Source organism: Sapajus apella, unplaced genomic scaffold (genome assembly GCF_009761245.1).
Source record: "Sapajus apella isolate SASKATOON/1434 unplaced genomic scaffold, GSC_monkey_1.0 scaffold70, whole genome shotgun sequence".
NCBI classification, from domain to species: domain Eukaryota; kingdom Metazoa; phylum Chordata; class Mammalia; order Primates; family Cebidae; genus Sapajus; species Sapajus apella.
The window spans coordinates 10,677,948-10,942,228 of record NW_022437010.1 but is presented as its reverse complement, the minus strand read 5'-3'; the positions used below and the strand labels follow the sequence as shown (position 1 = coordinate 10,942,228).

Here is a 264,281-nt window from a genome sequence, read left to right as displayed (position 1 = left end):
CCCCCCCACCTCATTTAACCTATTTAGTGACTTATGCAATTTAAGAAAGGCTAAAAACCAAACAACAACAGCAAAAAAACCCACAGCAACCCACAGTCTTTGAAAGGGTTGAGTTCCACCAGGAGACTCAGGTGTCTTAGTGGAAAGAATGATCCGGGCTCCGGCTGGGCTGGTACAGGCAGCTGGGGGGTGGTGCCTGCCGCTGGGAGGCGCGGGCCTGACTCAGTGGAAGGAAGTGGTGTGTTTCCATTGCAGAGCTCAAAAACAAGGTGGTTTGAGGATTGCCTGTGTGTCAGCGGCATTTCCCTGTTGTGTTTATGAAGTGAGGTGGGAATCAAGTGTTAGGGTTACTCTAACTGTGCCTTTTACAAGAAACCAAGAAGCCCCCATGGAACACAGGCAGGGGCTAGGTCAGCTGGGAGGGGCTGGGGAAACCCAAGTGCGCTGGGCTGGGAGGAGGCGGGTCTGGCCACCTCACCTGGCTCTCCGGCACCCCATTTTAAGGATGGAAATATGGGGACCATCCTCTGCCTACCTGCCTCTCCCCAGTGCATGCCCTGAGCTCCCTGAGCTGCTTCCTTTCCCAGACCCTGTGTGGGTGCAAACAGCAGGTGCTCATGGGTGGCATGGATGGCAAACAGCAGGTGCTCATGGGTGGCATGGATGGCAAACAGCAGGTGCTCATGGGTGGCACTGCATATCCAGGCCAGGGAGAGGCTGTGGGGCTGGGAGGGTGGGGCTCATAAGATGTGCATGCACACAGCAGACTGGCGAGCCTCCAGTGCCCCTTGAAGCATGCTGACCACACAGTGCACAGCATCATCCCTCCCTACCTGGGGCCACGGGGGCAGAGTCTGGGGGCTCTTACTGATGTGGCAATTCTGTTTTCTGAGGTCACTCAGTTTCCCCAGGTGCAGCCAGCACTGTGCTGAGGAGCATTCCACCATGTAGCACAGGAGAGCAGTGGACTGCGTGGTGGATTCTGCACAATGAGAAAGCCGGGCAGCCTCCCGAAAGGACGTGCTGACAGGGGATGGAGATGCAATCAGCCCAGGCCATGGGACTCGTCTGTCTCTCTCTCCTTCATAGGAATCTCCCAATGTAGGCCGCCCCACAGAGGAAGTGCCCCTTGAAGTAACGTTTCGGGAGCTCATTTCTGCATTGAAGGGAGGGAGGGAGAACGAGCCAGATGAAAGGCTGCACCCAGCGCAGCAGCGGAGAGGAAGCGGCGAGACCAACGTTCCACTCACCTGTCTGGGCTGCCATCGGGCCGCAAAACAATGGGAGAAAAAATCCCCACGTTTTCATAAGGAGGTTTACTGGAAAATCTTCTAACAAACAGGTTCAGAATCACAAGCACAGCAATCTCGAAACCACCTTCTCAGCATTCAAATGTTGCTTTCAGAATTGCCTCCCTACTCCAGGCCACTGCCATGGAGCCCTGGCACTAAGTTCCCGGGCGAGGGGGTTCTGTGGCTCCACTCCAGGCTGTGACATTATAATCTGTTATAGGTTGACTGTGTCCCCTTCCAAGTTCCTATGCTGAAGTCCTAACCCCCATGCCATGGTCTGAAAATTTGTCCCTGCCAAAACTCATGTTGAAATGTAATCCTCAGTGTGGAAGTCTTGAGAGGGGGGGCCTTTAATAGACAGTTTGTGCATTAATGGGTTAATGGATTAATGGGTTTTTGTGGTATTGGGACTGGTGGCTTTACAGGAAGGAAACGAGAGATGTGAGCCGGCACGCCCAACGCCCTCACCATGTGATGTCCTGCACTACCTTGACTCTGTAGAATCCCCACCAGCAAGAAGGCCCTCACCAGATGCAGCCCCATGACCTTGGACTTCCCAGCCTCCATAACTTCAAGAAATAAATTCCTTTCCTTTATAGATTATCCAGTTTCAGATATTCCATTATAAGCAGCAGAGACTAGATGAAGACACCCCTCGTACCACAATGTGACTGTATTCGGAGACAGGACCTTCAGAGAGAGAATTAAGTTAAATTGAGGTCTTTAGGGTGAGCCCTAAACTGACATGAGTGGTACTCTTTTTTTTTTTCTTTTTCTCTTTTTTGAGACGAAGTCTCGCTCTATTGCCTAGGCTTGAATGCAATGGTGCGAAATCTCGGCTCACTGCAACATCCAACTCCCCGGTTCAAGAGATTCTCCTGCCTCAGCCTCCTGAGTAGCTGGGATTATAGGCACGTGTTGCTACACCTGGCTAATTTTTGTATTTTCAGTAGAGACGGGGTTTCACCATGTTGCCCAGGCTGGTCTTGAACTCCTGAACTCGGGGGATCCACCCACCTCGGCCTCTCAAAGTGCTGTGATTACAGGTGTGAGCCACCGCGCCCGGTCGAGTGGTGCCCTTTTAAGAAGAGGAGAGGGCACAGACACAGAGGGAAGCTCCTGTGAGGCTACAGGGAGAAGACACCATCTGCAAACCAAGGAGAGGACCCCAGAGAAGCCAACCCTGCCACAGGTGGCTCACAGCCATCTGCCCTCCAGGACGATGAGAGAACAAATGTGTGTGGCTTAAGCCTGGTGTGCCTGGCCAGTGCGTGACCAGTGCGTGGCCAGTGCGTGGTGCTTGTTAAGGCAGCCAGAGCAGACTGATCCAGCATCCTTCTGGAGACCGGCTTCATACGGAAGCTTCAAAGACACTGAGCCCCTGATTTTATAGCTGAGGAAATGGAGGCACCCGGTGTTGGGTCCCACAGCTCACCTGTTCAGCAGAGTGTTCCCTGAGCCTGGCATAGGTGGGTGCTGGGCTCCGCAATGGGTGGGGGCTGGGCCTATCCTCGGGGCTGTGTGCTCAGGAGTCATACAGGCCCTAAGCGTGAAGACGCGGTTCCAGGCGCTGGCAGGTGCCACAGAGGAATCCAGTGGGTGCATGAGGGGTTCTCACTGAGCCCCAGAGGCAAGGAGGTGGCGGCTGGGACGCAGGGAGGAAGGTGGAGCCAAGCAGAAGGGAGCGCGAGGAATTTCCACCTAAGGGACCACTGGCTCACACTGAGGGAAAGGCGGGCCCCAGGGTCCCAGGCGGCCGCTGCAGGCTCAGATGAGAACGGAGGGCAGCAGCCAGCACATTCTGGATGGATTTTAAGGTAGAGGTAATGAAGCTTGTCAATAGATTCGGTGTTGGGGGCGAGAGGGAAGGACCCCAAGAGTCCGGGCAAAGCTGAGGCTAGAGACGAGAAGCCTGGGCGTGTCCCAACCCCTGTCCTAGCCTGCCTGAGACCCTGTGCGCGGGAACTGCTGAGGTCCCGGGATGGGCCCTGGGCCACCCAAGGGATGGGTTAGGAGGAAAAGGAGACACCAGCGAAAGGAAGCCAGAGTCTAGGACACCAGGAGGGGCTGCGTTTCGAGGAGCGAGGACTCAGCTGCTTACTTGCTGCTGAGATCTTGAGTGACACGAGAACCGAGGACCGGCCACTGGCTCACAAGGAGAGAGTGCGGGACACACCCTGAGCTCTGTCCTGACAGACAAGGTGTGCACAGGGGCTTGTCCACAGGAACAGGGCTGCCCCCCAGCCGTGCCCCACTTCTTCACTGTTCATGGGACCCAGTGTCTGTTCACCACCTCCAAGTGGCCACGCCATTCCAGGAGCCACGGGAAGCCAGCATTGCTGGTTCGAACGAGGTCAGATTGAGCTCAGTCCTTTCTCCAGGACGCAGTTTCGGGAGAGACACCCTCACACGTGTAAAGGGGGAAAAGAGAAAGAATGTTCCCTTCTTTTACCTGCCCCTGATTTCTACTTGTGGTAGCCCACTTGCGATCATAAGGGGATCATTTTAGGAGAAAAAGCCACTTTGGGAGGACAAGGTGGGCGGATACAAGGTCAGGAGTTCGAGACCAGCCTGGCTAATATGGTGAAAACCTGTCTTTACTGAAAATACAAAAATTAACCGGGCATAGTGGCAGGCGCCTGTAGTCCCAGCTACTTGGGAGGCTGAGGCAGGAGAACTGCTTGAACCCAGGAGGCAGAGGTTGCAGTGAGCAGAAATCAAGCCACTGCACTCCAGCCTGGGCAACAAAGAAAGACTCCGTCTCAAAAAATTTAAAAAAAAAAGAAAAAAAGAAAAAAACCTACAAGCTGAGCATGGCAGTGTCCGGGGCCTCTGATTTCACTGGGTCACTTGTAATCAACCTGAGACTGAAGTAATAAGAAATGCCACTGCTGCCCTAGACATCAGTGTCTGGGGTTTTGATTGCTCTTGGCAAACAGGCATAGAAGTTTCAAGTTCAGCCTAGAAAAGTCTTTGCTGGTTCCAGAGTCAGTTCCAGGTAGTAGCAGGGTAAGCAGGCTTGAGGGAGTGTGGATGAGGCCAGGAGCAATTATGTCACTCAGGGATGGCTAAGTTGTAGGCCCAAGGCAGCCCTGACTGTGAAACCGGAGTGAGTCCGAGGTGAGGAGGTATGCAAGGCAATTTGCAGGTCCCTTTGGTGGGACGTGGGCGGATTCCTTAGATCTTCCATGCCTGTTTCCAGAAATGTAAAATGGAGATAATAGTGCCCTCCTATGTGTCAGGCAGCTATATGGTGCCCCGTGTCATGTGTGCTACATTATAACTGGCCTGTGGCCATTTTTTTCTTTTGCAAGAAATTAAAGATAAAAATAGCTAAAATTTACTGAACACATATTAATGGCCCGGCATTACACACTATGCTTGATAAATGTTGCTTGACAAATTCACCCAGCTTGGTCATCATTTTCTGAGGCTTCATACCAGTCTTGAACTCCCCTAAATGTCTTTATCCTGAGCCAATTTCCCCAGAGACCCGAAACATCTCTCAGATAGTAAAAGTCATGGTCCTGTAGTCAGTTTCAGCAAATGCACAGATGCCCCAGCCAGCATCCCAGAAGATGACTGCTGCAGCCAGGCTGAACGCCTAGTGGGCCTCCCACCCTGGAAGAGGAAGGGCCAGGGTAAAGGACTCTGAGAACACAGGGGCTACTGTGTTAGGAGGCAAAAGCTTTAGTGGAAGGGGTGGCAATGTTATCAATGGGACTGAGCAGCGAGTCTGCTCCAGCGTGGAGTGCCCCCTCCCCTCCTTGGGTGCACCTGTGCTTGCCCTCCCCCTCATCTCTCCACGTGACTGACCTCGGGAGAAGAACCCAGAGCTGTTTTCCTCAGCTTATCAGCACAACTCCCAGGGAGCGCCTGCCCCGGGAACAGTCACACAAGCTCACGCAAGGGAACAGAGCAGGAAGCCAGAGCCTGCTATGGTGAAAGGCCACATAGGGTCCTGGCCAGATCTCAGGGATCTGGGGGTACTGGCAAGGCAAGGGTGCCTTTTCCTGAGCAGCACTTCTGGTGAATGCAGCGTCCTCATCACCCAGGTCCCCCGTCAGTTACAACTGACGTGTACAATCTGGATTTCCAGTAACAACTCCCAGCACTTCTGTGGTTGTCACTGCTCTGCTGAGAAACCTCTGAGGGCTCCCTGTGGCTCACTGAATTAAATGCAGCCTTTGAGGGGATTTTGAAACTGGTGACACAGCTGCCTCTGGCAAGGATCAGACACACAGCGAGCTGCCCTTTGCACATAGAGCCCTGAGCTACAGTCCCCGTATGAGACTGACTCGCTTCTGGCACACACTCACCCTGTGATGTTCCAGGGACCAGCTGGAAATGCTGCTGCTGCCTCTTCCAGGAGCCCAGCCCAGTGCTGCCTCTGCAGGCTAGTACAGCAGGGATGCTGATGAGTGCTCATCCTTGCTTTTCAAGCCCTTAGAGCAACAATCCCACCACCATCACTAGTTCTTGCTCCAACACAGGGAGGATGGAATGGTTCTGCCAGTCACCACTCAGGGCTGCCAGTCCTTTAGCAAAGGCCACAGGTGGGTGGGCAGCAGAAATTAAATGGGAGCTGAGGTCGGGCCCCACAGCCAACATGCTTTTGCTCCATCAATTGAGATGATCATATGATTTTTGTTTTTTTCAAAAAAAAAATCTTTTCAGATGATGAATTACATTCATTCATTTTCCAATGCTGAACCCAATTCTGGGGTAAACCAGGCTTGGTCATGCTAGTTACACTTTTTGTATATCACTGGATTCTGCTTGCCAGTATTGCATCAAGGCTTTTACCATCTCGGTTCATCAGGGTCACTGGTCAATAGTTTGCTTTTCTCATAATGTCTGTGTCTGGTTTTGACATTAGAGTAATGCTGGAATTAGAAAAAGAAATGGGAAGTGTTTGGTCCCATATGCTAAAAGAGTCCTCTATTGTAAAATAATTAATTATTCTTTAAATATTTAGTAGAATTCACCAGTGAAGACATCTAGGCCTGGAGCTTTTGTTTTGAGAGGATTTCAAACTGTAAACTCAATGTTTTTAATACAAAAATATTTGGGTTATCTAATTCTTCCTAAGTGAGCCTGGATCGTTTATATTTTCAAGTTCATCCATTTCATCCATGATGTCATATTTCTTGGCATAAAGTTGTTCATAACACCCTCTTCATGTTTGTAGGCTTTCATTCCAGATATCAGCGACCTGTGTCTTCTCTCTTTTTTCTATATCACTCTAAGGATTTATCAATTTTGTGAATTTGTTTTTCAAATAATTTGATTTTGGTTCTACAGATTTTTTTTCTTGGCTTTTCTCATTTTCAATTTGATTCCTTTCTGCTCTCATATTATTTCCTTCCTTGCGCTTGCTCTGGATTTAATTTGCTCTCTTTTCCCTCTTCTCTTAAGGTGGAAGGTTTGTATGTTAATTGGAGATCTTTCTTGTTTTCTGGTGAAAGCATTTATGACGTTCATTTTCCTTTCAGCACTGCCTTAGATGTGCCCTATAATTTTTGATATATTGTATTATTTCATTCACTTCAAAATATTTTCCAAGTTACCTTGTGATTTCTTTTTTGACCCATGGGATATTTAGAAATGTACTGTTTAATTTCCAAATACTTCGGAATTTTTCAGATCTCTTTCTGTTTGTGATTTCTACTTTAATTCTATTGTGGCCAGAGAACGTATTTTATATGAGTTCAGTTCTTTTAGATTTGGTAATGTTTGTTTAATAGATGAGCAAATGCTTTATGGTCTATCTTGCTCAATGTTCCATGTGCCTTTGGAAATAGTGTGAATTATGCTGTGTGGCAGAGTGTCTAAATGTCAATAAAGTGAAGTTGGTTGATAGTATCACTCAGCTTTTCTATACAGCGAGTCCTCCATGTCCTTGATAGGTTCTTGGAAACTGACTGTAAGTGAACAACATATAAGGAAACCAGTTGGATCACAGGCTAATTGATATAAACAAGGGGTTAAGTTCCTGGTCACAAAAACATCACCAAACTTTTCTTTTCTTTTCTTTTCTTTTTTTTTCTCTTCTTTTCTTTTCTTTTTGATGGAGTTTCACTCTTGTTGCCCAGGCTGGAGTGCAATGGCATGATCTTCGCTCACTGCAATCTCCGCCTCCCATGTTCAAGTGATTCTCCTGCCTCAGCCTCCAGAGTAGCTGGGATTACAAGCATGCACCATCATGCCTGGCTAATTTTGTACTTTTAGTAGAGATGGGGTTTCTCTATGTTGATCAGGCTGGTCTTCAACTCCCGACCTCAGGTGATCAGCCTTCCTCAGCCTCCCAAAGTGCTGGGATTATAGGAGTGAGCCACCGTGCCTTGCCCCAATCTTCTAGATAAAGACCCCACACACTTCTAATACTAAACATTGAAGTAAATGGGAGCCATATATACTTTAAGAAAGATTAATACAAACAAGTAAGATGACTATTAACCTGATTTCTGGTGAACCAGTGAGTGACTGCGGCCATGGTGGTGGTGAGTGGTACAGGGAGGGAGGCTTAGTCCTCATGGCTGGTGACAGGCCAAGATGAGTTTTCTGACAGCCACCCCTCACCTGTCCGGCCTCACACTTCTTTATCACTTGTAGTTTGTTTCGAATGTCACACTTTTTCTGCTTTTCAGACCTCAGGGGAGCAGCATGCACCTTTAGCACTCACAGCAACAGGGTTACATCAAGGAATACATGTTTGCAAAGGGAATAGCGTAGGAACCCATCACCACGAGTTCAAAAACAAACAAGATCAAATGTGCTGGGCTTCCTGAGCGCTTCCTTAATGCTTTTATTGTCGTGCATTTGTGTGCTTATCAATATGGTAATCACTTTACCAATTTTTATTTTACAGTAATTTGTATTCATTCATTCCTTCTTTTCTACTGTATTCATTTCAGTTAAGGGTTGTGGGTGGCCCAGCAGCTTGGGGCACTAGGCAGGAGCCCACCCTGGTCAGGATGCCATCACATCACAGGCACACTCACACACCCACACCCGCCATCACCTAGACAGGGACTGGACCTCGGGCACAGGGAATTGGCGCAGACACACCAGTTCACATAATGTGCACGTCTTTGGGATATGGGAGAAAACTAAAGTATCTGGAGAAAACCCATGCAGACATGAGGAGAACATGCGACCTCCATGCCGTGACCATGGACGGGAATAGATTTTTTAAAAATTGATGGATTTTTCCTATCAACTTTATAACAAAATGCTGTTATTCCAGTACCTACTGTATCTTGGTTGGTTTTCTGTTGATTCTACCAGTTATTAAGAAAGAAACATTGGAGTACTCAATTAGAATTGTGGGTTCACTTATTTCTCCTTTTAGTTCTATCATTTTTGTTTTCGTAGGTTGAAGCCCTTTTACTGGGTGTGTACACACATATGTTTGCTATGTCTCCTTGATAACTTAATCCCATTGTCATTATGTAATCTTTCTTTTTATCCTTGGTAATAGTCCTTATTCTGAGGTTTGCTCTGTCTGGTATTAAAATAGCCACTCTGTCTTTTGATTAACATTGCAAGTATATTGTTCTCCATCCTTTTAATGTATGTCTCTATATTTAAAGTGAATTTCTTGTACAAAGGATTTAGTGAGTGGGCTCTTATTTGTCTTTCTTTATTATTATTTTTTAAATCCAATCTGCTGATCTCTGTATTTTTTTTTAAATATTTTTTTGAGATTTAACATGCTACATTTTATTAAATACTGGGCTTTATTACAACAAATTAATTTACTTCCGATAGAAGTTGATCTCTGTATTTTTAATAGGGGCTTTTACATTTTTTGGTAATTATTGATGTGGTTGGACTTGAATCATCATCTTGCTGGTTGTTTCCTATTTGTCTTACCTGTTCTTTGTTCATTTTCCCTCATTTCCCTGCCTTCTTTAGGAATAATTTTTATTATTTCACAAAAAACGGTATTATTTTATTTGCTTTATTGTCTTTTTAGTCATACGACTTTAAAAAGCTCTTTCTTAGTGGGTGCTCTAGGGTTTATAATAACAATCTTCAGTCCTTATTCATAATAGGGATTGAACAAATACAGTCTAACTCCCAATACTATATGTATTAGGCCATTCTCATATTGTTACAGAGATATACCTGAGACTGGGTAATTTATAAAGAAAAGAGGTTTAATTGGCTCATGATTCTGCAGGATATACAGGAGGCATGATGCTGGCATCGCTCAGCTTCTTGGGAAGCCTCAGGAACCTTATAATCATGGCAGAAGGTTAGTGGAAACAGGCATGTGATATTGTCAGAGCAGGAACAAGAGAGAGGGGAGAAGTGCCACACACTTTTAAACAATCAGATCTAATGAGAACTCACTCACTATTGGGAGGACAGCATCAAGGGGTTGGTGCTAAACCATTCATGAGAAACCCACCCCCATGATCCAATCACTTCCCACCAGGCCCCACTTCCAATACTGGGGATTATAACTTCACATGAGATTTGGGTGGGGAACACAACTAAACTATATCCCTTTGCCCCAGCCCCTCCCAAATCTCGTGTCCTTTTCACCTGGCGACATACAATTATACTTTCTCAACAGTTCTCTAAAGTCTTAACTCATTCCAAAGTATTAACTAAAAAGTCCAAAGTCCAAAGTCTCATCTGAGGCAAGCCAAATCCCCTCCACCTATGATCCTGTAAAATAAAAAACAAGTTAGTAACTTCCAGGATACAATGGGGGTATAGGGATTGGGTAAACATTCCCAACCCAAAAAGGAGAAATCAGCCGAAAGAAAGGGGCTACAGGCCCCACACAAGTCTGAAACCCAGCAGGGCAGTCATTAAATCTTAACACTCCAAAACAATCTCCCTTGACTCCATTTCTCACATCCAAGGCACACTTGTGTGACGGGTGGGCTCCCAAGACTTTGGGCAGCTCCACTCCTGAGGCTCTGCAGGGCTTAGCCCCTACAGCTGCTTTCACAGGCTAGCGTTGAGTGCCTGCAGCTTTTCCGGCAACAGGGTGCAAGCTGTTGATGGATCCACCATTCTCTCTTTTCATAGATTCACTAGGCAGTGCCCCAGTGGGGACTGTGTATGGGGGCTCCAACCCCGCATTTCCCTTCTGCACTGCCCTAGTAGAGGTTCTCTGTGAAAGCTTTGCCCCTGCAGCATGCTTCTCTCTGGACATCCAGGCTTTTCTATACATCCTCCTCTGGTATCTAGGCGGAGGCTTCCAAGCCTCAACTCTTGCACTCTGTACACCTGTAGGCTTAATACCACATGGAAGCCATCAAAGTTTACAGCTTGCACCCTCTGAAACAGTGGCCCAAGCTATATCTGGGCCCCTGTGAGCCACAGCTGGAATTGGAGTCGCAGAGATGCAGGGCCATGAAGCAAGTGGTTACATTCTTATGAGGATTTGTTCAGGATTGGGTGAATCTACATTTTACAGATGAAAAGAAGGGGGCATAGGAAAACATTAGGTACATGCCATGCACTCAGTAAATCTACATTTTTCATAAGACAAAGTAAGCATGTGAAATTATGGCAATATTTTTGGGAACAAAAGGAAGGCAGTTTTTGCATGACTCAGTTCTCAAGTTTAACTTTTCCCTTTGGTGTAGTGGCAGAGATTTCATTTTCCCTTCACACATGCATACCTATGATAAAGTTTAATTTTTAACTTTGGCAGGGTAACAGCATAACAACAATACCTCATAATAAAATCGAACAATTATAACATTATACTGTTATGAAAGTCATGTGACCTTTCTCTTTCATCCTCTATCTCTCAAAATATGTTTTTGTGCTATACTCACCCTTCTTGTGATGAACAAAGGCTAGAGTGGGACAGCAAGAGATTTCATCACACCAGTCAGAATGGCATGCAATTTAAGTCTTATAAGTTGCATGTTCCTGGAATATTCCATTTAATATTTTCAGGCACTGGTTGATTTTTGGGTAACTGAAACCTCAGAAAGGGAAACCCCTACTAAATAAATTTCACTGTACTGCCTTTGGCTTCCATAATTTTAGATAAGAAATCATCCCTAATTTCTATCTATAATATTTCTTTTGGGGAAGGTGATCCAAGATGGCTGAATAGGAACAGCTGTGGATTGCAGTGCCCAGTGAAAACACAGAGGGTGAGTGATCATCGCATTTCCAAATGAAATTTTACTGCCCACAGACCAGGAGATTCCCCGGTGGAAAAGCACCCTGAGTCTCCAGCATGGCTGTTTCAGCTGGCACAGCGGGTCTCCCCACAAAAACTCACAAAAATTTGGGTGCTGTTTCAACTGGCACCTGGAACACCTGGGAGACAGTGTTGCCCATTCAACTGAAAAAAAAAGGGGGCTGCAACAGGGAGCCAGGTGATCTGGCTCAGCCAGTCCCACCCCCACAAAGACCAGCAATCTGAAATGCTCTGGACTGAGAGTTCACAGCAAGCACAGCTGGACCTGGGACAGTCCAGCTCTGTGGGGGGAAGGGCATCCACCATTACAGAGACAGTCCACCATTATTGAGGCAGACCACCATTACCAAGGCAGTTCTAACTATACCTCTATAAACAAAACAGCAAGGAACCTCATACAGCAGCTGAGTAGAGCCCATAGCAGCTCAGCAATGCCTCTGCTGGCAGACTGTGACTAGGCTACCTCCTTGATGTGCAGGGCATCTCTGAAAAAAGGCATCAGCACATCAGGAGCTTATAAATAAAGCCCCACCTTCCCAGTACAGAGCATCTGGTAAAAAAAGGCAGTTATGAATTCTGCTGCAGCAGACGTAAATGTACCTGCCCAGCAGCTCTGAATGGAACAACGGAGCTCATAGCTCAGAGCTTGAGCTCCTATAGGGGACAGAATGTCTCCTCAAGTAGCTCCCTGACACCTCTATATCCAAAGAGACACCTCATAAAGGAGATCACAGGCTGACATCTGGTGGGTATCCTTCTGGGACAGAAATAACAGAAGAAGAAACTGGCAGCAACCCTTACTGTTCTGGAGCACCTGTGGGTGATCCCCAAGCAAGTAGGGTCTGGAGTGGACCTCCAGCAATCCTACAGCAGAGAGGCCTGACTGTTACATGGAAAACTAAGAAACAGAAAGAAATAAATTCATCATCAACAAAAAGGACATCCACTTAGAGACCCCATCTGAAAGTCACGAACTACAAAGACCACAGGTAGATAAGTCTACAAAAATGGGAAGAAACCAGCACAAAAAGGATGAAAACACCCAAAACCAGAATGCCTCTCCTCCGAGGGATCACAACTCCTCACCAGCAAGGGAACAAGGCTGGATGGAGAATGAGTCTGATGAATTGATAGAAACAGCCTTCAGAAGGTGGGTAATAAGAAACCTATCGGAGCTAAAAGAACATGTTCTAACCCAATGCAAAGAAACTACAAACCTTGGAAAAAGGTGTGATGAAATGCTAATGAGAATAAACAGCTTAGAAAGGAATATGAATAAATTGATGGAACTGAATAACACGAGAACTTCTTGAAGCATGCACAAGTTTCAATAGCCAAATCAATCAAGCAGAAGAAAGGATATCAGAGATTGAAGATCAACTCAATGAAATAAAATGAGATGGCAAGATGAGAGAAAAAAGAGTTAAAAGAAATGAACAAAGTCTCCAAAAAATATGGGTTTATGGGAAAAGACCTAATGTACATTTGATAGGTGTACCTGAATGTGATGGAGAGAATGAATCCAGGCTGGAAAACACTCTTCAGGATATTATCCAGGAGAACTTCCCCAACCTTTCAGGCAGGCCAATATTCAAGACCAGGAAATACAGAAAACACCACAAAGATATTCCTCAAGAAGAGCAACCCCAAGGTAAATAATTGTCAGATTCACCAGGGTTGGAATGAAGGAAAAAATGCTAAGGGCAGCCAGAGAGAAAGGTTGTGTTACCCACAAACGAAACCCATCATACTCACAGCGGATCTCTCAGCAGAAACCCTACAAGCCGGAAGAGAGTGGGGGCCAATATTCAACATCCTTAAAGAAAAGAACTTTCTTTTTTTTTTTCCATTTATTTGTTTTAATGCATTTTAGGTTTTGGGGTACATGTGAAGAACATGCAGGATTGTTGCATAGGAAAACACGTGGTAGTGTGATTTGCTGCCTCCCTCCCCATCACCTACATCTGGCATCTCTCCCTTGCTATCTCTCCACAACTCCCCACCCCCTACAGTCCCTCCCCTATTTCCCTCCAACTAACCCATGTGTAGTGCTCCCCTCCCTGTGTCCATGTGTTCTCATTGTTCAACACTCGCCTATGAGTAAGAACATGCAGTATTTGATCTTCTGCTCTTCTGTCAGTTTGCTGAGAATGAGGGTTTCCAGGTTCATCCATGTCCCTAAAAAGGACACGAATTCATTGCTTTTGATGGCTGCATAATATTCCATGGTGTATATGTGCCACATTTTCCCTGTCCAATCTATCATCGATGGGCATTTCGGCTGGTTCCAGGTCTTTGCTATTGTAAACAGTGCTGCAATGAACATTCGTGTGCATGTGTCCTTATAGTAGAATGATTTATAATCCTTTGGATATATACCCAGTAACAGGATTGCTGGGTCAAATGGAATTTCTATTTCTAGGTCCTTGATGAATCACCACACTGTCTTCCACAATGGTTGAACTAATTTACACTCCCACCAACAGTGTAAAAGTATTCCTATTTCTCCAAATCCTCTCCAGCATCTGTTGTCTCCAGATTTTTTAATAATCACCATTCTAACTGGTGTGAGATGGTATCTCAATGTAGTTTTGATTTGCATTTCTCTGATGACCAGTGATGATGAGCATTTTTTCATATGTTTGTTGGCCTTATGTATGTCCTCTTTTGTAAAGTGTCTGTTCATAGCCTTCACCCACTTTTGAATGGGCTTGTTTGTTTTTTTCTTGCAAATCTGTTTTAGTTCTTTGTAAATTCTGGATATCAGCCCTTTGTCGGATGGGTAAAGTGCAAATTTTTTTCCCATTCTGTTGGTTGCTGATCCACTCTAATGACTGTTTCTTTTGCTATGCAGAAGCTGTGGAGTTTGATTAGATCCCATTTGCATATTTTGGCTTTTGTTGCCAATGCTTTTGGTGTTTTGGTCATGAAGTCCTTGCCTATGACTACGTCCTGAATGGTTTTGCGTAGATTTTCTTCTATGGTTTTTATGGTGTTAAGTCTTATGTTTAAGTATTTAATCAATCTGGAGTTAATTTTAGTGTAAGGTGTCAGGAAGGGGTCCAGTTTCTGCTTTCTGCACATGGCTAGCCAGTTTTCCCAACACCATTTATTAAACAGGGAATCCTTTCCCCATTGCTTGTTTTTGTCTGGTTTGTCAAAGATCAGATGGTTGTAGATATGTTGTGTTGTCTCTGAGGCCTCTGTTCTGTTCCATTGGTCTACATCTCTGTTTTGGTACCAGTACCATGTTGTTTTGATTACTGTAGCCTTGTAGTATAGTTTGAAGTCCGGTAGTGTGATGCCTCCCGCTTTGTTCTTTTTGCTTAGAATTCACCTGGCTATGCGGGCTCTCTTTTGGTTCCATATGAAGTTTAAGGTGGTTTTTTCCAGTTCTGTGAAGAAGGTCATTGGTAGCTTGATGGGGATAGCGTTGAATCTGTAAATTACTTTGGGCAGTATGGCCATTTTTAAGATATTGATTCTTCCTAACCATGAACATGGAATGTTTCTCCAACTGTTTGTGTCCTCTCTTATTTCGTTGAGCAGTGGCTTGTAGTTCTCCTTGAAGAGGTCCTTTACGTTCCTTGTTAGTTGTATTCCTAGGTATTTTATTCTCTTTGTAGCCATTGTGAATGGCAGTTCGTTCTTGATTTGGCTCTCTTTAAGTCTGTTATTGGTTTATAGGAGTGCTTGTGATTTTTGCACATTGATTTTGTATCCTGAGACTTTGCTGAAGTTGCTTATCCGTTTCAGGGGATTTGGGGCTGAGACGATGGGGTCTTCTAGATATACAATCATGTCGTCTGCAAATAGAAACAAGTTGACTTCCTCCTTTCCTATTTGAATATGTTATTACATTTTCTTGACTGATTGCTCTGGTTACAAATTTCAGTACTGTATTGAATAGGAATGGTGAGAGAGGGCATCCTTGTCTAGTCCCAGATTTCAAAGGGAATGCTTCCAATTTTTGCCCATTCAGTATGATATTGGCTGTTGGTTTGTCGTAAATAGCTTTTATTATTTTGAGATTCGTTTAATCAATACCTAGTTTATTGATTTTTTTAGCATAAAAGGGCTGTTGAATTTTGTCAAAAGCCTTCTCTGCATCAATTGAGATAATCATGTGGTTTTTGTCTTTGATTCTATTTATGTGCTGAATTATGTTTATAGACTTGCGTATGTTGAACCAGCCTTGCATCCCTGGGATGAAGCCTACTTGATCATGGTGGATAAGCTTTTTGATGTGCTGTTGCAATCAGCTTGTCAGTATTTTATTGAAGATTTTTGTCTCTGTGTTCATCATGGATATTGTCCTGAAGTTTTCTTTTATTGTTGAGTCTCTGCCAGATTTTGGTATCAGGATGATGTTGGTCTTATAAAATGATTTGGGAAGGATTCCCTCTTTTTGGATTATTTGGAATAGTTTCCGAAGGTATGGTACCAGCTCATCTTTGTATGTCTTGTAGAATTCGGCTGTGAACTTATCTGGATCTGGGCTTTTTTTGGTTGGTAGGCTCTTAATTGCTGCCTCAACTTTAGACCTTGTTATTCCTCTATTCAGGGTTTTGACTTCTTCCTGGTTTAGGCTTGGGAGGAGGCAAGTGTCCAGGAATTTATCCATTTCGTCCAGGTTTACTAGTTTATGTGCATAGAATTGTTTATAATAGTCTCTGATGATGGTTTGAATTACTGTGGAATCTGTGGTAATATCCCCTTTATCATTTTATATTGAATCAATTTGGTTATTCTCTCTTTTCTTTTTTTATTAATCTGGCTAGTGGTCTGTCTATTTTGTTGATCTTCTTGAAAAACCAGCTCCTGGATTCATTGATTTTTTGAAGGTTTTTTTGTGTGTCTATCTCCTTTCATTCAGCTCTGATCTTAGTTATTTCTTGTCTTCTGCTAGGTTTTGAGTTTTTTTCATCTTGCTCCTCTAGCTCTTTCAATTTTGATGATAGGGTGTCAATTTTAGATCTCTCCTTGCTTCTCATGTGGGCACTTATTGCTATATATTTTCCTCTAGAGATTGCTTTAAATGTGTCCCAGAGATTCTGGTATGTTGTGTCTTCATTCTCGTTGGTTTCAAAGAGCATTTTTATTTCTGCCTTCATTTTATTGTATATCCAGTAAACATTCAAGAGCAAGTTATTCAGTTTCCATGAAGCTGTGCAGTTCTGAGTTAGTTTCTGAATTCTGAGTTCTAACTTGATTGCACTGTGGTCTGAGAGACTGTTTGTTATGATTTCCATTCTTTTGTATTTCCTGAGTAGTGATTTACTTCCAATTATGTGGTCAATTTTAGAGTAGGTGTGATGTAGTGCTGAGAAGAATGTATGTTCTGTGGATTTGGGGTGGAGAGTTTTGTAAATGTCTATTAGGTTTGCTTGTTCCAGGTCTGAGTTCAAGTCCTGGATATCCTTGTTAATTTTCTGTCTGGTTGATTTGTCTAATATTGACAATGGGGTGTTAAAGTCTCCCACTGTTATTGTGTGGGAGTCTAAGTCTCTTTGTAAGTCATTAAGAACTTGTACTATGTATCTGGGTGCTCCTGTATTGGGTGCACATATATTTAGGGTCATTAGCTCTTCTTGTTGCATTGATCCTTTTACCATTATGTAATGTACTTCTTTGTCTCTTTTGATCTTTGTTGCTTTAAAGTCTATTTTATCAGAGATGAGAATTGCAACTCCTGCTTTTGTTTTTTGCTCTCCATTTGCTTGGTGAATCTTCCTCCATGCTTTTATTTTGAGCCTTTCATATCCTTGTATGTGAGATGGGTTTCCTGGATACAGCATACCAATGGGTTTTGGCTTTTTATCCAATTTGCCAGTCTGTGTCTTTTGATTGGGGCATTTAGTCCATTTACATTTATGGTTAATATTGTTATGTGTTAATTTGATACTGCCATTTTGATGCTAGCTGTCGGTTTTGCCTGTTAGTTGATGCAGATTCTTCATTGTGTTGATGCTCTTTACCATTTGGTATGTTTTTGGAGTGGCTTGTACTTGCTGTTCCTTCCTATGTGTAGAGCCTCTTTCAGGAGCTCTTGTAAGGCAGGCCTGGTCGTGATGAAATCTCTGAGTACTTGCTTGTTGGCAAAGGATTTTATTTTTCCTTCACTTATGAAGCTTAGTTTGGCTGGATATGAAATTTTGGGTTGAAAGTTCTTTTCTTAAATATGTTGAATATTGGCCCCCACTCTCTTCTGGATTGTAGGGTTTCTGCTGAGAGATCTGCTGTGAGTCTGATGGGCTTCCCTTTGTGGGTAACCCGACCTTTCTTTCTGCTGCTTTTAGAATTTTCTCCTTCATTTCAACCCTGGTGAATCTGACGATTATATGCCTTGGGGTTGTTCTTCTTGAGGAATATATTTGTGGTGTTCTCTGTATTTCTTGGACTTGAATATTGGCCTGCCTTGCTAAGTTGCAGAAGTTTTCCTGGATAATATCCTGAAGAGTATTTTCCGGCTTGGATTCATTCTCTTCATCTCAATTCAGGTACACCTATCAAATGTAGATTAAGTCTTTTCACATAGTCCCACATTTCTTGGAGACTTTGTTCATTCCTTTTTACCCTTTTTTCTCTAATCTTGCCTTCTCGTTTTATTTCATTGAGTTGATCTTCGACCTCTGACATCCTTTCTTCTGCTTGGTCAATTCGGCTGTTGAAACATGTGCATGATTCGCAAAGTTCTTGTGTTGTGTTTTTCAGCTCCATCAATTCACTTATATTCCTCTCTAAGTTGTTTATTCTCGTTAGCATTTCATCATATCTTTTTTCAACGTTCTTAGTTTCTTTGCATTGGGTTAAAACATGTTCTTTTAGCTCACAGAAGTTTCTTATTACCCACCTTCTGAAGCCTGATTCTGTCATTTCATCACACTCATTCTCCATGCAGCCTTGTTCCCTTGCTGGTGAGGAGTTGTGATCCCTTGTAGGAGTGAGGTGTTCTGGTTTTGGGTGTTTTCATCCTTTTTGTGCTGGTTTCTTCCCATCTTTGTGGATTTATCCACCTGTCTTCTTTGTAGTTGGTGACTTTCAGATTGGGCCTCTGAGTGGACGTCCAGTTTGCTGATGATGAAGTTATTTCTATTTCTTAGTTTTTCTTCTAACAGTCTGGCCCCTCTGCTGTAGGACTGCTGAGGTCCACTCCAGGCCCTGCTTGCCTGGGGATCACCTGTAGCAGCTGCAGAACAGTAAGGGTTGCTACCAGTTCCTTCTTCTGCTATCTTTGCCCCAGAAGGATACCTGCCAAATGTCAGTCTGATATCTCCTTTATGAGGTGACTCTTTTTATATACGGGGGTCAGGGAGCTGCTTGAGGGGCAGTCTGTCCTTTATAGGAGCTCAAGTGCTGAGTTGTGAGCTCTGTTGTTCATTCAGAGCTGCTGGGCAGGTACGTTTAGGTCTGCTGCAGCAGACCTCATAAACCCATTTTTTCCCCAGGTGCTCTGTCCCAGGGAGGTAGAGCTTTATTTGTGAGTTTCTGTTGTGCTTCTGCCTTTTTTTTCAGGGCTGCCCTGCCCAGCAAGGAGGCAACCTAGTCACTGTCTGCCTGTAGAGGCTTTGCTGAGCTGCTGTGGGCTCCGCCCAGCTGCCATGTGAACTTCCCTGCAGTCCTGTTTATATGGGTGTAGTGAGAACTCCCTTGGCAATGGTGGCCCATTTCTGTAATGGTGGGGTCTCTCTGTAATTGCAGGTTGCCTCGGCAATGGGGGGTTGCCTTGGCAACGGCGGGCTGCCACAGCAATGGCAGACTACCTCCATAGTAGTGGAGTGCCTCGGTAATGGCAGACGCCGCACCCCCACAGAGCTGGACCGTCCAAGGTTTGGCTGTGTTTGCTGTGAAACTCTCAACACAGAGTGTTTCCAATTGCTGATTTTTTTTTTTTTTTGTGGGGTTTTACCAGCCGAGCCTGATCACCTGGTTCCCTGCCTCAGAGCCTTTTTTTTCCCTTAGTTGAACAGTCGACTCTCTCCCAGTTGTTCCAGTCACCTGTTGAAAAGGCACCTGGATCTGTGTGATTTCCCATAAAGTGACTCACTGTGCCGGCTCAAACATAGGCACTGAGATTCATGGTGCTTTTTTTGCCTGGGAATCTCCTGGCCTTGTTTCCTGTTTCAGTCCCCTTTTTAATCACATGAATGGGCAACTCTGCCATCCCAGGGCTCCAATCATCAGCTAAAAGGGCACCGGGACCAGTGTATTTTGTACGGAGAACTGCCGTGCCAGAGTGCCAGCAAAGCAGCTGTGCTGACCAAAACAGCCGAGCCAGCCAAAAAAGCTGCGCTGGCCAAAAGAGCTGCACTGGTGACCTGTGGGGCTCCTCCGCCTGGGAATCTCCTGGTCTGTGGGCAATAAAAATCCGTCTGGAAATGCAGCGTCCTCTCACCCTCTGCACTTTCACTGGGAGCTGCAATCCTGAGCTGTTCTTAGTCGGCCATCTTGGATCTTCTAGGTGAGAATACTTAAGATCTATTCTCATAATGAATTTCAAGTATGCAATTCACTGTTGTTAACTACAGTCACTATGCCATACATTAGGTCTCCAGAACTTCTCATAACTGCAATTTGTATCCTTTGACCAACTTCTCCACCTTTGCTCCATCTAACCCTAACCCATCATAATCACTCTTCTACTCTGTTTTTGAGTTTGACTTTTTAAGATTCCACATATAAATGAATATGTGGAATTTATCTTTCTCTTCCTGAGCCTGGCTTATTTCACTTGGCATGACATCCTCCAGGTTCATCCATGTTGTTGCAAATGGTAGAATTTCTTTCTTTTTATGCTTGAGTAGTATTCCATTGTGTAGATATACCACAATCTCTTTGCTCATTCATCCATTGATGCACACTTGCTTTGTTTCCATATTTCGGCTGTTGTGAATAGTGCTGTAGTAAATATGAGAGTGCAGATATTGCTTTGAGATAGTAATCTATCTCCTTTGGATAGATACCCAGTAGTGGGATTATCAGATCATATGGTAGCTCTATCATTGCCACCAGTAGTGTACAAGGGTTCCTGAAGGAGAATGTCAAGGCTGACTGGTCCAACCATCTACACAAATTATCTAATTGTCTTGCCTGTATATTCATATCTCCCAGAGATAACGGTACTCTCCAACATTCAGGATAGCTCCAGGGAATCAGAGATGGAAAAGGCAGAGTCTTGTTTCCTGCATCTCAAAGTTTAGTCATAAAAGCACACAAGTGAAATGCAGTGTGGTAAGAGACATGGCATACATTTTCCAAGAGCATTTTGGAAACAAAGAAAAGCATATATTTGTGGGGACAAAAAAGTTAAGAATGGCTGTCTAGGAGAGCTGAAACTTATGGAGAGGTTGAATTAGCTACACATAGGAGAGAGAAAGGACATTCAAGGGAATCAACATTATTAACAAAGGCTTGAAGTTGTGCACCATGGAAATCATAAGAAATTCAGGTGTGGCTGATGGTACGTAAGGGAAGGAGTGCTGAAAGCTATAGCAGGCCAGATGGCTGGAACCACATCCTGCAGGGCTCTGTCTGCTTTATCCTGTGTGCAGTAAGAGCCATTCGAAAGTCTTAGTAAAAGAATGGCATAGGGTACGATATCCAGTATCCAAATGTAGAAATATCACACTGGGCATCACACTGTGCTGTGCACGTTGCATTTGGGTAGGGAAAGGTGGGTGGGAAGCAGGGAGGCCAGCCGGTAGGTTTTCCCAGTGGGAGATGGCCAGGGCCTGCATTAGACAGCGCAGTGATGATGAAATAGTCGCCCATTTGACAGCCTCCTCCAGGATGAAGTTGGGGATGGGTGTGGTTGGCCAGGTGGGAGGCGTGAGAGAGAAGAACGCAAGGGAGCGGCTGGGTTTGCCGATTATGTGATGGGTGGACAGCAGTATACCCCCCGACAGGAACAGCTCAGGGGAGCCCTGACCGTGGGGCAGGGTGGTGAAATCCACTTTGAGCTCAACAACTTTGAGATCTATAAATTACAGGGATGGAGCTTAGCAGGCAGCTGGGCAGGTAAATTTGAAGTCTGAGAGAAGAGGGTAAAGGGGGTCTTAGTGGCTAATACTTTAAGAGTGAGTTGGACCCCCCCCCACCCTGCTATACAGGCACAGCAAGTAGGGAGCTTAAGCAGAGCAGTGATCTCTGGGGAAAGCCTGGAATGGCTGGGATTTATGGCTGCATGGGGGAAGAGAAGTCTAAGAAGGAGATGGAAAGATGAGGAGGAAGGGCTCAAAGGGAAATAGGAAGGTGTGGTTTCACTGAAGCCATGGGGCCAGCGACATCTTAGGGAACAGGAAAGCCATGGGCTTCACCTTCAAGATGTCAATGGCCTTGCTGGTCAGACCTCTTACTAAAATGCTGATGCAAAGATACAGTCTCACGGCACCAGCAGCAAAGCCCTGCAGGGAGTACAATACCGGCAGTGAGGGGGACGTGGTGAGGGCCCGGAGGCTCGAGGATGCAGGAGGGACACCCACTCAGGCTTTGACTTTGTTTCCCAGGCAGAGAAGTGCTGCCCCCTGTTCCCAGTCCCAGCGCCCAGGCAGGCAGACAGGTTTCCCTCCATGGTGGAGTCTGACACCTGCAACCACGTGGCAGCTCTTCCTCCTTACTTTTCGGCATTTAGGAAAAGATACAATCCTAGGAAACAGAAAGGGGATGTGTGGGGGCCGGTAGCTGGTAGTGGGGCTGTGACTTCTAGCAATTTATTCTAAGAAAACAATGAGAATGAGTAGCTCTGAAGTACTAAGGATCCATTCGTCACAGATTTGCTCTCTAATAAGGAAAATGGGCAATAATCAACACTCCCAAAGGTAGAAAAATCCGCACCCTGCAACCCAATGCAGCCACTGAAATGAATGTCTTCCTATTTTTAATGAGGCAAGATGATCATATTTTAAAGGCAGTGAAATGTTAATAGTGGTTGTCTCTGGGTAGCAGGACTGTGAGTATCTTTTTTGGCTTACCTTTATTTCAGCATTTTCTTCAACATTCACCAAAACTACTTGGGTTATGAAAAAGTATTTGAAGGACCGATCAAAAACCATCATTAGATAAGATCTGAAAACATGGGTATGACCTGGCAATTTGGAAGCCACTGATCATCTTAGTGAGGAGACTTTCATTAGTGAGCAGAGGGTGGGATTCCTGGGATTCCGAAGCCAGTGGCAGGTGGTGATGGAGTGTAGGAGGTGTCTAATCCTTTTTATTTTTATTTATTATGTTGTGTTATTATTATTGTTTTTTTGAGACAGAGTTTTGCTCTTGTTGCCCAAGCTAGAGTGCAATGGCATGATCTTGGCTCACTGCAACCTCTGCCTCCTGGATTAGAGTCATTCTCCTGCCTCAGCCTCTGGAATAGCTGGGATTACAGGTGTGCACCACCATGGCTGGCTAATTTTTTTGTGTTTGTAGTAGAGATGGGGTTTCACCATGTTGGTCAGGTTGGTCACAAATTCCTGACCTCAGGTGATCCACTGGCCTCAGCCTCCCAAAGTGTTAAGATTACAGGCGTAATCCACCATACCTGGCCTCCAATCCTTTTTAAAACAAACTTAACAGAGGACAGAATGGGCTAAACTCACCAGCGGCTGGGGTGGCTGAGCCACCCCTAAGGCTTGTGCACCCCTAAAGCTAGGGTCAAGTTTGGGGGGTGCCTGAGAGTAAAGAAGATGAAGATTGAGCTGTGGCCTGAAGACAGAGGTGAAGGCTTCTGTGGACACCGCGGGGGCGGGGCAGGAAGCAGGCAGGGACAGGCTGGCCTGGACTTGAAATCCAGCTGGAAGCTGACGGGATCCAGGAGTCCCAGACAGTGTCCCGCCAGGAATCCAGCTGATGGCGCCACAAACTCGGAGAATTCAGCAATGCTTTAAAAAGGTGGCTGTTTGCAGAGGTGCCTGCTTCCTGCCCCGCCCCCAGGGTGTCCACGGCAGCCTTCACCTCTGTCTTCAGGCCACGGCCCAATCTTCAACCCCAGCTTTTGGGGTGCACAAGCGTTAGGGGCAGCTCAACCACCCCTGCCGCTGATGAATGTCAAGTCACCTCAATTTTTATGTTGATAGAATAGCTGGACTTTCCTTTAGAATGTTATTCTGTCTGGGTTACGTGACGGGGACAGTGAGGAAAGGGCTGGATCCAAGAAGCACTGTTGGAAAGCATGGGCAGTATAGGAGGCTGGCCAGTGAGGAGGGGCAGGATGGAGGCGAAAGAATTCAAGAATGCTTCAGGGTGAGAGTGGGGGATCTTTGAAGGAGAATGCTATTCATGGCAACAGGAAAATGAGGAGTGAAACGAATCTGGGTCTGTAGTGCTCGGCTTTGTCATTTGGGGCTGCTGCGTTCTGGCTAGCTTTGGAGACAAGACCAGAGGAGGTTAATTTGGTCTAATCTACATTCACTGGCTTCCTGAGGACAGTGAGTTCACTGAGGCACAAATGGTTCTCTGAGTCACAGGGACATGCCTGCCTGTGGTCAAGGGATGGTGGGAAGGAATCAGAATGACACTCGAGCCTGTGCCAGCAGCCAGGGACCCACCAGACACCTGTAGCCACATGCTGGCGCCAGACCAACCCTTCATTCCTCACTAACAGGGCATTTCACATACAGGAGGCACAGAACAATAGTTGTTGGAAAAAAGGAATAGAAATGAATCTGTTTCCTCAAAGGTTTTTTTGAGGTATTCTCTCTGGTAAAATTCCGACTCAGGATGCAAGGCTGTCTGTAAGTGGGACACACATGTCACCTGCCCTCAAGTCTGGAGATCCATCCTGACCCCAGTCCCATTTGGAGACTTTCAAAACAGGGACAGCAAAGAAGAGTGAGGGTTCTGGGTGGGCCTAGTCACACAGTTGACAGTGTCAAATGGGGACAGGGGCACGTTCTTGTGGGTGAGGTTCTCAGAGCTAACTGGAGACCAGACCAGCCAATGTGCAGCTCTGACCACCTCCCTGTTCCAGACCATCAGTGGCAAGGCCAAGCACTGTTTGGGTGTTACTGGAACTTCTAACAGGTCTAGAAAATGGCCCTCAGGTTTCTCCCCAACTATGTATTTTGAAGTAATTTCAGACTTAGAGAAGAGTTGCAAAGATCATGCAGAAAAAGTCCATTACCCCTTCACCTAATTTCCCTAATGTTAACGTTTTACAGAAACAGTGCGATGAGGAAAACGATGACATCATTAATACTAAAATACAGATTTGTATTCAGATCTGAATGAAATTGAAATGAAAGTGATCAATGTGCTGTTGGCAGGGAGCCAGGCATTATCACAGTAGCCAGCAAGAGCGCGTCGGGCACCACGCCTTCCTCAGGCGCCACGGCAGCAGCTTCCAGCTCCTGAAGCTCCAGATGCAAGTAAGCAGGGTGGAAGGAGAAGCAGAGGGGCTTGGTCTGCCACACGAATAGAGCCTGTAGCCGTTCAGGAAGGGAATAGTACAGGCACAGGGAGTGCCCACCAGACACCTCTGTCCCCACTCCTTGCTCAGGTCTCCCCCCCAGAGGGTGAAAGTACCAGCACACCAGTTCTATTGTGGCTTATTGTGGGAAGAGACCAGCTATCTGATACAGAGAGAGATAATGGTTGTGGGATACTTTACAGTTTACAAACTTTTTCACAGAATGACTAATGGGTGTCCAGAATCTGAGCTTGGTAACTGCAGGTTAGTGACAGAGCTGGGAGGAGCCTTGGGATGCCTGGGTTCTGTTCCATCCGCAGAGGGAGGACGAAGCTTCTGTTTGTCCTATCCGGTGGGTGGATGTTCCAACTCTAGTCTCCAAGGCACCTTGCTTGCATGGTAAGACTCACATCTGAATAAATAGAAATGAGATGGCTAGCTCTTCATTGTGCTTTTTCCATTAAGAATATTAGGTAGCTGTAATCCCAGCACTTTGGGAGGCCAAGGCCGGAGGATCACCTGAGGTCAGGAGTTTGAGACCAGCCTGGCCAACATGGCAAAACACCGTCTCTACTAAAAATACAAAAACTAGCTGGGTGTGGTGGTGCATGCCTGTAGTTCCAGCTACTCGGGAGGCTGAGGCAGGAGAACTGCTTGAACCCAGAAGGTGGAGGTTGCAGTGAGCAGAGATTGTGCCACTGCACTTCAGCCTGAGTGACAGAGCAAAACTTTGTCTTAAAAAAAAAAAAGGAATATCAGTAAGGGGGCAAATCAGAGGCTTTTAGATCCAGCTCAACTGGAGCAGATCAGCCCAAAGAGAAGGGGAAATTCTGTTTTGAGCCAAGAGGATTTTAGTTTTTAACATTGACCTGACGCCACATGCTCAGAGATGCTGACTTGGAGAATTTTATAAAGCTCTGCAATGCTTAGGAAGTCCAAATGCCTAATGACTTTTTAGGTCGCTCATTGTTTTTTGTGTGTTCATTAAATGAGTATCTTGATGTTTTTAAAATATTCAAAATTACTTGAGTTTCATATGCGAGGTGAGTTACTAAAGATATTGTCTATTTTGATAAAGAAACACATTTTTTGGAATGAAATCATTTATGAGATTTTCTTACAAATGGAAGGGCATTGAGGGCCCTGAAATGAAGTGGAACAGGGTTTCATTCTGGCCTGGCCTTGGTGAAGCTTGCAGGGAGTTTTTCTCTCTCTCTCTCCCTCTCCTCTCTGTTTCTCCCTCCCTCTGTCTCTCTCTCGCAATTGCAAAGGTCACAACATGGCCTTTGTGGAGGCTTCTCACAAGATGTGCCAGTGGTGCATGGAAAATCTGGGGCCCAGAAGAGCAGTTCATGGTGGCCCCCCTCACCAGTAGGGGATATGAAACCACGGAGAGTCCTAAACCCAGTTGCTGTCAATCAGGACACGTTTCTGTTCATGTTTTCCACCCATACATTTAATGCTGTCTTCTTCTTAACTGACCACTGATCAGGCACTGTGGCCATAACTTTTGCAGTTTGAGATGTGACAGCAAAATAAGCATAAATTTCCTTTTCCTTCATCACCGTTTCATGAATAGATTTGTTCGTACTGCAGATCTTAGGGACTTCAGCTTACACATTTTTTTTCTTTTTTCTTTTTCCTTTTCTGTGAGACAGGCTGGAATGCACCAGTGCAATCAAAACTACTTTCAGCCTTGACCTGTGGGGCTCAAGCATCCTCTGGCTTCATCCTCCTGTACCTGGGACTACAGGCATACCACCATGCCTGGCTACTTTTTACATTTTGGGAGAGACAGGGTTTTGCCGTGTTGCCCAGACTGGTTTCAAACTCCTGGGCTCAAGTGACCTGCCCACCCCAACCTCACACAGTGCTGGGATTTCAGGCATGAGCCACCACGCCTGGCAGCTTTTGATTGTTTTCTTAGTCAACAACGTTCACCTTTTCATGGAAAGGAAGCACTTGATGGCTTCTCTCTGGCAATTTGAATTGCCAGCATCACCACTCTTGCACCTTGGCACGGCCACCTGGAGAGTTGGCCTCATAAGGAACCGGGCTCCTCAGTGGCTAAGGGGCAGGGAGCGCCTCCTTTGAGGATCCCTGGGCAAAGCGATGAATTGCCTCCCAGTGCAAGATCTCATCACGCTACTCAAAGCTGTGCATTTAAAAACCTCAAATTACGTATTTCTAGATTTTTCCACTTAATAGATCTGGACCGTGGTTGACCGCGGGTCACTAAAACCGTGGAAAATGAAAGCAGGGATGGGGTGACTGCTGCAGACGTGCTTCCCTGGTACCAAGCACATCTCTCCCCTGACCCACAAGGAGGGAGCGGCCAGGCCATCCTGCCTGTCCCTGTGGGGTGGCCAGCTCAGGGGCCAGCATGCAGCCAGGGGCAGTCTTCCATTGCAGAGGGTTTAACTGGAGAGAGTCCTGCACATAAAGACAGAGCAGGCAGATTGAACGGTGATTTTTAACAGCAGCCTCTTTGCCCAGGTGGGGCTCTAGGCTGCAGGTGGGGCTTGCACGCTTGTGGAGGCTGCCCACCCCTAGCAATGGGGATGCCTGGACTGCGGACTCCACAGTCGCTGCTTGTAAAAAAGGAAAATTTAGTGTACGGTATTTTCCTAAATAGTGAAGAAAAAAACCCTGATATACTACAATAGCAAATCTGTTCCTCCCCTTAATGAAAGCCCTGAGGGTGGGGTGTGGGAGAGGGACAGTCCCCTGCCCAACACTTTGTGTTAGATTAGCCTGACAGATGCTTTGGTTACGAAGTTTCCAATGTGACACCTCATTGTCCTGATTGCTTTCACACTCCTTAGCACCTCGCTCAGTGCCGCTTGCTCAGCAAGCCAGGCTTCACCTCTGTCCCCCTGCCTCCACTTCCTTCTCTTCAGTGACCTGTGCTGCCCCCATCCCACCCAAGATGTCTTTCTGCCATCAGGAGCCCCATCCTTGGTCCCATGCAGCAAGGCCCAGGCAGTAGGATGGGTGGTAGAGAATCGCTCTGCTCTCTGTGAAGTCTATACCCATAGCTTGGTTGGAGACATTTGGTTGCAGCCTTGGCCTAAGCCTTGACCATGGAATTTAATAAAACAATGGAAGATCTTTGCACAGGAAGAAATCAAATCACCAAGTCCAAGTGTCAGGATTGGCTGTCTTCCAGACTCAAAGTCTTTCGTGTCACAGCTCAAAGGGAGAGTCTTGGGAGGTGACAAGCACAGGCCATGGTGCAGCTGTTCAGGGTGATGTGGGACTCCACTTGCCTGGGGTTCAGATTGGTTCTCAGAGCATTTCTGAAAATTCAGTAAATAGATAAACCCCCAGACAGAATGTTCTGATGTTTAGGCGGCAGAGCTGCCATCTACTGAGGATGAGTAATCCATCTACATGAACGCAATGCTGCCATCCTGTTGCAGAAGTGTAACCCAAGTGCCACGTTGTTTCAAGCCTATTTACATCACCAGGCAGCCTTAAAAACAAGGCCCAATACCATCCCCACACCTACCAAAACAAACTTCTAAATCTCATCCAATACCCAGATCAGATTTCAGAAACCACTCACTATCTCCAAGATGATGTCTGCACAGTTGGTTTTCCAACGATTGCATTATATTGAAATAAATTACATCGAGGGCAGAATTCATTTGAATGTGTAATTTTTTTTTTTTTTTTTTTTGGAGATGGAGTCTTGCTCTGTCACCCAGGCTGTAGTGCAGTGGCTCAATCCTGACTCACTGCAATCTCTACCTCCCAAGTTCAAGCAATTCTCCTGCCTCAGCCTCCTGAGTAGCTGGGACTACAGGCACACACCACCATGCCCAGATAATTTTTGTGTTTTTAGTAGAGACAGGGTTTCACCATGTTGGTCAGGCTGGTCTCGAACTCCTGATCTGAGGTGATCCACCTGCCTCAGCCTCCCAAAGTGCTGGGATTACAGGCGTGAGCCACTTTGCCCAGCTAGATGCATACTTGTTGATGTGAGTTTAAAACAAGTCTCTCTGTAAAAACCACTCCCTCTTTTTAGGTCAAGGCCCTTGGGTTTCCAGCCTATAGGTGGAGGGCATTCACTTAGCACTCTGGAGCAAGAAGCTGATCCCAGGAGACTGTTATTGAGAATATGGCAGGAGCTGCGACATTTCCTGAGGTGACACTCTGTCTTCATCCCTACGACCAGAAGCGGCTGCACTAGGACTCCGTGCATCTTGGTTTCCTTGCATTCTTGTTGCATGCTTGTCTGTGATCACAAGTAAGGCACTAAATGTCTCCTAGCCTCAGCTTTCTCCTTGGCAAAGTTCAGATGTAAAAATATTAATTCTGCTCACTTCACAGGAACTCAACAATCTTATACATGAAGGTTCTTGGAAAAGCATTGCATGCCATGCCTATGAAAGGCGATGTCAGGGTTAGAAGGAATGGTTAAATATAGGCACACCTGTGCAGACATGCGGGGTAGGAGCCGAGGACATCAGTGTACCTGATGGTATCTCTGTTTTGTTATTGGCACAGCTTGTTATATAACAGCACTTAGCTGTCACACCCCTGGTGTCTCAGCAAATGCAGTATTTCTCTCATTAATACTAGGCGGCGTATAAAGATACAGTGGCAGCAGGTAGAGAAACTGGTGTGCAGGATTTCCTCCTAAAAACTCTAGGACACTGGTCGGTTATATGGCTAAATTTGAAGACATTTTCCAAACAGCAAACTGTGGTGTATCACTTTCCTTTTGCATTTGCCCAGAGCCTCTGTGCTCCTGGCTCCCACCTGCAGCCCTGTCTTCCATGATCTGCCCTCAGTCCTGGTCCACCTCTTGGTTCTGTCCTAACCTCGTCTCATCCCGTATGATCTCCATGGCTTCAGTTAACATCTACATGCCCACTGTGGTTTCTTGCCATCCTCACAGCCATGGGGGTCTCTGAGTAGCACCCCTGGCACATCCAAGTTCTTCACACCTAAACGGAAGTCTCAGGGAGTTGGGGAAAATAATCAAAATCATCCCAAACTCCTGTCAGTCTAGCTTTCTTTGGTTAAATGCTTCCCTCCGCTTTTGTGATAAGATTTGCCAATAGCAAGCGAGGAGTGGGCCGAGAACAGCCCTTTCGTTGGTTGGTGCTTGCATCTCTGTTTGGCATGGAGCACATGGGACATCCCTTCTGTTTCCCCAGTGAGCCTGTGCACTCCCTGACTGCAGAACCACACGTGCTTTAGCTCCACAGCCTCCCCAGCCTAGGACCGGCTAGCACCCTGGAGCTGCTCTCAGTTCCAGCAGTGGGGTCCTGCAGTCCTGAGCACTTGCATCTGCTCTGCGAGGGCTACTCTGACAGGGGGTTCTCACTCAGAAGAGTCTGCTGTGCATGACCAGTGCGACCTCCTGGCATGGCGAGGGGCACGTGTGCTGAGCAAGACTCTGCCTTCCAGTCTGAGCTCTGTCCCTGCTTAATTACACAACCTTGGTCATTATGTGGCCTTCGTTTCCTGAAGTTTCCTCCTGTGTAAAATGGGGATAGTTGTGCAGATCTGAAAATGCTGTCATGAGAGTAGGTGCTAATCCATGTAAATGCGGGGCAGTGTCTGACAGTGAGTGCTCAGCGTTCTCAGGGTGCACAGCACCATGACGGAGCCTGCAGAAGCACAGACGCTGAAGCTGTTAGCTGTGGCACGCAAGTCTTGGTGCACCTCAGGACCACCCAGAGTCGGGTAAGTGCAGACGCTTGGGTCCTCGCCCCAGGCTGGCTGTCACTTGACTGTGGGTCACTCCAATGCACTCTCAGGCTGCAGAGCCACCTCCTCAGACAAAACTAAGGGTTATCCCCTCCACACGCATACAACGAAAAGGCAAGGCAAGAGCAAGACACCAAGGCACTCTTCCTCGATCCTTTTCCTCAGCGAGTCTGTATAGGAGTTAGCCGTGGGGGAGGCTGGCCCTGCTCAGGTGTGGGGCAGGGCATGGGCGCCGGGCTCCCCGCATGGCTGGGACGCCATCAACTGTGTGTCAGCAACCAGCACAGTTTTATTCTCAAACAGTGGTTTTTCAAATGTTCTGATTAGGAACCTACATTTTCAAAATCTATTTGTCATTCAGAATGTCACTGTGGATAATATATAATCCATCAGCCTGTACACAATGGTATTTCATGTTGTGACTTGGTGCTGTCAAACCTAAGATAATAAACCTTAAAAATCTCTATGTTAGTGTTCCCACTCTCAAAAGAATTTCGTTCTTTTCTGATGAGGGTGTGTGTAAGCCGTGTGTGAGTGAGTGACAGGACTCGGGGCTGGGGGATGGCTGGCTCGGTGCTGTTTCCTGTGTGGTCAGGATCACAGTGAGTGAGATCTTGTGAAGCCGCCAGAGGCTTTCTCTCTGGATACCTGCACTTCCCGTCCAACCTCCAGCTGAGGTCCCGGTCCCCAGGCTGCTGTGTTCAGGAACTGTTTTATCATAGAAATATCTTAATTTTAAATAGCGGGTATATGTTTCCTTGTTTACCTCTGTATTCCTCATATTTCTGCTGTATATTTTATTTTTCTTCTTTGATAGGAAGTGACTGGGAAAAAGGAACACAAAATCACAGGAACATCCTTGATCCATGCTTTCTCTAAAGAGGGCACCAGGGTTTCAATATTTAAAGGGGAAAAAGTGGGCAGGAGATGAAAGAGGAAAGAAAAAAAAAAAAGGAGGATATGGTCACCGTCTTGTGAAGCTCTGATCAGAGCTCCATAAATACACATGCTGCCTGTGAAAAAAAGGGGCAAAGGGACAGTCAACTATGCATTCCTGTCCTGTTCAGCCAGTATGCCTTTTACGAGACAGAGCAAACACAGAGGGGGCGGTCACACATGCTTTTGTCTCAGGTGAGGGAGAAATGACTTTTACTCCTGCATTTGTCCCGCCCCTGTGAAGATAAGCTGTTAATTCACATTGTCAGGGTGAAATTCAACAGAACACTGTTTTAGGGTAAAGATCTTGGGGCCCACAGGGAGTTACCTTGTGAGAAAATTGTGAGGGGGCCTCCGAGGGAGGTATGTGGCCTTCTATCTTTGTAACTATCTACTTAAGAACAAAACAGTGTCTGTTCATATCCTTTGCCCACTTTTGAATGGGCTTGTTTTTTTCTTGTAAATCTGTTTTAGTTCTTTGTAAAGTCTGGATATCAGCCCTTTGTCAGATGGGTAAACTGCGAAAATTTTTTTCCCATTCTGTTGGTTGCCGATTCACTCTAATGACTGTTTCTTTTGCTGTGCAGAAGCTGTGGAGTTTGATTAGGTCCCATTCACTCATAGGCGGGTGTTGAACAATGAGAACACATGGACACAGGGAGGGGAGCACTACACACTGGGGTCTGTTGAGGGGAAATAGGGGTGGGACAGCGGCGGGTGGGGAGTTGGGGAGAGATAGCATGGGGAGAAATGCCAGATATAGGTGAAGTGGAGGAAGGCAGCAAATCACACTGCCATGTGTGCACCTATGCAACAATCTTGTATGTTCTTCACATGTACCCCAAAACCTGAAATGCAGTTTAAAAAAAAGGAAATTCACACACACACACACACACACACACACACACACACACACACACACACAGAACGAAACAGGAGGCAGTTAACACAAACTTAACTTTTCCCAATGGCTTGGTGAGTTTGGGGTCCGAAGATTTTTGATTTTCTGTTCACAACATGCTTTCAAAGAACCAGCTATTGGCCTTATTGATTTGACCGTCTCCATCCCATCTTTGTGTGCGATTTCATTTGTTTTTATTAGTTCTTTCCCTCTACTTTCTTTGAGCTCATTCTTTCATTAAGTTTCATGCACAGCTCATGTTCAATCTCTTTTCCTCTTTAATACAGGCACTGAAATTCTACATTTACCTTGAAGTGTTTCTTTAGCTGCATCCCACATTTTGATATAAAATTTTTCATTACTGTTCAGGTATCAGTGTCTCTAATGTTTGTAATATTTTCTTTTTTGACCTATGTGTTATTCAGAAGTCTGTTTTAAAACCTCCAAATGTCAGCCAGGCATGGCTCACACCTGTAATCCAGCCACTTTGGGAGGCTGAAGTAGGAGGATTGCTTGAAGCCAAGAGTTCAAGACCAGTCTGGGCAACATAGTGAGACTCCATTTCTACAAAAAATAAAATAAAATTTCCAAACATATGCAGGATTCTAGTTATCTTCTTGTTACTAATGTCTAATGTAATTTTATTGTGGTCAGAGACTTCGATACTAATTCTTTATTTCTTGAGACTTGTCCGTGACTAGAATGTGGTCAATCTTCTAACTAAAATTAGAAGGTTCTACAAATTTCTGCCTGAGAAATTAAGCTTGCTAACTGTGCTTTTCAAATTTTCTATATATTTGATAATTATTTTGACTGCTTAATCCATCAATATTGAGAAAAGTGTGTTAAAAATCTACTAGTATGATTGTGGATTGCAAATCCAAATAATTAAAAATTATATCTATTAAAGTTGTTAATATATTATTTACTTTTTTTTTTTTTTTTTTTAGATTTGCCAAGGCTGGAGTGCGATGGCACGAACTCGGCTCACTGCAACCTCTAACACCTGGGTTCAAGTGATTCTCCTGCCTCAGCCTCCCAAGTACTTGTGACTACAGGTGCCTGCCACCATGCCTAGCTAACTTTTGTATTTTTAGTAGAGATGGGGTTTCAGCATGTTACTCAGGTGGTGGTCTCAAACTCCTGATCTCAGGTAACCTTCCTGCCTTAGCCTCCCAAAGTGCTAGGATTCTAGGCTGGCCTGAAGTTATCAATATATTACTAAATGTACCTAAGTTTAGAATCATTTTACATTCCTGGTAAATTACTTTCGTCATTATACAATAGCCTTTATATATTCCTAAATAAATATTTATCCATCAAGTATATTTTATGTGATATCAACTTAGCACCATTAGCTTTCTTTTTATGAGTATTTTCCTAGGTACATTTCTTTTCTTGGTGGGAGTCGGGTGGGACTGGCATTCTTTTGCTTTCAATTTTTGAGTCCTTTCATTTAGGATCCAGAAATAGCATATATTTAGAAATACCATATAGATGGATTTTTTGGGGGGTGGGGTCTAATCTGAGGATCTATTTTATCTGAAAACATTAGTTCATTGATATTATTGTGCTAATTCATTAGAAAATATTTTCACCCTCTTTGTTTGAATTTTCTATTCACTTTCCTTTTTTTTTTAATGCGTCACCAATCTTTTCCCATGTTAGTTACTCCTACTGATTTATTTTTTCTTTTAATCCTCACCAACATACACTGCCATGGAAGTTTTGTATTCTACATCTATTCTTTTTTAAAAATTAAAACACAATTTTTCATTTAAAAATAATTTCAGGCATAAAAATGTTTCAGAAATAGAATAATTCCCATATTCCTTGTCTTTACCCAGCTTCTCCAAATATTAATATCTCAAATAGCCGTAATACAATGATCAAAAGCAGGAAATTAACAATGATTAATATTATGAGCTAATCTACAGATCTTATTAAAATTTCACCAGTTGGCTCGCTGATGTCCTTTTTCTGGTTCAAGATCCAATGCAGGACCCCACATGTTGCATTTAATTGTCACATCTCCAATCTGGGATAGTTCCTCAAGTCTCTGTCTTCTGTGACCTTGATACTTCTAAAGAGTATCAGTCAGATATTTTGTAGAATGTGCCTCAGTTGTGTTTACTGTTTCCTTGTGATTAAATTCAAGTTATGAGCATCACTTCTCTGGTATTTTTGCCAAAAATGTAAGTTAACACTGCTTGTTCTAGAAGAGTGAATATCAGCAAATTGGAGATGTCTCACTTCCAATCTGCTTTCTCCTCCACATATTACGTTCACCACATCCTGCCCTCCTGTTCAAATGTCCTAATTCACGGCCAGGGGAGACTTAGACCCAGGAGGCCTGACAGCTTCCAGAGGTAGTACTGTACCATGATGGCCACAGGCCAAGAGCAGACCCCGTGACGGCTGCTGGGTACAGCTGAGTGTGCCGACTCTCCAGAACTGGTCTGGAGAGCATCTAATTAACATTATGTCCAGCACTATCAACAAGGCACAGGGCTTCTCTACTCCCTTTCAAATCTAGAATTTTAGTGATTTGCTTCCTCCCGGACCTTAAAATCATATTCTCAACTGCTACCTTAAGAATCCAAGTAACTTTAAGAAAGAAACCTGATTTAAAGACAGCTAAGGGGTAAATCAAGGATGCACCTTCATGGCACTCTTACCAGACTTACTTGCATCAGAAGACACTTTGGCTTTGCTGATTGTCTGATTAAGTCTTAAATATAATGCAAACAACTCATATAGGGAAATAGATCCACAGAACAAGGACAATGATTATCCAAAGGCCTCAGGAGCAAGTCAAACAGATAAGAAGCCTGGGACCTCTAACTTCTGGTTTGCAGTCTCCCTATCTGACCCTCCTGCTTGGTGCAGAACAACATTGTTTCTGTGAGTTGTGTCTATGTCCATGGAATCTATGCCTCAAGTATTAAAACAGAACCCAAATTCATGAACGATTGTTCAAATAAACAGTTGGAGAAGTGATCATAACCTTTAAGGCTTTGTGTACTCAGCATATTTACTAAGCAATAACCAGAGCATGCTCATTTAAAACATTCTACTATTACTCCTAATTTGCTTCTACAAGCACCAATTTAGAGCACTTTGTGTATCATTTAAGTCCAACCACCTTTATTACACACAAGAAAACAGATGCAAAGGCCACGTGAGTTTACGAGCACTGTGCAGAGATGATAACTGAAAGGAGAAACCAGCATAGTGTCTTTTGATTTTGTTTTCTCTATTGCTTATGCATTTTTCTATTTCCTTGACTTCTGCCCTGTCCTTTATTATTTCCTTCGTTCTACTAACTTGGGGTTGGAGTTGAATTTGCTCTTCTTTGTTAATGATGTCTTAAAATGGAAGCTTAGATCATTGATTGTAGCTCTAACATAAGCATGAAATTTTACAAGTTTTTTCCTCTAAGCACCCTATAGCTGCATCCCTCAAATTTTGATGTTTAACTTTTCATCAGTTCAAATATTTTCTAATTTCTCTGGTGTTTTCCTCTTTGATTCCTGGGGTATTTGGCAGTGTACTGTGTAACTTCCAAATATCTAGGATTTTTCTAGATATTTTTTTATTGATTTTCAGTTTAATTCTACTGTGACAGGAGAACTGTGTAATTTGAAAATTTTTAATTTTGAGATTTGTTTCATGACACAGCATATGGTCTACCATGTAACTTCAAGAGAATGTGCTTTCCTCAGTTGTTATTTTATAAATATCAATCATTATTCAGATATTCCATGTCTTTGATAATTTTCTTCATCCAGTTCTATCAATTGCGGAGAGGTGCTTAAAACTTCCAGTCTGAGAATGAAACTGCCTATTTTTCCTTCCTATCAATTCTGTCTTATGTATTTTAATGATCTTTATGCTTTGTAACAAGACACATGCATGATTGTTATCTTTCTGAGTGACCATTTTATAATTATGAAAAGCTCTTCATTATCTGTTATGACATGTTTTATCTTAAAATCTCCATTACCTTACATTAACATAGCAACCCTAGCCTTCTTTATGCTTACTGTTTGCCATGGTGTATTTTTTTTCCATCTAGTTCCTTTAAACCTATCTGTACCATTTTAGAATATAAAGTTCACCTCTTGTATACAGCACATAGTTGGGCCATGCTTCTTTATTCATTCTGACCTCTGCCTTTCAATTAAAATATTTAATCCATTAATGTTTAATGAAATTATTGCTATGGTTGTCTTTGGGCATAATATTCTGTTATTTGTTTTCTATCTGTTCTCTATTCTTTTATGCCTTTTTAAAATTACATGACTATTTTAAAAACTCAATTACAATTTTCTTATTGGCTTTTTAGCTACCTGTCTCTACATTACTGTTTTAGTGATTGTTCTGGGGATTATAACATATATCCTTAACTTTTCACAGTCCTTTTACAGTTACTATATTACCACTTCAAGTAAAACGTAGAAATCTTGCAACAATATAGGTCCGCTTCCCCTCTTCTCTTATTTTACGTCCATATAGGCTATAGACCCACAGGACAATGCTATGCTACTTTAAACAGTCATATATTTAAGTACCATGTGCTAATCAATTGTGCCACTGGAGCTCGCAGTCATATATATTATAAAACCTTTAAGAAAAAAAAAAGCAAAAGGATAATTCTGTATTTATCCAGCTATTTACCACTGCTTTCTGAGGATCTGTGCTTCCATCAGACGTAATTTCCTTTCTGTTTGAAGAACTTTGTTTAGCATTTCTTATAGTGCAGGTCTGCTGACAACAAATTCTCTTAGCTTTATCTAAAAATGTCTTTATTTGGCTGAAAGAATATCTTCACTTAGAAGTGAAGAATTCTGGATTGACAGCTTTTTTCTTCTATCACTTTAAAGATGGCTATTTCACTCTCTTGGGCCTCCGTAATTCCTGATGTTAGACCAGAAGTTGATTGAGTCCAGTGTTGTTCCCATATATGTAGTAGGTAGTTGTTCTACTGCTGCTGACTAGATCTGTTTTTAGCTTTGGCTTTAACAGTTTGTGGCAGTGTGGCATTTTTTGTGTTTATCTTTTTGGCTGTTTGTTGAGCATCATGAATCTGTAAATTTGCATCTGCCATAAATTGGGGAAATTGCCAGCCATTATTTCTTCAAATATTTTTTTCTGCCTGATTCTCTCTTTGCTTGCCTTGTAGGTCCACAATTATCCATGTGTTAAGACTATTTAATTATATTGAACAGGTGTCTATAAAATTTGCCTAAACATTTCCCTCTCTAATTCTTCATGTTGGGTAATATCCAGCGATCTATCAAGTTCCCTTACCCTTTCTTCAGTTATCATCACTGTACTATTTAGGTCCAGTCAGTATTTTTGTTTTATTTCAGAAATTATAGTTTTTAGTTCTAGATTTTTCATTTTAAAAATTGTTTCTATGTCTCTGCTATTTCCTATTAAATTGTTGCTAACATATTTTACTTCATTGTGAATAGTTATAAGTGCATTAAAACTTTTGATAATTCCAATATTTAGATATCAGGGTTGGACTCAGTTGATTTTCTATTCTCTCAAAAATGTGTTCTATCTTCCTTGTTCTTCATCTGTCAGGTAATTTTGGATTTTATCCTTGACATTATGAACAATAAATTGTGGATAAACTGGATCCTGGTATCTTTTTTTTTTTTTTGAGACGGAGTTTCACTCATGTTACCCAGGCTGGAGTGCAATGGCGCGATCTTGGCTCACCGCAACCTCCGCCTCCTGGGTTCAGGCAATTCTCCTGCCTCAGCCTCCTGAGTAGCTGGGATTACAGGCATGCACCACCATGCCCAGCTAATGTTTTGTATTTTTAGTAGAGAGGGGGTTTCGCCATGTTGACCAGGATGGTCTCGATCTCTTGACCTCATCATCCACCCGCCTTGGCCTCCCAAAGTGCTGGGATTACAGGCTTGAGCCATCGCACCTGGCCCCTGGTATCTTTTGATTAGCAGGTCATTATCTGGCTTAGAGTTGAACTGCAAACTCAGTTTTCTCGAGTGTTTCTTGGTAGCTTTAACCTCAGTTAAAATCTTTGTCTTCAGCCGAATTGTTCTAAGTTGGCTTCATGCAAGTGTTCAGGCGCCAGCCAGTAATTTTTTTTTTAGTGTGGTAAATGCCCTGTTTATTCTGTGAACAAGGCTGAAAAATGTATAGACGGGAATTTGTAGGCTGAGAAATCTCTCTGTAGTTGTGACTTCACAACTAGACTTTGCAATAGCAATAATGATGGCGGCTTCTGAACACATTAACCTACCATTGTTTAGTTTAAAGCGAACACAGTGACAATAGATTCCTAACAGCCTGTTTCTCTAAGTGATCATCACATTTTGCTGCTCTAATCTTTAAGGATGAGTAGAGTCTTCACTTGGGCCGCCACCTCCTTGCTACTCAGGGCTGCAACAATCACAAGTGCAAACTTGAAGCTGGTCCCAAGCCCCCGACTTGTTAAGAATCAGGGCATCCTTTTCCACACGATTCTCGGAGTAGGTGTGATGACCTCTATTCACCATTTTGTCTTTAGCAAGCAGGTGTGTTGTGACTTTATTTTCAAAACCTATGTCATGAGCCAACAGAGCAGTGGGACCTGCACAGATGGCACCTATCAGGCCCTTCCAGTTTTCCTGCTCCTTCAGTACCTCCTTCATGGCAGCAGACTCAGGTAAAATCTGTGCACTCAGATTACTTCCTGGTAGAACCACTGCGTCATATGGTCTCTCTTTTTTTGCATCAAGACTGGCATCAGGAGAAATTACTACATCACAGCTACACTGTAGTGGGTCTTTTCCAGCCAAACCTGCAATGGTGACCTCAATCCTAGCCCACCCCATGACATCTACAGGGATGACCATCTCCATTTCCTCTGCTCCTTTAGCCAGGATGACCAGAGCTCTTTTGGAAGCCATTTTTATGTTACACGTTTTCAAGTCTCACACCAGGCTGCAATTTTGACAGAATTCAAGGATTTCTTCTGTGGCTTTTTTTCTCTAAAATCCTCCGTCTCTCTCCACTAGCTGCAATTTCCTGGATACAATCTTTTGGTTCCTTCGAACAGAGGGGCACAGAGGATTCAAATAAGTAATTCAGTAAAACTTCTCAAGGAGTCTACAGATACTAGGCTCACCACCAGGAACAAAGGGTATCCCCAGAACAACATTATGAGCTTTCAGAAAACTCAGAAAAGATGATTCTACATAGAGAAGCACGTGAAGAGACGCTGGAAGACAACGGCACAAAAGCCTCCAAAATCTGAGGAAAAATGATTTCCCTCCAATATCCTATTTTCTCAAAATATTTCCCTCCAATATCCTATTTTCTCAGGAAGTCACCACAGGGTGAGTTTTGCCATGTGAAAGAGCAAACCAAAAAAAGAAGATGTGGGGGACAGAAGGGGCTGATCCAGTCCAGGCAAAAGGTGCCTCCAGGTTGGTGATTACAAAAGGAGATGCCAAGTACGAGGTGGACCTGGCGAGCATCCAGCCTAGAGTAGGACAGGCTAGAAACCTGTGGGGAAGTTGTTCAAGAAGACCAACTTGGTAAAGTGTGTATGTGCTTGAATATATTGCAAGGACATTTGAACTTGGATGGAGGAAATATTGAGATGACTGAAAATGATTACAATACATAAAAAATACAAAAAAATACAAAAGAATATAGTCTGTGGCTGGCTTAGCATGGAATGCCATCTCCACAGGCCTCACAATGTGAACACTGGATGCTGGTCTACCAAGAAGGAATGAACTCACTGAGAAGAGGGGTTAAAGGAGTATGTGTGTGGTAGAGAGGATGAAAGAGAAGAGAGTTGAATTTTCATGTTCTATTTTAGGAAGACCGCAGAGCTCAAAACCAAAGAATCAGGAAGAAGCAATACAAACCTGTCAAGGCAGGGACCATGAGGTAAATACCAAAAGACTCAGATTGGCTAGAATGGAAAGTGGATGGCTTTAGGGAGCAAGCAGAGGAGGGAGTTGAGGGACTGATCATTTTCATAATCAGTTCTGTGGAGTCATTTGACTTTTTACATAAAAAGCCAAATTTGTATTTGATTAAAAGATAATCTGACATACTTGCTAACATTTCATCAATAGTACACAATGATATTTCCTAAGGTGCTATTTGGTACCAGCTCCTGGGCTAGGACAGCAGTCCCATGCCAAGGCTCCCTGATGGCTGAAGCTGAAGCTCATGAAACTCCTTCACACAGCTCACAGAAGGGCTTTGAGGTCAGTTGAGAGCAGAGGACAGGAAGCATGGCAGAGCAGAAAACAATTCCAAGGTCATCTGACATCTGCATCTACCTAGGTGAGGCCTGGTTTCAGGAGCCTATATTGTCTAGGTAGAGAAACTCAGTAAGCAGGAGAAAAGAAAGGGCTGGATATAAATATTTTATAAGACAGTCCAATTGTCAAAGAAGCAGGGGTAGCAGGAATTGATCGGGCACTCAGGGATGATAATTTAATAAGAAAGGAAGCAGAAAAGAGGTCTTTTAAAAATAGTTTCACTTTTGTCTTTGAGGCCAGGATATTCTGTGATCTTCAAGGAGGAGGTTAGTTCTTGTGAGTTAAAAGAATAGGTTCACAGTATTATGTTTCTCTAATTCCTTCCTTATCAGTCTCCACTTGGTCACTTCTGATTTTCTAAATGCCAAGTTTAGCAACCATTTCTCAGTATTTACCCTTTTGACATCTGCACCATTTGTCCTTGCTGACAATCACTTTAGTCTTATGGTAATACCTGCCCCTCTACTTGATTTCTGTGACCCCATTCTTTTCAGGGTTTCCTCTTACTCTATGATGAGTTCTTTTGGAGTCTTCTTTGGCAGTTAAAATTCAGGCAGTGGTCTTGGTTCTCAGGGATTTGTGTCTGGCTATAGGGTTTGCAGGAAGGTGGCACAAGAATCTTTTTTTAAACATGTGAAAAGATAATAATGATAACAACCATGACAATCTCAACAGTGACCACAAGAATAAAACCAATGGGATACCAGTGATGGTTAAAACACTGCTGAAGACACACGGCAAGCTTAAGTGCCCACTTTGTTCAGGACTTTATGTGCCTAGACAGGAGAAAGACATTCTGATACCCTACTGCCTTTTCATTAGCCAAACTGCAAACAAGTTACCCAAAGACCCAAGTCTTGTCCATAAGATATTTATTGTTATATATTTCTAACCTGGCCAGGTACAAAAAAGCTTTCCAGTAATACATGTAATAAACCTCAATAAAAAAATGTGGGGAAGCAGAAATGAGATGAGATCAGCACACAAAAAGCATAATGGCCCTAGTACAGAGTAATATGCAGCTGTGTTTAAAGCAAAGCTAAAATAATTACAGCTGCTGCTCTAATTGAGGAGTGATAGAAGATAGTAAATATTTCTTTCAGAGCAGTTCATAAGTATATATGAAAATCTTTAGAATCAATAAATGTTTAGTGACAAAAACGTATGCAAGTTTAGTCTATGCATACTTTATGAAAATTACATATATTTGAGAAAAATTACATATATTTTAGAAACCGAATCTTAACGATTTAAAAATGAGTTAAAATTTGTAACTTTTCGGAAAACATATTACACAACACTCTTATGCAACTAATAGCAGAATATCCCATAGCACGTGATCAAAACAGAAACACATGCCACCACCTTGTACCAAATCCAGAATAAAAATATAATCTTTTCTGTTTCTTCCCTTTAAAAAATCTATATGCAAAGATGACAGAGACAGGAGAATGAGTCAGTGTGCTAGGCCTGTGGCAGTGATCTTGTTTTGCCGTGCTCAAATCATTTCTAGAACAAGCCACTTTCATGGTACACTGATATAGAAAGTCTTAGTAAAATCAAATGATTTCTAATAGCTCTTTAGCATTTCAAGTGAGGCCAATTTAGCTAACTCACATGAGGCCACACTGACCCACAGAGAACATGGATGTGAAAAAACAAAATGCTACCTGAGCATTAAAATTCCTTGAGCCTCCCTAATTCTTTTTCTCGGCTGCCTCGTTCACTTGCTCCAGGTCCTGGTTTGTCTCTCAGCTTTCATCTAACTTACTTCATATTCATCCATCTCCTCCTGCCCACTAAACCAATGTTCTGTAACTCAAATAGCTGTTGAAATCCCCCTTTCTTCCAAGAAGTCCCTCCTGACTTATTGGAATAGTAGTCCTTGAACTCCCTCATTTGGGTATGGGGTTTTTACGCCTTTACCTTCCACTCTGAGCCATAAAAGCACTACCTGTTCCCGTGCTGCTGATACTGATTAGCCTTGGCATTGTGATGAACTTTCTCTGAGCTGTGACTCTGGTGGATGGACGTCAGAAAGCATGTTCTACTGGAAGAACAGCTGAGCAGTGTTGAAGTCAAGGAGATATGAAGCCAGAGTGTGAACATGAGTCCTGATTCTTATCTACCTTGCAGTCTTAGAGAAGTCACCAACCTCTCTCTAAGCCCTGATTCCTTCCTCTGCTAAATGGACATGGCGGTAACCTAGCCCACAGGTGTTACAAGGCTGTGGTGGGGATTAAACAAGGCACTTCGTGCCGTGCCTCGCACATGGTAAGTTCCCAGCAGACAGAATTAGCAGGACCTGACACATGCTTTCTGATAATGATTCTACCAATATGGGATTAACCAGAATGTAAGTATTTATTTTGAATGTTAATAGTAGAAATATAAAAACTTATACAGCAAATGAAAATGCTGAAATAAAGACACTTAGGGAAAAGTGTTGACTAAACTACATCTTAGATTGAAGGCAGATACTTTATTGGCTGAATGTGCTGTAGTAGATATTTAAAATAACAAACATTCATAATTGCAGTTTTTAAATTTAGCTCATTGTCGAGTTAGATACAGTAGTTAACATACTTAGGAAAGACAATGTTCTGTGTATTTCTTAACAGCTTTACCAAGCACATCTGTAAAAGATTAAACTTTCATTTCCAATCACTAAGATTTCCCCCTCATACACCAAATGAACCAACACATTTATTTATTTTAAATAACGGAAACTGTACATGACTACCCTGTGCTCTAAAATTACTTGTATTAATGAGGACATTAATTTTAGCAATTAAAAAAGGAGATTTTAAAATAACCATAGAAAATGTTGAAAACCCTGGCCAGCCGACTGCAGATATATTTACTCAGTTTTCAGATGCAAGGGTATGATGGAGTTGGGCGGGAAGCTGACTGTGAGAAGTCACGATGACCCAAACCTGTTCCAGTAAAGCCAGTCAGCAGTGAATGTGGGGCAGGCACACGGGGCTGGAGTACAGCTCCCACTGCCTGGTGACCCAGAGGCATCCTGAAGCTTCAGAGAAGAGACTGCGTGAGAGCAGCATTCTTCCAGCTACTGAGCAAGATCCTTCAGCGGGTAAGAAGTGGCAGAGAGAAAGTCACTTGCTGAAGGAACCGACAGTGGCGGGCGGGGATTGGCTGTCCAAGTGGAGCCTGGCCTTTTCTTTAGGGGACCCTGAAGTCTACGGCTGCCCCGCCGGCACCTGTGAGTGTAACACAGTGGCTGGCACTCACACTCCATCACAGATAACACACAGGGCCTCAGGTACTGCAACATGTGGATGTGAAGGGATGCACATCAAATTAAGAGTGAGTGAGAATGAAAAAAGCTAGTGTTCAGTCCTGTGAAAAATAAAAAGCAGACAGCAAAATGCAAAGTTAAAGCACAGACACCTGGACCCCAAATAATCTGCCCTGGTTGTAATATTTATTTTAATGCAGACCACATATTTTCCCAAAAACCTGCTTGAATTAGAAAACGTAAGGTCGTTTATAGGAAATAAAGGTTTTAAGCACAGCTGTAGAGTTTAGGACAGTAAGAGCTCCCAAGATGCCTACATGCAACTTTCCAGATCTCCTCTTATCAATCTTTCCATGTGTCGTGGGAGCTGCCTGCGCTCTTGTGAATGGGACGCTGAGAAATGCTTCAATATGTACCACGCCATTCCAGAACGCTGCCTGCAGAAGCAGTTCTTCCTGTGGCTCTCACCATGCAACCTTCTGCTGAGATGCAAAATATCTCTTAAAGGTAAAGTCATACAGGATCTGATCTAACAAGAATGGCAAAACAAATACTTCTTGGGCATTTCAAATGACATCATTTTAGTTGAAGTGCAATGTATACCAACAACTTTTGAAGTCTGAGGAAGTAAAAAGGATGAAAATGGTAAACCCAATGTTTAATACACCAAATACCTTTAGGGTACTTAGAAAGTGAACAGTCTTATTACTTGTATTTTCCTGGACTTCCCTTATTTGGCAGGTATTTATGTTTTCATCATGGTTGAAGAGGCTGCTTGGAAACAGGTGAGCTGCAAGTGCATGCTACTCTTGAACTTGTTCAGGAGCTCTTCCAGTAACCTGCAGGAAGGAGACACTATTTTACAGCCTGACAGATGGGGTGGCCTAGCAACACAAGAAAACACCAGCGGAGCCAGCTGCCCGCTCTGCCTGAGCTTGCTGTGTTGAGAAGGCAGCTGGAAAGTTTCATCTACAGATCCTTAACTCAGTAACAGAAATACGTCAAAGAAGTTGGTCAAATAGGATATACCGATAAACGTATTTATGTTTGTATAGAAACATCTCCTTCCTATCCCCTCCCAAGATTAATTAGATTCCTCCCAAAAACAGACTGATGTTTGGGCCTATTCTTTTTTTTAGAAATTCAGTTCTAAAATAATTTATACACCCTCAAGTTCACTTTTTGTAAAATGGTTCTATGAGCACTGGCACACCCATCCCAGAGTGTAACAGGCTACGGCACGGGGTATCACTACACCCTCTCCCCTGCTGCCCGTCTAGTCAGCCACTTCTCTAACCCCATCTCCTAGCAGCCACTGGTGACTTTCCCTTCCTCTCATTTTGCATTTTGTCTTTAACAGATATTAGAGGGTGGGGAGCAAAAGTAGTGAGTTACTCACCAGGGGAAGCAAGGGTTAGTGCTAATTCCATTAGGCAAATCACTTTGCTACCTGATACCTCAATCTGTTTCCCCAACTGATCTGATATAGTCATCTAATTTTTCTTTTCTTTTTTTTTTGAGACAGTCTCTCCCTCTGTTGCCCAGACGGGAGTGCGGTGGCGTGATCTTGGCTCACTGCAACCTCTGTGTCTCAGGTTCAAGTGATTCTCCTGTCTCAACCTCCCCAGTAGCTAGGACTACAGGTGCATGCCACCATGCCTGGCAAATTTTTGTATTTTTAGTAGAGATGGGATGTCGCCATGTTGGCCAGGCTGCTCTCGAACTCCTGACCTCAAGTGACACACCCACTTTGGCATCCCGAAGTGCTGGAATTATAGATGTGAGCCACTACACCCAGCCTAGTCATCTAATTTTAAAGCTAGAAAGGATCTTTGGGTTTGCCTGGTTTAGATGAAGCAACCAAGAACTGCGTTTAATAGTACTGAGGTCACGACATTATTTCCCGGTTTAACAACATTCAATATTAGAATATTATCCCCAGAGCAAACCTAAAACATAGTCCTGACATGGGACTATTTCAGGGTATGTATTATTCTTGACTCTTGAACACATTACCTTTTGAACTCTGTTCCACATATTAAACATAATAGTGATTGTTTTAATCTTTTATCATATTTATCTTAAAGAAATGAACAGGGTTTGGAACCAATTCATATAGAGGCCGGAAGTTAGTGAGAGAAGGAAGAAGCAGGAAGACGGAAGAAAGGGCTGTCTGTGCAGGCACCGTCTGCGCCCATGTGGGACGCGCACAGGTGGCAATGCTGGGATTGCACAGTGGGAGGGCTGGTCTGCTGCCCGCTCCGTGCACCAGTGCCATGTGACAGCTTCTCCCCGACACCCAGCCCATGTGCTTCTCTGCCTGCCACCGAGTCTGCACTGCGTCCATGGTGCCAGCATTTCAGTCAGTGCACCGCAGATGCCTGTCTGTGGGACTGGCAGCCATGTGCAGAGGGGCTGGTGAAGGTATGAAGTCCTACAGAGTTTCTGCTGCCTCAGCTGAGGGGAGCTTGGGCATTTATGAAATTTACCTGACCTAGATTTAGGTCTGTTTCCTGTTCCATGAGTAGTAAAGTTTAAACTCAGGTTGAGATCATCAATGTGGTCTAATGAAATATATATAACTTTATTATGCCATATGTGCACATCTACTCTTTCATAACATTTTAAATTTTATAGCACATAAAATGACTACTACTGAATTACTCAAAGATAAAAGAAAATATCACTGAGTCCTGCATTTTACTATCCTGTCTTTTTTCTATTACTTCTTAAATATGTATGCTACCAATATAGTTTACTGAATAAGTCATAGTGAGCTTTCTTAAGACATTTTCTGTACCAGTCACTTGAAATGAGAGCCAACTTCTAAATTATCCTAAACCCAAAGAAAGGTCTTATCTTATGAGGTCACTCGGAAGACATACAAGGTACAGGTGTTGAGATGTACTTCCTAAGGGCTATTAAGCACTGCTCTTCTTAGAATCCAAACCATCATTATTATTTTCTAAAAGGTTCTTTAGGTAACAAAACCTTGTTGAGCACATGCAACTGGCTCTGAGACAGCATACAGGACTTACTTTTTATCTGCTCCACTGGAAAGCTGGGGCAGGGCTTCCAAAGCCTGCTTGAAACTAGACCTGGAACACAAACAGCCACACTGAAGTTTAAACCTTGCATAGCTCCAAGGGTAATTAGGATAACTGCTAACAAATTCTTAATCATCCCTTAATTATTGAGAAGCCAATAAAAGCCAGTGAAGCAAGGAAATGTGAGAAAAAGTAAAAGTGAAAAACAACAGAAAAAGTAAAAGTAAAAGTGAAGGTGTAGCGACCAGGCGGGGGCTTGTAGGAGCAGGATCAGAAAAACTCAACTAGGAAATGAAACACAACTTGAAAAGCTAAAGGAAAAACAGATTTTCTTTTAAAGGATGTTACCTGTGACAGAAGACAGCTTAACGTGAACATGTTTAATTTAAAAGTAGTCTTTTCAAAACAAATAACCACAGATAAAGTAACTGGTAAGAAAGGAAAGAAACTAAGAAAGGAGATGACCTTTTGAAAGATTACACACAGCAGGGTGTTTGCAGTTTTGCCATGCAAAGGGCCTGATCCACAGCCAAAGTCGTGTAACAATTAAATACAGTCTACTTAAAACTTGTAGAAAAATGTAGAGCTATATATATGCTTTAAAAATTCAACATCATTTCTTCACATGAAAAAGGTAAAAGGAAAGAATTTTAAAAAGACAACTGTTTGGGCCTTTATAAATAGTTGTTTTAGTTTTCATAAGGAGAAAGTATTAGAAAATTATTGAACCAAATGAAAAGCATAATAGGGGAAATTGTTTGGTAGTAACTTGTACCATTCACAAAGGAACAGTTAACTTTTTATCTATTCTGATTGGTTAAGGTGAAGAAACAAATATAACTATTCTTGACTTCAGATGGTCGTTGCTTTTATATTGTAAAAACATCCTCCCCAATCTACCAGGAAATACATTTTTGAGCAATAGTCGTCAAACCAGGAGCAGGTGTCACAGCAACAGAGAGACTGAAAAGTTCCAACAGAGTCATGAAACCTGGTGCTGGGCATCCAGCTGCTCCCAGGAGGGCACAGTGGGGTGTGGAACGGTGGCTTGGTGCACTCAGGTCCCTTTCTGCATTCAGAGGGCTCATTCCTCGTGTGGAAGCCACTGCTGCTACCTTCACCCTCAGCTTGTTTCTTGTGAACGTCTTTTTGATTAATTGAAAAAAATGTGATCAAATTGCTTTGACAGTATGATGATAATGATGGTACAGATTACACTGTTATTGGCAGGGTACTGAAACTAAAAGGTGACTTGGCACATTTTCTCATTTAATCCCCTCAAAAGCTTGCCTAGAATATTTTAATCTTCCTTTTTTTTCTAATTTTTTTTTTTTTTTTTTTTTAAGATGGGGTTTCACCATGTTGGTCAGGCTGGTCTTGAACTCCCGATCTCAGGTGATTCACCCGCCTTGGCCTCCAAAGTGCTTGGATTACAGGCGTGAGCCACCACGCCCAGCCAATCTTCCTCTTTAGATGAGTACCTTATGCTCCCTAAAACTAAGTCAGCAGGAAGAAAGAGCAGGCATTTACATGAAGTGCGCACACATCCACCATGAGCTGGGTGCTTCCATCCTGTTAGCAGGTTGTGCAGTCAAATGATGGCTGGGAAAAGGTGCGGCTAAACAATCAACATGAAGCCCACTAAAAATAGCTTCTGGTGAGCCATTCCTCTCAATGGGAATGAGAGGCTAATTTCATTAGCTAGGAAAAAATTTAAAAAGTCTTTTCAGTTGCAAAGCTGATAGTAAGAATGATAGCAAGCCATGTTATCAGATGCTGGAAATGAATGAGTTAGCATATTACAGTGTCCTCAAATTTTCATTTGCATACTACTTGGCTTCTCAGACACATTAACAATATAACCCAGTATTTCCTAGGTAATGTTGCCCATGTAGTAAACAATTTTGCACAGGCAAACAGTACTTCTGTTTTACTTCACCTACTGATATTTCAATGGTAGGAAATCCTGACTTTCATTCAAAACAGCTAAAAATGATCACTGAATTTCCACTACAAAATTTTGCAGATAAACCACAAGGCTTCCTCTCTTACACTGATATTTACAGCCTTGAAGCTGCCCTTCAGAGGCTGCTATGACTAGACTAAGACTCGGTTCTTATCCTTTTGCTTTAAGAAGTATTATTTATAAGACTGCTGTATTATTTCTAAGACTAAGATTTGCCAGTAGTAAATGAAGAACAAAATTACATTAAACCTCTTTCCTTTACATTGTGTTACAAAGAAGTGGCCTTGATATAAACCTTATCAAATCACAAATTCATGAGCATGTGCTCTGATCAGTCATTTTTACAGAGGATATAATTTACTAGTAAGACAACCTTTATTTTTAACAGAGCACTCTGAACTGAAGAACACTGCATCTTACTTGCTTTCAGGTGTCAGGTAAACAGCCACAGTATCCCTCAAAGCACAGATTTCCAGTCTTGCCTGAAAATGAGAAAAGGACAAAATGATAACAAGAAAATTTATATTATCAAATATAAACAAGTACTGAGGTGAGGGGTGTCCGGCCTGCTCATCGTAGGATGGGGTTGGCGTGATACCACCATGGTGACTGCTAGTCATGAGTAGTTTCTAAAACAGTCCAAAGAAATTCGCTACAACAAAATGTTCGTTGACTGAAAATAACTTGTAGTCAAGGATGACTGTGTGAGGGTAGGGAACTAGACATCTCGCTATGAAAAGTACAAACTGTGTCATGATTTTACAGCCATCTGTATTTACTCTCTACCACTAATTTTTCTTTTAGTCTTGCAAGAGAAAAGACACTCTGAAAAACTGCCCTGAAAGGGCCTGTGCCCCACAGAGGTAAGGATGTAGCTTGGTATGCTTCCTGACACCTATGCCCTAATAGGCACACTGCCTTAATTTCAAAAAAACTAATAGTTTAATGCTCTACAGATTCAATGCAATCTCTATTAAAATTGCAGCTGCTTTTTTTTTTCCTTAATGGAAATTGACAACCTGATTCTAAAATTCATAAGGAAATGCAAGGCAGTCAGAAGAGTCAAAGCAATCTTAAAAAAGAGTAACACATTTAGAGGCCTCACACTTTCTGACTTCAAACATACTACAAAGCTACAATAATCAATACCATGTGGTACTGGTGTAGGGACAGATTATATAGACAATAAAGACAGAACTGAGAGTCCAGAAAGAAACTCTTATATTTATGATCAACTGCTATTCAACAAAGGTGCCAAGTCCACTCAATAGGGAAAGAACAGTCTCTTCAACAAATGGTGCTGGGACAACTGGATATCCTCATGCAGAAGAATGAAGCTGGATCCTTTCCTTAACACAAAAATTAACTAACATAAATCACAGATCTAAACGTAAGAGATAAAAGTATGAAACTCTCAGAAGAAACCAGGAGTAAATCTTGTGACCTTAAGCTGGGAAACCCTTCTTAGAAATCATGCCCAAAGTACAAACAACAACAATAACAACAACAAAATAGATAAAGTAGACTTCATCAAAATTAAAAATCCAGTGCTACAAAAGACACCATCCAGACTGTGAAAGGACAACTCAGAATGAGATATCACTTCACACCCACTAGGATGGCTATAATCAATAAGAGACACAAAACCAAATACTGGTGAGGATGTAGAGAAACTGGAACCCTCAAAAATTGCTGGTAGGAATGTGCTGCCGCTTTGGAGAACAGTCTGGCAGTGTCTCAGAAGATTAAGCATTGAGCAACCATACGACCTAATAATTCTGCTCCTTGGTATGGATGCACAAGACATGAAAACAGATGTCCACACAAGAACTTGTACAGGAGTGTTCACAGAAGCATTCTGCATATTAATCAAAAAGTGGGAGAAAACCAAATGCCCATCAAATGATGAATGGATAAATAAAATGCGGCATATTTAAATGTGGCATATTTTACATGTTCATATGTAAAAAGGAGTGAAACACTGGCACATGTTACAGCATGGAAGAACCTTGAAACATTATACTACATGAAAGATGACAGTCACAAAGGGTCCTATTTGTGTGTTTCCATTTATATGAAATTTTCAGAGTAGACAAATCATAGAAACAGAAAATCAATTGGTGGTTGTTTGTAGCGGGAAAGGGGTATTTGGGAGGCAAATGATGATACTTATTGTTAATGGGCCAGGGGTTTCTTTTGGGATAAAATATTCTAAAATTGATGACAGTGATGACTGGACAGCTCTTTGTATATACTAAAAATCACTGAACGGTATAATCTTTTTCTATTGTAGACAGATTATATGCTATATGAAATACTGCATAAAAGTTTTAAGAAAAAAGTGAACTTAAGCTTTCACTTCTATGTGAGCATGAAGAAGTGTAATCTGACATACAAGTCAGGTTTCCTGGGAGCTCCAGCAGAGCCACTGATGATGAGAACCTGGTTTTCTGAAGCAGTACCCACACTGAGTGGGACACTCCGGAGAACATTTAAAAGAAACATCCCTTATTCTCAAGGAGTGGACAAAACATAAAACAATGATGAAAGACACAGCCAGCTCTTTACAGTTTATTAGAAATTCTGTTAAGTACTCTAGATCAAAGCAGATATATATGACACAGGATATTCCGTGACCTTTATCTGTTTGGAAAGCAATTGTTTGGTTTCCTTTTTCCAGTCCTTGGAAGCCTGAAAAACAACTAGAAAGTTACAAATGCTAGAAAGTCTGACAATTTCTGTCTCTATTTTGTTTATATTCTAGTATAGGTAAAAAAAGACCTACAAGGAAAAAAGGTAGAACTTTCAGATGAATATTTTAGGAGAAAGATTAAATTACTATAAAACTAATCTTCTGAGAGAAATTTTATTGTCAAAGTGACAGAGTGTTTTAATTAACCTATAAGTTATGCCAATTATAAAAACTGTGATTAGTCATATAATACATACAAAATTGTAATCCAGAAAAATGTCATGCTAAAAGATCTGCCCAAATCACCAAACTGTCTCCCCTTTTCACCAAGCTCTCACTGTGCTGTATCAGTAATTTCTTCTCTTTAATGTGGAATAGTATTTGATTTATGATTACAGTTTGGCACTTAGGTAACTGCCTATCAAAGGCGAACCTGCTATCCCTCTTAGAGTTATGGCCCCAAGGAAAGAAGGTCTCAAAGTCATTCTCAATGGCAGAGTAAAGGTGGGGGTTCAGACTCACGACCTTTTTCAAAATACACATGCCTGTCTAGGCCCTAGGAGGTATATCACAAACCAGAGGCTGAAACAGTTTGGTGACCAGTAGTTTCTGGACATGTGTATGTTGAAAAATTTTCCAGCTAATTCTGAGATCATTCCCACCCTCTCCCTGCTGGCTTTGAGAGCGGTTTAGACATCAGATAAATGGGTTACAAAGGTAATGTGTATAGAAGGCAGATGTCTGTTATAATTCCAAGATTGCCAAGGCTATGGTAGCCACTGCAACTGCCCGTTAATTCATCTGTAGTATTACACAGTTTACATTACTTATCTCCTGTGATGGAACTATTATAATAACCATGACCTTTCAACTTAAACTATAATATCAAAGATCTAATAAATCGATTTTCAGAGAAAAATGGTGGCAAATGGAAATACAGCAGAAGCTTCTGTAACAGATTTTCCCCTAACCAAATTAACAAGCGCTCTGCACTCTTTTTTTTTCCCCCAAATAATGTATTTTATTTTGAAAAAAAATCAAATATATGGAGACTTTGAAAGAACTTTACAGTGAATGCCTGTTTTGCCATAGGCTCTCCCAATAACACAGCCCCACATGATCACATGGCCTCACATGACTGCACGGCTTCCATCCATCCTGTGGCTCTGATGCACTTCAGTGTGCTCACCATTAACTACAGTGGACCATTTGCACAGTTGTTTTTTTTATATAGTTAGAATGTACATACTACACAACAGACAAATCTCAAAGTGCAGCATTTGATGAGTTTTGACTGATGTATACACCTGTGTGATGGAAACCCAGATCACAACCAGCACCCCGTGAAGATCCCTAAGGCCCCAGCCTAGGAATCCTCGCCACCCAGGGGAAACCACTGTTCTGGATTTTTCATCACAGTTAGTTTTATCTGTTCTAGAACTTCATGTAAATGAAACCTATACAGTATACATATGTATTTGTGTAAGGCTTCCTTAATTCGGCATAATGCTCCTGGGATTCACTGTGCTATATCAGTAATTTCTTCTCTTTGATGTGGAATAGTATTTGTGTGATTATAGTTTATTGTATTAATGGACATCTGGGTTGTTTTCAGTTTTTGGTTATTATGAGTAAAATGACTATGAACATTCCTATTTTATTTTTGAGAAAGGATGCCACTCTGTCATCCAGTCTAGAGTATGGTAGCATGATCACAGTTCACTGCAGCCTTGACCTTCTGGGCTCAAGCAATCCTCCCACCTCAGCCTCCCGAGCAGCTGAGATCACAGGCACACAGCACCATGCCTGGAAAATTAAAAAACTTTTTTTTTTTTTTTGGTAGAGACGAGGTCTTACTATGTTGCCCAGGCTCATCTCGAATCCATGGTTAATATTCTTATGAGTATGTTTTGTAACGTATTTATACAACATATATAAAACTGAAAATATGTTTTCAGTTCTCTTGCTTAAATAACTAGGACTGGAATAGTTGCGTCATGGGGTACATATGTGTATGTTTAGTTTGAAAAGAAACTCCAAGAGCTTTTCCCAAAGTAGTTATACTACACTGCATTCTCGTGTGAGAGCTCTAGTTCCACCACGTTCTTGCTAACATTTAGTATAGTCAGTCTTGAAATTTTTTATCTTGATGGATGTGTAATGGCATTGTACTGCAGTATTAATTTTCAGTTCCCTGCTAACTAACGATGTGGCTGACTGGTCATTCTTACGCTTTTGAAAATCTAATTACATGCATGCTGGATATTCTGACATTGTCCCATAGGTCCCTGGAGCTCTGCTTATTTTTTTCCCCAATTATCCTTATTTCCATTGTTCATATTGGATAATTTCTATTTAAAAAAAAATAAAAGATTTTCCCCTAACATTTGAAAAATTCTGCTTTTATTATCATCTAGATTTTTAAAAATTCATCTACTGTGTTTTTTCATTCCAGAAATTCCATTTAGTTTCTGTTTTAAGGTTTCTACTTCCTTGCTGAGATTTCCCACCTACTGATTCAAGAGGAGCACTTTACATCATCTGATGCAGCTATGTTAAAATCCTTGCCTGCTAATTCCAATACCTGGGTCAGCTTAAGGATGGCTTAAGGTGATCATTTTTTGTTTTAGGAATGAGTCATGTTTTCCTGTTTATTTGTGCATTTCAATTAAATTTTAAGTCATTTAAATTTGTATCCCGGATATGGTGAATGTTATGTCGTGGAGACTCTGGGTTCTGTAATATGTGTCTAAGGACTGCTGATTTTTTGTTTCAGCAAGGAATTAACTTATTTGGACTCAAATTAATAACTCTTGGCTCTTGGGCAGCAGTCCAATTCTTACTTCAGTTCTTCTAGCCTTAGCTGGGCTGGTTGGAGTGGTATGTATTCCACAGAATTTGTATACACTGCCTAAATCTCTCTCCTCTCTGGGATACCTCTCTCAACTACCTGTAGGTGTGGCTGCTCCAAAGCCTGTTTTTCAAGCCAGGAAGACACAGGTTTTATATTGGAGTTTTAGGTAGTCCTGGACCTGCCTTCAGTTAAAATCCATAAAAAATAATTCACCCAAGGAAATTCTGCCATTTCTTCCAGAATCTGACCACCAATGGTCACTCTCTGGCATCTTCAGGGATTTTTTTTAATAAAAAAATAATTTTTGATATTCAAGTTTACAGTTGTTATCTGTGGAGGCTGGCCCTCTAGGGGCTTCCTCAGCCATGACTGGAAGAAGAACAGCACTTTTTGAAACTCACTACCATGCTGCTAGCCAGCACATGGGGAGCTACCAGGTAGGAGTGCACTCTGCCATCTGCACACATGCACGCCTCAGCCCCTATCAGCTGGTTATGTGCATGCCAAAGTCAACTGGTGCTTATGGCAGTTATACTGTAATTATGTAATTTAAACAAAAGAGACAGCTATTTGATGTTTCTATGCAAATTGCACTGAATGCTTTCGAAAGATTTATTAAAAGCAAGTTGCTAAAAATTTCCTGCAGAATTGAATGTCATGAAGATAGTTGTAAAACAAAAATAAAAATCACAAAACTTTTGAAAGACTCTGCATTCAGATAATTTGGCAGAAGTCTTTAAGGTCTTGCTCTACCATAAAGAAACAGAAACTTTGTTGGGCGTGGTGGCTAACGCCTGTAATCCCAACACTTTGGGAGGCTGAGGTGGGTGGATCACGACATCAGGAGATCGAGACCATTCTGGCCAAGATGGTGAAACCCTGTCTCTGCTAAAATAAAAAAAACTAGCCAGGCATGGTGGCGTGCGCTTATAGTCCCAGTTACTCAGGAGGCTGAGGAAGGGGAATTACTTGAACCCGGGAGGTAGAGGTTGCAGTGAGCCAAGATTGCACCACTGCACCCCAGCCTGGCAACAGAGCAAGACTCCATCTCAAAAAAAGAAAGAAAAAAAGAAAAGAAACATAAACTCTGAAACTTGTAGACAATGCTTCATGGATATGGCTTATTTAAGAAAGAATACGAGGTTCTCCAATCAGTAGATGTATTAAAAGAAGCCTGTCTTACAGGATTGATGACTAAAAACATTGCATATGCTTTAAATAACAATAGAAGTTCACTATGGAATTGAATGACTTTGTTACCTGCAAAGCTCCATTTTTGCTGAAGGATGAAACACACTGCATCAGTCGACTGAGCTCTTCAGAAACTGCTTCTATCACCTTGGATAGTACCCGAGGGACCAGTTCTTTGGAAATAGTGAACACCTGGTTTGAAATAGGAAGAAATACTGCCTTGTGGGGCTTGTTTGAGTTGAATTTGTTAAAAACAAAGTAACATTAAAAACAAAAACAAAACAAAATTCACAGGACTTCTAAGTAATTTTTAAAAGACCAAAATTATAAATGAAAGGAATATATGGACTTATATTTAAATTCTATTGACTAACAAAAAATAACTCTTAAAAATACAGTATTGGCAGATATAATTTTGAAAGGCATTACTGATGTTGACAAAATACAAACTGTTTTGAACACTTCTTTTTCCTCTTGCCCCTTACCCAAAAAGAAACATCTCTAAAGAAGAAATCAGAAAAATAAAAACATACTGGGTCAATATTTTACCACAATTTAAAAAAATACAGTGTCAGACTCTCCTTAAACCCTGACAAACACCATTTCATACGAGGTATCCCATTCTGTATTGGACAACAAGCCCCCCCATTTTACAAATAGTATACTAAATATGTATTTCCTTTTATTTGACTTACATTATTTTCAAACCTTAAAGTTTGATACTTTCAAACTGAAAGTTACTGTCTTTGGAGATTTAGTGAAACATTTGACTTTCCTGATTTATAAATAAAATACGATTTTATGAAAGTCATATTTTCTTTTCAAGCTTTTCCTTTTCTCAGATAGAGTCACTGGCATTAAACATTTGGATTAACCCAAACATAACTCGAGTGTCCAAGAAAATTTTTGGCAATTTAAAATTATTTAGCAAATAGTAAATATTATGAATGAAATGCTACTTTCAGTCATTATAATCCCATGGCAATTGATAATGGACATAAAAAAACTGCCTCACTATGAATCAGCATCATCACAACAATTTCCACAAATCTCAGAGTTCTGCCTGCCTACCACAGAAATGCTTATACCTAAATTTGCACTTTGGGCTCAAATTCTATTGGAGGGTAACATAACAAAAATAGAACTTTTATATTTTGATAAGAATATACTTTAAAAATATTGCTTATTATAAAAAAGATCTATGTGGTAAATTCCTGCCTGAGTTAAATCATATAAAAGCTCTATTGTTATAGATGAGTTTATATGTTTCTCTTTCACTAAGAACTGAAAACTGTAATGTACTATAGTCTTCTTTCTGTTCTCGGTGCTTCAAGCTTCTAGCCAAATTTAGGAACCAGGTAGTGTTATCTTTGTTTTCTCTGGTCATATTTTGGTTTCGGTCTTAATTAATCATGTTTTTTCAGTTTACCTTGATGGCCTCAGATACTTTTAGAAGCAGCAGGCGGCATAAACCTAAAAACACCCTTCTTGGATGCTTGCCGCCTAAGGGGCACGCAGGCAACCGTGGAAACGATCAAATGGTGGCCTCTTTGCTCTGCCCCACTTTATCTGACCCCCGATCGGTCTGTGGGCTGCAGCCACCCCAAAAGTGTTGGCAAAGCAGTGAGTAACGAATCCTGAAATTACTGAATGAAAACAGGTAGTCATAGATCATGGCAGTAACTCTGTTCTCTTCTTTCAATGTTCCTCACAAGAGTCCTCCTAACCAGGATATTCACTGAGGATGTTAACACGAAGCTTAAGATGAAAGCATGTCAAGTGAGTGCAAGTTTTCACATGGACCAGAAGCAGCAATATTGTCTGCACAACGCTAAGTCAACCACGGACAGGAAACCACGCATCTGTTCCAGCGACGGCCTTCCCCGAGTCTCTTTCTAAGCAGTGTCTGCCTTTCTGGAATCCCACTCCCTCTACAAGAATCACATACCAGTGCTTATTTGTATACTGGCTAAAAAGAGGTTAATGCATTTTCCAAGATAAGGGATTTACTGTTCTTTAAAGGATAAACAGCCTTGCAATCTATCTTCTTTTCACCCTTCAAATATTAATGAGTTTAGCTTTAATTATCAAATAAAACATACACTTTCAGAAAAAGACACACAGAGAGAGAGGGGGAGAGAGAGAGAGAGGGAGAGAGAGAGAGAGACAGCAAGAGCTGAGCTGAATCTTATTTATATCCAAGATACATGCTGAGGGAAAAAAAGACCACCATAAAAATAATCAAACTGGCATCTTTTTTTTTTTTTTTTCCGGTTATCCGTATCTCTTAGGAACATCTAATGATAGCTTACCTCTGCGTGCACGGCAATTATATTCACCAGTGCTTCTTTTAAATAGTTTCTGACACCTGAAATCAAGATGAAGGAGAGAAGGAAGGCATTAACAATAACACAAGCTCCCTTCCCCTGCTGGCAGGCTGTACCCCATGCCTTAGGTTTTCTAAGGAGAAACAGAAAGTAACACTACCACTATTTCCTTTGAGAACCAAATGGTGAAAGGAGTATTTCCATACAAGTCAAAAAGAAAAAAAGAAGAAATTAGTTAGAAGTTTTCTTTTATTGTTTTTCATTTCTGTCACTGTTTATGCTCTCTATAACTGGTGTTTAGTCGGCTTCAAAATGAAAATTTTAAAATGTCCTTCAATTTCTTAACATACACACACTATAAAACATATATAATATATACCGTACAACACACACACACTGTATAATAACAGACAAAATACAGAGGGTGTTTAACAACGCTTATAAAATGCACATTAGGTATCAATTACAGTATCTTACTGCCAAAGGTAAAAATCAAGTTATTGCGCAGAATGACCATTTTCATCTTAAGGAACCACTTTTAGGAGAAAATTCTTATAAAACCACACTGAATTTGATTCTGTAAAGCAAGTTAAAGGCTGGACAAAATAAAGTATCAGATTTTAAGTACAGGTTGACTGAACCTCACTTTGCTCAAAAGCAGGCATGCACAGGATTTAAGAATGCGGGGGTCTGAGGTGAGACTACTGGGGACGAAACCCCAGTTTCGACACCTACTAGCTGTGAGTTTTGGCAAGAAGGTTGTGAGCCTCAGTTTGCTCAATTATCACTTGAGAATAATAATTGTCCCACCCTTGGGGGGCTGCAGTGAGGACTCAAGGGGATAATGCAGCCATAGGTCCTGGCATTCGCAGGGTTCACTAAGAGCTTTCATTATCATCATTTTGCAGGAAAAAAACCATAAAAACAAAATACTGTGGTACTCTGCTTCCAAAGCAATTCTTTTCACTTGGAGTGAGAGATTCCAGAATGCCTTCTAGAACTGCACACATAAGAATATCTTCTCTACAGAACAAGGAAAATTCTGTGCTGTAAAGGCATGGATGTTCATAGTAACAATGTTAAGGAAAAACTTCTCCCAGAATCTCATCCATGCTACTGGTTAGTTGTTAAAGTTGAGACAGACACCAAGAACTATAATCGACCTTCTGAACGGGCATCTGCATATTCTAAATATAAAACTAGTTTTTGATTCTGACACATACTATGGTATACAAATAAGCATGCTCTTTTTCTTTTGAGGAGACATTCATTTCATATGCATAAATAGGACATATGAAGGTTCAGGTGTTATTAAGTCTATTTTGTTGAGATAGCTGAGTGAAGAGTAATGCAGTACAGTCCAGAAATTAATGGATTCTTCCTGAGAAAAAGGATAATTGCAAGGTAAGAAGTCCTATCTGGGAGGTGGGAGAGAAGAACAGAAAAAGCCTGTTTTTTTTTTTTTTCCCATTTATTTTATTGCATTTTAGGTTTTGGGGTACATGTGAAGAACATGCAAAATTGTTGCATAGGAACACACGTGGCAGTGTGATTTGCTGCCTTCCTCCCCATCACCTACATCTGGCATTTCTCCCCCTGCTATCCCTCCCCAGCTTCCCACCCCCCACCGTCCCTCCCCTATTTCCCCCCAACTGACCCCAGTGTGTAGTGCTCCCCTCCCTGTGTCCATGTGCTCTCAAAGAAACAATCATTAGAGTGAATCGGCAACCAACAGATTGGGAAAAAATTTTTGCAGTTTACCCATCTGACAAAGGGCTGATATCCAAAATTTACAAAGAACTAAAGCAGATTTACAAGAAAAAAACTAACAAGCCCATTCAAAAGTGGGCAAAGGATATGAACAGACACTTTACAAGAGAAGACATACGTGAGGCCAACAAACATATGAAAAAATGCTCATCATCACTGGTCATAAGAGAAATGCAAATCAAAACTACATTGAGATACCATCTTACGCCTGTAAGAATGGCGAACATTAAAAAATCTGGAGACAGCAGATGCTGGAGAGGATGTGGAGAAAAAGCCTGTTTTAAGTGAAAGTGAAATAAACTAATTTGTGCTGGAGACCAGAAAAACATTCTTCCTGCAGGAGCAAAGCCATACCTTCAGGCGTCCCCCAGACTGCTCCCGCTGCTGACAGGGCAGTGGGGCCTGGCCTGCTCTGCTCATACCCTCTGGGCAGTCTTGCCCGGTGTCAGCGCAGGGTGCAGGGATGTGTGATCAACACGCTCAGGTCTAGAGTCTCTAAGTCGCATGCCATGGAGGACCAGCTCATATAGACACACAGGTAATATACATACTTAGTGAAAATCAAAGCACAGTAGGCTTCTATTTTTGATCCTCTAAGGAACAGAATAAAAAACTCACATCCTGTGCCGTTAGTGAGAACCAGGGTCCTGTCAACACTCCTGCAAGAACAAGTGTCAGGATCTGGGGCCCTCACAATGTGCTACAGCGCAAGGATGACTGGAAATGCGAGGGCAGTTTTTAACTTTTGAAATTCCTCAATGTACAAGAGAAGAGTGGGGCCAGAGTCCTGACTAAAAAGCAGAAAATTACACTTAGAGCAAAGTAAGGCAGTGTCAGATGCTCAGTGACACCCTGCTGTAAACTCAACTCCCACTCCGACCCCGACAGCATAAACGCTTCCTGGCAAGAACCCACCAGCCTAAGCATTACTAGTAAGCCCGTAAAAGGGATAAGTGTAAATTACTCAATGCAATTCTGAAGACAAAGCTATGAATGGGAAGAATAAAGCCACAGGGCACTTTGAACCAAAAGAACCATATTTTTGTGAATAGAAAATTTGGGGAGAAAAAAAAAAAAAGCAAGCTTCCTATTTTGGGTTGACCACAGGTTTCATATGGATAATAAAGAGCTCACAGACTTAACCTTGGACAAGAAAGAACTTTTGTATTTTTTGGAGATATCTTTTTGATTGGAAAAATGGAAATAATTGCCTTCCTTCCCCTCACAAAAAAATAACTGCTTCATACAAATAACTGGTAATGCTGGAAACAGAAGGGAAAAATGTGTGGTCCTGGGATGGATAGGAAATGGTGCTGCTAGTCAAACCACACGACAGGCCAGTGAGGTTCAAAGAGACGTATGCAACTGGACACATCAGAAAGGGCAGGCGTGAGGTGGAGCTCAGTGAGCTGCTATCATAACTTCCCAATGCAGTGTCTGTGCTGGTATTACAATTTTTGGCAACAAAAACTTTAATATAAATCATTGATAGTCTCTCTCCAAAAAGCTAATCAATGAGTTAAATACAGGAGCAAGTACTTTTTTTTTTTTAAATTACCTATTGGGCTGAAATTGTTAATTCTAAGGCAATGGCTAAAAGTTCTCATTCATTCAATTAACACAAATTTATTGAGATCCTACTACATGGAGGATGCCACTCGGCACAGGGCAGAGGTGCTCAGGCACACGGTGCTCCAAGTAGAACAGGTATAAGTCTTCAATATGTGTAAGACCCCAAAGTGCTTAGTTATTACAAGTGTGACCTGCCAATATATGCAGGATGGTCACATGAAAGAATTTTACAATGTAAAAAAATCTTTGCCCCATTTACTCCTGATGTGATTATTATGCACTTGCAAGTCTACATCAAGTAAGTGTATACACCTACTATGAACCCACAGAAGCAAAAAAAAAATGTACTCCAATTTAAAACAATTTATTAAATGTTTGGTTGCTATATTTATTTTGTGAAGTCCTTAAATAAGTTAAAGGATAGTGTCTGGATAGGAACGGAGAAAGGGCAAAGGGCCTGCTGCAGATGCTAGACAGTGTCCGTGTCTGGGAAGCCAGTAACATCTCTGCGGTCTTCTCCATTCAGAATTTCACTTCCTTTCTCTCTTCAGTCTGGCCACAGTTGGGTATCAGCCTAGGGAGACCAGTCGAGCAGCACACCACACTCTTGCCTTCCTCCCCAGCCTGTCCCAAGGGCTCTTGGGTCCAAGCAAGACTTTTACTCCCATAAAGTGCTCACTTCCAATTGCTTGTTATCTGTTTTGAAATGTTATCCAAAATCTGTCTGTGGGAGGATGTCAGCTCTTTCAAACACCTGTGCCCAAAGAAGCCAGGGTTGGGACAGGCGCCGGGGTGGCCTGGCTTGCTGGTTCCATGCGGCTCTGACGGCCAACACCACTAGCAAACAATAGCCGTGTGCTTTCCTGACTGGGAAGAGGGAGGTGCTGGTAGCCAAGGCAAAGGCATGGCCATCCAAACACTGAGAGGAGACTCGGAGCAGGCAGCGGCCGTGGCCTCGCAGTCTCTTCCTTCAATGGGAGGTTGGATGGTGAAGGTAAGGCAGAGGCCGTTCAGAGAGGGGCTGTGCGTGCATCTACGGAAGCAGCTGAAGCCTCACAGTGGTGGTAGAACAATGTGTGGGCGTGGGATGAGTTTTAAAGGACCTCCATTCTGGCTCCTGGGGCAGGCCCAGAATCTGAGTTTTGGTGACAGAACTTTTTTCACAAGGCCTGTGATGGTGACAGAGGGACCACACTGCAATTCATTTTGGTGGTGTATGTTCTCTTCCCACTGAATTTTATTCTCATTTCACTGTCGTTAACGTTAATAGTTGATCATTCCTTTTAAGTGTATTGATACGACAGAAGGAACACTTCAGATGGAATTTTCTGGGTAATCTATATGCCAATCGTGGGACCTTCTGCAACTCAGCTTACCTTTCAGACAACTGCTTACTCTGCGAACAGATCATGAGATCCGTTTTGCTAACAAAGCTGTTGTGAAAATGTCACGTGTGTGCAATTCCCTCATTCTTTCAACACGTGCTGTGTATCTATCATGTGCTGGGCACCACCAGGTGGTGATGTAAGAAAATGAGCAAAACAGACAGGACCCCCCACACTAAGAGAGCTTACATTTTAGTGGGGAGGAGCATCTTGTCAATTCTAAAGCAGTACACATATTTCAGGTGTTATTTTAAAGTTGAAGACATAACAGTTGACTAAAAAGCATGACTAGGAAAAGCATGCTAATTTCTCTTTCTGAAACACTGGTATTTAAGTTTGGACAATGGTCCTGCCATGACTGTCATTTAGCTGCTGTAAATCCTAGTTGTACGTTAATTCCTTTGAGTGGTTACAAGGAATGGCATAATAGTTAAGTCTGCATATAGGAACACAACAACGGCAAAAAAAACACACGAAATATGGCTGTGATCTGCTGGAACTGAAAACATTTGTCCTTGACAGTACTCTCATTTTGCCGATTTCAGACAAAGTCCTGAGAAGTTAGAATTTTAATTCAACTCTTTTGTCATACTTTGTACTGGTATTGAGTAGGGCTGAATGTCAAACGCCAGTGATGGCTGGGGAAGACTTGGCTCCTGCGGCGGCGTCTGAGCCACGGCCTCAGTGAAGAGACTGGGGACAGAGGTAGAATTAGACTGGGCCTCAGACACTCATGTTACTTACTGAGCAGTCACCTGGGTCAAGTTTCTGAACTGCTCCGACTTGCAGCTTTCTCCTTTATAAAACAGAGACAACACTTATTAAGTGGAATAATGTTTTTAAGAGGTTAGGGAGACATCTGCCAGACAGCAGGCGGTCAACAAATGGGAGGTGTTAGGACGTCCCCACCCCACCCCACTCTGCATTTGTAGGTGCTGCCTGGACCAACCTTGTCCTCTCTGGCACTGTTTGTCCCTGTTCCCACTGGGGCAGCTCTGCAGTTATCTGTGTGATCACTCAATTACAACTGTCTCCCCTGCTGGACTGTATACTCCACAGCACAGGGATGATCTGCCATTCTCCTCATTGTAGCCTCAGCTCCCATCACAGAGGTTGGCACATAGATGTTCAAAAATGTCCATGAATAACAAAAAAAGGAAGACAAAGACCATGTCTGCTTGCTCACTACTAAGTTCTGAAGACTTACGCAGTTGATAAGTGAATGAGGGAATAAATACGTCAGAGAAAAACCTAATTACATGTAGAATTCTACAATGCTCAAGTCAGAAGACACCTAAGTCACCTACTAAAGCAACAGTATATGTGGGAAGAAGGTATTCGTTGGGAAAACATAAAGTCTCCTGCTTCTCATAGGATTTTGGAAAACAAAGACAGTCCTTTTGAGATTAAGCATCAAGATCCATTTGAAAAATACAATTTGAATAAAGTAAGTACAGTAGTACAGAATATTACTGAGCCTTAATCTATTTGCTTAATCTATATGCTTTATTTTTCCAGCAATATACTTAAGCTCATAGCTTATTCCAAATAATGCCATTAAGTATTTGCTGAATGTTCCCCACATGCTGGGTATTAGGAAGATTCCCAGATGTATTAGGACAGAGTGAACACTTAAGAAGTGTGTAAGGAAGTCTGAGTTTTAGTTTGTGTTCCAGTAACAGTGGGCCATACAATGCCAAATTTATGGTGCACACAGTATTAGGGAAGGGATCATCAATGTGGACACTGTGCAAAGAAAAATAAGGCAAACTGATTTGCTCTTTGGAGTTAAAGGCTACATTATTATGGTGCAGTAGTAAGTATTGTTTTTAAAAAGGTTCCCTTCGATAAACCCCCACAACTTTCCATGTTATGTAAGCGAGGGAATGAGAAACAGCTTCTAAGCATTTACAACATGTATCTCCTCCACTGTCTGAATATGAAATTAGAGTGTGTCATGATATTTGACAAAAAGTGTCCCCACCCACACAGTATCAACCTAGACTACCACTTAGCAATTAATTTAGTAGCCCAGTGTGGAAATTCCCCATGGAGCAAACAAGGCTCATCTCTACTGAGCAAGAACTTGTAGGCTGTTTCCTGTAAGCCAGCTAGTATAACCCAGCATCTTCTCCAACAATGAAGATCTTGTTTTCATGCATCAAAATAGAAGAGGAGCCTTCTTTCTTGGTATATTTGTCAGTTTCCTCTTTTAATCATATAGGGAGGTTACTCGATTTTGGAACAGGCAGACAGGCACACTATTACAAATATTGAGTGTCCATTAGTATTACATGTGGGACACTATTCCAGGAACTGGGGATATAGCAGTGACTACACACATGCACACGCATACACACACATGCAGCCCCTCGACTCACAGGGCTTGCACTCTAGTAGGGACACACCAGGCTGAATGCAACAAATGACCATCTTGCACATAGAAGAACCTTACGCTGTCTTTAAATAGTGCAAGAAAGTAACTGCATGAAATACAATTGTTCAGGCAAATGACAAAGCTCACATGGCAAAGAGAGAGCTTCTGCTTGATGAGAATCCTCAGTGTCATTTACGAGAAAATGATGTTTTTTACATGTAGATGCTAGTGTTCCTTTAGTGCTGATCTCATGAGAGTGCCTAGCAATAACTGATAACAGATAATATACAGCAGTGTATTGGAATGACCTGGATTTAAATCTTAGCTGGAGAATCAGTTAATTTAAGCTTTTGATTTTCTTTAGGGTATGGGAAAATGTTTTGTAAAATAAAAAGTGTTCTACAGGCAGACAGGATTCTTCTTCTTCTTAATAATTTGGAGAAACCTCAATAGAGAAGGTCCACATTAAAGAATAAAATACTGAACACTTTGGACTGACCAAATCTTTAATTTTTTATTTAGAAAATTGAGTAATTAAATGCTCATTGTAAAGAAACACAATTTATTATTATTACATAATAATAAAAGCCCACCTATGCAACAATCTTGCATGTTCTTCACATGTACCCCAAAAGCTAAAATGCAATTAAAAAAACAGGCAAAATAATAATAATAATAATAATAAAAGCCCAATAAACTCCTCTTTCATCCTTCTCAGGAATAACCACTACTGACAGGTTAGCGTATGTTCTTCCAGATCTTTTCCTATGAATATAATTTTTTCCTAAAAAATGAGATGTTACACATTCTCTTCTTGAAACTTGGTAAATCTCATTCTGTAATTGGTAACAATTTTTAATTGACTTTACTTTTTAGAGCAGTTTTAGGTTCACAGCAAAACTGAGCAGAAGGTGCAGAGATTTCACATATGTCCCCCCACCCGCCCTACCACATACGCACGGGCCTCCCTGACTGTCAACACCCCCACCAGAGTGGTGCATCTGTTACAGTTGATGGACCTACACTGATATGTGTCATTATTACCCAAAGTCCACAGTTTACATTCAGGGTCACTTTTGGTGGTGTTCATGTTTTGGGTTTGGACAAATGTAAAATGACAGGTACCAACAATTATAGTAACACACACAGAGTAGTTTCAGTGCCCTAAAAATCTTCTGTGCTCCCTCCTTCCCCGATAACCTGACAACCACTGATCTTTTTCCTCTTTTCAGTGTCTCCTCTTCCAGAATATCATATAGTTGGAATCACACAATATGCATCCTTTTCAGTTTATTTCACTTAATAATATGCATTTAAGGTTCCTTCCACATCTTGCTCATTTCATCTAAGTGCTGAGTAATATTCATTTTCTGGATGGACCATAACATTCACTTACTGAAGGATTACTTGGTTGCTTCCAAGTTTTGGCAATTATGAATAAGACTGCTATAAGCATTGGTGTGCAGGTTTTTGTGTGGACGTCAACTTTGTGACTCCTTTCGCTAAATGCCGAATAGTGCCATTCATGGATTATATGGTAAGAAGATGTTTAGTTTCAAAAGAGACTGCCAAACTGTCTTCCAAAGTGGCTGGGTAATCCTGCAGTCCCACCAGCAATGAAGGAGAGATCCTGGTGCTTCACATTTTCACCAGCATTTTGTGTTTTCCATGTTCTGGATTTGGCCATTTTAATAGGCATGCAGTGGTATCTTACTGTTGTTTTAATTTTCAATTCTGTAATGACACACACTGTTGAACATCTTTTCATATGTTTATTTTCCATCTACATATTTACTTTGGTAAGGTGTCTGTTAAGGTCTTTGACTCATTTTTTAATAGAGTTATTTGCTCTTCAATGCATATGTATCTACCTTCTAATTTTCAATGGCTGCTTAGTATTCTAGCATGGATTATCATCATCTATTTGACCATTCTCCCACTATGGGACATTTATGTTGCCTTTTATTTATGACCATAAATAATGCTGCAATGAACATAGATTTTGGCATTCTAACAGAACAGTTTATGTAAGATATCTTCCCAGAAGTAGAATTGCTGAGTGGAAAGGTATTCAAACAATGCACTTTTCATGGATTCTGCCAACCTAGCATGCAAAAAGCCACACAGAATAATACTCCTATTTCTTCATGCCTTTTTATTATTTTAACTTGGATTCTCTCATGACTATAATTAATAATATCCCTAATATATGCTCCTCCTTAGCTATGACAGTCTATTTAAAAGCATTCTTAAACAGCTATTTGACAAAACTTTTCATGAAAATAAATACAATTTTAAGCAAAATACAAAAATCAAAGGAAATTTACTAAAAGTTACACAAGATCTACTCTGACTGTATAAAGAGTGTCTGAAAAGTGTTAGAGAGGAAGAACACGGGGTAATTACAGAAAACAACTGCTATGCCATCTGAACCTATACCAAGAATGCAAGCTTTTCCATGAAGCATTTCCTGTCATAATTGGAAAGACGGCTCCTGTAAACATAGGCGGATTTCAAGGTACTCAGCCTAACGTTGTTTTGATACATAACACTCTTCAGACAATACTATAAGAAATCAACCCTGGAAACTCTGGATACTACCTACTGTAAAACCACACTTCCTGTTTTTAACCCATATGCCCCAAATCAGTTCAGTCTGCTGGTAAAAATAGATTGAAAAATACTATAAATATCCCACAATGTACTTTTTTTTATTGTCAAACTGAAACACTACATGAAAAAACTTTGGTGTATTTTTTTTCAGGTAAATTATCTATTCAATTATACTCTGAACACACATTATTGAAATTACTGCCTAATTAAAAAAAATAAAGGTAACCATACCATTATTAGTAGAACAGAGAGGAAGTCCTAACTACTCTGCAGCAAAATCAGCTCTTGTTGGAATAAAGAAAGAGTTTTAAGTTCCAGGTCTTCTTCAGGTTTTAGTGCACTCATTCCCAAATTGATAAATGTCTTTTGCCATACAATGGATTTTTCCAATGACTATTTGAGGAAAGAACACTCTCCCTATGTAGCATATGAATGGGTACCTTCACCCTCTCCAGCTTTCTGTTTTCTATCCCAGGATATTGTTTTTCATTGCTTTCATCAGTAGGATCTCCTATTGATCAATATGATCAATCTGAATAGGAAAACTCTTTCCTTGAGAAAAGTGAAAATATTGCCAACAGTGAAAATAACAGTGAAATGGTTACATGGCTTATCTTTTCCCTTCTGTAAGAAAGTCTTTATATTCATAAGAGTTTAGATTCATAAACTTGATAGAGAAACAAGCTTTTAAGACTCAAAATAAGCAAAGGGAAAAAAAACTCTCCCCTCCCATTTCAAAATTTAAAGTGTGATGTGTAAAACAGACCATGAATTATCCATCCTAATATAAGATGTTACATACAGAACACATCATACATTCAGCATAGAATACAATTCACAAACTTGATACACTCAATTTTAGACATAAAAGTAGAAAATTAACTTACTGTAAACTGACAAATTAAACCATTTGTTTCAATTTAGTTTTCTGTCAGAATTTTTTTTTCATTACAAGGAAACTTCAATTTGAAAAGTGAAAGTGACAAGAAAATAGGATTCATCCTACATGTACAGTTGAATGTGTTTCTTTTATACTGTGAGGTGTTACTTCTGGATCTACTACTTCATAAACGGGGTTGGATTCACTGTTTGATTTTCACAATTTCAAGAAGGTGCTTTTTTAAAAAAGATTTTAATGAGTTGAGATCAAAACCAACGAATGCTATGAGAGAAGCAGGGTTGGAAGCAGGTTAGGGTCCTGGCCCCTTATTTTGCTGCATGGTCCCTGTGGCTAAAGGAGTGAATTCTGGGAAGGGCTCCTGCCATGGCCTAGCAGTTGAGATGGTGCATAATGCAGGCAGCACCATGACTGTTGCTGAGCGTCCACTGCATCCCTTTGACTGCAGTCATTACTGCGGAGCATAGGAAAGAAGTAATGGGGATAGTCCCTATTCTTAATACAGGGTTCCACATACAATTGAAGGAATAGCTATAAAACCTTCCACAAGGAAAACACCTTGAAATCAAAAAAAAATTTTGAGTCAGCCAGGTGTGGTGGCTCACACCTGTAATATCAGCACTTTGGGAGGCTGAGGTGGGCAGATCACCTGAGGTCAGAAGTTCGAGATCAGCCTGGCCAACATGGTGAAACTCGGTCTCTACTAAAAACACCAAAAATTAGCCAGGCATAGTGGCAGGTGCCTGTAATCCCAGCTACTCAGAACACTGAGACAGGAGAATCGCTTGAACCCAGGAGATAGAAGCTGCACTGAACTGAGATCGCATCATTACATTCCAGCCTGGTCAACAAGAGTGAAACTCCGTTTTAGAAAACAAAAACAATTTTGAGTCATAATAAAATGGAAGGCAGAAAAAAATATGAAAGGCCAATGGCTAACTGGGATTTTAAAGTCTCATTTACATAGTAAGAAATCCAAAAGTGGGTGAAGGATATGAACAGACACTTTTCAAAACAAGACATATATGAAGCCAACAAACATATTAAAAAATGCTCATCATCACTGGTCATTAGAGAAATGGAAATCAAAAGCACATTGAGATACCATCTCACGCCAGTTAGAATGACGATCATTAAAAATCTGGAGACAACAGATGCTGGAGAGGATGTGGAGAAACAGGAACACTTTTACACTGTTGGTAGGAGTGTAAATTAGTTCAACCATTGTGGAAGACAGTGTGGCAAGTCCTCAAGGATCAAGAAATAGAAATTCCATTTGACCCAGCAATCCCACTACTGGGTATATACCGAAAGGACTATAAATCGTTCTACTATAAAGATACATGCACACACATGTTCATCGTGCCACTATTTACAATAGCAAAGACCTGGAACCAACCCAAATGCCCATCGATGATAGACTGGACAAAGAAAATGTGGCACATATACACCATAGAATACTATGCAGCCAACAAAAACGATGAGTTTGTGTCCTTTGTAGAAACACGGATAAAACTGGAAACCATCATTCTCAGCAAACTGACACAAGAACAGAAAATCAAATACTGCATGTTCTCACTCATAGGCAGGTGTTGAACAATGCTAACACTTGGACACAAAGAGGGGCGCATCACACACTGGGGTTCATTGTGGTGGCTACGGAAAGGATAGAGGGAGGCGGGTGGGGGAGGGATAACGTGGGGAAAAATGTCAGGTATAGGTGATGGGGGGATGGTGGCAACAAACCACCTTGCCATGAATGTACCTATGCAACAATCTTGCACGACCTGCACGTGTATCCCAGAATCTAAAGCACAATTAAAAAAAAAAATTGAACTTGTCATTAAAAGCTTTCTCACAAATAAAAAAAAAAAGAAATCTAGGTAGAAATATACATCTTTAGAAGACTAACTTTTGAACATGCCACACATTTCTTTAGATGACTAAAACCACAGAGCACTGGGTTTGCACCCTGTTGGGACTGATGACACCGAAGGTGAGGCCAAAAGGACAAGGCTGGATGGGGGCATCTGGATTGAACCCTGCCCGAGTTGGCAAGCCGCCTGCCTGCAGGAGCCTGCATTTTTAAAGCTGCAATACCAGCTTAGAGTGTGCTCAGAGGATGCCATCATCAAGGCACACAGGCTCAGAGAGGCAAGGGCAGGAACATTGCCTCATTTCATAGACAGGATTTTGTTTCTTTTTCTAAGAAAATCTCATTCAAATACTGAATTCCACATTGCTTATTATTTCTCTAGAGATTTTATTAGCAATTACTCCGCTGTTCTTCCATCTTCAGTATCAGTACTTAGTTTCATCACTCCACCAAATTTGTTGCTTAGTGCCTGGTATACTGTTGTGCAGATCCTTTATCCAAAAATAAGTGCAACCCCTTTACTCTTCCTGGTATCTTTATCATTCGTTAATAACTTTGCTGTACTTGGAAACTCTCCCTCATGGGTCAGTGTTGGTCAGAAGGTCAAGGTGCATATGCACACACTGCCTTCTCCTTTGGGGTTAAGCTACTGTCCATTTGTCAGCAGGGGACGGCCACCAGATCATGGTCCTTGGGTCCTTGAACCCCTTCTCAGCTCTGTTAAAAGCACCTGAGACTGAGGCCCACAGTACTCTGCAAACTCAATTCCAGTTGGCCCACAAACAACAGGAGTTTGAACTGCATGGGTCCACCCATATGTGGGTTTTCTTGTGCCTCTGCTGCCCCTGACACAGCAAAACCAACTCCAATCCTCCTCCTCCTTCTCTTCAGCCTACTCAATGTAAAGATGACAAGGATGAAGACCTTTATGATGATCCACTTCCACTTCATGAGGAGTCAATATATTTTCCTTTCTTATGATTTTCTTAATAGCATTTTCTTTTCTCTAACTTACTTTAAGAATATAGTATATACATAAAACACGTGTTGACAGACTGTGTTATTGGTAAGTTATCTGGGCAACAGCAGGCTATTCATAGTCAAATTTTGGGGGTGTCAAAAGTTAAACAAAGATGTTAGGATATACAGAAGGTTGGCACCCCAACTCTCTGTTGTACAAGGGTCTACCATATTTACAAATATTAAGACATACAAAATGACACGGTACTGTTAGTCCTGTGATCTGACCCATGCCCCGTACGCTATGAATGTTTCTTGGTGAAAGTGATAAAGTTAAAATTGGAGATGAAAAGTTGGGCCTAGTTCTCTTATTGGAGCAAGTTACACAGCCTTTCCTGATTCTTCAAATTTAAAAAATTTGCTACATGGGAAAACAGTATCTAACCCCATGTGTGAAGACAAAATACAAGAATGTATTTTTGTAAAAACAATAATTAAACTATAAAATATTTTCATTTGAAAATGGACCGAATGAAATACCTGAATAAATCCAACAGGTTTTCAAAATGAACCAAAGCAAAATGCCGCCTGGCATTTTATTTTCAACACTGCATGCTTAAACACCACCAAATAGACCAGCTCCATGACCCTGTGTTTCCCAGTTCCCATTTTCAGGTATTTCCAACAGAGCTGTTATGAATACAGCTGCTCCTGTCTTTTGGTGGGCATAAACACTCATTCTCTTGGGTGACAGCCTGGAATGGAGCTGGGTCACTGCACGTGTGTTATCTTCAGGGTGCACTGCAGTCCCTGTGGGGAAAAGCTAGAGCTAATACCCCACCAGGAGCACCGCGTGGTCACTTACAGTTTACGTGCAGTGCTGCTGCACACAGCCCGTAAGTCCATAAGCAGCCCACTCCAGGGAAGCAAAAAGGATCTGCCGAACCTGTTTTCCTTAGCAGAATATGACAAAGAAGTCACAGCACAAATCAAGAAAGAAAATCAGAAGAAACAAAAGTCTAAGCATACACACCAATTTTCTTTTCATTAATACAACCCAACCATAGAGTATAAGAATATTAGTTTCTTTCATATCCATCATATTTAAAGCCTGTGAAGGTGGCTTTTGTGACTCTATAGAAGCTCTTATTAAATTCCTTCAATACACAAACTTGCTAAAAGTGATATGCATTCTATGTAGAATTCTTAAAGTCCTTATTACTGTAATCATAGACCGTCACACCATTTGCAAGCAGAAATGACAGCAATTTCAAAAAAAGAAAAATGGGTTTTCAGATATATTATATTTTTGAATTTACTCTGGTTGTCACTCAACATTTTGATTAGTATGTGATATTATGAGAAAATTGAAGTAAATTGATCAAAAAGAATCCATGTCCCAAGTAAATATCCTCCACAACATAAAAGATTTTAACAACACTGTCTTTAATTTGCTCCCATAGACATAAACTGCTTTGTTGATGTCTTGTACTCTACATACTTAAAAATCTAGCCACAAACTGAGTTTTTTATGCTAATTGTACTATTTTTAGACTGTTTATACAATGTAGAGTTTAAACACATTGATTAGCTTGCTGAAAAATAACATATTTTTGTAAAGTGTTAGGAGGCAGAGGCAGAAGTCCCAGTTTTGTCAACCAAATGCTCCTTGATGTCCTTAGATGATGTTTTATCTGGACTTCAGTTTCCTCCACTGTAAAAGAAAGGGGTGTGATAGGTCTTCTCAGCCTCTTTCAGGCTGATAAGTAACCCCTTTACTGTGGTCTCTTAGAAAATGTTCAAGACATTTTCAATAAACACTCAAAAGTTTTCCACCTTGAAGGTTTAGAATAAATAGTTAACTATTTATTACTACTCAGCTGCTCTATAAGTATTTTTGGGTTAGTTTTTGCTGCTTACCAAGAAAAGGTGGTTAGGAAAATTGGATATGATTACCCAGTATTTGCCAAGTGCCTTTTATCTTTGAGGCTCTATCCTGGTTTTGGGAGAAAGTCACAGAGATGGCATTTCCGACCTCAGAGTAGAAAACAGGAAACATACACAGAGTTGCTCTGTGGTTTAACTTTCTTAACAAATTCTATCAGATGTTCATTTTCTACTAAAATGAGTAAATCCATGTGCTGCTCCCACTTTCCCTGCCCCAAGCACATGGTTCTGAGCCCCTGATGTGCATGGGAGGTTTTCTTAGGAGCTGCAGGGTGAGGGCTATGAAGACAAAACTGCTCCAGGGGATCCAGGGAGCCCAGGGGGGTCACACCTGGGAAAGACGTCTGTGGGAGAAGCCCAAGGGACACAGAGGCCAGGGGAGGAGCACACACCACAGGCAGATGTGTGGGGCAGGAGCCCAAAGTACAAGGAACCAGCAGGCACACTGCGTCAGGCCCTGTGATGTCCCAGGAGGAGGGCAGAGTCAGAAGGGAGAGAGGGAGGCAGGGCCCTCTGAGGGCAGAGGAGTCCTTGAAGGTGTTCTCAATGAAGTTCCAGAAGCCAATGACCAGATCAGTACATGCAAACAAGCTTAAAAGAAAAAGTTAGGTTCTGGTGGCATCACTCTCGAACAGTTCTCAAAACTTTTCTTTCAGTTCTAGCCACAATAAAGGCATTTGAATTATGTTACTTTTGAGGACACTATGAAGGTACAGGCTTTTCTTGAATATCATGCCAGAAACAAATTTATAACATTGTTATGATGTAACAGCAAGAACACTTGGAATACACATTTTTCAGCTCCACTCTAAGAATTACTTTTCCCCTGCCCCAAGTTGGCCATTAAGAACTATAACTTACTTCCACCTTACCCTACCCCAGAAACAAAGAAAAACAAAGCCATTTAAAAACAAACAAGCAAACAAAACCAGAAAGGTAGGTTAGGAAATGTGGACATTGGAGGTAAATGAAAATATATCAAAAAAATTCATCTCTTAACATCTTTCCGCCCTGTTCACACAGTCTTCTGTCCTCCTCCTTGTCCCTGGCTTTCCTGTCATTGCTGCTGTTCTCCTTACAATTCTTAGAATGTTGGCACCACAGCTGGAGGCAAGCTTACTCAGGGATTAATGCCCTGATGCCCTGAGCACAGACAGCAAGTGCAGGGCTGAATGCAGCCAGTGTGACTCCAAGGTGCTGGGGTGACAGGGCACGTTGCAGTCCTGGGAGGGAGCAAGGATTAAGAATGACTGTCATTATACAACGATCTCCTATAACAAAGGAGAGATGAATAGAGCCAGCGGGTGTCTGCAGTGGGCACAAGTGGCTTCCAGGGGTTTCTTTTAGAAAACTTGTCTCTCCTTAGGTTCAGCATTGTGATTTAATCCCTCAGATTCTGTTAACCAGCGACTAAACTACCAAGGCATATGGTGACTTATTTGTGAGGAAGTCCAACTATAACATTTGGAAATCATCTGAGCCTCAGCTGTCTATTGCGATGCATGTTATAAATAACTGGGAAAGTACAACATTTTTCACAGTTTTCCAATTCAAAGGAATAATTTGGAACTGTTGATAACCCCACACTAGTCCAGTGCATTCCACCCATACAAACACTAAGACAATCCTAAAAGTGTTTCATTAATCTCAACTTACTGCAGAGTGCAAAGATATTATAGTTAATCAAGTGGTTTTGCTCTGGCAGGCCAGCTTTGTTCCTAACACTAGGGGAATATGCATTTCTACCTGGGAACTAAGGCCCTGGGTCCGGGGTGGCATTGGAGGGGAGGTAAGGCAGCTAGGCTATGCGTACGTGATGATCCAACCTGCAGCGCTTGCTGTCAACCTTCAATATTCCCACGTACAGAGCTTGTCTTGTTCCATCACTGGACCCACGGCCCCAGCCAAACAGAGCCGGGTGGCACAGCTGGCTGAGCTTTGTCATCATGTGTACAGACACCATAGGCTTTCCCAGCTCTGCAGGGCAGGCCTGAAGCCAAAGGATCAAAACAAAGGCAAGTCCTCCAACACCCCATGAAGTCTTCAAATTGAACCATTTAAGAAAAACAACACATTCAGGGCTAACATTCACACCAAATGTAGCCAAGACCAGGAAATAAAATAGCTGGGATGGGGGAAGAGGATGCCAAGACAGTAGCATCTATGCAAGTATCTGTTACTATCTGTTTAGCATAGGGCACACAGTTGTGAAGTGTGTACATGAGTTTTGGAAACAGTCCCTCTGTAATTAGATAAACGAAATCAGGTAAAGTAAGAAAAAGCCCCTAATGCTTTCCACAGCACCTTAGAATTCTAAATTCTCAGAGTTCCTGGTACAGATATAGAATATGACAGAAGAAACACACACACCTTCCCCAGTGCTTCACTGATGGAGAGACCACTGGAGAGGACAGGCATGCAGCCTTTCTCACCTGCCTGGAAGGGGTGGGTCCAGCTGGCACTGACTTCTGAATGGAAGTGATGGTGCTGCTGGAATATGAGAAGCACTAGGTAGCGTAACTGTTGCTGCGACAATCCACCTACAGAACTGACTTTGGGGTGAGACTGAACGAGAGCTATGCGGTTAGAAAAAGCCAAGGGGTAGATAGAGTGGACAGAGACACAGCGTAGAAAGAAATAAAAGAGAGGAAGATATTCATATTTCATATTTCATCAACTCCTCCCAATGGCTGATTCTACTGAGGCAAGGAAACCACCAAGAGCATGGAACATGGCACCCCACGGCGAGGCTGTACCGTCGGGACCCAGGATCCACTTGAAGAGACTTCCCCCAAAGAGAGTGCAACTATATTTTAAAAAAACACTACACTGAAGCTCCTCAAATTATGCTCACATCATGACTTCATAAAGGCAATCAAAAAATAAAAAATCAGTAATGATCTTTGAAAAATACGAAGAAACCAACTCATTCTGAAAACTGCTAACTAATCAGGCATCTATCCTGCTCCTCCTGTATGAACTGTACTTCAGAGATTAATGAAAAACATTTAACGTATTTAGTGTTCCAGCTAATAATTATTATTTTCAATTTCTAAAAAGAAATGGATTATGAAAACAATTACCAATGGTGCTACAACTATTAGGTGAAAAGTTTATGGTGAACTTTTAAAGGGTATACCAAACCGGTAATGCTTGAATTCAATTTTCAATCTTATCATCAAAAACAGAGACAACCAAACATAAGGTATCTCCTAATTGAAGTAAACAACATACAATCAAACCTCAAACTGATAAAGCTTCCTTTTTCACCACAAATGTATTGAAAACACAAGGGACAGAGGAACAGGTTATATGATACCATGAGGAAGCTATCTAAAAAATCCAGAATGTGAGGAAACCTACAGAACAAAGAACTCAATTTATTCAGCTAAAGATGGGTGGGTAACAGGGAAACAACCACTTCACTGAGCACCAAAAGTGACTCAAGAGAGGTTTATTTTTCTTAATTAAGAGACATATCAACCAAAAGTAACGTGTAGACCTTGACTGAATCTTGATATGAACAAACTAACTGTCTAAAAAGCTTCTATGAGATTTTGAACATTGACTGGATATCTGATAAAATTAAAGAATTACTGGTAACTTTTTCCAGATCTGATAATGGTATTATGATTATTTCTTTTTAAATCAGTCCTTATCTTATGTGTGTATGGATGAAATGATCTAATATCTGGGATTTGCTTCAAAATAACAGATCCCAGGGGTAGTGGGGAGCCCTGGGGCACAGATCAAATATGACTGGCCATGAGATGATTGCTGCTGAAGTTGGCCAATAGGTCAATTGGATTTGTCAAACTGCTCTGTTTGGATATATGTCTGAAAATTTCCATAACCAAAAGTTCTCAAATGACTTGAACTGTTTATTTGTACAACAGTATGTCAGTTTACCCTGATGCCAAACAGCATAGTTTATAGCTATCAATTCAATACCTAATAAAATAAATACTTTAGCAGATAAAACATGCAATGAAGAAAATATGTGGCCATAGGTCATCTTGAGGTTAATAAATTTCACATTTAAGACCATTTGAGCCAAAATTTTGCTTTATTGAAAAATGCTTGGCAGACAAAGAAATTATAACCAAATGTCTAAAGCATTGTACAAATGGTTTTATAGCACTGACTCTAATATATCAAACAGCTTATAAAAAAGAAGCAAATATCTGAAAACAAGAAACCTTAATTAAACTATGATTTAAAAAAAAAAGACCAATGAAAATTACACTCCTTTAGAAAATGTAAGGTTGCTTTTTGCTTTAAATAAATACAAGACTATTAATGTCTACCTTGAAAACTTTTAAAAATGTAATTAAGAATAGTCCTAGGAATTGACAGTTTTTCCTTCAGGGTTCAGTAAAGAAAAAAGATTACTGACTTAGGCTTCTCTCTTCAGAGATAAAATCCACTCAACTGTTAACCATTTTGATCAAAAGCAGAAGCCGTAATGTGCCGAACTACTCAATGACAAGGACACAGGAGCCCCATGAGGAACGGGTAGGTAACAGGGAAACAACCACTCCACTGAGCGCCAACTCTCACAGTCCACACTCAGAGAGGAAACAGATTCTGAAAAGTGTACCAACAAACAGCACTAGAAATATGATGCTCGTGATGGTACCCTTAAAATTCTGTGAGGCTCAGTCTTCAGAATAATTGAAGAATGGTAGAACTACATTCAGGAGATCTTTGGTGTTACAAGTATTTTATGATATTTGAATTGTCTCTCTCCCTATCTCTCTTTCTTTCTTGGGTCTCACTCTATCATCCAGGCTGGGGTGCAGTGACAGGATATTGGTTTGCCACACCTTCACCTCCCAGGCTCAAGTTATCCTCCCACCTCAGCCTCCTGAGTAGCTGGGACCACAAGTATGTGCCACCATGCCCAGCTAGTTTGTGTGTGTGTGTGTGTGTGTGTGTGTGTGTGTGTGTGTGTGTGTGTGTTGGAGTTTTGCTCTGTCATCCAGGCTGGAGTGCAGTAGCGTGATCTTGGTTCACTGCAACCTCCACCTTCCAGGTTCAAGCGATTTCCCTGCCTCAGCCTCCTGAGTAGCTGGGACTACAGGTACATGCCACCACGCCCGGCTAATTTTTGTATTTTAGTAGAGACAGAGTTTCACCATGTTGGCCAGGATGGTCTTTATTTCCTGACCTTGTGATCCACCTGTCTCAGCCTCCCAAAGTGCTGGGATTACAGGTGTGAGTCACTGCGCCCAGCCAATTTTTTTTTTTTTTTTTTGTAGCAATGTGGTCTCACTATATTGCCCAGGCTGGTCTCTAACTCCTGGGCTCAAGCAATCCACCCACCTCAGTCTCCCAAAGTGCTGGGATTACTGCCATGTCCAGCCTCGAATTCTTTGTAAATGGGGTGTCCATTTTATTTTTGGTTATTTATCCTAATTAATTAACCAAAGTTCTCTTTCTGAGATTTATTGAATAAAAAATAGTTGGCTGAATTTGACTTTCTATTGAAAATATCTAGTAGTCCATAAAACCAAAGGGTAAATTGGTATTTTATTGATATTCATTTTCACCTATCATCTCTGGCTTCAGTAACCTTTACCAAGGTGTTTCTCATTAACCAATCAACTAGTAACTGAATAAATCTGTTACTGGATGCTTACTCCAAGCCCACTGCCTTGCTAGTCATAGATACAGAGAGGCGACAAAGCAGGAGACAGGTGGACCAGCAGGACAGCATGTCGGGAGCACTATGAGCTGGCCTGGACTCAGGTGAAGTGATGTGCAGCAAGGTATCTCCAGACCTCAGCCAGGTCTGAGGGGATGCCAAGGCAGGTCAAGTGAAGGCAACAGTGTGCTTGAGGGCATCTGAAAAAGGGAATGATGTGTCTTTGAGGACTAGCAATGACCCAGTGTGGGCTTAGTGTAGACGACCAGGAACAGTTGATGAGGCTTCAGAGCTAAGCAGGTCAGCACACAACCAGCACTAAAACTGATTTTTCCCAAAGGCGAGGGGCCATTAAGTGACTGTGAGGAAAGTAAGAACCTAAACAAAAATGAATTTTGAAAGGATATTTTAGCAGGATTTGAGGGTGTGAGACTGGAGAGGAAGAGATCAGATAGGGAAAAAAAAATCTGTTCTGAAAGGTAATATCTGAAAATCTAAATCAGAGAGGTAAGATAAACAAATATGACAGGTAAGAGATGGGATGGAGTATCCAGAAAGTGATATTTACAGTCTCTGCTGGCCAAGGGGGTGTGTTCAAATGCTACCGGCTTGGTGTCCTTTAAATGGAGAACATTCGGGGCACACTCTTGAGATCAGCACCCTGACTCCAGAGATACTGAAGAACAGGAGTGCTTACCAACTCGGTTGAGTGAGAATGCAATGCTTCCACCTCCTATGCAGTACTGTCGGATTCCCTACGCTTTAAACCTGGACATCAGAAACTGCTGTCTGAACAACCTGGAAAACTTGGAGAGTGCCTTGTATAGAACAGACCTTGTAATATTTGCTGGCTTAACAAAACAAAAATGTACTTTCTATCTGTACATTAAGTATTTTATAGATACTGAGTATGCAGATTAAGAGATCTGACTTCACTTTATTCTACTCTTGCTGTTCCAAACGTGTATTTTCATACCTGTGAATTCAAGTTAGACTAAGTTTAAACAGGGCAATGAATGTATGATTTATTTTGGCAGGTGCGAAAGTATAATTAGGTCTTTAAAAAGCTGTTTGTTTTTGAGACAGGGTCTCTCCTTGTTGGCCAGGCTGAACGGCAGTGGTGCAATCATAGCTCACTGTAACCTCAAAGTCCTGGCTTCAAAAGACCTTACAATTTTATGGTGATATCACTACCTCACATGATTAAAAGGCAGCTTTCTAAATTCCTTTAAAAATGTACGAGGGAAAATGGAAAACTACTTTTATTTTCTGCTGAACTGATAACATGAACGAAATGTTCTTATTTCAAGGTGACATTTGGGGCAGTGTGAAGGTGTGGGTGAGGTGCAGAACTGAACTAAGACATTGCAATATAAATTTATCTAAATGCTTTAACCAAAACTGAAAGAGCAGCGAAGGAAGGAGAGCTTGAAGTTTAATTATGTTAAACAGAGGTGGTAGCTCTGCTTATGGATTTATTTTTTTATTGATAGAAAAGTAAGAGCAATATATGCTCAGTGTAAAGAAAGATGTCTTGTAATCCTTATTCGGTCATTCATTAGAATATTTACGAACGGGGAAGAACTACCAGATTCGGCAATGACTATAATTAGGTAGTGGTGTCACCTTGTGAAGAAGTTAGCATGGCCTCTGCCTCCTGCTTGGTCAGCAGCATCACCCCATGACAACTGGACCACCTTGGCACAAGTATACCTATGTAACAAAACTGCACGTTCTGCATATGTGTCCCAGAACTTAAAGTAAAATAAAATTTAAAAATAGTAAATACGAGGCACAATCTAAGATGGCCGAGTAGGAACAGTCTGGATTGCAGTTCCCAGTGAAAACACAGAGGGTGAGTGATCACCGCATTTCCAAATGAATTTTTACTGCCCACAGACCAGGAGGTTCCTGGGCAGAAAAGTGCCACGAGTCTCCAGCACGGCTGTTTCAGCCAGCACAGTGGGTCTCCGCACAAAAACTCACACAAATCTGGGCACTGTTTCAACTGGTGACTGGAACGCCTGGGAGACAGAGTCGCCCATTCAACTGAAAAAAAGGGGACTGAAACAGGGAGTCAGGTGATCTGGCTTGGCGGGTCCCACCCCCACAAAGACCAGCAATCTGAAATATTCTGGATTGAGAGTTTCACAACAAGCACAGCTGGACCCAGAAGGGTCCAGCTCTGTGGGGGTAAGGGCGACTGCCATTACTGAGGCAGTCCACCACTACCGAGGCAATCCGCCATTACTGATGCAGTTCACCATTACTGAGGCAGTCTGCCATTACCGAAGCAATCCACCATTACTGACGCAGACCACCATTACTGAGGCAGTTCTAACTATACCTCTATGAACAAAACTGCAAGGAAGTTCACAGAGCAGCTGGGCAGAGCCCATGGCAGCTCAGAAACACCTCTGCTAGCAGACTGTAAATAGGCTACCTCCTTGCTGGGCAGGGCATCTCTGAAAAAAGGCAGCAGCACGTCAGGAACTTATAAATAAGGCCCTACCTTCCCAGGATAGAGCACCTGGGAAAAAAAAAGGCAGTTATGGGTTCCACTGCCCCAGACTTAAACGTACCTGCCCAGCAGCTCTGGACGGAACAACGGAGCTCACAGCTCAGCACCTGAGCTCCTATAAGGGACAGACTGTCTCCTCAAGCAGCTCCCAACCCCCATATATCCAAAGAGACACCTCATAAAGGAAAGCTCAGGTGGATATCTGGAGGGTATCATTCTGGGACAAAGATAACAGAAGAAGAAACCAGTAGCAACCCTTGCTGTTCTGCAGCCCCCATGGGTGATCCCCAAGCAAACAGGGTCTGGAGTGGACTTCCAGCAGTCCTACAGCAGAGGGGCCTGACTGTAACATGGAAAACTAAGAACAGAACGTAATAACTTGATCATCAACAAAAAGGACGTCCACTCAGAGACCCCATCTGAGTCACCAACTACAAATACCACAGGTAGATAAATCCACAAAGATGGGAAGAAACCAGCACAAAAATGATGAAAACACCCAAAACTGGAATGCCTCTCCTCCTCCAAGGGATCACTACTCCTCACCAGCAAGGGAACAAGGATGGATGGAGAATAAGTCTGATGAACTGACAGAAACAGGCTTCAGAAGGTGGGTAATAACAAACGTCTCTGAGCTAAAAGAACATGTTCTGACCCAATGCAAAGAAACTAAGAACCCTGAAAAAAGGTTTGATGAAGTGCTAATGAGAATCAACAGCTTAAAGAGAAATATAAATGAATTGATGGAGCTGAAAAACACAACATGAGCACTTCATGAAGCATACACAAATTTCAATAACCGAATCGACCAAGCAGAAGAAAGGATAACAGATACTGAAGATCAACTCAATGAAACAAAATGAGAAGGCAAGATTAGAGAAAAATGAGTAAAAAGAAATGAACAAAGCCTCCAAGAAATATGGGATTATGTGAAAATACCTAATCTATGTTTGATAGGTGTCCCTGAATGTGATGAAGAGAATGAATCCAAGCTAGAAAACACTCTTCAGGATATTAATCAGGAGAACTTCTCCAACCTTGCAGGGAGGCCACTATTCAAGTCCAGGATATACAAAGAACACCACAAAGATATTCCTCAAGAAGAGCAACCCCAAGGCACATAATTGTCAGATTCACCAGGGTTGAAATGAAGGAAAAAATGCTAAGGGCAGCCAGAGAGAAAGGTTGGGTTACCCACAAAGGGAAGCCCATCAGACTCACGGTGGATCTCTCAGCAGAAATCCTACAAGCAAGAAGAGACTGGGGGCCAATAGTCAACATCCTTAAAGAAAAGAACCCTCAACCTAGAATTTCACATCCAGCCAAACTGTTTCATAAGGGAAGGAGAAATGAAATCCTCGATAAACAAGCAAATGCTCAGAGATTTTATTACCACCAGGCCTGCTTTACAAGAGCTCCTGAAAGAAGCACTAAACATTGAAAGGAACAACCAGTACCAGCCAGTCCAAAATCATACCAAATGGTAAAGACCATCAACACAATGAAGAAACTGCATCAACTAATGGGCAAAACAACCAGCTAGCCTCAAAATGGTAGGATCAAATTCACATATAACAAGATTAACCTTAAATGTAAATGGGCTAAATGTCCCAATCAAAAGACATAGACTGGCAAATAAGATAAAAAGTCAAAATTCATCAGTGTGTTGCATCCAGGAAACCCATCTTACACTCAAGGATACATATAGGCTCAAAATAAAGGGATGGAGGAAGAGTTATCAAGCAAATGGACAGCAAAAATAAAGCAGGAGTTGCAATCCTAGTCTCTGATAAAATATACTTTAAACCAACAAAGATCAAAAGAGACAAAGAAGGGCATTACATAATGGTAAAAGGATCAATGCAACAAGAAGAGCTAATGATCCTAAATATAGATGCACCCTATACAGGAGCACCCAGATACATAAAGCAAGTTCTTAATGACCTACAAAGAGATTTAGACTCCTGCACAATAACAGTGGGAGACTTTAACACTCCACTGTCAAGATTAGACAGATTGACGAGACAGAAAATTAACAAGGATATCCAGGACTTGAACTCAGATCTGGACCAAACAAACCTAATAGACATTTACAGAACTCTCTACCCCAAATCCACAGAATATACATTCTTCTCAGCACCATATCACACCTACTCTAACTGACCACATAACTCCTCAGCAAATGCAAAAGAACGCAAATCATAACAAACAGTCTCTCAGACCACAGTGCAATCAAATTAGAACTCAGGATTCAGAAACTAACTCAGAACCACACAACTTCATGGAAACTGAACAACTGGCTCTTGAATGTTGACTAGATAAACAATGATGGCAGAAATAAAGATATTCTTCGAAAACAATGAGAGCAAAGACACAACATACCAGAATCTCTGGGACACATTTAAAGCAGTGTCTAGAGGGAAATTTATAGCAATAAATGCCCACATGAGAATCAAGGAAAGATCGAAAATCAACACCCTATCATCAAAATTGAAAGATCTAGAGGAGCAAGATAAACAAACAAACAAACAATCAGCTCAAAAGCTAGCAGAAGACATGAAATAACTAAGATCAGAGCAGAATGGAAGGAGACAGAGACACAAAAAACCCTTCAAAAAAAAAATCAATAAATTCAGGAGCTGATTTTTTGAAAAGATCAACAAAATAGACCACTATCCAGATTAATAAAAAAGAAAAGAGAGAATAATCAAATAGATGCAATAAAAAATGATAAAGGGGATATCACCACAGATTCCACAGAAATACAAACCACCATCAGAGATTACTACAAACAACTCTATGCACATAAACCACTAAATCTGGAAGAAAGGATAAATTCGTGGACACTTGCACCCTCCCAAGCCTAAACCAGGAAGAAGTCGAAACCCTGAATAGACCAATAACAAGGGCTGAAGTTGAGGCAGTAATTAATAGCCTACCAAACAAAGAAAAGCCCAGGTCCAGATGGGTTCACAGCTGAATTCTAACAGACACACAAAGAGGAGCTGGTACCACTCCTTCTGAAACTCTTCCAAACAATCCAAAAAAGGGGAATCCTTCCCAGATCTTTTTATGAGACCAACATCATCCTGATACCAAAACCAGGCAGAGACTCAACAAGAAAAGAAAATTTCAGGCCAATATCCTTGATGAACATAGATGCAAAAATCTTCAATAAAATACTGGCAAACCGATTGCAACAGCACATCAAAAAGCTTATCCATCACGATCAAGTAGACTTCATTCTAGGTATGCAAGGCTGATTTAACATACACAAGTCTATAAAAGTTAATTCACCAGATGAACAGAGCCAAAGACAAAAACTACATGATTATCTGAATAAATGCAGAGAAGGCCTTCAACAAAATTCAAAAGTCATTTATGGCATAAACTCTTAATAAACTAGGTATTGACAGAAAATATCTCAAAATAATAAAAGCTATTTACAACAAACCAACAGCCAATATCATACTGAATGGGCAAAAACTGGAAGCATTCCCCTTGAAATCTGGCACTAGACAAGGATGCCCTCTTTCTCCACTCCTAGTCAACATAGTATTGGAAGTTCTAGCCAGAGCAATTTAGGCAAGAAAAAGAAATAAAAGTATTCAATTAGGAAAAGAGGAAGTCAAACTGTCTCTATTTGTAGACAACATGATTGCATATTTAGAAGACCCCATTGTCTCAGCCCCAAATCTCCTGAAACTGATATGCAACTTCAACAAAGCCTCAGGAAACAAAATCAATGTGCAAAAATCACAAGCATTCCTATAAGCCAATAACAGACTTAAAAGAGAGCCAAATCAAGAACAAACTGCCATTCACAATTGCTACAAAGAGAATAAAATACCTAGGAATACAATTAACGAAGGATGTGAAGGACCTATTTAAGGAGAGCTACAAACCACTGCTCAAGCAAATAAAAGAGGACACAAACAGATGGAGAAACATTCCATGTTCATGGTTAGGAAGAATCAATATTGTGAAAATGGTCATACTGCCCAAAGTAATTTATAGATTCAACACTATCCCCATCTAGCTACCTATGACCCTCTTCACAGAACTGGAAAAAACCACCTTAAACTTCATATGGAACCAAAAGAGAGACTGCATAGCCAAGTCAATTCTAAGCAAAAAGAACAAAGCTGGAGGCATCACGCTACCCGATTTCAAACTATACTATAAGGTTACAGTAATCAAAACAGCATGGTACTGGTACCAAAACAGAGATACAGACCAATGGAACAGAACAGAGGCCTTGGAGGCAATGCCATACATCTAAACCATCTGATCTTTGACAAACCTGACAAAAACAAGCAATGGGGAAATGATTCCCTGTTTAATAAATGGTGTTGGGAAAAATGGCTACCCATGTTCAGAAAGCAGAAACTGGATCTCTTCCTAACACTTTACACTAAAATTAACTCCAGATGGATTAAAGACTTAAACATAAGACCTAACACCATAAAAACCCTAGAAGAAAATCTAGGCAAAACCATTCAGGACACAGGAATAGACAAGGACTTCATGACTAAAACACTAAAAGCATTGGAAACAAAACCAAAATAGATAAATGGGATATAATTAAACTCCACAGCTTCTGCACAGCAAAAGAAACAATCATTAGAGTGAACTGGCAACCAACAGAATGGGAAAAATTTTTTGCAATCTACCCATCTGACAAAGGACTTATATCCACAATCTACAAAGAACTAAAACAGATTTACAGGAAAAAAAAACAAACCCATTCAAAAATGAGTGAAGGATATGAACAGACATTTTTCAAAAGAAGACATATATATGAGGCCAACAAACATGAAAAAAATGCTCATCATCACTGGTCATTAGAGAAATGCAAATCAAAACTACATTGATATACCATTTCGTGCCAATTAGAATGGTGATCATTAAAAAATCTGGAGACAACAGATGCTGGAGAGGATTTGGAGAAGTAGGAACACTTTTACACTGTTGGTAGGAATGCAAATTAGTTCAACCATTGCGTAAGACATTGTGGCGATTCCTAAAAGACCTAGAAATAGAAATTCCATTTGACTCAGCAATCCCATTATTGGGTATATATCCAAAGGATTATAAATCGTTCTCTTATAAAGACACATGCACATGTATGTACACTGCAGCACTGTTTACAATAGCAAAGACTTGGAACCAACCCAAATGCCCATCGATGATAGAATGGACAGGGAAAATGTGGCACATATACACTATGGAATATTATGAAGCCAAAAAAAATGAAGATTTCGTGTCCTTTGTAGAGACATGGACAAACCTGGAAACAATCATTCTCAGCAAACTGACACAAGAACAGAATATCAAACACCGCATGTTCTCTCACTCATAGATGGGTGTTGAACAATGAGAACACATGGAAACAGGGAGGGGAGTATCACACACTGAAGTCTGTTGGGGGGTGACTAGGGGAGGGAATGTGGGGGGTAGGGAGTTGGGGAGGGATAACGTGGGGAGAAATGCCAGATACAGGTGATGGGGATGGAGGCAGCAAACCACATTACCATGTATGTACATATGCAACAATCCTGCATGTTCTTCATATGTACCCCAGAACCTAAAGCACAATTATATATATATGGTAAATAAATAAAACAAAAATTTCAAACTAAAAAAAAGAAAGAAACTCTACTTGGTCATAATGTATTAGAGTTCCACTGTATGGACAATAGTGCTTTGATCTGCTAAAAATAATTATTAGAATTTTTTGTTTCAATGTTCATGAGGAATACTAGTCTGTAATTGTCTTTCCTTGTAATGTTCTTATCATATTATTGATTTGGGGTTACACAGGTTTCATAAAATGATACTGAATATGCTTCCTATTATATTTTCTGGTAAAGTTTACATAACATTGATATTATTTATTCTTTAAATGTTACATTGAATTTATCAGTAAAATCATTTAGATTTCGAATCTTCTTCAAAGAAGGGTCTTTGTGAATTCAACAATAAATATAGAAATTTTTCTTTCTTGTTTTTTTTTTTTTTTTGAGACAGAGTCTCACTCTGTTGCTCAGGCTGGAGTGCAATGACACAGTCTCGGCTCACTGCAACCTCCACCTCCTGGGTTCCAGTGATTCTTCTGCCTCAGCCTGCCGAGTAGCTGGGACTACAGGTGCCTGCCACCACACCGTGCTAAATTTTTTTTTGTATTTTTAGTAGAGACGGGGTTTCACCGTCTTGGCCAGGCTGGTCTCAAACTCCTGACCTCCTGATCCGCTCGCCTCGGCATACCAAAGTGCTGGGATTACAGGCATAAGCCACCGTGCCAGGCGAGAAATTTTTCTATATTCAATCATCTTTAAAAAATTAAAAACCAAATAGTGTGTCTTTTATATTTTTCCACATATCAACCATTTTTAATATTTTTTACTCCTTCCTTTAGATTCAAGTTTCCACCGAGTGCAACTTTCTTTGGCTGCATCCCTGGGTCCCTTCTACAGGAGTGCTGGGCACCCGGTGCTGCAGTCCTGGAAAGCCCTCAGATCTGGTTGGTGCAAGCTCCCCTCCTGCAAGGTTCAAGCGCCCTCTCCAGTCTGCTTTTGATGGCTCTCCAGTGCCTCTCACAGCTGGGTTTCTCTATTCTGTGCAGAGCTCAATTTTTAAGTGTAGAAGGGTTAATCTGATAAGTTCTTCCTCTATTACTGAAACCAAAATTCCTCTGATACTTGTATTTTTTATTCTGTGGTAGTTCTAATTAATAACATTTTGTCATTAATTTTAGGATAGTTCCATCACAGGCTTACATAAAGGCATTGTAGAAACTTTGTAGGTATAGTGTAAGATAGTGCTACTATTAAGCTAATTTTACTAGGTTTTTCTTCATAAATTTAGCTAAAGTGGAATTTATTCCATTTTCAGGTGTCTAATAAAATGGTGAACATTGTTCAATGAGTGTTCTTGCAGTGACTAGAGGCTCTCCTCTAGACTGCCACAAAGACATGATTGTGTAAGTCTGCAACTAGGATTCCAGAAAATATCAGGAAAAACTGTCAAATAACTTGTTGAAACCTAAATTCACCATGTATGCCATTTCTTTATCAAACCAATAGTGTATCCAAAAAGAAAACAAGTTAGTATTAAATATGCCTGTTCTTTGTGGGTATGCCGTCTCCATAAAGTTTTTCATTTTTTTAAAGACAGAAATTTTTTTTAAAAACGAGATTATATATATTCCTCCCAATATTTTTAAAAAAACTTTTAAAGTAGAAAATTAAAGTTCTCTAGCATGCTCCTTCCTATCCCCTTCCGAGACATGTTTATATATGTCAAATAATACATATGAAATTGAAACACTGTCTTTTTCAATAAAAATGAGGAAAGAATGAATGAACATTTCCTTAACCAACATTTTCTACCAATATATGGACAGTCCCCCACATATAGGAATGTATTTATCCACCTATCCATCTCATCTATTATAAAGAAAGCATAGTAGTTGGATAGATATATAATAATTTATTTAACCAATTCATTACTAATGGGCATTTAGACAGTTTTACAGATTCTGCATATATTAAAAAATGCTTCAATAAACGTCACTGTATATAAATCTTTACTTACTTATGTAAAATGCTCCTTAAGACAAATTCTTAGAAACAAAATTTCTAAGTAAATTCTATGCATATATGTGTGTAAACACACACACACACACACACACACACACACACACACATATGTGTATATCTGTGCTAATTTACACTCCTAGAAAGATGATGGAATAGTTTGTTTCTTTATAGCTTTGCCAAACATCAGGTATTATCAATGTAAGGTTTATTGCTGATGTAGAATGGGGAAACTGAGGCAAGTATGAGAAAATGAGAAGCCAATTTATTTAGCTCCCGGGCGAGGTTCTGTGGTCCAGGAAGGGACCAAAGAAGTTGTGCTTGGCTCTTTACGTCATGGGGTTTTATGGGAAGGGAAGGCGATTGGTTGGCTATTGGGAAAACAAAGCAAAGGCAATTTTATTGGCTGTCAGGAAGCAGGAAGTGCCTGAAACTAGTTGCTATTGGTAGGCAGGCGGGACTTTGGGTAAGTGGGTCTTTATTGGCTGTTGGGGAAACAAAGTGAAGGCAATCCTATTGGCTATTAAGAAGCAGGAAATGCCTGGAGCTAGTGGTTATGGGTCGGTGGGCAGGACCTTGGGTAAGCGGGCCTTCTGGGGGCATACAGAGCAGACTGCTACCGCGCAGGGTCTGATGGGGCTTCTTTAAAAAAATTTCCTGCAGTTGTTTATTAACAGCAGGCTGGGGATTGAATGCATAATTTAGTGCTGAATGTGGGCTTGGGTCTGGTATGTGGAGGCGGGTGCTGGGAAGTCGTGCGGCAAGGCCAGATAACAAGCTTGGGTGATGACGCAGTTATTAGGCGAGGATAGAGATGGATGTGTCCGTTTAACCCTCTGCGAGGCAGCTGGCCTTACAATCAAGCTTTACAATATTTTTCAATCCAGAAAGTTTTAACAAAATGATACCCTAATGCTATTTTAATTTGCATTGAGAGTTGATGAATTTTATCCTATTTTTATATTTATTGGCCACATTGGTTCTTTTGTGAATTTCATGACTTGTATCATATCTATCTTTTTCTTTGTAGATTTCTAAAGGAGGCTCTTAGTTTGTTGTTTAACAACACAGCACAATGCCTAAAATTAAGGGCTGCCTAGATTTGAACTCTGAACCCTTACCCTGCCACTTCCTAGCTACATGACCTTGAGCAAGTCACTTACTCTCTGTGCTCAGTGGCTTCATCTATAAAATGAGAATAAAAGTACTGCTTGCTTCTTGAGGTGCTATTACGCAGATTAAATCAGATGATTTCTGCAAAGCCCTCTACCTTGCACATGGTATATTTACAATAAATGCTGACTATGTTACTAAGCATGTATACATATTTATGTGTTTGTATAAATGCATGTATAAGGAATATATGTATAAATTCACATATACATGTAACATACAACTTATTTTATAAGGACCCCCAAACATTTTAATGATCCATTTTCTCAGAGAGCTACATTAAGCTTTGAGGTCTGTCTATAGTTTTCCATTTTTTGAAAATCAAACAAATATTACACTTTCTCCTTACCTCCATTCTTGTAGCATTTTTCTTATTCTCTAGAAACTCTAAGCTGGGCCTGAGCTTTTAATGATTTAAGTTACAAGGTGCAAGAGACAACCTAATGTGCAATGTTCTTATTCTCTAGAAACTCTAAGCTGGGCCTGAGCTTTGAATGGTTTAAGTTATAGGATGCAAGAGGTAACCTAATAGTGCAGTGTCTCCTGCAGAATTCAGTGAAAACACCTGCAAAATACATTCCAAAAGGTAAAGACCTTAAAATAAAATTGAACAAACACAGACTTAAGAAGGGCTGTGCCTCTGCCTCTGTCTCCATAACTAGGTTTACATTTTCTTTCTCTTCAATTTGTTGAAAAATGCTGCTTGGCACACTGCTTGGACAACACACTTATAAGTCTTGCTCACTGACAGAACCATGTACTCTGAACCTGTGCTCTGGTGCATCACTGAGGGAGGGAAGGTTACTCTGCTCTAGGTTATACGCATCACATATGGAAGCAAACAACTCTGCTATTATTTTTATAATGGTCCTAGACATACTCATGTCACAAACTATATAAAGTTTTCCCCTTCCCATTATAATTTCAATTACTATAATTAGTAAAAGAGCATTTGAATTAAAAATCAGATCACTATTTACTTATATAAACTGATTAAATTTAAATTCACTTAGTAAATACCTTTAAATAATACATATTAAGTTTTCATGCCTTTTGATAGAAAAAAATAGTTAAACCAGCATACAAGAGAAAACTTAAAGAAATACTTTTTCTTATTTAATGTTTTTAAAGACGTGAACTTCAATGTGTACTTGTAAAAACCAACAATATTCTTAATTTATTTAAAATTTATAAAATTCAAATACTAAGAACTCTTAATAATTGTGGATAACAACAATTAAAATCTTAAGAACAGCAGTTTTGTGACTCAGAATTAACCAGAATAATCTTTACTGACATATACACAAATAAAGAGGTGACACCAATCTAACTATCCAACGGTCAGATTTAAAAAAACATAGCTATGGCTTTAACGGATATCTCCTCTTGAATCATGAAATTAATCAACTGGATTTTTTTTTAATCACTACATACAGTATCAGAAACTAAATTTATTGCTAACTACAGCAATAAGTAATCAGTTACCTATATGATTTGCAAAATTCAGTTTCTGAAGATGAAAATTCTGAAGATAACACTAAAGTTGTTAATTGAAATTATTTTGGAAGATTAATAGTCAAACTATTTTGGCTGTTCACTTTACACAAAATTTCAACTTAAGTCAGCTTTAAACAAACTAAAAATCACTATATGACTATGCAAGGCTGAGGTTCAGTTAGGAATCAAGAAGTCAAAACTACACCAAGAACAGAACTAAATACAGTTCATAAAAGTGAAACGAACACCAACAACTTCTACGTGTTTTTGGAATATGAGAAAGAGTAAATAAATTGCTGAAAGTACGGTGTCATGTGCCATTTGCTTATGAAACAAAGTTTATCTTAAGAAAAAAACAAAACCAAGAAATGAAGTTATGTTACAAAAAAACAAAAAAGCCTCACCACTTAATGTCACACAGCCTGCAGAATCTTAATTCTGTATTAAAGATTATCTAAGGTTACAAACCATTATTAAGATCAATCTCAGGATTACATTTAGGCTCTGATCCTAATTCACAACAGAGGTTTGTACTAGTTCAATGTCATGGTTGGAAAATATGAAGGTCATAGAGAAAGGACTCTGGGTACCTTAAATAAATCCAGTGAGGACTTGGAAATTGCAAGTCGTGGTTAGTAACTGGATGCAGTGGAAACCTAAGATGCCTGTTAGTCCAGCAATGGCTCCATTCACCCTCTGCCCTGGTTACTGCTCACTGGAGTGCTGTCATGGGATCCACAGACACATGGTAATGGCCAGCAGCCCCTGCATTTGAAGTACTGTGACCTAACAATGCCCTGCAGAGAATGGGCCTGCATAGATGTCTATTTTCCGAAGACACCTTGGAGCGGGTGGATGGGAAAAGCCTGCCTTCTACCTGACAGACATTCTTGACTGTCCTTGCCAGTGTTCAGTGCACACTAAAGACATCTCACCATCTGTTAAGGGAGGCATTAGGTCTGAGGGAGGGCTGGTGAAGAGAAGTCATCTTCTGCATCAGGGGCAATCCTGTTTCTCAGTAACAATCAGAGATTTCAGTGACAACAGAGAATAACCACTGTTTGTGGAGACTGAAGCTTGGTCGCCCATTCTAAATTGTTATAGCAATTCCTGAAGTGCAGGAAAATCAGACGGGTTGTGTCACGATTTTTTCTAATCTCAAAGAAACATCACAAATGATTTAATAACCTTGAACATAACCAAGTAAGATAAGAATGATTTCAGTGTGAACAGTTAATGTACTTAGATGCTAATCACAGGAAAAGATATGAACTTTAACAAAACTCATTTGAACTATTCCTGAACAATGTGTTACTTTTTGCATTGTGATGCAAAGTAATACATTGTACAGTAATAAATAGTTAAACAGAATTGCTGATGTAGTAGATGTGTGAACAGTTAATGTACTTACACGCTAATCACAGGGGAAGACATGAACTTTAACAACAATCATTTGAACTATTACTGACAATGTATTACTTCTTGCATTGTGATGCAAAGTAATATATTGTTCGGTAAGAGTTTAAATAGTTAAATAGATAGTATTGATGATGTGTTAGATATACTTGACAATTGCATTTTAATTAAAATGCAATTGCTCAAATTTATAAAGTGTACACAACTACCATATGAGAATTCACAAATGACAAGAAAATGAGCACTCTAACTCATTTTAATTCATTTCAACAAATACGAATATCCACTGTGTATTATTTACTTAGAAGTGAATCAGAAGAACAGTAGAAACTAGAACACTGTATGATGTACTTTCCTACCGAAAAAATGTTGAGAAAAATCAGGCAAAAGCATATAGCAAACACTTGGAAGAGACGGAGCAACAGGCATATTTAGAAAGATGGCATATTATTATAGAAAACTGCCAATCTTCATTGACTCCACAAAAATAAACCATCAGTTGGGCGTCAGAAACTGCACTGTGCTAAAAATGCTGAGAACCAGACACCCAAATGCCGGCCCCTGTGCTGAGGCTGTCCAGCAAGGAGGTAGACAATGACAAAACGTTTTCTGTGGACGCAGAGAGCTGTGAACTGCTCTGGGAGCACCACAGATGGAGGTAGGCCAGCATGACCCGGAGGCATGCAGGGATGGGCGGGGTGGGCTTCCAGAGGACGTCGGGCCTGGGAGGGCAGGGGAGGTCAGCAGAAGGGGCAGAGGTGAGAGGGACTAGGCACAGGGTTCATAGTGCACGAAGCACCCAGCCTGCCTGCTGCCTAGGGGAGCCCATGGAGAGGGAGGTAACTCATAGCAAGCGCATCTGTGGCCTCCATATGGTGACTTCTGCATCTATAGATTCAACCAACCATGAATGGAAAATATTCTGGAGGAAAAAACAGATGGTTGCATCTGTAGTAAACATGCATGAACTTTTTTCCTTGTTCTTATTCCCCAAATAATAACAACTAGTTGCAAAGCATTGACATTGTATTGGGTGTTATAAGTAATCTAGAGATGATTTAAAGCATACAGGAGGATGTGTGTAGGTTACCTGCAAATACGACACCATTTCACACCAGGAATTTAAGCTTCCATGGAATTTGGTACCTGTGGGGATGCTACCTTGTCTGAGAAGTCTGAGGTTAGCCACCAGGAGAATGAGCCTCTCTGAAGGGTTTTCAGCAGGGGACTGATAGGATCCAATTTATATTTTAGAAAGATGAGCTATTCAAAAAAGCAGAGGTTGAGTCTAGCAGGAGAGGCTGTGGGGTGGCGCACTGGGGCAGTGGGCAGGGTGCCAGGGAAGAGGCTGGCACAGCACATCTTCCCAGGTTTTACTATCATGGAAAGATATTATAAGAATTTTAAGCAAGATACTGATAGAGTCTAAATTAGACTTTAAAAGGATGTACTGTGAGGGTATGAACTTAATCTGGCTTGGGCACAGTAAAGTGTGTGTACAGAAAAGCACAGGAGGAATAAAGGCTTGCATGACTGCCATGACTGTGAGTTCAGACAATTCAATAACTGTGGTCACATTAAGAAACTGTGGTTAATTGAATGATTCTGGTTTTTAGTTTAGACTTTTGGCATCACTATATGTGCACACTATACAATAAAAATGAAAGGTGTTTAAACAATAAACAATTTTATCATCATTTAGTATAAGCGCTACACAATAAAAACAAAAGGAGATTAACGTGATTAGTCAAAACGACGAAGATAAACCCAAACCTGTTAACAACTCACTGGTGTATCTACATATATATACCCATGAAAAGCCCACGTCTGATATGAGCATGACCACTTCTACATAAACCACTTCTCTACAACAGTGCCAACGGGCAGCTTTGTTTGAGGTATTCCACACTATTTTATACAAAGAAACAACTATTCGATCAATCAAAAGTTTATTTGACTCAGAAAGCAATAGTTATTTTAAAAATATACACTTTGAAGTGATTCAAGTGACTTTCATTTGATATCACAAAGATAATACTTGAACTGTATCATTCATCCTTCTGTGGCTCAATTTTCATTGCTAAATTGCTATAATCATCTCACTCCTACACATTTTTCTTCTATCCTTCACCTTTACAGCATCGCTAATTAGGTCTTACATAGATGTGACCAGATTTCTTTAACACATTTTTTGATGATGTTCACAAGATCATTGTATGAAACTGTCACTCACAATCACTCTATTATATCTATACAAAAATATCATAGGAAGCAGGCATGCATTACTAAAATGATCAATTATTATAAGGTATATTTAATTATTCTCTTGACCTTAAAAACAGCTTTAAGCCACTAGGTAATAATAAAAAGTGTCCTAATTTCCAAATTATCCAAAAAATGGATTTAAGCAAATAAGTTGAAATCAAATTAATCTCTCACTCTCAGTAGGTATGAGAAAAACGAGAATAAAATGAAAAGAATTCAAGCATGTAACAATTGATAAAAGCATATCCACATCTATTACTCAAGACACTTTATTTACTTACCTGTTGGAGGCAGGCAGTCTTTCCAATCAAAATAGCCTGCATAAATTCCAGGTTCTAAGGAACCAACGATGGGATCTGCTTTCAACTCGATGTAATTTTCAAAGAGTCTTTGATCTAGTTCTTTCAATGATGCCATGCTAACCTATGAACACATAATAAAGAGTATGAGTTGCCTATTTGAGGGTGATGGAAAAAGTAAAATAATGTTAAAGACACTTCAGACTATATTAAAAGCACTTATCAATTTTCCTACAAAAACTCATGATTTTTATTTCATGTATTTTCAGTAATAAAGATCTCTTTTAACAAAGCTATTTTGCAGGAGAAAAAAATAACCCCACACATGGACTATAAGTCACTGTATTAGTCCGTTTTCATACTGCTATAAAGAACTGCCTGAGACTAGGTGATTTATAAAGGAAAGAGGTTTAACTGACTCACAGTTATGCATGGTTGGGGAGGCCTCAGCGCAACTTACAATCTTGGTGGAAGGCAAAGGGGAAGCAAGGCATCTTCTTTACAAGGTGGCCAGAAGGAGAAGCGCCCAGTGAAAGGGGGAGAGCCCCTTTTTAAAACCATTAGATCTTGTGAGAACTCACTCACTCTCATGAGAACAGCCTGGGGGAAACCGCCCCTATGATTCAATTACCTCCACCTAGTCTCTCCTTTGACACATGGGGATTATGGAGATTACAAATTAAGATGAGATTTGGATGGGGACAGAAAGCCTAACAGTATCAGTTGTTTTTGAAAATACTAAACTCTCATTTCTATAAGCAGAGCAAGAGGTATTATAAACACTAAAATGTAATAGCCAGTAAACTACAATTAAAAAGGAACCATTTAAAATTATGTTTCTTCATATTAACTAATTAATTTGAAAAGCATTACCAATGGAAAATAAGCCTGTTCTGACACTCTAGAAACCTCATTGCAGCTCCCTTGGCTTCTCCTTCTAGTTACAGCTCTGCCTGTGTGGCCTGGGAGTGGCCACGTGCTGGTCAGGCCTTAGACTCCAAGGCAACTCCACAGAGGCCAGACGCAGGACTCGCTGTAGTGAGCAAAATGAAACAAGGAAGACCCTTATTAGAAAGTGTTGTCCTTGGCACAGTTCAGCCTCATGGACTGTGGGCTCCTGATGGGCGTGGGTGTAGAAGAGGGTAAGGAGGCTAGCATCAGCCCTACATGAGTATGCCTGGTCTCTCCAGCACCAAGAGGCCAGAAGCGGAAGAGAGGGGAGGCAGAGACCCAAGCATGGAGGATGTGGGAAGTTTGAGGTGTGGAGAGTCTGTGGGCCCAGGTTACTCTGCAGGGGGCTGGTGGCCGTTCTGCTTCTGCAACATTGGCCTGAGAGGGACAGGCTTCTCTCCAATGCCAGGCCTGAACTGCAACAAGCTGACCATGAAAAATAAACGCACACTAAGGGAGTCAGCTGCTATGCATAGGAACACCCATCAAGCAGTGAAATTCAGCTGCAGAAGAGACAAGCAACAAATTGAACAGAAAAATAAAGAAAGCTCTTATGGAGATTAAAGTATACTACCAAAATGAGATTTCTAGAGGTGAAATATATGATTTCCAAAGTTAACAACTGAGTAGATTAACAGAAGGAACTACTGGTCACGGTTAAGGCTGATCTGAAGTGCAAGAACTACTTCAAAGCATAGAATAAAAATGTAAAGAGATGGAAATTATGAAGGACAATACTAGAAGATAAATCCAGGAGCCCTAACGTGTAAAAAATAGAAATGCAAATAAAGAAATATAAGCAGCTAAAGAAAAGGTATTAATTACACAAGCAGTAGAAGAAAATTTAACTGGATCTGAATAAAGACCCAAATTTGCAACTTCAAATAGGGTTGCAGAGTGCCAGGCTACACTGATAAGACAGCCCACACATCTAGTCAACTACTGTTAAAGTTTCTAGTTTCTAATACATTATTCTAAATAAGAGAGGGAACGGCAGTAGGAGACTGACTTTCAAACTTCTAGATCAAAAGAATAATTTACTTACAAAGAAGAAAGAACTGGTCTGAATTCTGACATGCAACACTGGGACCTGCAATCACTGGATTAAAATCTAGAGGAATGAAAGAACAGAACCCAAGAATCCTGTATTTTGCCAGTGTGTCATTCTCTCAACAGAGTCAAAGAAAGATATTTCTGGATATGCAAGGGTTCAAAGGGCACTTCACCTATGTAATGAGAAAAGGCTCTAACCTAAAATCAAATGAATCAGATCAAAGAAGATGAACTACTGAGGAAAACAGTGACAGGCAATGAACTCTGAGTTTCCTCTTGCCTTTCTTTATCTCTCTCTCGCTCTAGTATCTATAAACACAAGCCAAAATAGATGATTAGATAGAAGGAAAAGATAAGAAATCAGTTTTTTTTTTTTAAAGGTAAATATTAGAGAAAACCACCAACGCCAAAAGTAGGGTTTTTTGTAATAAAATAAAATAATAATAATGATAATGATTAGCCAGGCATGGTGGCGCACACCTGTGGTCCCAGCTACTTGGAGGCTAAGGTGATAGAATTACTTTAGCCCAGGAGATCGAGGCTGCAGTGTGCTATGACTGAACCACTGCACTCTAACCTGGGCAAGAGACCAAGATCCTACACTTATGTAACAAACTTGCATGTTCTGCACATGTACCCCAGAACTTAAAGTATAATTTTAAAAAAGTATAACAAAATCTAAAAATTAAAAAAAAAATTAAAAAGGAATAACAACAAAAATGATAAGCTCCTGGGCAAGACTGATGAAGAAATAAAGAAAAAAAACTTTGTAAATTGCCAAGAACAGAAAAGAAAAAGGAAACATTCCTATAGATCCTAAATATGAAAATAATAGTAAAAGGACATTATAGTTTTATGTCATCAACTCTTGACAACATGGAGGAAATTGCTAATCTCTTGAAAAACACAGTCTTCAAAAACTGGCACAACTAGTTCTATATTTATTAAACTAATTGAATCCATCATAGGCTAGGGTTTGCACAGTGAAAACTTCAGGCCCAGGTGATTTCACTGGTGATTCTATACCAGGCATGTAAGGAAGAAATTATAACACAAACATTTTCATAAAATAGAGGCTAAAAGCATTTCTTATTTTGTTTAATGAAGCCAGTATAACCATAATATCAAAAGTGACCAAGATGTTATAAGAAAAAAATTACACACCAATAGCCTTTATGAACAAAGACATAAAAATCCGAACAAGCTATTGGCAAATAAAAACTAGAAATACATTTTAAAAATACATGACACAGAAGTGGTATTTTTTCAATAGATGAAGAAAAAGAACTTGAGAAAACTCAATATACTTTCATGATAAAAATTCTCAGTAAACTAAGAATGGAAAGAAAATCAGCTGTGTAAAGGGCATCTGCAAAATGGTACAGATATAGAATGCTTTCTCCACAAGATCAGGAATAAGGCAAAGGTGTCCCCTTTCACCACTTATTTCAAGATTTTACCTGATTTCAAGGTTCTAGTCCATGAGATCTAGCAAGAAAAAATACCAAAAAAGCAAAAGTAAAACTGCCTTTATTAACAGAAGACATGATTACATATTTAGAAAATCTAAGCAGGTTGACAAACTAATGGAATAAGTAAATTTATTGAGGCAGCAATGCCAGTAACAAATATCAACTATATTTCTATATAATAGACACAGAAGAATTATAATATCATAAAAAATACCTAGGAATAAATTTAACAAAAGATATGGAAAATCTCTACTGGAAACTACAAAATATTGCTGACAGAAATTAAAGATGGCCTACACAAATAAACAGGATGAACAATACTGGTGATTTTCTCCAAATCAATGAACTCCTAAAAGGCCTTTTCTTGGTAAAAATTCGCAGGCTAAAATTTATACATAAATGGAAAGGACCTAAGACAGCCAAAACAATTTAAAAAGAACAATGTTGGAAGACTTACCTACATGATTTCAAGACTGACTATAAACCTGTCATAAATAACACAATGAGATATTGGCATAAAGATGGACATCGCAGACCTAAACATAAAAGTTAACATTATAAAACTTCCGGAAAAATATTAGGGACATTGAAGCAGGTAAAGATTCTGACAACACATGAAAAGCATTAAACATTTTAAAAGTTTGATACAGTGGATCTCATCAAAATTAAACAGTTCTGCTCAAAAGATATTATAAAAACAAAACAGCAAGCCAGGAACTGAAAAAATATGTATGTGTGACAAAGGACATATAGAGAGCCTTTTAAAAATCACAAATAGAAAGATGACTAATCCAATTTAAAAATGAGCTGGGGTTAAATAAGCTCTTCAAGAAAGAAGCTACCTGAATATATCTGAAAATACAAGAAAAGGTGCTTAACATCATTATTTATTAGGGAAAGCCAACTAAAGCAACAATGAGTTTGGCTAAAATAAAAAAGATTGGTAATATTAAGTGTTGACTAGGATACAGAACAACTGGAACATTCATGTTTATAACTGACGGAATGTACACTCTGGAAAACTACTCGGAGTTCTTAATTGGCTTGCACTACGACCAACAATTGCACTTCAAGGTATATATCCATGATCAGTGAGTACAAGCTCAGTACTTGTAAGCCACAAAGAGACAGAATTTTCACTGTAACTTTATCCATAAAGGCCTAACACTGGAGACAACCCATCACCATTAGAGCCATTAAATAAAATCTGGTTATCCAAACTCAGCAATAAAAGGAAATGAATCATTGGTACACACAATTTGGATGAATCTCAAAAAAATTATTAATTTTAATAAAAGAAGCCAGATACAACAGACTACAAACTGCATGGAACTTCACATAAAGTTCTGGGACAGGCAGAATGATTCTCTGCAGATAGCAGTTGGAACATTGGTGAGAAGGGAGCCTACTGAAATAGGGCACAAGGGAAGGCTATTTTAACCTTATTTTCTTTAAAAAGAAGGTAAAAGAGGAGTTGAAAATAAATGGATGTGCATATCGTTAATAGCCAAATGCTACAAAAAGAGAGTAGAGTGGCAGTATTAATGTGTGACAAGGCAGGACCAACATCAAGAGTACACAGTCCCTAATTTCTGTTGTGAGATTTTAAAAAGATAATTCAGGAAACTTACACAGCACACTGAAAGTGAATACGCAAGAAATGCTAGCAGCTATTTCTATTATCTCAATAGCCTCATTTTCACTAACGATCAGTTCACACTGGCTGCTGAACATAGATGTTAACTGGGTCTACTTGATTATTACTCAAAAAGCAAGGGTGAGATCCAACTACCATTAATCACTACCGAAGAGGAAGGGAAGAACATTAAATTTAAAAACATCCCGACACTGGCTGGGCGAGGAGGCTCATGCCTGGAATCCCAGCAATTTGGGAGGCCGAGGGGGGAGGATCACAATGTCAAGAGATACAGTTTGCCCTGGCCAACGTGGTGAAACCTTGCCTCTACTAAAAATATAAAAATTAGCTGGGCATGGTGGCGTGAGCCTGTAATCCCAGCTACTTGGGAGGGTCAGGCAGGAGAATTGCTTGAACCTGGGAGGTGGAGGTTGCAGTGAGCCAAGATCCTGCCACTGCACTCCAGCCTGGGGCAGAGCGAGAGTTGTCTCAAAAAACAAAAACAAAAAACATCCTGACACTATGGAAATCAGTATAATAGGAGAGGAATAAAAGCAAGCATTTACAATACAATGTATTTAAGGAATGCAGTGGTTAAACAGAGAGGGAGTGCTTAAGAGCCACTGATAGTGGGGAGAAAGGCTGCAGAGTGGAGATGCCTGAAGGTACGGGGGCCTTTTAAGGCAGGTGTCTCTAACAGAAACAGGTGCATTCTTTAAAAAAGGTAACAATTTTATTTATTTATTTATTTATTTATTTATTTTTATTGCATTTTAGGTTTTGGGGTACGTGTGAAGAACATGCAGGATTGTTGCATAGGTACACACATGGCAGTGTGACTTGCTGCCTTCCTCCACATCACCTATATCTGGCATTTTTCCCCATGCTATCTCTCCCCAACTTCCAACCCCCTGCTGTCCTTCCCCTATTTCCCCCCGACAGACCCCAGTGTGTGATGCTTCCCTCCCTGTGTCCATGTGTTCTCATTATTCAACGCCTGCCTATGAGTTAGAACATGCGGTGTTTAATTTTCTGTTCTTGTGTCAATTTGCTGAGATTGATGGTTTCCAGGTTCATCCATGTCCCTACAAAGGACACAAACTCATCACTTTTTATGGCTGCATAGTAATCCATGGTGTATACGTGCCATATTTTCCCTGTCCAGTCTATCATTGATGGGCATTTGGATTGGTTCCAGGTCTTTCCTATTGTAAACAGTGCTGCAATGAACATTTGTGTGCATGTGTCCTTATAGTAGCACGATTTATAATCCTTTGGATATATACCCAGTAACAGGATTGCTGGGTCAAATGGAATTTCTATTTCCAGGTCCTTGAGGAATCACCACGCTGTCTTCCACAATGGTTTCACTACTTTACACTCCCACCAACAGTGTAACAATGTTCCTATTTCTCCACATCCTCTCCAGCATCTGTTGTCTCTATATTTTTTAATGATCGCCATTCTAACTGGTGTGAGTTGGTATCGCAGTGTAGTTTTGATTTGCATTTCTCTAATGACCAATGATGATGAGCATTTTTTCATATGTTTGTTGGCCTCATGTATGTCTTCTTTTGTAAAGTGTCTGTTCATATCCTTTGCCCACTTTTGAATGGGCTTGTTTTTTTCTTGTAAATCTGAAAAATTTTTGCAATCTACCCATCTGACAAAGGGCTGATATCCAGAATCTACAAAAGGTAACAATTTAATTGTGTACAGACAGTCCTGACTTATGATCGTTCAACTCATGATTTTCCCAATTTATCGTGGTTCAAAAGCAACAGGCATTCAGTACGCTCCTTGGCTTATAATGTGCTACATCAGGTTAAACCCACTCTAAGTAGAAAATACCATAAGCAGAAAATGCACTTACAATAATTTCAATTTTGGAAGAGTTTATCTGGAGGTAACCCCATCCTAAGTTGAGGAATATCTGTATTCAGAAATAGACTTACACATTGAATTTATACATATTAGCACTGAGAAGAGGCTTTTAAAGCATTTAAAAAACTGCTGGTAATAACTTAGAGAAGTAAGGCATATGTGGAGGCAGAATTTTGGTGTAGTGGCCAATACTACCTAAGATAAGCTACCATTCTACCTTTCTTAGCAGCAATCACGTAAACTGAACAACATTTTCATCTCACGTACCAGGCATTTATTCCAGCCAATGTGCCCAATGGATAGTCCTGGAGAAGAGATGCCTAAGTGATTGTCATATTTCCCTAATTTCTATACTGTTGTCTTCAACTCAGTCAAAATGGTTTAAAAGGTAAAATCCTTATTTTGATGTATTTTAATGTTTCCAATTTAAGATTTCAAATTTGTGATTTTAAAAATTTTTTGGTAATAATGTTTTTTACAAGAGTATGCTTCCAAGAAAGAAAATAAACAAACTATGATTTTCATTCCAAATGTGACAGAAAGACTGCCTTTAATTTGGCCATCTATATAGAAATAAGGCCATCAAACTGTCACCAGAACATTTATCCAAGTGAATTTGGATAACCAGGTTCAGACAAATTAATTTTTTTTAGCTCTTTTCAAATGGATGGCAAGACAGGTGGCAAACCGACATTTCTTTATATTACTGAACCACAACTTGTCAAATGTGGACAAAATAAATGCCAAGTGAATAACTAATTAAAAACAAACAAACAAACTCTTAATTCCTAGAAGAGGTATTAACAGAAAAAAGAACACTATAGATGAAACAGGATATACTGTCACCCTGAAATAGGACAGCTCTTGTCTCTCTAGCACTTGCTAGTGAGGGCTTCCAAGCCTCACTTCTTTCACCTCCAGCTGTGGTTCTAACCTGGTGTTTTACTTATCTTTAGTGCATCCAAAACATGAGTGGTGTCTTTTCCTGTGATTTTTTTTTTTTTTTTTTTGAGACGGAGTCTCGCTCTGTCGCTCAGGCTGGAGTGCAATGGTGAGTTCTCAGCTCACTGCAACCTCCACCTCCCAGGCCCAAGCGATTCTTTTGCCTCAGCTTCCCAAGTAGCTAGGATTACAGGTGCATGCCACCATGCCCGGCTAATTTTTGTATTTTTAGTAGAGATAGGGTTTCACGACAGTGGCCAGGCTACTCTTTAACTCCCGACCTTAGGTGACCCACCCACCTTGGCCTCCCAAAGTGCTGGGATTATAGGCATGAGCCACTGTGCCCAGTCATGAATTTTTAATAACCAAGTTAGTCACCTCACATCTTATTTATTAGGCTTCACTTATTTGCTCCACCATTCTTAATAAGATAATCTTATACTTGATCTTAGCTTGTATTTGATTTTCTATCTACACAGAACAATCTGAGAGACACTGGAAAGAACTTTACTGCTCCTACTATCTCCTTCCCTGATTTATGAAATTATACCATTCCAGAGTAAGTTAATAATTTCCTCTTATTAATAATACAAATAAACAAAAAAACTCAAAGAGTTTCTGAAGAAAAAACACAACTGAAATAAAATTTCAATACATAGTAAATTTTAGCAAGATTAGACACAACTGAAGAAACCAGGAACAAAAAGAGAGCTGAAGAAATGACCCATAATCAGTACAGAGAATTAAAAATGAGAGGGGAAAGGAAAAAATTAAGAGATGTGAAGAATAGAGTGAAAAGGTGTAACATAGGTCCAATAGGAGATCTTGAAGGAGAGAAAAGTGTGAATAAAGAAAAAAATATTTAAAGAGATAATGGCTTAGAAATTTCCAGAATTTATCAAAGACACCAATCAGAGCCAGGGGTATAAAAAGTCCAAGAAAATAATAATACCAAGATACATAATAAAAATACAGACTAGTAGAGGCAAATAAAATATGTAAAAAAGGAGCCAAGGAAAGACTTTACTACGTTTTTCTCAATAATCAAGAGATCAAAGTCCAAAGCAAACAAACAAAAGGAGTGGATACAGAAGACTGAACAATGTAATTCACAAACCTGATCTAATAGACAACTGTGGAATGTGGTATCTAAAACTTAAGGACAATATTTTCAAGCGAGGCAGGGTATTTCAGAAAACTGTCCATGTATCAGCTCACAAAGCAAGTCTCAGCAAACCTAAAAACATGATATTCTCTCACCTCAGAACAATTTTATTAGAAATCTCTAACCAAGAGAAAACTAATTCCGATGGCTCCTCTGCTTCCTTAGCTTGGATATTTAAAATCATACTTCTAGCCAAGATTAAAACAGAATTAAAATTCAAAAATTAAAAAATGGAACAATAACTAAAATATCATTTGTTAAAATATGTGCCGCGCTACCAGAGAGACACTGAGAGCGAAATTCACAGCCTTGAGTGTTTGTATTAAAAGACAGAAAGGTTTAGAATCAATGAACTATGTAAATAAAACAAGATTAGAGCCCAAATTACTGCAACAGAAAACAAGGATATACAGGGAAATCACTACTGAAGTCAAAAGTTGATTCTCTGAAAAGACTCTTGCAAGAAAAAAAGAATTAAAAAAAAAAAAACAAAAACAAGAAAAACAAGTTCAAAAAATGGCCATATAACCTCAAATGCAGCTGAGGCTGAATAAAATGAAACTATTATAAAAAATTTATGCCAAAAGATTTGAAAATTTAAGCAAAATGGGCAAAGTCCTAGAAAATCCTAGAAAAATATAGATGACCACAACTACCGTGAAGAAATAAAAAACCTGAATGGTTCTGTAACCATTAAAGAAATTGAACTAGTAATTAACAATCATTTCACAAGGAAAATACTGGGTCTACAGAAAATATCATTACCAGAGAGTTATTCTAAATATTCAAAGAATAAATAATTCCAATCTTATACAAACTGTTTCAAAGAAGAAAAAGGAACATATTCTTTAATTCATGTTACACTAGCATGATCTACATGCTACAACATGGATACGTCTCAAAATAATACTGAGTGGGAAAAGAAAGTCACAGAAAAATACACACCATATAATCCTGAATATGCTAATGTAAAAGTCAAAAACAGGTAATTTCAAACAAAATATTGTTTAGAAACCACACAATTCAGAAGTGGCTTTCTATAGGGGAAGGTGGGTGGCATGGCTGTGCAGGGGCACGGGTGAGCATAAGGCCTCTGGGATATTTTGTTCCTTCAGCTTGGTGGCGTGGGAGCATGTGGGTTCATTTCATCACTCTCCTACATCCTACATTACACAGTATCTATTTTATTATATTTAACTAAAAGCATTTGAAAAGAATTTACAATCTAGAAAAGAAGTGTATCTCTATTTAACTAATCATAATGCAACGTGTTAAATGATTTTCTAGTGTCAAGAACAAAGCATCCAAGGTAGAAAGAAGATAATATGATCCACTTTGCACTTTGGCAATGGATGAGGAGAGGCCCTGTAGGCTTGACACAGGATGAGACATCTGCATCTGAAATGGGTTTTGGAGGAGGATCAAGATTTTGTCAAGTCCAGATTCACTGAGGAAAAGGCAATCCAGAGAGTCAGACAGTACAAGACAAGCTATAGATAAATGTTCCTACAACAGAGCACTGTTCCTATAACAGAGCTGTCATTGAATGAGTATTTATGGCATGAGTGAATGAACAGACAAATTATATGAAATGTTCAAGGAAACATGAGCAGGTGCTCAGGCTAATAAATGGTGTTGGAGTAGGGGGACAAAAGCCATGAGAGAAGGAAGCAAGAGAGCCAATGAAGATCCTACACAAATGCCACCCTATGGAGTTTAGCTCTTCAGGCAATAAGGAGCCCTGAAATACAGGAGGGGGACGAACAACATGAGTAGCTCTGGGTTTTTGAAAGACCATCCTGGACACTCTGGGTGATAAGCTGTAGAGTGGAAACATCTAGATATTAAGCAAAGCACCTGCTAGGAAGGTTTCTACAACACCACGACCGTCAGATGATGAAAAAGGGCTGAGCTTGGCCAGGAACATTAAATTAGAGAGGTAGAGAAAGATTTGGAAGATGGTTCAGGGGTTGAGTTGAGAAGAAAGACTTGGCAGAAAGCATCATGAGGAATGACTTCAAGAATAATTCCCAGTAATGGATGAATGAATTTTTAAAATGTGGTACATATCCACAATGGAATACTATACAGCCTTCAAGAAGGAAGAAATTCTGTCACCTGCAACATGAATGGTATTAGAGGACCTTATGCTAAGTGAAATAAACCCCACACAGAAAGACAAATACTGTGATCTCACTTATATGTGGAATCTACAAAAGTCATTATCATAGAAACAGAGAGCAGAATGGTAGTTATTGGGGCCTGAGGGAAGAGTGAGACCTGGGGAAAAGGGAGGTGTTGATCAAAGGGCATGGCATGGTAGCCACCGTTAATCATAATATACTGTCCATTTCATTGCTAAAAGAATAGATTTTTAATGTCCTTAAAAAAAAGTTAAGTTGGTGAGATGATGGCTATGTTAATTAGTGACTGACTGTACAATGTATACATAGATCAAACAGCACATTGTACACCATAAATATGCACAATTATTATTTGTCAATTAAAAATGAATAAATAAAACAGAAAAAAGGAGGAACCCTCAAGTTCTGGCTTAGTGATTATTGACTAAGACAGGGAACATACAAGAGAGAAGCTGTTCTGAAGGAGGAAGATGACTAGTTTGGCCAGGTTGCTTTGAAATCTCGATGGGAACTTCTAGAGAGAATGTCTGGTAGGAAACACATCTAAGGTCTCAGAATGACATGCAGGTCGAAAATAAAGAATTTGGGAATCATGGGCATCCATCAGTGATGGATGAGGCTGTGAAGGCAAATGAGGTTGTCTACGGAAACTGCTGATCACAAAGAGGAAGAAGACAAATCAAATGCCCAGAGAACAGAAATATTCAGGGGATGGTAACACAATTATTTATGTGGGTTAAATTGTATTGGCTTAGGTTCAAGGTTTTTGACTTACAAATGCCATACTCTACCCAACTGGAGAACAGGCTGTTTTACTCCTTAGTTCCTGCACTTCCCAGCTTTCCAAAGACGTTTTAGTGCCTTTCCTCTACTCTTTGAAACAGCATCTGGAATGCGCAATCTTACGTTCTTTGTGGCTTGTGAAACCTTTTCTCAGCTACTTTCTCTATTGGGGCCGTAACACTTTATAAATTACAAGGTCCCTGAGTCCTTCTGATGGTGCATCTCTCTAACTATGTATGTTTATTCTTTCCCTGCCTGTTTCTACAAGAAACTCAAGGCAGCCAAATAGGTCAAAAATGAGGCTCAATGTTTTGAAGGCAGAAACACATCTGATCAGTTTATCATTTCTGTCTGTAAGATCTTAAACTCCAAAACAGATTAATTTACAACTTATTTATTATATAAAATAGCCTCTAAACAAAATTTAGCTGATTTTGTTTATATGTATCGAGCAACAAGGAAAATGAAACACACATATACAGAGATGATATAAGTAGTGAAGACACGAAGCTGTACTCATTCACATAATATGAATTCAAATGGTTTCCAAGTGAAATTTAATTATATTCAATTAAGCTAAAATAACCAAGTATGTAAAATACAGTGTATGCAGTTAAAGCAATGCAAAACTCCTTAAAATCAGCTGCTCCATATAAAGGAATTTCCCCCGGACACACAAGAAAAAGGCGCTGTCTCTCCACACCCCTCACACTGGAGTTTCTGAAAGAGATTTAGAAGCTTCAAATAAAACTTCAATTAAAAATTTAAAGCCAGAATATTTAATGTCTACAGGTCTCATCAGGTGAAAATCTGCAAGTATACAAATTCTGAGTTAGATGCTTATTTTTTAAAGACTGGGACATATTTAAAAAGTATCTTATATATGTAAAAACACTCCCTGGAATTCTGTAATTATACCTACCACAATAAAATTATTTGCTGAAGTTTATTAACCATACAACTCTGGTTTTCCTTTCTCAAAGGTTCAAAGAATTTGGTTTGTGGCAAATTTGGTTTGCACACTTAAATTGCCAACTTATTTGCAACATATTTCTTAACTTTCTAAGAGCCTTCAAAATTAGCTCCTCTAGAATATAAACAGTGAATAAACAGAAGAAAAAGTGCTAACCTAAATAGAAAGAAGCATGCAAAATAAAATACAATGAAGCCCTATTTTAACCTATCCAATTAAACATTGTAATTTAAAAGATGGCAGAAATGTGATGAGATCAGCTTCCAAAAGGCAATCTGGCAATATTTACCAAGTGTCTTTGGAGCTGTGAATCTACTCCCCTGGAGCCTGTTGTGAGTAAATAATTAGAGATGTGATCAAAGATGATCTTCACTTCTCAGTAACAAAAAAAAAAATTAAAAATAAACCTAAGGATACTAGTATGGGAGACTTTAAAAATACTATGGTATATCCACATTAACAAAGGTTATAAAGCCATAAAACACATTTTATAAAAACATTAAATAAAAAAGGAAAAGAACTCACAATAGAATATTCAGTAGAAAAAATACCACACATTAATTCAGAAAAATGTATTTTTTCTCAAATTTCTTTTCACCGTTTCATATTTTTATAACAAATAGATATGCATATATAGGATATATAAATTCACGGTTACTATAAATATTAAAATAGTAGTGTCTTCCTTTGGTTGGTGCATTATAGATGATTTTAATTTTTATTATTGTTTTCAACTTCCCAATATTTTTTCTTTTTAAAAATAATGGTTGGGTCTCACTTTTATAAGTCGAAAAAAAAATGTATGACTAGAAAAAGGCATCTCCAGGACTTGAGAAAAAGCTAAATGGTACGGGCAATACAAATGAAAATGCACACACATGGCAGGACGCTCCCTGTTGGCACACACTGTCTGGATTCGAACGGCACCAAGTCTACCAAAGCTTTACAATGCGGCTTACTTTTAAGACGGAACCTTGTGGAGCAAGATGATTTGGACGCCCTGATCTTATGAAGTACCACTCAGTGTGGTTTCATAAAGGCCAAAACAACATACAGTAGTCAACCGGCTTCATGTCCTATTTTCACTCCTTTGGTATAAAGTTGACCCTTGAACAACATGGGTTTGAACTACATGGGTCCACTTATACACACACACATCTTCTTCCGCCTCAGTCAACCTGACACTGCAAGACCAACCCCTTCTCTTGCTCTTCCTCAGCCTACTCCACATGAAGATGAAGAGGATGAAGACCTTTATAATGACTATTCACTTCTACTTTATGAATAGTTAATACATTTTCTCTTCCTAATAATTGTCTTAATAACATTCTTTTTTCTCCAGCTTACAATATTACAAGATACAGTATGCAACAGGTACACAAAATACATGTTGATGCACTGTTTATGTTATTCACAAAGCTTCCAGCTAACAGTAGGCTACTAGTAGCTAAGTCTTGAGGTAGTCAACAGTTATACTTAGATTTTCAACTGCACAGGGGGTTTGGCACCCCAACCTCTGAGTTGTTTAAGGGTCAATTGTATCATCATGAGACCCGTTTTATTCTTGAAGATGCGTGCTGCTAGACCAGAAAGGATTCTGGATTTAGAATAAGAAAATGTAATTTTGAGTCCTGTCTTGCTGTGCTACTTACAGGTCAAGTCCTTGACCTCTCTGAGTATCTTCCCCTGTGAAGATTATGGAGCTGATAATACTATCCCTGATTTCTTCCCAGGATTATCTGCACCAAATACAACTGTATGTATAAAATCATTCTAGCTTCAAATGTCATTGATCATTAAATTTTAATAACCCTCTAAAAACATTTATTTGTCTCCTGTTCCTACATTAACACTAAGTTAATCTCTACATTCCAAGGTGATAAACAGGTGAAGGGAATGATGCTTCTCCTGACAGAAGTACCAATAAGAAAGCAGAGGGAAATATACTCAGAAGAAACACTTGGCCAACCCCTGGCTTAAACCAGAGGAGTCTGAGAAGAGGTCCACGCCCAGTGACATGAGGATGCCCAGCGACATGAGGTCCCCCTGCTAGAGACCCTCATCTTCAAGTGCAGAAACAGAGAGAGAATGGATAAGCCATCCACTGTGACCTGTGCCCTGTGATTTTTCTGGGATTGATGCCTCTAGAATTATTTGTCATTTGGAGGGAAACTATAATAAACAGTGGCAGTCAGCAGGCCTTTCCCTTTGCTACCAGGAATATATTTTACTTGGTTGGAATCATGAAATGAATAAATTCCCAAACAGATTCACAAATTAATAAAATCAATGCAAACTTTATCATCTAAATCTAGTTTACTGTCTATTTATTTTAAACACAACTGAATTTCAAAATATTCAAGATGGTCGATTAAAAATAATCCAAATTCTGAGTGGAAAAGAGCCTACCATTTACACTGCTACATCTCCAGATCCTTTGTATTATCTTGGTCTCAAAATGATCTGGACAAAGACTAGGAAGGATATGAAAAAAATCTTTTTTAATATTAATTTAATTCTACTTCTTAATGATATAAAGTGAAGCAACAGATAGTTCCTACTTAGTACTGCAAAAAAACTAGAGAAAACCAAATTTGTTGCTTCTTTTACATGCAATTTCTAATAATTTCATATATTTGTAAATGATAAAATTTCTCCAATAAATATATTCATGTAATTATATAAAAACAAAGTGGCCACCTTCTACAAATAGCCACTTTTTACTGCAAGATAGCACCTTGCAATTGTTAACACAAAAGTTTCTGGAAATAAACTAGACGTTTGACCCCAAAGGCTTAAGTCACAACATTTCTCATCAGAATGATTAATCTTTACGAAAAGGCAGGAAAACAAGACAGGGCCGCCCACTTTGACATTTTCATTCTTTGAAAAAAAAATCCCAATGTAGTTCATGAACTGGAGCCACCATTTATAAAAAGTATGTAATCCAGAATACATGTTGATTATAAGATTAACCAGATCATTATCGTTCTTACTCTTCGCACTAAGAAAAATGTACTGACATTAAAAAGTGGTACTAGCACAGTTTTACTGAGAAATCTGATAAACCTTTGCCCAGGAACCAACCAACCTTAATAACAAGGTTACTTCATTTTTTCCTTTTCTTCTTAGTTGAAAAAAATATAAACAACAAAGTATAACATTAAAAAGAAAACTCGCTCCATTAATTTCTACAAGACTCCCTTTTGCCCAACCTTTCCGCATGCAGTGATTGGAGAGTGGGGAGGATATATTTTTCACATAGGATGCTCTGCTGCCTAAGCCGGTGTGTGTGTGCACGTGTACATGCGCACAGCAGCAAAGCAAAAGCATCCTTGAGGTCATACAGAAACGGAGAGAGGAAGGAGAGATGTGAATAGCAGGAAGAGGTGTTTCTGCAGGCTCAGGGAGTTTGCTGCTGGCTATAAAAGCATTTACCTAAAAGGAGTCAAATATGAGATAATTCTGAAATATCTGGGTCTGCTGCCTTTCTCTCCTTATTTTCTTCCCTCACTTTTGAACAGCTCAGATGTGGAGTAAACCAGCTCTAACCTTGAGGAAGCTTTGCTCCAGAGAAAAGAGAAGAGTATTAACAATTCAAGGTGAACCATGGGAAGGAAGGGAATCATCCAAAGATGGAGCAGGGTGAAGGTGGGGAAGGAGTGTGGGTGTGAAGGGGGCATGCAGAGGGGATGGGCTCTGACAGCAGAAGAACACAGGCTAGGAAACAACTTGGAAACTGAGCTGGCAAAACCACTGACTTGTGCATTTTACATGAACTCACTTACCTCTGTTATTTTTTCTATTCCCTGGAAGTTGTGCTTTTCAAAATGTTCTGCAATATTTAGGAAGGTGTGACGTTCTAGATAGCAGCAATTACTTAGGACTATCAAAAGGCGCTGTTCCTAAAAGCAAAACAAATTTTTAGAAATTCACATTTATGGTGACAGAATAACTGATTAACACTTGTCAGGTTTAATCACAGTCTCTGCTGTTTGACATCAATACTCAATGCTTTGCTTTTCTTGACTGCTTCTTTCCCAATATTATAACATAAACACAATAAAATCCTGCAATTCTACTATTTGCTTATAATTACATAATACACCAAAGAATCAAATATTTATTTTAAAACTAGGCAGCTTGTATTAAAAAACAGATTGATAAAATCCCATTAACTAGGATCAGGTGGGAATTGGGATCAGTGTTTCTTACGAAAAGGATTCTACTTTACTGCTTACTTAATACTTTGTGTACAAGAAAAGGCTACAGGAATAAATATTTTTAATAACTAATTACATTTAAAATGTAGAAACTGTTATAAAAAAGTTTATAAATTTTGTATAACCTGGAAGAGAATTACATAGCCATACATCTGTATGATGGGCTCCTTCAAATATCTAAGGCCATTAGGAATTGTGTTTGCAGAAGAAAACAAGGAATCATCTCCCTCTAATGGGGAGAGAGGGTCACTGAGAGAGGACTCCGCCTTAGGAAGTAGTCATTGTAGACAAGAGGAAGAGGTACAAACCAGTCACTTCTACATTCTCCAGGGTTCTGTCCACCTAAAGTAATTTCTTGCAAAAATTACCACACGCAAATGCTGATAAACACAGTATCCTTTTACAGTTCAGAAGAACTACTTGGTAAATAAAATTCCAGGAATGGCCCTATGTTGCTGATGCGGTTCACCGAGGCACCTGACCTGTGCTCCCGAGGGTGGGTGGGCCTTCTCTGGAACAACTTTGACTAATCTAGGTCCTTGACTTAGATCCTTCAACTAACCCTACAGCAGAAACCACTTTCCATCACATACTTTGCATGCTCTCTCTGTGTATAATCAGAATAACTTACAGTAATTTGATATAGTAAATGTGGAAAGAGGTTCCTATTTTTTGAGATATGTGGAAAAATGGTAACTATAGTCCTTGAATTTACTTGCCAATCATCTTTTACATTTCCCAATAATTTCATTTAGCTCAATAGTTTCCAAAAACCTTCTAGATTCCTTTATTCTAATGTTCCTGTCTTTATTTCTGGCAGAGTGTAGCCTATTCACTACCTGTTTTTGGTCATCAACAAATATAAGTAAAAGGCCGAGGAATTATTAAAAGACGTTCAAACAAGTGAATGGCCTTGAATTACTCTATGGATAGGAAATGGAGCATAAGACAAGGTAAACAGGGTTGTATTATGTATAACACTTCTCCACGTTTTGTGAATAAACATCAAGAAGGAAAACATGAATAGTCACTGGAAACTCGCCCAGGTGAGGTGGGAACAAGGAGGCAGCATTCCCCTCTGGTCCCCAGGCCTGGAGTTACCATTACACAGTCCCCAAAAGGACAAAGAGTAAGTAAACATGACATTTCATCGGCTACTCCCAACATGCTGTTTGCCTCAAAAACCTCAGCTGGTTGTTCAGTTTCAAAGATCAATCCTTAATGACTTTTTCCTTCCAGAGTCAAGCCTCCTTAGCTAGCGACCTGAGCCTGCCACACCTTCTCTGCCCTGTTAATTCTCTTTGTTTTTCCCATTGTAAGCTACGTGGCTCTTAAAAAACAGAAAAGCTATTTGAGTTATTTAAAATCTTACTCCTGTAAGTACATTTGTTGCTCAAATCTAATCATTAAGATGCAATAAAAGTGGAAAGAAAAACTGAACAACACAAATTCTCAACCGTGGATGACTAATCAAAAGCTTATTAACAACTAAGATGAAGAGGTACATTTGAAAACAACAACTCCAGCTATCAAATGCAGCATGTGAAGGTGACAGAAGACGGTCTTCTGCTATATCAGTGATTCCTCACAGCATCTCTGTGATGCAGGCGTCACCATCAGTTTTGTTCAGAACACAGGGCCTGCGCCTGGTCAGTGATATGCCCGAGGTTACATAGGATGCCAACCATTGTCTTCCAACTCTGAATCTAGGTGTTTTTCTTATCATAGCTGCTTCCCTTCTGGATAACAGAACAAGACCCTAAGAAGATCTCACCAAATCTCATGAAATAGCTTCCAATGGAGTATACAGAGGAATTTGGTCACAAAAGGACACTGGAGAGTAGCAGGAGAGAGGCCCTGCAACCTGCAGAGGCACATGTGAGGTGCCTGGGGGGACAGGTGAGAATAGGCTCAATGTGACTTAGCAGACAGCTGCAGCCTCATGGGTCACAGGGCATCCAGGGCTGACTCCTGTGCTCCACCCACTGGAAGAGGCATAGGAGCAGGGGCATGCCACACCAGCAGGGAGAGCCTGAGGATTCAGGGTGCCAGCAAAGGGAAGACTCTTGCTGTCTCCATTCGGGAGGCCCTCTCCTGCAGCCCTGTCTCCCCAGGACTCCCCCAGCCCTCTGCATTTCCATCCTCCTCAAGCCCCTCAGCCGCTGAGGCTGCAAAGCTTTCCTTTGTTTAAATGTGATTTTCCATCCCTCTCAGGAGTGCCGCTCTATCTGGATTTCCTTCTACACCTCTCATTAACCCTTTTCAGGGTACACTGAGGCTCTCTGCACCTGGTGAGCCCATAAATAATGAAACCCTCAACCTTATTTTTATATATTTGGCCCTTCTCTCATCCAACAAGTATAGGGTTCCCCAGCTCCCCTCAATTTCTCTCCATGCCCTGTCAAGGGAGCACAGAGTGCCTTGATGGCTCTGACTGGGCCAGCTGCCCATTTTTCCCTGCAGGCTTGCACCCAAGCAGGGGCCCTGACCTCCCAGGCACTGATGAAGCTCTTTAGGCTGTAGTTTGAAAACACTGAGAGATCAACCATGTTGCTAAATAGCAGAAATCAGCCCCGCCCTGAACCAAATGCTTTAAACCCTCCTATAAACTCCATGCCCAAGCCCCCTCATTGCCGACATACCTAGGCAGGTCATCCTCCCCTGCTGTTCCTGGCGAGGACTCAGTGAAGCCCCCTCTGTGCTTTGTTCCCTAATGCTTTGCACTGATCACCCTGAATTTCATGCTTGTTTCTTTGGAACGCCAACTGAACCCATCTCGGGATGGTTTGGGACAGTCCCTGGCAGGAACTCCACTGCCACCACTCTTGGGGAGATTCTGCCTGCAAGTCTGGCTGAACAGAAGAAGGAGCATTTCTCTTACTCCCAGGCCTTATATTGCTTAAGTACTGCTGATTCACAAATCTGTATCTAGATTTCTCTCCTGGGATCCAAACAAGGATATTCAATCACCCACTTGGTATCTACCTGTATGTCACAAAGCTGGTCCCATCTGAATTTTTTTTTTTTTTTTTTTTTGAGAGCGAGTCTTGCTCTATTGCCAGGCTGGAGTGCAATGGTGTGACCACCACTTACTGCAACCTCTGCCCCCTGGGTTCAAGTGGTTCTCCTGCCTCAGCCTCCTGAGTAGGAGCCTCCTGAGTAGGAACCTGTAATCAGCCTCGATTACAGGCCAGCGCCACCACACCTGGCTAATTTTTTGTATTTTTAGTAAAGATGGGGTTTCACCATATTGGCCAGGCTGGTCTTGAATTCCTGACCTCATGATCTACCCGCCTTGGCCTCCCAAAGTGCTGGGATTACAGGTGTGAGCCACTGTGCCTGTCCCTCAAGCTGAATTTTTAATCTTTCTCTCGAACCTGTATTTTCCCTGATTTCTCTATCTCAGTGAATGGTATCATTCTATACCTAGTCATCTAAAAAATTGAATCTAGAATAAGTTTTGAGATTACTTTGATCAAAGTATATTTTTCTAATACACCAAACCCCTTATTTAGGTATTCATACTTATAATGACCAGGGAAATGACATATGGTAGAAAATTTGGGTCAAACAGTTTTTCCTTGAGACAGCCAGCCATGCATGTGTGCGTGCGCATGCGGGCACACAGACCCCCATATGCATACACCCATACACCCTTCAAACTCATGACAATTATTATTTATAAGTATTTATTTATAATACTTATAATTATTCATTTATAAAATTATTATTTATAATAACCAGTGAGGGTTATTTATAATAATTATTATTTTTTGAGATGGAGTCTCACTCTGTCACCCAGGCTTGAGTATAGTGGTGCCATCTTGGCTCACTGAAAACCTCCACCTCTTGGGCTGAAGTGATTCCCCTGCCTTAGCCTACCAAATAGCTGGGATTACAGGCACCCGACACCACACCCAGCTAATTTTTGTATTTTTAGTAGAGATGGGGTTTCACCATATTGGCCAGGCTGGTCTCAAACTCCTAACCTCAAGTGATCCACCCGCCTTGGCCTCCCAAAGTGCTGGGATTACAGGCATGAGCCACTGCCCCTAGCCAGAAAGGGTTATTTCATTTATAATAGCTGGAGTTTGAATGTCAATAGACGAATTTATACATGTCATAATATAAGTTTGTGAATCTCCTCAATCTCCTTAAATACATGTACACATTTTAAAAAGTATGTGTGTATACATACATACCTATATATGCAGTATATGTATGTATACATCTGTTTGTGTATAAGTGTGTGTGTGTGTGTGTATGTGTGTGTGTGTGTGTATTTCAGGTTGTGTTCAAATAAAATGCTATTAGGCAACTTATAGAAATAAAACAGAGAAAAGCAGAACTTCTCCCATTGAAGAGGCATGAGCTGTAGGGGGGAATGGGTGCCCTTGTCCTCTGCCTCCTCCCCCACACATCACAGCAACCCTCAAGCACCAGGGAACTACAAGGGCACCTATTTAACATTCAGAAAGCACAAAGATGCAGATAGTATATGGAATGACTGAAATCACAACTCCAGCTAAAAATGTTAAGTGCAAAATTCAGATACATTATACTTTCCAGAAAATTTCATATAATATAGCTCCAAAGCACAGCACAGTGTCCTATACCACATGCTACAGCCATGATGCAGGAACAAAGTAATTCGATTTTTGAAATCGCTGTTACACGGTTTTAAAATGGTTTACTTTCTAGCTATTGTCTGACTTACAGAGGTCAAGCTGAAGTCTTCATGGATACTTCCAAACAAATCAGGGGAAGAAACGTCAACAGAGAGACTGAACACGGAAGCAAGTACAGTTAGAAATAAAGCACTCAAATTAAAAAATGCAATGAACTATATGCAAATTTAAAAATGCAATGAATTGTATGTAAAATGTTTGGTGAAAGTCACAAAACTTTAAGTGTTTTAGACTTAACAGCTAAAAGAAGGTATTATGGATACATGAAATTTAATCCGCAATATTAAGGATCTAACAACATAAATTCCTGGTGAAATAATGAGCTAAAAATATAAAACCAAATCAAAGTAAACCTAAAAGAATTAAAACCTTATTGGGTCCCTAGGGAGGTGATAAGTTTTATGTACTGAAAAGCAAAAGCCAAAACCAGTAAATAGACAAACACGGATAAATTTCCAAATTGTCAACTGAAGATATAAGAGGCATTTATTTCAGTATTATCTGTGTCAGAGCATAACTCTTAGGTACACAGAAGTTACACATGCCAAGTATAATTCAGAAAGAACAGATTTCTTAAAAAAAAAAACAGCACTTTACAATGGTGTCCTATAGAACAGCATTATAAAATAACTGCCACATGGATTTGTAAACATCAAAAGTTAAGATGTGTCCACTGGAGCTCCAATAACTAAGCTTGACCCAGACATAATTCTACCAACATGCTTAGTCTCTAACGAGAGTAACAGTGCCTCCCCCTAATGCCAGAATCGTAAAAATAATCAACTAGCAGTTCTACATTTACATTTAATACTTTATTATTTATAAAACCTGTTCTTTGGATAATTAATAAGCTAATTATGTCTTCAATTTGCTCGATATGTCTCTAATAAGGCAAAGATGAGTTAAAAGCTAAATATGGAAATAATATAGGTCAAGTATAAAAAACAACTATTACTTTAATATGAACAATCTTTCTTTCTTACTAGAAGTCTTAGGATACAAGATCACGTATAAAACTTGAGTTTGTATTTTTAATTCTCCTAAATGCATTAATGAGATTAATGTGATTTTTACTTACTGTGTAGTATCTATGTCTGCATCAGGTTTGGTGCTCAACTGTTCCAGACAGTATATAAAAACCTGAGTGAAAAAGTAAGTTTCAGAATTCTCACAGGAATGAACTCCTAGATAACTTTACATAAAGTAGAATTATATATCCCATAAGTGGTGTGGTGTTGTGTGCATATATGAATATGTGTATATATTATATATGCTCCATTAATGACAGAAATATATATCCCATCCATATCTATCACATAAGTAATAGAAAATTAGAAGTGACTATGTTTTGATCAATTATTAAGTTTGTAAAGATATTTTAGGAAAAAGACATTTTCTCATTCACTCATCCACATTCTCAACTTTATGTACCTGCAAAGCACTGGTCCCAATAAAAATACTTTACACAGATATAATATGAACAACTAATTATCATTTCATTTACACTGTGCTCTAGCAGAATATATATAAAGTACCAAGAAAACATAAAAGAGGGGAGCATAACATAAATGAAACATTTGAGTATTGTTAAAACAAGTCCGAATTAATCTTACATTAAACTTTGTTACCCTACTTACCCTCAACTATTATGTACACAAACAAGATGGAAAAAAAAATACATAATTAGTGTATGTCATCGGCAGATTATAAATAGGAGAGGGGTTGACTGATACTTAGTATCATTTGAGGCTTTGGGCATTACTGCTTTCAATTATTACCTGCATGATATTGATGCTTAGTTGGCAAACCTCCTCCTGTGTTTTAGGTTGTTGAAAGACCTGTAAGGAAGAATTTTGATTAAAATTTTTGGACTTTGCTAAGAAAGCAAGGCTTTTTGTGTATGAAGTTAGATATAAACAGTTAAGCCTGGCAAAAATGGTGAAACTCTGTCTCTACTAAAAACATAAAAAACTAGCTGGGCGTGGAGGTTCACACCTGTAATACCAGATACTTGGGAGGCTGAGGTGGAGAATTGCTTAAACCCGGAAGGTGGAGGTTGCAGTGAGTCAAGATCATGCCACTGCACTCCAGCCTGGGCGACAGACCGAGACTCCATCTCAAAGAAAACAGAACAAAACAAAACAACAGTTAAAACGTGGAACACTGCTTCAGGAGTGGTGTCCTTACTCTTAAAAGGAACACAAGAGAAGACTTGGCCCAATGGTGGTTTTCCTCACTGTGGTGACTCGGGCTTGAGAAGACAACGCCATGCTGGGCTGATGGTCAAGATCCAGCCTCATCATTCACTGTCCAAAAAGTGCTATCACTGTAACCGCTCTACCTACAACACTCACACTCACATTTTATCTTTCATCAGCCTGTCTTGGAGTCAGAAATCAGCATATCTACATAAACTAAATGGAACAGGCAAGCAAAGAGAGAGAGAAAGCCTTGCAATGCAGAGTCAAAAATGTACAACTATAATTCCCGTGGGCTCCCTGGGAAACTGTGGCGTCAAAGTGGAACTGGAATACTTACGCTGGCCTCTCCTGGCTTGCACTCCAGAACACCCTTCAGTGACTGTAGAGAGCGCACGATGCACTGTTCAAACTGACATGGCTGAAGGGAAAACAGCATATCATAAAATTCAAAAGCAAGCTCTGGCTACTAAGACATATTTCACAGAAGTGAATATGGCCCCAACCTCCAAATTTTCCAGATTAATGGAAAGGAACAGAAACACAATCTGAAAAGTAATCTCCTAGTCGTTGAGTTTTAGGTTTGGCATGTTTTGTACTTCATATTTTAGAATGAATCAATCTTGAGACTCTAAAGTATATCTAATTCAACTAAAACTCAAATAGAACTAAAAATTTTCTTCAAAATTCTACTCTTCTAAGAGGCTGATACACAACGAGGAACAGATATAATGAGTTTACATTTTGAATGCTATTTCTCAGGTACATTCTGGGATGAGCTCAGTCTCCTGGATCTTCCACATCTCTGGAACTGTTAAGCAAAATTAAATGTTAATAATAATGATCTAGAGATGTACAGGATCTTTATATCAGAGAGACTGTAAATATTCATTTTCTATCTACATCAAGTCAGAAAATGAAACTTGAAAATATGTCCAACCAATGACATTTCAAGATAAGCTAGAACAAATCTTAACATCTTAGCTCCCTAAGGGTATTTAAGTTTTGACTTTGTGCCAGGACCTACTCTAGGTAAGAAAGATAAAGGAATAAGTAAGACAGCCTTCTCATTATGTGTATATTTCAGGCAGGAGACATTACCAGAAAAGTCACAGTTGACAGAATGATTTAAAAAAGGTATAGAAATAAAATAATTGATATAATAAGCACCAAGAATAAAAGAAGTAGAACTCAGAATATCATGATGGGGGATCTGCTCTAAATAGGACAGTCACAGAAGGCCCCCAAGACGGCAAGAACATTGATGTTGAGAAGGGAAGGGCAAGGGGGACTAGCCCTTTGAAGGAACAGGGAAGTAGAGGAACAAGTTCTCAGAAGACAGTGCACACAGGCCGCAGAGTGGGCAAGAACCCACTGGGAAAGCAGACCATAGGAAAAGTAGCATGTCACAACCGCCAAATGTGAGCACGGGTCTCGAGAGGTGGGGCAGGGGGCAGGGCTTCATCAGGGCAGTGAGCCACGGAAGGCTCAAGAGTCAGCTAACCAGCTCTATGCAAACACGGGGAGTGAGAACCTCTCTTCAACACATGCATCGATTTTTAAAAGAGTTTGGGAAGAAAACTGAAGAGAAGAAAGGAAGTGACATCTAAATACATCTTTTAAAAAGAAAGGTTTATTTTCTTACAGAAAGGAACCCAGGCTTAGTGAAAGCTAAAACAGTGCCTCAGCTTTAGTGTCATGCTATTACGGCACTTTGAAACCACCAGAGGGCATTATAAAAAACAATTAAAAGTGAAAGTACAAAAACAATAATAAAATAAGAATTACAATATGAAATACCAATTGCACAGAAAGCATTTAAAGAGGCAAAAGGTTTGTTAGGTTACTAACTTTACTCATCTAACCTACCCACCTCAGAAGGTATGTAAATTTAAGATGTTACAATAATTATTACTATAATATTGACAATCAAATCTGAAATTCAACTGTGGGCAATTAAATGTTGATGTCTGGCCGGGCGCAGTGGCTCACGCCTGTAATCCCAGCACTCTGGGAGGCCGAGGCAAGTACATTGCTTGAGGTCAGGAGTTTGAGACCAGCCTGGCTAACATGATGAAACCCCAACTCTACTAAAAATACAAAAAAATTAGCTGGGTGTGCTGGCGCGCATCTGTAGTCCCAGCTACTCAGGAGGCTGAGGCAGAAGAATCACTTGAACCAGGGAGGCAGACGTTACAGTGAGCCAAGATTGCACACTGCACTCCAGCCTGGGCAACAGAGCAAGACTCTTGCTCAAATAAAATAAAAATAATAAATAAATAAATATATAAATGTATGTTGATGCTCATGTGTGGTTATTTAGATTTCTTCTATTAAATCTGAACTCAACTTTCTTATTAATTTTATTTTTATACTCATACTAATATAGTAAGTGGATACAGAATACTAGGAAGTTCAATGAGTGCTTTCAGTTGAACTGGGAGTAGGTGATAGTCTAAATGTTTGCTATTTTTTTTTTCTCAAAAGAAAGAAATAGGCCTATCTCTTTGTATTGTCAGTGAGTCACCCAATTTAGCTGATTGTCAAGTTATCACAAATCATTCCACTTCTTCTGAAAGAAGAAAATTCTAAGAATCTCAGAATTATCCAAATTGAGAAAAGGCAGAAATCATTTTCAACATGAGAAGGAAACAGGATGCTTTCAAGTGAGCTGTTTCAGAGCCCTGAAGCGAAGCTCTAATCAGAGAAAATGCCTCAGCTGAGGGACAGTCACCATAAGGCAGTGCTTCAGCCTGACATCCTTAATGGGATAAGCAGCATATCCTATCCCAGTCACAAGGGAAGAAAAAAATTTTCTTGTCTCAAACAAATGGGATTGGTACTAAGGAAATGTTAAGAAAATACACATTTTCTTATACTGGTATGTGATAAGAGGTTAGGGTTATACAATTTAAATCATTGTTCAAAGTCTAAGAATTTTATATACATACTGTGTTAAAATAGTAATACTCCAAGCTGGAATCTAGACTTGTGCTCTAAGCATCGGTTCACCTTTTCTCTTAAGAGGTCCATGCAGAAGAGCTAAAAAACTGACTCAGTGTTATCAGGTCTATCGTGGTAGGACATTTCTTCAAGGACATCTGGCTAGACAACGTCTTGGTTAACTCCAGACGTGCTATTTCCTAGGGCTCATTCATTTGCAAAGCGCACTGGGGGTCAGCTCTTTCATCCCTGCAGATGGTTATGTGGCTTGTGTATGAGATCAAACATGAAATTAGTTATTTTATGGTTGCAGTTGCACTGGTTATAGTTAAACTTTAAAAATAAACTACAAAGAAGCTTCTGCAGCAACTATTTCAGAGCATTTTCACAGAGGCTGATGTACCACAATCAGAAGAGCGGCTACTCCTGAGGTCTGGAGGTTTCCAGGAAAGCACACACCAGCTGACCACGTGTACCTGAGGCACTGACCTGAAGAAGGACCTGAAGCCAATCCCTGTTTTATGGCTCAGAGTTACTGAATTTAGGGCAGATTTTAAAAATGAGGCATAGAACCTTGACAGCAGACTCCGTTTTCTCAAACTGAACATGTAATATTTTTCATTTGTACATGACTGACTTGAGGTATGTATGTCTAACCTGCCAGTACCTATTTCATCTTGGGCAAATGATTCGGTGGATGGTGGCCCAATGACCCCTTCTGGCCTATCTTCAAGCTTGCTATGATAATTAGGATGGGTTTATATAAAAGAGCTCTGAAAACAGTAAACAATGTATTATTATCATAGTAGCCCCAGTGATCACAAGTATTAATTTAACAAAAGTAAACATCCTTTGTGTTTGTCCAGAGCATTGCAGTTTACTAGGTGCTTTAGTCCACAGCATCTCATTGTATCCTAACCCACAACACAGTGACGACATATTCTGCTCCTTGTTTACAAACTAAGACCCTAGGTTCAGACAGACTACATGGCTTCTTTAGGACTGCATGGAGGATTGAACTAGGCTCTGACTCCAAATCACGTGCAATAAATTTTCCCTTCATACCAGTGCTGTCCAATAGATGTATAATGTTAGCCACAAACATAAGTCACGTAAGAAATTTTAGATTTTCCAGTAATCACATTTTAAAAGCTTTTTTAAAATAAAGTAATAAAGTCAATTTTCATATGATCTATTTAATGCAATCTATCAAATATTATTATCTCCCATGCAGTCAATATAAAAAGTGGAGATGGTTTACATTGTCTTTTTGTGCAGACAGTGCAGGTCTATGCCTTTCTCTAAAGATTTGGTGTGAGGGAGAATTAGCTACAGACTAGTTTCTATTTAAATACAAATAATTGTGACAAACAGAGACCCAATCAATTAAATTTTTCTTTCTTCTTCTTCCTTTTTTTTTTTTTTGAGATGGAGTTTTGCTCTTGTTGCCCAGGCTAGAGTGCAGTGGTGCGGTCTTGGCTCACTGCAACCTCCTGGGTTCAAGTGATTCTCCTGTCTCAGCCTCCTGAGTAGCTGGGATTACAGGCATGCACAACCATGCCCGGCTAATTTTTGTATTTTTAGTAGAGATGGGGTTTCTCCATGTTGGTCAGGCTGGTCTTGAACTACTGATCTCAGGTGATCTATCAGCCTCAGCTTCCCAAAGTGCTGGGATTACAGGTGTTAGCCACCACAACAGGCCTGATTTTATAAAAATATTTTATAAATATTCTATACAATAGAATTGTAATTGACTTATTAAACTTCTCTAATGCATTTAAATCACGATTTAAGCATGATTTAATTTGCAAAAAATTGTTAGTAAACATTGCTATTCTAAATCACCTCATTATATACAAAGTAAGGTACAACAATATGATGTATTTATATTAACTTTAGAACCTTGAACTTTGGAGGAACAGAATGAGTCAAAAATTCCCCAGCCCCCAGAAGAAGATCACCCATGAGAAGTACAGTCGGCTCTTCATGCCCATGGGCTCTGCATCTGTGAATTCCAGCAGTGGTAGAACTGGCTGGATAGAGAGTCCAAGGATACAGAAAGCTAACTGTTAGGGGCTTGAGAATGAAGGGATCTGGAAGAAACCCTCGCTGAGGATACCAAGGGACGACTATACAGAAATTCAAGGAAATGTAAAAATATTATGCAGGATCATTGTTTCTTGACAGCCTGACTCATCACTGGTTTGTAAATCTGGGCAAGTCATGACCCTTTCATTCTAGTTTCCTTATCTAAGGCAGAAACTGGTAGTTCTAGGTTTGCTATCCTTTTTTCTTAATAAGGTAAGATAGAAAACAGGAGCAGCCATGTGTTCTCCCAGCCTCTGTTGCTGACAGTGACAGGCACAGAATGTGTTCTGACCAATCAGAGGAGAGTTGTAAGCTGTGGCTCCTGGGAGGGGACTGGCCCTTCTTCCTGACAACAGCCAGGCCATGAGTGACCATGAGGCCAGCCTCTGTAGAAGCCAGTGTGAAGGATCACAGGGAAGAAGGACAGAGGCAGCCCTGGGCACTGACTACATGACCAGGCTGCCAGGTCACTGTGAGAGATGGAAGTCTCTGCCTGGTGAAAGCTACTGGGACGTTTCGGCCGCTGCCTGGCCATCGTCACTGGCGCAGTCATGATGAAAAATACATCACAAAAAGAAAACATTCCATTGAGCACCTGTGAGATAAGTGTGAAAACCTGAGAAATCACAAAGATGATTTTCAAACCTAAAAGTCCCAGCTGAGAAGATGAAGAGTCCAGAAACAGGTCACAGTTGGCTGCCTGGCCTGTGAATGTATCTGCAGTGGTCTGTGGTGGTTGTTTTTGTGTGTTTGGTTTGTTTTGGCTTCAGAGCCAGCAACCGCATCTCTTCTATTCTGCTTTTCTGACAAGCTTAAGTTGCTGAGTAATTTAGAATTAAGCATATTCTATTTTTTAAAAAGTAATTCAAACAAAAATAGTTAAGTTATACAGGATGAAAAAGGTCAACTCTAAAAGAAATCCACTGTTTTCATTAATTGTTTAATATTTATGGTTAGTGTTAAGCAAAAATGTCTCTGAGAATAAAAACGTTAAGAACTTATATTTCTATTTACAGTTGCAACATATGAAGCATATGCTCCTTATTAATATGATAAACCATTGATTTTAAATATATATTAATGACTAATAATGGAAAACAATTTAAACTTACTAGAGAAGTCAGTCCTTCATTATCAACAACCCAGTCTTCCTTTTCAGCTAATCTCTTTATTTCTATATGAAAACAAGCACACAAATACATTTTATTATAATTATCTCACTAAATTTTATACAGATTAAAAATTTATACAGGTTATGATTTTTAATTATTTTATGTAGGTTTGTAAAAGCTTGGTCAAAGAAGGCAAGAATATAATTTTGATAGACTTGAGGATTTAAGTACATATTGTTCACTGGATTATTCTAATGAGATACTAATTAAATAAAAGATTCTACTGCAAAGTCCAATTTGGGGAATTCTAAATAAGCCATATAGTAATTTTATTCCTAAAATTTCTGATGAATAATTTGGATGACTTTTGAATCCCATACATTTCTGACAAGGGCAGTATGCTTCTCACTTGGGTAAGGGAATGCCACCTGCTCAAAACTTCAGGACTGGGCAGCCTCAGGTTCCTAGGTGAGGAGGAGGTGATAAATTAAGAGGGAATGGCCAACTTCTCACCTGGGTTCCATTCCCTTCCCATTTACACAGTGTATCACCCACCAATTTTGCAGGGATGTAAGCTTCCTACCCAAAAATCCTGGCAGTAGATAGTAATGGCCTGTGCCATTTTAGCCATGTTCTTGACTGTTTTTGAAAAAATTTAATAACCAAAAGGTGCTTTGTAAAGAAAAGCTTTATTATTTTTTATGATTTTATGTAGAAAATTCTGAAAAATTTAAAATGATAAAGAAAACACGAATCATCTATAACTTCTAGAATCCAGAGAAGCAATGCTAAGAGACAAATCAATGTCCTTTGACGGGACATTGATTTCTATAAATTAAAATTTAAAATGATACATCCACTATTTTCAAAACTGAGATGAGACTTTACGTACATTTTATACCCTATGTCTTCTACTTAACAATTGTTCTTGCATCTTTAAACATTTTCAAGTATATCCATCTTAGTTTCGGCATGGTCTTAATTCTCAACTAAACTGATTTGAAAATACATCACCAAAAAGAAAAAACATTCCATTGAGTAGATAGAAGTAAGATGACCTAATATATTCCAATTTCCAGAAGAGTAATTTCCTCTTTTTTCAAGGATTTGGAAGCTGAAAGGAGGTGGCATATTCAGATAATCATTGCACAGTAAACGTCACCAACTTTTCTAAACACACCTTCCGCCGTGTGCTGCAGTGTGACCATTACGCAACGTACTCGGAGATCCAAAATGAGATCCTGGATAGTCTGTAACAGGTCATTAGGAATTTCAAGGGCAGTCAATGATTCATGAGTAAGCCTGTGAACAAACGCAACCAAACGAAGGTGAGCAGAGTCGGATGGCAAAGCAATTCCTAGAACCACTTTCACTGTATAATCATTCCTCATGGAGCTTACACGCTACAGCATGAGGCTGAAAACAGAAACAGATCACAACAGGGATTGTCTGATAACAGTAACACTGAGTTAAACAGAGAAGATGCATTCATGAGTAAGCCTGTGAACAAACACAACCAAATGAAGGTGAGCAGAGTGGGATGGCAAAACAATTCCTAGAATCACTTTCACTGTATAATCATTCCTCATGGAGCTTACACACTACAGCATGAGGCTGAAAACAGAAACAGATCACAACAGGGATTGTCTGATAACAGTAATACTGAGTTAAACAGAGAAGATGTATAACAGTAGAACATTCTCATCCGACATAAAACACCAGGAACACTGAGAAGCTTAGCTGTCAGACAACAAACAGGAAACAGTGGGGACAAAAGGACAAAGAGAAGAAAAAGAATTCCTTCTTCACCGAATGTATTAAAAATATTCCATACTGGGTATTTTTTTTTTCCAAAACTAAAAAACCAATGTACCCCTTTTACTGAGAATGTGTCCATATTCACCTGACGGTCTGGACGGCGTGAGCGAGCCACTGTCCGGAGAGCTCGCACTTCACCTCCCAGCCTCCATACTGCTTGGCTTCCCCATCCCGGATGGTGAGGGGGAGCAGCGCTCCGCGGGTCAGCTTCACCAGCGAGTGCATTACTTCCTGAATCATTTTCTAGAAAACAAGGAACAAACACAATGGCACTAACATGTCATTATCAGATGACAGTAACTAAAAGATGGTGCCTGGGCAATAACGGATGTCTTGAACACAAAATGAGAAATGAAAAACCCTCCCCTGTGAAAAAGTCTACATGCTTACTATCCCTTACTCACCTTAAAATCATTTTGTCTTTGCCTTACATTCTTTGATCTTTCAATCTGGCCTGACTTCTCAGCAGTCTTAAAAATTAAAAAATAAAATAAAACATATTAGAAATAATTTATAAAAAATAAGAAATGTTTTAGCACTTGTACATGAAGAGAACATTAAATATGGTTATAACTTGATTAAAAGGAATGCTTATGGCATAATCTATGTTTCTGATTAAAGAATGATTAATTAGAAAACCTTCTTATTCCAATGAGAAGTTCCATAAATGAATCTAAGAATTAAGTTGAAACTACCAATTTTATAAGTGAATTTCATATACCATTTTCATCAACAATTTCAGTATCATACCCAGGATAACACTGTCCACTTCATTTCTCATTAGCTAGTAAAGAAACCAAAGGAAGCCTAATCTGAAATCTGTCATTTTATTTTTAAAATATTATAAACTATAGCTCTTCCTTCAGAGATTCTCAGTGTGATTTAGGAGAAAATACATCCTTCATTCTAGAATTAATTTTTGTTTACTGAGATAACTCACGTTTTTGTCCAATATTTCTCTTTCTCCTTAATGTATGGAAAATTATATTGACTAAAAGAGAAACCTATTCAATTGGTTAATGCATGACAAGTCAAGACCTTTCAAGTTAAGAACAGGTGCACTGTAAATGATCATGATATTGACTTTATGTTAATTTTAAAATACAATCAATGTTCTGTGCATGTATATATATATGTATATATATATACATATATATATATATTTATTTCTGTATAAGCTACAAAAACTGCATGTGGAGTTAGTTTATATAATGAACATATCATTGTAAGTAAAATATGGGTTAGGACTGTTGGGTGTTTTCAACAAAACTATCAGACACATCTAACAAAAATATGGGCAGCACATGCATAGACAAATATCCTTCAAACTCTAGTTTACATTCAGTTTAAAAGTTTATATTAAACTATGCAACTTTTATCATTTCTTTCTTTTTTTTTTTTGAGATGGAGTTTTGCTCTTGTTGCCCACGCTGGAGTGCAATTGCGCAACCTCAGCTCACTACAACCTCCGCCTCCCAGGTTCAAGTGATCCTCCTGTCTCAGCTTCCTGAGTAGCTGGGATTATAGATGCCTGCCACCACACCCAGCTAGTTTTTGGTATTTTCAGTAGAGATGGGGTTTCACCATGTTGGCCAGGCTGGTCTCAAACTCCTGACCTCAGGTGATCCTCCCGCGTCAGCCTCCCAAAGTGCTGTAATTACAGGTGTGAGCCACTGCGCCCAGCCTATCATTTTTTTCTTCATAGAAATACATTTTTATCTGAAAGAATTAAAGGTATGTATAAAAACTAAACATGCAATTCATCTCAATAATCATTCAAAAAGCTAACTCCTGAGTTCATTGGTCAATGACACTCAGAATTCTTTGTACAGCGGGGTTTAACACATACATTGCTTTTTCCTTTATGTTTAAGACAAGTGAGAAGGAACTTAAGTGTTTTAAGCCTACAGTAAGAAGGAATGAGAGGGGCCAGCATGCGAGCATGGCCAGCCAGGATGCTGCGGTGGTCCAGATGAGCACAGGCATGCTGAGACAGCAGCAGATGAGCCCAGGTGACTGAGAGAGGCCACCTGAGGGAGAACTGGCTGCCGTGGGTGCTGCAGTGAGGAAGGACACATGCCCAGAGGGACTCCCACCTAAGTCGCACCTGCTCCGGTAACATCAGTGGCTCTGAATGTTTGCTCAGCTGCTTTCTGAAAGCCCGGTGTGATTATCAGAATTAGAACACTGTTGGTGATATGGGGTACAGGCATACAGCAAATGAATGCCATGGTCACTGAGGTGACAAAGCTCTTCTCTACATGTTGCAGTTTGTTAGGTCTTAGGCTTGGGCACTTTTTTTCTTTTGTGTCTATACTGTCTAGTGTGTTCCTGTGGTTTCAAATATCATTTCTACCTAATGTCTTCTAAATCTCTACCTCCAGCCCAAATATCTCCTCTGTGACCCAGATGTGAATCTTGAATAACTCCCAGGAATCTCAATCTACCACATTATCAATGGAAATCTGAAACTTCCTCCAAGTACACTGTTCCTCAGGTCTTTCTGGCTTGGCAAATGCAGTCTTGCTCACTCAGGAGACCACTAGGAGCAACCCTGGAATCCTTCTCTTCTCTCCCTCACCTTAACACCACTTCCAAACACAACCAAACCTACCAACTGCTCTCCAACTCCACTGGTGAAGCCTTCATCCAAACGACCAGTTTCCTGCTTCTCCCCCACATTTGTCCCAATCAATTCATTGCAAACACGCAACCAAGGTGCGTTTTTTAAAACTGGAAAGCTGGTCTGTTCCCCGCCCTATGGCCTGGGATGAAGCCGCTGCCAGCTGGGCCTGTCCTTCCCAACCCTCCCACTGCTCAGAAACACTTCTGCCCATCAGGGCTTCCTTCCTTTTCAGATATGCCAAGCTGCCCTCCTGATGCTGTGGGCATCCTCCTTGCTGCCTGGGGCCTGCTTCCCCCTATCCTGTGTGGTTGTGTCCTTAACCTGTGCCACATGTCAGTTTCGGTATCACCTCCAGGGAGAGGCCTTCCCTGACTTCCATCCCACAGCTGATATTCTATCTTACAACCCTATTTGTTTCTTTTATAGCTCTTACCAGAATTTTTTAAATAATAATTTAAAAAATTGTTTTGGTTCTGTCTCTAGAAGAGGAAAGGTCATGCTTATTTTGGTCACTGTTTTATTTATATTGTAGATATGTATGTAAATTTGTACGTATGTCTACATATTGAGTATGCACACATGCATTTATATGCATGTTATATGTTTCCATATATGTATACATATGTGTACATGGTGTAGTGTCTGTTGTGTGTGCATGCATATGTGTGTGCATATATTATGTGTGCATGCATGCATGTGTGTCTCAGTACCTGGTACCTGGTGAATAAATGATCACCTAGGGTGAGGGTTCTCCCAGACCTTCTTGAATATAGTTAAGAAAGGGTAACTGCCCTGAATACTCTGGGTCCTGACATGAGAGTCGACCTGGGTGGCAGATCTGCCAGGCCTAACCCTATGAAATGCTTCTTTCAAACCTAACAGGCTCAACTCTTCTCCTGGAGATGTAAGGTGTCAGCAAACGGGGTAAGCAGAGGTTGGAGAGCTTTGTGTAAAGGTTGGGGGTTGAGAGGACTGCTCTGCTTGATGAATTCAGAGGCTGCTGCAGCGCCCAGCACCTACTAGAATGTCAGGAGCTAAGTCTTTGTTAAGGACCTCGTCATGGTTAACTTTGTGTCATCTTGGCTGAGCCACAGGGTGCTGGACATTTGGTGAAACATTACTCTGGGTTAGATTAACATGTGCACTGTGCACAGCAGAGCCTCTTCTGGATGTGGTTGAGCCTCACTCAATCAGTTGAATGTCTGACCAGCACAAAAGAGCTCATCTCCCATGAGTTAGAGGCCTCCTCCTATCTGACTGACTTCAGGCTGGGACACTGGGCTTTATCTGCCTTCATAGTTGAATTGAAACATCTGCTCTCCTTAGGTCTCAAGCCAGCTGGCATTTGAACTGGAACTTAACAGCATCAGCCATCCAGCTGGGCAACACATCCTGCAGACACTTGGGGCTTGTCAGTTTCCATAATGACACGTGGCAACCCCTTAGAATAAATCTCTTCATGTTTGTGTGTGTGACTGCAGGTATACGCATACACACCCCCTATTGGTTCTGTGGCCCTGGAGCACCCTGACTCATGCAGACTTGCTCCACCGTGCTCCGGAGGGAGGCACATGCCAGTATAAAAATGCAAGTGTCTGAGTGTCAAAGGGCGTCTCCTCTGCTTGTACATTCCACAGTACCTGATGTCAAACTTTGCACATAGTAGGACTGTGCAATGGGAAGATTATTTCATAGTCATTTGTTCTATTACATATTTTTAATTCAAAGAAAAGAGTGAGAGTCGGTTGTTAAACAGTATACAAAAATTAAGGCTAAATTCTGCCAGAACAATTTTGCCCAAACAGGTATTCATGAGTGGATGATGAAACCTACTGGAGGGTAATTTCGTAAAATCCAGGACTTTTCTCCAAATATATAAAAAGTAGAGGGGGAGGGGGTTAGTTGTGCGGCAGACCCCTTTCAGTTGTTACTTATTGTTTTAATTTAATAAAGAGTTAATTATCTCCAACACAATGGATTATGTAAAGTTTACTGTTTTTAAAAGAAAATCTAATTTTGCAATGTGTGATGCATTTTAATTATGTACTATGGAGTTATGTAACTTTTTAAAATGCTGACTTAATATTTAACAATTATTTGAATGTTTTAAAGATTTTTATCTAAAAATACACTATATTTAATCTAAAGGTGAGATCTTAACCTACTATTAACCATTTCGTTAACTAGAAACCTTAACTCTTTCCTGCACACACAGACCAAAACTACTTTGTGGTGAGAGTAACGGCTGGATTTCACTGTTTTGATTCACATTTGTTACTTCACATGGCCTTCATTGGTTTGAAGAACTGACTATTTTTTAAACTGTTGGAAACTTCATCTAAATTTTTAACGGATGGGCTCTTAATAAGAGATAGTTTTATAACAAGAAAAATAAGAAAATTCAAGTAAATTGTGTTTAAAAGGTATCCAGCTTTCTTGCATGAGACTAAATAGCTATCAATAGCCCCAGAACTCTTCCCAGTATTAACTGAATCCAGTGTCCGGATTTCACTTGCAGACAGACAAAGGGAGCATGCACCCCTAGCTCCTTTGCTCCTTCCTACAGCCCTGCACTTTCCTCTAGCTCTTCAGAAGGGGGCACATGGTTTCAAAACATGCCCAAATCTGCAGAGAAAATTACATCTAATTAATAATTATTGCTATAAGCTTTTAAGTTTATAAAGAGGTAGAAATATCACAGGCATATCCAATGCAGCACAACCAATTAAGAGTTATTTCTTCATTTCAACATTAATGTTCATGAGTTCTGAAGTAGATCATTTATTTTTCATCTACAACCAAATATTTCGTTGATATGTTTGGTATATAATTATGAATAATCTGTAAAAAAGCAAAACATACTCCCTGTTCACTAAAATATCCTAGAACAAAAATTCTTTGGAATTTTGTCTCGAAAAGACTCCATGGAAGGCAACTATTGTCCATGTGTGGTGGGCCACCTGTGGGAACTGATGCAAATGAGGGACATTTCATTCCACTCAAACACTGTAGTCCTGAAAGACTAATTCTTTAGATGAGTTGATTCATCTTGACATTATTTGATTCTATTCCAGCAGTTCATCAGTCTACTGTTTTCCACTGTTAACAAAATTTTGTTCACTGAACACCTATTGAGTGCCAGGCCAATGAGATTTCAAATAGTGGAAATACTGGAATAAATTTCATTCCAAATAATAAGAGGAAAGTCTTACTTATCTGTCAGACATTATTATAAGCACTTAACATATACTAACGCATTGAATTCTCAAACCAGTCCTATAAAAGTAGGTGCAGAGAAGTAATCTGCCTAAGGCCACAGCTAGTAAGTGATAGGCACTGGATGTTTCCATTATGCTCCTAGTGTTCTGTGCGAAAACCTATGAATGCTGCCTGTGCAAAGGCATGACAGGGAAGCATCTCATCTTTCCTGCCCACATGAACAACTTGGTTTAGGAACAGAGCAGACACAGAGAGGAAGCTGGTGCCCACAGTGCCACTACTGTCATTGTGTAGAGGGCAAGGGACCCAATGCTTGTCCTCAGCATGGTCAGAGTCCCATGTGGGGCTCTCACCATGCTGAGATTCACAGAGACACAAACTGATGGTGACACAAACAAAAGCAGAGTATTGGAAAAACTTATCAGGACAAAACTGAAATGAAAGTATTCTCTTCCTAAGCCAACAATGAGCAACTCTCATGTACGCAAACCTGTGAAACCTGACATTCATTTTATGTAAGAACTTCTCTGTATAGCTAACTTTTCAGTAGAGTTCATGCATAACTAACAAAGAAAAGAAAGTTATGTATTGCTTTAATATTTGAATGTTAACTTTATAGAATCCACAAAGTAACTGAATACTGAAATTAAAGGAAAAAATGCATTGATAAATCTTGCTTACAAGATTGGTTTTTCTGCACTAAGGAGTTTCTGTTCATGCATTGCACATTTCTGTTTTTGGTAAATTTCATGACTGGAAAACCAACCATTCATATAAACAAGGCTGCAGGAATCCAGTGGGTTTATAACAGAGATAGTAGGCACTTGGAGTTCAAATATACAGAGAAAAAAGTTCCAGAGCACATCTCTATTTCCCTAATATCAGCATGAATTTATGTCCATGGTCAAATGAGACTCCAAAGACACCCAAGACGCTCTGACACTTAACCACTTTCTGCCAAGGAGGAGAGGTCTTAAACCACAAAGGCTGTGCCTTTGTGCAAAAAACCAAAAAATGGTTTAGCCTTTGTCCAGTTCCACTTTGTGTGTTGCCAAGTCAAAAAGAAGCAGAAAGGAGCCTTTACCCTCAGAAGATACCTATCTCCCCTAGAGCTCTTGGTGTAGAGAGCTCTCCTAAAGAGACACGAAACAGAGCTGTCTTCTGAGTCTTCCAGGTAGGGTACCCTGGGCAACCCGGGACAAATGGCATTGGAATCTATATCCAGGAGCTGGAGGTCTTTCATGACACACTTGAGGTGAGGTTAGAAAGTAACAAATGAGGCTGGCTTCCATGTGCCATACACAACAGTAAGGGTCATTCCTTTATGTTCATGTGTTCTATGCTACAATCATATTATGATGAAGATACTAAGCATTAATAAACGTGTGACTACAGATGATGGACGACAGGCTTATAAAAACTCCCGCAGGCTGATAATAATGGGGCTAGATTGCAGAATCTTTAAATTCTTTCCAAAGGAAACTGCATATTCTATGGATTACTTTGTTCTGGGTGAAGGCTGCTGAGGTGTTATCCTTATTTCATCATTGATTCACAGTCCACCACATATCACCCAGAATTTGGCCTGACTGGCATTATCTCAATTTGGAGTCCCTGAAAATAGTTCAAGCTTTCTTTTTTCTTTAATTCCCTATCTCATTTAATCCCTACAACTACTTGTTAAGATAGACGCTCAGACTATTCTCCTTTTGCACATGAGGAAAAGTGACTAGTTCGAGGTCATATAGCTACTAAGTGGGAGGGCTTTATAACATTGTAATCTTAAACTATGACGACGGTTATAGATGTTGGGCCTCTACGTTTTTAAAAAAAATCGCTTAAATCTAACATTTTTAAGACCAGAAATGCACGGTGACTCAGCTCCACCTCTAGTTGAGTCCATATACACACCTCACTGAAGAGGCTTCCATTAACGTAGGAGATCCAGAGCTTCCAGAAGTTAGGCAGCTGGCTTAAGACAAGCTTGGTCAATTTTTCAACAAAGGCCACCCTGTGGGGAGTTTTATATCTCCACGCTAAGAGGGAAAAGAAGAAAACACCATGATTATACTTTTGAATCAAGAAGATATTTTTGGGCATATTGCTATCCTCTCCGTGCACCTCCCAAAACTCAAACATGCATTAGCAATAGCCTGAGTCTGTGTGGAAGCTCATGGCTCACTTAGCTGACATCAGCAATGGTACGCTCAGCCAGGCAACCCCACTTTTCTCCTTGCCCGAGGGCAAGGAAGAGCCCCCCCCAACCATCATAGCTGACCAGCAGGCCAGGGCAAGGGACCAGGTGGCCACACCTCAGCACTGGGAGTGCTACCTAGAGGAAGTGGCTTTGACTTGTCAGCCTTGTCCTCTGAATAGTATATGTCTTTTCCAAAAGTAATGCCTTCAAACAGCAAAGGTAGGCAAAGGCAAGGGCTGCCCTACAGCCAGTCGTGAAATTTCAGCTACTATCAGCCTGCGAGAAATGTTGTCATACGCCCTAGGAGGTGCGAAGGCCGGAAGGAAACCAGTTGTCATAAGGAAACATTCAAGCGCAATCACATACTAAATAACCCCACCTATAATACAGAAATTTAAGGAAAACACAGAAATGCTGACACCTTTTTGGCTATACATTATTTAACACAGTTAACTGCAGTAACTAGGAAATAACGGCTTAGACTTCTTGTGAGAAGAATAGGTTCATGGGAATAAAGCAAGTGTAGAGATTCGGGACCCACTCACCATCTCGTCTGTCCTGCCTCTTTTTTTTTTTTTTTTAAACCCCTGGGGCCATGGCTTTGCCCTGTTTCCTCCTGCCCCACACTCCCCTAGGTGGCCGCAGCAGGGGCACTGCAGAGTCCACCCTGCCCAGTCTACAACACAGCCATGCTGCGGATCACGCTCTAACTCCGACTCAGCAACTTTAGCAGCAGGTCGGCCTCCCATAAGTTCTTTTTTTTTTTTTTTCCATTTATTTTATTGCATTTTAGGTTTTGGGGTACATGTGAAGAACATGCAAGACTGTTGCATAGGTACACACGTGGCAATGTGATTTGCTGCCTTCCTCCCCATCACCTACATCTGGCATCTCTCCCCTTGCTATCTCTCCACAACTCCCCACTCCCTACTGTCCCTTCCCTATTTCCCCCCAACAGGCCCCAGTGTGTAGTGCTCCCCTCCCTGTGTCCATGTGTTCTCATTGTTCAACACCCGCCTATGAGTAAGAACATGCAGTGTTTGATCTTCTGCTCTTTTGTCCATAAGAACTTTCACTCCCTCAGCCAGGCAAACCGCTAGCTTCCTTTCCAAATACCCCCAGGCAAAAGGATTTGCTATTGTTATTCCAGTGAAGGAGGGGCAAATTTTATAAATTGTATTAATAAAATTTAAAATAATTTTATTAAAAATGATTTAATAATTTAAGTAGTAATCTGACCAGGTAATTCATGGTTAGAAAATAAGATGTGAAAGGTACACAGTGAAAAGTCCACCTCTGCCCTGCCACTCCCATGAGCCTAGTTCCCAGCCGGAAGAAACCACTGTCACTAGTTTCTCGTGACTCTTCCTGAAATACTTTTTAAATATACAAGCAAATATAAATGTGTTTTTCCCCCTTCCAACTGTTCTTTACATATTTTTGGTTTTTACACAAATGAAAGCATACCAAACACGCTCTTTTGAAGCTTGGCTTTTTCCATTTAGCAGTGGATCCTGGAGTTCTTCCATATTCAAACATAAGGTGCTTCCTCTTTTTCTCCCCACAGTTACATGGCCTTTCACATTTTGGATGTATCGTAATTTTACAAGTTCCCTTCCAATGGACAAGACTATCTTTGGTCTTTCGCAATTAAAATTAATGTTTCATCCAGTAATTGTATACCTATATCATTTAGCACATGCTCAAGCGTAAGCACCAAATAAATTTCCAGAACAAGAACTGCTGGGACAAAGAGCACACGTAGTTGTAATTTTGATAGATTTATGGGATTGCCCTCTAAAGGGGTTATTTACACTAGTTCCACCAATTACATGTGCAAGTAGTGGCCTCATCAATCAACTAATATAGAAAACCCAAAACAAAATGATCAACACCAAGCGTTTTTGCCAACCTCATATCTCACTGTAGTGTTCGCTACCTCTCTTATTGTCAGGTTAGTGTCCATTCACATGTGTATGAACCACTGAGACTTCCTCTATGTAGCCTGTAGAGCCTCTTTATTTATTAGGCATATTAGCCCTTTGTCTATGCTAGAAGTCGAAGAAAAAGTTTTAAATTCATTTTCACAAGTGTGAAAGGAATGGTTCTTAAGGTCACATTGTAAACTTTGATTTGTTCATTCAGTCAATATTTATTGAGGATCAACCATGTGCTTATCATGCAGCTCCACAGGATCAAAACTCACTCAGAATGCTCAACAAGGCAGACTCTGCCTTTACAGCTTAGAGTCTAACAGAACAGTTAATTAACCAGGTGATTACATCATGATGATATTCTGAGGTTGGTGGGTTTCATCTGGAGACAGCAATTACAGACTCTTCTTTCCATCAGTAATTGATAACGCCTGTTTTCCAGATGGGAGGGCACAGGCCACGGCCAGCTGTGTCAAGGGTCCATTGACAAGGTGAAAAACAGGACCAGAAAAACTAAAAATGGAAACACTGACAGTTTGCCTTTGACTGATTTGGATGTTTTGTCCCCAGCAAATCTCATGTTGAAATGTGATCCCCAATGTTGGAAGGGGTTATGGGGGCAGGTCCCTCATGAATGGCTTGGTGTCCTCCTTGCAATAATGAGTGAGTTCTTGCTCTATTAGTTCACACAAGATCCAGCTGTTTCACCCATTTCCCATTTGCCTCAAGAACACTGTTGTCTCTAATCCTAATGGAACACCATACACATTTCTATTACATTAGGATTAGAGACGAGTTCTATTTAGAAATAATTCTGAGAACAGTTTTTTTGTTGTTTGTTCTTTTGAGTAAGAATCTCGCTCTGTCACCAGGCTGGAGTGCGGTGGCGTGATCTAGGCTCACTGCAACTCCACCTCTGGGTTCAAGAGATTCTCCTGCCTCAGCCTCCCAAGTAGCTGGGACTACAGATGCGCACTACCACGCCCAGCTAATTTTTTGTATTTTTAGTAGACACAGGGTTTCGCCATGTTGGCCAGGATAGTCTCGATCTCTTAACCTTGTGATCCGCCTGCCTTGGCCTCCCAAAGTGCTGGGATTACAGGCTTGAACCACTGTACCTGGCCCCAAGAACAGATTTTATACTTTGTTTACATGCTGAAAATCAGTGAGATTTGCTTCAGCCTCAAAGAGCATGTTTATGTAAAATTAAGTGAGTGCTGGCAGTGAGCTGTACTTTTTTTCCCTAAACAGAAAATGGGTTAAAAGAACCTGGTATCTCCATCCTCTCCCTTACTCCCTCTCTCCTGCCATGTGACACTCTGGCTCCCCTTTTGCCTTCTGCTATGATTGGAAGCTTCCTGAGGCCTCCTAGAAGCAGGTGCCAGCACCAAGCTCCCAGTACAGCCTGCAGAACTGTGAGCCAATAAACCTCTTTTCTTTATAAGTTACCCAGCCTCAGTGTTCCTTTATAGCAACACAAACAGATTAACACAGCTTTATATGGCAGCAAATGGATTCTTACACAGTATCTTTCTCAGAATAATGTTTCATAAGATCTCAACTCCTCTGTGCAATTACATTGAACATTATATAATGTTAGATGCCACCCCACAGAATGTAGGAGCAAATGGTTCTCATATAACATTGTTTATTCTAACATTTGGTGAGCTGAGAGAGGAATAGGAATCAGACAAGAAGGAATACCAACAGGATGGAACCCCTTCATTTAGTACAAATGAATCATCTAATTTTAAGGTGCTCTTATGATGAACATTCATTTATAATAATAAAACCTTGGAAAAATTCAGTACTTCGATGCTTGTGAGAATGAGTAAAATATTTTAAAACAACTTTAGAGGTATCTGAATTTAATATAAGGTAAGGTATTTCCATTACTCTATTTAAGTTTCTTAAATCTGTTATTGATATTGCAAACGGCTCATGACTAGTGGCATCTAATGTGGTACATAAAAGCATGATAGTTGATCATATTGTATCTCAAATAGGGAAACAGTTCCAGAAAGTTCAGAAATGCAATATACTCAAAATTTTAGATGCTTCATCTTAGGAAAAAGTATTAGTAATTATTTTATGTTTAATTAACAACTAATCCCTCTTTCCAAACCAAAGTTAAATTTCACCAAAAAAGATATGCTGATAGAAATTACTTTTATTGCAAATTCCATCTTAATGAAGTTCTCATAGAATTTTTTTCTGTGGTACTTTAAAAAAATTCAACCACAGAAAAAGTAAAACCAGACTTGAAGTAAATATGCTGAATAAACACTGACCTGCACCCAATGACTCAATTAAAAATCAAATGGCATTTCTTTAAATGTCATATATATTTTAATTATTAAATTACTGGGTAGTTACTGTTACAAGCAAAAGAGATGATGGCTGATAATACTTAGAAATAACACAAATTGGGGAATTTTCCAAGAGAAGAATGTTTGACATCACACAAGTACAAATTTAAAAGACCCAGTGGCAGTGGAGGGAGATACTTACTGTCGTCTCGACCAGACTGAAAGCTGCTGCCTCTCTTCAGGGACGCTGTCTGACTGAGATGGCCCAACACAGACGGACGGGTATCATTATCGAGATCCAACATGGGACTGTGCAGGCCTGGGCTACCTGGGAAAGAAAGGAGAGATTTCCGTATGCTCTACATGCTCTTGCTTAGTTGATTTAATGGACTGCTCCTCTGAGGCTATTTCTTGCTCAATTGCTGCACTCTTAAATATAAAATAAAAACTATATTCTCTAAATAGACTGTAAAAGTCATTCCCAGCTCAGCAAAGCTGTGGGGTGGTGGGAGGATGATGCTATAAACACAAAAATTAGCAAGAAAAATCATATTTTGCAAAACAACTTTTGGCACTAGAAAAAGTCATGGAATTTGAACTCGTTTCTTTAAATGCAGCCAGCTTACACATTTTTGCAGCATAAATCTTCTCTGACTTCTCCCTTAATACCACACTTTACATTTTTAATCCCTAAAACCCACCATTTGTTTCTTGGACACGTGGGATTTCACCCCCTATTGCTATTCTTAATACCAAGTCACCTAGTGTTGTTCCTTTTCACCTCACGCTTCATATTCCAGAAGTCAAAACATTCTACTACTGTTAAGAAATTGTCTTTATTGTCTCACACTCAAATACTGCTTTTTAAATTCTCTTCTCAGAAGTTTTCCAGAAAACCCGCAGGATAAAGTCTATCTCAATGTTTTTCAACCCAAATTATCTTGAGAATTAGGAAACAATTTCTCTAAAACAGATTGCAAAAGCCATTAGGAATAGAATTCCATGTTGCCAAACAAGTTAGTAAGACATTGACGTGAAGTGGTAAAATTTGCCTGTTAGTCTATAAACACCACTCTAAGCTCTTTAGCTGAGTATTAAAAGACCTTCAAAATAAACTGAATTCAATGTGCATTTACAGAGTATTTATAGTACTGTGCATAGGACACTTAAATATTCTCCCTACAAAAAGACACCTTACATTTTCCTGTCTTCTTTGCTATACTCTCTTCATCCATTTAAACCCACATCCTGAAGGTGCAACTTGAAACAAAGCTATTACACAAAGCCACCTCTTACTCTTATCTACCTAAAGTGCTATCTTTTCTGCCCTCTGACAGCAGTGAGAATGTATATAATTTAATTGGCTTCACATTCTACTGTCCATAGTTTACTAACAGCTATGTATTGCCCATCTCCAACAAAGACTGCTATCTTCTCAGGGATAAGAACTGAATATATCCCCATATTCCCCACCGTCACTGAACCTTCCACAAATAACTCCCGCCCACATGTAGTAAGTGACTGACACTAAAAAATACATTTTTTATTTTATAACTTAATAAAATATTAAAAGCCTATGGATTTGTTTTCAGGTGCTAAGATAAAACACGTTTATAAATTAAAGTAATATGCTGGTGCCTCTGATCATGCAAGCTATTTAATAACACTTAACAAGTATTTATTGAGCACCTTCCACATGCAAAAAATTGCAGGCCTTGGGGCTAAAGTGATGAATAATATCTAAGGCCCTGCTCTCAAGGTGTTTACATTCTGGGGATGGAAGCAGAAAATAAACCAATAGATAAATAAACAATAAAAATATAGTACAAAAAAGCGCTAAGCAGAGGAGGTAAACAGAGATTGTGGGGTGAGAGAAGGCCTGATCTCAGGGCCCTCCTGTCACATGCCGCTGGATGTGACACATTATCATCTATCTCCCTACGTACCCACACATTCTACCTGGTCGGCCTTATAGAAATAGAAATTAAATCATTTGAACACATTTCTTAGTTCAATACAAATTTTTTGAAGACTTACCATGTTTTGGCCACTGTGCTAAATAAATGCTGTGCATACATTTGTACTTTGGAATATATTACAGCTAAGATGAGAAGGCTTATATAATCCACTATGTTATAATAAATATGTGATACAGAATAAAAAACTACAGTGAAGAATTTTTTTTTCTAATCGACTTTTTTCATATAAAATACATTTGTGTGTCGAAGTTTTAGTGATTTATGACATTTTCCTTTGAAGTTTATACAGCTGTCACTTCTATCAATTGTGGAATTCAGAAAATAAATACCAAAATATGAATTTTCTAACATACTTTAAAGAAGAAAATAAAGGGGCCCAAACTAAGCAACACATTAAAAATACATATATAAATTTATAATTTATATTAAAATGTACATTTTAAAAGTATAATAAGAGAATGCTTTAAAATGTTAAATTTCACTTACTCTTGAAGGTTTCAGGACTATGAATTTATGATTAAGAAGAAAAATACTTCCCAGTTTCCTGAAAATACGCTATATACCATTCCCGCAAATAATACAATTATTTCAGAAAAAGTTTTCTCCCCCAAACTTGTATTTTTATAACTTTAAATTAATATTAAACCATTTGACATCTTGACTTTTGTAATGGTTAAAAGATTGACTTATCTTTTCCTTTAATAACAGAAACTATATTAATATGCTTTTGTTCTATTAGAAACCACATCATCACTTTTCTATATCAGGAAAAGAAAGGTAAACATGAGCTAATTTTCTAATTGGTACCCTGGCATTACCAGAAGTAAACACAGCAGCAGGGAGCTAGAACAGCACATGCCAGTCAGGACTAATCAGCATCTGGAATACATTTGGAAGGTGTGTTTTTGCTGAGTGACCAGAAGGTAGCGCTTCATAGCTGTACATGCTGTGTGCATAAGCCCTGCAAACTAAACAGTGGGTACCGGCTTAGAAATGTATTTCTCTCCCTAACACTTGTACTTTTCTTACCGTAAAAAAATCATCTTAGCATGAGTTGTTTTAAAGAGAATTAGAAAGCTTATGCTTTGAAAAGTAATATAAACATTTTAAATATCAGTTGTCACAAATTATTTATGACCAAGTGTCAAAAAATAAAAAAAAAAAACAAACCTTGAGAATTCTGACACTCCTTTTAAATTACATGACTTAATATTTCTAACTTGCAAAATTATTAGAAGTATGAACTGGTTTCATAAGTAAGCATTTCTATAAAAAAGAAAAAAACAGTTTCTACAAAATATGAAATCAGCAAAAGGCTTTAAATATTTCACATATCAGCCTATTTTGCCTTGTTTCACCTTACAACATTTTAGCAATATCTCATTAAGAAAACTATGCACATGACATAAAGCATATGTTGGCCGGGTGCAGTTTTTAACATCCCATAACAACATAAAATTGTGTTTAACTCTGTCCTTTTTAAACTAATGCTGTATTCATATGAGTTTTGAGAGGTTACTTGTTTTCCTGGGAGTAAATTTTCTCTAGAAATGAAATGTCCCTAGAATTTTTTTTTCTGGATGAAAATTTTTAAAAAGCCTTTTGTCAAGTAGGAAGTTATTACCTTTAGCCCTGATAAAAGGTTCTCATTTGGGCCAATACTAATGAATTATTCCCTATGTTTGAAATTGAGGCAGGGACTAATTTTATTAAGACCTTTCATGGTCATGCAGTTGGTATGGGGTTCTGCGGCAGCTCATGGAGCCACTGACCTATCCTGTAAAATATACCTGTAAAAATTAGGGCTTTGTACTATGCAATTTTAAAAGTCTTTTTAGCTATACAATTCTGACTCTATGATTCAAAGTTTGAATTAGAAACTTTAAATCACCACTGAGAACACCACAGAAAAGACACTTACTCTGGTCACTACTCCTACAATTTAGGAGATTGATCAGTGGTGGTGTCATTTTAAATGTATAAAGTTTGCCTCTACACATACAGCAAATGTGGAAATTATGTCTTAAAATGGAAATTACATCACAAAAATATTAAACACAATAAAAAAGTAACAGTGAAAACTATATCAGAATTTTATGATATTTGTTATGGACTTCAGCCTGGCTATTTTAAAGATAGTAAGCCCACTAATAAACACACTCAAATGCATAAGTGCTTGTAAAATCAAAAGCATTTGGTTGTAATCTCTCAAAGTTACCTGAGGAATAACTATAGATTACTCTGAATACAAAATTGCAAACAGGCACATGACCCTATAGCATGAGAAATCATCACTGTAGTATTTCTGTATTTCTAATTATAAAATTCTATGTAATGTTTGTAGGAAAAATGATACAAAATAAAATTCTGGAAATAAATATTCTTAGCATCTAGCTATATCTTTTAACTTCCCCACACTAGTATCTGAGTTATCATTTTGTCAGTGTATCAAAGGAAAGATACAAGTTATCATGAATGCTTGGAAGAAGTATCTTGGAAGAAAAAAAAATTCTTTAATCACTTAACATTAAAAAAAAGACACAACTAAGTTTTTAACTACTGGAAGTCAAAAGTTAGTATTTTATTTTTCCAGTTAAATAAAGCTTCTTTAACATATGCTTGCAATGTTAAATACTTTTGCCAATTTTAACTATGAGGATATGTTTAACAAATTATAAGCAAACATAAAATTAGAAAAAAATACCTTTGGAAATTTTATTTCAACAAGAGAAAAACAGCTGGAAAATTTGTTTTCAGAAGTTACAGAAATTATTTTCTTCAGAACACTAATGAAACAATCCTAGTAAGTTCACTAGAAGTGTAGAAATAATCAAAAATTTAAAATTTATTATTTTTCTAAAAGAAAATAAACAATCTTTGACAATTTGCCATGAACAAATTGAAACATCTGATATTTTTTTCCAACAACTGTGAAATTTCTACTATACAAAAACTTCAGCTTCATCTTGAACTATTGGTCTGGAAAAATCTTCCAGACAGCTAAAAAACTTAAAGGTTTAATAACTCTAAATCCTACAACACTTCAGAAAACTGATAAGGACTTTAAGAAGACTCTATAGAAAATGCTTATTATACCTAGAATTCTGTATAACTTCCAGGACACCTTATCAGTCAAATCCTTTCCACTCAAAGCTGTGCAAGTCTTTCTGATTTTAAATAGCAGTATTTTTTTTTTTAACAGACTCTATACGACATAAAGGGCAGAAGAGACCCTTCTTAAGGGAAGCCTGCAGATGCAGGGCCAGGTGAGTAAGATTACTGTTTTCTCATCCTTCATCCCTCCTATATCAAGTTTTCTCACAGTCTACAATAGTGTGGGGAACACTGATCTGCGGCCTCAGACTCTCAAAAGGGTGGCCGACTTCCTCACCGCCCTTAAACACCTTTGAACACATTTTCCTGTGCACAGCGGGCCCTTGTCCTGCACAGCAGCCCGACCACCCACTGTTGCTTGTTGACCAAACATGGGCCGGGAGCCTCTACAGACACAGGCAGGATGGGATTCCTTTCAAGCACACCACACACAAGAATTTCAATGCCAAAGCTGGGGGTGGGGGTGGGGTGGGCGTATCAAGGCACAGTTAAAAATTAAATCTGTGTCTACAAATAAAAATGCTTTTTGATCTTCCGATTATACATGTATACATATACATATATATGTATATATATAACATTTTAAAAGTTCTGACGGGCATTTCCTTAAAGAGAATCATTTAATCGAAATGAAACAAAGGGAGGCATAGTTAAGAAGCCCCTATTAACTCACTCAGGATTGTCCTTCACAGGCTCCAGGCAGCATTTGGGATGTGTATTTCAATATCATTCAAAGCCAGAGTTCAAAAAAAGAAATGTAAATTAAAAGCAAAACTACAGGTATAAACTTTGAAGAAGTATTTATTAGCTACTATTGGCTAGTTATGCAAGAACCATATATTTGTAATAAGTAAGCTGGAAAAGTGAATAACCAAAACAAAATGTATTATTTTATTAAAGTCCTATGTCTTTTAGCAGTTTCATATAGATTTATATGCAGAAAAATGCTTAGAACATATAAAGAAATCACAAACCTGACAGAATACAGAATAAAAATGCTTACCATAATCAATATTTTTAAATTACCAAGTAAAGTTAGTATTCAATGTATGTCTGACATCATCGAAATTTTTTTTCTATGAAGGACGGGGACTAGACATGAAATGACTTCCGGCTGCCAGAAGTCGTCTTCCAGATGCACAGTAAGCCAGGGTAGTAGAAAAGAACCAGCTGCTACAATCACAAATTGAAAAGGTCCTTTTCACATAGCCTTTTTGGCCTGTCTGATACAAAAAAGATAGATTATTCATTGTAAGGTGACTAGAATCTATTATAAAATAGAAGAAACAAGAAAAGAGACCTTAATCCAACTTTTTCCTGTGATATTCAACAGCTGTTCGTTTACTACACGGAGATCTACAAATGAGTGCTATGCTATTCCAAAAGAAATCAAATTCTCAAGTCCTCAGTTCAAAAAAAAAAAAAAACTGCTTAATAATTACCAGTATTAATTATTAGCCTTAATTTTAATTTGGAGGATAAAATTGCTTTCAAATTAGATTTTAAATCAAATCATTATGTACAACAATGATGTAAAAACTTGCTGACCTGCATGCTGGTAATTAAAACTATACTATTCACAAATAACAGTAACAACTACTGGCCGGGCGCGGTGGCTCAGGCCTATAATCCCAGCACTTTGGGAGGCCGAGGCAGGTGGATCACGAGGTCAAGAGATCGAGACCATCCTGGTCAACATGGTGAAACCCCGTCTCTACTAAAGATACAAAAATTAGCTGGGCATGGTGGCACATGCTTGTAGTCCCAGCTACCTGGGAGGCTGAGGCAGGAGAATTGCTTGAACCCAGGAGGTGGAGGTTGCAGTGAGCCGAGATCGCACCATTGCACTCCAGCCTGGGTAACAAGAGCGAAACTCCGTCTCAAAAAACAAAACAAACAAAAAAAAAAAACAGTAATGGTTTCTAATGATATGCATTTCAAGTCTAAGTTGTGATATAATAAATATCACCTGGGTTTTTTTCTTTTTCTGAAAAAGTGACAAAAGGGAAAGGCAAATCTGACCACCGCCTTGCTGGAGGGAAGGTAATTTTGATTGCAATCATAAACTGGCACTCTTCTTCCACTTCCCTCTCCTGAATCTGCTTCCTCACTCGTATATATTTATACATATATATATGTACACACACACACACACACACACACACACACACACACACACACACACAATACATAGTATAGCTTCTAAATCTTAAAGCAGGTAAATAAAACTCCACTAAGCATTTCATTTTCTAAAGACAATTCTGCAAAGCCTCTGTCATCACAGCATGCAAACGAACAAGTGCACAGCAGAAGCCTCCCAGGCGGTCAGCCCACTGACAGCTGTACACAGGTCACAAAGGCACCACCCAAGTGCTTAGCTGCAGGGATGGGAAGATGGAAATCCAACTAGCATCTCATATCTTACTTGCTGCAGTTATGCCTTTCCTTTTTTTCTTTTTAAACCAACCTCTCTCATCTTGGGTTCATGCTGCGATAAAATATTGAGGGAGAAACAATTTTTACAATCTCTAGAAAATTTTACAATCTCTAGAAAAGTTGACTAATGTACATATTCATATGACAACTTTAAAGTTAAAATTATAATTTTATTAAAAGATTTAGCATATACATAACAATAAACTTACACTGACTTTTTAACCATGGAAATACTTGTATGGTTCCATAGAAAATTCGATGACTGTGCTAATAATGGTTTCCTAATGGAGGCTGTAATTTAATCTAGCATACAGGAAGTCTACCTAACCCTGTACTATGGTAATACCAGAATTATATGTAATATTAACTCCAATACTTTTTTTAAAAAAATGATATAAAATATGTACATAAAGGTCCTAGCTGTATTTTTAAAATATCAAGATATAAGAGTTTAGTTATACTATGTAAATTCAAAATCATAAATAACTGTAATAATATGATTTATGCATGTATGTTATGAGCTTGAGTTGATATGGACTTTGTGTATCTTAAGGTTCTTGCAGTAAGATAAATGTAATTAATACTCTAGTGAGTGTTAGAAATTATTAAAAGGTTAGCTATTTAGCATAGCCTATTCTTCAGTTTTCTTTCTATAATAGCTCCACCACTCATGTTTTTTTTGATGACTCAAAATAAACCACTCAGGTGGGACATAACATCTCTAAGCTTTCAAAGAGAACCTAAGCCAGGTATAAATGTCTTTCCTTGCACTCTGTGGCTATTCTTGAGAACTTATGGCTTACTTAATACTGTGACTCGTGTTCTAAATGTTGCCTACTGAACCCTAATTCTAATATGTCCTTTTGAGAAGTAAAAATTAGCTAAATCTCTGAAAGACAGGCATAATTACTTTACGAGTAGCCTGATGCCTTTTCCCTTAAGTTATTAAACATAGCCAGCATATATTTTAACTCACATTCAGAACAAAGAAAAAACACCTTTGAAGACCACCTTTAAAAATCCTGTTTGTGAATGGCAGTAGGGGGTTAACCAAAGGCTTTTCCTGGCAGGAAACGTGAAGACTCAGTCTAATTTTAGACCTATTTGACAGGGATTTTAAGAGATGAGTGACACTTCTTATAAGGTAGTAAAAGTTTAACATGTGTAACAATTCAGAACAAGGCTGCTTTAAATATGGGGGTAGAGAAGCAAAATGGTTAACTTGTTGAGTTTGGAAAAACACAATAAACTCTTCCATTACTATTTAAAAGTTTCAAGATGAGTTTTTAAAATGTTAACCTTAGTTTTATTCTTATTTTTCCCATCTTTTTTCACTCTTAGAAAAACCCAAAAGATCATATTTGGGCTACAGAGTTAGGGGCTGGAAGAGGCGTGTGGAGCATGTGGGGGAAAGGATCAGGTGCGTGTAAGGTGCAAGGGTAAGCTCTTGTCCTGTCCTTGTGTTCTCCTCTGAAGGGCACCATCTGCTAGCACCAGTGTATGCTATTACTACAAAATTGAGTCCAGAGAAAAGATCTAATGCAGAACTCATAGGAATATCAACTTTACGGCCAACTCTGCTGCCAAATGCTTCATCTACAAAAGGATCTTTCTTGGGAAAAGGTAGTTTTGTATGTAGGACCGCTGTTTCTGAAAATCTATCACCATCTTTGCTCACAGAATTTCCTCTGAAGACCACAGGACTATATACAATTAACATTTTTCCCCCAAACCACCAAAGGGAAAAGCAAAAGTCTTTGCTTTAAAAAATTAGACTTAAAATATTTATATGCTAATGAGATTTCTTAGATTCATGCATAAAAGCCACACTTACTTTAAAAAGACACCCAGAACTATTTTTGTTTGAAATATTTATAGTCTTTCCATTTTAAGTTGTGTTTCATTTCACAAAGCTATCTCAGTTCTTATCCATTGCTGTGGATTTACTTAAACAATTATAAGCATCTCTGTTCCACAGTGTTAGTAGTCCAAGTACAGATATCATAATAGAGGAACTACTTAAAACTTGTTTCTTTATATTGGAATGCAGCAAGCTTTCATTTTAAAAGCAGGCTCCTGAGAAAACTCACATAAAACAAAGTAGCTGGCTGGTGCAGTGGCTCACACCTGTAATCCCAGCTCTTTGAAAGGCCAAGGTGGGTTGATCACAAGTCAAGAGCTCGAGACTAGCATGACCAACATGGTGAAACCCCAACTCTACTAAAAATACAAAAATTAGATGGGCATGGTGGCGCCTGTCTGTAATCCCAGCTACTCAGGAGGCTGAGGCAAGGGAATCACTTGAACCCAGTAGGCGAAGGATGCAGTGAGTCGAGATCGTGTCACTGCACTCCAGCCTGGGCGACAGAGCAAGACTCCAGCCCAAAACAAAACAAAACAAAACAAAACAAAACAAAACAAGCTTCAAAACAAAGTACCAAATAAAATGTAGGCAGTCCTTTTACGGCAAATCATTTCTAAACAATTTCTTATGGTAGTAATTGCCTTTTCAAATGCACTAGCCTCCAGTGGACAGCTATAATCAATTCAAGGAAACAGCAGGAGCCAAGCAAACAAGTAAGTACTCTGTCATCAAGCACTGCACATCAGAAAAGAATCACACACACTTGAATCAAGACAGAGGTAGCATCCGCTGTGGGCACCAGCTCTGCTGCTTTACATCCAACTTAGGTGCCATGAGTTCCTTTGGTTCTGATGGGAGCACTGTGGACATTCCCAGGAACAGCCTTATGGTTCCCAGGACCCCTGCTAGGGGACTGGATGCTCTCTCACACACCTCCATTTTCTTAACTTGCTCATTCTCAGAGCATTTATTTACATTGAACATATGATTTTGGAGGTTAGTGATGAGGTCTACGTAAAATTTCCTTAGTAGAATTCACTCATGTATGGCAAAATAGTATAAAAGTAATAAAGACCAGAAGCACTTCATCTAGCTTGGCTAGTTTCAGGTGCAGCTCTTCATGAATACCCAAATACTAGCCAGCCTTACCATACCAGGGAAGTGCTCATCTGCTCTGACATCACATTCAGAAATCCTGTCTGATGCAATGTTTGCTCCGACAATGTAACACAGAGGGAGGTGTTCAGTAACCTATTTCCGTAACTCACTGGTCTGGAGGAAGTGCAATCAGGTGAGAGGGGAAGAGATCTGGACACCCACTAGTCCCACTCCTACGCAGGATATGGAGGATGCAGGTCTGTCCCCTGGCTTCTCTGAGACACCTTTGTCACATGCGAAATAGATCTAAAGTCTTCCACAGAACTAGACAGTTTCTCAGATTTCTTCCACAATTAAAATGTCACAATTATGAGGGGATGCTCAAAAGAAATTCCAAATACTATTTAGTAGGCCTTCCCCATATTACCTTACATTTATGTTACATATAATTAAGACAATAACAAAACATCCACCGAGGTTGCTCATCAACAACAGTTATAGATTACAGAAAAGATTTGTGAGTATTCCCAGCAAACTTCTAATTAAGGCAAATATTTTATATAAACAAATGCACACATACCCATACATAGATATAATGACAATGCCCGTAGATGTAAATGTAGATATGTATATATTAAAGTTAACATGTGTGCAATGACAAACATAAAGAAATGATCACAAACAGAAAAATGCCGAAGTGCAAACTGGGCAAAGCACATTCTCTTTCACTAATGGCAATTCTTCTTGCATTCGAGGAAATGTTCTGTCTTCGTCTATGCCACATTTCATTTATCATTTGCCTATGCACTGACTATCAGTTCAAAGGGAATAGTATTGATGCACTTAGAAAGATACGGGAGAAATTAAACTTTCTGAATTTGGTGTTGGAGTATTTCATATTTGAAAAGTATTAATATTTTAGGTAATGATAACAGTATTTTGGCTACAGTTTTTAAAAAGAATCCTTATTTCTAAAAACTACATACTGAATCAATTATGGATAAAACGATGTGATCTGTTTTAGAATAATCAAGGGTGAGGAAGAGGAGAGAAAGAGGTAAAACTGGCTATGAGCTGATAAAATGAGATTGGCTATGAGGTAGTAACTGCTGAAGTCAGGGTGAATACATGGGGTATTGTTACATTATCCTTTCTGCTTTTAAATACATGTGGGATTCTCCAAAATATAATAGTGAAAATTGCTTCTGACCTAAGTTCAATAAACCACCCCAATTTTCTGGTTAAAAGACTCATGTGCTAGAATTACCGAGATTTAGATCAGCAATGTTTGCTGAAAATGACAGCGAGAACAGTTAAGCATGTTCTGAATATCAAAAGAAAAAAAATCAAATATGGCCTATGAATTTAAGACATTTATGTTGTATTGTCATTAAAACTGTAAAGTTCAAAGAGTTGCAAGGAATTGTTTCCACTTTCTAATGAAAAGATGATGTAATGAAAGTCACCTGAGGCACTGCTCCCATTTCATGTACATTCTTTCCATTATTTTCCAAGTGATGACAAGGTGGGTAACACGCTTGCTCAGAGTAAGTGAGTTACATAAAAGCTCTTGTCATCTTCTCGTTTTTCCAAAATGCTGATTTTAAGCCGTTAGAGTGAATATAGATAGCAACAAATTAAGATGTCAGGAAACGAAGGATGAAGGTGTGTTTCCCTCTATCTCTGAGAAATATTCAGACCTTTGGTGATGTAATATTGGTTATCAGATATATGAGATAAAGATATGATGAGACATATCAAATTTTCTGGAATTTTTCCAATTTCAAAAAGTCCGTATGTTGTCTTCATAAATTACACACATATTCCAGAAATTCAAATGTTTTAATACAAATTATGCATTCAGATTGTTTCCAGAAAGAATATGTGGTCATCGCCACCTTTGCTGCAGACCAGTGACATTTGCTGAGCACCTACAAAGTGTCGGGAACGCTTCTCCACAGATATCTAGAGAACTATCGTCATTTAGGTTCAACTGAAATTTCACCTTTTCTAGGAAACTTCCCTGGACTTCCCCTCAACCAGACTGCACCCTCCTGTCATACATTTTCAGAAGATTCTTTACTCCCCACTTCCTCACACTCGTCACAATTCCAACTGAACATATACTATCTATGTGATTTTTTTAGATGATGTGACTCTCACTAGACCACAAGCTCCAAGAAGCCGGCTTGCACTGCACTTCCTGCTCCTGGCACAGCATCCAGCACCCTAGTGATCAGCCCTGGCTGCACCTGAATCTCCTGGGAGCTTGAAAACGCCTACGCCTGGACTCCACCTCAAGAGACTAGAATGTGCTTGGCACGGAGGGAGGGGCTAAGGCCAGGAATTGATAACTGGTTGTTAAAAAGCCTCAGTGGACTCTAGTGGGCCTTCAAGGTTGAGAGCTCTGTTGAACAGAGTAGACTCAGAAACTATTAGTTGAATCAAAAGAGAAATAAATATGTAAGACTCTCTAAATATTTCAAAGACTACAGACTGTGCGTAACATTTGCTGTTTTTACTTGCTAAAAATATAAAATAATTAATGACATTAATGGGGATGTTGATATGGCCTCAGCAAAGAGATATTTGGGTTTTCTTAAATATCAAGCATAGAAAAAACCAGAATCACAGTTGGAAAGTACGCAAACCCAAGCCAACTAATTCACGACAAAACTATGCTAGAAATAAACAATGGCAACCCTCCATTGTACTTCCTTCTATGCCAAGATGGTTCTCCTGTAATAGCCCCTGATCTTTCCAGGGACCTGATAAGAACCACTACTCCTTACGTCATCCCGTTAGGGGCTCAGGCCACCAACCCTGCATTTGCCAGGGTCACCCCCAACAGCCTAAGTGCAATTGTAAGGACACTTCTCTTTCATCTTCTGCTTCGTCTTAGCGATTCTGCTGACCACTCCCTTCTGTGTTTCCCTCCCGCCATGACCGCCCCTTGTTTGTCTCCTTTGCAGGCTTCTCTTCTTCTACCAGCCCCTTAAACATCAGTTGTCAAGACTCTTTCCTGGGTTTGCTTCTTTTTTCATCATCTTGGGTGAATGCACGAGCTCTCAGGGACCACCTATATGCCCACTATGCTCATCTCTCAGTCTCTAAATCCAACTACTTCCCTCTCTACTTACATGTCAGACAACCCCAAGTCACGCTGTCCAGACAAAGAGGTGGAATCATTTTTCTCCCCTACGTTCCCTAACTCAATGGCACCATCACCCTAACTGGCTGCCAGTCAGGCATCTGGAAATCACTGCTCATCCCTTCCTCCTCTTCATTTGCCCATCACTCTGTCCTATCAATTCTATTTCCTGAAAGCCCCTGGAGTCCAAGCTCTTCTTCACACTCCCACCACCTGCACACAAGGCTGGATGCCTGTCTCCTTGCCAGCTTCGCTGCTCTGGGCTTGCTCCCTCTCAGCCACCTACCATGGGTGGCCAGAGTCATCCTCTTTTCAAAAGTAACTCTGACCTTGTCTTCCCCCACCCCACCAACCCTCACTTAAAATCCGTCAACGACTTCCTGTCACACTTGGGATGAAGTCCGAACCTGTCACAGTTGCCAAGAAAGTTCGGCTCCTCACTCCACCTCCACGCTCTAAGTTCCAGCCACACAGGATTCTGAGGCCTTCTCATGCTTGAAAGCTGTGCATATTCTCTCTTCCTGGAACAGTCTTAAATGCTTTCCTCCTCTATTTCAAGAGATGTCACTTCCTTCATATCTCAGAATGTCACTCCCCTGACCTCAAAACCCTGGATCAGAGGCTACTCCTAAGCACTCCAATGTCACACAGAACTTCCCCAGTCATAGGAAGCAGCACATAACATAGCTGGCAGGTTACCCGTCTCCCCTACTATGTTGTGAGCTTGCATGAGCCAGGCCCTTGTCTGTTGTACTAACTATTGTCACTTTAGCACCTAACGGTGTCTGAAGCGTAGCAGGCATTCAATATACTCAATATTCTTCAAATGATAGTATGCAAACAAAAGCCAATTAGCCTGCATGCAAATAGCCCTTTGACTTCTTTCTCCCAGCTTCCCTCAGGGATCTACACAGGTAGTCCCTTTCTCAGGCTGAGCTGGCTAGTAAGCTACTTCTCATCCTTCCAGTTCTAATATTGAGGCCTTTCTGAGACATTCCCATACCGGCCATCTACAGCCTTCTCCTGAGTTACTCCCTTTTGGAACATGCTGTTTTTTTTCTTTTCATCACCTGTCCCAGTATTTGATTTCGTTGATTACATGTTCATCGGCTTTCCCTTCCTCTAGTAGTAACTCCGGGAGACAGTGGCTATGTCTCACTAGCACTGGGTGCAGTGCCTGGTGCAGAGCAGGACTTAACATACTCCTGATGAAACAATGCCCCGACTGACAGTTACCAAAGACCAACGTCACTTCCTCAGGATCATGCTGCCTGCCTCGAAATGTCAACTGCTCCCTGATGCAAACCTCTGTCAACACTACCCATCAACTACAAAAACAGACATAGTAAAAGAGTCATCCCTTTTCTTTAGCATAATGCTAACCAGTGGCCAAAAAATCCGCAAAACAAAACAAAAAAACAGATACCAAGAAAGTTAGGTAGTCATTCCCTTCATCATTAAACATTCCCAAAATGTATTAAAATGACATGAAGGAATCACATAATACAATGGAAGAGAAATCCTTGCCTTTTAGGTCTTTCACGTAGCCCTCTTTGCAATTGTGCATGAGCTGAAGGATCCACTTGTGTTGGGCTCCAATGCATTGCCATGCAGGGTCACCAGGGGCATGAAGGTCAGACAAGTACCTGAAAAAGCAAGTCCAAGGTTGAGCAAGCAGGCTTCATCACTTAGAAATGAGGCCAAAGGGAAACGCTAGGATATTTTACAATCATTACTTTTTAAAGGCTAGCCAAAATTGTATCAATTAGTCTTGTCCTCTGTCAAATATTAGTCTTTAATATTTAGTTCTCAATTAAGTATATTCGAATTTCTTGGCTGGGTGAGGTGGCTCCTGCCTGTAATCCCAGCACTTTGGGAAGCTGAGGTGGGTGGATCACCTGAGGTCAGGAGTTCGAGACCAGCCTGGCCAACATGGTAAAACCTCATCTCTACTAAAAATACAAAAATTAGCCGGGTGTATTGGTGTGTACCAGTAAACCCAGCTACTTGGGCGGCTGAGGCAGAATTGCTTGAATCCAGGAGGCAGAAGTTGCAGTGAGCTGAGATCTCACAATTTCATTCCAACCTGGGCGACAAAGAAAGATGCCATCTCAAAAGAAACAAACAAACAAACAATTTTTTTAAAAAAAGAGTAGAGCTTAAAAATAACTTTTCATATAATTAATAAATGATAAAACTATTAAAACTATCAGCGCTTTGTAAAAAGACAAGGACAATTTGTAGTGATTCTATCTACCTGATGAGCACTTTTCTTTATATTTATGTTTAGTTCACAGAGTTCTTGTGCTTAGTTCAGAGTCATATTAAACACAGGTGGGAGCCAGCAAATGCTGGGCAAAAACTTTGGAAAATTCAGTTTTTAAATTCCTTTCTAATGTGAAATATGGCCACGAGATGGCAGTAAAGCACTGCTTTCTAAAGCTAAATGAGGGTTAACTGAACTGTGAAGAGATTTGGTGACAACACTCACCTCTAAAGTCTACACTTATGACTAAGAGAATATTTCTCTAGAAAATATAGTATAGTTCAGTGTTTTTCTTAGTTTCTAAATAGTTCTTAAAATATTTCGACTATTTGTATATAATACACCCAAACCCACAGAGACCATTTGAATATATTTCAATTGAAAAATTTCTGTCAAATATTATTTAAGATTTGGCCATCAGCCCTCACAAAAATATATAAATGTAGCAAGCTAAATCCAATTAAATCAACTCCAAAAGCATGTCCAAATGAATTTACTGTCTTAAAACTGTTGTTAAGCCATATTCTGTCCCTTGTCTCTGGGTTAGAGGTTTTTGTTCAGTGGTAAATCGTCATCAATAGCTCCAAGCTGACCTCGAGCCAGACCTCAATTTCTCAGGGGTGCGCCCATGCTTCCAGCCCATTCTACCAGTAGCAAGATGTGCTACTCAGATATCTCAATCAGCAGCCAATCAGAGGAGAAACAAATCCACTTTGTAATATGTTAGCAACAAATAAAATGCTGAGAACACTGACATCACACTTACGAGCTATCCCCATGGACCCTGACCTTCCTAGCTGATGGGGAGGGCCTGGGTGCTGTGGAGAGCCAGGTGTTCAGGCATCTGCGGAGGGGACACACTCAGGCTGCCCAGAGGTGGCCGAGAGCTGCCATCTCCTCAGGATGTGTCTCTGTGCTGAGAAAGCGGCAGGTCAACTAGAAGGAAGAGCTTTACTCAGATTAAGAAGTCACCCAGGACTCCTCCTCATAAACGAGAAGAAAACTACAATGTAATAAGTGACATTTGGCCTGGCATAGGGGATTCATTTCAGATTCCAAAATCCAATCTGATTCTCTCTCTCACACAAGGCTTTCCTCTTTTATTACCTGAATGATAAATATAACAAAGAATATGTTGTGTCATTTATTCCCAAAGAACGTGATTCTATGCTTTCTTGCTGCGGATAATGCATTTCAGCGTTCTCCCTTAACAGGCTTGTTCTGCCTCCCAACACCTCTGCTATGCTTTCACCTAACACTTTCACTCCCGCAGCCCGCAGATTCGGTATTAGTAATAAAATATAGGGACATTCCTTTAGGGATGCTGTTCCTTTTAATGTTTAAGTTATTGAATAGGGACATAGACTATGCATTACAAGGGTTCTTTCTCCAGAATACAGCAAGAGGAATCAATAAGCTTTGCTTAGTAACCTTTAACATTATACACCTCTTTTAAATGTTGACTGTGTCCTTACAAAATTAGTAACAAAAGACTTTTTTCTATTATTTTATTAATGGTTATTAACGTAAAGGAGTTTATAAGAGTTTTACAAAGCAAGATAAAGTTGTTCTCTTAGAAATTCTAGACTCAGTTCAAAGTATGACAACTTGTGCTAGGCTCTTCAAATAAGTTTCTTGTTTTCTTTTGGTATGCAGCTAAAAATAAGCAGTTTCATTTCAAAGCTCTTTGTTTAGAATATGATACATGTTATTGCCATTTCTTTTAAAACTGCATATTAAGAACACTTTTTTAAAGGCTTTTTAGATTAAAAAGCAATGTAAAGAATGTTGATTATGATGAACACAGGCTCAGTGTTTTAAAATTTAAAAATTAAGGAAATTTTTGTCATATTAGGATAAGATCACACCGCTATGGAAAGAAATATGCAGAGTTTTGCTTCCTGTCAGCATCAAGACAGAATAAGGAGAGGAAAGAGAACCGGGACGGTTGAAATTAGATAAAATACTCAACAATACTAGAAAAAATCGTGAACAATAGTAAGACAATATATTGGTAATCTGATTTTCACTTCTACCATGCATAACTTGGACTATATAAGAAAACTAATACATTTTTGTTCATGATAAAGCTATCTCTAGTCCTACCTGGTGTTCATAAATGTCAAAGTCCAACAGATATTTGGCCCAGTTCTCATCTTATTCTATTTCTTAGTGACTAAAAATTTAATTTAAAAAAGGTAACAATTGCTCAGTGTCTTCTCAAAGCATCATAAATAAAACAACCATTAAAAAATACATAAAACTATTGTTGACTTGTTTATATTTCTGCTCTTTTGCCTTTAAGATGACATGAGAAAAGGCAGTTAAAAGGCTACTTAAAAGAATCTTTTTTGCCACCACCACCTTTTAAAGGATATCCAGTAAGTTAAATAGTCATAACAACTACACATGAGTTATCCCCATAGACGGTAACTCACAACATAAAGAATTTGCACATTCAATAATATTTAACACATTACTGGGCAGGTTTAAAATAACAAGTGTAAACCGGTGACAAATACACAAAAGCATACACAGTGAAGGAGCAAAGCGGAAAACAGCAGCCTCAGGACGTCTGACACTACCCAGCTGCATGTCCTGGACACAACGCTCAACCTCCCTGGAACTCCGTAGCTTTCTAGGTAGAAATGATGCAGTTGGATAACTAAAGTGTGGTTTATTTCCAGGTTTAAATTTCTAGGAGTCTGCAAACCAGGAAAATCCCCCATCCACATTCTTTCTTATGGAGGCAGCTTACAGAGAAGCAAAGGTAGGCTCTAAAGCCACACAAACAAGCCTCCTTGTCACTGTGTGTGCTGGGCAAGCTTCAGCGTCTTCACCTGTACAATGGGCACCACACAAGCATCCTTTCATGGTGGTGATCAGGATTAGAGAGGACTTGCAGAACACATCCTGCCCAGTGCCTGAGCTCGCAGCACACGTGCAGAGGTGGCAGCACGCAATCACACAGCCCTCTCTTTATCCCACTGCCAGTGCCTCTGCTTGCTTCCTCCTGGGCAATACTAGTGTGCTGCCAGTGACGACGGCTCATACTCCTGCTGTACGCCTTATAGATCCTTTCCCTGTTCACAACTGCACACACAGCAGCTTTCAGGCCAAATCCTCTCTCCAAGACAGTCTTTTCTTTTCAGAGACAGGATCTTGCTGTCACCCAGACTCTAGTGCAGTGGCATGATCACACCTCACTGCAGCCTCAAACCCCTGGGCTCAAGAGATCCTACTGCCTCAGTCTCCTGAGTAGCTGGGACAACAGGCATGCATCCCCACATCTGGTTAATTTTTGATGTTTTGTAGAGACAAGGTTTCACTATGTTGCCCAGGCTAGTCTAGATTTTCCTGGTTTGCAGACTCTTAGACTCAAGCAATCCTTCTGCCTTGGCCTCCCAAAGTGATGGAATCACAGGTGTGAGCCACCGTGCCAGTTCCTGAGACATTATTTTCAAAGGTCACATGGGGACCACAGCTAAATTCATAAATATATTGTCTATCATTTTATAACCACTGAATATTCAATAAACTTCACGAATTCAATAGGAAAACCATTAAATTTGTAAAATAACTTGTTCTGAGAACAAAGGCCATACTCAAAAAATCCCAGCAGAAAATGAAATTAATATTTGTAATACAGATATAAAAAACCTAAACTTTATATGCTTTGTCTCCAAATCCTGACATAAACTACATGCATATAAAATTTACTGACGACATTTTATGTGCTGGGTACTGTATTAAATGCTTAAATGTATTTCTGATTATCTTTGCAACTATCCTGAGACGCATATTTGATTACCATGTCAATTTTATAGATGAAGAAACTAAAAAACAGAACTCAAGTTAGTTGCCCAAAGTTAACAGCTAGTCCCATAATGTATACCAGTTTTCTCTAAGTCCTTCTCTTCATATCCTGTGAAATATCCTCTTAACATTACTGTAATTTCTTTTTTTAAGTATGCTCGCTTAGCGACTTTTATTTCTCTATCACTGACACTGAAGGCTTGGAAATCAAACAGCTATTCAAGGCTAAAACCTTGCAGGACTTACTCTAAACAACAACGCGTTCTTGTGGCATAATGCATTTCCTATCCAGTGTGTGACAGTATTCTGCTTTAAGCCACACAGGGAGCCCCTATTTCACAGAATGTGGGTACCCATACCATCCCACTAGGTGAGGTAACCCTTGCTCAGCAGGAGGAAGAGGTAACTAAGCAATGAGGCTACTTTTCCTTTCCCCCAAATGGCAGTTTTCTTAAAAAGTAACTCCATAACTATTCCCAAGGCCATTAGAATTCAGAAGAATTTTGGTATCCTATTCCAGGTACCCCTAAATTTCTGCTATTTGTCTTTACCTTCACCAGTTCATCAATCTCCTAAGGTCCCTCAAATAAGCCTTAAGGGTTACATGATACATCCAGTACCAAAGAGATATACGTGATTCCACAAAATTTTTGCAGATGATTTACCTTATGTAACGTTTTTGGTCATGTAAGGTTGATGGTGTCTCAAGCAATTTATCCAGAAGTAATTCTCTTAAAGCTTCAATCCTTGTTTCTACTTCAGCATAATCTATTTAAAAAGAAAAGAATATGCAAGATTTACAGAATGGAAATTTAAAATCAAATTTCAGAAAGCAGAATAGTAGTTGCTTTTGTGGGGTGGAGGCAGATTAAGATAGAGGCATCAGGGCCCTGCCTAGAATGATCAGAACACTATCTCCGGCGTAGGTTACAAGGGTGTATGCATTTGTCGCAACTCACGGACCTCTAACAGGTAACATTTCACTGAATGTACATTTGACCACAATAAAAAAAAAAAAAATAGTTTTCTGACCTTACAGATTTCATTTTTAAATTTAATAAGGCCCTGTGATATTTCTCCTGGTAGATAAGGCTTTAACCAAAGAGCATTTTAAACTTTTATATTTTTCTGTAACTCTGGCATTAAAAATAATTTCAAAAGTTGTTGGGTTTCCTTTAAATGTGGTTAGAATTCATAAGTCTGTTGGTCTCTCTGAAGACGGAAGATTAAAATGTAGGTTTCCATCTCTACAAAATACTTGTCATTGATTCTTTCCAGTAAACTAAGACTTTTTAATAGCATTACGACTAACAAATGGCAAAGAACGCCCCAGACTAATCTATCATTGTGGTTGTTCATTTTCACTACATATCAAACAAGGAAAGTCATACTGTTATTTCTGAAGTAATTGTTTTGTATTTAAAAAAGAGCCCCATATAAACAAAAACTAAAACTCATATAACATTCTTTGCGGAACACATTCCACATTCTTCCTATAAAAGGAAAGTAGAAAATCTAAAAGTAATAAACAAATCTTACATTTCTTGAAAACTTGCACCTCCGTTTTCCCAAATAGTGACTTGGCCTTTTCATAATCATTAATAACCACATCATAATCACCCTTTAAAATAAAGAAACATTTTGAAAACTGTCAGTAATGCAAAATGGAGACATTGGGTTAATATAAAAAACATTTTTAAAAATCTTAAAAATATATGACATCTATAACATCTATACATAAATAAATATGGACTCTACCTTTTGAATATTCCTTTCAATATTTAGAGGAAGGTTGAAAAGAAACTTAAATCGCTGAAGCACATTGAGTGCATTTCTAGTGGAATCTGCCTTGTCTTTCCGACCTAATACTTCTTGAAACAATGTGTCCGCAGTATTACTTGCTCCTGTTTTAAAGGGAGGAAAGGAGACTTAGAAGAAAGCTGATTTTAATCAGAAAATGTGTAACTGGGCACTAGAAACAAAATGTTAAGACTGTTAGTATAGCTTTACATTAAAACTCAATAGAAGGTTTTTAAGGTTAGCTATATCGGAGATCTTTTATGGTTTGCTAAAATAAAATTTCCATTTTGCCTAAGTCTTTTCATATGTTAAGAATGGTATCCAATATAAAAACAAACATATTTACCATGCCCAAATAAATTTTCTAATGTGAACCTACATTTATTTTCATTAGTCTTCTAAATTTTGTAGCAATTGTGGGCTCCTAGGTTATTCAGAACTTTATACAATGGAGAAAAACACACAGATATCCATGTGTGTGCATACACATGTACATGAGCTAAATTCTGTGGACTCAGTATCTGCATATGGGATAATAAACAAAACAAGAAAAATCATTCTCAGAAAAGTTGCACAAAAGAAATATTTAAAACTAATTCTATTTTTTGGCAGAATTATCTCTACATAGCAAGCAAAGAAAATTACGTAAGTAATTTACAAATAATAAACGTCAAGGCAGCATCATGAATGTTTCTTCAATCAGCTAATTCTTATAAAAGTGTACATGAACTGCACATTTCCTAAGTCTTTTTTATTTTTACCCAGAAGACCCCAAACTATATGAATCACTGTAATGAAAGAGTACCTTTATCTAAGTCAAAATTTGCTGTGTACAAAAATAGTTTTGTAACTTGTGAATTAGTTTTAATTAGTCACAACGAAAGGAGAGAAAAAAGATAAACTGTTTTCAGTTGTTTGATCACTGCTTGTAAAAAGTTTCTACATTATCTGGTCTAGTGACTATACTTTAAGCAAAGATGAAAAAATTGCCTCAGTCTCACTGGGTGGCTCGCATGCCATATTCTCTAGTGCACACTGTGGGTGGCCTGATCCTGTTAAAAGTCGTCTTTGTAACATGATTGTTTTATCTAAATAATGTTTAAATTCTGTTGAAATTTTAAAGGCCTGATATAAAAACTTTGCTTTGTCAAGATAACTGTTTTCACCACACGCTATTTAATGTAGAATATTACATTTCTATTATAAGATGAGAAAAAATATATTCCCTTCTTGCCACCACACCACATAATGGAGGCTAAATTAATATTTGAAATCTGATTAGAGTTAAAACATTTTTTCGTCAAAGAAAATTATTTTCAAGTATTTATCATTTAAAAAACAAAAACTTCATGAATTGAGGCTCATAAATGAATAGATATGTAAAGGGGACTGAATATTTTTGAAAGGTTAATTACTTATATGTTAGGTTTGGATGTTAAATAACCAAGCAACTTTTTTTTTTTTAATTTTTTACTTGTCTTTAGTATAATGAAATTTGGGGCAAAAAGTAAGTGAGTTCAAAATTAGGTTTTTCTCCTTTTATTTTTAAAGGGGTAAAACGTTATCAACTATTAATTTTAACTCCTCTGAAAAGTATGAAAACAAGCACAGCAAGAAAACCTACTTATAGGTAAATAAAATATAGACATATAGAAAAATTTATATGCAGAAATTAAAACTATAAAATTTCAAGTTTATGTATGCCAAAATATATGTACTTATATGTGGAGAATTTTAATTTATGCAAATACTTGAGAAATTATGTTATGAGATTATAATTTTTAGAGATAACATCTGTCTATACATTATTATTCTGTTGTAAATTCACAATAAAAGTTCCTAATTCTGATTATTAGATAATATATTCAGTAATAAAATACATGAGAGCAGTGAAACCAACATTTGTGCAAATAGACAAAAATCACCAGCAGCTCACAAAATGCATTTTATGTCTTTCTTCTCTAGGGCTACTAATAAGAAAATAAATCTATTAAAGAAAAGGGATGCTCTTCGTATGTGAGGCTGATGTCACAGATAATGCCACCAAGAAGGCGTCAATAAAGGTCATCCTGTAAAAATCCCCATGTGCTAATCCACACACATTCTCACACCAAGAACACCCAATTTTAAGGAAGCTGGTGGGGTCTGAATATTAATGTACAACCTGGAACAAGTCTAACTGGAGTGGATGGCTATGACTTTGGCCTCATAGGCTACAGAACAAAACTTCATCTACATTCGCCAGCCTTGGCCACACCAAGGTCTGGAAATTGGTCCTTTCTCATCACCCAAAGATGATCTCCAACACTAGTGAGCTTGGACAATGACTCTCACTGTCTCAGTCACACAGGAACTGCAAGAACTAACAGCAATGCTGTTATTAAAACAGTGTGGCTGCCGCCAGTGTAGTCAGGTAATTTTCCTACAGTACAAGATGGAAAGTCCAGGTAGCATTACACATCAATCAGTGGAACTCATACCTGCCCAATGATCTTACATCCTAGAACAATGGAAAAAACATTTTTATATGTGCAGGAACTCCGGTCGTCTAGAAAACCTAATCCTGTAATTCTAATGGTGTCTTCTAATTTCAAGCATGTTTATTTAAAGTAAATATTATGCTTTCTCTTATTTCAAAGTGACCATTTGGTCCCTTCCTTGGTACTGACACTTGAGACAAATCACAGAAGTGACTTCTAATCTGTGCTCTCCTCTTGATGGGAACTGGGGAGGTCAGAGGCAGGATAGAAGTAACACCCCCTCACCAGCTGCTCCACCCACCATAGCACAATCTATCCCAGGAATAAGCAAGTTTAATGAGATTAGGTAATGAAACATTAGTGCTCCTGGAAAATTAGGGTAACTCTAAAATGTACAAACTCACAGCAAAACCAGGACTACAAAGAGACCTAACTACCTCAATTTCAACAGACCAGAAAATTACTAGATAGCTGCTGGCTATACCATAACAATGCTTCATGGACAGTATCGTTAACAGTACCATGCCTGATACTCTGTGTGGAGTATACGGAACTGGAAATGAGGAAAGAGCTGACGTCAGCACATACACCTCTCAAGTGCAACAGTCAGCATCTCTTCACATTCAAGTTGAGTTGGCAGCTTGAAACCAACCCCAATGGGAGTATTTACACCTTGGTGGTTGGGAAATGCTAACGTTAGGATTAATTTTCTTTCCTTCTTTTCTTTCTTTCATTGTTTTGAATGCCTGTTGTGAAATATTTGCCAGGCAGCCACTGAGTAAATGTCAGTTTCTTTTCCACATCCTGGCTCTTCTGGATATTCCCTAGTCTTCCAAACCCTTAGCTTTCTTCTTTCATTTTGCACATAGTACTTGGGTTAAACCATTCAATCCTGTTTGTTCAACTACCATCTTTATGCTGGTGACTCCCAAATCTGTTTCAAGACGTGTCTGCGAACTTAAAACCAATCTTTAAAAATATTGTCACTAAATATACACTAATGACAGCTAATAATGATATGGAGTACTGATGTTATGCTAGGGTGGTTCTAAAACCGTCATGTGTGTTAATTCACCTGCACATGCTTATGTCCCTGTAAGGCAGGCACTGTTTTTACCCCAGTTTTATGTTGCGTGCAACTGAGATACAGAGGTCATTCAACTTGCCCAGTGTGACACAGTGGGGACATAGTGACAGTCACACAGGCAAGATCTCTGTCAGCATGACCCTCAGGAATCTCAAATTCAACATGCTGTAAGTTGAACTGAATGTTCTCATCTCTATGCCTCTCCTCATGCCCCAAACATGCTCCTTCATCCATCTGAGGCCAGACATCTGGAAGTGACCGGTGACTACTTCCTTTTCCTTATGTCACATATCAAACCTTCCCTGCCCCTTAACCTTTCTCACCTGCCACTCTCTCTACCTTCACTAGCAGCCATGTCACCCTTACATTACTTGATTCCATTGCTACACATGTTACAGCTTACATGGCTTAACAGGACCACCATCCACTTCTGGTTGCTCTCTCTTCTTGACTCCGGCGTACTCCCTTCTCATCCATTCTCTCTACAGATGGCAGATAACTCTTTAAAAATCTCCCGTTGTTCCTTATTTAAGCTCCTTCAATGGCTTCAGGATAAAGACAGATTCCACACTACCACACAGCGAGTTGGTCATGGGCAGATCCCGTCTACCTGCGGTCGCACCTCTATCTGCACACAGCCACACTGGCCCCTGCTTCCTGGGTGGCAGCCCATCTCCTCTCAGGACTCAGTGCTTCCCTGTCACACGACGGCCCTGGTGGGACGCACCTGCATCCCTCCACTCAGCTGCCCACCGCCAACCTCTGCTTGTCTACTTCCTGCTTCTCTCTTAGGGCTCCTGGAACCCTCCCATGGTATTCTCTGCACTCAACTTTTTGGCTTGCTGCCCCTTTTGTGGGCTCTAGCCACACCTGAGGACTCCCACCAGAGCAGAATTATCACACCATCATTTGATCACCTGAATATGTGTCTGAATTTTGATTCGGTTGTAATCTGTAGAAGTAAAGCACAAATTTTATTTTTCTATCCCTAGGATAAAACAAACATGTGCTCAATAAACGCTTACAGAGGAAGGACTAATAATTGCTCTCTGAATCAATGATCAGTATTCTTACCACTAAGAGAGGTAGTACAACACCCCATGGGCAGGCCTTGCTTTGCACAGCATGCAAGACTGTGATAATGGCTGTGCAAGCTAAAACCCAGCATGACGATCTAACAATCAATGGGAAAATTACATTTGTTCTGTGATACCCAAAAATTCTGCTGAAACATTAAAAACTCACTTATTGTTGGTTATGAATGAATAACATTTTTAAAGTATAACTAATATGTAATATATAATTTAAAACATCAGAAACAAAAAAACATCAGAAACATTTAAAATTAGTTATATTTCTAAACTTATCAGTAGTGTTTACCTTATTTTTTGTTGTAAAGTTTACAGTATGTTATAAAGTTTACCTTATTTTTTGTTGTAAAGTTTACAAATTTAACAGATTACCCTGCTCCTTTTTAAGTGTGAATCAACTTCTGACATTTTTTCCTTTCCACTGTCCACATCACGAAACATCTCTGAGGCTCTCTGAGCATTACTTCCTTTGGGACAACCTCATGCTTTTCCTCACTCTTCTTCACCTATGTTGGTAAGCTCCCCTCCACCGAATTACTTGAGTCTCCAATGGCACAGGCCCACATCCCCACAGTCACCGATTCCTTCTGTCACTCTCCACTTGCTCGATCTGCATTTCACTTTCAGTGTTAGAGCTTTTTGATTTTTGATGCACTTTCATCCTTATTGGCCAATCCCTTCCCTATCATCCATTTTTGTAAAACGTCAGTAGGGTTTATCACTGGGAGATAAGGAGGCAGCACAACTGCATGCTTTGCTGTCTGCTGAGAGCTGGTAACAGATGCACAGTGACCGTCTCTGGTGGCCTTGAAGGGGGCAGTGTGGCTGCTCATCTAGAGCACCTGTCATTTACATAGTGTCCTGTGAATGAAAGAGCTGGAGGAAAACTGTGCTTTATGCAGCTGTGGTGAGTGCCTGTGGGAACTGCAGTCCTGTGTGGTGTTGCTAGGGGACAGCTGTTATGAACTGAACCACAGTGACTGAAACCTGTGCCTATCAAAACCACATACACAGCACGACCTGCCTGCAGTTCAAAGCAAAGAACAGAGCCAGACTTCTGGATATAAATTGCAGCTCTGCTACTTACTATTCATATAAACTTACGTGGCTCAATTCATCTTCTGGGCTTTAGTTTTTTCATCAATAAAAATGAAGATAATAGCACAAACCTTAAAGGGTTGTTTTGAGGACTAAATATTACCTAGATTGCTTAGAGCAACATCTGCACAGTAACTACTAGCCACACCAGACTATTTCAATTTAAAGTTGGATTAATTAAAATTAAATAAAAATTTTAAATTTTAAATTCAATTTTTCAGCTGTACTAGTCACATTGGAAGTGCTCAGTAGCTACATTTTCATCACTGCAGAAATTCTATTGAACACAGTGCTGTTCCATACACTTGAAACAATGTATAGAACAGAGCTGAAGATGTGAATCTGACATAAATAAACTAATAGTCATCACTGGCTTGAAATCAAGAAAAAGTTACTAAGTTCAAACACAAACATGAGAAACACCTATGATGAAAACAAAAAATAATTTCAATAAAAGGTGTCAAAATGGATAAACTCTGAATAAACGACCTAAGTTTCTTGCAGCCAACAGTATCCTTTTGACATTTAGCTTAAAAGTTAGAAAAACTGCCCAAATTTCTTTTAAAAAATTATCTTTTAAAAAAACTAAATACCCATATACATTAGTATATAGTTATACGTAAGGTAAAAAGCATTAGTAATAATCAAAGCGAACTAAATTACACTCGAACTCATTTATTTTTCCTTTCCTTTCTAAAATAAATGAAATTTTCAACAGAGTGGACTGAATTTTCCTGACCCTAATTCTGTGTGTTCACTGGTTCTGCAGTAGTGAAGTCCCACGTAACTACAGACCCGCCTGGGCAGGCCTCTCTCAGGGCCAGAGCGGCATCCCCTCCGGCTTTGTTCCCAGGCCGGCTTAGCACAGGACTTGACACAACCAGAGTTAAATAAACGTTTGTCAAGTTGACCTCAATTAGGAAAAACATATCCCAGGATAGCAAACATCAACATCATATTGTTAAAGAATGTTTCTGAAAACGAGGGAATTGTTATAAAGAAATATATTTTAGAGAAATTTTAATACCAAAAAGTCCTGACGAATGGACGCATAAAGAAGTGACCATTTATATTAAGCTGAACTTTATCCAAAAAGAGCAAACTTCAATAGAAAGTTAATACTACATTTTTCTGGAAAAAATTCATGGTTATAAAGGAATATATGGAAAAAGTCAATTTTTAATACCCCAAGTCCCAAAGGACAATTTCTCAAACTACTCCTTTAAAGTAAAAAAAAATTACATTACCACACTACACTCTATGCTAAGCCTAACATATGAAGCAGACCCTAGAATTTCCTAGACCCGATCAAGGATCTCTTTTACTGATACCATGATATACTTACTATGTCAACGGTTTCTACAAGCCACCTTTAAAAATTACTGAAGTAATCGTGTTTTTCTGTACAGAGATCATATTCTGATAATTTCTCCAGGGCAAATAACAACCTTGAATAGAAACTGTCCTTCCCTTCCAAGACCTTAAAATGTGACTAAGCTAATATAGAAACAGCTTCAGCAAGTATGAGTTGAATTCAGAATATCTTCACTTTAACAATATTGGTGACTTGGTTCTCAAAGATAAAAACAAGGGAAAATCTCAAGGCAATTAAGTAATAATAATCAGAGCAAAAAAATTAAGTGCTGTTAAATTCCTAACTTTAGAATGAAATCCAAGTACTCAAATTCTACTACCAAAAGAACACTTCTTTCTAGAAAATGCTTTCTTTTAGGGATTACTCAGGTCTGTGAAACGATATTCACATAAAGGCTCAGAACTTTCCTCCCATGGGACTAACTTAAGCTGGAAGTGCAAAACTAGCTTCATATGGTAGCCCTACATTCACAGAATCTTTAAAGATCTGGTGTGAGGTTTCTTCATTTTTCCAATTATTCTTAACTCTACTTCATGATAAAATTGTATGTTATATTTAAAAATAAGGAGATTCCTATGGGCATTCATATCAAACATAAACTATAGGTATGAAAAGAGGATGATTCATTTTTTAGCCACTAATACCATAGTAAGAATTAATTCATCTGATAAGTTTCTCCCAAATCAATAGAAGTAGCAGCTGGGAACTGGGATGTTAGAAAAAAGACAGACAAGGGAGGTGGACAGGACTCAAAACTCTGCACATGTCCATTTTCCCGGGGCCTATAATTTTTACAAAATATCTCAGGTTTACACACATTCTTAAATAGCCAGCTGCCTTAAATTTTTTTTTGGAAAAAGGCAAGGTATACACAAATAAATGACACCTAGGAACCTGTTATTCTCCTGGCGGAGGTTATTTGCATTAACACTGAGAGACACTTGACGATGGCTCCTCCAGGTCTCTGGTCAATGACAATCCTGCCTACTGCTTCAGCGCTTTCTTAGCTTTTAAGATGCTGTTTATATGCTGGTTGGTTTTATGGTAGCAAACTTTATTTCTTAAGAAGTATATTGGATTGTTTTCAAATTATGATTTCTCATAAATAAAATGCAAGCAGAAAGAGAACATTCATTTTCAATGTTTCTATTCCCCTTTGTGTTCATTAAATCATTACTATTTAGAAATAAATACTACAATGCAACTTACTGCCTTGTCCTGTGATATGTGGTCCAAGAATTATTTTAAAGCATGTTGTAAAGTCCATAAATAGTTCTGGATAGTAGGACAAAACTTACTGTTCAGAACATTCTCCAGTTTCTGCGTCATGGATCCTTCTACTTTTTCCGTTCCATCTGCTTCTAGTTTTTGATGGATGGCTAGAAGAAAAAAAAAAACCTAGTTAAAATGTAGGACATTTTAGGGTGGAGATACATTACATCAAAATGACATTTTTAAACAGCTTTTTAAAATGGTCATATTATTTTCACTGCTAAAAAGGAACAAAAAAACATGCCACCCTGTACAAGGTACTCAGCAGACACCAGTCTTAAGTTACTCAGCTTAACACCACTAAAATAGTACCTAACAGCCAGCCAGGCACAGTCGCACAAGCCTGTAATCCCAGAACTTTGAGGGGCCATGGTGGGCAGATCACAAAGTCAATAGGAACACTTTTACACTGTTGGTGGGAGTGTAAAAGGTCAACCATTGTGGAAGACAATGTGGTGATTCCTCCAGGATCTAGAAATAGAAATTCCATTTGACCCAGCAATCCCATTACTGGGTATATATCCAAAGGATTATAAAGCGTTCTACTATAAGGACACATGCACACAAATATTCACTGCAGCACTGTTTACAATAGCAAAGACTTGGAACCAACTCAAATGCCCATCGATGACAGACTGGACAGAGAAAATGTGGCACATATATACCATGGAATACTATGCAGCCATCAAAAACGATGAGTTCATGTCCTTTGTAGGGACACGGATTAAGCATGAAACCATCATTCTCAGCAAACTGACACAAGAACAGAAAATCAAACACCGCATGTTCTCACTCATAGGTGGGTGCTGAACAATGAGAACACATGGACACAGGGAGGGGAGCACCACACACTGGGGTCTGTTCGGGGGAAACAGGGAAGGGACATAGGCAGGTGGGGAGTTGGGCAGAGATAGAATGGGGAGAAATGCCAGATATAGGTGATGGAGAGGAAGGACGCAAATCACAATGCCATGTGTGTACCTATGCAACAATCTTGCATGTTCTTCACATGTACCCCAAAACCTAAAATGCAATAATAAAAACAAAAAGAGAACAAAACTATCCTGGTTAACATGGTAAAACCCTGCCTCTACTAAAAATACAAAAATGAGCTAGGCATAGTGGCGCGTACCTGTAGTCCCAGCAACTTGGGACGCTGAGGCGGGAGAATAACTTGAACCCAGGAGGCGGAGGTTGCAGTGTGCCGAGATCGTGCCACTGCACTCTAGCCTCGCAACAGAGCAAGACTCCATCTCAAAAAAAAAAAAAAAGGTGCGTAACACACATAATCATCTGTCTTCAAGACTGAGTGGTAAGAACAGTTGAATTGAAAAAGAAAAGGGAGAACTGAGGCATCCTGGGTCTCATTACCATTGGCTGAGTATCTCCAATCTGAAAAACCTACATGCTCCGAAATCTGAAACTTGAAGCACCCCCATGACATTCAAAGGAAATGTTCATTAGAGTGCTTCAGATTTCAGATGTTTAGATTTGGGATGCTCAACTAGTAACTATGCAATGCAAATATTTAAAAATCTGCAAAAGTCTGAAATCTGAAACACTGCTGGGTCCCAAGCATTTCAGATAATTGGTCAGAAAATTCTGAGTAAGTTTGGTACTCAAATGCACTATGAAAAGATCCTCAATGCCTGCTAATGTCTATCTCTGCTCCTTTTAATTAGTTATTTATGATCTTGTTATTTTTTATCTTTTTTTCTTTCAATAAACCACCTCAAATTTTCTTTGCAATTCTAAAATAAACAGACTGCTCCTCTATCAAAGAAATACATTCAGAGAAAGAAAAAGGAATATATTTGGGGAAAAAAACCTAGCTACTGTAGTTTGTCTTGGTTGACTTAGAGTGAAGAGAAAGTAATTTCTGTAATGTTTCAAAATGAATTGTGTGGTAACAGTGACATAAAATGTTTCAATACACCAAAGCTGAAATTCAACTTACTAAGCTAAACAGAAAGGAACATTCTTCCCTAGCAAGGAATCTTTGTAATACTTATGCCTAAGTATTACAAAGATCAACTGGAGAGAGCTCTATGCTATATGTGGGCAGGTCTGCTCTCCCTCCTCGTTTAAATGCTGCTGTGGTGTTCTGACAGTCCTGGTGGAGGAGGATGCCTGGCATACACTGCAGCTTCACTGAGCAGGCACTGTGCTGAGATGTCACACCCTACAGTAGCCCTGCTCCACATGTTGCTTTCCAAGTCAAATTTAGCATGAAAGGAAATCATGCAGCTGCATTTTCTGATGTTGACAAAACCTATCACTGATGAGCAGGTCAAGATGACGTGACCCTGGTCCCGTAGGCTCAGTTTACAGCCCTTTTTGCGACAGAGCAACTACCTCCGCCCATCTACACCACAGCAGCACCACTGTCGAGCTGTCAGCCAAGCATGAGGACTGAGAGACACTGCGATCTGATAAAGGCAATCCTATTTTCCAGAAAATTAAACCAAATAACCCAATGTCTGGTTCACTTGACCTTTTATTTTCTCTGAAAACATTTTTGAGTAGAATAACTCAATAAGCAACTTGGTACATGATCATAGGTTTGTTATTGTTTCTAATCTATTAAAACTTAAATATGTGAAGCAGTTGAACATTACAAGTTTGTATCTGAGAAACAAAAAAGTATGTATAACAGTATTTCTTAAAGAAAAATCAAGGTTATAGAAAGACTGCCTATTAGTTCACTACAATTGTTTGATCATTTTAATGCTCAAATAAAATGTAGATGTCAAATTTGCAATTTCAATAAAAAATGTGTAATACCCATCCAAGCATTTATGTAAATGCCATTGTTAAACAGGGCACCAAGGAATGATATTTGCATAGGGCATTATCTAAAGGATCCAGCGTTGGGCACAGAAGCATATAAATGCTCTAACCATTCTATGTTAATGCTAGCCTATGCAAAATGGGAATATTCAGGCCAGATCACAGATGAGCAAACTATTGCAATGAGGAAGCAAGCAGTAAATACTTTAGGCTTTGTGGGCCACATACGGACTTTATCACATATTCTTCTTCTTTTGTTGTTTTTAGAAACCCTGAGAAAACATAGTCATGTTTAGCTCCTGGCCTGTAGGGAGGCTGCGGCCTAATCTGGCTCACAGGCTGACCTCTGAGGAGGGTTATATTTATTAAGGCAGGAGAAAAGGAAGGGTTTGTGTAAGATGCATTAGTATTTTAAGTTGATAAAGAGCCCTTCAAACATTTAGTTTCTATTTCTTATTTTACCAAACTTTTGTCAGAATAGATAAATCATATATAAATTATACTTAAATTGGCTAAGTAATCTGTGATTCCTTTTCTTCCCAAATTATACTGAAGAAAATCAATAAATAATAAAATAATTGCAACTATTACACAGAAGACTAACAGGAATGATTTTCACTTAGATAACTGAGTCCCAGAAAACGATACCTACCTGAATTATCTTCATACATCAATAGACACTAATGACAGAGTGTGTCAAAAAATCAATTATGGCTCAAGCCACACATAGTAAGCAGCAGCAATAAAAGAAACAGGGGAAAGAGGACAAATAAGACAGTGCAGGGAGCAACATGTGTAATTTATTTTGCTTGGGCTTTTTACTCTAGTGTACCATAAACAATATTCATTCATACAGTTCTGACCCACAGTTGTTCTTGAAAGGAGCAAGTGATAGTCTATGCCACTAAAAACAAGAGACTGTACAGGTCACTAAATGCACAAGCTCAAGGGGCATTCAGAGAAATCACTACAAAGGAGGTGCTCAGAGGCACTGAGGGGCTCACGAAGGTCTTTCACACTACAAGGAGCTTCACAAACCTCACCACCACCCAGGAGGACTGGCGTGAGCAGTATCTGCTAACAAGCCACAGGTCACTACCACTTCAACGGAACAGAAGGGAATGACAGAGGGAAGGCCATGGAAAAATGAAGTCTGGCGCTAGAAATATTTTTGCAGAATAAAGAAAAAAACTGTACTAAACATACCAAGGTTGCTATTGGCAGGTGTTATGCCAGACACACTTCTTATCAAGTTCTAATGAAAACACCTGTGGGGACACACAGGCAGAAACAAAACTGACAATGGCATAAAAACTTAAAGATGAATAAAGGCTACTAATGGCACACTGGGTTGAGATGAACTGAAAAAACGCAGACTTGGACTGGGTACGAAACAGTCCACTGGATGGAAGTGAAGAATGCAGATGATGTTTAAAAAAAAAAAAAAGCAGAGAAAGGCTCTGATTTGTTGTACCTGTCCCCTATTCCCAACTCTGGAACACAAGCATGGCACGGATCAGAAACACCTTCCAATGTTTCCATAACTATCTTCATGACTACAGTTCTGTTTCTCCATTTTTCTTAACCGCACAACTCCTTTCCTTTGATAACCATTTAGAGAACAATTTCCCCACATCCCAACATGGTAGGGAAACAGATGAAAACCAATGGGGAGGAGGCATCCACTACTGGGACCCTGAGCAGCCGCTGAGAAACAGAAGTGTGCTGGGCAGCATGCAGGGGAGCAGAAGCAAATGAGTGACATTTTTATCCAAGACCATTCAGAGACAAAGCATGAACTCTATCTAATGTAAAACAAGAAAAGCTTTGAGAACTGAAGATGTGAGTCTATAGATTCTGAAGGCGTCTCAAGTGTTGGCTAAAATGAATGAAAACAGGACCTATATTCCAGTATATACTGCAAAGGTGTTTTTCCTCTCAGAAAAAGAAAAAAAAAAAAAAATCCAAGACTAAACCAATACATCTTTTAAACATTTAGGTAGAGGGAAAATGAAACAATTTACTCACAAGTAATGAAGGATGATGTTGGCTCAAGATTTTGTCTCTGAAACACTAAAAGTCATTGAATCAATGTCTTCAGAAAATAATTCTCTTACTGCCAAGTGTGTTCATGTATAAAGGCAAGAGGCATTTCTAGACACACAATAATTCAAAAGGTATAGTATAAAACATGTAACATACTGTTCAAGACAAAAATTCAAAGACAGGAAAGATGAAATATAAAACATTGGCAATAAAAATTAAAGCCAATTAAGTTTACATGTATATGTACACTGTATATATCTATATATCTATATCTATGTATATACACACACACAGAGTATACATATACACACATATATACATATGTGTATATATACATATACATATACATATATGTATATGTATTTGTATATATATACACTATACACATATATAGTGCATATATATGTATATATACATATACATACATAGTGTGTATACATATGTATATATACATGTACATACATACACACTATATATATACACACTAGATACAGATATATTTCCTACGCTATATACAGATATCCTATATATATACACGTACATATATATGCATATATATACACACTATACATATATAGTGTATGTGTGTGTATATATATATACACAAAGTACATATACATGTAATATATATACACACACACAATATATATATACATATTTACCATATAACTGTGATAAATATATACATATATACATGCATATACACATATATACATATTATATGTATACACACACACTATATATATATATGTATACACACACACTAAATATATATACATATTTACCATATAACTGTGGTGAATATAAAATTAAATGCCAAAGACAAAAAAAAAATCTAAAACCAGAATACTGAAATGGAAAAGGTAAAATAAGCTGGGTCCATAATTTCAAATTTCAAATTAAATTGAGACCTAAAGGGAAAGGGAAAGGTATGGGAAATAAAAACATGCTAAACGGTTGTCACATATTACAGAAGTCATAGGATTTTAAAACATTTCTCTCATATCTGCAAATAATATGGTCTATATTGCCAAGAAGAAAAAATGCTAACAAGACAAATGAAAAAGACATCAGGACAAATATTTCAACTATGATAAATGTAAATGGCTTCGATCTTTCTATTTAAAAGCAAAGGCTCTCAGAATAGTATTTAAAATAAAAATCCTGCCACATGTAGCAACACAAGACACATGCCAAAAGCAAAACTTCTAAAAGGTTACAAAGAATACTACAAATAATCTATCAAGCAAATGCATACAAAAGGAAAGGTATAAAATGTTAACATTACCTTATTGTGCATCAAAGAATTTAATCTTGCCCCCTAAAAGATCTGGCCTTTGCCCTTAGGTCCTGGGAAGTAATCTCTAAACTCTTGAAATGTTCAGCCTGATAAGAGTGTCTTTGTTTGCCTGTGGGCCATGGGCCACACTAGACAGTCTAACAATGGAATTTATGGGTGAGGCCTTAAGGTCACTCAGTATCAGCCTGATCTGAGGGAATGGAGATTGAAGTCAGCCATAAAGACCCTTGACCACATCCATGTGACAAGCCCTACTAAAGACTCTGGATCCGACAACAAGGTTTGGACAGCTTCCTTGGATGGAAGCATTCCATGTGTGTTGTCACGTACTGTTACCGGGAAAGTCAGTGCTAACTGCAATTCCACTGGGAGACTACTGGAAACTCCATGGATGGAATTTTCCTACATCTGCTCCATGAATCTCTATCCTTGGCTGACTATAATCTGCAATTTCCCTGTAATAAACCAAAACTCTGAGTACAACAGCCTTCACTAAGTTCTGTGAGTGCTTCTAGCAACAACCAAACTGAGGATAATCTTGGGGACTTCTTATAAATATATTATCATCAAGAGACTTTAAACCATCAAAAGTTACAAAGTAAATACATGCTTTACATACAAAGAAAAATTGACAGAATCAAAATTTAAAAAGGAGATCTGTCTGTCATGTTTAGTATAAATAAGCTAGATTTAAGTAATATAATTAATCAGGCATTGATATTATATCAAATCGTGGACCCTAAAGAAAACATGCCCGTCTGTCCTTTGTAATTTTTGGCATACTTATACAAACTTAATATACATTAAAAAACATATTCTCTGTTCACAATACTGTAAGAATAGAGACTATGAACACAAAAATTTACTATAAACTACTAAGTCAAGAAGGAAAATTAAAATTGCACATTTTAAAAACACAAAAAAGATATCCCTAAAGAATGAATGTTTAAAAATGACATAGAACATACAAATACTAAACAGATAATGAAAGGGCCCATAATGCGAATTTTAAATAATTTAAAAATTATAATGCAATCCTAACAAAACATGAAAATCTTGATAAAAAAGAAAATTTCAGGGAAAACAAAGCAAAATAAAGCAGAGACAACAGAGGTTTGAAAAGTATGCGTGTGTGTGTGTGTGTGTGTGTGTGTGTGTGTGTGTGTGTGTCTGTACACACATATATGTATCTCTGTCTCACCTGCTGGTTCCCAATCACCCCTTGAAGCTACTGATGCACTGCAGTGTCTCCTCAGGAGAGACCCCAGACACTAACGCACTCCTGCTGCCTGGTGTGTTGAAACAAGAAGCACAGTACCAGCCGTGCCTAAAAATGCTGAAAGTGAATCTTATCTAATATCCAATTAGATAAGTCCAAGTAATATAATGGCAAGAAAAATAAGTTAAATGACACCATGAGTAAGTCATCAGTCAAATTCAGAGTAGGGGATATCTTCCAGGACAAATGACCTTGTTTCTTCAACAAATCAATGGCATGAAAAACCAGAAACAGGGTAGGAAAAGTAAGGGGATAGTTTTAGTTTAAAAGAGGTTTAAGAGATTTAAAAATTAAGTGAAATGCCTGAATTTTCTTTGAATCTTGATCTGGACATATCAACTATAAAAAAAGAGTTTGGGGATAAGTGGAGAAATGTGAACTGGGAATGAGATGATATTAAAAAAGTATTGCTAATTTGGTTAACTATGGTAGTATCACTATGATTATATACATAAATGTTCTTACCCTTATTTAGTAGATTCATACTCAGGTATTTAGGAGAAAAACATCATGCTGTTTGAGATTTGCTTTAAAATACATCAGCAAAATGCAAACAAACCCATCTCAAAAGCAAGTATAACACAAGAATAATAATTGTTAAACCTAGGTGATAGGTATATAGGAGTTGATTATAATTTCATCTCCTGTTTGAAAATTTTCATAATAGAAAAGCAAAAACAAATTACCTGAGCAACTTTACTTACCAGCTCTGTCAAATTTGAATCATGTAATTCCTAGTCTACATAGCCCATGGACAGCACACAGAGCAACACACACAGAGATCCACACATTACCACCCAACATTCACACTCGAACCTGACCAAAACAGCACTTTACTAAAATACAGATTAAGACTACAGTGAGAAAAAGTTATAAAAAGCTATTAATGCTATAGTAAATTAACATAATCAGAGACACAACAGGTTTCACCTAAAGAATAAAAAGGTTTCTAGTACACACAATTCTACATACAATATAACCTCAATTTTGTAATGAGTACTCATACAACCTAACAAAAGAAGATAAAAGGAAATACATTAAAATGTTAATGTGATTACCTCTACAACAGATGTTCTTGCTAATTATGTGTTTAGTATTTTTTATCATATTCATTTCCTTTATTTCAAAAAACATAAAAGCTAAATACATGCATCTAAAGTTTTCAAATTTCTTATTATAATCACTTCCTATATGCCATAAAGTCATTTGTTTATTAGTAGCTGGTCAGCATTATCTTTATTAAATTTCCAGTTACTAACATACTTCTAGGGTGAATGACTAATAAATGAGACTACATAAATTTAGTGTACCAAATAAAACTTCTTAAGATCTACCAACAGTGAAGCCATCATAAACACAAATATACATATACATATATATGTAAATATGTTTTTTAAAAAGGGTGGAGAGAAAAGTCACACCTGTCTTGTTGCTAAGATAAATCATTTTGATTACAATAATTTGTGGAAAACATTTGTGCAGCTACTAAGCATATGATAACCATCTTTACCTGATTAATACTAAACTCTGTTCACACATGCTCAGATTTTCTTCCTGACATGGTAAGATTAACTATTGATAACTTAGAACAGCAATAAGCACAAATAAAGAAAGGCACACCATCAAGAAACGTAAGGCACACATATTTATCAAGGAAGAGCATGTACCGTCTCTGTTCCCTCCCGGACAGTCACACTTTACCCCTTCAAAAACCCAACTTCTACCTGCAAGGAAGAAGCTGCATCACAAACACATTTAATGTGTTGGAGATCAATTAGGCCTGTATTGCACAAGAAAAGGGGGGCTTTTAAAACAATAAAAGAATGTCAGTATTTTAGGAATATAAAACAATTTTTAAAATTTACCTTCCTGAATTGAAGAAGATGTGGCCTCAATGTACGGTTAGAGTTATGGATACTTAGCTATACAGGTACTTAGTTGTAAGTACCTTAGCTTTTAAAAAGAATTAACTTTTGTTAATATAGATTACTTTTTACTAAATAGCAATAATTAAGCTTTTATAAATTAAAAGGCTGTTTTATTAAAAAACTCTACCAACATCCTGCATTAAAACGTCTAAAGCTATGACATCTGTACTCCACACAATGTCCCTCCCATACACAGGGGATGGCACAGTGACAGCTACCTGTGTGCATGTCGGGGGCCTGTGGGATAAGGGCTGAGGAGACTGGTACCCTGTCATCAGCCTTTTCAAACTGAACACACAATGGGTCACATCTACAGAATTAGTCACATATGTAAGATATTGATGGTTGTGAAAGGACTTTTGAAATCCTCAAATTTACTCATTGGGATTTAATTTCTTATCAGCCCTGGGGTGTAGGCATCACAGAGAGTTAAAGTAGTCTCCCATTTCACACATGCAAGATGGGTCAACAAAAGCCTCAGAGATAAATTTTTCAAGTACCAAGTCTTTAAAGAGTCCAACTGAATCTGCAACAAATATTTATGGCACATTTTACATCTCTACTATGATAAAAACAGACCAAATGTCCCACCCTGTAAACACCCTGCAGGCAGGGTCAGGTTTCCATGGCAGAAGCTGCCAGCAGATGGCTCTGAGGATCACCTTACCTGAGAGGGCATCCTGTGCTTCAAAGAATGTACTAAGACCGCCTTTCACATAGGCCAGGCTGCCCTCGCTCTTCTTGTTAGCCTGTCTCTTGAGGTTGGTGACGGCCATTTTGAGCTGCTCAAAACTGAAATGAAATAAAAAAAAACAAACGTGTGAGACTTCTAACATGCAAAAAAGAAAAAAGAATTCCTTCAGTGGAAAACACTTAATATGCTAAAACTGATGCTAAGCAGCATACAGATTAATATCATACAAAGCCAGATGAAAACAAAAAGCTTTCATAGATTTAAACCTTTTAAATCTATGGTTTAGTTACATAGATCTAAACCTTTTATTTATTAGGAATGCTTACATTACAACAGCTATAAAAGAGTTTTGGGGTCCTCAATGGTGACTCCAAATGTTAGAACTCTAACAAGTAAATGTGTAGATGTTTTTATAACCTATATATAATATATACAATTTACCAGATAAAGAGTTTTGAACATCCTGTACCAGATAAGAAAACATAGGTCACCCAGTGATAGACAATATTTCAAAGGTGTAACTCCTCTGTAGATTCACTGAAGCATTGTGGAACACTGAGCAGAATGGCATATTTATCAATATCCAGGCCTCTGTCCTTAACAATAAAATGACATAAATCCTGTGGGTGAATTCACAACTTAAATAACTAGGAAGACCACAGTATCTTATCTCAATATCTCAAGCAGAGAAAAACAAAGGCAGGCCTCTGTATTTCAGAAGTTTTATGTCCATTTGAGCTAAGAAAAACTGGCTATAAAACTTTAAACATATTCTTGACAGATCTACACAAGAAGCAGAACCCAATTCTGACATATAAAAATAGAAATTTCACATCTGTAATGTAAAATTAGAATCATCTTCCACAATGAAAAAAATTCATCTTGGACATTTGCTTTATAAAGCAATCAGGCCTAAATTTACCCTATGTATTAAAATGCCAACTTTTTCTTATGTTTTCTAGTAATGCTTTTCATCCTAATAAGTAAATGAAAAATTTATATTAAAGTATATTTTAACACACTGACTTAAGTTTTAAGCAATAAACCATTGATTTATCCAAACATTTTTTGCTAAATATAATTATTTTAAATCAATCTTGCAAATAAGCTACAAATCAGCTCTTACAGAGAGTGAGTAAAATTTAATTAGAAGACAAAAGGGAACCTTCAAATTGGATATATGACCTTGTCTGCTTTTTTGCTAATTTTAAGCCAGGTCCTTCCATGATGATAAACCAACTCATCTTCCTTTGCTCTATGGTCAGAGAAGCAGTATGTTTCATGTTTTACACTAGAACTTAAAATTTTTATGTTATTTGAGTAGGGAGAGATCAATTCATACATGTCAGTTTAAGTCCCCAACTAAGGTGCCATAAAGTTTTAATAACCTACACCAATAATAAAATATATAGAAGATAAAATGACAGTAGGAAATAAGAGACCTCTAATTAATCATCTCATTGTACAAATAAGGAAACAGACACCCTGAGATGTTCACAGGCTCACCCATAGGCCTAAAACTATATTACTGAATGCAGAGCCAGACCTAAAATTCAAGTTACCGTGTGATCCAATTTTTAGCAATTGAGTGAAACCCTTCACAGATGACAGTCTCATATCCACTAACCTGGTGTTTGAGTGATTCTCTATAAGATACCAGGCAGCTGAAAAATTCTCACTTGTAAAATCAGCACTCATTCCATGGAACAGCATTTCTAAGTCCTTCTGGGAAAATTTACTTCTGAGGGGAAAAAAGGTTTAAAACATATTTTAATGGTTATTATGACAAAAATGTAACAAATATCACTGAGTATCCAGTGTAACATATATTAATACAAACTATTACAATGATACATATTAATAATACATTATCCAGAATTTGTTTATATATAGGTACAAAATACATTTCCCACATCATGGCTGATTTTTCTATCATGTAAACTTTGGTTAACATAGAAAAGATAGGAAACTAGTTGAAATACAGAAATTAAATCAATAAAAGAAAATGAAGTTTAAAGAGGATTAAGACATCAGGCTGAGTTGATGTTTTATTAAACCTATCAAAATATGAAATCAATTCCCATTCAATGTATAAAAATCAAAATTTGAATACAGTGAACTTTTAAAATATTAAATCACTTTGTTAAATGATTTTTGTTAAAACCTATATGAAAGTTGTTTTAAGACATACTGTCTAAGAAGTCATGCAAATACTAATAAAAACCACATCTAACCATCATGTCCATGTCTAGAATGACTTTAAGAAAAGATTATGATAACAACAGGCTATATACATAATCTGTAGCTCCCTCATCTTGCCTACATGTTTAAGATTGACTTCTGGATCAATTCATTTACATATTCTTCAAGCATCTACTAATCAAGCATCTACTATAGGTCAGGCTCCATGCTGGTATGCCAGATGTGTCCACTGAGGCTCACAACCTGGCAGCCTTCGCTGGCCCCCACTGCCCCATTTGCAGGATGAAATCCAAGCATGTCCATGAACTGAAACTGCTTGTCTCTCAGGGCTCATTTCTGCCACTCGAGGCCTGAAACCTGGTGCTTCAGCAGCCTCCAAGACTATACTGTCTCGCATGTTGCTTTCTACCATGTTGGTGTTTACTTTGTTCATCTGATTTGCTGTCCCCTCTAAGATGTGTCCCCTATCCCGATACAATGGACAAATCCAAATCATAAAGTATAAACCAGATACGGATCATTTGATAGCACAGTATCTCTTTAACATTTATGCAGTGGTGAAATGACCCCTACCCTAAAAGAATTCTTAACGTGGGTAGTCCAATGACTTTTCTACTTACTCTTCTCTGGGAGAGTCTTGCTGTCTCATCATTACAAACACAGCTCAATTAGGCAGCTTAGTCCATGAACAACACTCCAACTTCACTCAAAGATAACATTTTTTTCTTCCCTCTTCCCAGCCAAGGTGAATAGTTACTAGGCTGCTTGCTTGATTGGGGGGAAAGCGGGAGCTCTGTTGTAGAGGTTAAGGGTAGCATGGATGGAGAGGTAAGAATGGAATGTCCTTTGGGGCCTGTGCCTGGTACTGCCATGGGTGGCCTTTGCTCTCTGCCTGCCAGGTATTAAATCCTACCTGAGTCTGTGGGCATTTTCACAGGTTCCCTCAAGGGCTCTGGAGAACTCCCCGAGCCCTGACTCATGGATGCATCATTTTTCTACTGCCACCCTTCAGCCTCGAGTGGTCTCTCAGCCTTATTGTAGGCACTCCCTGCTGGAGACCCTCCACGTTCAGCTGACCAGTCTCCTTAGGCACAACTTCCAATGGCCTAGAACCCACTCCCTCCAGCAAGTTGCTTGCTCACCTGGACATGGGGAACACCCCTAAAAACTGTCCACGCAGGTTCTGTTCCTCACAGCTGCAGGGAACACTGTCACCTGGAGGTCCCATTCACCAGGGCTAAGTGGTGATGCTCACACATTCTGTGTCCTCCCCCTTTGTGGCCTAGCCCGGCTCTCCCCACAGAAATCTCTGCACAAATCCTCCTCGCCTCTCTACACATCCTCTCCCTCTGTGGTCCCTATAAGAACAAGGAATGTGAGCTGCAAAACCAGATATCGAGGAGTTCCTCTATCAACCCTGCACAGTGAGACGCCATTCACTCTAGAGTCATGCCTACTGTGCGAGCACCTCAGCCAGGACAGGGCATCCCATTCACATTCTGTTACACTGCCCTTCTTCACTATGTTCCTTTTTTAATTGGGTGGGGGAGGCCTGGCTTAGAATTATAACAGAAAAGAAGACAGATGAGATTTCAGGAGGTGGCACCACTTCCACTTAGACAAAGTCAATCTTGCATCTTTTCCCATTAGCCTCACAAGTTAAAAAGAGTTACAGTCTGAATCTTCCTGATACATGCGTGTGGCATTCATTAGCTAGCTGGTCATTTTCACCAGTCAGCAGTCTCTGAGAGGGAGGTAGAGAACTTAGAGTTTTTAAGTTTATTTTGGTTTGGATTCTTCATGCTGGTTCTCATACTTTACTTAGTAAGAAAATCCTTTCACCTCTGGAAGTTTTTCTCACTTTATTTATTTGTACCCCATGCCTCCAAGTTAGAGCTTTGGGGGAAATATATCGACTGAGTGGAGGCTTAGGCTAAGCCACAACATGCTGAGCCCCAGCTAAGTGACCCAGAAGTGCTTCCTTCTGGAGTCCTGCTCTAACCGGCAGGCAGCATCTGCCTGGCGTGCTGTGTGAGGGATCACGGGCTTTGTCTGAACTCCGCTGGAAAGAATGACATGACCAATTAGTAAGGCCTGTTGTCGTGGGCGGGAGGAGTCACGGTGGCTGTAAACCGTGTTTCTGTTTACCTTACTTCCATGCATTGGCATTCAGTGTGGTGTCTCACACTTCACTTGCTCAGAAAGTTAAATGATCTTAGCAGAATCAAAATGTGCTGCTGATATCAACTAAATTCCTACTAATAACAGTCTTTACACATTATTTAAGTACAAGAAATCCTCATCTGGCAGGGATCAATTCCAAGTAACCTAAGGACACAGCTGAGAAAAAAGAAACGAAAGAAGGCTGAGAAGTCACACTGAGCTTCTGTGTCCCTCACCCACGCCCGTGGGGCTTCACTGTGCCTCGGTATTTCTCTGCCCACGATCAAAGATGGGATTGCTAGTGTTAAGAGCTGACAATGTGAAGAAAGGATCTGTGACACAATGGTAACAAGAAACTATAAAATGCAGACACAAAATTCAAAAATACAGCAGCTGCATGCCCTGGAGAAACAGTTAAGAATACACAGCCCCCATGGCAGCTAAATCATACTCCACATGTTTAGCCAATAAAAAGTTGTTTTAAAAAACGGGATGTACACAGTACATATAGAAAAGCGTTCTGTCCTAAACAGTTACAATGGTTAAACTGGTAGTGCTGATAGTACTGAAAAATGTAAACCAGCAGCTCAGAGTTTTCCATTTTGTATTCCATTTTTAAAATTCCCCTGATACTTAAACTCTGCTAACATCTCATTTACAATGCATTACAAAATTGTTATTTTTACAAATCTAAACTGCTCTCAGTAATATCATAATATAAAGGCCTGATGTCTAGTGAGGGCTCCAGAGGACGGATTGTTAAGAAACTCTCCTACCTCCAGGAGTCCCTCCCTCCCTCATCCTAAGAAGGAGCAGATGGGTCTAGCCAGTCCCTAGCAGTGGGGCCCCTGGCGAGAAAGCAGTGGGTTTGGCAAGGTCCACAGTGGCCCTGCACTCCCAGCTCTTTAGCCATGAACATCCCATGCACCACAGGACACTGGGAGGACATGGGTGGCAGAGCCTGAGACTCATCTTTTACGTTGGAGTGAGCAGGGAGGCCCAAGCGTCCAAGCTCCCGGAGCTAGATGCTGAGACTCGAGCCCCACATACCCATCAGCACCCCTCCCAGCACATGTCGCTCCTTCAGGCCCCTGACATGGGCCAAGTAGAATTTGAAAAGCACTATATCTCTTGGTCAAAATACCACCTCCCCTAAGACGGAGCTGATTATTCCAAGAGTTCTTACTGAAGACGTTAAAAGTCTTTTGTTAATCTTAACTAATTGGAAGTCATGTATTGAGACTTACAGCAGAAATCAGACTTACAAGACTATGACAGACGTTATTTTCAAGAGGGTGAAATTCTAACACAGAGAAGTCAACTAATTTTCCCCAAATCACACAATTAAGTCCAGGACTAACCCTGCCCAGACATACAGAGCCCATTTAGAGGGGACACTGCTGGCTATGGCCCGTCAATCACTCTGAGCCCTCTCTGCTGGAAGAATCCCACAGCCCACCACTTGCCCCTTAACTGGGGAGAGATCAACCACCATAAGCCAACCACACTTGTCATATGTTCCCTGCTCTTAAGTGGGTAACGTTGTTCTGACCAGTGAGTGATGTCTGAGCAAAGGTCTGTTGGAGCACATCTGGGAAAGGTCTCCATACTCTCCAGAAGAACCACCAAGAAGAGGTAGCATCTTTCTGCCTTACGACATCATTGTGTCCAGTTTCAACCACAGGAATTGCTAAAGCCATTTGTAATTAGGAAGGAAATCTGTTTTATGCTAAGGGCAGCAGGATAGCCAGCAAACTCATGCTCCTCACATCTTGGTGACATGACTAAGTTACTGACTCAACCAAACTTTGGAGGGTACTATCACTGAATATCGTATATTATGAAAAAGTAGATTGTACTTTCGTTTAAATCAAATGAATTTTCATTTTCTCTTACTTGCAGCTGAAGGCAACCTGGTTCCATATTCTATTGCAAAATAGATGCCAAAATATACCGATCTTTTATGCAAACATCTCAAAAATGTAAAACAGATGACTTGGAAAAAACAAAAACTGAATACCAATGCCAGAGTCCCTGAAGCTACATGGGTGGCACAGGAGCAGAAGTGGAGGTGGCTCATCTCAGTGTTCACAACAGGACAAAGTGGTCATAAGTAGTGGCTAAGAGCACAGGCTCTGGGTTCAATCTCAGTGTTTGCTCAGTCTGCCTGTATAATCTCAAGAAGTTATTCCATTATTCCTAAGAATAATGCATCATAATATCTTCCTCTTACAAATGTTTTGAAGATCAGAGTAGATAATGCTTGTAGAAGTTGTAGCAGTTTCTGACACATGACAAATGCTCAAAAATGTTATTTGCTATTTTTTTAAACTTTACACTTATTTATATCTTACAGTCTACTTTCCTAAGTATTATTTAATTTTATCCTCATGACAACAACTGAGTTAAATGTTCCCAAATTCCAGATGAGGAAATGGCCTCTGAGAGGTTACATGTAAACAGTGGAGATTTGAACCTAGTACTTCTAATGTTGAACAGAGAACCAGAGAGTCTTAGATAGCAAATACAGTCGTAACTACACATCCACAAAGATGACAATGTAAGGAAGCATGAAAGGGGAGTTGCTTTCCAATGACGAGAAATGCTAATGCCCTTAATAATAGTGGTAGGAAAGGAGGAGGTAGCATGTCAACATGGCTAATGAAGCACAGAGTAAAAATTTGTATGTTTGTTCAGAAAAACTGGATTTTGAACTCTAAACTTCCACGTGAAGTGATAGCTCAAACACATCAGAAAAACCAAAATATGCTCTCAGTAATTCAAAACAAGCCTTCATTTTAAGTCCACTGACACTCAGTTAAAGACTGAAAGTAACATGGACCCTACTGTGTAAACTCACAAAATGTTTTCATCGAGGAATCAAAACATGTAGTTTTAGTCACTGACAATTCCTGCCACCTTGAAAAGGTATGTTTTCCATTAGATGGCAGTGTAAGGTCAGATTTAAACCTTATTTTTAAAAAAAAAAAAAAAAAAGCTAGCCCCAAGCCAGGGGAAGACTCAGGGCTTGGGACTGAGTGAAGAGACACAAACAGGCACCTTCTTTGAAACACGTCAGCACTCACTTTCCAGTATGAGGACCCTCTGCAGCAATGACCTATGCAGCATGCAAATCAATGGGACTCCTTCTGAGACCGCCATAGCCACTCAACACATTGTGAGGCTGCAGTTGTGTTATTCTGTTTTCGCATCAAAGAAAACATACTTTCTTGATTTGGCAGATGGAAGATGGGAGGGGGAGGCTAACAGTGAAGGTGGTCACTGCTAGTTCTTTGTGTGCATGCTACATATATTTCTTGTAGCTTTAAGTTTTTAGCAACATTGTTTGCACTCTGTGTTATTAAGTATTATAAGTTTGTTTCACTTTTTTCTGTCTGACCCAGTTTCCGGACTTCAGGGCACTCTCACTGACCATCTATTTTTACACAAAGGCAAAGTCACCAAAGGCTCTTTTCTTCTGCACTCATATGAAGAATTAATTTGCTGTCCGTTTTCCTTTTTTAAAATGTAATCTTCTAAATTTGATGGGAAAATTGAAATTGGTCTTTTCTTTCTCTTTGAAAGCCGAGCTGATTAGAAGAAAATCAGGTTTGCATTGCCCATAAAACCCATGTAGAAATAAAACAAATACTAGTGGTGCAACAACTGACTATTCTTGACAGCCATTCCCAGGTAATAATTCACAAAAACAGTTGGCAATCATATAAAAACAGTACAAGGCTCCCATCTTCTGCCCTCAGTCCCATGTACAGACTGCCTCCCAAACATTACCCATAAATACCCTCTTGTTAGGCCATTGAATATTGATTTCAAGAAACAAAACCTAGCGAAAGTTTTCACGTAACATGAACCTGGTTTTACCTTCCTTTTTGGTTTAGTTTGTCTTCATTACAACTGAAGTCATGCTAAGAACACATATATTTGTGACTATTGCCATCGTAAATAAAAAATATAGACCTTTTACGAGCAAATCCTAGTCTCAATTCAAAGTGAAGCTATTTATTCTGAGCAATTAGTAACATTTTTATAAGTATCATGATGCCCTGTGTGCAAAACATCAGTTAAAAATTTAGGAATATAAAGACAGTCAAAGACAGTCAATAAATGCCAAGTTGTTCAACTCGTAGGCTGCAAGACAGAAGTATGCATGCTGGGTCCACCGGTAAAATATTTACTAAACTCTGACTCACCCCGAAGAGCCACAAGGCAACTAAACTAACTGTGCTACTCTCACTGGCTTTGTCATATTCACATGAAGCGGCCACCACACTGCAGCGCCCCTCAGGCTCCCGCTTTGTACACTAGACCATCAGTTGTCGAGAATTTCCACAGATACTCATATTGCAATCACCAGAAGCTGACTTACCTCCTGAAGGTCACCTCCCCACTGCAATCTGATCACTCACTAGGACCACAGGGGAGCATTTAATGACCAGCACTCATAATTCTTCAAACCTTTTAAATTATGTTTCAACAAACAAATAATGCTAAAACCCTATTATTCCTTCAATACTGACATCTGCAAAAAGCAGGTGCTCTCCAGGCTTTTAATTATATTAAAAAAATGACATTAATAAACAGAACTAAAAGACAGTAAAGGATCCTAACCTGAGTACAATGCTATCATCTACAAAGACCAAAGCATCCACCAAAAAATAGTAAGTAAATTGGCAAAATAAAACCCACATCAATATTTTCCAATCTGCCTTTCCTTGCTTTTATCTTTCTCTAAAATAAGATTTCGCTAACTGTGGTCAAATAATTCAACAAGATAAACACAGTTTCTTGAAAGTATCTCAAAAAAAAAAAAAAAAAAAGGAACCTGGAAAGCATTTTTCTGGCCCAAAGCATTCTCTTCTCTTGGTTTCCATACGTATTCTCACTTTCATTTTTCATTTTTCTTGCTTCCTGGAATCTCTACATCTAGCCTCTCTTTCTTTACATAGAAAAAACTGCAAGACACTTTCAATTGGACAGAAGGATGACTGGATGTCCATTCACGGTCTACAGGGCCTCCCCGTGTTCCCTGATGCTACAGGATCCGCGCCTTTCCCTGTTCATTGGCTATTCTGAGTCTCTGTTAGAAAGACAGAGCTGGCTGTGGAGGGCTAACAGCAAAGCCAGGGATTCCTGTCCACAGAAATGCACGTCAGGTGAGGATTTCACTGACTCCTCCGAAATGGGCTGGCAGTCTTGCATCTTCTGGCATTTCTCATTGCATACGTCTCCCCTCTGGACTTTCCTTTGGGCTGGTTTTAACATCTTATTGGTTTTCTCCTTAATTATAAGTTAAATAAAAGCTTTGACATCTATTCATTTTATATTTGTATAAGAATCATGATTTTCCCTTTTTCAAAAATTATCCTTTAATATTTTACTTTAACCCATGGCTGAGCAAATATTTCTGAAACTTAAGTAAGTCTGTACAGGAACAGACAAAATCTGATAATTTTATTCCCACCAAAGTACTTCTTAAATAAATGTACATAATGTTATTTTAAAATTTAAAACAATTCAGTACCCTGGAATCTTAAGTCATTAAAAAAACTTTTCCTATGTGGCATAACAATGAATAGTATACATCCAAGAAGAGCAAAGAATCCTGGTAGTAAGGATGAATATTTGCTCAGCACTTGCTATACTCCAAGTATTTACCTCTTCACTCCCTGATTCCTCACATCGGCCCTAAGGAACAGGCAATGTCTTGTACATCTGAGGAAACTGAGGCAAAAGGAGGCTAAGTAACTTACTCAACGTCACATCGCTAGTAAGTGGTGGAGCCCAAGTTCAAATTGAGAGAGTTTTGTTCCACACAAAACCAAACAAACTACCTCTCAGAGAAAAAAGAAAAGAAATGTTTAAGAAAGCTAAGGCTGGGCATGGTGGCTCCCACCTGTAATCCCAGCACTTGGGGAGGCCACGAGGAGCAGATCGCCTGAGGTCAGGAGTTTGAGACCAGCCTGCCCAACATGGTGAAACCTTGTCTCTACTAAAAATACATTAGCCAGACGTGGTGGCAAGTGCCTGATACCAGCTACTTGGGAGGCTGAGGTTGGAGAATTTCTTGAAACTGAGAGGTGGAGGTTTCAGTGAGCCGAGAATGCGCCATTGCATTCCAGCCTGGGCAGCTGAGTGAAACTCTGTCTCAAAAAAAAAAAAAAAAAAAAACCAAAAAGCTAAGTACTTTTAGTGCTATCATTCTTCAGTGCCATTAACAATGTTACCAAAGAATTATCCTGAAACTTATTAAGAAACACTGCTGTCAGAGGCAGTTCAGGCCAAACCACTATACTGCCAAAATGATTCAAAGATGTTACCTAGAACAGTCCAAGTCCATCCAAAGCTGCTAAGCCCCAGACCTTTCCAACAAATGTTACCTTTCCAAGACAAATATGCTGCCTCCCTTCAGCCAGGGGCAAACCCCAGCAGGTGAAAATGAAATGAGCTATCTGAATTACTAATGATCTTCAAAGGTAGGCTTGAAGATGAGAGAGAGAGAGAGAGAGAGAGAGAGAGAAACAGAGAGAGAGAGAGAGAGAATATTGGAGAATTTTCCCCATTCCTAGAAAACTCGAAACTAAAACCATGGTTAAAAGTATTAACAGTGCTAATTTGTCACTTTTGGTAAGAGTTTGCAGAGCAACAAAGTATACAATTCCATAAGCAGAATCACTAAAGTCAGAAGATAAATTAGCCACAATTAACATGTTAGGTGAATTGTTTAAGTAGAAAGGCACTAATTATAAAAGTTACTAAAACACTTTATTAGGAATTCAGAAAAAACTCCAGACCCAGTTATAAGGCATCTTGAAAGATATTTACCTGGCTGAATTCTGATGATTAAAGTTAACTAAGTCTGGATTAAGCAAGAATGAGAGGTAGATGTTACAGATAAAATAAAGACCAGATTAGATCTAGTTATTCTAAAATACTTCTAGAAAAATCAAGCAAATGGGTAGATTATGAATTCTATTTTGACTTCAGGTGCCATCTAGCTATTTAACCATCTCCAGATAACATATTAAAGACTTTTCTTTTTCACAAAATGTAAAATCAAAAAACTAAAGAGGTAAGTAGTTTTAGCCAAAAGTTTTAACTAATTGCAAAGTTTACTTGCAGCAAAGCTAACCAGGCTTCATAAATAACACCCATCTCCAAACAACTAAGTTATCTTAAATCATGTTTCCTGGGACATTTCTGGAGCTTGAGTCCCTTTCCTGTAAGTATATAAAACTTTTTGGCAACTGAAAAATGAAGAAGGCTGAAGGCAAGATGCTACTCACTTTTCAATCTCAATGCCAAGGGGGTTAGCAGGACGTAAGGACAAGGGCGGAATTCCTTTGTTCCTGTCAGTACGCATATCATAATAATTCATTTCATCAACCCACACAGCAGACTGATCCAAAATGCCTACAGAAATGAGGAGCACATGCTTAATAAGATGAAGGCTACCCCAGGTACCTTCTAAGTCTGGCCATATTGCCTTACTTCCTAAAGACCTAATACAAAATGCCTGTTGGATAATTTTTAAGAGATTTGAGGATATAACAGCTAAGTTGTTTTTAATGACTAGTAGTTTAATTATAAGCACCAAAAAAAGTCTATAAAAAGGCAAAAATAACACCTCGGCTTATGGTTTCATTGTACTTTACTCAATAGAGAAGACAAATTAAGCTGCTTAGAAAAAGTTTTGCTATAACAAACACATTTTACAAATAATAAACACAATTAAACATTGTTAAATGTAACTCATTAAATCTGTACCAAAAAATTCAGAAAGTCAGTATGTAAGATGCAATAAGATGACCTATAATATCTGTTTATTCAAGAGAATATTCTGAAATCATGTAAACTCTTGGAAAATGTCTGGGAAATACCCAGGCACAAAACACTGGAGTTAAATGTTAGTTCAGTGAACGTTTCTGGTTTATGATAAATGCTGAAAAACCATTATGCACATATAATTTTATATTTAATACTGTAAGTTTCTTCTTCTGGGTTTCATAAGCTACCTTAAGGACATTTCGCTATAAATGAAAACCAAATGTTTTTTAAATGGTTCTTGAAAGCTCGCAAGCAACATCTTTTATTTTCTTTTCCTCTAGAAACAATGGCATGTTTTCATGAATAGTTATGGAAAAATATTATGCTACTTGCTAGTTCCCATGCTTTTTACTATTATCAGTGCTTGACATGTCCTAGATGGTAGAAACAGCCCGTTTTTTTTCCATATTAGGCTGAAATCAATTTGGCAAACTCAATAAAATATCTAACGATTAAATCAAATACCTTTTAAGAATGCATGGCTTGTGTAATGGAAATGGCCAGGTTATTCAGGGAAAACTGACTGGGTGTGGACCCTGTGAACAAGATAACATAAACTCTAAAAACATCTTCCTTTATGGGACTGAGCTCTTTATCATTCAACCTAGCATAGGGCTTACCAGCTAGGCCTCCAAGGCGCTGGGCTGCAACAGAAAAAGAGCAAGTGGCCAGGGAGTACAGAAAAAGTGTGCCTGCCTCCACACGCGAGGATCAGAAGGTTTCCTGGGAGAAGGCTATCTGAATACCAGGCAACCTGTGGCTGCAAGGCCCTCTGGGAACCCACTCATTCCCTCAGTGCTTGCAGTTCTGCCAGCATGCAACAGGGGCTTTGTCAGAGCTTCTGCTCGAGTCCAGGCGCTCCTGAGTTCAGTCCAAGAAACCTTTACGAAGTCTACTATGCGCTAGGCCCTGGGCTGAATGTTCTAGAATAATAAAACTACTACTTTTGCCTAAGTTGTTTTTATCTGCTACATAAATAAGATATCAGATTTTATCAAAATGTTTACATTCCTCTAGAAAACCCGTATAACAAGTTCCTGCTTTAGTTTCACAGTTTAGTTTTGGAGACACAAAAAAAGAGTAAACAAAAATACAAATGTTATATGTATACATATATGCATGCATGCATGCATGTACACGTGCATATATAAAATCCACTTTGAATTTTCCCTTAAATTCCTTGAACTTTTATTTACAAAAAAAAATCTAGGAATTTATCGAGAATAATGCTGCAGAAAGGCTCTATGCTCCGAGATTTAAAAAAAAAAACAATTTGCAAAATTATTTATTTTTCTATATAAGAGAAGCACTGCCTGGATTTAATTATGCCTACGATACTCCTACATTATACAAATATTTATCAAGTGCTGACCATGTGCAAGACATTACAGCACCACAAAGATGAATCTGACATTACTCTTCTTCTAAAAAAGGAAACAGACATGCACAGAAATAGCTACAAGAAAAATAATTATAAATTATTAATTTGTTGGGTAAGTGACTATATTGAGCACTTTACATTTCTGTTCTAACTCACCCAATCCTATGAGGTAGGAGATATTATTCCACTTTTGCTCATGAAGAAACAAGGTATTAACGTTAGTTAGTCAGGGTAAGAGAGTCCAGGTTAGAATTCAAAGAGTATGACTTCTCAGACCAAATTGCTAAGACTGCTAACATAAGGTAGCAAGTGGTCAGTGCATAAAGAAGTAAAACATAAAGTGCTGTGTGGTTCAAAGATGAGTGACATGACTAATGCAGGAGCCTAAAAGCAGCCAAGCCAGGAATGTGTCATCTGGGCCTTGAAGGATGGGCAAAATGAAGGAAAAGGGAATATTATTTAGATATATTATTACTAATTTGGCCAAATCAGGACTTTTCACCTCAAAGCTTGTTTCTTTAATAGTTTTAAAGCAATGTCATTGTATTCAAGATCAAGGAACCGAAACTGGTATATCAAGTGAGTGAACAGATTTTGAGAACTTAGGAGGATAGTTCTCATATGATCGTCATCCTTAGGTTTCACTGACTGTTATTTCAGCACACTGCCTTCCCAAAAGTAATACAAATATTAACCAACACCCCATTCCTGCCAAAATAAACGTAAACTAAATCTAAGTTGAGATATGCAAGCGGGTAGGTTTATAAAATCTACCAGTTTTACATCTTAAAAGATGAACTCATTTTTACTTTCTTTTTTAGAATAAACCCGTGAAGTACTTTACCTATTTTCTCAGGTTTGAGCAGCTTGAAGGAGACTGTTGAGGTTCCTTTGCCCCCTGATTTAGTGGTGACAATAATGTCTCCTTTGTCATTTTTGGCTTGTCCCACTCGACATACTATTTTACTTGCAGACATCCATTCTGCCGTCAGGAGGCAGTTATGGCCACAAATTGTCAAGCCTGAAAATAAATGCAGGTGCATAACAAAATTCAAAGACAAGAACAATGAGAAGACCTTAATCATGTCAATGACATTTTTAAAATCTAGCAATAATTTTCTTGTTCAATAATTACATTTTTGTTGAATATACCCATATTATTTGTAGATATACTGTTGTCTCTATTGATTTTTCCTCTTACCTGTTTTTTTCTCTAATATTTAAGACTTCTTTTAGGCTACATTTAAGTTTCTTCAAACATCAATAGAATTAGAAAAGGAATGGCCACAATAACTATGTCTAGCATTCCAGATTACTTAGACTAGGAGAATCTTAAAATGCTCTCAGAGGTAATAAAAGGGAAACTATTGCTATTACTTGAAGTCTCAGTTGTTAATGTAGAATTTTAAAATGTATTAATAAATTTATAGATCATTTTCTAAAAACATTCAATATTCATCCATCTTCCTGAAAAAATCTTCATGTATTTTTCTAGTGTTCACTTACACATGGTATTACAGAATAAACTAAAGTAGGTTTTTTATTTAAGCATAGCCTAGAGTAGGGTAATCTAGTGGAGTGTGCTCAGGCATTACTGGATTACTAGCTCACTTTGACATCAGTGTATCGGTTGCCAGCACAGTAGTTCCTCCTGCCCTAGTGTTTTCCTATGAAACTGTCACTATACTACATTCTGCTCTTTCAGTAAGCCTACACTCCCAAAAGGTCAGCTCATGATGTCACCTCCCTCATACCATGTAAAACAAAAATTTAGGTAATAACCAAACAGAGAGAGACTGAAAGATGCAGGGAGAAAGGCAGACACCCCGGGGGGAATACCAGCATCCCACCACGCTGGTCAGCTAGTCTTCTAACTTACTTTCATTAGTTTTTCCATTTCCACAAAACAGAGACCAATGTAATTAATATGTATGGAGATGAGAACCAGAATGTTTGTGGCACAGGCACAGACACTTCATGTTTTCTTTTTTTTAAGACAGGGTCTTGCTCAGTTGCCGAGGCTGGAGTGCAGTGGTGTGATCTTGGCTCACTGCAACCTCCACCTCGTATGTTCAAGTAATTCTCCAGCCTCAGCCTTCCAAGGAGCTGGGACCACAGGTGTTCGCCACCATGCCTAGATTATTATTTTTTTTTTTTGGTGTTTTTTGAAGAGACGGGTTTCGCCATGTTGGTCAGGATGGTCTCAAAACTCCTGGCCTCAAGTGATCCGCCTGCCTCAGGCTCCCAAAGTGCTGGGATTACAGGTGTAAGCCACCGTGCCTGGCAGACGCTTCACACTTTCTTTTCTCATTATTTAACTTTCTGTAATGTTCAGCAGTAACGTTTAGCAATTGCAATGTTTTCTTTTGGCTCTTTTTCAGAAAGGGCCAAAAGAACAGAAAGACTTCAACCAGTGCCAAACTGACTTTTAAAATGAAGGGACAAAGTCAAATCATCTTTTGTTCCAACTTAAAAAGCTATTTAGTAAGAATGTTAAATCATAAAGGAATGAAAACAACTACATTTTAAAGATATATTGCTTGAAATAATGAATTTTAGGGGTTTCCGTAAAATACCGATAATCAACTAATGTCTGCAACTTTGTCTAATAATGGCATTAAAATGTTTCTTTGGGACTACAGTTTCTATTGGTATGCTTTAATTATAATAACACACTTTTAAATGTATTCATTATTCAAAAATTTTTTTCAAAACAGGCATGTTTTTGATATCTTTTCTAATAATTTTTGTTGTGAAAAAGTTAAGAGACTGAAAGCCTCTCCAAATCCCACCTCACAAGAGAAATACTGCTAATATGTCAATGTTCACTTGCTCAAGTAATTTTGTGCATCTATAAACCAGTCTATATGTTTTTAAACAAATGTTTTAATTCATAACCTGCGTAATTATCGACAGTAGATATTTTGGTATCACTCCAGGTCAAGAGACTACCTAATATTTGTAAGTATTTTGATACCAGATTTTTGTGATTTTAAATATTAACTCACTTCAGAATGAAGAATAACTCAGTAATTAATGTCAGGGAGCAGTGTAAAAATACAAATAGTATTTTCATTAAAAGAAGAAAGCCATCCCTAATATAAGTTCCTTGCTAGAGAACTATCTTATGATTAAAACTAAAAAATAAGAGCAAATTTCAGATACAAAGTATTAAAACCATGTTCATATGAGCAAACCTGAATGACATGCATGAAGGCACATGTTGGCACAAAACTGCCCCTAGAACATTAGTTTATTCATTGGATCATAGCTGCTTTCAAGATTCCTCTGATTTAATATCTGTAACACATTTTTACTCCAAGAAAATGAATAATTGGCAAATAGTTTAAACACAGATTCAAATAGATCATTTTAAATGTTATGAAAAGAAAAAAGATCATAAGATCTATTTCTTAAGCACAGTTTTGCTAAGTTATGCTAAGAAATCTGCTTCATGAAACATAATAGCACATTTTTTTAAGGAAAAAAAAAGAAACTCATAGATTCCAAGTAAAGTACTTTTTATAGTGTTTTGCTTGGCTAGTGTAGATATCATCTGAGTTAAAAACACTTACATTATTTAGCAGGTTAAGTTTGCTTTTTTAAAAAATGGTTTCTTGGCAATACATAAGGCAGGCTGAAAGCTGAACTAGCATGGTTTAGAAAAGTAATACACACTTAATCAAATAAGAATAGCGTTGCCTGAAGCTAAAACAAGATTAAAATTTACCTAGACTACTAACTGTCATGTTTGGGAGCTCACAATGACTGCCAGTGAAATTCTGGACAGAACCTCTACCTGTATAGGTAGATTGTCATGCATTCTGGTGATTTTCCCACTTAGCTAAAGAAACATGTGGAATGAGCTTTATCAAAAACCAAGACATAAGATTAGATAAGACTATTTTTGCCGGAATAAATTGAAGTGATGTTTACTAAACAATGTAAAACTACAGTTAGAGAAAACAGTATCACATGAGACATAAGGGTAGCAGAAAGAATTGGCTAGGCAGTGCAAAACTCAGTTACTAAACAGAGTACTAGCTCCCATTCACTTTTTCTTTTTAAAGCATTTTCTGAATGGCCAAAAACCAATCTATCAACCAGTAGTCATAATGCAGGAAAAGCAAGTTCCAACTTGTGATTTCAAGTACCTTACCAACAATTCCGTCATCAGTACAGAAATGAGTCAAGAAAATGTCTGAGTCCAGAAGAAATTTATATGGGACGCCATAAAATACATTCGGTAGCACACAGTGGGGACTCTGCTCATTCTGAATGCATCTGTATACCCACCTGAGCAGTTCACAGACAAGTAATCATAACTGCCCATAAAATTATATTTAAAACTCACTCTCTGCCCTGGCTGCCCCTAATACCCATGTATATTTTAAGAAACAATGTTTAGGCTCCATCTTTAGAGACTGAAACTTAGTAGGCCAAATAGTTCACCTTTAAAGTTCTAGAGAGATTCAGAAAAGCCTGGGCTGAGAAGCACTGACAGACCCAAGTGCTTCAAGACCAAGCAAGCAGTAAAGGCTTCCACATCACAGAAAGGGGAAGGGGAAAATGCGCCATGCAAGCCAGCATCCAAAAATATTTGCACCACACCAACTGGATGTGTGGTGTTCTAACCATTCATTGAGCTTCAACTCTGCTAGAAAAGATAAAAAACATAAACTGACTCTAAAAACTAAACTTTGGCTTGCTCCAGATAGGATCCACAGATCACGATAAGGACACGTGCCTGCTAGATGGAGTGAAGAGAGATCCAACTGCTGCCCCTATCACCAGAAGATGGGGCTGAGACTTGCTTTTAGGAGCAACAAGGAACAGAAAAGGCATCATTCACAGAGCACTTGAGAAGCAACAGACAAGCCAGACAAGGGAAGAAAAACTAATGGGAGCAACAATATAAGAACGGCTCTTTTGGCAATCAAGGCATCAAAGCTGAGGAAAATTTGGGGGCAAATCTCTGCCCTGGGAAATGTTCTGAAGGACTTGAAAAACAATATAGCCAAGATTTGACAAAATAATGATTTTCACACAAAAATCAGAAAGCCAGAGATAATTCTTTCATCTTTTTGGAGCACTCCTTAGAGACCACAACGATGTTTGTTCTATCACTTTCACTATTAGAAAATTACATATCTTGTCTCCATTGTCCACATAAAAATGCAATTATCAGGGTGTGTCGCAGGGCCACTGCCCTTACCTATAAGGTCAGTGGGGCCAGTCCCCAGGTTTTCTCCCCGGATTGTGACCTTTGTCCATGGTATCCCTTCATTTGGAGAGATGCCGGTCACAAGTGGGGGTTGTCGTGATCGAGACATTGTGCTTTGTGGAACAAACTGGTGAGCCTGTTACAGAAGTAATCTGTTAAAAGAGAAAGAAAAAAGGATTAGTACCAGCTGAGATGAGCATTGACTAAAAATATAAGAACGCTAGACAGTCAGTGGCAAAATATAAAAAGCATTCTTAAACATAGAGTTTTGCATTTTTTAGGGGTCATTTAGCGAATCAGCCAACATCTACTGAACATTATGTTTAGTAATATGTTCAGAAAAACAGCCTCATCCTGTGCTTTGGGAGAGACAGAAGGAGGGTGGGGAGAGATCTTGAGGCTGCTTCCTTAGCTCAGAACATCAACGCACCATATTTTAGGGTATCGTTTTCTGACCCCCTTTAGTAGGACACTCCGGTGAGTATTGTGAGAAAGACATAAGAATAATAGAGAGCTAAGCCCTGGGTTCTAGAAACTTTCAGCACAAGGGCAGAGAGAAATGAATGTCACTATGTAGTTCTGTGACTACCTCTGCTGAATTCTAAATTGATACTAGGAACTGTTCTACTGTTCTGTGCTCAGGGCTTAAGGGAGACATTCTGATTAACTATACTTGTAACATTGAAAACATATTTACACTCCTGTAGGTGTTTGAATTTCACTTTACTTTTGTATTTATAAAATATAGTAACTCTTTTTTAACATGCCCAAATCAACACAAAGCAATTTGGTGGGAGAGTTTATAAAGATGAAAGGACAAATTCATCAGAAAGACGTAACAATTAAAACTGTATGCACTGAATAAAAGAGCTTCAAAACACATTAAACAAAAACTGATTGACTGATAGGGAGAGATAAATATATAATAATGGTTTGAGATTTTAATATTCCCTTTTAATATTAATAACAACTAGATTAAAAGTAACAACAACAAAAAATATGGAATGTTCACCAAGATAGACCATATGCTGGGCCATAAAATAAGTCACAGGCAATTCCAAAGACCGAAATTCCAAGGACTACAAAGGAATTAAGTTAGCAATAGCAATACAATATCCAGAAAAGTATCTAAGTATTTGGAAATTAATATGCTTCTAAATAACCCACATTCAAAGTAGAAATTAAGACGGAAAGAAAATATTTTGAAATGATAAGAAATATACATCAAAATTTATGGAATGCTACCAAAGCAGTGCCTTAAAATCTTACATTAGAGAAAAAAATGTTTAAAATTAAGAATCTATGTTTCTACCTTTAGAAAAAAACAGTAGAAACTAACAAGTAAAAAGAATTTGAAAAAAAATTAAAGCCAAAAGTTCTTCACCAATAATTAATAAATTTATGTCTCAAAAAACTCTCTAGAAATGTAACAGAAATTATCAATTTCAGTAATGAAAGAGGAAATAACCATAGATACTAAAGACATTTAAACAGTAATAAAGAAAGATGAACGGCTTCATGCTAATAAATTTTACAACTTAGATGAAATAAATTCCTTGAAAGACAAGTTACCAAAACTAAACAAGATGAAATACAAAATCTCAATATCTTCATAAATATTGAATAAATTGAATTCATCATCAAAACTTTCCTACAAAGAAAACTCAAACTTAGACGGCTTCACAGATGGATTTCCATAAAACACTTAAGGAAGAAGTATCAAGCCTATATGAATTATATCAGAAAGCAAAAGAGGAAGACATCATGATCAAGTAGAATTTATTCCAAGAAAGCAAGCGCAGTTTTTCAAACATCAATCACTGTGAATTACCATATTAAAAGAAAAAACTATATATTACTCTAAATAGATGTCAAAGAAGCCTTTGACAAAATTCATGATTAAAAACTATTCATGATTAAAAACCCTCAACAAACTAAGACTAGAGAGCATCTCCTCAATCTAATAAAGAAGTATTTGAGTGGGAATAGATGTTAGGTGATCATCCATTAAATGCAGAATGCTTTGCCCCTTTAGACCAGAAACATAGAAAAGATGTCTCTCTTTCCTTGTCTATTCAACACTGTCCTAGAGGTTCTGGCGGTGCAATAGGGTGAATTAAAGAAATAAAAAGCAGAAAGATGACAAAGGAAGAAGCAAACATCATGTAATAAGCAATCATGTAGATGCCATGATTGCTTATACAGAAAATCCTAAGACATCTACTAAGCAACTAATAGCACTAATATATGAATTTAGCAAAGTCTTGGAATTCATGGTCAATATATAAAAATCAGTTATTTAAATGATTAGAAAATTTTTAAAATTCATTTTGAAAATATCATTATAGGCCGGGCGCCGTGGCTCACGCCTGTAATCCCAGCATTTTGAGAGGCTGAGGTGGGCAGATCACTAGGTCAAGAGATCGAGACCAACCTGGCCAACATGGCGAAACCCTGTCTGTACTAAAACATACAAAAATTAGCTGGGTGTGGTGGTGCGTGCCTGTAGTCCCAGCTACTGGAGAGGCTGAGTCAGGATAACTGCTTGAACCCGGAAGGCAGAGGTTGCAGTGAGCCAAGATTGCTCCACTGCACTCCAGCCTGGTGCCTGGTGACAGAGCCAGACTCTGTCTCAAAAAAAAAAGAAGAAAAGAAAAGAAAATACCGTTATAAAATACCTAAAAATACACTTAATAAGAGAAATGTACAAGACATTTACATTAAAAACTAAAACATATTGCAGAGAGAAAATAAAGACCTAAATAGGTGAAGATCTATATCATGATCATGGCTCAGAGAACTCAATGTTGTTAAAATATTGATTCTCCCCAAAGTGATCTATAAATTCATGCAAGCTTAGGTAGAGATATTGTCACAGTCACTCTAAAATTTCAGTAGATATTCAAAGGATCTAGAAGAGCCAAAACAATTTTAGGAGGAGGAAAAATGTTTTAACACTTACAGTATATGACTTCAAGACTTATTACAAATCTACAGTAATCAAGACAGTGTTCTTGACATTAGGATAAACTAATGGACGAATGAAATAGAATAGAATCCAGAAACAAACACACATGATATATGAGTTTTGACAAAGGCACCAAAGTAATTCACTGGGAAAGGAAAGTATTTTAAAAGATGTTGAAATAACTGGATAACTACATAGGAAAAAAAAAAAAAAAAAAGGAGACGTTAACTGCAACCTCACATCACTTACAAAAATTATTTCAAAATGGCTCATTAAAAACTGTATTTGTAAACTATAAAGAAGATAACACAAGAGAGTATCTCCATTACCTGGGTGTAGGTAGACTTGTGTTCAATACGACAAACAGTAACTGTACAATGAAAACTACTACATTTTCTGACTTCACCCAAATTAAATTTTCTGCTTATCAAGAGAAAATAAATAGGCAACTACTGTCTAGAAGGAAATATTCACAATAGATACAAATGATAAAGGACTTTATACAAACAAAATATAAAGCACTTTTGCAATGTGATAGCAAAGGAAGCAACCCAATTTTTCTTAGTGAGCAAAAGATTTGAGGAGACTCTTCATAAAAGAAGATATATGAACTCAGTTTTTAGTATAACATGTGATAAACAGATGTATACATTTGGTAGATTTGTGTGTGTGTGCAAGTGTGTATTTTCTAGCTTTGTACATTGAGAGAGGCTACAAGCAATAATATGACAGTAGTGGTGAGCATATCTAACTCCCACATACCATTATTCAATAAAAGTAACCAGAGTCCTTGGAGAAATGCCTGACTGCAGGGCTGAGGCAGGGCTAGGACAAGATAAGTCTGAAAGATTCTGCTGTGCCAGTAAGGAATTATGTGTCAAAAGGCCACAGGGGCAGACTAAAGCAGTGCCCACTGTCCAAACCAGACTATCTGAGCACCAAAAATTAGTATTTTCTCAACCTCGACATTTTCAAAGAGTACAGGTTATTTTATGATGCCTATCAAGTTGGCTTTGTCTGATCATCCTCGTTGATTTGAGCTGGATTCTGTATTTTTGACAGGGACTTCACAGATCCTTCTCAGTGATTCATATCAAGAAAGGCTCCTCATGTTTGTCTGTTGCAACTTTAGGATTAGATAGTATGGTACCAATAATAAACTTCCTGATTTTGGAAACTGTGCTATAATATAAGAGAATGTCCTTGGTCTTAGTAACTACATACTTAAGGTATTTAGGAGTAAAGGAATGATGCTGCATCCTACTTTCAAACAGTTCACAAAAACATATGCAGACAGATGGACAGAATGATACAGAAATTGGGGTAAAAAGGAAACAGCCAGGGGGTGTGGTTAAAGAGCTTACTGGAGTTACTATTTACCAAAATAAAGGAAATAAGGGGCTTACAGGAGTTACTTTTACTATTCTGGAAAGTTTTCTATAACTCTGAAGTTATATCAAAATAAAAAGTTATCAAATATAATGCTTTAGTAATATTTTGAAATTAAACCTAAGCACGTCACATTAACATTATACTGCTGAACAACATATTAGGCTCATTGTGCCTGAAAATTGAAAGCTAAATATTTATTTTCACATTTGACATTAGGAAATGCACAAATAAACAATAAATAAACTAATATTAAATAGACATACTAGGTGATTTAATAGTTAAAAGTTTATATAAAATGTTTTAGAATATTATTTTACTGGAATGCTTACCTCTTTAAACATGCTTCTAAATGCAGACGAAATTGTGGAAAGCTTGTTTTGCGAATGTGCTACAAAACTATTATAAACTGATAAACATGAGATTTAGTATGGTAACATATTAATAAAAAATTATAGGACAGCAAAGGCATATTTCAACACAAAGTTCCAGCAACTGCTTTAATACACAGATAACACCTTGCCCCAAAGATACTGTAGGGAAAGCAAATATTAAGAAAAATGTGGATAATTAACCCGTCTCATTAATTAATGCCTACAAACCAATTTCTGAAAGGAAAATACTTTCTTCAATTGTCATGGAAAAGTAGACTGCCACTGAGTGGTGATTTAATTATCTTCTTGGCACTATTAAACTATGTCCTCAGTATCACAGCACAAATGAAATAAGCATGTGGTTATAAGAAAGTGCTTTCAGATTCTGGTCTAAATCACATAAAGAACCAAATTTTAGGTAGAAATATGCTGCTCTCCTTGTTTCCAGAAAAACAATAGTATAAAGACTTAATAAAAATACTTACCATTGACATTAGTATTGCTGAAAAGATGATTAGTAGAAATATCAGACTGTCAAGGGATCCTTGGTGGTTTTGATTATCAGTAGGGAACACACTAGTATTTCACAGAATCAGAGCCAAAAGAGACCTGACCCAACTCATATCTAGTCTCTTCACCTGAAAAAACTGTAACCTAGAGGTGTTGAATGTCTTTTTCAAGAGCACACACTGACAAGTTGTTAAGCAGACCAGATCCTTGGTGTTCTAAGAGTCTAGTACCTCTTCCTTCTATACCACCATGTGTCCTATGAGGTCATTTGTGAATGTGACCACTCACATTGTAAGAACCTTCATTGTTTCTCCAGTGACTGGGGCTCTGGCTCACTCTGGTGTGAAACATAACTGCAATCAGAATACCTGTGGTCTCAAAGAAAGCAAAACTGAAAAACTAGGACAGGGCAATTCCAATTTACTCCCACTATTTCAAATCCGTTTTGAGGTCATTTACACACGGCTCTTAATCTTAACTATGTTACCCTTAAAATTTGTCCAACTAAAAGTAGTGCCTGGTAGTAAAAGGTAAAGACCGGGCCACTAGGCATAGTCATGAATCAAAAAGTCTGATCTATTTTCTTATTTGTGACTAAAGAGTACAGGTAGGTCTCTTCAGACAAACAAAGCAGAGACAGTTGAAAACCCAGCATGCATTACACTGGTTCATTTGCAACAATCCTATTTCCTTACCAGGAAGAATTACCTACATATGCCCAAACCAGAACAAACCATTATGCCAGGAAGATCTGTCATTTAATTTACAAATATAAGAACATACCTGCTTCTCACACTGCAGTATCCACAGCACATACAAAAGTGCCTGCAATATAATATACCCTCAATAATTTGTGAAACGAACTATAGGAAGAGATGTCTCTTCTCCACCTGTCTTCAGTTAAAAACATACTACATGGTAGTATGTTCTTATGTTTATTGATATGTTCGTACTGATAGGTAATGCTCTTATATTTAAAATCACAAATAAATGAAATAACTTCTTATCACTCTCAGCCAAGAGTTTCAGGCTTTCAGGAAACAGAATTCAGTTTCTGAACATTTTCAGTTTGACAACCCATGCCAGACTCCCTTGAGTTTAAAGGAACCCTCTAGTCTACGGCTGTCATTACCTACAAATTTTCCTAACAAATATTCCAAATGTCACAAAACAATGGCATAAAAAATATGTCATAAGGTCTTTCTTATATAAATACACTAAACAGAGGTCAACAAAAGTTTGACTTTGCCTGTTATAAACATTTGTTTAATTAAAGCAATATACAGTCTTTTAACTTCATAGTCATTTAAGACAATCAAGAAAGCACTAAGGAATAAAATGAATAAGCCTATCCTAAAAGCACATACCACAAACTCTTAAAAATTATTATTATTTTTTTTTGAGACAAGATCTCACTCTGTCAACCAGTCTGGAGTGCAGTGGCGTGACCACGGCTCACTGCAGCCTGGAACTCCTGAGCTCAAGCAATCCTCCCACCTCAGCCTTACATGCAGCTGGGACCACAGGCATGCACCACCATGCCTGCCTAATTTTTGTATTTTTGTTAACAGAGATGATGTCTTGCTCTGTTGCCCAGGCTGGTCTCAAACTCCTAGGCTCAAGAAATCTGCCCACCTCAGCCTCCCAATGTGTTGGGATTACAAGCATGAGCCACTGCACTGGGCCCTAAATCTTTTCTTTTTAAGAGATACAGCCTCATTGTGTTTCGCATGCTAGAGTGCCATGGAAATTTACAGGTACAACCAGGGTGCATCACTACCTCCAACTTCTGACTTCCAGTGATCCTCTTGCCTCAGCCTCGGTAGTAGCTAGAACTACAGGCCCACACCACTGTGCCCGGCCACAAGCTAATTTTATCCTTAGAAAGCAGAGGGATGAAGAGGTAAAATAGTTATTATTACTCATGTAAGGAAAATTAATACAGATAAGAATTAGAAACTTTTATTAGGTTATATTCTGGCACAAGAACACTAATAATATACAAAGTACTAAATACTGCAAATGGGCAAATGCTAAAGGTTGGGAGAATGGGAATACTTACTGGGGACTTCACATATATACACAGATATATAAGATAGGCTACAAGTTATTACATGCTGGCTCCTAGCCTAAGAAGCACACTATACACTTATGTCCTGTCCATTACCAGAGTGGAAGGAAGGAAGGAAGGGAGGGAGGGAGGGAGGGAGGGAGGGAGGGAGGGAGGGAGGGAGGGAAGGAAGGAAGGAAGGAAGGAAGGAAGGAAGGAAGGAAGGAAGGAAGGAAGGATCAATCATAATTCTGATGTGTTTTCAACTCCTGTTAACAAATGGGGATAACCAGAACTAGGAGGGTCCTTATAGAAATTAACCAGGTAAGAGACACTTGTCTGATTTCTCTTGATAATGGCAACCTATTCATTGAATAAATACACACTCAAGAGCAATTTCTTTTTAGCAGTAGAATTTTTTAAAAGTACAAGACTGTCATGAATAAGCCAGTTTAGCTTTCAGCAAGTGGGATCTAGTGGGACAATAAATTCTGGATATAAAGAAAGCACTTTAATACATTTTCCTATGATTTATTTTCTATAGATACAGTGAAACATAAAATGCATAGTGTCTTATTACTTCTCAGTAGTCTCCCTATGAGAAACAATGGAAGAGGCTTAAATAATTTGTAAACTTGAGGCCTTGATTTTTTAAATGTGAGACTTTATTTTCATTGAATTATCATTTTGTGTGGCAAATAAATTCCTTTCTGCCTGCAAGAGCAAAAGACAGCTTCAAGCAAGGACAATATGACAATGCCTTTCCAAAAGGTTTGAGATTTTTAAATTTAACTGTTATCTTTTAAAGTTAAGTAAAACATTCACATGGTACTCTAGATTTATTGTAATGAACAAAAGTATATCCAAGCTGTAAGTCTCGTGAAACATTTATGAACAATCTGGAGACTGGGTTCTAAACTGAGTTCTGGCATTAGGAAATAAAAACACTTGTTGACTTTTATGCACTGCGAAACTTTTCTCATCTATAAACATGGTGATTGGATGAGATCAGCTCTAAGGCACCTTTGAGCTCTTGTTCCTATAAGAGTCCTTTACAAAGTTTTAAATTCAGCAACTAATGCATAACTACAGAAACAGGCACTCTCTAGTTTTTCACAATTTATCTAAAAATTATAATAGCAAGCTATTCATTTTTAAATTTCTGTATTATAAAATGTTTTTAATATATAATTAGACAATATTAAACATTATGTTTAGAAGAACTATTGATTTTCCTTAATATCATGGGCAACATATCTCTGCAAATTAGGGAACAACCTAAGTAGAAGAATAAATTATCTTTTTCATTTCCAAAAGCTACATTACAAATTAGGCTATAAAACTTTTGATAGATGTCCTTGTTAATGAATTACTAAAAGTAAACCACAACAATTCATCAAATATTAGACTGTACAATTATTTATGTTCCAAAACAAACCATAACATTTTTCATTTCTCTTGGTTTTATTAAGTACATAAAGAGGAAGCAACAGAACTAGAGACAGACAACTGCAGGAAAGAAGAAGCGAGTACGAAACCAGTAAAAAATATTTTATTATAGCTTGAAAAAACTCACTTAATTTTACTAAAAAAGGAAAAAATTTGGAAGAGATGTCTGAACTAAACATGACAAAGAATTTCTGTGTTGTATCAATCAAAACCTGCAGATCTTGTAATTTCCTCACTTGTAGTAAGGGATATATTCTCCATTTTTATCTTACATTTAAAGTCTACAAAAGGCCTGGCTCACGTCTGTAATCCCAGCACACTGGGAGGCTGAGATGGGCAGATCACCTAAGGTCAGGAGTTTGAGACTAGCCTGGCCTACATGGTAAAACCCTGTCTCTAATAAGAATTAAAATATTAGCCGGGCACGGTGGTGGGCGCCTGTAATCCCAGATACTCGGGAAGCTAAGGCACAAGAATCACTTGAACCGAGGAGGAGGAGGTTAGGGTGAGCTGAGATCGTGCTACTGCACTCCAGCCTGGGCAAGAGAGTGAGACCTTGTCTCAAAAAAATAAAATATAATAAAAAATAAAGCCTACTAATCTGTAGTCTACAAAGCGCAAATAAGGGCAGATTTTTTTAAATGAACCAAAAAATGGCTTTATTAAAAATCTTCACAACCAGCTCTGAAAATACTCACCAAATTAAATATTCCCACATTTTTGTACGTAACTCAGAAGTTAGAAAGCAGTTTCACAGAGCTTACACTATATCTCCAGTGGTTATTAATAATTTTTTAAAACTACTTCTGAAATACTTTTGAAAACAACTGTTTAAATTTCCGATGTTACAACTTTAATAGCACTAAATCAGAATCTAGTCCAACGGAAACAGATCTTAATAAGCCAGCGGGTTCAAGTGACTTGCCTGGGTCCAACGTTTGTGTGTTCTTTCCACACCGCCACAGGTGGAATTTAGAAATCATCAAAAAAAATAAATTAACAGGTTCAAGTGTTTCATGACCAAATCTAGCAGGAAACTTTTCATTACTGATAAAAATGTAGTCATGGGAATGTACTAAGTATGCAAATATACAGGTTCCCAAGTTAATGGCTTATCTTACTGCATAAGCCACTAAAACACTAAACTAAAATTTAATATAAAAGAATATGAGCTATTCCTCCCCCTGAGACTGTTCATTGTTATACCATCCTTTTATAACCTCTCCTCCTTTTTCTCTAAACAGTGAAACATTAAGAATTATTTTCTAAGAGAAGTACTGGAATACTGGGAAGGGGCGGCGGGGAGAGAGGAGGAACAGAGATCTGATTTATCCAAAAATTACCCTTAAAGCAATATTTTGGTTAACATGAACTTGACTTTACCTCCTTTTACTGTGCTTCACTTTACTGTACTAGTCAGATACTGCATATTTTACAAATTGAAGGTTTGTGGCAAACCTGCATCAAGCAAGCCTATCAGTGCCATTTTTCTAAAAGCATGTGCTCACTTCATGTCTCTCCATGACACTCCATTTCACATTTTGTAATTCTTGCATTATCTCAAACTTACTCATTATCATTATTTCACATTTTGTAATTCTTGCATTATCTCAAACTTACTCATTATCATTATATCTGTCATGGTGATCTGTGATCAGTGTTCTTTGATGTTACTATTTTAACTATTTTGGGACACCACAAACCATGCTCATATGAGACAGGGAACTCAATTGATAAATGTGTGTGTGACTGCTCCACCAACCAGCATTCTCCCTCCCTCTCCTCAGGTCTCCCTATTCCCTAAAATATAACAATATTAAAAGTAGGTCAACTCATAACCCTACAATGGCCTCTAAGTGCTCAAGTGAAAGCAGGAGTTTCAAATCTCTCACTTTATATCAAAAGCTAGGAATGAGTCAGCTTAGTAAGGAAGCCATGTCGAATGATGTGACAGCCTAAAGCCAGCCCTTCGTGTGGCAAACAGCCAAGTTGTGAACACAAAGGAAAAGTTATTGATAGAAATTCAAAGTGCACCTCCAGTGAACACATGAATGATAAGAAACAAAACGGCCTTACTGCTGATATGGAGAAAGTGTAAGTGGTCTAGATCGAAGATCAAACAAACCACAATATTCCCTTAAGCCAAAACCTAACCCAGTGTAAAGCCCTAACTTTCTTCAATGCTATAAAGGCTTAGAGAAGTGAGGAAACTGCAGAAGAAAAGGCTGAGTTAGAGGATAGTTCATAAGGTTTACGGAAAGAAGCTATTTCCTGACCATAAAAATGCAAGGTGAAACAGCAAGTACTTATGCGGAAGCTGCAGCAAGTTATCCAGAATATCTAGCTATTATAAGATCACTCAACAACAGATTTCAATGAAGACAAACAGCCTTCAATTGGAAGAAGATGCCATCTAGGACTTTCATAGCTAGAGAGGAGAAGTCAATTCCTGGCTTCAAAGCTTCAAGGACAGGCTGACTCTGTTGTTAGGGGCTAATGTAGCTGGTGACTTTCAGTTGAAGCCAACGCTCACTTACCATTCTGAAAATCCTAGGGCTCTGAAGAATTATGATAAATCTACTCTGCCTGTGTTCTATCAATAGAACAACAAAGCCTAGATGACAGCACATCTGTTTACAGCATAGTTTTTATTGCATAATGTAAGCTCATTGTTTAAACCTAATCCTTAGAAAAAAAGATTTCTTTCAGGATATTACTGCTTATTGACAATGCACCTGGTCACCCAAGAGTTCTGGTGGAGATACAAAAGGAAATGAAAGTTTTCATGACTGCTAACAATATCCATTCCGCAGTCCATGGATCATGGAGTAATTTTGTCTTGCAAATCTTATTTCAGAAATAAATTTTCTATGTCTATAGCTGCCACGGAAAGTGATTCTCTAAAGGAAAACGTTTATACATATTTTTAAAGGAGAACGTTCCTGCTTTACACAGTAGCATTTTATAAGAAAAATACTGAGGCAACTGTTTCAGTATTCAAAAATATTTATTTCATTACAACCTTCTTCCCCCTCCCCCAACAAAGAGTTGAAGAATAATTTTTTTGTTAGAGTGTTAAGCATGAAAAAAACTGACAAAGTCAAAAAACAAAAAGATAAACTACCCAACTGTTTTATCAATGCTTTAATATAAATTTTGCAAAGGAGGAAGGGCTCAATAAAATATACGCCTAGCATTAAGTCAGAGAAGGTACAAACTTTCAAACCAATTAACTCGGTCTGTTTCAGTTTTGAAAAGTTCTTAAGTTTAAAAAACAAATCTAAGCTGGCTGAATTTTTACAAGGCAGGAATGAAATACTGAAGAGAGACATCTTCTTGAACCAAAACAAGATGAAGAAGAGCATTGTCCCAAATATTGCATAAAGCCGTCGGAGGATTTATTTGCTGTCCCTCCAAAAACTGCAGAAGCTTACGATTATCTACCCGCACTTGCACCATGCTCTCCAGGTCTCTGTTTTGAGGCACACCAACAGCCGACTTTGGAGGGTTTCCAAGATTTTTAAAATAACTTTTAATAGACACCACCTCCGTCTCTATACTCAGGGTCATCTTGCCACTGAGGTTTGCTTCCAGCAGCACGTGATCGCCCACGTTCACCATCCTCTCCACGATGCTCCTCAGCGTCCTCCAGCGCGGCAGGTAGATGCTCACATCCGAGGCGCTCAGGCTGGGCGGCAGGCAGTCTCGCCACACTCTTCTGGGAAGCACCCGCACGGGCAGATCGTGCATCACGCTGCGAACACGGCCCAGAGGTGAGGCCAGCTCCACCACCACGGTGAGGCAGGGGCAGCGCTTGTGGGTAAGCTGCAGCTTCAGGGAGGACGCGCCCACCGCGCTTCTCGCTGCCCTGGACAGGTGCTCCGCCATCAGCTCCAAATGGATCTCATTGAGTTCTTCCGAGACACCTTCCATGCGAAACTGCTGGAAGGCCCGCTGCTGCACCTCGCACCACAGCCTGGCCTCCTGAAGGCCGCCTGAGCCTGCGGAGCCGAAACACATCCTGTCGGGGCACACGCGGAGCACGCAGACCTTCACCAGCCTCGCCACGGTGCTGCTGACTTGGATGAACAGGTCTAGAGAGCCCTTGCCGATGATCTTGGCACGAAACTTCATGATGTTGGCGAAGGCAACGCTGGGCTCTCTGAGGAGGATGCCACACGTCACGCTCCCTTCCGGTCCGCTTGGGTTCGCTGCGCTGCCCTCCCTACGGCCCTCAACAGGGCAGGCACTCAGGTTCCGGGTTCTGTTCTGGATTCCGCGGCCCTAGGCCTGGGGCCACAAAAGGGCATCCCCACGCCCTTTCTTACCTTTCCTCCAACCCTCTCAAAAAAGGCTTCCCTCTTTCAACTCTGGTTTTTAAAAGAGTAGGCATTCCACTGCAGAAACTTTTTAGTATTCTAAACACTGTGAAGACAAAATCATCACTCAGATAACCATTTTTAATCTCTTTGGTATATACACTGATACCATCTTCATCAATCGGCATATATGAAGATACAGTGCCACATGTCTTATGAAATTATAGCATACTAGGCACATATTTTACAACCTCATCTTCACACATAAAATATGTAACAGGCATCTTTCCATGTTGGTGAAACATACATCATTTTCATGGCTGATCAGTTTTCCAATGTATAGAGTTATAACACAAATGACAATTTAGATGATTTCCAATTTTTTGCTATTATAAAAAAATGAACATTTTTGTACAAAATAGTTTTGCCTATTTACCCAATTATTTTCTTGCATTAAATTCGGAGGTGAAGTGCTGCTCAATGAAGGCACATTTAAAATCCTAATAAATATTCTCAAACTGGCCTGCAGAAAGCTGCATGAACACTCCAGTCCACAAGCAACATTGAGTATTAGCAATCTGTTTTATCTGTAGCACTCTGCCAGGCCAAAAAAAAAAAAAAAAAAAAAAAAAAAGATTTCAACTTGCACTGTGTGTAAATTCCATTTTATGTCCCTTGCATCTTTTTATTAAGTTTATTTTTTTATTTTATTTTAAGATCTCTAGCAAGAACATCAACCCTCTGTCCATTACATGTACTGTAAATATCTTCCTCAGTTTATCATGTGACTTTTCACATCGTTTTTGGTGCTCTTTGCCCTTGGGAAATATTGAATCTTTTTATGTTATACTGACCTTTTCTCTGCTACTTCTAGGGTCATGCTTACAAAGTCCTGTTTCTGGTACTTTAAATGTTATCTGTTTTTATGACTTAGTTGTTTGACTAGTTGAAATCTTTTTTGGAGTACTGAATACCCAGCTGATACACACAATTCACTAAATTCACTTTTCCACTAATCTGAAATCTCAATTTTATTTTAGACAAAAATTCTCCTTTTCTCCTGAATGTTTCCTGACCCTCTCTATATTTTCTCCCACTGCCCTATCTTGCACCTGTACCAGTGATTTGAATTCTATATTATATTTCAGTATTGAATAGGACAATCTATCAGAACTTCTCTCATTCTCTCACAGATACTGCTCCATATGAACTTTAAAATATTTTGTCAGCGTCTAAAAATAATCTTCCTGGAATTTTGATGGGAACTGTCACCACCCTCACATATTACATACTTACACTTCTCTGTTTACTGTCTAGCTCTAACCACAATAATGTAAGTTAGAGGAAAGGAGTTCTTACCTGTTCCATACACCGATGTACACCCAACATTTAGAACAGTATCTGGCATGCAACTGGTTTTCAACACATTTGTTAAATGAATGTATGAAATGCATCAATTGCAAGATAATTTCAGGATACTTAAAATATCTACAACATTAAATCCTCTCACTTATTCAAACCATTTTTTTATGACTGTCAATAAATTATTCAGCTCTGTTCTTGGGAACTTCACATAACATACAATATCTTGAAATCAGTCAAGTTACTGAATCTCTCTCCTGAAATCATTTTTCAATTGATCTTTTAATGTTTCTTATGTAGAAAATCTTACTATCTTCATGTACTGTAATTATGGCTCTTACTCTTTAAGGTTTATGCCATTTATTTAACTGGCATTGAGTTTGCTGACCTTTTCAAAACACTGCTGAGTAAAAGTGGTACTAGCAAGCATCTCTGTCTTATCTGTAACTAATAAGGAATGCTCTAGAGCAGTGTTTCCCAAATTGTTTGTCATTAGTGCCCCCAAGAGTCTTTTAAGTTTCTTTCCCTAATTGCTCTAAATTTTATGAATAATACCATAAATATACTATCTGTATTATACACTATATATCTTTATTTTATATGTCAAGATTTATTTTGTCCGCTCAAGAACTACTGACAATATATGCTCTAACATTTCACCATTAATATGATGTTTACTATTAATACTTTATTTTGCACACAAAATATTTACCTACTTTTAGTTTCTTAGGGTTCTATTTTTTAAATTAGGAATGGATATTAAATTTTATCAAATAGTTTTCATCATCCTTCAAGATATTTTTTCACCTAATACAGCAAATAAAAGTAATAAACTTCTAAGTATTCAATTTCTCTATAATCTAGGAATAAACAGTAGTTGGTTCCATGTTCTAGTCACTCCTGGGTTTGATTTGCTAACATTTTTTTAGAAGTTCTACATCTTCAATTTTACTTGTAACTGGTCTAAAATTATTTTCTCTTGTATTGTTTCTGTGCTTTTGGTATCCAGACACATTCAGCATTTCAATATTATTGGGCAGTTCTATATCCACAGCAGTTAGGTTTCACTTACAGAAAGAATGTGAAGTTTCCCATACTTGTCATCTTATAGTAGCTTAAATAGTATAGGAATATTCTATTTCTTGTATGTAGCTTCTAAAGCCATCTATTTCTAGTGCCTTGTTGGCTACGATTATTTGGGAATTTCTTTCACACTTATATGTCCACATGTCTTAAGACAATTTACTATATTTTGAGAAAGTCAAAAATGTCATTTTGATTTTCAAATTTAATATGCTACTTTTATGTATCACTGTGGTTTTTATCACCTTTTTCATTCTGTCTTGAATATGTGTAAATATTTTCTCAGGGTTAGATGTGCCAATCAACAACTGTTTTACTAATTTTTATAAATAACAGTCTTTGATATAAGTTGTCAATTGTATTTTCTTTTTTTCAGAAGAACCATGATCAACTTCATCATTTTCCACTTCAGTATCAACTCCTTTCTGCATTTTTGCTAACTTCTTCCTGCCTTTCTGGATTGAACACTTAGCCCATTTGTTTATATTCTCTTTGTTTCATAACATTTAGAACCACTATTTTTCCTACCTGTAGCTTTGATCATATAGCATTATTAAATAAAATTATGAAAAGCCACTGATTTAGACTTGGTTGCTGCACTACACCCAACAGAGAAACTCAAAATGGAGTTACTCATGCTAGGTTTCCAAATCACAAACAAAAATCTAAACTGTTTACCTGTAATATGTGACCTTGCAGGAAATCTTGATGAATGCATTAAAGTTTCTTTTATAGAATCTCTTTATTTACTTAGTCAGTGAGCTTCCCTGATGCACATTTTAGATCAAGACCCAGGAAACTGATTGAGTGGGAGAGATCAGCATGGCGATGGGAGATAGGCCTGGATTAGAGCTGCAGAGGCTCACATTGTGAATTTTAGCTCCAGATCAACTGCAAGAACAAACCAGCAATCTCAGACCCTCTGAAGGAAGTGCACTGCTCTTGCAGGACCCGGGAGACGCTGCAAATACTGTGAGTGCCCCAACTGCGGAAGTGGGAAAGGCAGACCCTCTTCTGAACACTCACCTCCACTGGGGAAGCTGAAGGTCTATTTGCGGGACAAGTTTCTGACTTTACCTGGAGTTGACTCAATATGGACAGGCAGGTGAAATACAGGGGTAGAGGGAGCAGCAGAAAGGCCCTGGGAGCTTGCTGGGTCTCCAAGCATCCCATTCCTGCCTGGCACCACAGGGACACATCTGGAGGGTGGCCTGAGGAGCAGGGGGTAAAACCCCACAGGGAGAAGGAATTCTCTAGCTGAATTCTGTGACAATTTTGAATGGGGTGAGAAGCCTCCTGGCCAGAACTTGGTGTGGGGGAGGACGCAAATCCCATGTGCAGACTCCAAAGGCCCTTTTAGTTTGCAGCTGGGAGGCGGGTAGCCTGGGGCAGATTTTCAAGCCTGTCTTGCCCTCCCCCTGGAAACAAACTCAGGGCTGCTGGTGAGGGGGCACAGTGAGAGTGAGATTTGGCCCTTCTGTTTGTGTAGAAGCTGGGTGAGGCCTGTGACTGCCGGCTTTCCCCCACTTCCCTGACAACCTGCATGACTCAGCAGAGGCAGCCATAATTGCCCTAAGTACACAACTCCAGTGACCTGGGAATCTCACCCCATCCCTCACAGCAGCCACTACAGGACCCACCAAGGAGAGTCTGAGCTCAGACATGCCTGACCCCCACCCAATGGTCCTTCCCTACCCACCCTGGTAGTGGAAAACAAAGGACATACAATCTTGGGAGTTCTAGGGCCCCACCTACCAGTGGTCCCTCTCCACACTACTACAGCTGATGCTTTCTGCAAAGTACCACTTCCTGGCAAGAGGCCAACCAGCACAAAAATAGAGCATTAAACCACCAAAACTATGGACCCCTCAGAGAGTCCACTGTACCTTCTGCCACCTCCACCAGAACAGGCATTGGTATCCACAGCTGAGAGACCCATAGATGGTTCACATCACAGAATTCTGGGCAGACAACTCCCAGTACCCAGAGCCAGGCAGAATCGCTGGGTGGCTAGACTCAGAAAAGAGACAACAATCAAGTAGTTTGGCTCACAGGAAGTCACACCCACAGGAAACGGGAGAGAGTGCTATGTCAAGGGAATACCCTGTAGGACAAAAGAATCTGAACAACAGCCTTCAGCCCTAAACCTTCCCTCTGACAGAGCCTACCAAAATAAGAAGGAACCAGAAAACCAATCCTAGTAATATGACAAAATAAGTCTCTTCAACACTCCCCAAAAAGTCACACTAGTTCACCAGCAACGGATGCAAACCATGAAGAAATCCCTGATTTACCTGGGAGGGGGGAGGGGGGAATCCAAGAGGTCTGTTATTAAGCTGATCAAGGAGGGACCAGAGAAACGCAAAGCCCAACGCAAGGAAATAAAAAACAAAACAAACAAACAAACAACAACAACAACAACAACAAAAAAAAAACAGAAAAAGTGAAGGGAGAAATATTCAAGGAAATAGATAGCTTAAAGAAAAAACAATCAAAAATTTAGGAAACTTTGGACACACTTCTAGAAATGCAAAATGCTCTGGAAAGTCTCAGCAATAGAACTGAACAAGCAGAAGAAAAAGAAATTCAGAGATCGAAGACAAGGTCTTCGAATTAACCTAATCCAACAAAGACAAAGAAAAAGGAATAAGGAAATAAGGACAAGCCTCCAAGAAGTCTGGGATTATGTTAAATGAGCAAACCTAAGAACAATCAGTATTCCTGAGGAAGAAGATAATTCTAAAGGCTTGGAAAACGTATCTGGGGGAATAATCACAGAAAACTTCCCCAGCCCTGCTAGAGACCTAGACATCCAAATACAAGAAGCACAAAGAACACCTGAGAAATTCATTACAAAAAGATCATCACCTAGGTACACTGTCATCAGGTTATCCAAAGTTAAAAACTAAGGAAAAAATCTTAAGAGCTGTGAGACAGAAACACTAGGTAACCTATAAAGGATAACCCAACAGATTAACAGCAGATTTCTCAGCAGAAACTCTACAAGCTAGAAGGAACTGGGGCCCTATCTTTAGCCTCCTCAAACAAAACAATTATTAACCAAGAATTTTGTATCCAGTGAAACTAAGCATCACATATGAAGGAAATATACAATATTTTTCAGACAAACAAATGCTGAGAGAATCCACCATTACCAAGCCACCACTACAAGAATGCTAAAAGGAACTCTAACTCTTGAAACAAATCCTGGAAACACTGCAAAACAGAACCTCTTTAAAGAATAAATCACACAGGACCTATAAAAACAAAAATATACATTACAAAGCAAAAACAAAACCAAAGTATAAAGATAACAAAGATCAAGATGAATGCAATGGTACCTTACATTTCAATACTAACATTGAATGTAAATGAATGGCCTAAATGCTCCACTTAAAAGATACAGAACCATAGTATGGATAAGAACTCAACAACCAAATCTCTGCTGCCTTCCGGAGACTCACCTAAAGCTGTGGAAAAAGGCATTTCATGCAAATGGACACCAAAAGCCAGCAGAGGTAGCTATTCTTACATCAGACAAAACAAACTTTAAAGCAACAGCAGTTAAAAGAGACAAAGAGTGACATTATATAATGGTAAAAGGCCTTGTCTAACAGGAAAATATCACAATCCTAAACATATACGCACTAACACTGGAGCTTCCAAACTTATAAAACAATTGCTAATAGACCTAAGCAATGAGATAGCAACACAGTAATACTGGGGGACTTCAATACTCCACTGACAGCCCTAGACTGGTCATCAAGAGAGCAAGTCAACAAAGAATGGATTTAAATGCTACCTTGGAACATATGGACTTAACAGATACATATATAACACTTCAACCAACAACCGCAGAAGACATTCTATTCAACAGCACATGGAGCTTTCTCCAAGATAGACCATATGATAGGCCATAAAACGAGCCTCAATAAATTAAGAAAATTGAAATTATATCAAGCACTCCTTCAGACCACAGTGGAATAAAACTGGAATTCAACTCCAAAAGGAACCTTCAAAACCATGCAAATACATGGAAATTAACCTGCTCCTGAATGAGCACTAGGTCAAAAAAGAAATCAAGATGGAAATTAAAAAATTCTTACAACTGAATGACAATAATGATATAACCTATCAAAACCTCATAGCCCTAAGCACGTACATCAAAGACTGAAAGAGCACAAACTGATAAGGTCACACCTCAAAGAACTACAGAAACAAAAACAAACCAAACCCAAACCCAACAGAAGAAATAAAATAACCAAGATCAGAGCAGAACTAAATGAAATTGGAATGAAAACAACAAAAATACAGAAGATAAATGAAACAAAAAGCTGGTTCTGGGAAGCTGAGGCAGTAGAATTGCTTGAACCCAAGAGGTGGAGGCTGCAGTGAGCCAAGATTGCGCCACTGCACTCCAGCCTGGATGACAAAGCAAGACTTCATCTCGAAAAAAAAGATAGTTCTTAGAAAACATAAATGAAATTGACAGACCATTAGCACGATTAACCAAGAAAAGAAGAGAGAAAATCCAAATAACCTCACTAAGAAACGCAACAGGAAACATTACAACTGACAACACTGAAATACAAAAGATCACTCAAGGCTGCTATGAACATCTTTACACACATAAACTAGAAAACCTAGAAGAGATGAATAAATTCCTGGAAAAATACAATGCTCCTGGCTTAAATCAGGAAGAATTAGATACCCCGAACAGACCAATAATGAGCAGTGAGATTGAAATGGTAATTTAAAAACTACTACCAAAGTCCAGTCCAGGACCAGATGGATTCAGTAGAATTCTACCAGACATTCAAAGAATTGGTACCAAACCTTTTGACCCTAATCCACAAGATAAAGAAAGAAGGAACTTTCCCTAATTTATTCTAGAAACCAGTATCACCCTAATACTTAAATCAGGAAAGGAAATAACCAAAAAAGAAAACTACAGACTAATATCCTTGATGAATATAGATGCTAAGGTCCTTAACAAAATACCAGTAACTGAATCCAATGACATATCAAAAAGATAATCCACCATGATCAAGTGGGTTTCATACCAGGGATGCAGGGGTGGTTTAACATACACAGGTCAATGAATATGAGATACCACATAAACAGAATTAAACACAAAAATTACATGATCATCTCAATAGATGCAGAAAAATCATTCGACAAAATCCAGCATCCCTTTATGATTAAAACTCTCAGCAAAACTGGCATACAATGGACATACCTTAATGTAATAAAAGCCATCTATGACAAACTCACAGCCAACACAATACTGAATGGAGAAAAGTTGGAAGCTTGAAAGCATTCCCTCTGAGAACTGGAACAAGAGAAGGATGCCCACTCTCACCACACCTCTTCAACATAGTACTACAAGTCCTAACCAGAGCAATCAGACAAGAGAAAGAAAGAAAGGGCATCCAAATCAGTAAAAAGGAAGTCAATCTGTCACTGTTTGCTGACAATATGATCATTTACCTTGAAAACTCTAAGGACTCCTCCAGAAAGCTCCTAGAACTGATAAAAGAAGTCAGCAAAGCTTCTAGATACAAGATTAATGTACACAAATCAGTAGCTCTTCTATACACCAACAGCAACCAAGTGAAGAATCAAATCAAGAACTCAACCCCTTTAATAACAGCTGCAAAAATAAAATAAAATACTTAGGAATATACCTAACCAAGGAGTTAGGTCTTTCAGAAGACCTATACAAGGAAAACTACAAAACAGTGCTGAAAGAAATTGTAGATGACAAGAACAAATGGAAACACAACCCATGCTCATGGATAGGCACAATCAATATTGTGAAAATGACCATACTGTCAAAAGCAATCTACAAATTCAATGCAATTCCCATCAAAATACCACTATCATTCTTCACAGAATTGGAAAAAAACAATTCTAAAATTCATATGGAAACAAAAAAGAGCCCACATAGCCAAGGCAAGGCTAAGCAAAAACAACAAATCTGGAGGCATCACACTACCTGATTTCAAACTATACTACAAGGCCATTGTCACTAAAACAGTGTGGTACTGGTATAAAAATAGACACAGAGACCCATGGAACAGAATAGAGAACCCAGAACACCTTTTCAACAAATGGTGCTAGGATAATTGGCTAGTCACATGTAGGAGAATGAAATTGGATCCTCGGCTGTCACCTTATACAAAAATCAACTCAAGGTGGATTAAAGACTTAAACCTAAGACCTGAAACTATAAAAATTCTAGAAGATAACGCTGGAAAAACCCATCTACATGTTGGCTTAGGCAAAGATTTCATAACCAAGAACTCAAAACCACATGAAATTAAAACAGAGTATAGCTGGGACCTACTTAAGCTAAAGAGCTTTTCCATGGAAAAACGAACAGTCGGCAGAGTAAACACAACCTACAGAGTGGGAGAAAATCTTCACAATCTATGTATCTGACAAAGGATTAATATCTAGAATCTACAACCAACTCAAACAAATCAGTAAGAAAAAAAAAAAACAAATCAGCCAGGCACGGTGGCGTATGCCTGTAATCCCAGCACTTTCGGAGACTGAGGCAGGTGGATCATGAGGTCGAAAGATTGAGACCATCCTGGTCAACATGGTGAAACCCTATCTCTACTAAAAATGCAAAAATTAGATGGGGGTGGTGGCACATGCCTGTAGTCCCAGCTACTTGGCAAGCTGAGGCAGGAGAATCACTTGAATCCAGGAGGCAGAGGTTGCAGTGAGCCAAGATCGCGCTACTGCACTCCAGCTTGGCATCACAGCAAGACTCCATCTCAAAAAAAAAAAAAAAAGAAAAGAAAAAATGAAAAACAATCCCATCAAAAAATGGGCTAAGGACATAAATAGCTCTCAAAAGAAGATATACAAATGGCCAACAAACATGAAAAAATGCTTAACATCACTAATTATCAGGGAAATGCAAATCAAAACCACAATGTATATCATCTTACTCCTACAAGAATGGCCATAATCGAAAAATCAAAAAACAGTAGATGTAGGAGTGGATGCAGTGAACAGGAACACTTTTACATTGCTGGTAGGAATGAAAACTACTACAGCTGCTATGCATTATTTTTGAAGCGTGTGTGTGTGTGTGTGTGTGTATGTATGTGTGTGTGATGGAATACTACACAGTCATAAAAAGGAATGAATTAACAGCATTTGCAGTGACCTGTATGAAACTGGAGACCATTATTCTAAGTGAAGTAAATCAGGAATGGAAAACCAAACACCATATGTTCTCACTTACATGTGTATCATATGAGGATGCTATGAGGATGCAAAGGTGTAAGAATGATACAATGGACTTTGGGGACTTGGGGGAAGAGTGGGAGGGAGGTGAGGGATAAAAGATTACAAATATGGTGAAGTGCATTCTGCTCAGGTGATGGGTGTACCAAAATCTCACAAGTCACAACTAAAGGACTTACTCATGTAACCAAATACCAACTGTACCCCAATAATTTATAGAAAATAAAAATAAGAGTCAAGAAATTATAGTCATCAAGAGAAATCTGGTCTGCTACCTGTTCTTGTAAATAAAGCTTTATCAGAGCACAGCCACATTCATTTGACTCCATGTCATCTAAGGCTGCTTTCACACTATAAGAGTAGAGCTGAGTAATAGCAACTGAGACCTCAAGGCCAAAAAAATTGTACACTGTCCTTCACAGAAAGGGCATGCCAGTCCCTGTTAGGTGATAGCAAGTCAGCATCCTTCCTCCCAGTAACATTCTCACATGAAATATTTTCTGCAGTTAACTCCTTAATTTTCAGATGTAAAGAGGGGCACAGTAGCTCACGCCTATAATCCCAGCACTTTGGAAGGCTGAGGCGTGGGGATCACCTGAGATGGGGAGTTCGAGACCAACCTGACCAACATAGACAGAGAAACCCGGTCTCTACTACAAATACAAAAAATTAGCTGGGCGTGGTGGCACATGCCTGTAATCCCAGATACTCAGGAGGCTGAGGCAGGAGAATCACTTGAACATGGGAGGTGGAGGCTGCGGTGAGCCGAGATCCACCATTGCACTCTAGCCTGAGCAACAAGAGTAAAACTCCACCTCTAAATAAATAAATTAATTAACTAAAAAATTTTCAGATGTAGAAGACACTTCTCGTTTCCAGCACTGGGAATTTCTTCATATTGATTAGAATATATCAGAAACTAGGAGGAAAAGTCAAAATCACTGGAAAACATGTAAAGGCATCTTCACCATGGGAGTCATACTGATGCAAAACTGAGCAAATGATTCAAATGTAATTTACGTTTACAATAGGAATTTCTAAAACTATTCAGCATGCCTTCCCAACATTCAGGTCTATTAATTATTTTTATTATTTGGAATTGGGAAACTTGGTGCTTTGCTGTTTTGTTTTGGCAGTTTACAACTTTTTAAATTTTTCTGAGCAGTTTTATTAGGTTTACAGAAAAATTAAATCAAAATTCCATATAGTCCTTCACTGCCACTCCATCCAGTTTCCTGTTATTAACATCTTGCATTAGTGTCGCACAGCTGTTGCTACTGATAAGCCAACACTGATATGCTATTAACTACATTCCACAGTTTACATTGGGGCTCTTTGTGTTGGACATTCTATGAGTTTTCACAAATGTATAACTTATAATACATGTATCCAACATTACAGTATCATACCGAATACGTTCACTGCCTAAAAAGTCCCATTTTTTTCTCTTCTCTTAGCATAGCAATTATGTTTTTTTTAAAAAAATCCTTTTTTTCACGCTGGATACACTGGGGGTCATACCTGTAATCCCACAGCACTTTAGGATGCCAAGGCAGGCAGCTAATGAGGTCAAGAGATCAAGACCATCCTGGCCAACATGGTGAAACCCCGTCTCTACTAAAAATACAAAAGGTAGCTGGGTATGGTGGCATGCGCCTGTAATCCCATCTACTCGGGAGGCTGAGGCAGGAGAATCACTTTAACCTGGGAGGTGGAAGTTGCAGTGAGATCGCACCACTGCAACTTCAGCCTGGCGATGGCGTGAGACGGTCACAAAAAAATAAATAAATAAAATAAATAAATAAATAAAACCACATGGGGACTTCCACCAAGATGGCTGAATGGGAACAGCTCTGAAGCGCAGTTCCCAGTGACAGCGACCCAGAAGGCGGGTGATCTCTGAATTTCCAACCAAGGTACCAGGTTCACCTCAATGCAACTGGCTCGACAGCGGGTGCAGCCCAAGGAGGGCAAACTGAGGCAGGGTCGGGTGTTGCCCCACCAGGGAAGTTCAAGGGGCTGGAGGACTGCCTCTCCTACCCCAGGGAGGCCATCAGGGACTTTTCCGACCACTCCGGCACTTGGGCTCAGATACTGTGCTTTTCCCATGGACTTTACAGCCCACAGACCGGGAGATTCTCACGGGTGCCAAAAACACCAGTGCCATGGTTTCCAGCATAAAACTGTGCAGCCGATTTAGCTGGCGCCTAAATGCCTGCAAGACAGAACCGCCCATTCCCCTGAAAAAAAGGGGGCTGAAAGCAGGAAGCCAAATGATCCTACCTCCACAAAGACCCACAAATTGAAACCCATTGACTCGTGATTTTTGCAGCCAGCACAGCAGTTTGAGCTCGACCTGGGACAGTCAAGCTCTGTGGGAGAGGGGGGCATCTGCCATTACAGAGGAAGTTCTAACCTTGCCTGTGTAAACAAAATCGCAAGGAAGTTTACACAGCAGCTGGGCAGACCCGACAGCAGCTCAGTAACGCCTCTGCAGGCAGACTGACTAGATTCCCTCCTTGCTGTGTAGGGTGTCTCTGAAAAAAAGGCAGCAGTCCATCAGGGACTTATAAATAAAGCTCCACTTTCCTGGGACAGAGGACCTGGGAAAAGGGGCCATTGTGATTTCCACTCCAGCAGACTTAAACATCCTGCCCAGCAGCTCTGAAGGAAGCAACAGAGTTCCCAGCACAGCACTTACGAAGTGATAAGGGACAGACTGCCTCCTCAAGTAGCTCCCTGACTCCTGTATATCCAAAGAGACACCTCATACAGGAGAGCTCTGGGTGACACCTAGAGGGTACCCCTCTGGGATGAAGCTACCAGAAGAAGGAACAGGCAGCAATACTTGATGTTCTGCAGCCCCTGTGGGTGATTCTCAGGCAAGCAGGGTCTGGAGTGGACCTCCAGCAGTCCTGCAGCAGAGAAGACTGTCTGTTAGAAGGAAAATTTAAACACAGAAAGAAATAGCTTCAACATCAACAGAAAGGATATCCACTCAGAGACCCAATCCGAAAGTCACCAACTTCAAAGACCAAGGTAGATAAATCCGCGAAGATGGGAAGAAACCAGCACAAAAAGGCTGAAATCACCAAAAACCAGAAAGCTTCTTCTCCTCTAAGGGATCACAACTCCTCACCAGAAAGGGAACAAAACAGGATGGAGAATTTTGATGAATTGACAGAAGCAGGCTTCAGAAGGTGGGTAACAACAAACTTCTCTGGGCTAAAGGAACATGTTCTAACCTAATGCAAAGAAACTAAGAACCTTGAAAAAAAGTTAGATGAAATTCTAGTTAAGAATAAACAGCTTAGAGAACAACATAAACGACTTGATGGAGCTGAAAATCACAGCATGAGAACTTCGCGAAGCATACACAACTTTCAATAGCAAAATTGATCAAGCAAAAGAAAGGATATCATTGATTGAAGATCAACTCAAAGAAATAAAATGAGAAGGCAAGATTGGAGAAAAAAGAGTGAAAAGAAATGAACAAAGCCTCCAAGAAATATGGGTTATGTGAAAAGACCTAATCTACATTTGATCAGTGTACCTGAATGTGATAGGGAGAATGAAACCAAGTTGGAAAACACTCTTCAGGATATTATCCAGGAGAATTTTCCCAACCTAGCAAGGCAAGCCAACATTGAAATCCAGGAAATACAGAGAACACCACAAAAATATTCCTCAAGAACAGCAACCACAAGGCACATAATTGACAGATTCACCAGGGTTGAAATGAAGGAAAAAACGCAAAGGGCAGCCCAAGAAAAAGGTCAGGTTACCCACAAGGGGAAGCCCTTTAGACTCACAGCAGATCCTTCGGCAGAAACCCTGACTTATAAGCCAGAGGAGAGTCAGGGCCAATATTCAACATACTTAAAGAAAAGAACTTTCAACACAGAATTTCATATCCAGCCAAACTTAGCTTCATAAGTTAAGGAGAAATAATTTTTTTTACGGACAAGCAATTGCTGAGAGATTTTTTCACTACCAGGCCTATCTTATAAGAGCTCCTGAAGGAAGCAATAAACTTGGAAAGGACCAACCAGTACCAGCCACTGCAAAAATGTAGCAAATGGTAAGACAACAATGAAGAAACTGCATCAACTAACGGGCAAAACAACCAGCTAGTATCAAAATGGCAGAATCAAATTAACACATAACAATATTAACCTTAAATGTAAAAGCGCTGAATGCCCCAATCAAAAGACACAGACTGGCAAATAGGATAAAGAGTCAAGAACCATCTGTGTACTGTACTCAGGAGACCCATCTCATGTGCAAAGACCCACACAGACTCAAAATAAAGGGATGGAGGAAGATTTACCAAGCAAATAGAGAGGAAAACAAAACAGGGGTTGCAATCCTAGCCTCTGATAAAACAGACTTTAAACCAACAAAGATCAAAAGAGACAGGGTATTACATAATGGTAAAAGGATCAATGCATCAAGAAGAGCTAACTATCCTAAATATACATGCACTCAATACAAGAGCATGCAGATACATAAAGCAAGTTCTCAATGACCTACAAAGAGACTTACACTCCCACACGATAATAGTGGGAGAACTTAACACTCCACTGTCAATATTAAACAGATCAACAAGACAGGAAATTAACAAGGATACCTGGGACTTGAACTCAGATCTGGACCAAGCAGACCTAACAGACATCTACAGAACTTGACACCCTAAATCCATAGAATATACATTCTTAACAGCACCGTATCACATTTACTCTAAAATTGACCATGTAATTGGAAGTAAATCACTCCTCAGCAAATGCAAAAGGATGGAAATCATAACAACCATCTCTTAGACCAGAGTGCATTCAAATTAGAACTCTGGATTAAGAAACTCACTCAAAACCATACAACTACATGGAAACTTAACAACCTGCTCCTAAATGAGTACCAGATAAATAATGAAATGAAGGTAGAAATAAAGATGTTCTTCAAAACCAATGAGAACAAAGACACAACATACCAGAATCTTTGGGATACATTAAAAGCAGTGTCTAAAGGGAAATTTATAGCACTAAATGCCCACATGAGAAGTGAGGAAAGATCTAAAATCTACACCCTATCGTCACAATTAAAAGTAGTAGTGGAGCAAGATCAAATAAATTCAAAAGCTAGCAGAAGCCAATAAACAAATAAGATCAGAGCAGAACTGAAGGAGATAGACACAAAAAAAAACCCTTAAAAAAAAAAATCATTGAATCCAGGAGCTGGTTTTTTGAAAAGATCAACAAAACAGATAGACTGCTAGTCAGACTGAGAAAAAAGAAAAGAGAAGAATCGAATAGATGCAATAAAAAATGATAAGGGGGATATCACCACAATTCCGCAGAAATACAAACTACCATCAGAGATTACTAAAAACACCTCTATGCATACAAAACAGTAAATCTACAAGAAATGGATAAATTCCTGGACACTTCTATCCTCCCAAGAGTACATCAGGAAGAAGTTCAATCCCTGAATAGACCAATAACAAGGTCTGAAGTTGAGGCAGCAATTAATAGCCTACCAACCAGGACAAGACGAGTTCACAGCCAAATTCTACCAGATGTACAAACAGGAGCTGGTACCATTCCTTCTGAAACTATTCCAAACAATATAAAAAGAGGGAATCCTCCTTAACTCATTTTATGAGACCAACATTTCCCTGATACCAAAACCTGGCAGAGACACAACTAAAAAAGAAAATTTCAGACCAATATCCATGATGAACATATAAGCAAAAATCTTCAGTAAAATACTGGAAAACCAGTTGCAACAGCACAGCAAAAACTTATCCATCACAATCAAGTTGGCTTCATCCTGGGGATGCAAGGCTGGTCCAATATACACAAATCTATAAACTTAATCCATCACATAAACAGAACCAAAGACAAAAATCATATGATTATCTCAATAGATGCAGAGAAGGCCTTCAACAAAATTCAACAGCCCTTCATGCTAAAAACTCTCAATAAACTAGGAATCAATGGAACGTATCTCAAAATAATAAAAGCTATTTATGACAAACTTGCAGCCAATATCATACTGAACAGGCAAAAACTGGAAGCATTCCCTTTGAAATCTGGCACTAGACAAGGGTGCCCTCTCTCACCATTCCTATTCAACAGAGTATTGGAACTTCTAGCCACAGCACTCAGGTAAGAAAAAGAAATAAAGGGTATTCGATTAGGAAAAGAGGACGTCAAATTGTCTCTATTTGCAGAAGACATTATTGTATATTTAGAAGACCCCATCATCTCAGCCCGAAATCTCCTTAAGATGATAAGCAACTTCAGCAAAGTCTCAGGAAAAATCGATGTGCAAAAATCACAAGCATTCCTATACACCAATAACAGACAGACAGAGAACCAAATCATGAGCGAACTCCCATTCACAACTGCTACAAAGAGAATAAAATACCTAGGAATACAACTAACAAGGGACACGAAGGATCTCTTCAAGGAGAACTACAAACCACTGCTCAAGGAAATAAGAGAGGACACAAACAGATGGAAAAACATTCCATGCTCATGGTTAGGAAGAATCAATATTGTGAAAATGGCCATACTGCCCAAAGTAATTTATAGATTCAATGCTATCACCATCGAGCTACCATTGACCTTCTTCACAGAACTGGAAAAAACCACCTTAAACTTCTTACGGAACCAAAAGAGAGCCCACATAGCCAAGACAATCCTAAGGAAAAAAAAAAAAAAAAACAAAGCTGGAGGCATCATGCTACCCAGCAACAAACTATACTACAAGGCTACAGTAATCAAAACAACATGGTACTGATACCAAAACAGATATATGAACCAATGGAACAGAACAGAGGCCTCGGAAGTAACACCACACATCTACAACCATCCAATCTTTGACAAACCTGACAAAAACAAGCAACGGGGAAAGGATTCCCTGTTTAATAAATGGTATTGGGAAAACTGGCTAGCCATGTGCAGAAAGCTAAAACTGGGTCCCTTCTTTACACGTTATACAAAAATTAACACCATAAAAACCCTAGAAGAAAACCAATGCAATACCATTCAGGGCACAGGCATAGGCAAGGACTTCATGACTAAAACACCAAAAGCAATGGCAACAAAAGCCAAAATAGACAATTGGGATCTAATTAAACGTAAGAGCTTCCTCACAGCAAAAGAAACAATCATTAGAGCGAACTTGCAACTAACAGAATGGGAAAAAATTTTTGCAAGCTACACATCCGACAAAGGGCTAATACCCAGAATATACAAAGAACTTCAACAAATTTACAATAAAAAAACAAACAACCCCATCAAAAAGTGGGCAAAAGATAGGAACAGACACTTTTCAAAAGAAGACATTTAGGCAGCCAACAAACATGAAAAAGTGCTCTTCATCACTGGTCATTAGAGAAATGCAAATTAAAACCACACTGAGATACTCTTATGCCAGTTAGAATGGCAATCATTAAAAAATTTGGAGACAACAGATGCTGGAGAGATTTGGAGAAATATGAATGCTTTTACACTGTTGGTGGGAGTGTAAATTAGTGCAACTATTGTGGAAGACAGTGTGGCAATTCCTCAAGGATCTAGAAACAGAAATACCATTTGACCCAGCAATCCCATTACTGGGCATATACCCAAAGGATTATGAATCATTCTATTATAAAGACGCATGCACGTGTATGTTCACTGCAGCACTGTTTACAATAGCAAAGACTTGGAACCAACCCAAATGCCCATCAATGATAGACTGGACAAAGAAAATGTGGCACATACACACCATGGAATACTATGCAGCCATAAAAAAGGATGAGTTCATGTCCTTTGCAGGGACACGGATTAAGCATGAAACCATCATTCTCAGCAAACTGACACAAGAACAGAAAACCCAAAACCACATGTTCTCACTCGTAACCAGGTGTTGAACAATGAGAACACAAGGACACAGGGAGGGGAACATCACACATTGGGGCCTGTTGGGGGGGTGAGAGGACTAGGGGAGGGACAGCAGGGGGTGGGGGGATTGGGGAGGGATAACATTAGGAGAAATACTTAATGTAGGTGACAGTGGGATGGATGCAGCAAACCACCATGGCATGTGTATACCTATGTAACAATTCTGCATGATCTGCACATGAACCCCAGAACTTAAAGTATAATAAAAAAAAAAAAATTCAGTGGTTATCTTGGAGTTTCCAACACGCATTTATAACTAAACCGAGTTTACTCTCAAATAACACTTTCTCATTCATGGGTAGTGGAAGTACCTTATAACAGAGTATTCCCACTTTCTTAACATTGTTGTCACTCATTTGAATCATCTACAAGCTATCATCACCATAAGTTTTGCTGTTGTTATTATTTAGAACAAACTCTTGTCTGTCAAATCAATTAAGAATAAGAAAAACTGAAAACTGTATTTTACCTTCATTCATTCTTCTATAATGTTCCTTTCTTCATGTAGATCCGAGTTTCTGACCTACATCATTAACATTTTGTTGTTTTTTGATGAATATCTTTAAGTGTTTCTTGCATGGTTTACTGGTAACAAATTTCCTCAACTTTTGTTTATCTGAGAAAGTATTTCTCATTCACTTCTGAAGCATAATTTCACTTGAATGCAGAATTTGATGGTGGTAAGTGGATGACTAGAAGGAGATACCCAAAGAGCTTAGCTGGTAAAGCATTATCTCTGGGTGTATCTGTGAAAGTGTTTAGGGAAGTAACTGGCATTTGAATCAGTGGACTGAGTAGGAAAGCTCCGTCCTCATCCATTGTGAGTACGCACCACAAAGTTGTTTGAGGGTCTTGATAAAAGAAAAAGGGACCCCTGCCTCTTTCTTTGAAAGGCAAACTCTCTCTTTTTTGAAACTGGGACACCCATCTTCTTCTGCTCTTGAATCATGGTCTTCTGGGCTTTGTATTCCCAGAATTATACCAGCGAACCCCCGCCCCCCAGGTTCTGAGGCCTTTGGCCTCAGACTGAGAGATATGCTGTGGGTTCCCCTGGTTCTGAGGCCTTTGGACTTAAGACGGATCCATGCTACTGGCTACTCTAATTCTGTGGCTTGCAGATGCCTGTCATGGGACTTCTTAGCTTCTCTAATCATGTAAGCCAGTTCTCCTAATACATCCCCTCCCATCCATCCATCCATCCATCCAACCATCCATCCATCCATCTGTATCCTGTTTCTCTGGAAAGCCCTAATACAACGTTGTTTTTTTTTTCACCACTTTATTTCACTTCACTCTTATTCCTGCTTGAATGATTTCTGAAGAAACATCTCATATGATGCTTTTCTGTGCTCCCCTATAGTAAAATGTTTCTTTCAAGAGTTTCCCTTAGTTATTGATCTTCTACAACTGGAATATGATACGTGTCAGTGTAGGTTTTTGGTATTGGTTCTACTCCACGTTCTCTTGGCTTCCAGGATCTATGGATAGTTGTCTATTATTAATTTTGGAAAATTTTCAGTCATTAATGCTTCAAGTCGTTCCCAGAACAGACTCAGCCATATTGTGCCTCCATCATGTCTCTCCTACAGCCTCCTCATTGTCTCCCACACTATCTTCTTGGTGACACATGATTTCTCCCTCTGTTGGCCACCAGCATTCCAGAACTTAACTCCTCTGCTGGTGAAAGAAGTGCTCATTGCCTGTACAGCCCTGTGCTCACTGCTGAAATGTGCGTTCTGCTGTCATCCGGAGTGTCAGGTCTCTAAACACCCACCCCACCTGCTCCTTAGCCAACTAACTTCCACCATCCACTCATTCAGTCATCACTTTCTGTAGGAAGTCACACGTTCCCTCACCTCACTCCCCACCAACCTAACCTCCCTCGGCCCCAGGCTGGATTAATTCTACCCCCCTATACTTATCTCTACCATTCAACCAGTAAAAGTAGAGAGAGAGTGGTCTCTTGAAATCTACAAGTAATTGGTCTTAGAACATTCTGCGGATACCAAAATCTGGGGATGCTCAGGTTCCCTACATAAATTGCACAGTATTAGCATATAACCCATGCATATCCACCAGCATACTTTATATCATCTCTAGATTACTTATACTACACAATACAATGTAAATGCCATGTAAATTGTCACACTGTATTGTTTTTATTTATTTTTATTACTGCATTGTTTTTTCCAAATATTTTCCATCTATGGTTGGTTGAATCTGTCCATGCAGAACCCATGAAAATGGTGAGAAGACTACTTCTTTATTGCTCGCTTAGTGCTAGACAAATGAAGGTGCTGAATAAATGCTTATGAATGAACCTCCAACTGGTACGTTTACTCCTTAAAGAAGACAAATATTGTCGCCTGCAACTGTTTGCATCCCACACCTGGCTGATCTCCTGCACCATGTCCTTGGACTCCATGGAGCTCAGGATCTTCCTGTTCCATGTGAAATACAGCGAGCACAGCTTGAACTCCCCACATTCCAGCTACCTGCCAGATCTTTCCAGCCAACCTGAAACACAGGTGTCTGTGAATGAAGATGAGGAACCTCCCTGTGGTCCCCTGCGAGCCCTGAATGTTGCTAGAGGGAGTGGCTGAGGTTGTACATTCTGGCAAATTCTGCTGGTCCTCACCAAAGCTGCCCAGTACGCAGGGAGTCTCCTTTGGAGGACACACCCTAGGAGTAGTTAATTCTCTCTGGGGTTCCACCTCTGCTGCTGGTGCTATGGGTGGAGGAGGAGGCCACAAGGCCATGCTGGGGGCTGTGCTCAGCCACAGTCTTCATCTCAAGGCAAGGCAGGGGACTGGCAGGCACTTTGACTGTTCTGCTGGCCTTTCAACCTGGCTCCTTGTCCTCCTCAGCCACCAATTTTCTGTTAGAAGACAAAGAAAATGTGGGAAGAGCAGGCTCACTGCTTTGGGTTGGCAGAGACCCTACGGTCTACCTGGAAGGATGGAGAAGGACTGCAACAGTTGGTGTGATCAGCTGAAGGAGGGGACTTCACAGTGATGGTGTGGCCCTCCAATAGAGGTCTCCTGTAGCCCCAAATTTCCCTTACATGTAGCCCAGGGAGAGCATTAATTTAGTGTGCCAGGGGTCCTTGGAGTCAGGGAGTAGCTGGATGTAGTTTCAGTTCCTCTTCACAGCCCACATTTATCCATGGGACCCTCATGATTTCCTCTGAAGTGCCTCTCTTACTGGGGTTTGGGATCAAGAATTTCTTTAGGTGTTCAGGTTCCACAGACATATAAAGGAAATGTGGCATACATCTGCTTCGAGAGCTCTGCAATAGTTCTGTCCATTGGCAGACAGAGACCTGGTGACCACTGACCACTGCATAGAGAATGACTCCCAGGCTGCCAACATCTACCTCAGAGCCAGGGTGCTTTTGTGTACTTTGCCTAGAAGAGTTCCCAGGCAGTGTTAAGAAGGACTGACACAGAATGTATCCACCTGTTGTTAAAGCCAGTCTGTAAACGTGAGGTTCAGATCAGCATCCACAAGCAGGTTCTCTGGCTTTAGGTCCCTGTGCAGGATCCCCTTCTGGTGGCAATATTATCTGTTGGATTCTGCCTTGGGCTAAAAACCTGGCCAAGACAGGAACTAAAATAGGTGCTTAAAATTTTACAATAATCACTCCTATTGAGATCATAGCAAGAAATGGACCAATCATAGCTGAGGATAACTCACTGCGGTTTTCTCCTTTTGGGTCTGAAGAACTCTTTACTTATATTAATTTAAAAATAGCAGGAAGCGGGACCCCAAAGGGCTTTCTGTTCACATGGGTTAAAATGATCAACACTTTCCAATATGACAAATTAAATCCATAGAATGCTTCAGTGAACTTTCCAGTCTGAAAATCTGTAATAATTTTTGACTTTTAAAAACTCATATTGTCTACACTGAAAATATTCAATTCCTTTCTCATTAATCTCTGAATAATTGGTCTCAAAATGATGCCACAAATGGCATCACAATATTAAAATAAAGTATTCTGTTGCATAAGACATAATAAGGTAATTATTAACATCTATAGAGCTGAGGGTAAGACATATTTTCATTTCTTAGTCACAGTTTTGCCAAGTCTCTGAAATAGATTCCTTTCTTCCATGAGCCAGAGAACTTGCTATGCCCACTGGGGTATCTTTAAACGTTGAAGTTGCCAACTATAGATCAAGAAAGTTTCAGCCAGGCACAGTGGTGCACACCTATAGTCCCAGGTACTCAGGAGGCTAAGGCAGAAGGACCACCTGAGCCCGGGAATTCTGGACCAGCCTGCGTAACATCGTGAAACTCTATCTCAAAAAAAAAAAAAAAAAATTAAGGCTGGGCCTGGTGGCTCACGCCTGTAATACCAGCACTCTGAAAGCCCAAGGCAGGCAGATCACTTCAGGTCAGGACTTAAGAAACAGCTTGGCCAACATAGCAAAACCACATCTCTACTAAAAAGTACAAAAGTCAGCCGTGCGTGGTGGTGCACTCCTGCAGTCCCAGCTACTCAGGAGGCTGAGGTTGGAGGATCACTTGAACCTGGGAGGTGGAAGTTGCAGTGAGCCGAGCCTGGGTGACAGAGTGAAACTCTGTCTCAAAAACAAACCAACCAACCAACCTGTATTTGTTTTATAAGCCCACAATTCATTATGTTCCATATCCATATAATTCACCATGAATGTGGGGTGTAGATGCTGGGCATGGTGCCAGGTGCCAGGTGCCAGGACATCAGGGGAGGGAACCCAGAAAGCCACTTCATTTCTTCCTTCTCTAAAACTCATCCTTGAATTTTTCAGATCTAAGTATTTGACGTGTATTATTTGCTTCTCTCTAAAGAACAACTTTTTAACATTTTAACTTCCTTTAATGGTTGAGGCAAATCTAATGGCAATAAAACCCCTAAATTATTTGTCTAAAAAAAATTTATTTCTCCTTCACTTTTGAGGGATAATTCACCGGATATGGAATTTTACGTAGGTGTGCTTTTTCCTTATTTTGCTTGCATGGTTGCTGAAGATAAATCTGGTATAATTTTCATCCTGTCTCTCTTTATGTAAGGTGTCCATCTCATCCCAACCCAGCTTCCTTCAATATTTTGTTTTTGATTTTTCTGCAGTTTGAACACAATATGCCCACGTGTAGTTGTTGTTGGTGGTGGCGGTACTTGCTTGCCTACTGTACTCTTGAGCTTTTCAGATCTGTGACTATCTTAATTACGCAAAACTCTGAGTCATTATTATGGCAATTATTTCTTCTGTACTTTTCTTCCTTCCTCTTCTTGTGTTTCCAATACACATATATTATACTTTGTGTAAATGTCCCACAATTCTTGTATATTCCATTCCATTTTCTTCAGCCTTTTTTCTCTATTGTAGTTTGTGAAGACTCTACTGACATTTCTTCCAGTTTTCTGATTCTTTCCTCAGCCATGCCCAGTCTACTGATGTGCCCATCAAAGGCATTCTTCTCTTTTGTTAGTACTTTTGAATTTTTTATTAGTGTATTTTATTTCTTTTTTATTAATTCTTAAAGTTTCCATCTCTCTGTTCACATTACTTATCTGTAGCATGCTGTCCACTTTTCCAGTTAGGGCCCTTAACATATAATCATATTTGTTTTACATTCCTGGTTTGATCATTCTAACATCCCCCACCATATCTGAATCTGGTTCTAATGCTTGCTCTGTTTCTTCAAAATGTGGTTTTTATCTTTCATTTTTGCCTTGTAATTTCTTGTTCAAAGCTGGATATGCTGTATTGACTAAAGCAACTCAATACTAGTTTCCCACAGAAACGTCTATTCCCGGGCTTCTGCACTAAAAAGCTAGGATGATCCATATCTGCCTGTTGACCCTCTAATTTGGGGGACAGTAGTTTACCCTGTGACCTCAATTTTCTGATGGATATAAGAAAAGTTGTTAATTTACAGTGTGTTTAGCTTTTTCCTTATTGTGAGGATGAGAGTGGTGACCTCCTAGTTCCTTATGTCTCAGACCAGAAACTGCAAGAGTTTTGTTTTCAATATGTACATAAGTAAATTGTGTTTTTACAAAATTGAAATACCTTTTACAATTTACTCAGAGCTTTAGTATATGTGATCTAAAAATGATAAGGTTAAAATTCATTAAGTTTATAGACTCTGTTTTAAAATTCATGACCAGGCACAGTGGCTTACACCTGTAATCTCAGCACTTTGGGAGGCCAAGGCGGGTGGATCACTTGAGATCAGGAGTTCGAGACCAGCCTGGCTAACAAGGTGGAACCCCATCTCTACTAAAAATACAAAAAAATTAGCCGGGCATGGTGGCAGGAGCCTGTGATCCCAGATACTTGGGAGGTTGAAGCAAAAGAACTGCTTGAACCCAAGAGGCAGAGGCTGCAGTGAGCCAAGAATGTATAATTGCACTCTAGCCTGAGTAACAAGAGCGAGACTTTGTCTCAAAAAAAAAAAAAAAATTCACATTTACCAAAGAAAAACAATAACAATACAACTGTCTTTTATTTGCACTGGTTACTTTTCCATTAAATTAGTACCACTTAAGCCTCAAACAGTATTTGGCGCAGAGGTTAAGCTATGAAACTCCAGCAGTGCATAGTCATATATTTTATTTATTCAGAACTATAAAGCGCAATTTTTAAACTACCTGGAAACAGAAAAGATTTCTATTTCTTGGACTAACACATCTTTTAGAGTGAGAAGGAGCAAGAAGATTTCTGATAGTACAGATTTTGAGATCTATGTTTTCAAAAGTGCAACATAATGCACCAAGGCCTTATTTACTAGATGCCATCAGTAATGAGGTGTTCTGCCTAGAGGAAATCTCCAAAGTCGGCTTATATTTCAAAACTCAAAAAATATACGACTTTTATCTATTTTGGCAGGGATCTTTCTCGTCTGTATTTGCCTTCTCAAAATGAAACACAATTGAACTTAAAAATATAATAATGAAAAAGTATGAAATATTGCAAGAAATACCAAAATGAACATGAAGTGAGCACATGCTGTTGGAAAAATGATACTGAGACACTTGCTCAATACAGGGTTACTGCAAACCTTCATCACTTTTTTTTTTAAAGCGTTATCTGTGAAATACAGGGTCTACAAGGCATACAAAGCAAACTGCAATCAAACAAGGTATGACTGTAAAAAAAAAATGCCCCAAACTCCCCATAATCCAAAAATGAGAAACTGAGAACTACCATCACTTTTAATGAAATTTTACATTGCTATGCTTGGTTCAAATGATAACAGAACTCACAAACTCTGAGCTAGAAATTGAGCAAAAATTCCAAATTTATAATAATTCACATGCAATTAGCCAAATTTGAATCATTATACCCTAACAGATAAGGCCAAAATGAGTTTTGTATTGGTAAGAAAATTACAGAACAAGTGGTTCCAAATGAATGATAAAGATTGCTGACATGATTACTTCCTTTCCCTCAATAATTCTGTTTAAAAAAAAAAAAAAAAAAAAAGGAACTTGTTTAGCCTTGGAAGTGACTTATTTATTTATTCTTTTAGCTGGCTAGCATTTGGGTCATGTTTTCTCAAAAAATTTCATGTACCCTGAAAAAGAAATTACCTTGTACTAAATATGAACTGTGAACACTTCTCAAAGTCTCACAGTAATAATGAGGATAAGCTATGGTGGAAAAAAAGAAAACGTGCAAAACACAATAATTTCAAAAATTGGTGGCAGAAATGAGCTAGCTATTGCAAAGACTTTCGCTCATATTCTTTTCTAGGTCAAATGTATGCCTCCTTTCATTGGCAATAAGAATCACTACTGTACTGATCTGCTGTCATCTCTGCTACTAAATCCTGAAGCTGTGAAGCAAAAAGGCCTGGTCCTTGTATTAACCATGTCTTTTTATTTTCAGTACTTTATGATGCTTTGACATTTTGGAGCCTGTGGACCAGGGAAGGGACTGCCCCTCTGAGAATTAGCTAATTCCCAGAAGTCACAGACAATTTGCCTAGACCGATTATCCTTCTTCCAGCAGGCTCCTGCAATCAGGGACACAACCCCTGCCCCTCCATACCCCAGGTGCCAGCCAACTAGGGATCACTCCCACAGCCCAGAGCCCTCCAAAATATTATTTAAATGATCCAAACCTAAACTTGCACAGCTTGCCTACCTGTCTAGCCATTTCTTCCAGTGAAAACAAAAACAAAGGCTCTGGTCCATGCTTTCCCTTAGCTCCCTCTGCCCTCCTGACCGACCCCAGTGCTTCCTGTGTGGTGCAGCTTGCCCACCCTCTTGGAACTGTGAGTAACACAGTTTTCAACAACAATCTTATCCTGCTCTGTTGGCCTTATCCTACCCAGATGATAATAAAACCTACATTTTAAAAGTCTAACCTTTTCAACCTTTCTGAGCCACTGTGATTCAATACTAATTCTCCCTCTTCACCAAAGAAAGAGACTCTCAGGCTAGGGGAGGAGGAAAGAGAGCAAAACACATTTAGAAATTCTCAACTCCTTTAAGTACGTTAGGGGGAACTGGCCATGTTATCATAGCATTTTTTTTTTTTTTTTTTGCTTTTTTTGTTCATTTATTCAAATGATCAAGGAAGGTCAGTCAAAAAGTGCAGACCGGAGGATCCGGCATATTTGAAGCTGGGTATTCCAAGAGTGCATGAAGAGATCCATTCTCCATTCCAAAAGAAATGGGCGCTACATCAATTAGTTGCTTCAAACATCTTCAACATTATGGAAAGGACAGGTTCCTTTGATGACTCTGTGATTTCCCATATTACACTTTATGGGGATTTTGACTCCTTCATTAGTGGGTTGAAGTTTTTATGTTCAGTGCACAGTTAGCATTTTACGTGGTATATTTAGGAATAAACATGGTTCTTGCCTTTAAAACATTTTTCAATATAAAGTCAGAAATAATACAAATTACATTAGTAAAGGACACAACTAGCCATCAATTAACAGATAACATAGCTTAGATATTAAGCAAACATCAATTAATAATAGCAATATAGTTATATTTCATTGATGACTTCTTCTATACAGGGATTTTCCTATGTTCTTGCCATGCAATAACTTTTAATCCTCACAACACCCCTATGAGGATGGCTCATTAAATACTCTGTGCAATATTCCACAACCAATAACTATCGCAGAAGGAATCACACCTAGGCAGTTTGGCTCAGTGGCTATGCTTATCTCTCTCTCTCTTTCTCTCCCTTTCTCTCTCTCACAAACTCTCTCTCTCTCTCTCTCTCTCTCTCTCACTCTTCACATTGTCCTTCACATAGGAAAAGGGCTCCCCAAAAGAACTGTTTTCCCCGAAGTGCTTCCCTCCCTAGCCAGCTCTTCAGTGTGACCATAAGCATGCAATGAGAGATGCCAAATCGCATGAAGGACATGGCCAACAGTTTTTTAATCAGTGCAAAGTGGATTGACCAATATGGGTTAAAGAACACTGGTGTCATTAACACCAAAGTTTCGCCAGACAAACCACCTTGTTCAGCTACGGAGAGGCAGAAAAGACACTTAACCAAGAGTTAGAAGACATAAATTCAAATCCTAACTGTATGATTTATCCAGGTCCCTTTCATTTCTATGTTTTCTCATCTTAAAATAGGAATAACAACTAACTTCACGGGTATCCTTTAAGGATTAAGTGAAATCATGTGTACCAAAGATAGAGATCTTTAAAGCCCAAACCTTAAAGCCCCAAATAAAAGTAACACAGTATTGCTACAGTACATGCATTGAAAACCAACAGTAAGTGAATTCGGGGGTCATTAGGTGTGCTGCCATGACAGAGACTGGGTGAGCAACCTTATAGGAGAATGGCCTTCAATTGTTTTAAGATAGAAAGTATTTTAGTAAGAGAAAATAGAGAAATATGGTATAAGATTTGTACTGAATAACCTAAGAAACATGAAAGCAGCAGGCAGAGAGGGCTAACAAAGCATAGTAACAGTTCACAATCACAATTATTTCCCAGAACCAGGGCACAGGGCTCCAGAGCAAGTGGGGAAAGTGCTTCTTTAAAGCCATAGCACTGTGCTACATAACACGCTGGGAAAATTCTAAACACTGATGATGGGCCTTAGTCGGGATAGACAAAGATTAAGCAGAATATTATTCCAAACAAACGCTGCTTTATTTTCTTGCCTCTTAATTTTTAGCATATTAACTCCAATCCCCAAAATGTTTCAGTTACAGTCCAAAAGCATAATTTTCTTGCTTACATTCCTTCAAACATCTATAGAGTTAAAGAATTCCTGGTTATTTAAAAAGTCAAATATACATACAATTTTAATTACACCAAAAAAAAAACTAGAAGAACATAAAGTAAGTGTATATTCCAGCTGTTGGGGTAGAAGGACAACATTTGGACTTGATAAAAAAAAAAAATCACAATGGTGAACACACTAAGTTCTTGCCCATAAAGAAATACACATCTTTTATAAGTTCATAAATAAAAGACAACAAATTCAAAAGCCAAACAGGAAGTCTGAGAAAATATTCAAAATGTCAAAATACAAACAGCTTTAATATATAAACAGCTCACAAAAATCAATTCAGAAAACACCAAGAGCCTCAAAAAAACAGAAATGGAGAAGGTATAAACTTATAGTTCACAACAGAGTAGAGGCAACCAACCAGCAAACATGTGGACAAAACCCAACCTCAGAGAAACACCAACTAAAACAGAGGCTGTATTGGTGGCCTATTAACACAAGATATTTAAGACAATCTCAAAGGCTCATGGTTGTGGGCTGAATCTGTACACAGCTCCCACGCATGGCTGGCAGTAGCACAAACTGTTAACAATACTCTGAAAAATAATTCGGCCACATGTGTCAAAGCCTTAGATATGCTTCCACAGTTTGACTCAAAACGTTATTCTTGAAAAGTGAACAATGACTAAAATAATCCAAAGCATGGGGCTGATATTAGGCATGAAGATTCCTACAACTGCAAAATTTTTTACAGCACGCAGGGGAAAAATGAAAACATCCAGTAAAACATTTAGTAGATTGCCTTCCCTGTGGCAGTAAGCATGTATATACATGTTTTAGAAATGTAGGTAGGCCTTAGGCCACACAGAAAATCCAATTTCTGAGCCCTGTGGGGCAGCTGCTAGCTGGAGATCCAGGCAGCAGTGGGTCTCCTTAAGAACCCTGACCACAGGAGACTTCCTACTGGCAGCTCTGTGTTATGTGCTTTTTTTTGGCAGGCGGCGGGGGGGGGGGGGGGAGGGTGTTCATTTCTCCTGCAAATTAATTATGTTAAGAAAATGATTATAACAAATAACAGTATCCTTTACATTAAAGAAAAGGGAAGAAAAAAAAAAAACAATTACTGTGCCAAGCTCTCTGACAGTAATCTTCAGTGGGCTTGCCTGGGCTTGTCGTCATATTCTTGCTTTACACTTAGCGTCTAGTCCAGTGCCAGACACTCAGTGAAATGGGGCTGAGTTCATCTCCTCAAGAGTAGCAGCAGAGACCTCAAAGGCTGTGCGAAATTCCTGCCATGAGAAGCTCTAAGATGTGGCCTCTGAGAGGGGTGTCAGCTAAATTTGTTTCACAGGACAGATGCCATTCCTTGATTCTCTACTGTATGACATGCACTTAAACCAATAAATCTCTGCCACAATAGCAACTGCCAAAACCACTATAAAAACTGTGTGCCCTAATTACATCCGAAAAGGTTACAATCAGCCTGAGACCCCTCCTCTTGATCTTCAATACAATACATGCCACAGAAAAGAATTAGATAAATCCAAATTAACCAAAGATCTAAGCAGAACAACTCCTTTTCTATGGGTCACCTCTGGGGTGACAAGAGGTCCAGTTCAAATCTGACCTTTAACTGTAAGGTCCAGGAGGTGAAAAGTTTGATATTGTATTACCACTTCCACATGGAATTACATGAAAACCATAAATTCTAATTTGTAAGTTCAGATCTTTGATGCTGTGTCTACTTACCCCCAACCAAAAAAAAATATTTTAAATGTTTAAACCAAAATAAATTTTACCCCTAATAAATTTTAAAATATTACCAAGATATTTATAATGAAAGTTATCAGAAAAACTTGTTTTTCAACTATCCTTTAGTCCTATAAAAACTAGGCCAAAACTCATTTAAGCTTGATTTTTCAATTTAAAAAATCCAGCCATAAAAGAGAATGGGATAGTACTGAGAATATATAAAATGATTCTAACTTTTCAGTTCTAAATAACGAAAAGTCCAAATAAAGGTAGTAATCTTTTTCTTAAAGATAAGCTTGTTTTCAACAGAAACACATTTGGAAATATGATTTTTAAAACTGCTGCCATGGTTCTGTGGTTCTACAGATACTCTTCTTCTCTGCCCTTGCAAGAGAATCAACTGCTCTGGAGGATAATTCCCACTTCAGTTACCAGAGAGCAAAACCCTGGTTCTTTTCCTGCTCACTGTTAACTTCTGAGGATTTTGCCCAGTAAAAGCTAAGGTAGAAGTGGAGGGAATCTGTCCAATCAGGATTTATTCATTTAGAGTTCTACATTAAATTTCAAACAACCAATTAGCACTAGCATTGGTGAAACTCAAGAAAGTTTCAGAACAGGAACTTGCGTGACCAACCACTGTAGGCAAGTGCTGGTGACTAACAGTCAATGACACACAGGGCATTTCTATCCCACACAAGTCTTGAGTATTCCACAAGTTCCTGTTAAATATTTCCGAGTTTCTAAAATCATTTCCATACATGATTACTTGACTCTAACCATCATTTATCAGTATTTTTTCCTCCCTCTCTCTATAAAGAATTTTCACTTCCTAGGTAAAAGTCATAGAGTAATGACTAATACTATGCATATATTTTGCCATAATTGACAAAAAAGACACATATGATATGATTTCACTTACATGAAAGTTCAGAATAGGTAAATCCATGGACACAAAAAGTGAGAAAGGATTGGTAATGGATTCAGGGTTTTCTTTGGGTGTGATGAAAATATTCCGGACTTGGATAATGGTGATGGCTGAGTAACTTTATGAATAACTGTGCTTCAGAATTCTTCTGAGCATTAGATTAACATCATTAGCACCATAAACATAGACCCCCCAAAAAATGGAACACAAAAGAAAATACGGCATATTATTTTTAAAAAATTACCCAACATGACTAAATTCCTGAAGTCCGATTACAGATCAAGTGAGGCTAAGCTAAACCAGGTCCAGGAATGAAAAGGTACAAAGGGGTAGGAGAAAGCTTTACCCTCGCAGTGATGGAAACAGAGCTCAGGTATTGAAACCCAGGGTTAAGAGTAGCAAAAAAAGCAGCAGAACAACTCCAAGCTGCATATATTGACCCTTTGGGAAGATGTGAGTGGCCTAGACTTTCTAATCCTTGACAAACATCAACACCACCAACTCCATTCTAGCAAGACTGCCAGGAAGATATGAAAACAAAGAAGCTAAACAATGCAAAATCCCAAGTGATATCAAGAGTCTACATGTGTTTATTCAAATAACAAAATACTTGATCATCTCAACAAGAATGTTCAAGAATGAGAGAGGAACAAAATCAAGAAAATATTACTAAGCTATTCATAATGAAAGGATTGGATAGGAAGATATTCTCCTAAATTTATACTATTACAGAAAAACAAAGTTTCATTTGTCTCAACTTGTCAAATCTTTAGGATGAAATAAACCAATATCGCTGCTGACAAATATAATAACTACGGTAAACAACTATGCCAAAATCAATGTAGAGTTGCAGAAAAGGTCAAGAAACCAACTGTCAGCTTAAATTGGCTAATTTCATTAAAACTGTTCAACATGGCAGGATGTCACTAACTCCCAGGTTCTTTTACATGAGCAAAGTTGGATTAATTTGACCCAAATTTTGTATAATAGCTTTTCCAATTTCCAAAAATACATCAACTTTGTCACTGATGTTACAAATTCTGCTTTACTTCTCTAGCTCTACCTCCAAAGAAACTTCTTGAAGGCCATAAATCTTGACATAGTGAAAGCAAAATAATCACAGCACTCAACAGTGCCGTTAACATTTCTGAGCCTCAAGGGATTAAGCAGGCAGATGCTATGGAAAGTGCCTGTCAGGAGAGGACAGCCCGGAGTTCAGACTGCACCACAGCTGTGAGGGATTGAAGCTGCTAGCTATGGAATCAAGCTTAGGAGAAACTCTGGGCACAATTCCGGCATCCGAAATAAATTAAAGTAAACAGTATTGCTCTCCCTCTCATCCACCCTGTTAGCAGCCTCTCGGCTGAGCTGGAGACCACACACTCAGACCACACAGCGCCAGCTGAACTCACTCGCACGCAACATCTACAAGCTGTCACTCTGCAGCAGCCCAGAGAGGGAGAAAGATGAGGGGATGAGGGCGGGGGACAGGAGCACAGGAAGAGGGGGAGGGGAGACAGGAGAGTCTTCCTTATGTGCAGCTGGAGAGAGTGATGTGTGGTTTGGAGAAGGGGAAGGGGTGGAATCCATAAACCTCCCTGAGAAAACAAGCTGGTCATGGCCTTGTGCAGTCTTGACCTGTACTCCCCTACACCAATTTAGGAGCTGATGAAGGATTAACAAAGCGTTCATTTAACATCAATTAACCTCCTATCCATCACAGGTCAAAAGAGAATATTACTATTATAAAAGCATTTCACGAAAATAAAGACAAAAGGCCACATTTTTCTTACAATTTATACTTCACACTTAAGTAAACACATTTTCCTTATAGATGTACTATATTAGTTTTAAACTATCTGCCTCTTACCCTTTAATGAAGCACATAGGGATGAATTTAAAGTGTTTTCTGCAATAGAGGTCAGAAAATTTTAATTCTGTAATTTTCCCATATTTAATTTCCCAAATTAAAACCGTGGCACAATTTAAATTTTCCAAAATATTTACTACTAGAACAAAAGACAGTAAGTTACTTTTTACAGAACTTCAGATTAAAAGTACATAGAAAAAATTAGCCAGCAGTAATAATATACAGAAAAAAATCAGAAAATGAAACCACAACTGAAAGTAGTTTTAGAATCATAAAAGCAGTACTTTTTGCTATTTAATAGAGTTTTGCTGATTTCAATAGAAGATAAGAAATCTTAACAACATGAGTGAACATGGTCTCACCTTGTCATACTCCCAGATGCTCTTCTCAGCTAGAGGGAGAAGGCCAGGACCCGAAAAATACGGAAGTTCCGACTCACTGAAGACTACGATAAACTCTACTGAAAAGGCCTCATGATGTTAAAGCACTATTTTCTTAAGAGATCAGACTATAGAAGGGTGATTTTTCCCGACAATCATAAAAAAAAAAAGAGCCTCTCCCAAACATCCACCCTTCCCCACATATGACAACCTGGCAGCACTGGCATCACCCGGGAACAAATCAGAAAAGCAGGATCACAGACTCCAGCTCAACTCTACTAAATGAGAAGCTACACTGTAGTAATCTGTGCACACATCCACATCTGGGGGCACCAGATAGCCTTACCTGTCCAGAACCATCTTGGGTCCAGAGGACCCCAGAAAAATCCTGTTGCAGAGCTGCCTAGTGAGCTTCAACTGTAAAATTAGACTCAGCCAGACTCTCAGGGCACCCTAAAATAGAATCAAAGTAGAGAATTCACTAAATATTTCTAGAGTCAGGCCCAACCTATCCTAAGACAGACTTGTCCCTACTGGGCTGGGCTGGGCTGGACCCAAAGGGATTACCCAGAGAAAGATATTGGGAAAAGGGTCCAGAAAAATGGTGATTTTCTTCCCCAGTTCTCTACAAACTCAGACACCACTCTTCCTGAATGGGACCAACGGCAAGTTATAGAGGCACTGCCACAAATTCTACCACCTAACAGCACACAGTGGGACAAGTCTCAGAGACAGTGTCATGAACTCTGTAATCCAGTTTTCCAAATTAATCATCTTTCTCCTCCTCCTCCATCCCAAAATCATGGTTAACAAAAATATAATCATGCGCAGATCTGAAAGAACCCATGGGGTCCAAACTGTATAGAGTTAGGGCCTGATAAGAGGCAGAAGACTCGCTGGATTTCAGAAGGGCCATTTGCAGAAGGGAAGGAGTGAAACAGGTAAAAGGTAATGTATCCTGCTTTCCTGAACTTCTTTTTATACTTCTTTTCCTTCTCTACCTCTACAAGTAAAAAATAAATGAACTACTATCTATGGTATCAAATGAAAGCATGTTTGTGTATATTTTAATTCTTTTGGGAAAAGAATCCAATAATTTAAACCAAATAACTGACAAATGACACTTGATTTTTATTTATTTATTTGGGGAATGGGAATAAAGACCTTCCCTCCTGTTACAATGTTTGGAGGTAAGGGATTAAGGGGACGAGAATGTGCATGAGGTGACTAGGAAGCAATACTGGAAGCCAGACAAGTATATAAGGAACGCCTGACAACTTAGCTCTCAGATCTGTTACATAAATACTGGATTACTCAGCTATTCTCATAAAACAAGCACTGGACTCTATCTTAATTGGAAGAGTTACTTAGAGGTCTCCTTTATTCCCCAGGAAACATCAAGCCCTCTGCCTTAGCATGCAAGTCTCTTTCCAGAGGACAAGGACTGTCGTGATGACTCTATCTTAATTGGAAGAGTTACTTTGAGGTCTCCTTTATTCCCCAGGAAACATCAAGCCCTCTGCCTTAGCATGCAAGTCTCTTTCCAGAGGACAAGGACTGTCATGATGTAGCACAGGGAGAGACTGCAGGTCTCAAGGTGGCTGGACTTCCAACCAATGCCACTGGACATTCTTGACATGTCAAAAATGAAGCAGGCCAGTGCAAACTCATCCCCCTCCACCCACCCCCAACAAATAAATGAAGACAAAAACTTCAAAAAGATACACTACTTAACAGAAAAACGAAAGAGTTCATACAAGAGCATAGCGTTATTTATTCACAAATCTATTGCCAGTAGTACCCAATGGCCTACTACTCTCTTTATTAGATCTATATGGATAGATAAAAACATTAATTCTTAGTATTTTAGAAAATATAGTTTCTCAGAAAAAAACATGTCTAGGGTTTTGTTTTCCCAGAAAGACACATCACTTGAACAAGACTGAAGAAATCATTACCAAATGATATTTTTTGTTGTTGTTGTTGTTTTGAAACAGGGTCTTGCTCAGTCACCCAAGCTGCTGGAGTGCAGTGGTGCAATCAGGGCTCACTACAGCCTATACCTTCCAGGCTCAAGTGATCCTCCCACTTCAGCCTCCTGAGTAACTGGGACCACAGACGTGCACCACCACATGCAGCTAAGTTTTTTTTTGGAATTTTTACAGAAATGGGGTCTCACTATGTTACCCAGGCTGGTCTCAAACTCCTGGACCCAAGTTATCCTTCCACCTCAGCCTCTCAAAGTGCTGGGGTTACAGGTGTGAGCCACTGAGCTCATCCTCAAATAATATTTATTTCTATCTTTACTCAGTCCATCAAGAAGATTTGGTACACATACAGTGAATAGTCACACAGATCCTCAAAAGATGACAGTGCTGGACTCCTGTACCCCAGAAAAACAGATAAACTGGGGCTGAAAAGAAACATCCTCAGATTTATTCAGTCAAATAAATGTTTATTATACACTTGCTATGTCCCAGGCACTACTCTGGGGAACTGACAGGAACAAGATTTTGTGACCAGGAGCTCAAGGGTGACTTTGGCCTTCAGCAGAGTGATGGTAGCTGACAGCACTGGGATGGGTGAGAAGTTGGCTACAAACAAGTATTTCAAGAAATGTGGCTGGAAAGGGAAAAAGGGAGGAATTTTAACAGGGGGATGTGAAATCAAGGGAGGATTCTACTTTTTTCTATTTTGCTTTATTGTTGTCTGTCTCTACGCTGTATAAAGGCCAACAGAAAGAAGCCTTTAGTAAGACATCAACAACTGAGTGAAGTCCTCACAAAGGCAGGAGTAGACAGGATCCAGAGCCCAAGTAGGGGATTGGTCTCAGCATAAATACAACCTCTTCTACTGTGACTGGGGGAAGAGGAATAGTTTTTGGCAGGAAGCCCCTGAGATTCTCCGCTTACATCTCTATTATTTATGATGCAGGTGGCAAGACCACATGCTAAGAGTGTGTGTAGATGATGTGAAAGGATGGGAGGTTTGGAAAGCCTGATTCTACAGAGATTGGAAGCAGGTGCTGATGAGGAAAACTCTAGAAGATTCCTTGATGGCTCAGTTTGAGCTGGTGACCACAGATTTACAGGAGCACAGATCTGGATATGGTGATTTTCCCCGCTGGCCCCAGCAACCCAGGTCAAGCATTACAGGAGGTAGAGACTTGAGAGTGCCCAAGGCTGAGAACCTGTCGGGCAGATGCTACAGAAGAACAACCGTATGACTGAGCACACTGGCATGACAGTGACTCTGAAGACCACAGAAGCTCCTGATAGGTGCAGTGAGGGTCAGTGAGACTGAGAAAGTTGAGAGACTATAAGCAAACAGTGGGAGGCCTGCACTCTGATTTCAGAAGTGGACCAGTTCCAAGACTGAGGCATTTCAGTGTTACTCCCCCAGCCCCCAGCACTACTTCTCTGGCAACAGTCAGACCCTCCTCCCACCAACTCTACTTTTTCGTTCCCTCCTTTCCAGTTACTGCTAGCTTCCCTTTGCTCCTCTCCACTCCTTGTGTATTCCCTAACCCCGTCTGCACCTTTCTTTATTTGAGCTATCTGGCATGACTTCTGATTCCCACTGAGACATCCCAAACATGGCTTTTTATCTCGTTTTGTCTTTCACTAAAATTATAATACAATGAAAGTTAAATCGTATACCTTCCAAAATCACAAAACTTTAAAACGAGAAAAGCCCTTTAAAAATTCATCCATGCTTACAAATGAAACTAAGGGCCAGCCTTGTGAAAGGCAGCACTGTTAGCAAGCAGCAAAGGGAAAAAGCCCTTCAATGCCACACTTGTCACTGAGTGCTTAAGACGTGCCGGGCGTGAGTCCAGAGGCTCTCTGGATCCACCCTGTGCAGCTCACCTTCTAATAAACTGAAACCCGGTCTTCCCCAGTCTGTGGCCAGTGTTCTTTCCATTAGCGGCACCAAGATTTACTGTAATGGAAAATATTGCATAGAAGAATTGATAAACCCAAAAACAAAAATAAAGCAAACTGGATGGTTTATTTTTAACCTGAAATGCTACCAACAGTATTAAGGACGTTCAGGAAGCTTTTGAGCAGGCCTAATATAATTTTCCCAAAAAAAGAAAGAAAAAAACAAAGAGCTGCCTAACAAATCTGTCCCAAACTCTTCTGCCTGTCAGTCAAGTCGCTCCACCCATAATCCAAAACGCACTCACTTACCAGCCTCTGGGCCTTTGCTCCTGGCGTGCAGCCCAGTGTTCACACTCCTTCCTTCATCATGTTCTTATCCTCAAAGCTTCCTGATCGCCCCAAAGGATCCTTCCCACCTCTGGGCTTCTGCTGGACTTACACTCAATACTACAGAGTTAGTTCTTAGCTGTTCTTTAATTGAGAGGGCAAAAATGCCCTTATGAATCCAGGCTAATATTATTTAATTTTCAATATATGTGTCAGGCATATAGTAAGACTGAGAGATACAAAAATAATTAAAATTAATCCCTATCCAGCATGAGCTTAGTATTTTACTGGTGTATGTAAACACCATTAACAATATTGCCCCTAACAAAACACAGGGATAAGACAAGTGCTAAATGGTTATAGGATTCACTGAGTCAGAAAATTTCAAGGCAAGAAGGATTTCAGAGATAACCTAATTGTATGTATTCTCTGAATACACAAAAAAGGAAGCAGAGTCCAAAGCATCTAAGCAACTCAGCCAGTACTATGAAGCAGATCAGAGCCAGACCAAGGACCTGTGTATAGTTGCTTTGACGCCTAAGCCAAAATACCTCTTGACTCTGTGATTTTCAAATTGAGATCTTGTGAAAAGCAGTACTGTTAGCAAGCAGCAAAGGGAAAAACTTAGCAAGTTAATAATCATCTATTAGAAAAGTAATACAGTTCACCCTTAAGCAACACGGGTTTGAATGAGGCAGGTCCACATATAGACGGATTTTTCAACAAAAGTTGCCAAGCACAGGCCAAGCACAGTGGCTCAAGTCTACAATCCCAGCACATTGGGAGACTGAGGCAGGTGGATCACCTGAGGTCAGAAGTTCAAGACCAGCCTGGGAAACATAATGAAATCCCATTTCTAAAACTACAAAAATTAGCTGAGTGTGGTGGCGTGTGCCTGTAATCCCAGCTACTCGGGAGGCTGACACAGGAGCCAGGGAGGTGGAGGTTGCAAGTGAGCTGAGACTGAGCCACTGCACTCCAGCCTGGGCAACAGAGCAAGACTCCATATATATTTAAAAAATAATAAAAAGTTGCCAGGCACAGTGGGTCACACCTATAATCCCAGCACTCTGGGAGGCAGAGTTCAGAAGTTCAAGACCAACCTGGGCAACATAGTGAGACCTCCTCTCCACGAATAATTTTAAAAATTAGTCAAACAAGGTGGCACGTACCTGAAGTCCCAGCTACTTGGGAGGCTGAGGTGGGAGGATTTCTGGGTCCCTGACAGTCTAGGCTGCAGTGTGTTGTGAATGTGCCACTGCACTCTAGCCTGGGTGACAGAGTGAGACCCCCTTTCAATCAATTAATCAATCAATAAGCAAACTGATATCCAAGGATGCTGATGGGTGTGTCACCTACCGCTTTAAGATTTATAATTTCCCCACAATTACTTTTGTTTGTGTATTCATGTCAATAATAATTTGAAACTAACAGAAACATACTCTAAAGCATTTGACTAGCAGTCAACACTACCACCATGTGATTTCAATAGTTTCAAAATCCTCTCAACAACGACCGAAAATTCATCCTTTCAATAAACATTTAAGCACCTACTATGTGGCAGATGCTGGAGTAGGAGCCCTGGCTAGATTAAGTTGGGTAATCTAGAAAAGGAGTGGAAATGTAACTGAGAGAATACCCCTGCAACTAGCATTTCCTGTATGGCCTAATCTTACTGCTGCTTGACACCAGAAATTATTAAAAGTTCTTTGCTAGAAGACTATCCGTGCAAAACTTTTTGAGTACCAACTTCATTGCCCATAGGATTCTTTCATAATGGGCTCCCAAGAACTTAACTTAGCAAGTTAATAATCATCTTTTAGAAAAGTAATACAGTTGACCCTTCAGCAACAGAGGTTGGGATGAGGCAGCTCCACTTATACACGGACTTATTTCAATAAAAGTTGCACTAAATGTGCCTGCCTCTCCCACTTCCCCTTCCACCTCCTCCATCTCTTCCATCTCTGCCACCCCTGAGAAAATCCCTCCTCTTCCTCCTCCTCAACTTACTCATGAAGACTTATGGGGATGAAAACCTTCATGATGCTCCACTTCCACTCAAGAGTAAATACTTTTTCTCTTCCTTGTGATTTTCTTAGCATTTTCCTCTCTCTAGGTTACTTTATTATCATACAGTGTATAATACATATAACATACAAAATACATGTTAGTCAGCTGTTTACGTATCAGTAAGGCTTCTTTCTGGTCGACAGGAGGCTATTAGGAGTTAAGTCCTGGGGTAATAAAAGTTACATGGGAATTTTTGATTGCGTGGGTACCCTAACCCCAGTGTTGTTCAAGGGTCAACTGTAGTTCAAAATGGCATTCAGTGCAGGAAATTAAAAACTTGACAAGAAAAAAAGACTAGTTTCTAAAACTTCCAAGAGTTGTTCCAAGTCACACTGGGGGAATCTCTCCTCTGCTTAAATTTATTAACTTTCTACCTATGCAAACAAGAGGTAAGTACTAAGCACACATCACTCTAGTAATACTCTGCGAATCACCAACTTTTAAAAGCACAAAAATCATCCTTGGGAGGATTTTGGCTTTCAGTTGATTTGTCATTAAAGGAGTCAGTTACACAAATCATGGGCCAGTATGTACTAACATTCATAAACAAAACATTATTATGCACTAGGAGACAGATTCATACGTAAGCTCAGAACTAACCTTTCAATACTGCATAGTGCACACAAATGACTTAACTAAAGTGTGGCTAACTTAGAAAAATATTTAAGTGTCCCTTGTAAGTTTACTCACAAATTCACAAAGGCATCAAACTTAAAATTTCCCAGATTTATTAGTATGTTGACCTTTGGCAGATTAAAAATAACTTACTTCCATTCAAAGACGAGTTGTTTCAAGAACTGTTTCTTGGAACTAAGTGTTTATTTAAAAACCTTGGGATACAGGGTTATGCATCACCAGGCTTCCAGACTGCTGGTGTGCGGACTTGGAGCCGTTGCGCAAGGCCTCGATGGCAGCTACAACAGGAACTAAGGCTCTTTGCTCAAGCACTGAGCCGCCGCTCCCCCATCTGTAAAATGGGGTCACAGGGCAGCGTCTACCCACGCGCGAGGATCAAGTCTGTGCACGCAAACGCTGACAACAGTGGCAAGCGCCTTTTAAGCGCTAAGGACAGCCAGAGCGGGATGCATTCCTAGAGAGACAGGTAAAACCTGCCTCGTGTTTACTTTCCAAGAGAAATTCTCAAATCTCAGAGTGGCAACTACGCACGGCGCGTGTGGGGGACAGTTCCGGCAGACGGGGCGCGGGGTCTGCCCTCTGCAGCCCACACGCCCCGCACCGGCGCAGGTGGGGACGGCAGGGCTGGGAACCGCGGCGATAGGCACAGAGCCCCGCTGGCGCCTAACGGCGGGGGTAGGGACGGCGGGGCTGGGAAGTGCGCGGGGTCGCAGGGCCCCGCAGGTGACGGACGGCGAGGGTGGGCGCGGCTGTCCCTTCACAACTGAGGCCTGGACGGACGCCGCCATCGGCCGCCTCCGTGCGGCTGATGTCCATGCCCCGCTGGCCTTCGGCCAGGCCCTTCATCCTCCCACACATACCTCCAGCCAGCCTGCAGCTCCCCACGGCCGGCAAAGACTGGGCCGGGTGGGTCTCGCCGAAGGCTCCGCGGCAGCCAGCTGCCGGCACCTCACTTCCGCCCGCCGCGAGCGCCGAGCGCGTAGATCCTCCGGGCAGTCGAGCGCCGAGTCCTCGATGGGCGGAGCCTCCCGGGGAGGGTAGTGGAGGGAGGGGACCCGCGCGGGTGCGGGAGGTCAGCAGGGGCCGTGGGCGGTGGACGCTGGACTGTCTTGGGTTCCGAGGGACCCAGCCGCCTGAATGGACACGAGTAGGAGGTTTTTGCTGGGCGTCTTTGCAGTGGCGGGAAGTGGGGAGCTGTGAGGAAGGAAGAGGATACAAGCTCGGGGGCGGGCCGGGTGCACCATTCATCCCCGAGCCCCCGGTGACCTCAAAGAGGCTTCGAGATGATAGTGCGTTTATGGGGCCACAGTTCACAACGATGGGCCCTGCACCGGGTCAGGGGACCGCTCCGGAACCGGGGGATGCATGGAATCAGAGGGCTGCACCAGGTCAGGGGGCCGCGCCGAGACGGGAAGAAGCATCGGGTCAGGAGGATGCACTGGATTGTGCATCCCCAGAGGGGAATGTTGGCTGAGGAAGATGTACCAACTCAGAGGGCAGCACTGGGTCAGAAGGATGCACTGGAGTCAGGGGACTCTACCAGGTCAGGGGCCGCATCAGATCAGGAGGAGGCACTGGGGTCGGAGCGGAGGCAACACTGAGTCAGGAGCAACCCTGGGTCAGGAGGATGCATGGGGTCAGGGGGCTGCAGGGGTTTAGAGGCTGCACTGGGTCAGGGCGCCGCACCAGGTCAGAGGATGCGCAGAGTCGGAGAGATGCTGGGGATCGGGGATGCACGGAGTCGGGGGAATGCTCGGGGTCAGGGGAATGCTCGGGGTCGGGGGTGGGGGGAGAGGGGGGATGCTCGGGGTCAGGGAGGGGATGCTCAGGGTTGAGGGGATGCTCAGGGTCACGGAAGGGGTGCTTGGCGTCTGAGGAATGCAGAGTTGTGGGGGATGCTCAGGGTCAGGGGGCTATGGCCAAGGAGAAAGGACAATCAGGAAAGTAGGGGCAGCGGATTCTGGAAACTAAATAGTTTCAGTAAGGAGGAATTGATTGGCAATGTTCAGAAATACTATGAGGCCAAGACTCCGAAGATAATTGAGTTTGGCATATGCCAGTCATTGACACCCTTGACAAAAGCAGTTCAAAGGACTGTGGGGAACCTACATCTCATCAGAGTGGACTGTGAAAAGAATATTAAGTGAAGTGGAAAAAAGTGAGTTTAGACAACCTGGGTTGGCAGATTTAGCAATAAAAATACAAATACCCAGTAAAGTTGAATTTTCAGATAAACAACAAGTAATTTTTAAGGTAGGTATATTGCTAAACTAATGTAGCATGGGATATACATCTACCAAAACATTGTTTTAGTATTTGTTAGGGTAAGTATGGCCGAAGTATTGCATGGGACATACATATATTAAATTATTATTTATCTGAAATTCAAATTTAACTAGATGTTCTGTATTTTTTTTTTTTTAGACAGAGTCTCACTCTGATGCCAGACTGGAGTACAGTGATGCGATCTCAGCTCACTGCAACTTCTGCCTCCCAGGTTCAGGTGATTCTCCTGCCTCAGCCTCCCAAGTAGCTGGGACTACAGGCACGTGCCACCATGCCTGGCTAATTTTTTATTTTTAATAGAGATGGGGTTTCACCATGTTAGCCAGGATGGTCTCGATCTCCTGACCTCCTCGTGATCCGCCCGCCTTGGCTGCCCAAAGTGCTGGGATTACAGGCGTGAGCCACCGTGCCCGGCACTGTTTGTATTTTTATCTGGCTCGTTTGACTACCACTCTGAGGAGTTTTGTGATCAAGGGAGCAGAGATATGGGATAGTTGCTAGAGGAGCATGGCATCAAGGAAAATGTCTGTTTTAAGATGGGAGCTATGAACCTAACGGGTAAAGAGGGAAGTGCTGATGTGGGAGAGAGAGGGAGCAACTGCAGAGCAATCTTTGAAAAAGGTAAGGGAGGGTAGGACCTATTGCACAAGGGGCAGAAGTTGTTCTTAGAAAGGAGTCAGCTGAGTTGAGCTGTGTAGTAGGAGAGCAAGCAGAATGTGAAGCTACAGGTGTGGTGGGTTGGTAGCCATGGTGAGTGGAAAGTCAGAAAATACTGTTTTCTGATTGCTTCTATTTCATTCGCAAAGGAACTAACAAGATCATCTATGAGCAGGGAATAGGAGCAAGGGAGAATTGAGAAGGGATGAGATTATTATCTTAGACATTGTTAGACATTGTTTAAGGCAAATTACTAAGGATATATAGTGAGATTGCCAGGGAGAGCAGACTGCCCACTTGGGATGTGTGGTCTTAAGTCTCAAATGGAAGCAGTCAGCTTGCTTGTGTGGGTTTTGGCTGCTCTGGTGCAGGCAGGGAGTTAGTAGAAAATTAGTTGTAGCTGAGACTGGAGTTTGGCACAGAAGAAGGAGCAGGGCACAGAGGAGTTCAGGGTCTGTGCAAAGAAATGACATTAGACAGGACCATGGAGTTTAACCTGGTATGACGGGGTATTTAGATGGATTTTTCTGGTTATCCTGGAATTGGTCACTTGCACTGGGAAAGATCGCAGATAACTAAGGTGACCACATGTTCCACTTTGCCTGGGATGACTCGGATTTGTGTCTGTAGTGATGGCTTAATTATTGAGTACCCCTTTTACTGTCAAAAGTGTTCCTTTTAGACCCCGTATGGTCACCCTAAAGTCTCCTCACACTATAAAGGAACCCCCCAAGCAATTGGGTAAAACACCTCTTGGAGCTTATGAGGAATTCACTCAGCTGTTCTAATCTGGGTTAGTACTTGCTGGCCCGAGACACCCATGAGCCTGTGCTTGCTGCTGTCAGAGTGGAGCTGAGCATCAGTGCAGTTTTGGCAGAGTTGGGCTGCCCTCAGGACGATATGTGACCAAGAGTGTGTGCCAGCTTTTGGTACAAATTCCTAAAAGTAGGGGACGTGCTGGAGAAGCCAGTAACAGCTGGACGGAGAGGAGGGTGGCTGAGAAGCAGCTGCATAGCCCTCCTGTGGATATCGCAGCCTCTCAGCCAAAGAACTCACACATGCCCTTAGTCTTTGGCCCATCTATGTGTCTTATATGAATGCCCGCCCAGCAGAAAGCATCCACAGCAGGGCACGGAACAAATGGGATGATTCAGCCAGGGCAAGTTAGGCTGTCTCTGCACAATGTCCATTCACAGGGTTGGAGGCTACAGGGACCCACCGAACAAGGCAGATCTAGATAGTGCCTCTGCCCTTTTCTTCAGCCACACAGGCCATTGGGCAGCCCATGGTATGGTGGCTGCCATCCCTCAAGAAGACCGAGCAGCCAGTTGGTGGCAAGTTGATTTCCATAGGCCCAGATGCATCTTCTGGGTTTGGGTTTGTCTTTCTTGCCTGCAGAGCCTTGGTAGGCATGACTACCCAGTTGCTTACAGAATGTCTTGCTTTATCATCACAGGATTTCCCATAATATCACCTTGGGCCAAGGACCCTTGTAAGAGCAAAAGAGGGAGACAATGGGGATGGGACCACAAGCTCCACTGGTTCCACCCTAGATCGCAGACCCCGCACTGCCACCATGATAAGGCATCAGCATGGCCCCACAAAGGCACAAGGAAGGCTCCAGCAGCGTTGGAAGCTGTGCTGTGGGATGCAGTATATATTCAGAACTTAATAGCAGTGTATGGTGCTGCATCCCCGGTAGCTAGAGGCCTGGCCCCTGGAATGTGCTCTCCCAGGTGACACAGGTTCACTAAATCTAAAAGCCTCTCCTTATTTGGGGTTCTCATGCAGGCAACAAAATTTGGTCCTGATTTTGAGTAAGAAACAGGGGAGTGAGGATTATTTCTGGAAGGCAGGGGACTCACTGGTATCTTTTCCTTGCTTGGTGATACCAGTAAATGAGCAATGCAGCAGCCCTAGCCTGATGAGGAATGGTAACCAAAGGCTCAGAGATCACAGGGAAGAGGGTCTGGGTCACTTCATCGAGGAAGCAGCCTGGGCCACAGAAGTGCTGGCTGCAGGTGAGGAGAACTGAGCCAAGTGATTAAAGAAGAAGATGATGAAAATCACTATGGCCTTAGAGCTAACTGCAGCAGTGGGCATTATAGCCCGACCTACTGACCTTTCTGAGGTGGGGTTTTTCCCTGAGTAAAGTATGACTGGACACCATCATGAGGAATCAGGGCCAGATATCTGTAGCAGTGGATCTGCCATGCAAGGCAGGACAGTAGCAGAGGCCATCAGTGCCCACCCAGATTCACCCAGCTAAAGGCTGCTTCTGGGAACACCTGCATCTCTTTTTGTGCTTGACAGATTTCTTCCTGGAGCAGGGCAAGCTGGAAGCCCTAGAGAGTTAATTCAGAAGCAGGCTCAGCCAATGGCAGGCAAGGATTTAGTGTGTAAATTCCCTGGCGTAGCTCCTCATGGCTGGGGTTGGCAGGGCATGCCCCATTACTCCTCCCTGGAGTCCCAGGGAGGCTGCTCCAGCCTCCCCTGGGGAAGTGCCTCATAGCACATCTTTATTGGCCTCCTTACTCCCCTCCTGCTTTTTCCTGCTGTCACCTCCCAAGTGAAATGCTAGCCCTGGGTCAGCTTCTGGGGGAATCCAGTCAAGGTTTTTATTATCACAGACTAAAAACAACCTATACTTACTACCATTCAAATATATATTTGTTATTAGAGACAGGGTCTCACTCTGCCACCTAGGCTGGGGTGCATTTATGAGATCCTATCTCACTGTAGCCTTGAACTCCTGGGCTTAAGGATCCTCCTCTTCAGCCTTCAGAGTAACTAGACTACAGATGCGTGCCACCATACATGGCTAATTTTTGTTGCTGTTTTTTGTAGAAATGGAGTCTCACTCTGCTGCCCAGCCTAGTCTTGAACTCCTGTGCTTAAGCAGTCCTCCCATAGCATGGACCACCACACCCAGACTCAAGTATCAGTGTGCTGAATTGCACACTTATTAGGGAAATATGTCCTAGAACAAAAAAAAAAGGTGATGTGGAACCTAGCATGACTTCGTTTTTCTCTCCTTGTTATCAGAGATGTGTTGAAATACAGCCCTAGTATGCAATCACTTGACTGTCCCCAGCACCATCAATTATAAAGAACAAGGAGGGAAGCTAGAAAATGTGAATCCGAGGAGACTTAGCAGCCGCAGTTGAAAAAAAATAAAGTGAGAAATCCCTGGCAGCGGCGCACCCCCTTCACAGTGAAACTGAACCCTCTGGGTCTCAGTGACATGCCGTTTCCCAGGTTAGGTGATCCTGCCATTAAGCCAGGATGTATGGGCCTTGAGAACTAACAGATTTTTCCTGGATTAAAAAAATAACAAATAACACTGTATTCCTGAAACAAAAACACTCAAAAGAGGAAAGAACTCTTTTGTTAATATAAAGAATACTGGTGTTGTTTTCTTTCTTTTTTCTTACATTTCTGGTCCTAATTCCAAAGCCAGCTAGGAAACATTAGTGCAGTATATGCAGAAGTTGGCAGCAAAGAAAATCATTAAACCTAAAATTGCAGTGGTAGCCGTTGGAGCAATTGAATATCGTTGCATAGCTTTGTGATTTAAATTCTGTCTCAGGTTTTGTTGACCTGGAGAGAAAGCATAACTTTGAAGCATGAAATCCCTTTGGAAACACTTAGTCTTTAGAAGTACTAGGAGAGACACAATTCCCTGTTTTTAGATTTGTGTGTGTGTGTTAAATCAACACCTTTTGTGTCTGTACTGTATGGCACATCAGTGTGTGGTAACCATAATTAGTACAGAACCTAACCTCAAAGCTGCTATAATTTGCTGGATCTTAGAAATCCTTTTTATTAAAGACTAATGACTATTTGGTCTTCTGTTATTCACAGGCTCTCAACTCCATGCTGGCAGATTCCTGCTTTATTCACTGTTGTACATACTGCAGAGCTTCCTAGCACAGTTATTCAATATATCAGGCTGACCGTTCAGTAACAGCACTCCCCATGACCTGTAAATAGAGTATTATCTGTTTGTTTTCTAAAAATGTTTCTCTCCTCACTAGAATATAAAATTAGGAAGAGGGACACTGTAATGCTCATCCATGCCTCACACATAATAGATGCTAAATAAATACGTGTTGCCTCAAAAACAAAAGTAAAATAAGAATACAGTACATTATGATAGTAGCAGAGTTGGGGAAGGTGCCGATTTCCGGCTGTCTAGTTCAAAATATGCTGAGTGGCCACTTAGACACAAAATTATCAGCAAAATATGATATGTACACATACTGACAATAAATAGAAGATTGAGATGTTTCACCAAATACCACCCAGCATTGTCATGCTTTGCTGGAGTTTTTGTGTTTTAGGATCACAGGACAATTTGAAATTCTGCAGGACTGCAAGAGTTTCAACTCCGTTTTGGCCGTTCCTGGATCAGACCTATCGGTTAAGGAAGCCCCTTACATCCTTTTGTTCTAACCTTCATCTCACTATGGTGTGCTCCTGGCAAATGCCTTTAAGTACCTTTAACCATCTTGATTTTTTTGTTGGCTTCAGAGTTTTTTATATTCAGAGCTCTGTATATAAAAAGTCCTCAAGATAGTCAAATGTCTCCAATCAATTTTACAGCAAAACAGAGCTCTGTGGTTTTCTGTTTACTTGCTATTTGCATATTTTAATAAGAACATTGTAAATAAAGCTGGTTCTACAGCAAGGATATGGTATTACAATAGTGTTACTCCAAGCACATGGCCCTGCTGCCACCCAGCACAATCATGCAGATGTGTTTTGCACCTGTGTTTATATCAGGGCGTCTCTGGCAGTGGGTTGTGTCGGTAGGTGGTCCAGAGGAAAGGAGAAATTGAGAAGAGGCACTCGCTGCCAGAGAGATATGAGAGCCCAGTGTCTGGAGAGAGGGAACAACTTGGTCAGAATGTGAAGATGTCTCTGCTTAGCAAGGACCGGGACCCTGTCCTAGCCCTGCCAGCCTTGCCCTGTGCTGCAGAGGGCAGGAATAACTTAATTATGTGCTTTTCTGTGAATAAGAATTTAGAACTCTTTATGTTCTAAATGAAGGATTTCTAACGGACCGCATGATAGCATTTTAACTTAAATGGCTAGCTGGGAGTGGGTGGTTGGTTTTTTGATTTGGGGTGGTTTGTTTGTTTTGTCTTTTGGAATTCTCCATTTGAAGGCTTTCTTTATTCAGTAGGAACAAGGCCAATTTGCATTTTGTCAGTGATGTCAGCAGTCATAGAAACGACATGGAAAATAGCACCATCTTCCCAGTTTTATCCACTGATGTGATGGTGTGCCATGTAGACCGAATCTTAGGGCAGCAGCCGCTGGCTTGCCACTCAGTACTTCTGCTGTGCAGTCATATCACCCCGTCTGGAGCAGAAGCTCTAGCCACAGCTGCACATCAGAGGAAGACGTGGTACTGGCCTCTGTCTGGCCTTTGCTGTAGGGTCTGAGCCTTGCTGACACTCATTTATGAAAGCTTCCCACCACCCAGGAGCATCAGGATTGCCTTGCATATGAAATGAGGTATAAACCTTATTTCTTTTTATCTAACATGATGCAAATTTTATCTGAGTTTTTCATTGCTCAGCTAATACCTTGGTTTCGCACGAACCCAATAACATTTTTTTACTCCTTAAGAGAAGGTTTCTCATCCTCTGTGTGTGGTAGGTCTACCCTAAGATGTTACCTGAGCTGTGTTCTCCTTGCGGGCACGCACTGTAATTTCTGAAGGCGATGGCACGCATCAGAGTGCAGGGTGTTGGCGCCAAGTGCCCACCAGTCGTGTCCTGGCCGCTCTCTAGTGGAGGTCCCGGATGTCTGTCCTGTCCTCTGCAGGTAGCTCCCTCCCGTGAGCTCATCTTTGTAATCTCTGTGGCACTAAAGGACAAGGAGTAAATGGAAGATTAAAGATAATTTTCGGGACACACTTTAGCCAACAGTCTGAGCCTTTGTTTTTCCTGACTGAGCCCTTGTAACAAAGATGAGAACATAGAACCTAGACAGTTAATTTGAGTATGAATTTATTTTTTTACACCTGGTGAAGAAAATTATAAAAATGTTTAGCAGTGAGAAACTAAAAACGAAGAAACAAAAATATCCACAGCCCCTGAGAAATTGAAGAGTTGACTATAGGACTGTTAGTTCAAAAAAAAATTGCATTGAAAAATGCAAACCCTACATTCTAGATCCTGCCTGCCAATGACCCTGATTGTTTGACTCTTGAGAGTTTCAGTTATCTCATCTGAAAAACAAGGTCATTGGATAGGAGAAACTTAGAAGTCCCTTTAAGCCCCAAATTCCCATGACTGCACTTTATTTATTTATTTTTTATTTTTTATTTGAGACGAAGCCTTACTCTGTCACCCAGGCTGGAATGCAGTGACACGATCTCAGCTCACTGCTATCTCTGCCTTCTGGGTTCAAGTGATTCTCCTGCCTCAGCCTCCAGAGTAGCTGGGTGCAGACTATAGGTGCATACCACCATGCCCGGCTAATTTTTTGTATTTTTAGTGGAGCTGGGCTTTCACTGTGTTAGTCAGGATGGTCTCTATCTTCTGACCTTGGGATCTGCCCGCCTTGGCCTCCCAAAGTGCTGGGATTACAGGCGCAAGCTACCATGCCCAGCTGCACTTTTCAATAAACAACAATTCTGCAGCAAGTCTTGGCTGAACTGTGGGGCCTTCTCTTCTGGCGACTTTATCTGGCCATCTGCGTAGAACAGGACATATGGGTGGTGTTAGTGGAGTTTTTCCAAATAACTCTGTATGCCAGCAACGGTAGTAGATCACACTAATTGTTCTGCTATGCAATTAAAGGGATTTTTTTTTCTTCCAGATGCTTCATTCTTTAAATGTGTTAGCTATAGAGCAATCCATTTTAAACTGGAAATTTGGTTCCTTTGACTGACCTTAAAGCAGATTGCTGGTACTTTTCTGTCTCTATAACTTTTTGCTCGTCTGTCCTTTCCACTTCCACACCTCCCCCAAAGCTCCTGCCCTGTGAACTAATACCTTTGCTTTTTTGTGCCTGGTTAGGTTACGGACATAGAAAGCCAAACCACAATAGGTTAGATGTGAAGTATAGTGATAAAGAGGAAAGCAATATAATGTTAAATACGTGGGTTGCATTTTCAATTTTGCATTTTTATTTTCCATAAAGTAATTCTCCCTGAGCTTGGCCACATTTTTTCTGACCCTAGATACATGGGTCTGTATTGATTTGAAATATTGTTATGGCTTATGTGTGCGTTTGACAGAATGCATGTTCATTCCACTAACATTCATTAGAACTCAAAGGAATGCTCAGACATGAATGATAGATTTAAACACACGTGTTTGCTTTCCTTCTGATAAACAATAGCTTTTCAGGACTCTGTAGACTAGTGAGGATTCCTAACAAAGTTTTATTTAGAACAAATGGAGAATCTCTCTTCAATTACATAATTAGAATTAAATCCTATAAAGGCATATACCCTCAATGGATGGTAAACCTTTTTGCAGACTTCATTTTGCAGAAGAAAATGCTAGTGATTGCTGTTTGTTCCTACACATCCTTTTGTTTTGGATATGTACAAATATAATTGTTTCTGTTGTTAAGTGGCCTCCTGCTTGTGAGCATATGTTTGTTAAAACACATTGAGAAGGAAGTTTTCATTTTTTAGAAAAATCAGTTTGAACTAGAATTTATAGACCATGTTTTCCTTGGTGACAACGCTGGGTTGCTTCACAGCACTGGTCCTCTTCCACTGCCCTAGTGGAACGATGACCAGGCGGCACTCTGTGGCAAGGCACGATGCTGATTAGTATCCAGAAAAACAGTTCTGAACGCCATGTAGCTTTCTAAACTCTTGCTTTACACAAATATGCTGGTAGCTACTGACTCTAAGTTTTGGCAGCGATTTTGCTGGTAAAGATATTTGCAGGCCAGAAATTCTACAATGTAAAGTAGAGTATTGCCCCTTTCCCCAGCCAAAAAAAAAAAAGAATGAAATGCATGGCTGTATCGGCCCTTGCCCCTCAAATGGGTTTTGGCATGCTTTAAGAGAAATAAAATATAAATTCATTCTCAAAGAATTTAGGATGCTCTTCCAGAAAGAGACAAGTCAGCTTCCCACATCAAACAGAGGGGAGTCTTTCACATATTTAGTCCATCTTCTATATTTACAGAATTTTCACATTGCTTTGTTTTCTTGGTTCACAACAATTCAATAATTCTTTTCTTTAAAGCTGTCTAAGAAATCTGTTTCGCTGATCCTATGGGCAGTGTTCTAGAGAGCACTTACACCGAAGGTTTATTTTCACACAGATTGTCTAGCCCCTAATTCAGAGAGGTCTTCTGTGTATGTACATTGGAGTAATTTAAGCTCAACTATTTTCAAGTCAACAAATATTGACATTTGCCTGTTACACTCCGGGCATTGTTCTTCTTTTTTCTACACCTTCTTTCTTGCTTTCTATAAATTAGGCTAATCCACTATTAAAGCACAGATATGATAATAAAAATTATTATTGCAATATTAATTTTTCAAAAGCAAAATAAGAAAAACACATTTTGAATGATGGGAGGTTTAGACAATAAGTAGAAACTCCGGGTTTGTCTTCTTCTTATTTTTTGTGCCTAGGTCTTGCCTGTAAATCGTTCACAACTGGAATTGATACAAGTCAGTTACCTAAGAAAATCTGTTGGACAAAATAGCCACTAAAACTCTGAAGAATCTGTCTTTCCTGCTCATTTTTCAATCATAGTCTATCATATTTAAATCAGCAAATTTATAGTGGAACTGATTAAAGGGCTGTTGTATTGGTCAGGCTTATGTGTAAACACAGTTATGTAAGAAGTATTTGAGGGCAGAAATTGTTGCAAGGCACAAGCTAGTGTCACAACTAACCTTTTTACAGTGCAAGGATGAATAAACTCACAACTTTAAAATGTTGTGCCCCATTGTCTATTAATTTTTCCATTTTTAATGTAAACTTATTCATACTGGAAAAATATATATTACAAATCACATTATATGTGTACATTCACAAATACCTTATTGAGACCTCATTGGAAATATCTAGAAATACTATGTAGGCATTTTTAAGCTTCATGTTATAAGTATACGGTTAAATACACATCATGATGACTATTTTTGTAAAATGACAATAGTAAATTATTCAAATGTGTTTGAAATCTGTATGTATATCCTGATTAAGAATCTAATAACTACATATTAAAGTTTTAAATTATTAGAATGTTATGTTTCACAACATTTAATGAACCTAAAGAATTTAGAATACTGACCTTATAAAACATAATTATAGAATGCAGGTAGTTTTTCCATGGAATCAAGGCTTTCTGTTTTATTCAATGAAATTTCATGTTTTCTTAGCTTACAAAATAATAGCAACATCAATTTAACTTTTATAAACCTAAGCGCCCTTACATAATAGAAATTAGACTATTTTCCACTGTAGAACAAATTTTGTGATGTAAAAACATATCATTTAGTGAAGTATTTCCACAAAGTCTTAGCAATCTACTTATTTAAATATGAAATA

The 264,281-nt window shown here is 39.7% G+C and overlaps 2 protein-coding genes, 1 long non-coding RNA gene and 1 pseudogene across 6 annotated transcripts; all 4 read right to left on the bottom strand.

The window, feature by feature from the left end:
* Positions 1-38,554: 38,554 nt before the first annotated feature.
* Positions 38,555-42,316, bottom strand: LOC116531362 (annotated as a pseudogene).
* Positions 42,317-43,184: 868 nt separating this feature from the next.
* EXOC2 (exocyst complex component 2) lies at positions 43,185-252,801 on the bottom strand. 4 transcript variants are annotated; one of them, XM_032250109.1, is made up of 30 exons: positions 252,657-252,801; positions 199,017-199,177; positions 197,532-197,600; positions 194,646-194,822; positions 191,880-192,006; positions 181,838-181,951; positions 180,184-180,308; positions 170,200-170,280; positions 161,729-161,874; positions 161,510-161,591; positions 160,636-160,738; positions 155,416-155,534; positions 140,449-140,574; positions 135,718-135,842; positions 128,366-128,431; positions 128,047-128,204; positions 127,324-127,445; positions 126,144-126,205; positions 120,341-120,421; positions 119,581-119,640; positions 118,881-118,942; positions 117,832-117,898; positions 112,680-112,796; positions 95,871-96,012; positions 58,060-58,115; positions 55,817-55,939; positions 49,431-49,492; positions 47,036-47,095; positions 44,707-44,836; positions 43,185-44,616 (listed from the first exon to the last, which is right to left on the bottom strand). In XM_032250109.1, the coding sequence occupies exons 2-29, from the start codon at positions 199,132-199,134 to the stop codon at positions 44,743-44,745; spliced, it is 2,844 nt and encodes a 947-aa protein (XP_032106000.1). In that variant the 5' UTR covers positions 199,135-199,177; positions 252,657-252,801; the 3' UTR covers positions 43,185-44,616; positions 44,707-44,742. The 4 variants fall into 4 exon arrangements, with proteins under 4 accessions (XP_032106000.1, XP_032106001.1, XP_032106002.1 ...); XM_032250110.1 differs by lacking the exon at positions 252,657-252,801 and adding an exon at positions 251,929-252,001; XM_032250111.1 differs by lacking the exon at positions 197,532-197,600.
* LOC116531363 lies at positions 58,460-69,764 on the bottom strand. The gene is made up of 3 exons (XR_004260386.1): positions 61,071-69,764; positions 59,001-59,006; positions 58,460-58,470 (listed from the first exon to the last, which is right to left on the bottom strand). It is a non-coding gene; the product is annotated as an uncharacterized LOC116531363 (long non-coding RNA).
* Positions 209,379-216,935, bottom strand: HUS1B (HUS1 checkpoint clamp component B). The gene has a single exon (XM_032250114.1). The coding sequence runs from the start codon at positions 211,897-211,899 to the stop codon at positions 211,063-211,065; it is 837 nt and encodes a 278-aa protein (XP_032106005.1). The 5' UTR covers positions 211,900-216,935; the 3' UTR covers positions 209,379-211,062.
* Positions 252,802-264,281: the final 11,480 nt, after the last annotated feature.

Coding starts and splice junctions, on each gene's coding strand:
- EXOC2 (XM_032250109.1), bottom strand. CDS start 199,134: ATGTCTCGATCACGACAACCCCCACTTGTGACCGGCATCTCTCCAAAT. Junction 192,007..194,645: donor GCTCAAACCTGAGAAAATAG/GTAAAGTACTTC, acceptor TCATTTCTGTAG/GCATTTTGGATCAGTCTGCT. Junction 117,899..118,880: donor GCAGACATAGATACTACACA/GTAAGTAAAAAT, acceptor TTCCGTGTTCAG/TCTCTCTGTTGACGTTTCTT.
- HUS1B (XM_032250114.1), bottom strand. CDS start 211,899: ATGAAGTTTCGTGCCAAGATCATCGGCAAGGGCTCTCTAGACCTGTTC.